This window comes from Apteryx mantelli, chromosome 14, assembly GCF_036417845.1.
Source record: "Apteryx mantelli isolate bAptMan1 chromosome 14, bAptMan1.hap1, whole genome shotgun sequence".
NCBI classification, from domain to species: Eukaryota; Metazoa; Chordata; class Aves; order Apterygiformes; family Apterygidae; genus Apteryx; species Apteryx mantelli.
The window spans coordinates 2,981,154-3,269,511 of NC_089991.1; the positions used below are offsets into that span (position 1 = coordinate 2,981,154).

At 45.8% G+C, this 288,358-nt stretch overlaps 1 protein-coding gene and 1 long non-coding RNA gene across 2 annotated transcripts; both read right to left on the minus strand.

Moving 5' to 3' along the window:
* Nucleotides 1-13,715: 13,715 nt before the first annotated feature.
* On the minus strand, nucleotides 13,716-188,529 carry FSTL4 (follistatin like 4). Its single transcript, XM_067305058.1, has 13 exons — nucleotides 188,367-188,529; nucleotides 186,344-186,592; nucleotides 126,253-126,443; nucleotides 122,401-122,521; nucleotides 57,619-57,785; nucleotides 42,266-42,386; nucleotides 35,297-35,458; nucleotides 34,140-34,274; nucleotides 27,651-27,769; nucleotides 24,205-24,354; nucleotides 23,484-23,591; nucleotides 20,185-20,294; nucleotides 13,716-17,045 (listed from the first exon to the last, which is right to left on the minus strand). Exons 1-13 carry the CDS (start codon nucleotides 188,527-188,529, stop codon nucleotides 16,343-16,345), a joined length of 2,499 nt encoding a protein of 832 aa, XP_067161159.1. The 3' UTR covers nucleotides 13,716-16,342.
* Nucleotides 188,530-252,911: 64,382 nt separating this feature from the next.
* On the minus strand, nucleotides 252,912-272,270 carry LOC136993329 (uncharacterized). The gene is made up of 3 exons (XR_010885613.1): nucleotides 272,245-272,270; nucleotides 267,451-267,586; nucleotides 252,912-253,012 (listed from the first exon to the last, which is right to left on the minus strand). It is a non-coding gene; the product is annotated as an uncharacterized lncRNA (long non-coding RNA).
* Nucleotides 272,271-288,358: the final 16,088 nt, after the last annotated feature.

The window sequence follows — 288,358 nt, forward strand, 5'->3', positions numbered from 1 at the left end:
CTTGCTGTAACAGCTGCGCAGTGTACAGAAAAGCCCGAAATCTGAAGCAGAAAGCGCACCGATCTTTTATTTGCAAACAGATATGAATTTATTGTAGGCGCGGGGGATAACTGCCTAAAGTTTTGCAGGTTTCTCTCTGCTTTTTAACACGACCAGCCGAAGGTCAGTGAATATATGGAGAGGGAAGAGAACTTTGGCAGATTTGCTTTGCAGCTCACGTACTTTTTATTTATTATATTTCAAGGAAGACAGAAAAGGGGAATCCAGTGCAATTTACATTGGAAGTTGATTGGACCAGACATTCTAGTCTTAAGTAAGTCAGCTTTATATCATGTGACACCCAACGTTACTTCAATTAGTATGACTTATACCATTATCTAGACAGAAGAATAGCTGTGCCATGCTAATCAGAATATTAAAGTGTCGCTAGCATTTATATATCATGAATATTTACTTAACAAATGGTGCATGACAAATGAGATTGGTCTAGAAATCTCCCTCTGTAGAGGCAGATTCCGTCCTTCTCCGGAGTGTGCGTTGTTGTCGATTTTTCTGATTTTTGTTTGCTTGTTTTCTTGAGAAGAGGCACATTTCCGGGACCAGAACGATGAGATTAAAACTCTCCTCTGGTTCCTACATAAAGCACATCATTGACTAACGCTGTCCTAGCTCTCCGCTTGGAGACACACATGCCGAACTTTCCTTTGGAGACCGGCAGGCAGAGGTGAAGCTCACTTTGAAGGAGCCCCCGGGCATCACCAGAAGGCAGCGGTGAGGTGTGCCGGTCCATACCGGCACGTCAGCGCTGCAGCTCCGGCGGTGTCCGTGCCTTGTTTCCTGGACGCCACAGGGCCTTGCGCTCCGTCTCTAAGATGCAATTAGCTCAAGCGTCTATGCATTAATCCAGTAACCCTGTACCAGTATCATTGCCACAGTCACTGCTGGGCCACCCGTCGCGCCGTGTCTCTGCCCCGGCACAGCACATACCTTGCAGAGTGAAGGACAACATCCAGGAGCAAGAGCTTCAACTGCATCTTCTCAAGAGCATGGTGGGTAGCTCCAAATAGCTCAGTTCAGAAGCATAAATAAGCTCTCTGTGCTGGATTTTTCCACCGCATACAGTGTTTTTGGAGGGGATTTTGTTGTGTAGGTGACTGTGATGTGGCTCATGTACTTATTTATTTTGTTTTATGCTGCTCAAGTTCATTCTCCCCAAAGCCTTTAATCTTCCTGGAGATTCATGGCTGCAGGTGCACTTCTGCACTGCTGTATCCGCACTCGGGATTGCAGTTCCAGCTTTGGACACAGATATGGGCTCAGCTTGGCCTTGCTGGATGTCAAGAAGAAAAACTTCTGGAATCTCTGCTGCTGTGTGCACTGCTTCAGGATGTGTTGACACAAACCATCCATGCACTTATTTTATTTCACATAAATGACATCATGAGCTATCTTCAGCACCGTGCACATCTGCCTGAAGGGACAGCGTGGTTTGCTATTACTGCTCAGATGCACAGCAGCATTGCTGGGCTGATTTGGTTTTATTTTTTGTATTGTGCTGTCAGTTCAATTACAAATATAGACAAGCTGTGTCAGTGGCAATAACGCAGCCATCCTCGAAAAATCGGGTTCCACTCTCACATTGTGCACATCAAACATGGGGGCACCTAAGAAATCGCTGGTCACTTCTGATCACTAGTCCCTGTGGCCCTTAATGTTTCTGTAGAAATGACGACAGGGTCTTGCAGCAGGTAAGCACAGCACTGCCTGGACTTCCAGGGCGAAAGCATTTGGTTTGCGGCATTATAAAGGATGCTTTTGCCTTCGGCTCTGGCACAGGCAAGTCACATCCATCACAAGAGCAGTTCCCTACATCAGGAATGTTCCTTTCTCCCCCACCTATTTGCCTAATTTGGTGAATTGAAAAACTTTTGGAAAAAATTGCAGTTTTTCACATATTCAGACAAGGTATTTTAGCTTTTTTAGAAGTCAAATTAATCAAAGATTTTGCCCACATCAGGCAGGCTGTGGCCTCGGCCATTCCCTGCAATTGCATCTCTGACAGCGGTGAATGTACAAGGAAGGGTGTACAGGCAACTTGCTCAATTTTTGAGTGCTTGACGTTGTGGCCTTAACAAAGCCCTTTTAGCACAGCTTCTGCCTTTGCATGTGTGCGGGTCTGCAAATATATTTATATTTCCTTTGTCATGAGTGGCAGTGACCTAACTTCCATGCTTTGTCTTGCATTTTTTGTTAGCATTATCTTACCGTGGGCCATGGGGTGGATTAAAGACTAGGTGAGTGCAAGTTGACTCTCCTGTTATCTTATTGTCTGCAGTATATAAATCTTGAAAAGTGTGCTTTGAATGGGAAAGGGTACTAACCTAATGATACATTTACTCTAACTACTGCTTGGCACGCACTGAATCCTAATCTGTGCTGCAGACTCATCGTACCAGATGTTTCCCTCTGCTTATAAAGTAAGCTTATTGCATTAGCTGCCTGTAAGCAGTTTACTCTTTAAAAGATTCATAAGGTAAATTAGAGTTATCGAATTATTTTTTATCTAATTTAATAGAGAGATAACCTCGATCTTCAGATATTACACATATATTATTATATTACAAGCCCGTATGCCAGAGGTTCCCCTTCTGAGCTCCAGACAGCTACTGAATATGAACAGAAACTGCTGCTTGCATAGAGACACACCTAATCGTGGCTGGAACAGTCTTACCGGGGAGAACCCATTGGATTAGGATCTCCATTTATACGTATTTGTCCGTCCTGTGTGCGTTATCCCTGTTCCCTCGCAGAGTCCCACCGCTCCTGGCAGCTTGCTCTGCGGATGAGAGCCCAAGTCTGCTGTGATGTCCCTAACACGTTCGTGCCCCTCTGGTCCAGGGATTTTCCCTGGCCAGAAAGTTTCCCTTTTCTTTCCGAAGAAAGCAGCATGGATTATGGGCAGAGATCGGATCAGACCATGTGGAAAGGTCCCCTGGATGCCCCCGTGGACAGTTGGCAGGTGTCAGCCTTAGTCACCTGGAAAACCCGAGACCATGACCAGCAAGAGTTTACATTTAAGTTAAGACTTCTGCTAAAAGTTACTGGTGCGGACGGGCTGACGCTGCAGTGCTGGTGCATCGCAGACGGTGGTGTCGTAGGGGAGATGGGAAAGACTCTCCTGTGCCACCCACCGCATCCTGACTCTACTAAATGCTAGGAAAAGCTATGCCACCTTCAGAGAGCCACTTGATTATATTTTATAATATTATTTTTATATACACACACCTATATATTTATATGTATGTACTGAACACAGCACTAAGGAAGTGATTTTAGCTGTCAGTCATCTTACCTTTGAAGCCCTATTATGTCTTACACAAAACTGCTTTCCCTTTGGGGCTCCTGGCTGTGATTCTGCCTCGCAGACGCCGAGCGTGGGGGCTGGAGCTCTTACTGAAGCACAGCACAAGCACATGGTTTTTTTCTTTTCTGCATTATTGCACTTACAAAAAAAGATATCAATGCTTAGCACGCTCATGCAGGATTCCTTATGTCTTTGCCTAAACCTGGCGTATAAACGTAACTTAAGCAGCCTTCACTGATGCCATCTGTGATGGAAAGCTGGAGTAATGTGTGCTTTACCGTGGGTCGTGTGCAAGCCTGGACGTGAGCGCACAGGTTCCTCCGGGCTGGATGTCCGGAGCCTGCCCGGCGCTGGCGTATGCAGAAATCCACGGCAGAAACGCAAGACCTCAGTGTCTGGGGGGGGGGGGGGAAGTGTGGTGGTTATCCAGCCTCTGCTTTGGTAATAAATTTGCATGTAGAGCATTACAAATAGCACATTTCCTCACTAGAATGGAGCAATTCACAGAAATACATAAAATTGCAAAAATTATACAAAAATGGCAGAAATACAAACACAGGAAGACTCTACTGAAAAAGTTGAAAGTGTGTCTTTGGACCAGGATTAAATGATGTCAAGGACTGTTGAAGGCTTCCCCTTTGCTGCTGCGTGGCTCAGCAGGGACTCGCAGCCGAATCCCGGAGATGCATGTAGGAGCTGTGAAAACACTGCTACAAGGTGTCTCAGCTCTAATGCAGCAAGAAACACAAATCCTACATCTGTAGGAGAACACTTTGTGTGTGGCTTGGCAGAAATAGCTGAGGGAAAGCTGTGGTGCTGGGTTTTAATGTACCCCGTTGTTGATGATAACTGCTTAATATTTCGCTCATATATTCCGTTGGGTTCATTTAAACAGCAGCTTCTCTAAGCACAGCAGAAGGAAGTAAAATGATAAATTAAGCTAGGTCAAAGAGGAGAAATTATTTTAAATGAATCCAAACATCTAATTTGTCTGGACTTTTAATGAATTGAAAAGCCGAAGTTGCCAGAGATGACAGCATTGTAAATCCTACTTATCTCTACCGGAATTTTCTTATTTCTCCCCGCTCCTTCTTCGTGCACTCATCCATCAAGCCAACGCGGTGTGACCTGCTCTGCAAAAGGGGGGGCCAGAAGTCCAGGTTTTCCATCCCGTGGTGCCCATGGGCACTTGTCTGGGAGGAGTTCAGAAGAGGCTGGGGATAGGTGTGAGCTTCCATGTGCCCTGAGCGATGGTGGGAGAAGCGTGACATCGAGGGGCGTAAGTAGGACGTGGTAGGTTGGGGCGACGTGGTCCAGCGCCCACCTCTCCTCGCCCGCCTTCCCGGGGCGCTTTTAGAGCAACGAGGGTCCCGTGAGCTTTGGCCTTTCGATTTATCAAGCTTTAACCCAGAGGGGAAAAAGATGGGGGGGGGGGGGGGAAATCACATCTGAAAGGGCATCAGAAGGAAGGGAGGGGAACTGCTGAGGAGAGTTTGGGGAGTGAAGATATATACCTATTACGTGAAATTTAATTATTACACATATGTGTAACCTGCATAGGCTGCAACTGCAGCACTTACAGATGCCGTAGCAATTCATTTGTGTGTGTGTGTATTTATATTTATATATGGATATACCTAACTAATGATCCTGGACCAGAGGGCATCCTTTAGAGGAGACCAGGACTAAACATAACCCCAAGCTGTGCCACACAACCCCTGTCCAGGTTTGCCTCCCCGTTCTGGCCATCATATCTAACCCATAAGTAATACAATTCTGTGTTCCTACCAAAAGCGAGACAATTGCCTGGAGGATAATCCTCTGTATCTGCTACAAGTATTTTTTTTAAAGTTTCATGTGCCTTGAGCACTCTCTGCTCCCTTTCTCCGTTTAGAAGCCACTGGCCATCCCCCATCCCGGTTTGATCTGAAAACTGATTCATCCTTTTGGGAATGCGCTCTCACCCCCTGCCCTGCCAAGCTGAAAGCAACAGTCACGGCAGAATCAGCCTGTGTGCAGAACCGGGAGTGCAATGGGTTAAATAACTTCAAATTCACCCACTAACAAACACATTAAAAAAATACATCCACAATTTTCCCCATACCATGGCTCGCCCATTAAAAACAACGGCCAGTTTTCTTACCAATGCACTAGCAGCTGTTGGATTTCCTCAAAAAAAATGCATTTTCTAAGGCATTATTTATTTGTTTGTGAATGTTTATTATGGGAATGATGAGTTTAATGACTACTTAAAGATCCTCTTCACTGAACTGATGCTGCTTAGTTAGAGTGATGTGTTACAGCAGGAAGATGAAATCGCATGCCCTGGTTACCTCTCTCTCCTTTAAACATGTGTAGCGACCATGAAGCATCTTCAGAAAACCCATGCGTGGTGATTTAAACTCTTCTTTTTGCAATTAATTAGAAACTGATGTTGCAGTTCCTGAACTTTCTGCTCAGAAGCACTTTCCAGGTGCTAATTCAGCCCCTGGGCCGGTCGGGGCTGCAGCGGGCAGCGGGGGGCACGGCAGCACCACGTAAAAGCAGGAGAACATTTGCCTCCTATCATCTCTGGAGGGATTTATCCACCTTGCAGAGCCTTATCTTTAACGGCAATTAAGCATGTAAATCCCCATACGTAGGACTGAAGCCATTAGCGATGGCCTTATTATTAGTGTTAACGGCCATCATAAGGGCAGCAGGCAGAAACGGTCGTCCGTTTTTTTTTTTTTTTTTCCTCTCTGTAGATGAATTTCCTAAACCAACACCTAAAATATTGGCAAATCCAGTATTTCTATCGATTGCTTCATACTCAGAAAACCATTGCGCCTTCCTGTTATTTTTGTGCCAGTAGCTGGTCAGGACTACGGTCCTGTTTACACTGGATACTGCACGGGGAATGGAAACCAGTTTGCTGCCCTGAGGTGCTGCCCTGAAGCACTGCAGAAGGCGGAAGGACGTCCGTGTTTCACGCACGGAGCAGAGCGGCAGACGCCAGATGAAATGAGCACCGTTGCTGTTGCTCGCTCCCCGGTTCGGTTTTTAGTTTGGCTCAGCAGGGACTCAAACGCCTAAGGAAACGCAGGAGCGCAGCTCGGGTCCGAGGGCTGCCTCCGTCCCTCCTCCAGCCCCACCAAGGGCGCCGGCTTCCAGGACCTTGCCTGGCTCCGTCTGCCCTCCAGCCCCTAGCGGGAGCCAGTGCTGAACCCACATCTTCTGGACATCCTCCTACGACTAGCGCGGTCGTAACCTCCAGCACGTGTCAGGCTTTGTCCTGCAAAGCTTTTTTGGTCTCCCGTGAACCAATTCATCTTCAGGAAAACAAATACATAAGGAAAAACAGGGTTATTTTTTTTTAAAACTGTTTCTGGAAACCATTAAGCATGTCCTGATCTATTAAAGCATCACAGTAACGTCGTATTAGATTTCTTCACGTTCTTGGACCTTTCATCTGGACTATGCGATTTTTTTCCAGGTGATGGGGACAGGGGCCCACCTGATTGCTATAGCTGGACTAAACAAAATAAGAAAGCCGGGTGCGGGGACCCACCACTGCGGGATGCGCGCTCGTAAAGCCTTGGTTTTGCCATGCAGGCTACACAACGCGCACCCACTAGCTGCCGTTCCCGTATCTCCTGCACCGGCGAGAATACGTTATTATTTCCCCCGGCGAGCATCTCCTGCCAGTCTGGCATTAATCCCGTCGCCACCACCAGCCCCGGATTTATTGCTCAGGTTGTGCTTTTTAGCAATATTTAGCCTGACGGTGCGGTGGTGCTTCTGCTTGCTGCGGTCGCTCGTGCGGGGTCGGTTTGGCAGGCGCAGAGATGCCGGCGCCGGCGGGCTGGCGTTTAACGCCCAAGCCATTAAAGTAAACGTGGATTTAACATCTTCTGTAGCGTCGCCCACCTGAGGACGGGTGGAGGCTGCCCCAGCCCTTCTCGCTTTGCACAGGGCTGCACTTGCTCCCACCTTTGCTGTAATTGCCGCTAAGGGCATCTGCGCCAGCAAGGCTCCATCGGCGCGGAGCGACCGCCGGGGCTGAGCCCGCGTCTGCCGCGCAATGAATTAAATAAGTAAAAGCAACCAGCTCAGCCTGACGACACGGGAAAACTTAAGAAATCCTTCAGCAAGCTCTTGTCCTTCCCTGGTTAGGTCTAATGCAAAGCATAACCTCCAGCAGTGTCTGCCGCGGCTAATACTGATGACAAGCCAGGATGTCCTTCAGCGCAGACTGCATGTCTTAATTAAATGGAATTTGTTTCCGCAAATAATGCTTGTCAAAAGGGTGTTTTTTTTGTTTTTTTTTTTTGCCGTAGGATTATTAAGAAGCTGCTGTTAGACGCTTTGATAATCAGCCATCTGCGTCGCAGTGTCGCAATAGCTCCGTGTGAAGACAGACTAATGTTTTTTTTCTAGAACAAAATTGTAATTATAAATTAAATATGCAGAAATAGCGGGCTAATCTTTTAACTACAGAAACGTAGTGTCATAGCACCCTGTGCATGGGGAAACCAGGCACTCGCGTGTTCCAACCTTACTGCTTTTACCGGGCCGCCACGAGCCCCTTGCAGGCGCCAGCGCCAGGTACGACGCGGCCTTAATCGTGGCTGCGAGAAACACAGGGGTTTTGGAAAACTGTGAGCAAACTTCAAAAGCAAAGACAAGACTGCAGCCCTCGCTGCCTCGTGAACCAACAGCTTGCCCGCTGACTCGGGCGGAGAGGAAGTATTATTATTATTATTATTAATTATTATTATTATTATCATTCATGCAGCTGATTCCAGCTCTCAAGCCCCATGCAGGATGTAGAGGCTGTTGTGTGGGCTCCTGTGGGCTTTGGCTGGGGTGTGTTTTTGTGTGTGTGTGTGTGTGTGTGTGTGTGTGTGTGTGCGCGCGCGCACATGCGTTTTAAAGAGCCCTACGTTGCAGCCTAACATATGCCCGGTGCAAAAGGGGACAGGCTCCTGCTACCAGTCGTCCTAACAACAAAGCATAAGACAGAGAATGTCAGCATGACTTTGTCAAGTTTTATTGTAAAATCTGCAGAAAAAGAGCATTTACAATATCTTCAGAAACCGCCTTTGCGGGCGGCTCTGCTGCCCCTCGCCTGTTGCACCAGGCGCTGCTGCAGACGCACGGTGCGAGCGGCGCCGTGTAACACATCAGAGTAAACGCAAATGTAGTTCAGATGTTGCGCACTAATACGGTGGTGGTGCAAATCTCTACTAGAGCTGATGTATTAAAAATACTTTTTTATATTTTATAAATAAGGGGGGGAGTTCACATGTAAAAGCATTACAAGAGGAGGCCTTTTGAGACAAAACAGAGGGTTGCATGGTTGCTTTTTTTTTTTTTTTTTTTTTCCTTCTTCCATTGCACGTTTTCCCATTTCTCTTTCAGTGCTGAAAATCACGTCGTCTGTCTGGAGACGAATGACCCTGGCTTCAGGCAAGAGCAACGACGCTGGGATGCATCGCGGTGCCGGCGGGACGCTGCCGGAGCAGCCACCGCTGCGGCCCGAGCGCGAGGGGAAGCACCAAAACCAGAACCCGCCTGCCGGAGGTCCCTAGGGTTTTCCAGCAGCTCTTGGGGGGTTGTTTGGAGTCATTCGTTAAATAAGCTTGCAGCAGCACAGCGAGTGCAGGAGCCCTGTTTTGGAGAGTCGGGAGCGCATGGAGATTTCCCATGGAAAGTCCGTGGTGGGGGGGAAATCCAAGCTGGAAATGCCATTAGAGCCCATGGGAGAAAAGTCAAAAAAAACCCCGCCGTGGGAAACCAGCCCCGTCCCCTTAGCAGCGGGCTGCTCGGCTTGTTCATGCTATGGCTTTGGCTGCAGGGTTTTGCTCTGGCCGCGCTGCGCCTGCTTCCCCGCTGCCCGGCGGAGCCCCGAGCCGGTGCCGGCGCTCTTCCCGGCCGTGCGCTTCCTGGCGCGCTTAACGGACACAGGAAAGGCCGGAATCAATGGAGAACCGCCGTGGGCAAACCAGAGGCTGATGTGCTCAAAATAGCAAAAGAGCCAGGTTTTTATCTATTAAAATGCAAATGAGCTGCTGAAATGTTGCCCCCCGCGCAACCCCTGCTGCCCTCGCGATTGAGGTCTCGACAAAAGCGTTTGGATTTTGTTTCCTTCAGCCCCAGCTTTCAACGTAACTGCTAGTTTTCCTTAGTTTCCGTGTCCTCAGTGGAGTCTAGGAGGGGAAAAGAGAGCTCGTAGCCTGCATGCTCCGCACCTTTCATTTGGAGAGACTCGTGATGGGTTGCGTTGTCATTTTTGGCCATCTTACACCGCGTAGCGCTGATCTGAAACCGGGCCGATAGGAAGCATTTGGCAAAGGGGCTGCCGAGGTGCCGGTTCCCGCGGGCCCGCCGCCTCCGCGCCGGCTCTCCTGCGCCCCGGCCACGTCCGAACCGCGCCACGTCTCGCACGGCCTGTTTGCATAAATGTTTGTTTAAACCATTGTTCAAAACTGTATGTTTATGGCAGATGCTTGCAATAGTTTTTTCCTATACTAGCTGGGAAAAAAAAAAAAAAAAGCAAACCCACCTACTCCTTTGGATACTACAGAGTCTTTGGCCAGCTCAGACTTGCGTGGTCTATAACTGACCTGCATCCCCTCCTAGGCCCCAATTAAAAAAAAAAAAGGGTTATTGAAAAAAGATATGGAAAGAAAATTGCAAAAGCAGAGCCACAGAAAGTATTGCCGGCTTGAGAAAATGTCTTGGCTTGAGAGAACGAAAGAATAAAAAACGTTTAGGTAATCAGAAAGAAGGTGATGCAGTTACTGAATTGAAATAATTTTACAGGAATAAAACCCAACAATTTTGGCTGCTGGATAAAAAGGCATCCTGCATGCCAGTGGCTGGGTGCCAGAGCCGGTGAGCTTCAACTCTGAAGTTATGTGTTTCCTACTGCATTGACTTATTGCTGAGTTAGTGAGGGAATTGGGGAAAGCTCACGGAGGGCGCTGGGAGCGCTCCCTTGCTCGCTGGCTCTGTGCCAAGCGGCGGCACCGTCCTGGGAGACTTCAGCCGAGCAAAACTCATTGCGCTCCATGCGGTGGGGGATTTTATTTGCACTAGGAGTAGATGTTGTGATGGTCTGATGAAGAGAACAGCTTGAGCCTGCTCTGTTCAGCGGAATAGAGAACTTTTTAGGTCAGGAGACGCTAGAAAGGGCAATTAATAACCCGGTGGTTAGCACCCATTTGCGGCCCATTGATATTTTTGACATTTTGCTATTTTAAAGAAATTGGGCTCTAAGTAAAATTAAGGTTGGGGCCCAATGCAACACTCTGAATACAAATAAATATGGACTAGCTGCTCACGCTGAGCTGGCTGCCCGGCAGGGCCGTAGCGGTGGCTTGGGCATCCCGGTGTCCTTGGTGCTCCTGCAGGAGCTGCCTCCTGGGCGCTCTACTTAAATAGATGTGGGTTGAAAGTAGGAAATAACGCACTTGTTCGAAAATATATATTACTAACAGACGCCTCGTTACCCTTGCCTGGCTTGGCTGGACTTGCCTGAAGAGAGAAGCGGGAGCCTGAAATGCCGCCCCGCCTGGCCGCCGTCGCGCCACGCTCCGCGAGCCCCTGAGCCAGATCCTCCGTGGGGACGCAGAACCTTTTCTACTCTTTCTGAAAGTAAATTTGCATGAATTTTGCCGTGTCCTTGAATGAAACATTAAAATCACTCCCTCTGCGATATTCCTTGCGCTAAAAAAATCCGCCCTTCAGGTAATGCCCAACTCCTTGCTGTGCCGTGACGACCCTGGTGCTGTCCGAGCAAGGAGGGCTTGCACCGCTCCGTTGCATTGCACCCTCTCGCTCCGAGTTAAAGAGCACCCGGCAAGCGCATCCGTGGGGCGGCGGGGAGCGGGACGCGGGCACACAGCCCTGCACTGGTGGCACACGCACGCAGCCGGGAGATGAAGCCTCTGCGGAGCTGGGAATTTGATTTTTTACTTTGGAAATGCCAGTGCTCTGACCTTTGCAAACCGGAACGGGCTTCGTGCTCGATTCAGCGCTCGTCTTGTTTATGGGGCGCAGCTGGCTCCCGCTCGCCGCTGCGCTCGCTGCCTTCATCTGCTGGCTCTGGACAAGTGTCAAAGACACCAAAGGCTGCCAGGGGCCGGATGCCGAAGCGCTTAATTAACGAAGGCTCCAGGCAGTGGCAATTTGCATGGGAGAAGCACCACGGCAGGGAGCTTTTTTCTTTTTTCTTGTTTTTAAATTAGCGTTGGGAACCAGTCAGTAATGTTTTTTTGTCTTGCTGACCTGTGAGCATTTGGAAAACACGAACCCATGAGGGCCCCCCCCCCCCCCCCTTTACCCCAAACCCTGGGATTTACCTTACTATTTCTTGAATTTTAGAGCCAAGTGCGAAGAAAACCCAGCCATCTTGGCGGCGGCAGGTTAGCAAAGGGCAACATTTCGGGTGCCTCTTTCCTCCCCAGCTGCTGCCCGGCAGCACCGGCTCCACGCTGGGACTCGGCCCCTGCGCAGCACCAAATATCCGGGCACCACCTCTATTTTAAAAGACCTATACAGGTTTTGCCAGTCTCTGTGTTTTATTTTGGTCTGCTTTGGATAGCCAGGACAGCAGCGAACCCCGGCTCCGGCAGGCTTGGGGAGCGAGGGCTGGTACCACCGCGGCGCAGCAGCAGCAGCATGGACCTCCCGGCGTCCGTGCGCTGGTGCCATGGCACCAGGACAACCATGCACCAAGCGGGGAGCAGGGATGCACCCCAGGAAGGAATTCGGAGGGATTCGGAGACCGCTGTTACCTGTGGGCAAGAGTCCCTGCCCTAGGGGAGGGGACACGGCCGTGCACCAGGGCCGGCGGCACGCGAGTGCCCTGGGCGCAGCAGGACAAACAAGCTCGGCGGAGCGGGCAGCAGCGCTCGCAGGGGTAAATACAAAACCGATCTCTGCTGCGTTTCCCGCAGCCCAACGGCATGGCGGATTTGCGGCTGGTGGTTGCAAAGGCAAGGCAGGGGCCGGAGGAGGAGCGGCGCGGGGCCCTGGCACTGCCGACGGGAGCGGCGCTGCGAGCACCCCGGGGCACGTGCTGCCCGCGCAGCCCTCCCGGGCACCGCTCCGGGCTCGCGCCTCTGCGAACGCCGGGTGGAAACCCGGGGGCGGCGGGGCCAGGCCCCGGCGGAGGGCTTAGACGGCGAGAAAGCACAGGCACGCGCAGAAAAACAAGAGCTATGCATATCGGCTTGTGGGCGCTTGCTGAAAATAAAGCCCTGAAGGGGAAGGGACGGAGGGTCGCACGGGAAAAAAGTCTCTGGGCAGCACGCGATGCCCAAGCCTTTGATGAACACCCGGGTTCTTGCACTGACCCCGGCTGGTGGGTCCGGCCCAGCCTCTCCCCCTCTCTCCCGCTCGCTCCGGTGACCTGCTGTAAGGTTACGCCGGGAATTCGCTGCCGCCTCCTTCGAGAGCGGAGATCCTGCCCTTCCCGTGTGCTGCGCGGTGCCTAGCACGCTGCCCGGCACGCCGGTACTTAAGGCATAATCACGATACAAATCAAGGAAACAAGCACTTGCAGACAGGTCATCGGGACGCTCGTGTCTCTCAGGCAACGTGCCATCCACGGGGGCCAAACAAACGGCCAAATTCCTGCAGCTCAGGTGCGTTTTTCCAACAGCCCCCATAGCCGAGCCTCTTCGGGCAGGCGGGGGAGGCTCCTGCCCCTCGCCGAGCCCGCAGGCATGCCCACCTCAGCCCAGGGACGCCTGCCGGCACGGAGTGCGTTTCTTGTAGTGGTAAAAAAACTCAAAATATAAAATGAGAAGAACGGGTTAAATATTGTCACAGATTCTAAATCAAGGCTCTCCTGATTTTTCTCTCCCATTTAAAAAAGTGGGGACAGTTGCAAAATAGTCTTTGGACAGCATAGCTAGAGATGCTAAGAAAAAACCCTCTCATTCTCTCAGAAAATAGAAAAAACCCAGATCCATACTTAGGGAAAACATCATTTCCACTGTACTGTTATTTAACCTCCACAATGAATGGAAAATGCATCTGATCTCGGGACTAGAGTCGTATTGTCAACCAGGGATTATTTATTCTGTGATCCTAGTGTCACAATACCCAACTGATATATGAGCATTATAGGATAAATAAATGCTCATTAATTCAATTTAAATTAATTTCAATTAATCACTGTGATTAGTAATTTATTAGGAATGAATTAATTGTGAATCGGTGGAGCACACCAGGAGAGTGGGAAAGAACTGCAGATATGGAAATGGAGTATCCTTGCCATGGGAGTTGAAAGGCAAAAATGAGTTAAGCATTTTTTGAGTACAGATAAAAGTTGTGTCGTAAAAAAAAATAATCAGAGTAACAAATGTGCAGCACTTTAATGTCAGATTTGACCGTCATTGGAACTGTTCACAAGGAGTGTGGACAATCTAAGTTGTACTTCATTTTCTAAGTATGAGATATAACCGTTAGGATAATTTAGAAAACACATCACCAGAACTTGGGCTGAAGAGGGGAGAAAGGGAACATCTTTGGAAGGTCGAAGGGGGAGTTTTCAAGTGAACGCTATTCCAATATTTTGCGACAAACAGGAAGAAGTGAGGTCTGTTACACATCTTTCACAGCCTAAATATAAACCAGCCTCAAGAATATTTACCTGAACAGATATTTACAATTTTTTTTAAATAGTCTTAAAAAAGTAATATTTGCTTGATCTATGACACAATGAACATCTCTACAGGGAAACTTACCATAGGCATAATAAAATATTCAAGAAGTCATAAAAGATAACACGAGAGCAGTGTTTGGCCTCAGTAAAACACATTTAGGATGGCTGCAATGTATGGATACAGCTTTGTTCCAGAAAGGAGTTGTGCATATTTAAAGGTACTTACAGAGCTGGTCTCCTCCTTTCCTTGACACGTGGATGTTTCCTAACCGGATGAGTAGAAAATCATGGACACCATGCATTGCTAAAGGAAGGCTGTGCCAAGCTGTTCATGTGTCTGTGTTTCAGCAACGGGATAGTCTCGTCTAACCCCTATGGCTCATAAGAGAAAACACACGTAGGTCTCAGCCTGTGGGTGGGCAAGGGCCAACTAAAGGATTCCATGTTTAATGAATTCATAGGATTCATCGCCTCTTCTTCGTCTGTCTGAACAGATTTTAATATATCCTTTATAGAACTGAAAGGGTTTAACCTACTTCAGGTCTACAGCTGTCCTAAAACGCTACCCTTTTTTGGTACAAGTTCACCGTTTAAAGGAAGATTACCAGCGTTGGTCTGCATCCTTCTCTTTTAAAAGCCTTTTGCGTGTACTGTGACAAGGGCGACTTCCGAGCAATAACTAACTGCACCATGAAGGCATCACTGGGGAGGTCCAGCAGCTGCTTGCGTGCACACTCTGGGCAACGAGGTCACTCTCAAAACCGGCTGGGGCTTTCCCGAGGCCAACGCGCGGCTCTGACGCAGCAGACGTTCACCTCCACGGAGAGCTTTTGCCACCATGAAGATTACTACAGCCTCAAAGCGGCGCCTGGGCTCCGAGTGCTCGGAGACGCCCGGCCGTAGGGCCGCTGGGCCGGGCTGCACCGCTTCGAAAGCCCGCCCGTCCGCCTCTCGCCCCGATTACTCCACCGTGAGGACTATACAAAGTCACAAAATGGAACCAGAAAAGTTTTTTTACAGCTTTTCAAATGTGCAAAAAATGGATCTGTATTTTTATGGGGAATCAACTTAAATTTCTATGCCAGCTGTTGCATTCTTGGGTACTTTAGCTGGTTTTACATGAATCTCTTCGCTCATAAGTAAAAGATAATTGACTATAAACAAGTGTACTATAAATGGGAAGAAAAAAATACAAAGAAAAATGGTTTCCCAGAATGTCTGAAAAGAAATAGGCAAATTAAGGCTGTGACTAGACAACGTGCCAAAGTTTTCTATTAAAATTATACTACTGTAGTTGTAGCCGTTATTTCATGAAAGACCAAGTGACTTCAGTGCTAGTAAATATTTAATGAGAGAAACTAACAATTTCTAGAAGCGTTGCTGCCTCCAAGGGGAATGTCCGTAACTAATCCCCTGCCCGCCCAAGGGCAGGTTTTGCATACTGTGCCCAAGCTGACCGCGCTCACGAGCTGCTCAAAGACTGATGCCCCACTCACTTCTCCATAAAACTTTTTAAAAACTCCAACCCTCCCAGTGTTTCCGGGCTTTAATCCACCCTAATGTCCATAGTTCAAGCCAAATTTCTCAAACGCAATCATACAAATATGTCTGAGAAGAGGTGGGGCGCTCACAGCATTGCTTTCAGTAGCACCAAGAGCAATATAAAGACCAGAAGAAAGCGTGATGACAGTTAACGCTTGCTTCCGAAATCACATCCGGGGATCCTTCCGAAGCCGTCCTGCAGAGAAAACTGTTTTCATTAAACCTCCCTCCTCAATTTCTCTGTTTTGAAAACTGCTCTCAGTGATGCTTAGTTTCCCCGTCATCCAAAGGTGAATTTGAACCACAGTCATTGCTCCGACAGCCCCTCCGTGTCCAGGTGGGGCAGCCGGCCTGGCTAACGGGCAAGGCCTACAGGACCTGGCGAAAAGGAGAGAAAACCGATGGCTTGAATGTAACATGAGAACTCGTCAAGACGGAAACGCAAACCTGTTTTGTTCTACAGAATCGCTAGGTTTCGTGGCTTATACAATATCTCAGTGGAGATATTATTCGCTTCCCCGCATTTTTCTCGTAACCACAAATCAGAACCCCCAAATAAGAAATATCCCTTCAAAACCGCTTCCTATCAGCAGAGCGTACCTTATATTAGAAAACTTGCAAGTAGACCAGTGTTGTACCATGAAGCCTATACAGGATTTTTTTGTTTTTTCTTTTTTTTTCCCCAGTGTAAAAATATACAATGCTACTGCTCATTTGTTGCAGTGTAAAGGTCCAACCGGTACTTGCCTGCCGCAGGCGCTGCTGTTATTGCCCTTTCATACTTCTCCAACCCAGACCACTGTGTTACCCCTCCTTATACCCGAAACCTCACAGCGTAATGTGTTTTGTCTCCCGTTAATAACAAACAGTGAATCTTTAGCTGGTGTAATGAGATACTGTCCAAACAATCCACTGTCCTTCATAATTCTGTTGTAGTTGCTCCAGGGCCAGTCTTTGGATGTGATAGGGTCCTTTAAATTCTTCAGTACATTCATTTTGCCTGTTGACAGCTCTACAAAAAGCACATCTGTTTGCAAATGTGAAGTAGCATATATATAGTACTGATTGCCTTCAGTGAAGGAGGGTTGAAATGTCAGATCAGATACGTGTACATTCGTTTGTAAGTCGTAAATCAACTTGATTTCCCCTTGGACAGTTATAGCCTGGACTTTGATCCTGCCGCTGTCTTCATCTGCACTGACCAAATAGCGGCCGTCCGGTGAAATATAAGGTGTGCCCGCTACATCGCCGTTGGGGCCGATGACGGAGTCGGTGACGCTGTCGATAACGAGCTGGGGCGACGCAGCCGCGGAGGCGCTCCTCCGGCACTGCACGAAGAAGTAGCCGCCCAGGTGGGTGTAAGCCATGGCCTGCGGCACGCAGCTGGAGTTTTTGAAGTTGATAGTCTTGATGTGGGTCACAGTTTCCAGATCAATTTTGTGAACTGCGGATTTCGATCTGTTAAAGATGAAGCCAAACCTGAAATAGAAAACATGACACTGAAGCCACCTCTGGAGACTTGGTGATACGCTTGCGAAAAGACCAAAGTCAGCACAACTGGAAAACTCTGTCCTGTTGGTTTTGTGTGCGTGTGCAATAACACTGTCTCTTTATAAGACACCACTCTCAGTGCTTCTAAAAAGTGCTAAAAGGAGGTATATGTTTCAGTTAAAATTAGCAAACTGATCCTGGCAGCTTGAGTATGTGCTTGGGTATTTGAACAACATCTTCAAGATTAGAAGTCTTTTTGTAGTAGGAAGACCAAGTTACAACAGAACTGGTACCAGGGTTTGGGTTTGTGGTAGACTAGTGTTGACTGAGGCTGTACTGGCTCTGTTTCCATTCTAGAGAGATGTAATTCAGTATACACTCAAGACTTTTTTGATCTTGGAATAGAAAATTGTTCAAAATAAAGCGTATCTGGGCCAGGTTTTATGGGGGGGGGGGGAGAGAGGAACTTCAAGCTGCATACATAATCACTGACTGAAGACCAACACGTCCAACCTCCTCTCCTACAAGAGAGCCTCTGGGGGCAGCTCTGATGCACATTTGCTACCTGTGGTGCCTGGGAGCCGTTATCGTCACTGGCAGCACAGCAGTATAGCACAGACCTTGCTCAGCCTTGCCCCACCGGCCCCAAAAGGCATCCAATATCTCCCGGGGAGCACAACCAGCAAGGGTGCACTGAAGAAAAGGGGCCTTTGCTTTCTGTCTCAAGAGACGCCAGGCAACAGTGAGCAGAGAATAAATGTTCAGTAAAAGGTATATGCTGCAGCACATTTGACCTTTGCTGAATGCACGAAAAGGTCAAGAGTAGCCAAGAAATGTTTCTACTTAATTTGAAAGGGAGCCCATAGAAATAGCCTGTTTGCGTTCTCTAGGATTCACAGGTCACTGACACTGACTTCTGAAAACTAATTTTACGTTGAGTGTCTTCTCATCCATTCAATGCAGAGAGAAGGAAATGAAGTGAGTGTTTCGTTTTGCAACTCTTCCCTGAAAGATGTAAAATTGCTTTATGAAATGTGGAGGACAGTGTGCTTGCATGCAGATAATACATATATTTTGCTTAAAACACTGGGTTTATTTCTTTATCCTCAATCCATCTGTCAATGAGACACTCAATGATTTCACTTTTAAAGAACAAGCCAATGTAGTGTATGCTCCCATGAAAATCACTGGGCTAAGCCTTTCATTTTCCCATTATACTCAGATCCATTAGAGAATTCACAAAATATCCGCAGTGGAGATTTGTAGTGCACTGTGTGGGGGGAAATTGGATATGACACTTGTATTTCTCCTGGATGAATGCATTTTAAGTACATTTAAAAACTGCTTTCCCTCATAGCATTTTTTCAAGACTTCCTTAATACTTGGCCAAACGCCTGAACAAGTTAAAAAAAAAGGTTCTTATCATAAACTTTAATTTTAAAAAGTGGGTCAGGATGTGTATTATGTGCACACAGCTGCAGAGGAGGTGCAGTGCTGGCGCAAAAATCTGTGATCTGAAACCTCAATGAAAACCTTGCACTTAGAGAGTTTTTAATAGACAATGATCTACCCTGGGAACTAATAAAAATGGATACATTTCTAGATATCCATCTGAAATAACAGGCAGCTGAAATACATATGCAGGAACATTTGCATACAAATATTTTTTGGCTCTCGGAAGAGATTGCTTAAATATTCACCTGCTTCCCGTGAAACCAGGGAAATGTTGGTATCACCATTTATTGTTTCTGAGTGAAGAATTTAGAACATGATCTCGGTAAGTCTCATTAGACTGTAAGCAATTATTTTCCTATGCTGAGGGTGAGATAGAACTGACAAAAATCTGGCCCTGAACAAATGAAATAGGAAATTAGGCTTAGCATTCGCTATTTTGCACATGGAAAACTACAGACAATTATCTACATTTAATATTCCTCAAGGAACATCACCTGTATACAGCTGATTAATCAAATTGAAGCAAAAAGATATAATAAAAGAACGACAAAAAAATTCAATTGCTCTACCTTCCTGTCTTTGAACCCAGCTCATCCATCCTCATCTCAGGGTTTAACATTCAGCACAGTCATCTACCACCTAGCACAACTATTACTCATAACAATATTTTGAAAGTTCACTGGAAAAATGAGGTAGGGAAAAATTAGGAATGACAGCCATGAAATGTGTCTCATTATTTTATGTTTCAGGAAGCAAAGTTATTTATTTTGGATCAAATTCAGCTCATAATCATTTAAGCGTGACCCCTTGTCCTCGGTGTTCATTGCAGGGAACCTATGCTTAACGTGAGAAGGTCTGGACAGGATTTTTGGAGTGTTAAACTAACTTAGCTAAACTAACGTATATTGGTGACAGAAGATGATTAAATGGTTGCTATGTTATAACATGGTAAGAACAGTATAAATTGCTGTGTGGTTACCATCAATTTTGATAATGTTAATGGGAGGCTTCCTGTTCCTGCTGGGAAGCAGTCGGTATTACTCCAAGTTATCAGTGTGTTAGTTACACGATCTCATTAACTCCTACATCACATTAGCATTCAGGACCGATGGTTCAAAGCGGTGGGATTTTTTTCAGTGTGCACACCATTTTTCTGCTCAAGCCTTACCCCTCACACAGAGACCCAATATTTGAACAGGTAAATAGCTGGAAACACGTGGAAGAACCACGCTTTACGCTTCGAACGGAATAAACTTTTACCACTTAGGGCAATAAACCTTTCATACAGGTTTCTGCCCAGATCCAAAAAGTGGGTTTCGAGGTGAGGATGCCTGATTTCCAGCCCATCGAATTCCCACGTTTCTAATAACGCCTGTGGCGCCAGCACCCAACCGCCGCCAAGCAAAGGCGGTGGGGTGTCCCCAGGCGGCCGCGGTCCCGTTCGACCCTTGCCAAGGCTTGGACACCCAGGACTTGCCCGCCAGCCCCGTGCACCCCGGGGCCCCCGGGGAGCCGCGGCTCCAGTTCACGCGAGCAAGCGGCGATAACAACGCTTGGCTGGACCACACGTTCCTTCGTTCACATTTGTGAAGGGCTTTCGGACTACGGGCCAGAGGCCCGCTAGAAGAGCGCAGTATGACCACTGCTGTTATCCATTAATATCACTTCTTACCTGACGTGATTAATAATAAGATTTGTGGGGGGTATAAAAAAATCATCCACTCCTTCAAACGGCGTGCGGACAACGTGCTGATCTTCCGCTGCGCTTGCCTCTGGTATCACCTACAGCAAATAAGCATGAGGTTAAGTACAGGAAAAGCAGTGAGAAAGGTAGAAAGGTAAATGCAGGTTATATAATCAGACACGATGCCAGAGCGATTTTTCCCTGGGATGTAGTAGACTCCAATTGACTAATGACTTCAAAATACTCTTTGGTGTAGCTGTCTTGGAAAAGGTGTGCCAATAAATATTGTCTGAGGCTTGGCATTGGTAAGGTAAGCACACAGCTCTACTTCTATAAGGGGTTTACACCAGGAGAAAGAGCAGTCAGGCAGGAGTTGAAATAGGATGACACCACTAAAACCACAATAATTTATTCCTCACTGTCTAAAATAAACATTTACTTTGTGGTCATATTTATTAATCTCACTTAAGTGCACAGCGATAATTTACCAGCCTGAAGGATCAAGCACTAACTCACAGCAGTTAATTATCGCTTTGAAGGAGAAGAAACGTTCATCCATCTCCAGCACCACACAAAATTCACGGCAGAGCGGAGAAAGGCGCATTTGCTTTCCTCCCTCCGCGCCGGCCTTCAGCACGGTGCAAACCTCCGCTGCCATGGAAACCCAGCTCTGTTATCTGCTACACAAGTCCAGAAAAAGGAGAGGTGGGATTTTTCAATAATTAAAACGTTAAATACTGTAATTGTTTGCTTGCTTCCAGCTGACTTCAGTCCATTCATTAGGTTCTTCTGCGAATGCAACGTGCAACAGAAGCAGTTTTGGATTTATAGTGATGTAATTCATTGCAGGAAATGCCAAAAGCTACGAGGTTCAGCTCAGACAGACGTCCCGGTCGTGCCGTTTAGAATTCTTCCAATTAAGTTGCCCAAGAAAGATGCCCATTCTCGCACAGTGCTTTCCTGAAGCCAGAGACAGGGCTGAACATTTGCTTCCCACCAGCTACTAACAGCTAAACAACGGCCTCCCGTTAGGAGCCTGCGCGCTCTGCATGATAAATCCCTGGTTTCTAAGGAGCGGGTGGAAATTCAGATCAACGTCCACGGCAGAATTTTTAAGAAAGGTATTTTATTGCATGCCTGCAGCTAACGACTGCAGGTTTTAAGGAAGACCTTCATCAGATGAGTCACTGCACACCTTTTGGGGAAGAAGGGCAGAAAAAAGGAAAGCTCTGCTGATGCTAATCGCACGCGCTATGGGTATATCTGCACTTTATAAAGATAACAGAAAGGACCGGCGGAGAGCAGGAGCCTCGTAACAAGTTTCCAGCTGTGCAGCCGGTGCGTTCTTCTCCATAATCACCTGCTTGTGCCAGCTCTCCTTTAATTACAGAAACCTCTCACAGCTGGATGGGAGAAATCAAGTTGGAAAGGGTAAAGAGAGCCTATTTTGTCTCCTTGCACCCTGTACGGGAAACCGCGCCAGCCGCTGGGAGACAAGCTGCCGACGCCGCCTCCGAAACTTTTCTCTGTGTGCCCCCGTCCTGCTGCTGGCATCTTTTCCTGCAAACGCCAGTGCTGACTTGCTGGCCCTGCTTTCTTACTATTAAATGCCTGCAGGTCGCAGCCGCTAGCATGGGCTCGGGTTTCTTCCCAGCGGTACCCGGGCGGCTGGGGAAGGTGCGCAGCCAGCGTGCCGCGGCGCGGGAAAGGGCTCTCCTCCGCGGCCGAGCGACCGAAGCAGCCTCCGGAGCCACACGTTTTAAGGTCAGGAAGCCTGAACTGCGCGGCACGGCCGTCCTTCTCGCCTGCCTTCACGACCCCGCTGGGGAACGCTTTAATACAGCACCGGCAGCAAATCTTTATGGTAAATATCCATATGTCTTATACGGGTCCAAACTAGCAGCAAATACTGGGAAGTCACTAGCGCAGAAGGGTATTTCTGGATGGATCAAATCAGCTCTGGTTTCGGCTGTGTCAAAGACTCTCAGCAGCAGCAAAATGCCCAATTAGGGGCCCAAACGAGGAGGCTGGTGTTTCTGTAGCGTCTGCAGGAGCGAATCCTCCAGGGCAAGCTGGAGCGGGAAGTTAATTTAGATGTCAAAACCCACGCGCGCTGCTATGCCCCAGAGAGTCCAAGCTCCTCGTCGGTCCAACCGGCATCGAGTGCCCAGCAAGCCCAGCAAGCTTGTCCTTGAGGTCTTACTGTTGCTGCTTGTGCTTTTTTCCTATCCTTGAGAGCTTATTTTTTATTTTTGCGACGCTAAACTTGCAGAATACTTTCAAGTATTTCTCCTTTTTGCTTTATAATATGTAATTTTCAGAAGCAGTGAACAAACCACCTCCTTCTGTGCTCAAAATCTGCATTTTCCTCTGAGAGGAAGAATTCTCCTGCATGATCCTCTGTGGGCATCCAAAAAAGAGAATGAGTGTTCCTGGGAGACAAGTGACAAAATGGGTAGAGTTCAAGCAAAACTAGTGCCTCAGCAGGAAACCGGGCGTCTCCTGCATGGAACTTCAGCCGAGGCAAGTGCTGTCGCCAGACGGGAGAGCAGGCTGCTCTTGCCCTGCGCGTATCGAGGGTGCCGGGCTAGCAATCCTGAACGAGTTAGGAAACTTGAGCAGGGTGCAATGCATTCACCTTTTAATGCTTCTCTTTACGTATAGTGCCACCAAACTCTTTGCAGATGGAAGAATTGGGGGTCATCACAACGTCTGAGAAGGGGACGCTGCAGCTCTGCAGTGAACATATGCTTAGACCTTATCTTCCGCTTACCTCGAGTGCATTTTTGGTGAGCTGGACTTGAACTGCCAATGAGATACTACCAACGGGACTAGAGAGTAACTCATTTCTGCACAGAAAGTATGTTCTTTGCAGCTCGGCGGTACCCACTGCTTTCAGACTTCCCTCAAGTTCATGCAGGCTGCACAAATGACTGTGCGCGTCACGCGCGTGTACTGCTCGCAGCCGGCGGCCGACCCTTGCTCTACGTCTTTACGGCACTTGGCTCTATCATCAGCCTTAAAACAAAACAGACCACGGCAACAGAGCTGTCCTGCTGCCAGCCTGCGGCACGCTCATTGCTCAAAAACAAATTAAACAGCAGGAAAAATATGTGAGGATGGACGGATGAGGGAGGAATAAAACACACTAGAGATGCAAATTAAAGAACAGCTTTATGTCGAGATCATTAAATGCTGTTAATTACTTGCAACCAACCTGCCACCAGTTTGCTACCTGTGATGCCAAGTAAAGAAAGGGTAAAATCCCGGGGTACCTGAGGACTTACCTGCAGTGTGGGTGAGGACTTCTGCATATCACCCCAGCTAAGCACCCAGACTTGATCGTGTGACTTGTCATAATGTAATTTGGTTGGTAATGGGTCAACATCCAAGGACTTAAAAAAAAAACAAAAAAAAAACGTATTTACTCAGTGACCTGACTGTCACTTACGAACACAATGAATATTAATCTACTGCAGGCATTCCCGTGGATCGCTATTACACCCATTTGTAGAGCTTTGCACAATTAGCCTCAAATCAGCTGGGGCATCAGCAGCAGCACCAGGAATAGGAAATCTAGCTGCTGGCCTCGTTTTTCTGGCCAGACATCACTCCGTTATACTCTGCTACTTATAGCCAGCAGATCAGGGGCCAATTTCTGCTTGAATTATACCTGCAGAAGTCCATTCTTCCTAACCTGCTTATAACTGAGGTCAGGCAGTGGCTCAGTAAGTGTAAGTCAGAAATTTGTTCTAGCGTCATTTTACCAAGATAGCTGCCAGCCTGGCTGCAGGCACATTCCCAAGACTACAATAATCAGCCCGGAAAGGAGATTTTTCAGCCAGTGAGGTTACAGAACGGCAGATAACATAGGGCCACTTCACAGGTGAAAACAACCCAGACCCAGCTTAGTAGTGATGTCAGCAGATCCACTGGGCAAAGAGCTACTTTTTTCCCCATATCAAAGTCTTTTGCCACCCCTGAATAAAGAGTTCCCCCGGTAAGTACCTGCAGGGCTTTCTGAGATTGGGTATCAACTATCATTACTCTGTTCTGCTTCGGCTGCGCCACATAAATATACTTGTCTCTGACATTGACCGCTGAAGCCCAGAGGCAGGACTGAGTGCCTTCACCTTCGACTCTGGGACAGATCTCTTCCTGAGGGAAGAAAGGGAAAAGGAGAACAGGTTCAATTTCTGCAGGTCACGGCTCGGAGCAGCAAGTTTAGCCTTGAAAACCACAGGAAAAATTCCATGGGGATTCTATTAGGATGAATTTTTTTTCTTTTTCTCTTTTTCCTGGAAAACTTGAAATAATTATTTTGTTAGGTACCACACTGCAGCCTAGCTCTACTTAGTGACATTAAACAGCCGAACCTGCTGCAAACTCGCATCGAATTTAAGTAACCCCATAGTCTATGGATCTGGCTTTTGAAGCACACCCTGAAATGTCAAGCCTTACAGTGCTGTTAGCATTTATTAGCAATAGAAATATCACTCTGTGCTTTGAAAATACAGTGATTTACATTAATTGAATTACGCCTTTATATTTTCCTATGGCCTTCACTCATTTTTGATTCAGGAAAGCTTGCTCCAAGATCCCTGTGCCCTAGGAAAGAGCAGCAGAACAAGTAGGGTCCTACAGTCTATTACTGCAACGTAGAAGCTTCCCTGTACAAAAGGAACAGCATACTTTGGACAAAATCCTGCTTACAACTGCCTGATGCCAAATTTTGTGTCTGATACTTCACTTGCTGAGTCCTGGGCAAACCTGGGATCAGCTTCAGCGGGAGCTCGCCGGCACCCTGAGGTTGAAGAGCCACCTGTGATCTCCCCAAAAAGCCAGGGCACGTCGGCTCCTCGCCACCGCTTCTCCTTCTGGCTAGTTGCTTTACGTGAAAGAGCGTTTGTGTGGCACTAGGCTTGGGCACGGGAAGGAGGATAAAACAAAACGAACACATACATATTTCAGTGAGCACAACTGCTGGTTTTTAATCCTGTCAATGCAGCAGCTGGGTCACTTTAAATAACGGCCTACCCTCCCTCCGGGGAATGCAATTAGGGCGGCAGAGCTTTTGGGGGGCAACCGGCGGAATAAACACCGGCAACGCCAACACCGCGTTTGCACCCGAGCGCTGGTCACGGAGGAGGAGATCACACCTGGGAGCAGCTCGCTTCTGCCGGCTCCCCATCCCGCAGGAGACCCCCTTTGAGCGCTGGAGACACGAGATCCAACAGCTTGGCCGCGTCTTCCCTTCGGCCCTCAGACCGGGCTGGGGACCGACGCTAGCGCGACCTCCACCCCGCTACAAAAGGCAGCTCTTTGCCTCCAGCAGCCCCGTCCAAGAGCTGCTCGGCTGCCTCGCTCCCGGTTGGCGGCGGCCAGAGCCGCTCGCTGCCCGCCGTCTCGCAACACGGCCTTTCCCAAAACCCGCGGGAGCAGGGAAAGGGCTCAGCCATGCCTGCTCCATCCTCTCTCCTGCCCTTTACAGCAAATGGAGACACTTGGGTTGGAGAAACCCCCCCAAAGTTGTAGGCTGGCGTCACCATTTACATGAGAAGCATTCGAGATGCTAAAAGGGAACAGGCGAGGGGAAAAGGTAAATCGTGCTTATACCAAAGGCAAAGGACCCTGTGATGTCTGTAGGAAACCCTTAGAGGTGTCCCTGAAAGGCAGCCAAGGAATGACAGTAAAAAATCCCTTTCAGGCCCGCCGCTGTGCTGACATTATTTCTTTTCCGTGCCCTTTCTCCTTTGCTCCTTTCCAGCGCTTTCTCCAGAACCTCCTCTGCAATATTTACACCTCTTTGGAAACGAAGCACAAGACGCCTGTCTCGGAGAAGTGACAGCGGAAATATGGTTTAATAATAAATCCACGCCACGTACTAACCTTGGGGTGAGGATCACGGTCTGGATTTCCAATAAGATATATTAAAATACTCCAGTGGGGAAAAGAATATTAACCACAAATTTATTGAGATTTAAAAAATATTGAGCACAGCGTCGCAAGGGGATCTTGACCCGTGATAGCTGGGCCTGATCCAGCCTGCAGGGCCGATGACGCGGGCTGCTGGGGCGAGGTGTCTCAGGAAACCATCTCTCCTTTTAGCGTTCCCAAACTGAAAGCAAGGCTCAGCCCTTTTTTTCGGAAGGGAGACACATTTTCAGGTTCTCCGGTAAGCTGAGTTCTTCAGAAAACTAAACAAGGGAGTGACTAATGAAGTATTGCTGGATTAGTTTCCATACTTGTATTTTAAGAGATTTTATAATTTCATGGGCATGCACATGATGTGTGGTACCACGCAGGAGTACATGATGTAGGTCACCAAAAACACTGGCCTCACAGGGCCTCAAGGCACGTTTTATCCTCCTATAGCACTCGCCACGTTGTGCTCCACCACATACGAGCCGGTGCTTGAAGTTCACTGACTCCAGAACAAATTTTCCTTGTGATCCCCTACGGCGAGGCTTAGGTAAGCTCAGCGGTGGCAGAACATGCCAGACAGCAAGCAAGGGCAGCTCGGGTCGCTGAATCAGCAGCCGAACACGCAGACATCTCACGGGGCATCTTCAGACCACCCTTATTCTCCTCCCTGCTCCAGCCCCCCGTTAGTTGTGGTTTAACCCGGGGAACCACTTCTAAAGATCAGAAAGGAGCCCCCTCTTTTGCCTAAGAAGCCATCAGCAACAGGGGCCAGGTAGCACCCGCGAGTGAGGTGTGCATGCGTTGACTACTGACTACGGACCTTTCTGCACAGCCCAGTTAAAACTCTTGGACATGAGCACGTGAATAATTCAAACAGGACAAGTGAAAATCTTTGCACACGTTTTGACATGGTAACTGCAGTCAAATTCCCCGTAGCATGTTAATAATCATCCGCGTCAGGATCGTAACACGTGGTTCTCAGTTTTCAAGAAGAGGACCCTCAGCAATGCAACGTGACGCCTGCCAAGCTCCAGGAACTGCATCAAAAGGGTTCCCCGACAGTGACAACCTCTGAACAGATTAGGACAAAGTCTCCCAGCGGCTGGCAGCATCTGCTGGGTACAGACTGGGGGTCGTCTTCCAGCTGAGAAGAGCTGGACCTGGCAGCACTCTCACCTTACTGGCATCACCAGTCCCGACAGCTGGAGACTAAGCTGAGCCTACAACCCTGCAATGCCAGACCTCTGTGGTCAGGTCACCGCGGAGCTAGGAAAACCCCGCTGCTCCTGGCCTCCTCCTGACCGGGGTACGGTATAACCACTTCGCCTGCCTGCAGCGATGACCCAGTGCTGGCAAAGAAAGGCTGCGTCTCTCTCCGTTTCTGTATTTGCACCTTCCGAGTGCCCACAAGGTCTTCGCTCCGCTGGACACATTCTTTAGAGAAACGTTCCTCTTTAGGGTTTTTGCAGCACCACCTTTCCAAGGACAAGCTGACTAATGACGTGAACACTGCATGGCACAGGACTTACGTAACTTGCGAAAATCCTCTCATCCGGCCTGACGTGTCTTCGGATTTCGCATTCATTCGGCTGAAGGACTGTGATCCCATCGTCAGAAAAGACATAGAACATATTCCCAACACTGAGGCCTTGAAGGGGGGGAAAAAAAGGCAAAACAAGTAGGATTTTTTGTACGCATCCTTAACTGTTCAGGCTTTTTTTAAGAGCAACTGCCCCTCTGCCCCCAACAAACAAAATCTGCCTTACATCAAAGTTGGTCATTTGGATGCAGTTGGTGCATTCACAAAATCAAATTTCATGTAACAACGAGGGCTTCAAGGAGTGAAGAGGTACAGACGGATTCAAAAATGCATTGCCTTGGTGGCAGCAGTTGCATGCAAGTAAATGCCTTCTGGCCTTGCGCATGTGTAACACGTCAGTATGTGAATAAAAGAAGCCCCTATACGACGTTTTAACCTCCTCACTTTACAACTTTGTTTTTTTTATGATTTCATTAAAAATAGTTATCTAATCATTTGAAAACTGAAAGACAAACTTTAGCTAAAATTAATCTGAAAGCTGTCCCACTATAATTAATCTGACTTTTTTGAAACTGAAAGTAATGAAGTAAAATATGTTCCATTAATGAACATTTATCTATTTCCTAAACCATTGGATGAACTAAATATAGCCACCAAAACAAATACATTTTTGAAATTTTGCAAACTGTAATTCACAAATGTGGAGTATTTCAGCATCGCAATAGCACTCACTGATCCAACTGGGGCATTCCAGGAGATTTGGAAAACTGGCTGTCACTGCTGCGCTGTTAGGAGATCGCATTTTCTCATTTCTGTCTAGCAGAAATGCCTCAAAACACTGAAAATTTAGCTCTTCTTCAGCTACATGCAAATGCGGTAATGGAGTGTCTTTAAGAAATGGTCAGGATCTTTTCAAACACTCCAGTTAGAAAGATCCAAGCATTATTTATTTTTTCTTACATTGCACCAAAAATGAATGTTTGCAAGGACCACTGTCACCCCAGGTAATGTGGACCATGTACTTATCTGCCAGCATTCCATGGTGAGGTGATAACTGGTAATTAGTAACCTTCTGCCCATGGAAAAATGCGTTCCCAGCTCCCAAGGTATGAACAAGTTTCCTCAGGCTGCTCCTGTCATGACAGCTCTACAGACCGCTCGAGCCCGCAGAGCTTTCACAGGTGTTAAGTGTTTGCAGGATTAAGGCCTAAATCATCATAGGAAAGCTTTACGGTAAAAACACGTACAATTTGATAAATGCCTTTTTGGAAAATTTCATAATATGTATTTCAGTAAGGGACGTTTCGCTAGGGGGGTTTTTTTTGGACTTAAAAAAACCCCTTTTCTTGTGCCAAATAAGTGGCTTCTGAGTGCAGCTTGTCAGCATGAGATATCTGTTGCGCTGACAATGTTTAAGTCGAGTGTCTCTAAACCATACCACGAAATACCCCAGTTAGGGCATCAGGCGGATACAGGAGCTGTGATCCTTGAATGTGATGCCACGGTGAGGGATCATGCACGTAGAAAAATCTACTGAACTCCCACTGACAGCTACGCTGCCTTTGACTGACTAAGGGCCAACTTTTTATGAATATATGGTTAAAACATTTCATCTAGGCAGTACGGACCAAAATCCACGCTCACGGCATACGCTCAGCTCCCATCTGCTTCAATGGGAACTGAGTGTACATAGCAGAGGGCAGAACTTGACCCTGCCTGGAATGAGTGCACATATTTCCTTGAGTAAAAAGCTTTTTAATCTTAAGAAGTGGAAACAGGCAGGCAATAAATTCTGACAATCATGAAGATGCTTATTATTATTTTCATGCACGACAGCGGTATAATTTTATCAGATGATTTGATTACAATATGAGTGCATATTTCAGAATTCAGTTGTCCTGGGCCTTAATTAATCACAAAAACACTTTGATAATGATTTCACCTCAGGAGATTTACAGTTAGTGATTTGGCAAGTCACACCACTTGTTTTACAGTAAAAAGCGCAATGTTCACTGCTGACGAGTTAAAATAAGGTAGGAATTACTAATAGCACTCAGGTACTGAAGACGTCCCTCTTTTCAGAGTTTACCAAATTAAATTAAAATGCTCTTGCAGTCAGTAATCTTCACATTGATTTTTAAACAAAGCAGGTTTTTTACTAGTTAAGTTTTCCTGCGGCTTCCGCAGCGTGTGCCAGGCCTTGGTCGGGGTACACACGCCAATGTCCAGTCCCGCGGATACGGGCAGGGGAAACTCCGCTCTGGCTTACACTGCTGCAGCTCCTCAGCCTGGCGACTTATTGCAATACAGAGGTGGCAACTGAGACTTCTGCTCAGCTGTTTTATTTATACTGGTCGGCAGGGACTACATTCAGAACTAGGGGACTGCTGGGCAGGGTTTTTATTCCCCCCCCCCCCCCTTTTAATTAGGGACATTTCCCAGTGGATGGCACAACTACTTCTAAATCAAAGGGCTTTATAAAAGGCAACAAACCTTATCAAACAGCCGTGTAAGAAAAAAAACTAACGCATGGGGAGGGTCTTCTAAACACAAGAGCTCTTATTTTAACTATTCCAAATGAAGCTTGCCTCTAGTTTGTTTTTTGTTTTTTGTTTTTTTTTGATCGACAGAAGCAATACAGCACGGACACTTGCTGGATCAAGGCTGAAGTCCAGGAGGACAGCTGATGACAACAAAAGTTTTCTCTATTTGAGGAATACAGTCTGCATCCCAATGTACATCTGCACTTCTCGCCTTCAAGATCAAAGGGCAAATCTGTCACTGTGGCACACTCCTCTGAGCTAATACTTGAATAATTTTCCTCGGTTTAATCAAAATGCTTGGAAGTATTTTAGCACCTAAATTTGGTAACAGAAGGGCTTTCATTTTTTTAAATGCCTACATTTCTGTAATTGATGAATGCCTGTTGGCGTGACACACTCCCTTTATCCCGGAATAAAGCAAGCAACGCTGACTGTGAAAATGAACACTGGCGTGAAAACAAATCTCTACATTACATTTGGGCTACACATAGTTTTCTCTGCACAAAATGCATATGCATAAGAACTGACTAAATATTGCCTGTGCTTCCAGTTGAGTGTTTAACTGGCTGGTCACACTATGTGCACTCATTGCTTAAGATTCTAGTTGTGCATGTTCTGTGAAAAGTTTTGAGATCAGACTGATAGACTGATTTTTAAAATGACCAACTACTTGCATTAAAAATTGGACTTGAAGCAAAAAAACCCGTTTTATGCAATATACTATTTTACTAATATACATTTTACTAATAGCTTTAGTTATTACAAACCTTGCAGACATGAGGATATGATCATTTTAAAGGAGCTCAAGTCTACCAATCTGTTAATATTTTTACTGACAGTTTTCATTTTAACAGAATTGAAAAATACATTAAAATGTAAAAACAAAAATACCATCCCTCTCACCCAGCTTTTTCTGTGCCAAGGTTTCACATGCTAAAGCATTTGCTCAGTGGGTTCTTTGTCTTGAATGAATGTGCTGATCAAATAGTATATAACAATACAGAGAGGAGAATAATCCTGTTCTAAAGATACGGACTTGTTTTAGGAACATCAGGAGTAAATTTGCTTTTCCTGCCTATGTTTTTCCCAGTTAATTGCCCATATATTTTATTTAAAATGTGCAAGGTTGCTAAACAGTAATTCCATATTGTTTAGTAGAACTATAATAAGACTTTCTGCAACTAACTTCTTAGTTGTTCTTTAAATACTATTATACTTTAACAGCCGGCAGGGCTATCCAACCACTTGCTTTAAAAATCAGCATAAGGGACGTAGCGCGTCAGCGGCCACGCAGTGCCGTGCCGATGACGCCGGGCTGGTTCGATGCGCTAGAGAGTTCAGCCCTAAGCAGAAGGGAAAAAGCTGCTGCTGCTGCCCATAACACCATGGACAGGAGCATCAGCCGGGAGGAGACGCTCCTCACAGCCCCACGTCGGGCACCGTGGTGGGCTCACCCTTGGGGGACCCAAAGGTCCTGCTGACACTGAGGTCAAGACCTTCTCCAAGAGCAAGATGGCAAGGTCCAGGCTGCCCCACACGCCAACTGCAGATTTAAAACCATACTTCAGGCCAAGACTTTTCTCCCCAGTGAGCTGAACACGCTTTTAACAGCGCCACGGTGCCCACGGCAGGTCGCCCGCTGCGGCGTTCGCTCACCGTGCTCGCGCGGGGCCGGGCAGGCTGCCGGGCGCAGCCTCTGCAGCGGGGTCTCGCCACGTGCTCTCGCACGACTACGGCACAAGCTCACGCAAAGTCAAATCAATTCTGACTTCAAGTGCCTCGATAATGTATTTGAGTCAATTAGCTGTTTAGGATGCTTCTGCTCTAAATTGGCTTCCAAGATACACAGATGTTGACCTTGTGCAGGGCACACTATAAATTTGATCAAACTAGAGATCTTAACTGCCAATTAAAACAAGGAGAAATGGGGCAACCTTTACCCTGCATCGATTTAAAGGACAGAAGGAGGCAAAACCTGTTTTTTTTTTTTTTTGCCTAACAGACATGAACACAATTTTTGTTTTTACCTAGTAAACATCACTACATGCACTGAGGAGGAAAAGCTTGAATTGCTTGCTTAAAAATGCAAGCGTATTGAATTTATGCCTTACTTTGTTCAGTTATGGTAATTTGGGAGCACTTTTGACACTTGTACAGTTATTATTTCTTGAGAATCTCAGGCTACTTCCTTGGTGGCAGTTTATATGAAATTCACATTTTTATATATTTTATGGTCGCCTATTACAGTGGAAAAATGTACGAAGTTATCTAGAGGACTTATCGCTGGCGTGACATTTCTTATTTGAATAGTTTAGCTTTTAAGTTGCTGGTCTGTACTCAATCTGATAACTGTGAAAGTTGATAGAGTTAGTGGCAATCAGTGGAGAATGGCCCATTATGGAATTATTAAAGCAGACAAGCACATTATCACTACAACAAAAGAACTTTACTGCAGTACCTTCCTCTCGCCACAGTATGTTTGCAACTGCAGCATCAGAAAATTGGGAAAGCCAGAAAATAATCAGGAAAAGGAAACAAAACAAAACAAAGTCAAAATTTTCATCGTAGCAAGTAACTGAATTCACACTCATGTTTAAATGAACTGTTTAAGTTGTGAAAACTCTGTAACATTCATCCAGATAAAGTAAAATATCGGGAGAGAGAGTTATTTTTAAATACCAATGTGCCTTTTAGAGACAACTCTGAAATTACGGCATGGGAAAAATCCCCATGGGACTGGAGATGCTTTTAGCCCGTGCCGAGACACAGGACCAAAGCCTTGCGAAGCCGAAGCAGCGCCGTCCTGCGCGGCTGCAGGGCTGGTCCGGGCGCCGCTTCCCTGCCCGGTTCCAGGCGCCGACCCGACGTCGGTCAGGAGCCGGGGCCTGGCCGTCGCGGCAGCTACGCCCAGCGCTGCATTTCCTCCTGGAATTTCATGCAACAACTACATTTTCTTGCAGGATTCAAACACTGTTTGAAAGTACACCTGTATTTGAATTTCCGTTTAAGACACATCCAATTAGTTCTCAACCCACTGTAATTTTCCTTGCGCACGTATTCAAGGGAAACCAGCTGACACTAACAAGAGCACCCGGATCTACTTAACGGAGAAAATAATGCATTTTCCAAAGAACTGCCATGACAGCGCATATTTTCTGGCTAACTTCTTCTTCAGTACGTGCTCTGCGTTAACACTCGGACAAGCGGCACCGCTTGCACCCAGCCCGTTAATCTCATGAGGATCACGGGTAATCTCCGAGCAGCTGGAAAGCCAGCGGGAGCGGGCAGGACCGCGGCAGCTCGGCATCGGCGTCAACACTTCTGCTTCCCATCAGCGGGATGGCGCCGCTAAGGGAACGCTGCCACGCTCCTGCTGCGGAGCTGCAGCTAGGAATGCATGGGGTGATGCTTGTCTTTGAAGTGGAAGATGATTTCACACCAGGAGAAACCTGTTTTGCTATTTAGTGCAGTAAATACAAGCAAAATAAATAATTCAATCAGATCATTTTTTGGGCGTCTAAATATCTGCAAGCTTTGATTCATAACTGGCTTTAGAAAGGAAGTTTCGCACAGAAATCAAGGAAATTTATTTTCTGAAATAGATCATTGGACAAAATATTAGGGTTTGGATTCTCTGAAAGCTAAAAATATTACCAAGTTATTACTGTAGTAAAGATATGACCCACACCATACCCTGCACCCTTCTGGCGCATGAAAGGCATCACTGCTTTAGAGGAGCAGATTTTATCTTCCCCATGTGACACCTTCTCAAAGCAGAATCCAATCCTCGGACCAATATGCAGACAAAACTGTCATCACCTTACGAGTAAGAGCCCCACATACCGCATGCAACGGACTGAACTACAAAACCGCATGTACGTCATTATTCTTTAGAGATGTTTTAAAGAAACAAACACGTGGAAAATCAGGCTTACGGGTCTTTCTTGCAGAATCTTCTATGAAAAGTGAAGATATGTCCTCATCCACTCCCACTTCATTTTTAGCAATGCAGGTATAGGCACCAGTGTCTTCATATCGAACACTACTGATATGAAGTTCACTTCCATTTGCTGTAAGAAAGACATCCATAAACAGAGTTCCTCACCGCTGTGAATTGCTTTACATTGCCTTAGCTGCTGGGAGACAGCTTGACGTTCATCTCACAACGTCTCCCCTTACATACATAGGGGCATTTGGGGAATTCTTGTGACAGTTGATGAGTTGCTGTTTTGCTTCTTTGCATTAGCACATACAAACTCTGTGCCACAAATGAACACAGAAAAATCCCACATGCAAATAGTAAACTATGTTGCATTTATTTCTTCTTGTTAAAAAGAAATGTGCCAGCTTTAGTGGAGGGGAAAAAGAAAAAAAAAAATCACATCAGTGTTGCAAACAGTTTTTCATCAGGTCAACAAAAATGCCAGTTTGTGAAGGGTCTCCAGACAGTTCCTCCCATCATTTGATTTCTGAAGTGGGACTACTGTCTAAAATCATTGCAAGATTTTGAAACGCCTGACCTAATCATACAGGGACTGCCAATACTGGGTGAGGGCTGCAATCCACCACCGCACGATTTTGGGGTGGGGAGGGTGAGTATTGTAACACACAAACCTGCAATTAAATATTGTTGCCTACTATTGTATCTATTGTGTTTCCTGTTCCTACGCTTAGACTTCAGCAGTGAGGACCTACATCAGTAAAGAGACGAATTTCCTCTGCAGAGGTGGGTGTGAGAAGTCACCTGAATCACAGCCTGGTTCTCAGTGGACTTGCATCTTCTGCAGCCCTTTGCACCTGAGCAAGTGAGTGCAATGGGTTTCTCCTCCGATTTGCACTGATTTACACAAGAGGCAAGGCCATGGAGAAAGGCATGCTGTGTTTTAACAGACTGCTGTTACTACTTACAGCAATCGATATTATATTTCTTGAGAAATTCACTGGAGCAGATGAAAGGAAAGAACAAGGGTTATGCAACACAATCTCAAACAACCGTGACTTCGCAAAAGCAGAAGAACTTCTGCTCTGAAGCACCAAATAATCCTGCTTAATCCCCATTGACAATACTGCAATTAGTCAAAATGCTTCTTACCTAAGAGCGCGAGCTGTTTGGATAGTTTTGGCACGATATCAACGCCGTTCTTGAGCCAGGTAATGCGGGGATTAGGAATGCCTTCGGCATGGCACCGGAGGCTCGCCGAGACGCCGGGCTCCTGCGCCTGCGTTTCCGGGTACACGCGAATCACCGGCGGCACTGCGGGAACAAGGCATCGGCCGCGTCAGACCGGCCCGGCCGTTGTCACCCCTCGGGGGCAGCTTGGGAGTCGCTGCCTTCAAACTGATCCCCCAGACGAGAAAATAAGCAATGCCCTGTTTTTCAGGGCAAGCTGCGGTAGTGATTTCTGGACAGTCCAACTTTGGGGTTCGGGAAGAAGAAAAGAATAAGCTAATGAAGTAATTCCCGGCAGCAACCTGAATATCTAATTTTGTATTTAGACCACCCTTGCTTTCATTCATTAAAGGTCTGATGGAACTTCAATAGAAGCTGCATTGAAACCTAAGGAGAATACTCACAGATTTAAAAATAAAAGCATAAATGCCAAAACTTCACTGAATCTAGTCAGGGAAGAGTTAGACTCCCTGCCCATTTTCTCCTATTAAACGCATCACGTTATTCAACATTTTGATTAAATTATATAATGAAATGGCTTAAATGTTTACTACTTGTTATCCTGAACAAACAACATGTTTATAGATTCTTTCTTTTTTTTTTTTTTGGGTGGGGGGAGGCTTTCAAAATGTGACTTACCTTGTTTCAGGAGCTCCCTTCTGAACTATTTAATATGCACAACTGGCAGAACTACTAATTATATCTCAACCTCAGACATGTTCATTGATTTTCAATCATGCTGCTTTCATTGCTCAAATCAAGCAGTCTTAATACCACCCATTAACTATTTCTTAACAGTGTACTCATACGTTACAGAGAATTTGAAAGAGGGTTTATTTTGGGGAAAAAATATCAGTCTCTTTCCTCTTATCTCACAATATCTGTACAGGATAGTTTGAATAATTACATTCATTAGCATACGCTTCACAGCTTTCTTTTCATTTCTATTTTTATTTTTTCATGAGACTTACAAGAGAGAGATGTATTTCACTTCTGTCTTACCTACCAGCTGCTTAAAAAAAGCATCGAGTCATCAGCCCTGGTTAATACTTGGAATGAAATCAGCCATGACAGAAAGCCCTCAAGTCGACTTGGTTTTTTATAGCTTTAAAAGAGAGAGATTAAGTGCAATCTGAGAGGAAATGCCTAGAGGCAACTGGAAATAAATAAATAAATTAAAAAAAAAAGCGGGGGGGACTTTTAGCAAAGGAATGTCTTTAAATTGCACACTTGCATGGGACATGAGGACTTACTTCCCTTTCTTCTATTTCTTAAACTTAAAAATAGAAGTAAATGGAAGCAAGATGAAGGGCGGTAATAAAACAACACATAAGAGCTTTTTAATCAGGAGGACACTAAAAAGGCAAGGTTTGTTTTATTAAACTGAGTTTGCGAACTCTAACTAAAAGCTTTTGCTAGCTTTCAATCCTACCTTGCTGCCATCGGTGCCTAGCGGGGACTAGAGCCCCCCCGACTCCAGGAGGCGCCAGGCCAAGGGGGGAGAGCAGGGGAAGCGACCTGCCGCCGCAGAGGGCTGGCGGCTTTCGGAGCTGCCTCTGCTTGAGGGACGCTGCCAGGCGTTCGGGCGAGAGAGACTCGGAGCCAGGAGCTTCCCGTTCCTTCGCTACCTTGCAAAGGTAGCAACTCTTAATGGAGATATAGGTCTCCCCCCGAAACATCACCTATGTAACGCTCTCAAAACCAGCATGGATTCATTAGGTTTCCTCATAACGGCTTGCTTTGGGCTTTCCTGTTGCTATTGCTGTGGGTATCAGCACTCCCGGTGACTTCCACGACGCAGGACCATGCTCCAGAAGCAGGGCCCTCGTTAACACAGCCGCTTCTTGAATCGCTCAGTTTTTGCCTCATCCCATGTTAGTCTGCCTCTGAGAAACCCACGTATTTCACTAGCAGAACCAAGAACACAGCAGATTTATATTGCAAAAGATAGCTCATAGCTCCCAGACGCCGAATTGACGTTCTTCATGAAAATTGGCTTCACTTAAAATTATAGCAGGGTGTGTATCTTTTACAGAGTGATTAACGAGGAAATTGCATTCTTTCACCTACAAAACTAGGTGTTGCACCTCCATTCTTGCTCTCAGCATTTTCCTGCTCCTTCCATTTTCAAACTCTTTATTTCTTCTCCCTTGTCTTATATAATTCATTGCACAGGTTAATTATTGCATGCAACTGCCCTGTGATAACAGCAAACTGCAGAATGCATTTTTATTGTCCTTGCTACAAATTAATACATTCCAGGTAAGCACATTTTACTTAACACTTGCAAAGATTTCAGTTCCAGACTTTGGAATATATGGATTATCCTTTGCTATTTCCCTTGGTGAATATATATCATTGCTAACCACTCCTGTGTCTGCAGCCAAAAGCAATACAAAAACGCTATTATCTTAAGCAAAGTAGGAAAACAGAAGCATTCAGACAAGTAAGAGATTAGGTAGGTTGCCTATTGCTGCATACCGAGTAATACCTCACTTGTGAGGAGACCAGATCATAACAACAAAACAGCTCACGAGGAGCACGGGTGGCAGTATCAAGCCCCAAAGACACTTGTTGCTGCTATAGGACCTATACATTTTAGTGTTTATTTAAATTAATCTATATTTCGGATGCTTTAATCGTTCCATTCATGAACTGAAAGGAATTTGAAGCCTTATATGTTTCCTCTTGAAATGCCACAAAACCAAAACATAACAGCATTTAAAGCATCTCTCTGTTATCGGAAAGTTTGTCCTATCGGCCTCTTAAAATTGGGCTGAAGATCAAATGGCTTTTTTTAACTATATTCAAGGAATATAATATTCTGATTTATGCTGATGTCTTCCAGAGCGCTAGAACCAAGGAAAACGATGCCCTACACTTGGCAGTCTCTCGCTTTGCAAACTATCGGTTCTCATAGTTGATTACAATTTTATGAGATCTGTTATTCTCAGCAACTTTTCTTCCTTGAAAATGATAAATGGCTTTTCTTCCCTATACTCCGAGCATGCTGTACACCTTCTCCAAGCAATATCCATACAGGGGAGAGAACTTGATTTTCTACCTGTTCCTTGCCACTCCTGATCAAAGATACTAGCAGGCAAGACTCAGATCAATTTTTCATTCTCGGACTTTGTGCTCTTTTCCAACGTGTTCTGTTCTTCCAAATACATGAAGAGCCAGGTGTGTAAACACACTGACTCAAATTCTACCACTGCTATGATAAGATTGATGTGGACAACCCAAACATTGTCACAAATGTCACGTACGGGCTGCATTTCACATGCATGTTTTATGGTTCTTGCCCAGCAGACACGAGCCAGCGGTTGCAGGCCTTCGTGCGGTGGTCCTCACGTCTTCTGCCCAAAGCATCCTCATCTCAGCTTGTCTGAGACAGCATCTGCATTCAGCTCTTTTTTGTGATAATCCCAAACAGCCGTGCAAGCTCCAGCAAGCCCACGTGAATATTGCACATGCAGGACCGTTTCCCAGAGGCGCTGATCCCTGCTGCCCGTGAAAGGCTTGTACGGTCGAGGTGAAAATCCCGGGCTCACAGATTTGGACAGAAAGGGAAGCACTCAGTGACACTGAGCAGTAGAGCGAAACGAGCCTTTCTTTCCTTCAGATAGGTTGCTTTGGAAAGGACCTTCGGACATGTCCGGGCTGTGCAATGTGTGACCTCGGGGCAGGCTGCGTGCAATTGCCTTCAGCGCTGCATTAAAGCCAGGTGAAATAGCCCGAGCACGGCACCGCACACGCGGGGCGGGGGTGCTGGTAAAGATACAGCAGCTAGCTTGAGCAACCATACTGCCTTGCCTGCTGCTGACAAGCACGTGCCACCCTTCCAGCACGTTCCGACTGCGATGGAGTGAACTTACTTTATGTTTAAAAAAATAAAAATAATAATAATAAAAAAATATATATATATGCTGGGAGAAAAGGAAGCCCTTCAATGGGTGAATTTCTGATAAATTTGTCTGTAGTACATTCAACTGCAGCTCTGAACCCAAAGAACTTTTAATTTTGCTAAAGCTGGGCTCTAAACTTCCTGTTTTATGCTATTTTTTCACCTAATCAGTGAGCTGTTGCAGGCCAGTGCTATGCTCTAAAACAAGACAAAGGAGAAGGTCTCTAGCAAGATTAAGAGAATATATCAGATAAAAGCATACAGAGAGGGTGTACATAACTAGGATCCAATTCTTTTCAGTAGAGAAAGGCAATAAAAAAGAAAATATTGTGTAAATCGGGCTGCCAGGCCTCAGACGGTACAAAAAGGGCTTCCAGATCACAGGGCTCTAGAAGGAGTTACTGCAACTTCGAAAGTCACTGAATTATCTGAAACCCAGTCGAAAAGCAGGGATCTGCCTGTACCAGCATGGCACGCTTGGGAAGGGCTGTGTATAAACCCTCCTATTTTCACTCCGTTCTTCCCCAGTCGCTTGGAGGTTTGTCTCTTAAAAAATAAAATAAAATTCTAACTGATTTCCTAGAATAAAACCTGTCTTTCCGAGGTTGCCAGCACGTTAGTGCCTCGCTGCAGAAGACAGGCGAGCGGATACAGCTCCAAGTTCTGTCTCCCTTGGTGCTGCCACACTGCCTTAAAATCTTACTCTAATGCAGAATACCAAATAAAATAAAAATCCCATGTTCACAATGTAGTTTTCCATTTGATGCAGGCAGAGACGGACAATCCCCAGCGGGGAGCAGAGCTGCCGAGCTCCACTTTGGGTCCCCGCGTCTTCACAAAACTTGGCTCACGTGGGCTTCTTTCCGCCACTCTTGTCAGGGGAAATTTGTCAACTTGTCCTTTATTTGTTACTTTACCAGAAAAGCGAGACCGACTTCCCGAGCGGGGCTGCGTCTCGGGCACCACGAGCCGCCGGGCGCGGGCGAGCAGCGCGCTTCTGCCGCCCCACCGCAGGCTGCGGGCAGGCACCGACACGGCGGACAAGCGGCGAATTCGGGGATGTGGGCAGACAGCCCACGCGGCGAACAGCCAAAACCCGGTTCTGCAAAGCCCGATGGCCCAGATGGGAACATCAGACACTGCAAGGCAACGGTTTCTCGACCCTACAGTGTTTTCTAGCAAGCCTGGGTTGACATCAGAACACACGGTGGGGTTTTTTGCAGTATTTAGTGACTATACAGTGATGCAAGAAAGCCAACAAGAATGTTCTTTTGTACCACAGAGTCACTGTATTCGTAAAAAAAAGAAAACCCCCCAAACTACAAGCAGCTGTGGGGCAAAACTTACTGAAAAAGAAAGTGTGACCTTTTCCAACCACAGGTTAAATCCAAGCAGCAGGCATGAGGACGTTTCTGACCTGAAACGCGAATCAGCCCCTGCCCACGCTGTGTTTAGCTTTCCTGGCGCTCTGGTTTTAGTTTCGAAGCCTTTGGGCCTTAAATTCTCAGCGATGATAAAGTCTGCACTGTCGCCTGCCAACTAAACTCCATTCGGGCCTCATAATATATCACATAATATACACGGGATTAAGTTGTTAACTTGCTTTTCCTTCAACTGCCATTCATCAAACAAATAGCACTTTGAGGAAAGAAACCTATTTTCCCAGCTGCAGCACGCGCAACCTAGTTATCCATATTGCTGGGACTTTGCAGTTTACTATCTCAAAAGATGACAAATTACGATGCAGAAACATTAAGTCAGTTCTCATTCAGATCAGCTGGATGCTTGGTGCTCTCCTGCAGGTCCTTGCCGCGGGTGGCGAGCACTTGCACATGTCCAAAAGCGCCGAGCTCCAGGCAAGCCGAGACCCCGCTTCCACCACGGCGCTTATTAAAGTGCATAAACATCCCTTTTTGCTGTTCCTCTTCATGTCGGCCTCTCCCTATTAACCCGCGCGTAGTTATCTGCTCTAACCAGCTCACGAGCGCTCCTTTGCGGAGGTCTGTCTACATCTACAGAAATAACTAAGTAATAGTTCTCCTTAATAGACCTCCTGTAATGCAGTTACCAGTTTTTCCTGTAAAACTAAATACTTCCATGTCAAAATAGAGCAATACCTATTCCTGAAGGACAACGGGGTACGTTGTCCCCTATTCAGAAGGTCCCTTTCCAGTCACACTAACCCACGGGATCCACACAAAGCCGTCGGCGAGGACTGAGCCTGCGCGGGGCTGCCCTGGCCACGGAGCTGCGCGGGGAGCAAGGCCGGCACGCTCAAAACCAGACAGACGAGAGCAGAGATTTGGAAAAGTATTCCAAGTTGTTTTTCTAATCAAGCCCCTGAAGTGCAGGTGGGGTTGGATTTATGCAAACCTGGGTTTACTGTTGGACAATTATTCAGAAAATTCCCACTGGGAGCCGGATTCCCCACTGACTTTTTCCCTTGAGCCGACATTTTCACCCATGCAAGGAGCAGCGAGACTGTGCCAGCTCAGGGGCGTTTCGCATCTGGTTTGTGCGGGAGGAATTGATGGCGCTGGACACAACATGGGAAAATCAGTGACACCCCAGGTTTGGTCCCTCCCCAGGGCACTCGGCTGAACGAGGACACTGGAACATGCCCTTTGTGATACTCTTAGTTTTCTGAAAGATGAAATTACTGAAGCGACACTTCTGTTGGTAAAACTCACCATTAGTCTAAGAGATGCTCAGAAACACTCCTTCACTCTGCGGAAACATCACCGACTGCTTCCTTCATAGTCAGGCTATCTGCTTAGGTAATTATATATACGCCTCCTGTAAACGCTACCTTTCTTCTTGATCGCCCGTGCGACAGCGCAAGCGAGGCGATCGCTAGCTGCATTCGCTCTCGCACCCGAGCAATTCGGCGTGGGGCTACCGGTTTCTCCGCGAGCCGGGGATGGACGCGCAGCCTTGCTCGGGGGCACGTTTGCAGTGGATTGTCGCACACGCCATTTACTAACCATTCACCTGAAGGACGTGGGTCTGATACAGCTCTTCGTAGCCGTAGGCATGACAGGTGTAATTGCCCATGTGAATAGTTGTTACCTTGGTGATGTAGAGGGAATCGTCTTCTCCAAAATCCTGCAGGTAACAAAAGACAGGAGAGAGGCCTTTTTACTTGGGGAAAAAAAAAAAAACATTAAGCACCACGCAAAGGTAGGCTACGTTTTCGGCGGTTATCATAGCATCGCAGCTTGGGAACGCAGCTTGAATTTTGAACAGCAAGTTTTAAAGTTCATAAATCAATACGCGCTAGAAAGCGAGCAGCAATTTAAGAGTAAGGCAGAGCAACTCATCTGAGAATATGAACTTTTCTGCCAGTTGTTAACAAGGTGCTCTTTGCACATAAAAAGATAGCAATCTCCAGCTACCTAATTTATGGGGAAATTTAATATCTACCTGCTAACCTGAGATGTATAAAACACCAACTTCTGGGTGGGTTATGGTTTCCTTTATCTATGCCAGTTCTTATAAAATGCAGTGTAACCTCTAGAGTTGATGAGAAAGAGCTCAACATGCTCGTCAGTTATGTCAAAAAATCTAAATAGGAGACAAGGGAAAAAAAATATTTTCTTAAATAAACTAGCTTCAAATCAACCTGTTTTGATTTGTGCTATTACTACTCCACATCTGCTCTAGCTTTACCTCTATTTTTGATTAGAGATGGGGAAAATACAAGTTATCAGCAGCAAGGTTTTGGCACTTGAACATTCTGCACAAGAACTCTGCTTAGGATTTTATTTCAAATTATAGGTAACCAAACTATAGCACAGACAAGTATACAAAGGAGCTTCTCTTGTTATTCCATGAGCATTCAGACTTCAGCAGCTCCAAAATGTTTATGCAAACCCAGAAGGATACACTTAAAAACCACAGTTAATGAGTTTGAAGAATGATTTTTTTCTTTAATTAGCTCCAAACATGAAGCATGCTAAATAAAACTCTTCACAGGATTTCACAGGCAAAGTATGGTAAAATTCAACTTATAATCAGGGCTGCACGAAGCAATTCAGGACAATAAGCTGAATGTTGACTAGCTGGAATAGCAAAGGTTTTTCTGTTAGTAAAATCCAAGGACTTTTTTCATATTTCCACCGTGTACGTAGAAAGACGTACACATTAAGGAGTGTATCAGGAAAGTCTCTACACAAAGCTGTATCTGTTACCATCCATTTCCAGAGCCATCAGGAATGAAATGGAAGTGCAATGCTCTAGTGCTGCGAGGAGCTGCAAATTCACTGTCAAGCTCTTACAGCATGAAATAATTGAACATATCAGGATGGACAGCGTGAAACGGGAACGCAGATTTGCTCTGCTGGTTGGAATTCAAGAACTTTCTTCCCAGGTTCTTTGTGGATGGAGAATGGGAATCCATGCACGTGGGTGGCTTCTCCGTTCCCTTCTCGTGCTGCCCCTGGGGCAGGTCTAACGCTACAAGGAACTACCCTTGCTCGGGGTATTACTGCCAGACCTGCCACGTGGTCAGAAACTGTGAGCAAGAGCTGTTTGATCAAGGGATGGACTGCTTTCAAGACCACCACCATTTGGGCTCTTTGTATCTCGGTTTCTGACTTTTCAGGGTGTGTTTGCTTTGCAGCTTGAAGTCTTTCTCCCCAGTCACGACATTCAGAACATTTTCTGAAGGAAGCTGTGACCCTGAAGCAGATGTGCAATGTCTGCTGGCAGCCCTTAAAAAAAAAAAGTACAGGCTAGCCCGTATCTTGCAGTATGGGAGAGACCTGGCAATACTTCTGCTGGCTCTTAAATTTTCTCCAGTAACTTTGGTCTGGCACCAGAGAAAGGTCTTTGTGACCCTCTTCTCAACGGCAGAGCAGCAGTGGCAGGGTGGAAGGGAAGTGCAGCAACTTTTCTAGCTTACAGAGATGTTACAAGGCAAACGGAGGAAACGCCAAGAGCAAAAGAGCAGGTAGAACCAACAGGCTCATTCTTTCCAGAGCAGGGACCTTGATCCAAGAGGTGACAGAGACAACCATGGACATGACCACTCTAGTTCTGCTATCCATGACCCTACAGCATGCACTGCTGCTCTGACAGCCCTCCTCGACAGCGCATGCTTGCCCTCTGAGGTTTTTTTGTTTTGTTTCCACATGCTTTTAAGCTTTTCCATCTGCTTAGAATTGGTGAGTTCCAGCCAGGCTAAGGTCCCTGGGACTTTTGGCCCTGATTGCAGCACAAAAATTGGCCAAAATGTTGCTCTCTATATTGCTCTGCTGTAACCAAGGTTGTGTCTTAGCAGCTAATTCAACAGTCTGAGACTTGTTAAGGAAAAGTGCAAATGTACATAGAATTATCCAGAATGAGAGTAAATCCCTAGACATCCATGAAACTTATTATCCATCACCAAAAGTATCTCACATATTCTTGCCATTTTGTCTGTCAGGCAGATTTGGTATCTAGACTATGAAATAAGCTGGATAAGCTACCTGTTATTACAAAGATCTACTCAAATCCTATTGTTCTAAGGATTTGCCTGTTTCTGCTAGCTAGATGTTCCCTGCTGGAAAGAAAAAAATGCATGAATAACTGCAAATAGAAGAGATACCAACCATGTTAAAATAATATTTGCATGAGATAGAGAAAATGCACCCAGTGAAGGGTACTTAATAACAGTTTTGAAAGTTAATCCCAATGCAGCTCAGATTGAATTTAGATCAATAAAACTGAGATAGCTACTTTTATGGAATGATTTATAAGGAGCTACGGAAAACAGGACAATAAAATCTTTTCTGAGATATCTTAAAGGATGGAACACACTGGAAACAGAAAAGTTTTATGAACAGTTGGTTTGCTCTGTAATTGTCTTTTTATGGACGATCTGTTTTTTCCAATGCATACAAATGTATTAATATAAGTAAAGAGCCTTGAAAAAAACCAAACAGATGTAAGATTATAGTATCATTCTCTTCCTCACAAATACATTTTTCTTGAAAAGAAAAATTTTTATTGGTAAAAGTATGGTTTATGACTTTTAAAAACTATTTTCTGACTTCTAGTGCTTAAAGAAGGTAATCAAACACGATTGAGGTGACACAATATCATTAATGTCAGGCACAGAAGGAAAATATTTTGCATGTATGAGGACTTGCACGTGTAAAGTACGTTTACGTAGGAATAAGAACATTTTTGACCAGCATTAGAGGCTGGGGAAGGAAAGAGTGATTAGTAAATTTAAGTTCAGTACTGAACTGTTGCTACAAAAGAAGGCAGGTGAATTCTGCAATAAAATTAATGACTCTTGTGCTTATTTACTTATCTATCACAATTTATGGTTTCTCCCTGTGTTTCCCTGTGGATATAATTAGTACACTAGGATTTCAGTTACATATATATATATATATGCAGGCATTTTATGCAGAAACACCTTCTGTGTATATTTTATACAAGTAAATTTAGAAGTGTTATAAAAATCCAAGCTTGAGAGCATCAGGAAATAGCAAGTCTTCAATTCCTTAATAGTCACTAACTGTCTTTAGATTTTACACTTGCCTTCAGCCAGGGGTCCCAAGGCCACGCAGGACACACTCGCGCGGCAGCCAGCGCGTCACCCCGCAGCTTTGCCGCGGGTCCAGGACCCCTCCCTGTCCTCCAGGCACTGCACAAGCTTTGGGAGCTCCTAGGAGCTGCTCAGGTGCATCTCCTGCCATTACCATTGCCAGCATTAATTTACACCTCTGCTAGCACGAGCAGCTTAGCTGCCATTTCAGGATGCTGGAAAGCGGTCTTCAATGGGGTGTAACACCACGGAGCTGCACGCAGTTTTACTGAGCAGAGAACAAGGCACAGGTCCGCGAGGACCCGTCTCTTGTCAAAACGGTGCTTCATGCACGCGAGAGCTCTTTGAGTAAAAAGGGCTCAGAAATTCCTCAGCACAAAACGTTTTTAGAGTCGAGGTCCGAGCTCACTGCCAGCTCCAGCTGCAGCATGCACATCTGTCCATCCCTCCATCCATCCTGACATACACCCGTGGAGGATTCTGGGGGACGAGGAAAGGTAGGCAGATGAAAGAAGGATTCTCACTGGAAGAAGATGGAAGAAACATTCTGTGCACTTTGACTTTAAGATGGCTTTTGCTTGTAAAGCCAGGTTTTTGCTTGTAAAGCCAGGTTTCCAAGTCACTACGAGCCTGGAAGTAGTCACAGGGAACAGTAAGAATCTGTAAAAAGAGTAATGTAACAATTCTTCTCTCCCTAAGAATATCACAGCTTTGAAGAACAGTATCACAGGCCTGCCTGGGAGCAGCAGCGACTGCTGCGCATCCCGCTGGGAGCTGGAAACATCCTATTCCCAGCCCCCCAGGAATGCATAATGCTGAACTTCAGAGACAAGACATCTTTATGTCTGGTTAAACTGTCACTGAAGCAGGACTGACTCTTAGCTGGCCTGGGCAGGTGTAAACTGAGAAGGACAAGCCCATGCCTGAAGTGAGATGGAGGAAGTATTTCTGCAGCAAGCTGATCACTGAAAATGGCAACTGTATAAAGCTACTCTTAACCATGAGGTAAGAGAATAAATCCTGTGAAAAAGGATAGGCAACCAGAAGCAGAGCAAAAAAGTAGCTTCAGGGACATGGTTTTCCTCCGTTACCATTGCAGGGGAATCTTAAGAAGGGGAAGGAACAGAAGTGATGAAAGTATACAAACAAGAGGCAGAAAATATTCTAACACCTACAAAGAGATGAGCCTTGCATCAAAGTGGCCAGATAAGGACTCTACTGCTCATTGCCTCCAGTTTATGGATTTCAGCCTAAAATAATGTTATATGCTCTGGTGGTAAAAGAAAAAAAAAGTTTCAGCAAGCTGTGCTGGTAATTTCTCATAATTGATAAGGTCAGCTAGTGACTGATGATAAATTGACTTCACCAGCAGTTTGCCTCATGTTCTCTCCCCCTTTTTGGAATAAAAGTTCTCCGCCCTTCATGAGCTTCTTTTATGTCTTGCAGTTACCCTTCAAATAAAGGGCTGATTAAGCAATCTCCGAATATATTTGAACTTTTATCATTTTCAAATGTAGGGTGGTGTTTTTTTAATCTTGAAGAGCTCAGTAATCTTAAAAAAGTCACTACCACACACAGTCTATTTCAAAAAAAAAAAAACCAACAAAAAAAACAAAGCAGATTCTAGAAAATGGATATGTGCTTTTTTTTTTGTATTGCATTTCCCTTCCATCACTACTGATTACCCAAGGCATTGGTCTCTCCAAACAGAAGATTTTTCATATTTATTTATCCCATTCCTCCCTGCTAATGCATTCAGCGGTCACGCAATCTGCTGTGGTTCTGAGACACCACGCTTAGAAATGTGTAAAACATTGCATATTGCTTGTAAATCTAGTTCACATTCTGTCTCAAGTGAAATCCAATATGTGACTGTAATGTCACAAATCTTCTGCTCCGACACCAATGAGCGAAGGTGGCAGAGAGGGAACAAGCATTAACGCGTGACTCCCGAGACTCACACCACCAGCCCCGGGAAGGCGGCAGGCAACGCGGCAAGGGCAACCTCCAACTATTCCAATATTCTAATTTCATGAAATATTCTAACAGGTCTTGGTCCAACACAGAATGGAAACATTTAAAATCCTTTAAGTTTTTGGCAAAGAGGAATTCTTGTTTCCCAGGAAGTCTTAGTATAAAGAGGAATTAGCATATGGTAGGTTCAGGCTTTTTATTTTTCAGGATGACTTCCAGGCATCTGGGAAAGAAAGACTTGCCTTATAGCTATAAATAGGAATTAGGAACAGAAAAACCCCAGGAACACAAAAGCAGAAGAGCCCCCCTTCTCCCTTACACATGGCTTGTACTAGGCTAAGCACCCCTAAAGTTAACCGATCTAAAGCAATTTAAGTTTTCAAAGATAAACTACATAATCATGTAGATCTCACCTGTGCGAGCCAAGCCTATTTGAGTCTACATAAACTCAGTCTTTCCTGGGACAAGACTATTGGGTAAATGCCCCAGCCCCGCTCCAACACAGCCACACGGTCTCCAGCCTGGCCTCCCACCGCTGAGCCTCTAACGCCAGGGAAGCCCATTGCCTGGCTAAAACCCCACGACACCTCCCAGAGCTGAAACATGCCCAGCAAACACCAATCAAGAGAGCAGTTTGTGCAGCGCTATGTGGCTGCAAAGCCCTTGCCCGCACTCGAGCGGGTCTGACGCTCCATCCAGTAACACGGAGAAATGGTACCTCCTGCCACTGCATACCGCAGCACCAAGCACACCATGGGATTTTGAACATACACAGCCATAACTACCCTAATCGTGTACCAAATGCTACCAATATGCCTGACACCAGAAAAAAACCCCTAGAAATTCCTAAGCCCTTCCTTACCTCCTAGCACCTCTCTGGCTCCCACTGCCCCGGGTGCTTTGGGGCTGCTGGGGTGCCCTCAACATTCCTCTTACCTTGGATCCTGACCTTCTGCTGCTGTCCTTGACTATAACCACATCAGCACCCAACCACCAATAAACACCTTCCCAGAAGCCAACAGAGGAGGCCCTCCAGCTCTCTAATTTGAGGATGATAAGCTGACAGCCTTGGCAGTAATGAGGAGCAGCTGCGGAGGGCTGGGGTCAAGCCCCGGCAAGGCAACGACCTCCACTAACGATCCCACCTGCCTCTTCCCACCGCCCAACTTGCCCTCTGCAATGTCCTGCAGAAAAGGGAGAATGCAGCGTGCGCGGTCAAACTCTGAAAGGCGTTTTGTAGGGGGGACAGCATGTGATCTCCACCCTCTGGGCTTACGGCTGGCTTGTACTCAGCTCGCCGATGGGTTTTTCCACTTGAGGGAAAGAAATGGTGTTGCTATTCAACGGTAACTATTCAATAGTAATACAGCGATTAAAAATTATCAACTAGTTCACTTTAAAAAAGCTTACCTGATCCTCAGAGTCGTTGAAATCTCTCTCTGGTACTGTTTACAGGATTTTAAAACAAAATGTACCCAAGCGTTTAATGAGAGGATTATTATGCAGAATCTACAACAATGGCTATCACTTTGAAAATGATTTTTCCACACTAATCAAATGTCTCTATCTTTTTGACAATAGACTCATGAGTGATTCATGTAAAAATAATAAAAACTAAATTAGTCATGGGCTCTTAAATCACTTTCTTTGGTCCTTTCAATAATTCATTTCCAGAGACATGCTGAGAACTTATGCTTCATTAATACTATTTGTTCTTGGTTTTACACATGCTATCACTTTAGTAATTTACATGGAGAAAAACTCAGCCTTAAGCAAATGCCAGAAAACTATTGCAAACACAGCCTGATGGAGTATTAATTTGTCTTTTCTTGTTATTCTGCTCAAAGAATTTAGCACAACATAAGACTGCTGGTGAGCTAAAAAAATTTCTGGCTTAAAACATACAGAAATGGACTTTTTAAACAGTTCTGCAGTTGTAATAAAGGTAAGAACGGATGACTCCTATATACTGAGAAACTTATGGACACAATATGATGAGGAAAATCAATGGCAGATCTTCTTTCTGGAGCTATTGGCAGAAGGTAGGAATGAACACACCAGGGATTCAGCAAAATATTACTATTAATTGGATCTACTGGACATTTCATAGAAAAGCAAGGGCCATGACTGAACAGGCAAGCACCAATCTTCGGAGTGAATGGTACTCATACCATTCTTCTCCCTGTAGTACCAAGATATATAACTGAGATTCATAGATTTTGGTCTGCTAACTCGATTATCAGCTCCACCAGCAAGGCCAAGTATTGGAGATCACAACCGATTTCAATGAGTCCTAATCATCAAATTCTCAAATGTCTTCTAATGCATTCTTTAAGCATGCCAGCATAGTTACCCTAATACTTCACAGCATGTGGCTTTATGGGCTCATTCCTTTCTTCTTTTCATTTTTAGAAGATCCATGTTGTATCATACTTCTGCTTCTCTGGTATAACACCCAGACTAAGTACATGCAATCCATCTATAGAAGAATTACAGCTAACATCCCAAATTTCTCAAAAACATGCCATGTATGCCTCTAAAAAAATCAAGCAAAACAAGAATACCCCATGCTTTTAAGAGTAATGTCTTCCTCCCCAAACTTGGGATGTTTAGAAAGGTGAAGCCTTATACCCTACTGTGCATTTAGGACCAGGTCAACAACTATATAGTCTCTGGGAAGGTATTTTTGCATTTGCAATAATCACCAATAAACTTTATTCTGTGGCCCAAAAATGAGCTATTCCACTGAAGGCACCAAGCGGATACAAGTTCTGTGATCTTTATTATAGCAAAGTGGGAGATTATGTATTCTGAAAATACAGTAACTATTAATTTTCCACTTAACCTTCAGTTTTATAGCCTGCAAAGAGCTAAGACACTGTAAGCACTGTGCAATTTCTTAAACTTTGATTTTAAACAGAAAAAATTTGGCTTTAAATACACAACTTCCTGTAATTTACTCACATCACCATATTACTGCAACATCTAGGATGACACAGGGTTTGATCATTTTAATGGCCTCATTTCTATTAGTAGGGTATTAAGCGGGGTTATTCACACATGATCTTTTTATTATTTAACAGTGGAAACTACATTAAAAACATCAACAGGAATGAATCTCCTTCATACAGCTTGTTCTAATGAAAAATCTAATCCAAGTGCCTCATATTTTAAAAGTAGGCTATTTGCTTTGGTTTCCAAAAATTATTCACGGAAAATGGTTATTTGTAAATATATATGTAAATAAGGAGACAAGCAGATGAATTTTCCCATGCACACAGAGAAATGTGGCATATGAGCAATTAACGATTTAGAAAGTGATCTGTACCCCCACATGTTTATATGGTGCAAATTTAAACTCCTTCAATTTTCTGCCTGTCAACCTGGAACTCAATCTTCAGTCTTGACCCAGAAAAATAAGTTGGTGACTCATCTGAGTCTTCACGCAGGGGATGCTCTGAAGGTCCGCTTCTGGAGCTGCTCTCAGGAACGGTTATTAGGGCCGCTGCAGTGAAAAACGTTACGGTAATTGAGGTGAAGCGCTGGCAGGGAGGAGGAGAACCTGCCTGGAAAAGAGAACCGCTCCCCTCCTTGCGAGCAGTGACTTTCCCCGCGAGCGAAGGCTGCGTAGCGCCCGTGTGCCGGGGTCGCGGCTAACGGCAGGAATTCCCGCAACAGCAGAGCCCAGGTCTTTTTTCACATGGCATTAGCAAACACGAGAACGGCCGAAGGTGAGAGCAAGGGTCTCTGTAACAGAGCTCCTTTACCAGGAGGCAACGGCAGATGCTTAGAGAAAAAGGAAGGGAACGGGGTGAGCCTACCTCGACACGCTGAGACACGAAGCCACAGCTCAGTGATTTCCCAAACCGGTGATTTTGTCCTCGTGCTGACCAGCTTCTCCCCTGACCTTCAACTTGTCTAATCACAGCTTCAACCCACCTACATTTCAACCTGCAGGGCATCCGGGGGCCAGAAGTTCCACAAATGATTATAATTCTGGTGAAAAAGTACTCGCTTTTTTGTTTCAAAGTTGGAACCTGACGTTAGCAATTGATCCGCCTGTTTCTTTTGAGAAATCCTTCTCCATCTACCTCCCTCTGGCACTCGTGGTCTTACAGACCCCTGTTACAACCCCTGGCAGCCATGGGTTTATCAGCTAGAGTCCTGGGAGATTTAATCTCTCCCTGTTCAGAGCTGTTTCTCTATCTGCCTCCTCTCTGTTCACCTTCTTTGCATCTTTTCTATTTCTACTATATCCTTTTGGAGATGGGACAACTGGGACTGCACATAATGTTCACAATGAGGTGTATCATGGATATTCTCTGGATATACTCCTAACAGTGTTGTCTGCCCTGTGCTCTGTTTCTTTCCTAAAATTTCCAACCATCCTGTTTGTTCGAGAGGTTTTTATCAACCATCAGGGAGACGGTATTTTCATCAGTACACCCACAAGATCTCCTTTCTCAACACTAACAGGTAATGGAGAGCCTTGGCTGCCCTCAGGGATACTTTCCTGTGCATGTTACCCTGCATCCATCCGCAGAAAAGTAACTTTTGGACCCACAAATGGAGGCAGGGCTATTTCTGGGCATGGGTGGCTCCCCTCTGCCTCCTGTCCCTCCCAGGGTCTGGGTGGGCCGAGAAAACCCTGCTCAGGACCATCCCTGGAAAGCACTGATTGCAACCATGTTCCGTCGTGTGAAAAAAGCAATCCTTCTTTAATACGTGAAAGGGTTTTCCATGGTCTTCATCCTACTTGCCATCCCTCCAAGCCCCTTTTAATTCTATAACCTCTGTTTTAAGCTATCATAATCAATCTAGCTCACGAGCTTCCCAAAGGAGTTCAACCACCAGTTGGTCTAATAGGCTAAGAAAGAAAATAAATATGGAATGTGAGGGATTTGTTTTTAGTAGTTGGTTGATAAATGTAATAAAGACTGTAATGCAAAGCTGAATATACATGAAGCTGGTAAAGGGGATCTTCGGGAAAGCAACGTTCAAGACATTTATTCAAGAATTTAGCACACGGACCTCTCATTGGAAACTTCTGACTTTCTGCAAGATAAACTAATTGATACACGCAAGTGACAGTAGGAAACAAATGATACATTGCATTTTGTTAACTCCTGGGTGCATGCTTTTTAAGGGCAATTATTGATTTTTCATCAAACAAGTAGAAAGACAAGCAATAAACTAGGTGCGAAGGACTCAAGAGTCTCTGCCTGGGACTCCCTGGTGTGCCTTCCACCAGGCAGGAATTGACTTTGGAGCCTTGCATTTGTCCCTGCATCGGATTCTTTTTGGAGGAAAAAGTACACTTCATTCTACCTGGCATCAGCAGAAATGAAGAAACCTCTATTTTAATGATGTGTAGTGGAAAGCATACTTTTGAACTAATGACCTAAAACAGACTTGAGCTAAACTGTACAGATGACTGTGAAATGAATAATGAAAGATAGTCACAAATTCACATTTTAGCTACCCATATTATACCTGGTAAACCACCAAATTCTTACCTACTTGTATTCTGTAACATTTGTTTTATTATGCTTATATTGTCTTTTCTGTTGTTTCCATGTTTTAACTACGCTTTTGAGGAATAAACTTTCATTTATAAATTTTGTTTATAAATTTATATATGTTCCTGTAGAGATGATGAAAAAGCATGTGAAACAATATGCTATAAATACTGTATCAACATACTTGACTCCATAAGGAGTTTGTTATACTTTCAAATTGAGGAATGCCTCCGTAATTACGTATTTGGGAAAACATACTGAATGTTCCTAGAGGCAAAAATATATTATTTTGAAAGACAACACATTTTAACTACTTCACGATTTTTAACCACACATCCATTTATAATTATCACAATCTCATCAGCTTCAACTTCACTGTAGTTGTTTTCTTCATGAGGAAAGTTGGTATCGCTTTTTATCAGTATAGATGCAAAGGTGCTTATTATGAATAAATGATATTTATGGATAATTTATGGAAAAATAATACTTTGATGCTAAAAGCAATCTTCAATGTTTGCAGGAAAAATCATTTAATTACATGTGTCATTAAGATGGCTCTTTTGTAACAGCTATGTGACAATTCATTAACAGAGTTCTTAACAGATAAGACAAGACAAATTTTTAATACGTTGCTTATGAAAGCTTCTGATTAAAAGAGCAATGAAAAGTGATTAATATTTTGTTGCCAATCAAGATACTGCATAAAAATGATTTAAATAAAGCACATAAACAACGACGCTTTGTAATAATCTTCAGGCTTTCAGTTCTGTGTAAATTCAGGATTATCTAGGATTTTGTTGACTGTTTTTTCTCCTTCCGGCATGAGACTGGAACACCCTCGGCCTCATAATACCTTTGTCAAGAATCTGGGGAGAACAGAGCAGCAGAGGACTCTTCTGCGGTGCCTTTGCTCTTCTGCACTCGTGACTTTTCAGGACTCTGTTTTTTCCTCAGAATTGGGCTTCTATTTTCATCTGATTTCCTGAATAAGCATTAGCATTTAGAAGAGAAAGAGTTTAACTGAAATATAATATGAGGATTTTTCCAAGTGCGTGAACATCCTGTAGGTTCGTATGTGATTACCACCGCGCCAGGAGCAGGGAGGATTTTCTTGAAGTTAAAAAAGGTGCAATTAATCTCCTGTTGCACTTCCAATTAGCAAAATTGCTAACCTTATTGTGAAAAGCAGAAATGCAATTGAGTTTCTGCTTGAGGCATACTAAAAGAAAACGGAAGTAATTTAATTAACTGACTTCAAGTATATTAAGAAGCACACTGCCTTTACTTTCCTGCTACCAATGCCTTTAAACAGACAATTGTTTAATGCGAGTTTGCGTACCCACAAGAGGCTGAAACTTGGAACGGTCTGGTGCCACCCCCAGCTAGCTGTGCAGCCGTGCGTGCGGGTTTTCAGGTGTTCCCACACTGCAAACCTCCATACAAACGCTGCTGGCGCATCCATCTTACCCACCAGAATGAACCCAGAACGCAGGCGTGTCCTGTGAACTCTTCGCACTGCAGATTAACTTGGCCAATGTCTCCTGAGTACGGATTTTTTCAGCTTGAGATTCATCCAGAAAGAAAGAATGGCTTTACCCGCTGAAGGAACAGGTTAGACTTCCAGTTTGCTGTTGCAGTCGTCTTCGCCTTGAGATCAGGAATTAGTGCAATGTTTCCGAACGGAAATTACGGTTATATGCTCTCGTTCAAACGACCCTCTCTTTGCCCCTGCTAGTGACCAGCGCTGCAAGCACCGAGGTTCCCGTCCCCGACGGGGACTGAGGGGACCCAGCCGAGCTCCAAAGCCCTGCGCATTACTCATGGTGAAAGAGGACAGGGAAAAGATCATTGTCCCCAAAGTGGGTCACCTGAGGTAACTAGAAAAGAATACAGATGGCAGTGGTATATAAGGAACATAAAAAGCTTTATAGCTTAATTAAAGATGGAAAAGCTGCTGAGGTGTTTATTAGATTAAAAAAATGCTGACGTGCAATACCAGGTGTTATAAGACAAGGTGAGAGAGATCATAAACTGACACCTGAAACACTAAAATTGAGGAGTAAATCCTGTTTTTCTTCCTTGTTAAAATCTTGGAGTGCCCCTTTGATATAGTTTCTCAGTGATATATTAGAAAGAGGAGAAGTTCAAACAGATCAGGAGGGATCGTTTTCTGCTGGGTTGCATGTGACTGTCCAGAGGGGTGTTGAAGCACTGAGAAACCAGTCACTTTATGTGTAAGGACATAACTCTTCCTCTTAACATTTAATAACAAACACAAAAGAAAATTACTCGTAAGTAAACCAGAAATCCACTTGGGCCACACTATAGGAGAGAGTAAGCGGCATTTGAGCCTCAAAATTTACTCCTCAAAGTTCTAATTAAAATAGCAGGAGTTGCAAAATGAAACATCAGATCCCCGTGCTATCCCTGTTTGCGTCCCAATTCCTGGACTGACAGTTTGTTTGCAGTTCACATGTGAACCTCTAACGTTCTTTTAAGATTAATGTGATCATAACCAAGATTTCATGAAGGTAATATAAATGCATGGAATTTTCATTATTTTTGGCTGAAAAATTCTAAGATGAGCTCTTAAGCCTCCAGATTATCTGGAAATAAGATTTCAAAACAGTTGAATCTCACTTCTAAATCCAGCTCAGTGCTTGATCCAGCAACAAATCTTAGCCTAAAAATACATGTCCAAGATCTATCTAATGAATAGAACCAGCAAAAGAAAAGGCTCCTTCTAGACTCCAATCACACAAAGCTGCTGAATTTGCTAACTATAAGCACTGACGGCATGTGTAATCTTTTCTATGCTTAATCTGTGTCAAGGAACAGATCTCTTAAAAAGAGTATTTGCACAAGATTATAAAGGCAGTGAGCTGTCAGGTAAACCTTGTGCAGGCTTTGGTATGCCACTCTCCCACTACAGCAGTGAAAGCCTGATTTTGCGCATCCCATCTGGGCAGGTTTCCACGTATTTTTAGTGCCCGTGACCCAGAGGTCATTATTCTCACCACGGCGCTGAAGGATGTCGATAAGAAATCTGCTCAGGTTTCTGGCTAGCTTTGCAATCCAGTGCATCTTCCTCACTGTTCCTTTACGTTCCTAGGGCAGCATTACAGCAGGATGTTCGCGGGACTCACGTTGCATTTCAATGCCATGTTCCAAACGGCAACAAGAGTTGTATTCAGAAAGGGTAATACTTGCTTTGGTGAAAGGCGAGACTGTTTAGATGAGTGCAATTACGGAATTTGTGCCTACATTAATCACCTATATACAATGCACGGAATTCTCCTATTGAGGCAGAGCCAACAAGAACAAGCCAAGCTGCAGGGTACATGCAGACGAGTAGAACAAAGATTTTTCACATTTCAGCAATCCTGGATACAGAAGAGTTTAGGGAGCTATATTATTGACTGTAACAACTCTGAACTGAGTGGGTATCAAATTAACGAGAGCTGAACAAAAATATAAATCAACTCTTGCTGTAGTGCAATTAAAATAAAACCTGATTTACTGTGTACTTTAATGCAAAGGGAAATGAAATACAGACCATATTTTCTGTACACTACTTTCCACTCTCTCCATAATCAAATGTTATTAAATAAATGAGCAGGTTTATACCATCATTCAGGTATTGTCTTTACCACAAACTATGACTCACACATCAGACTAGCACTGCGAGTCAGAGATCCATCTTTCTCCCTGCAAGGGTATTGCCACACTCTGTTGAATAATCCTGTATTTTAAACTGCTCATCAAAACCAGTAGCTGAGGAATATGAGATGAGAATATGCTGAAAGGCACGTGAAATAGGAGGAATAGCGAAAAAACTGTATTATTTGATTTAGATACAGGAGAGATTTCATTGCCAACCATAAGTGTAGCGTTTCATACTCTGGATGAACCCATTTCGTTGTACTGGGAATGAGCTACCTGGGAAGTTCATGTTTGTACCGCTCGTTTCTGCTAGGATTTCTAGGGTTGCTGCCTGTGGACCATGGGTTGCACCAAACTCAGTGAGCAGCAAGGGATGAAGTATCAGTGCTAAGTAATTGCTGGGTTATTACTGTACTGAGTTGTGACTTCATAATACCATAATCTAAGTACCCATGCTCTCAGCTGCTTATGTTGTTTCGCTTTTATTCCTTAGACGTATTCATATAAAAACAAAATATCATGCCAGCTTCCATTTTCCATAATAATCATGAAATAAAACTGTTCCCTTAAAACTATCATCTGTTAAATGAAGCCACATTCAGCGCCCTAAAAGAGAAAATTACAAGACTAATTCGGGACTCACGTTGATGTCTTCCAAATCGAGGAAGTTGAGGATGACTCCGTTGCGCTTCCAGATGATGGGGGGCCGCAGGGCTCCCCGGATGCTGCACGTCAACATGGTGCTCAGGCCAACCGTTATGGTGGTGACGCTGATCTTCTGGTCTTCCGGCAGGCTAAGCCGAACCACCTCTGCAAAAGGCAATGAAGCAGATGGCATTAACCTATTCCCCCCTTCTGCCCCCTCTGCCTGCCCTCCTCCCAGCTCCACGAAAAACTCCGAAAGATTTTGGCAAGGGGATGGCTATACCCTAAACAATAAGGCAAAGTAGGAGACATAGCAACTGCAGCTGCCACGGCCAAACTCCCTAGATCATTTTCCTCAGGTCTCCACAGTAATTGTGGCATTGGGACACTCAGAGACATCCTCTGGCTAACCAGGCTGCAACATCTAGACCTTTTTCAGGCCCTGTTCTCCAGGTGGGTGTCCCCAGGCACGGAAGGGACACTCCGACCGCTGTCGGCTCACAGGTGTCCTCGGTTCCAAGGGGCACATTGGCCATTGGAACTGGGGTGCTGGGCCACGAACAGGGAGGTAGGGTCCAAAGCCGGTCTCCTGCTGCCACCCCAGGCATGGGGCAGGACAGATGAGGGCCTTCCTGCTTTAAACCATCCTGATTTGTGTCTCTAGAGGACTCCTGCCGAGGTCCTCTGCAAAGCCACAAGAGTTGGCCATGTTCCTTTCCAGAAGAAGCAGAATTAAGGTAAGAATATTATCACTGAAACAGAAATAAACCTAATTTTAAATGGCCCAAATACCAGGAAACCACCAAACAAGAAAACTCCCCACACCTTTACCAAATGCAACTACATATGGCATCTGAGATACAGATGTTCTTCTAAACTAAGCAGTGAGACGCTTTCCTATACTTTATTTAAATTGAAAAATTCAGTTACTTCGATTTATATGTACCATAGAAAAAAAAAATGCCTGAGGCAGCAGGCCTTTTTATTTCTTTGAAACCACACCAGTGTCACATCATTTTCTTCTGGCCAATGCTCATAAAGATGTGTCTGCATATTTTGCCATGTGCGGCTGTATAGATAGGTAAGACATTTGATGTTGGAATTACTGTCACTGCCGATAAGTCATTATTAAGCATTTCAGCAACAGTGAGCAAGCAATAGGGCAATCAAGCTGCATTGTCAAAACTGCAGCAGTCACAATTTTATCATTCACATGATGTTTTTTGCTCTGCAACAAGAAGGTCTTGAAACCATGTGACATTTAAATGCTCAAAACTCGTCTCTCAGGGTAATAGCCCGTTAGGATGAAGGGGGACCGCTCACACCTCTTTCGGCGTTACACTGCTCCAGCCCCTGGCTGCTGACGAGCCCCGAATGGCACCGCTTCAGGAGAAATTACTCTGACCACGGTGACACTCTACTATGACAACCTGGAGTCAGGTAACTTCCCCCCATCCCTCACATCAGCTAGCAAAATGACCACTCATCCTGCTGGCCACCTTCTCGCCTCTGCTGTGAAGACCCACACGAGATCTGGAAATCACTTAAATGCCATGTGCATAAGTAAGATTTAAATGGTATGTGTGCTTTCTCCTGGCCCTCTCATGAAGGGGTGACTTTCAGTGCCTCTGAACACCCAGCTTCATGAGGTCAATTCACAGCTTAAGATGTGATTTTGCCTCACGAGTTAAAAGCTTTGGTGGGAAAACCTGGCACTCTTTTTCTGGCTTACACTATGGAAATGCACTAAATAAAAATTAAAAAAGAACGGCATCAACTTTTGCAAACATCATTTTCCATCTGTTTCCATACTCTCTAACAGAAAAATTGCTTTAACATCTCTTGAGCAATACATCTGTTAAGTCTGTTAACTAAAATATTCGGTCCCTGTCAGTAGCCTGGGGAAGCCTGGAAGGATTCACTTTAGCGCATCCATCTATCAGCTGATTGTGAATATTTGGGTGCAAAACCTGCTTGTGCCTTGTAATTCTTCCATCTAAGAAAGAAGTTAATTCAGTGTGCTACAAATTGTACTCACTACTGTAGACGTGGAGCTGATTTAGGGTTGCAAGAATCAATACAACATTGCATGTCCCGTGTGCCAGAGGTTAGCTGTTCTTCTACTTACTATTCCCAGCTATTTGAGACACAGCACAAATTGTCAAGGATAAAAAATAGTTATAGTTTTGATACGTGGTTGACCAAAAACACATGTGTTTGACCAACTTACTGCTATTATTTGGGCTGCAGTAACTCCCATAGACCTCAGACAAGAATAGGACCTGCTGTAGTTAGACCTTCAAACAATTCCTGCCCTTGAAGCCTTACAATCTAAATGGAGCGACCGAGAAGGATTGGGAAGGGAAGAAGAAGGATAATACTACCCGCCCAAGGTCATGGAGTAGGTTAGAGGCAAAGGCGGGAATAGACAACACCTTGTTAAATAGCATTGCCCTCCAACCCTCAGGTACTTGCTGAAGGAGAACAGCAGAGATGCAGTGGCTGAGGACCATGGAGGATGGTCTGCAGGAGGTATAATACCACATCCCAACATTTTCTTCCACAATCTCTACCATAAGCATGTAAACAGCATATATGTACTAATAACATCATTATTTTCTGCATAAAAGCGAGCTCCTCTTTTGAATAAAATATTTGGAATACACTTGTCAGGATAAAGAACAGATAATTACAATAATTTGTAGCATGGAGTAGGGCTAATGAGGACCATCTTTACTTGAAGAGAAATGAAATAGAGGGTCATCCATTTATTGGAGGATTGTTTTTTCCTTCTCACCGCTATTTTCCTTAATTTCCTGTGCAGTTTCTCAAGCTGCTCTGAGCTCCTTGAACATGCTGGGCTCCCATCACCTCCCTCTTCAGCAATATTTTTTGAGTGTTTTGTTGCAGTACAATTTACGGCTTCCTCCCACTCTCCAAATGATAGCCAAAGAGGCTTTGGTCTTACATTTTAGAAGTACACTAATGAAAAATATACTTATTTTCACTTAAGAAGACACCTTACACAGTTGCCACTCTTCGATGAACCGTATCAGTCCAAGGGATGAGTTTTTAGGTTCCAACATGCAATTAGTACAGATCGCTTCAACAATAAAAACACACTCCTTCTCTGAACACTTCTACGCAGTATGTTTGAGCACATCTTGCTACTAGTACGCTAACTTGCAAAAGCCTTTCCATTAATGCAGGATTGTTTTGTGTGGTTTTAGTCATTGCTTTGTTGTTATCAGGATCTTGTACTTAAGTTAGCTCAGACACGCTGATGTGCGTTGGGTTATGTGTACAAATTATTCAAGTCACCGTAACGATTTTGTGTAGAACCCTCTAGATTAAGTACGGAACTGTTCATTTTATTTTTAAAAACCTTTAGGAGGTAAAAGGATTTTTAGCACGTGTATAAAATTGAAGAGACCAAATGGGTAGTATTCTAAGAGCACTCGTTTGCAGGACACAGACTAGAACAGAACTTGGTCCTAAAACTGAACAATTCCATGTTCATTTGGAAATTTTGCAGGATGATTCATGCACGATAGCTTTGTATATTTGACATATTCAAGCAATATCAGCCCTAGCTTATCATATTTATTAAATCATGCCAAGCTTGGATTCGTTTCTGGCATTTCAGTTGAAGCAAGTTTGCAGTTTCTTCCAGGGAGAGGGGGGAAAAAAGCATGGTTCTTGCCTCCTCCTCTGACCTAAACAGAATGGGACACTATCATTTTTGACTCAACTTTGAAAAGTTCAAGACGAGGAGAAGTCTTTGCAATAACTATCCACAAGAAGGAATGGGTGTAATTGTGTTTCTCGGTATCAGAGCTCCTGGAGCAATATTTCACCAGGTATTTGGCGACGTAGAACAAAACCGTGGTCAGTAAGGCACGCCAGCACCATCGCTCTCCGGGGACGGCGGAAGGGAGAGCGGCCGCGGGAATCGCCCAGCACCTCCAGGAGGACTCTTGCTCTCCTGCAAGCCCACGGCAGCGACCTGTCCCACTGGGAACTGCGGTGTCCGCCTGCTCTCGGGAGCTGGGGGTTATTCCCCGGGAGGATTACTCTGCCCCGTTCCTTATGCTTCTCCCTCCACTATTATCCGCGGCCCGAGAGAGGCTACGACGCAGTGCAGAGCTTTGCTCTGACCCAGGCGTAACCATCCTGCTGTTCTCATGTCAGATTTCTTGCAATACCAGGTCACACGATGACATCTCTGAGAACGTGAAGTCTTACTAATTCCTTTTCTTGCTAAAAATAACAAGGCATTGTCGAGCATCTTCCTCCGTCCCTCCTCCTTCCCAGTTTTACTTCTGCAGGTGCTAAGCAGGAGTGGTGCTGCTGCCCTTTGCACGCTCTGCATACTAATGCCAGCAGGTATTACTTGTTGTGCTGTTTTATCATGGAAATCTTTCCTTTGCTGTCATTTGCAGCCCGCCAAAGGCAATCATAATTTCACAATGAAGACATGTATAATTGAGGTCATTATAGGGAGCAACCTGGAATGAGCATCTACAGAGAAAAACTCATTGATTTAGCACGGCGTGGAGATAATTTACATAGTAAATGTCGGTTGCCAGCCTGCCTTTGCTCAGGCTAAACTATACACAGGAAGAGATTTCACATTTTAAAAAATGCTTAATATCATTAATTAGATCTTTTCACTTAAATCTGAAGAAAATATACTTTTTAATACATTGCTACTACCTCTAATCATTGTTACATTTGTCCAAGTATATCCTTCCCAGCTAAAAAATAATACGGAGCAACTGACTTAATTGCTTAGATTCTGCTTAGGGGACAATACCTCTTTTTAGACCTGTAACTTGCTCTTAGTGAGGATACAATAAATCAAAATGTGGCCTTGTTTGAAGCAATGGATGGGAGAGCTTACTTCCAAAGATAAGTCTCAAGCACAGATTTTTGCCCCCAAATTAGAATGCTCCTGCACAAAGACACCTTTGGTTTTAGAACTGAAACATGGGTAACACGGCCCTGAATACACGGCATGTGTCTCCAGCACTGGCTTAAGTTCGCATTGATTGAATGGGACGCAAACGTCTGCCTCCACTTAAATCTCCAAGTCCTGCATCTGGGTTTATGAACCGCACCGCATTAGCAAAATCTGTTTACTGCCTTGTGGCCCAGTATTGCAGCACTGAGGTCAATGGTGACTTCAGTGTGTGTTTTAATAGATAAAAGAGTCATCTCTATGTGAATCCAGCCTCAGGTGGAGACCTAACTGAATCAAGAAAATCGAAACAATTAATGGATAAGAGAAAAAATAGGGTATATCTTTCATAATTATTTTTCTTTTTCTCCAGTAATTCCGATGAGATGTATTTGGCTTTGCATAGAGAAGGGAGAGCAATTTTAGACCTTCTTAAATCTGAGCAGACTGCAGCTAATGAATTTTAAAATGACTCTGTGACATGTGAGATGTATCTAAAAACATGATATTGAACATGAAGTTTTGATAGCCAAAGAATGACTTCAGTGTGCAGCGATACCGTACAGGAGACCCTGGGATGACATGTGGCCAGCTAATTAGTCACTTCAGAGTGAGATTAAAAGAAATAAAGGGCACTTCACAGTGGGTCTGAATCTGTGAAGTGCTACATAATATGCTTATAATAGTCATATTAGCAGTAGGGTATTTGCAAAATACCATGTGGTTTAATTTCTACCCTATTTCATAGACCAAATAAATGAATTAACAAAAATATTAGTACGCAAATCATTCAGGGTCTGCATGCTTTTATAAGCCTGTCAAACAGGCTGTTTTTAGGACTAGCTCCAGAAGAAATGTTGCCATGTTATCACATTTTGCCAGTTATTAAGGTTCAACAAGTCAATCTGATCTAGAAGTATTTATTGTCTTCTGACCTGCCTGGGGTCCGTGAAGGATCATGCATCAACCCCAAAAGAAAACTCCATTTTCTGAAAGCCAGCTAAGAATTACAGGAAAGCCAGCTGTGTTACTAAAAATATTTACGTTATTAATTAACATGTTAGAATTGTTAATGAACATGATTAAACTTGTTCATAATTAATTAACCCAGAGGATTCCTATAGTTACTGCAGCGGTTCAGAGCAGATGATCGGGAGGATTCTTCCAGCTTTATAATCGGTGGAAAACCCCCTCCGGAGCCTGACCCCGAACATCATCCCGTGCGCTTACAGGGGGCTTCTTGGGTTACGATCCGCCACTGCCTACCTCATGTCAGTGGGATGACTTAGGAGTTTGGTTTCCCTGGAAAAGAGGCACCAAAACACGGTATTCGGCTAAGGCTTGCAAGCTTAATTAATACGAATAATAAAATGATTTCTAAAGCTAAGTAGGAATGTTCATACCTCAGCTTTATTTTGTAACTGCCATAATTCAAATTATTAATGTAATTTATAAATCCTTAGGTGTGCTACTTCAGGAAGTATTTTATTGTAAATTCGCCACTAAATTAGTAATGCTGTTTTCGAAGTCGTAAAAAGGCATAACCATATTTCTAGCAGTATGAAAGAATTTAGCACCTGAAGCCCTTTTCGGTCATTAGGCAGGAAGGCCATGGGCCGTGACTTATTGAGGTAGGTCCTAATCTCGCCCTGCAAGGACAAAACGTTTTGTGCCTCGTTACGGAGGTCGGAGTCGGCGCATGCAAATCCCCAGCGGCAGCCAGGGCCGGCGCTGCGCTACGCACGGAGACCCCTCCTCTCCTTCCAGTCAAGTCTGGATGACTCTTCCAGTCAGCGTGATTATGAAATTTAGATTAAATGGATGAGAAAAGCAGAAATTGAAACAATTAAACACTACAGGCCCCTTTCCTTTTCTTCCGCAGTGGACTGTTTTGTGGGTTCGTAATATAGTGTCATCAACCTGTGCAGCTCTCAGGATGCACCAGAGAGTTCATTATTTCCATAATGAGAATATCCAGAATAGAACAAAGCTTAACGGGAAGGGGGAAAACGTCTCGTGCCCGAGTCTGATCCAGTTTGTAGCTCAGCAGGGGTAGGATGACCCTGCCCCGTGTGGACTGGGCTGCTCTTGCTCCTGCGAAGGGCTTGCTTGTTCCTCTGAACCCTCCAGAAGAGGGAGGAGAAGTCCCCAGACAAGGGCCACCACTGTTTCCAGCTGTCCGACTCCAGAGCGGCAAAGAGGGTGTTCTTCCAGCTCCGTGAGGATGGCTTCAGCCCTCCCGACACTGGGGATGGAGGTTGGTGCCACCTTGGAGTTGCACCTCAACGGCTCCGTGCCTGGTGAGGAGCCGGCACGCCGGGTGTCCCCCGTCGCAGCCGGTGGGCAGGACCGGGGCGCGCTGGCTCGCTCCCACTGCAGGCCAATTCCTCACATTTTCGGTGAGGGGCTCCGATAGAGACACCTGCACCAGAAACGTCCCATTTGGAGAGACAAATTCCCTCAAACGCCTACTTCATGTTTTAGCTAAGCTATGCAGACACTCCTTCAGAAAATCATACAAATTTTGAGGAGAAGCCCTCCTTTCCCCTGTGAATTTGGATCAAGTACGTTCACCTAGCTAACACGTTTGTTAATACCGTTTATATTGACTTCTAACCAAACAGAGCTTCTCCGTCTACACTCCTCTAAAGATCAATTGCCTTTTCTTCAGCGAGAGAATAAGCAGTGCATTTTCCATGGTAAAATCCCATTTCCGCACTCCTGTAGCTAATCAGAGGGAGAATATTTAGTTTGTGCAGGAAGGAATAATTCATTCATTCTTGAAAGTACATGAATAAATATAAGTTGTTCAGTGCTTAATTATCTAATCTCCTGAGGGTGATAAGTGATGGATTCATTATGTAAATCGGCATAAGTAGTCTATTTTAGAGAATAGTTTACATAAATGCATTTGTTTTTACTTTAAATTCCTACTTCCCACAGATTCGAAGAGCAATGTTGATATGATTAATTTTTGATAAAATATTCCCATGTTGTGTCAACAGTGTCCTGTCTAGAGTGTAACAGCCATGCATTTTCCCTGTCAATTTATTAATTTAAAAACTAAAATTGCTAATGGACTAATGGGTTCTCTTAATTACTTCTCGCAGTCCTGCCATTAAAACACTTGACTCAAAAGATTTGTCTGTTTTTCTTAAGAACTCTTAAGAATTATAGTAGTATTTTTCTTAAGAATTCTTAAGAACCATAGTAAGTTACTATAACTTACTATAATTTCCACCTCTGCATGTATCAGAATGCCTATGGGAGAGCAGCATTACAATCTTTCACTGAACTCACAGAAAAAACATTTGGTTTCTAGAAATAGCTCTCCATAGTAGTATCAGCTGTTTCACAGCCACAGAAGCAGTAGTTGCCTTTTGCAAAAGGTTTTACTGCAAGTATCTACACTTCTAGCAGTTTATGAGTTTTTCCCAGTCCTTCAGACAGCCCTTCGCTTCCAAATGGAGAACTCTTTAGCATGGGCAGGTTCTTTCAAAGCAATGAGAAGTTCTAAGGGCAACCACTATGTATATTTAAACCATGATGTTTCAGAGTTCTAGAGGACCAGGAAACATATGAAACCACTAAACTTCTTCTTCTTCTTTTTTTTGGCATTTCTGTAAGTTACAGTAGCTGAACTGATTTATACCTGATTTGAGGCAGAAAAAGATAGCTCCTGGGGGAGGAGGCGGCATGCCAAGTTTCTCCCTGGAGTGAATCTTTACGGTTACTCTCTAAACCCCTAGGGTTTAGCACGGAAATACTGTCAGACCGTTAACTACAGTATGACTCGTGGGACCTGCTGCAACGCGTAAGTAAATTACTTTGAAAACAGAGGCAAGTCAGGCCACGGGATATTTGGGGTTCAAGAAGCGTTCACATACATCTCAAAACCACTGAGCTGGCGGAAATGGCTGCACTGAAACGCTCCGGTCTCCGACTCTCCTCTTGTTCTGCGGTGGGAAGGCTGTGGCCAGCATTGTGCAATGGATATGAGACACTGAAAAAGGCAGGAACCTGGACACAAGGAGCCGAGGAAAGGGCCCACGGGGCTGCTGAGCCCCCGTTCGGGAGTTTCTGGAAGAAATCCCAAGCTTTTAAAATCAGGTTTGTTTATTTTTTTCGTATTCCCACATACACTGCGTTCAAAGACAACCAATGAAGTGCTACCAGACCTTCTGAGCGGTGAATAAGCATTAGTAATATTTGTCATGGAGCTTTCGTTGCCCTTTCTATGGATGACAGCAAACTTAGCTGCGCTGATTATATGGACGTCGCACCTTTTCTGCCCGTCGCTGTGCTTGGGACGCTCAAGAAACGCGAGGACTGCTCACGCTGGCCGAAGCCAGCCTCGGAGCTACTCCGTCGTTCCCCTCGAACGCGGGCGCCCGCCGCTACCCCTTTGGGTTTTGCCTTATTAACGCCAGTCTCTCCCCAAGGCATTTGGTGGTTTTCTGGGGCTGGAGAGGGAGCCGGTGGGGAGCAGGGTCTGCAGGCGGGCAAAGCCTTCTTTCCCAGTTACGGCAGCATCTCACTCCAGCGCTAGCTGCTGCTGTGGGGTTCCGGGCCGTTACGAGGCTTTTTCCAGCCTAGCGGCTCGAGGCGCCAGGCCCGTGCGAGGTTCCTGCTCAGCAGCAACAGCCGGATCCAGGTAACACCTTGTATTTTAAAAAACACGCTGGGTGACAAAACCTTCTGCGCGGGCACTCTCGCGCACGTCCCTGCCCTGTTCCAGCCACCGCTGCACCAAAGCGCAGAGAAAAACCAGAAGCGCGCAGACGAGACAGGCGTCGCTCGCCAAGAAACAGGGAACTAAATACCGTCCCCTCCTGAGCCGGCGGGCGAACGGAAAGCAAGGAGGGAAGAACAACGCCGAAGCAAAAGCCCACGACTCCTGCTCTCAGCGCACCCATTGCTGTGGCCAGGTTTGCTTGCGGCCGAATCTTTTAAAGCCGAAACCCCTGCAGTCAAGAGTCACGGGTACGTCCCGAGGAGCACATTCCAGCCCTGGCCCAGCAAGAGGCTTTGCCTCAGGCTCCCCCTTGTGAAAGTCCTCTCCTGGCCATTCTCAGAATAGTTTATTTTAAAAGACTACTCAGAAACCATAGCAATAGGGGCCATGCAAGTACCTGCAAGCACGTCGTGTCAATGGATTTCTCGTTAAAAACCCTCTGAGCTTTGCAGATAAAATACACATATAACACTGAAATGTAATTACACCAAGCTACTCTGAAGCAGAGATTCCCAGCTACTGCTGGGAGAAACTTAAATTCCAGTAATACAAGAATGATCAAAGCTGCCTCCTTGAAAATAATAGGAAAAGCAAATCATCTACGTTATCATATTCAGAGGCATATTGAAAAGCAAGATATGCTGGCAAAATCAAATGTGCCCACTCATACTTTGTGTACCAGCTGCCAACATTAGCTTTCAGAAACTTCTAAATCTTCAGAGCAAAACGATTTATAGAAGCTGTTCTTTATCATTCAGGCTTATAACTCTGAGGCTACATAAAAAAACGCGGCATTAAGAGAGCATTCAGGTTGCAAAGTGAAGCAACGGTAGCAGACACGGGAAGGGAGATATCCCGCCTGGCTCCGGCTGCACGCGTGCATCCGTTATGCCAGGCAATCCTTAAGTCTATCAGCATACGCTATTTTTGCACAGAGCAGACAGGGCTTATTTAGAGAGTAGCTTTTCAATATTTTGTTTTTCTTATCTTATATCCTAGGCCTTATTTGCAACACACTATTCAAACTTCGCTCTGAGGGCCAAAGTGACTCATTTCTCCCCGGATTTTTCTGTGACACCCGCCACTGTTCAGGCCATTTGGGAAATGCCAGCGAGCACCTTTAAAACGCCTGCTTTACGTGAGCTGTGCAGCCTCAGAGAAGGATTATTTGGCGCTAACTACTTTTAGCTTTTATTTTTTTAAGCTTTCTGCTTAGCTCTGATCTGGGTCGGCGATCTCCTGCTGCTGCCGACCCGGGAGCGGCCGGCGCATGCCCCATCGCCGGCGGGTCCCAGGCTCCCTCCCCGCTGCCACCGGGCCACTCGTCCCCGCGCCGCCACGCTAGACGTCTGCCCTCTCTGCACTGCGCGGATCCGGCAAGCTGCGGGCTCCGGGCAAAAAGCCGCTTTGTTGGGCTGGGATGCGCCAGCCTCGTTTGCAGCTCAGCCAAACATGGGCTGCTCTCGCGCCGCCCTCTCCCCCCAGCCCTCGGCACCCAGGTTCCCCAAGCACACCTCATGCAAACGCGATTTTCGTCATCTGTTCCAAATCAACAGTATTTAAAATATTGGGCACTTTTCCATTTCTATGAAAGAGTTTTTTTTTTTTTCTTCTATTTTCAGTTATTTGCTTTTCAGCTTCTACCAACTGCATCCCATTATTTCTTTGTATGCAAGATTCAATGGCTCTGCACTGTCAACTATCTCCTCCCTATATAGGTGATTACAGACTGCAACACAGAGATTTCTCCTATCCTAATAGAACATAACCTCAGATATCACCATTTTGCTATTTTTCTATCACCATTTCGGTAACTATTGCTAAATACTGACTTTTCAGGCTGTCTGCCGTTGGTACATGCCTTGTTTACATTTAGCGATCACAAACTAAAATCAGCTCAATAAACTGAACATTTGAGGAATGCACATCGCACTTTATATGATGAATTATTGCTGGCTAAGTCTCTATCTTATCTACAAACATAATCTTTAAACATATATTTAATTTACCACAGTCCAGAAGAAATTGAGCGGATGGCCAATCAAATGAAAGCTTGTTTAACGTGAAATTATTTGCCAGCATAGCCACCATATGCCAAGTGCTACAAACAACGATAATATTCATCAAATCAGGAGCCTAGCAATAGTTTCCTTTTTAAGATCTTTGGCACAGTGCTCATCACATAAATATTATCAACCAGATGCTCTGTTTCTCCAAGAAATAAATCACCCTTAATATGGAGAAAAAACAAGTGTGTTTCTTTACAGAAAGTTCATAGTAAAAATGCCATGGACTCAGCCAACGGATCTGCCCCATGTGCATCTTCTAGGTTACTCTTGCCGACAAAACCGAAGTTTCATGTTTCATGGGTTTGTCCATTCTTTGGAGCCAACGTAGCTATGGAGGCTGAGCTGGACTCGTTTCGAGGTAATCTGTCTTCGGAGGAATTACTAACTGATTTGGGGTGGTTTGTTTACATGCGGTCAACTGCTTTTACTAATATCTTATCTAAATAATATCTAAATAATACCTCTGTGATGGGAAAACCACAAAAACCTGTATTTGTCAAAGCATACCTACCGCACACGATGGTAATGTAAAAGGTAAAAATTTCCAACATAAGACTTGCAGCCAATACATGGAATTAATAAGGTCAGTGGTTGGTTGGTACATGCCAGTATATATTATCTGTCGTGTAAATCATAGCTTTGATAATGAAATGATTTTCACAAACGTAACATGACATTCATTCACTAAGATATGATGCATACCTTCGGGGTATTCGGTGAAAGCTTTCCGCAGTACTTTAATTGACGTATAGTCCGTTGTGGTTTACACCTGTTCAAAGCAATCTCTCACCTCCTACATTTTTAATTGGCTCAACTATATTATTAATTTGGGTGAACAACTAATGATAATTTATGGAGCTATTATTTAGTTAGTTCTAACACCATTGCAGCACCAGACGTAAGGTTTGACAAGGTTTTGTTTAGATTGATTGTATCTTATCCCTGTATTTTGGTTTCAGATGTTTTCACCAAGGTGACTAACTCAGTTACAAATAAAGTATTTGGGATTTCTCTCTCTTGGAAAGACCCCAGCTGCATGAGCGTGTGCTGCTGGCAGCAGGTAGTCCCGGGTGGAAGGGATTTAGTAAGCATTGGCTGAATTACGCTATTTGAACCAGGTGACAGGAAAACTTGTTCATTAGTCCTACAATTACGCTTCACCTTTTGCCAAACCTCTAATTTCTGTATCTTTTCTACAATTCTCTCCCTTCCCTTTCCTTTACTAAAGCTACATTTAGCAACACAGCAAAATGCCAACCCTTGTGAATGGAGAGGGATTTCCCTTGATACCCAAAGAAGGGCATCCCACAAGTTTATTTAACCACTAACCACACACCTAGTGCCAAAGTCAGGAGACGCCGCTCTTTCAGTCCTGGCAAGGATAACGCTGGGAAAAGGACTTTAATGTTGCACCCCGTTTTCATTAAGACTCAAGGTCCACCCGCTGATACCTTGGAATTTACTGCTGAACTTTGGTCCTTGGCTAAGGCAACTGCAGCGGCCCCCAGGAGCGACAAAACAAATGGGGAACAGAGGACTGCCATGCTCATAATGCTGCCACGAGGAAGGCAAACCTCATGTCTAATCATAGTCCGTATGACCTTTTTGGAAAAATTTCTCCAGAGCTTCTGCAAAGCAGTGGTCAGCCCCCTCTGCATGGGCTCAAACCCAACCGCAACACAGCACGGGCTGAGCGCAATGCTTGACAAACCTTGTCAGATAGGTTGGAGCAGGGCAGTACAGGATCAGGACCTGTAATTTTTAAGGCGCTAGCTGATACGATCCCTACTTCCCTGTCCTTCAGCTGTCCTCCTGGAGCAAGCCAGGAACTGCACCTGACTATGGACTATGCCAGTGGGTCCCAAGAAAAGCACCAAGGACTGAACTGCATGGGCATCTCTATTCTTTGCCCCAAATCACAGCACTGCTGTGCCTGTAATTTTAAATCCTCCTCTGAAGCCGCAGCTATTTCATCATACTTCATGCACTGCAAATCATTAACTCTCAATATAAATCAAGAACAATGCTTATACAAAAAATGTCAAGGATGAAGTACTGAAGTCAGGGACATATTGTGAAAAAGGCTCTTAATGATTCCCAGTACTATATTTCTGATGTTTGAACAAACAAAGCATTCATAAACCATTGCAGAACTGTTCCTTTCGGACGGAATGGAACCTTTATTCCCAGGTTACAGATAACAGTGATTGAAGGAAGGAGAAAAGCCAAGGACACTGAACCAGGCAAATCAGTGGGCCCCAATATTTTCAGGCAAAGTGGCACAGAAATATTTCATGCTGATCTTCGGTAATACATTCTCCTGCCTCCAGCAGTGTGGAAACTTGCTTATACCAATTTCCTTCTAGGTTCTCTGCTCTGCACTACACATGGGTATGAACTGCTCATCAAAATTTATGCTACGTATTTAAGGAAGAAGTGTGCTTATCTCCTGCAAGGCTAAACAGATGGGAAAGTACAGTAAGGAGACCCCTTCCTCCTCCATTTCCCATTAATATCTGGCACAAGGACTCCCTACAGCAGCCCTGTATGTCCTTGCATTTCCCAGAATATCAGGCCAAGGAAGAGAAGCCTGTCCTGTCCTGCCAGGGTGCTGCCAGTGGACTACAGAAAAATGTTCATGGATGGTCTCTTGTGAACACAGTCTTGGAAGGACTTTGGGTCTGAAGTGCCATGACTCCAGGACTATGTGGATCATCTCATTGAGGATTACAGTTTGGTGCAACTTGCAGGAGGAGATGCAAACCTACACTTGCTCTTGAGACAAGAAATGCATCAAATGCGCCAGAACACGAAAGGGTATTACCTGACAGATGAGGATGCAAAGAATTTATGTAGGATGACTAATCTATAGTGGGAGACATTGGAATTTGTCCAAGATGTCAAGGTTAGCAACAACACTTCTATTACAAAAAATGTTATGGGTGAATCTTAAACGACTACAGATGGTCAGGTGTTGATTTTGCATGTCCTCTGAAAGACAGTCCTGTCAGCAAAACAGTGCCTTCTAACCAAATTCTGAAGTTCAACACTCTGTCAGCAGGAAGAGTGTTGGCTCTCTAACTGACTCATCAAAATATTGTTCTTTTAGCTTCCTCTAGTGACTTTCCACTGAAGCACTGCTCTGTTGCTGGTTCACCAAGACAAGAATATCGGAGAAATTCATAGCCCTTCTTCCTCCCTCCCTCCCCACAATGTGGTTTTATGAGAAGAACGTAAAAACCCTTGCTTTACAGATGGTGAGCTGAAGCAGAGAAAGACGCTACCTAGCTGAGGCTCCGTAGCATATCCGAACCAGAACCAGATGCCTTATTTCCCAAGGTTACTCCTTCAGCTTTGGCCCTTACGGTGGAATCACAATGTACACACAGTCCCTCTGTCCTGGAGCGCTCTTCTCCCACTGCGAGCAAGGTTTGGGTTTGCAGTGAACATAATGTCCTGTTTTGACCTTGGCTTACGCAAGGTTTTGCCCAAGGGCAGACTGGGGACTGTTACCCTCGAACCTGACAGAAACGCAGTCTAAGAGGAGACTATGGGCTGCTCTAAAATATACAACCATTGCGCTAACAGCCTAATGCCACCAGCAATGTTATCCAGAAGACTTTCTGCACCTTCATGCTGTTATATCGCACTATAAATCATCTGAGCCAGTATCAGTGGAGTCTCTGGATCCTTACTTGGCTTTTCCGCGTGCTCTAAGCCTCATACTACCTCCCTTTTTAACAAAAAAATAGGGTGTGCTACCCCATAGCGATGGTGCCCGCAGGACTGGGACACTGAGCCATGTCCTCTGCCGTGCTGGTGCCATTCCTCGCCTCTTTACTTCAGCTAGAAGCTTCTCCTCATCCCCCTGTTTCTGACAGAAAGACGGCACTGAGTCGTAGGCAGGGCGCTCCTGCCCGCCTCGGTACAAGCCGGCAGACGCGGGTGATCCTGCGCGGGTCACGGCTGCCAGCAACGTCACAACGCGGCTCTGCGCTCCTCCCAGGTTTCCCTCCAGCCTCACCAGCCTGCCATCGCCATCACAGTCATCACCGAGCCCGTACCCACACAGAAGATACCATGCACTAAACTCATTTATTTCCACCTGTTACTGATGACCTTACCTGACTTTCATAACTCCGCCTCGCTCCCCCACTCCTGAGTTACGGGGTCACCCCTAACTCAGGGAAATAAATGAAGTTTCCCATCGGCCTGTTGTATATCCCCATTTATTACTTTTTATTATCGACCTTTAAAGTTTTATCCCCTAGTATCTTCTTTTACAGTGGCATAAGAGATTGAGATGCAGGGCTGTATGTGAATGAGGCCAGTTTTGGTTTTGCTGAGCAAAAATCTTGCTTTGAAGATGCAAGTGCCATTTTTGCTGGGCCACCAGACCACATCTGAAGCTCTGCAACCAAATTCTGCCCGGCACTCGTGACCCTGTGTTTGTACAGACAGAGGACACGCTGTCTTCTTCTGACTAATGCGAAGATCATCTGTTGAACAAGGTCTGCCATCGAAATGACAAGATATATCACACAAATCACCAGCGCTGAGATGCAGAAAAGGTTTTTGAGGACTACCTGCTAGAGGATAACACGACTGTACAGCGCTGCATACAATATGCTCAGATAACGATCCCTTAAAAAGCTTTAGTTGGCAAAGTTTCTGTGAAAGTGTAGTGTTTCTTAAAAGAATCACTTTTGTCTTTGACCTGTCAGGAAAATGCCAGAAGAATTAAATCAAACGATACAGGAATCCTCAAGGTAATACTTAAATTCTTTGGCTGCATTTCTCTCAGGAGCTACTGTGCTCCAGATGCTTTAATGACCAGTTTTAAAGGTCACACTAGTCCGCGCATTGTCATTCCCAACCACGTCGCTTCATCATACTGCTTCCCCCACCGCCCCGGGGGTGACACAGTTCCCTGGGGGGGAAACACCTCCGCCGGGACGCTGGGCAGGAGCACGTGGGCTCCTGGCATCTCCCTCGCCTCCAGAGCCAGCCCTCCTCCAAGAGACGCTGCGGGACCCCACCGCACGCAAGCGTATACCAGCGTGCCTCGTCCCCGCTCAGCGACATGACGCAGGCTTCGGGATTCAGGCTCTCCTGGTAGCCCTGTTGGTCCCCGCCCGGCCAGCTAAGGGCAAATGACTTTGAAAATTAGGGGCTACGTACCCTGTGCTGGAGCGAGGGAAGATGTGGTGCCTTGTTTGGGCAACAGAAACCCCGAGAGGTCGAGAGCCTGGCAAGACTAGGAGCTGAAGAAATCGTGAGGACTCCTCGGCCTGTGCTCCACAAGCTTTGCATCGCGTAGGAGTGGCGGGTGCAGAGATCAGCTGCTGATCAGCGTAGACGAACGAGAAATAATTAGCGCGTGAGCAGAGAGAACCTATCCAGGCAACATTTGCTAATTGCAGCAATCATGTGCAGCGCTCAACAGGACGGGATCGTTAATTTATTAATTTATTTATTTTGAACGGAAACCTTCGAGACCATCATTTGGTGCGCGGTAAGAAAGGCAAAGCAAAGCTATCATGGCATGAGAAAACACAAACGCAGCACTGTGATTTTTCTTCTTGCATTCAGGACCTAGGGCTTGGCTAGGAGCAGTGTCACTGTCCTCTGAGGCAGATGGCAAAGGGGCAGGACACAGCCCCAGAGATGGTCCAAGACCTGAAGGTTGAGGATAGGACATAAATAAAGTCCTCACTTACATAAAGAGGAAAATATCAGGATTACCCACCGAAGCTTCAAAACGAGAAAGGACTGGAGACCTGACAGTACTGACATATCGCCACACTAGTAAAGAGCAATATAATAAGGAAATATGGGCAGATCAGAGAAGTCAGGGCAGCTTCATAAAATAAAACAAACAGATCTTTAAAAATATTTTTTCAGGCAATTAATTGACATCAAGAATATGGAAGAAAAATTAGCTGTTTACTGAAGAGAAGGGTAGAAATTGGAAGGATAGAAAATTGTTTTATCTCTGTAAATCACGAACAAATTCTGTAGCTCATGGTATGATTTCTGTTGACTTTCGCTCTTAAAATAAAAAATTAAATGGTGTTCTTTGGAACTTAATAAAAACACAATGAAAGAACTTGCCGGAAGGCAGGAAGCTCACCTGGGAGGGCTTATTCCATAAAGCTCTGGAGAAGAGGTGGGTAGGGAGATGGTTCAGTTAGGGAAGGTGCAAGGAGAAGTACATTCAGAATTTAAAACTGGAGAATTTTGTGCTAAAAAAATGCTGCGGGAAACCTATTTCTATGAAATGTTTCACTAACTCTTATCCTTATGAAACGAATAATAGCAATTTCACTCATATGACTCATAAAGCAATCCCAAAGAATGCTATCTATTATCTGTGATGACTCCATACTTCTCAGTCCCTGGTAAACTGATAGAGAAATTAAGGCAAACGCAGAACTTGTGCCAACCTTGACCATGGTTGGGAGCTGACCCTCAAAAAAGAACAGGAGAGTCCTTAGCTTCCCAAGAGGAAGGGGATGCTCCAACTCCTATAAATCTGTGCCTGACTGAGCAAATCAGCACTGCCTCTTGGGAGAGAAAAGAAATTAAACATCAAAACAACTGCGAAGGTGAATCTGTGCATACCTGAATGCACAGCGCAAAATGGGCTGGAGCAAAGGTGGGTGCCGGGAGAGGTTCCCTGGCAAAGGATGGCGAGGGGCAGCCTTGCCTGGACTAGCAACCGTGGCTTATGTTTCCCCAGTCTTCTGGGACTCCTCCAGGAGGCACCTGACACACTGAGCAGTAACGGTGATGGGAACACAGAGCTCTCTCCTGGAGAGCACCATGGATTTAAACACACACTGCTCTTAGGAATAGAAATGAGCTGTATGACCTTCTGCTCTTCACGTATCAGTTTCCCGGTGCCGATCAGGTTATTTGCAATAGGAAAAGCCTTTACTTAAGTATCCTTTCTTTCCATACCTTTTCCTGGCTTTGCGAACCAGCACCTTCTCAAGTAATGTTTCCCTCTGTGCTGGGGAAAGAAGGTGGGTTTGGAGGAGCTGTGTCGCAGGGTGTATCGCCTGCAGAAGACTTTATCAGCAGTGGTAGAAGTCTTTTACAATTCTTTACAGGTGAATGGGGAAAACTCAATAATGTTCACTGTCATTACTGAGTATAGTTATTAGCTTTGAACATTTTCTAAAATAAGCCTGTCATTAAGACAAACGTCGTGTTAATGGTAGGAATTTCCCAACTGAAGCATTAAAAAAACTGCAGTGCCTGCATCATTAGCTGCCTCTCAAAGCTTCCCAGCTCCCCCCAGCTCCGCACCGCGACGGCCGCCGTCACTGTCTGCTCAGCTACTCGGCCTCACCCTGATCCCTGCCGCACAGACTCCTACTCTCTGCAAAACCTCGCACGGCTCCATCGTGTGCCGGTCCCTTCTCTCTATATTGGCAGATGAAGAGGGTGTCTGTGCTAACCTGGAGAGCAGGAGAAGAGCGTGAGAAGACTAGGGACACCTGGTCATGACCAGGCAGCACGTTCAGCCCCACGATGCACAGGATGAAATGATCTGACCCCAGCAGCTGCAGCTCTGTCTTAGGAAAAAACAACAGGGAAAAATGGGGTAAACTGATGCTCACCTGAAAACTGGCCCATTTTCCTAGGAAATTTGTCCCAGGTGTGTTCCTCCCCTGGCACCCCTCTGTGATGGCACCCCTCATCAGCATCCCTTCTTCTGGGCTCCTTCCTCTGCTCCTGCCCTGTTCCGCTGCCGCTGGCTCCCGCTGCTTCCCATGCTCACCACTTTAATGATTTTGTTCTTACGCCACGGCTCATTCTGCCTTGATGTGTTATTATTTACAACACGTCAAAGCAGCACTACCCAAACCAACAGAGCAGATGACTCCTGATAGATACGGTGTGCAAGGATTTTGGAGCTGGAGGGTCCCTGCATGATTACTGGGCAGAAAGCTGGGGTACCTGTCTCTGACCACTGACTGCAGCAAAAGCCTAAAGTAACCAGGGTATTAATGGAAACCCCTCAGTTAGAGGTCTTGGACCAGGTGGGATGAAGAGGGGGTTCCTCAGAAGGACTGGGTACACACCGTGACATATTTGCATCACCTTTCTGTAAATAAAAGCCATTTTTCCATTACAAAATGCAATAAAGCAAAACAAATATTTTATAAGCCTGAGGGAACCTGACAGTGTTTTCTCCTTCTAAGGAGGGGAAGGTAGCTTCAGCCTGCATCGTGCTCCTGTTTCAGTACAAGGTAAGCTAGTGTTGTCCGTATTAGCATTAGTAAATACTATCCACAGACTCAACTTCATACCAAGTGGTTACCAGCAGTATCGGGTCAGGATTAGGGACAGAGCACTTGATACATTTAAATATTTAACATTTTATGTCCTTAAGTCCTGTTTCCTGTTTCCTGAGGTCTGTTTTTTAACCTTATCTTGACAGTCAACATCTTAATCATGAGAGAGGTATCGCTGAGACTCTGCACTGCTAATAGCATCTGGAGCCAGCAAAAATCATCTTGCACTTGAACTGACCTTGGCAAAGTGACTTCTACGGAAACAACTCCATTTCCAAGGTTCTCCTCAAAATAATAGAAATACATCTTCTGTAATGTAATTTAAAGAACTAGCTACTGGGCTGAGGGCAGTTTTGATTTTATTGATATTAGTTTAGTGAACACTGTATATTGTAAAACTGATAGAGTGGGAAAATGACTTCACTAGATATCAAATTTGATGGAGCTGGTAGCTGACTGCAAACTTAAGTATGGGAACTATTACCTAAGGAGGTACTCAGTATTTCACTGTGAATTTTTTAATGTTTCATATTTAGAATAACCTAAAACAGTGGCCCTGAAAACAATAAAACATGCTTGTGTAATGCTGCCATTTATGTGCAGTTACACTTCATTATCCCTGTAATCTAACATGGTGGCTCAAGAAGGAGAACATGAACATTTTCTGAGTGATTTAGCAGGATGCTTTAATGATGTATTGAAAATGAACATTGACCCTATGTAATAGGTGCTAAACTGACACTCTTAAAGCACTCCATCCGTTTCACTCAGGCTGACTATCCTTCCTAAATCAACGGTGTGTCATTTTTACGATGCAGATCCATCTATTGAGGCCATGGGACTGTGAAATGTCATAAAAAAAAAAAAAGGCAATAAGAAAAAATAAAATTAAGTTGCAGGTGGCAAGTATTAGCATTTCAAAACCGTTCTGTTGCATTACACTATTATTCCATCTCTGTCAAGGGGCAACAAGATTCAATTCTCACCTTAAAGAGTCTGCGCCGCCGCATGTATTAGCTGCGCGCGCGAGGAGTGCTTGTGCCAGCCGAAGGGCATTTCGCAATAACGCCGAAATATATTTAGGACTAAATTTGATAGGACACGAGGGTCAGCCTCCTCCTCGAATGACAAAGCAATGATTGCTTCTTTTCTTCCCCGCGGTGTCCTTCAGCTCCCAGGCTTCTCCCAAGCCCATGCGCTGAAACTTTCTGCCCGCCAGAGAAGCAGAAGGAGGACGCGCGGTGGCCAGGGAGCTAGCTGTGACCCCAAGAGCTCGCAGCCTGCCTCTCTTGCTGGCGGGGCTCGTGCGAGCGCCGATGCAACGCGGAGCGAGGATGCTCGGCTACGGCAAACGGCCCAGCGCGCCTCGGCTCCCTCAGCTTCTTCTAACCCTGCAGCTTTTACACTGATGCGACATTAGAAAGTGAGCTACGTCTCCTGAAACCACCACAAAGCAGAGCAACTTCCCATGAGGGTGTCAAGGATTTTTAGTGCTATTTGAGGGCATATGTGAAGCTCTTAGTAGAGCTGTAATTAAAAAGTGTAATTATTCATAATGATTTCCTAGAGAGGAGCGGGCCGGCGGCTCCGTGATGCGACTCCATCAGATGTTCCCATTTGCTAGGGCTAAAGGATTCACTTTGGCTGTCACTGAAACCCGCCGCCGACAGGAGATTTTTACACTTGGAGACCAAAATGCCTAAGTGAAACATGCAGTGAAATAATTCAGTAAATCTAAGTATTTCTTTTCAGCTGCACCTAGAAAATTCCTTGTGCTGTAACACAGGAGGACCTCGAGAAGGCTGGCATCCGCCGGCATGCCCCGGGAAGAAGGGGAACCCGCGATCTTCCCAGCAAGCCGACCTCCCTGGGTTTGCAGAAGAGCAAAGTCACGCACAGGATCCCTCAGCATGATTAAACCATAATATTCTTGCTTTAATAAGTGCCAAGACCCAAACATTTTCAAAGATCCCTAAGAGATTTTAATTCACAGTTCCTACAGCAAATAAAAAACAGAACTTTTGAACCCTTTATAGGTGACACAGAAATAATCCTTATCACCCCAGCGGCAGTTCCAAAGCCCAGCGTCTCTGCACAAGCAAAGGTCGAAAGCAGGGTATTTCTCCAAATCAAGAGGGTTTTCTTCCATGGCCATGGCAGAGTTGCACCAAGCTAATGAGACAGAAATGACGATACTTGATAACTGCTGCTCTACCAGGAGGGAATCCACTGATCAATGTAATTTTGCATTGAAAAAGAAAGAGAAACTTTGGGGAGGAAGCAGGAAACATTGCTGTTTGGTGGAAGCCAATACGACCGTAGGCTCTAAGGGATAACGGGCTGAGTGCCAAGAGGTCGGTCAGGACGAACGTCCCCGAGCTCATCACATCGGGGCTCTGCAGATTACTCCGTGGAAGCGCAGCACCACCACACGTGCGAGCAGCTGCCTGCGCACGTCCATGGAGCACCGTGACGGTCTGTGGACCATAAGATGCAGCGGTTTCCAGCGGCCCCCTCCTCCCCGCACTCCTGCTGGCCCCAGCGCCTGCCGCGGCCGGGCTAGACCATGAGGTCAGCACCGCAGCACTTGCAAAGACTCATAATTTCGTCAGTTTTTTTTCATGAGCATGGCAAGTTTAGAAAGGAATGCCTGACTGCCAGCGCAGCCCGACTGCCAGATTGAAATCCACTACTGCAAAACACTGAGAAGTTAGAGCTCCACCCGGTAGCAGTAATAAGATTTTTCTTCCTGTAGCACAGGCTGAACAACGGACGTTTCTCTAATCTTGTCACCGAAAGCTGCTGAGCAGTTCTAACCACGGTTTCCAGAAAGCAAATAAAAAAGACAAATCCATTTTCAGCAGGTTCCTGGCGTGGAGCATTTCCGCTCGAGCGGAGTCGGGCGGGCAGAGGCGTGGGAACGGGGAAGGAAATCTCTCGGTGCCGAGTGCCAACGGCTCCCGGCCGGGCCGGCCCCAGCGCTCCCGTGGGAAACCCCGGCGCCCGCAGCCCCGGAAAGCCCGAGCCTGCCGCTTCCCCTTCATCCTCTCCCCAAAGCCCGTTCCCTCGCCGTTATTTCCAAACCGGTGCCCCAGAACCCACCCGCTACGAGCTCCCCCCTCCCCGTCCGCAGCCTGCAGCCGATCCCCGCTGCGCCGCACGGAAATCCCGCCGGCGCGGTGGCCGCGTGCGCGCCTCGGCTATCCACCTGGCACATCGCGACTGCAAAGCTCCTGGATTGGCAATCCCTGCAGTAGTCTTTAAACATGCCCACGCAGCGCGGGAATGCATGAACTCATGCATATTTATACATACATATATTCATACATGTGCATACGTCCCTAAAGCACACTCCAGTGTGCGCGCTTCTGCACACATCCCCCCAAACTCATTTAATTTCCGAATGGAAATCCATAGGAAATACTTTTTCTTTGACAAGCCTGGTATTTGCGCAGTAAGTGAATTGGGAGTGATTCACCCCTACGGTAAGGAATTTGCAAAACACGCTCTAACTGTTTACTATATCAAACAGTTTAAATTATGAGTGCATTTTATCTTTCAGCTCACAGAAGGCTGGCGTTTTCGTTATAGGCATTCATCTAATGGGATTCTGTCTGTATTATTTTCCCCTGTGACTGGTAGCAAGAGTCTGCAGTCAGCAGTTTTGCTCCTGGAATAGGTTTTTATTTCAGTGGTTTCCGGGGTACGTGTTACTCAGTAATAAATAAACACTAACCAAGCTGTGATGATTAAAGATCAATTAAGGCATAATAAATTTTATAAGAGGCTGTGGCAGTAGAAGACTGTTTTGCCCCTCAGCTTGAGGATGGCACCTCATGGCACTGGCTGAGATGGACACCTACATTGGTTTTCCCCTGTTGCTAAATGGAGGAGGATTTGGATCTAGAGGGGAGGGCAGAAGAGGAAATAAGGGAGGCGTAGCGTGGAAACAGGCTGGGATTCAGGATGCCACGTTGCCGGCAGCGGGCATGATACCTGGCTCACGAGGTCCCCAGGGGACGCGTCGCGGCCCTCGGCTAAGGCACGGCTGGACCCTTTGATCCTGCTGAAGCCAAGCACGGAAGCCCCGTGCAGGACCTACAAGAATACCAACATAAAATACCCTACGTTTTAGGAGCAAGCGTTTGACTTCCCAGGCTGGGCTTATCTCACCTACCCCAACAAGTCAACGTGAAGATAGTGGGCTCGTTTTTCTTCTTCTTTTTGCCAGGGGCAGTGGTGGTGGAGGACTACTTCCGAGGAGATGCCGGCGCTCCTTCCTTCCCCACCCCTGCACGGTGGAGCTGCCCCCAGCAAAACACATCTCTGGCACAGGACGAAAGCTTCCCAGCGGTTCAGAAGAGCTGGACCGGCTGCTGTCGGCAGCGAGGACATCAGACATGCCACGTGGTCCCTTGCGGTGCCGGGCGCCAGCCTGTCTCCCCTCCCGCGGGCACTCTCCAACCAGAGTCTCCTCTCCCAGGGAAATACCTTTGCCACGTGCACGACAGGTCTCCCCGAAGGAGAGGAGTGGAGCGGAGCAAACAGCTGTGACAGACCTTCGTCGGGACGTTCAAAGCCTGCCTGGAAGAGCCTCGGTGCCGGGGACGGCGCGGGAAGCCCACTGGGACGCGGCACGTTGCAGTGGCAGCTGCTGGCAACAGGCAGAACTTCTCCCTGCCCCTGAGGTTACGTCTTGCCGAAGAGGAGAAGTTGCACTCCTGCTTTCAGCAAGGGAGCAGACAACTTGGCGAACACAAAGCAGGCGCTAGAGGTTGGTTTGGTGCTCTTCCTACGAGCAGTTTGGATAGCAAACGCTCTACCTGCAGCTAATTCCCGGGACGCGTGATGGAATTGCATGCGCTACCAGGAAGCGTGGGATGGGTCTGTTTAAGGGATTCATCAAACCTCTGGGTCAGATAAAAGACATTTACACCGTATTGCTCTAGCATAAGCAATATATTGAGATGACTTGCTCTCTAGCTATGCATCTGGTTCTTGTCTTCAGAGCGTGTCGGTAAGCGCTTTAAGGGTCTGTAGTCACACGGTGCCTCCTACGACGCCGGGGGAGAGCTGCCAGTTCTCCGTGAATATAAATAAGTTTGATTAATAGCAAATGCATTTACACTATAAACATGCCTCCCCGTACTTCGAGGAGGAAGAACCTGCAAGTCTCATATCCTCTCCATTTGAGGAACGCAGAGCCTAAGAGACTTGTCCCCAAAGCCTGTCGGCGGCGGAGGTGATGGGAGACCCGCGAGGCTTCAGCGCCGGCCCGACGCGCCCTCCGCTGCTGAATATCACACTCCCCTCCCGTGCAAGCGGAAGAGGAACCAGCGTTTCCCCAGGTGGGCATTGCCCACGTACTCTGCTAGACGTATGCAAAACATATTACAACTTATGCTTGCGTTTAAGGTGGCCCTGGTATTGCGGTTGTGGGGAGGAAACATTTAAAGCTGACAACAAACATGGCAAGCACAGAGCAGAGAGAGGCCGATGACACCGCAGCGCCAAGCCGCAGCAAGTTACCTGCCCATTTCGGAGAACCGAGGAGACATTAATGCGTACACCATGTGCTTCTTCCCCAGCACTACGTCCGAGCACTTCAGCTGCCTCAGGTTTTAAATATCTTTTAATCATCCTAATATTCTTAATATCGTAATATATTACTGGGATATTAGAATGCAATGCAATTAAAAAATGTCATCAGCAGGTAATTTATTCCACACTCATTATTAAGTGAATACAGTAGTCCTGCTGGCGTTTCCCCGTAGCAATGCAACTCACTGTGTTTCTCCGGGAAAACAGAAACGCCGCCTCGCCTTCGGAGCCCCTGCGAGAGCGGGGCATCCCACGCCCTGCGCGCCCCGACCCGGCCGGCTGCCAGTGGCTGGGCCCTCAGCAGCCCGCTTGCATCCACATGGACCCCAGGTGGCACGTGCAGCATGTAAGAATATTAGGATGATCAAAAGATACTTAAAAACTAAATGCTTAAAACCAGTGCTGGATCAAAGGCACCTTCTGTGGCCAGGCGCGAGTCATTCCCAAATTTTCAAAAGCAACCACTGATCGTGCGGGCTCAGGGGCAAAGTCGAAATTCAGGATAGGTCCCTGGTAGGAGAATCGGCCGGTGCCGGTCCAGCAACGACAAGCTCCACCAGCAAATCTGCCCTGGCCACGCTGCTGCTCATAGGGGCATAAAATGAGCTTGGCCGGTGCAGCTTACCCCAGCCCGCAGCGAAACGCCAGCGTGCTGAACCTGACGCATCCACCCCAAGGTTATTCCAGGTATAAAGAGACCAAAAGACGTTTTCCCTCTATTGTCCCCGGCTGGTGCCGGCTCTTCCAGCCCCGCGCCGCGCCGCCGAGCACGTGGGACTCCTCCTCGCGCCCGCTTTGCAGCGCGACGGTGTTTGCACCGCTGGAGGCACGAGGCGCAGGCGCTTACCGTTTTTAACCGCTGAAGCATACTTTTCGGTAATTTGCCTGAGAAATTAAAAAATGCATTTGAATTTCTTTTAGCTGGCATCTTGCAGGTGTCAAGAGAGCCACACGGATTTATCGCAAAAGTGTTATTTTTATCGGTAGGGTTTAGAGGAAAGGTTAACTAGCCCCTCTTGCAGCTGGGGGCGCCGAGGCTGATAGATGTCCTTGCTCTTTTCTAATTAGAGGCAGATAATCCCTGCGACAGTGACAAATGTTATTGCACACAGTAAATTTAATATTGGGGATATTACAGTATGGTTTTTACTGCTGTGTCAAAGCTCTTTGAAGCAAATTCCACACTTAGATTATGAAGGAAGGTTTTAAAAAATCTCCTTGTAAAAACCTGTACAAAACCCAGACAAGGTTACGTCAAGGCTCAGAGATCTAATTAGCAGGCGGCTGCTTAAGCGTAGCCTGCCTCGAACTTTCTGGTTATGCTTCTTACACCGTGTTTAAATTCCAGCAGTGTATGTAAAGCAGCAATTCAGCATTATTGCCCTGCTGGATATTACAGCTCCGTTTTCATTTAGTTTGCGCGAGCAGAGAGAAATCCAAAACCCAGGAAAGACTATTGCACGTCGCTTGGCAGGTAAACGCAAGGTGTTGTTCTTCTCCTAATTGCACAGCCTGGAACGAAACGCCTTTACGACACGAGAGGCTGCAGACCCTCGCAGCACCGCGAGCACGGCCGGCTTGTCCCGGGACCTTCTCCGCGTGCACGGCCGACTCGGGCACCGCGCGCCGCGCTGCTCCTTCAGCGGCGTGCCGGGGCCGTGCGAGCGTGCCCCACGCTCGCCCGGCGGCGATGAACGGTGTTTCGCGCTGCTAACAGATAGCGCTAGCGCTCGGGAGTTACCCGGGTTAAGCCCTGCCTCCGCGTCGGGGCGACTTCGTTCCCACCGGAACACAGCGTCTGGCGCCGTTTGGTGTTTCCAGGTCTGACGCTCACCCTGGATAGTCAAAAACATCCCCTTCACTAGCCAAATCCTTAAATCACGCCTGCGTACTGATTGTGGGCCTGATGCACCTCTCTCTGTAGCATACGGGGCCGTGTATTAGCCCCCGGGGACCAGGGAGGGAAGCGCGCTCCCATTCCCCCGAGATTTTGCAGATGCTAAATGCGATTCCGATTTCACAGACCCTCGAGCAGTTAATTCCCTGTGTCCATCATCTCCATCTCTGTTAGCAGCGGACCCTTGAAGATGTCTAATGATGGATCAATAGAGAAACCACATAAAATCTTAATGCTAATTTCCCTTCTCGCTGCACTTACATTATTAGTGTCACACTTCTTGGAACAGACCGTACACGCTACTTGAGTGGACGAGTAATAAGATTATGAAATTAAATTAACAGCTCCACATGTGGTTCCAATAGATTAGAATACTGTAATTTTAAATTATGATCATTTAATCCAGACCACAACCAAGCAAGCAAACATCACATTTTATCGATATCACTTCACCTTGAATTACTGAAAGATAACGTGTACAGATGTCCCCTGGGTGCCACAAGCAACACGAAGTTTGAATAAAAACATATTGCAGCAGCAGCAGGAAACGGGGAACGGGAAGACCGCGGCGATGCTCCGTACAGCATGGCCCGCGCTTATTGTGAAAACACAGTTTGTATTTCTACCTGACGCATTAACGGTTTGCTCTGAGTGCAATTACTTGGAGAACATTGGGATTACATCTTCTAATAAATAAAATGAAAATAAAATTCTATCTGTCTAGTTAAAAATTCAATAGCAAATTGTATTTACTGCTAAACAGAGAGCTGAAGGCTCCCTATACCCTACAGAGTTACTGAGAACCGGATTCACCGGAAGACTGGCGTTTCTGTGCCTACACTCGCAAGCTTTAACTTTTCGGTGCCTGACTTCCTGAGCACCGTCTGCAGTCGTGAGTTAGTTGTTTAAACTCCGTGTTAGCTCATGTACCGCAGATCCGACCCGCAGCCAAAACGTTGCAGGGAAGGATGGAGAAGGCATCCTATACATGCTATACATTAACAGTATGTATACACGTAGGTATCTATCTATCAACAGTAGCTGTTCAATATTTCCCATCTCACAGTAAATTCCTCTCAGGAAAATCTAAAATGAATTCCCCTATAATAAAATACAGCTGCACTATATATATATATATATATATATAGGTAGATAATAGACAGATGTTCTCATTCTCTGCCTCTCTCATATCTATCTATATACATACACCCGCTCCATAGGTGAACACAGTACAATTTAATTGTATTGGACCCAAATGGAGCGACGCAATGCTTAGACAGCTCTAAGCTTTATGAAGAATATTTTTAAGGCTCTGTTACACTCTTTAGGACCTGCCTTTCATTGCAGTTAGGTTGGTGTCCCCGGGAAAATGAATGAACGGACCGACTCTGGGCTAGGCTGAGTCGAGAACCAGGTCCATCCTCCTGCAGGCTTCTGTATTTTTAATAGTGGGGTACATCATCCCCCCTCACCGAACTCCCCCTTTTATGACAGCAGCAGAAGTGACCTTTCTAGCGCATTTTTTTTTTAAAAGTCATATTTGCTTATTCTCTCACGGATAATAAAAGCACCATTTGCGGCCAGTCGTACCGCACCCCGTGCGCAATCGGGAGCACTCAGTGCGGCCCGAGCAATGCAAGCCGCCGCGCTGAAAGCCACCTGAACTCGCCAAAGAGCGCACGTAATTATCAGAATTATAGCTGGCATTTGAAGAGCCAGCCCATTTCCCAGTTAAATTATGCACATATAAAACACACCAAAAAGTACTGTTACACTTCCGAGATGGAACACAGCAGCGCAAACAAATCTACACCTCTTTTACTCATGAATAGATTCGCAGGGCAATTACGTGGCAGGAAAGCTAATGTAATTAAAAATAATGTAATATAAATTGTTGTGGAAATTCAATATTTTATGCATGCCTTGTTCCTTGCTCTACTGGAAGTGGGTTTTTTTTTTTTTTTTTGGTTCAGCTCCAGGTGGCAGGAGGTTTGCAAATAAGCCCAAATACTCAGATTTCATTAAATGGCATGATACAGAAATACAACTTTGGGACCATTAATAGTGTTGAAACAGTCATACTAACGTCGGCATTCCATTAAAATTTTCTAGCCTGCATTAACAATTCCAAGGTTGTCCGTGTGCTCTTCTTTTTTTAACTACAGCTCTGCCGCGCGGGCAGGGCTCCCCTGCCTCCAGGCTGGCCAAGGCGCCGCGCAGCCCGGAAGGGCTCTGCCACGCTCGCTCCGGCCCGGCACTGCCCGCGCGGGAAACGCAGCAGGACGGCGCAGGCCCCGTCTCACGCTTGTCTGGGCTATTTCAGCCGCGAGCGTCATTTTTTATCCCATCGGCTATACTGGCAAAAGATCTCTCACGCTTGCACTGTTTACGCTGGCATAAAGATGATTTACACCGCGGCGCTACTACTCTTTTTCTCAAACTTCACTAACTCGCATCAATACGATTCTTCCATCCAAGCGCAGCCACATCCACATGGGGTGGCTATTTTTGCTTGAAACGTCCCCTTTTACATAAAGCAGCAAAACTTTCTAGCATGTGCCAATGACGTCCAAATCAGAGGAGCTTTACTTGAAGGCGAAATCCAGAATCAGATTCCTTATTTCCTTTGCTGGCAGAAGCAGGAAGCAGGAATCCTTGGCGCGCGTTCCCCTTTGCCGGCCTGCCAGCAGAGAAGGACTCTCCCTGCGGGAGCAGCCCTGTCCTCGAGCACCCTAGCAGACCCCCGAGGACACCGGCCCACGCGGCCCTGCTCCCGCACTGCGCTTTTGGCCCGCGTAACTTGTCCAAATCTTTGCAAGAGCTCCTCTCTCTTCCGTGCAGAGAAGAAATGTTGGAAAAGTAATCTTGTCCATGTCTATAATAATTCTGCACGCCCCTGAGATGTCTGCGCCCTTCCCAGCCCGACCCCCTTTGGCCTTTCTCGCTGGATCGGGCAAAGGAACGCACAAGATCCGGGGAAAGGTGAGGTCGCCGCCGCGGCACCAAACCGCCGCCTGCGCGGGAAAAAGTCACCTTGGCGCAGAGCGCGGTGGCGCGAGGGACGGCACGGCTCGCACAAAGTCACGGAACACGGAGGGGGAAACAAAGATTTCTTGCCACGTGCCAAAGAAGCCGATTTATGTAAGTGACAGCAGGTAGATGATTTTTGTTTCCAGATTTAGACAAACGTCAGCCAAGACATCGAATTTCAAATGCGTCAATATTTAAATTGCGCAACCACCGGCGGTTTACGGAGCGGTGCTGCATTGGCACCATCCGCCAGCCACCCACCCCACCGCCCAGCGCCGCTGCGGTTGCTTCACCCGCTCCCGGCACAGCTCGCCTGCAAACAGTGCCGTGTATCAGAAGAAAATCCGGACCTGGGCATTGAAGGTGGGCTGTCAACAGCAACAGAGCAACAGCACCGAACGCCCGCTCCGGCGCTGATTTGCATCGCTTCCTCCCCGTAACGGCCCCACAACGCAGCAAACGCTCCTCTCGGGTTATCACTCATTTTACCCTGCTGCTCCTCCTGCTCTGCCTACTGCCGGCCCCCTCCCCAACGCGCTACCTCCTTGCTAGGGGTAAAACCAGCACAGGCAGCTAAAGCATCGGCCACAGCAGCCGGGGCCGTAAGAAGGCATCAGTCAAAGCGGCCCAGGCTAATATGGTGAGCCATAAAGGAAGTATCGACGGAGAGAGAGGCTTTTTAAATCAGCACGTTCAAAACGATCACAGCAATCGTCCAGACGTTTTTTCCTATTTTTCATAATGCAGGTCTCCACTGCCCTTTTTTTTTTTTTTTTTGAATTTAAGCAGCAGGAAAGCTTTCCTGATCAGTGCATCCTGGGTTAATGGCAAATTTCAACAAGCGTGTCTCCTGCCCTATTACGCTACCATTAAACACTTCATATTTATGCCCTAACTGTCCCTGGCACTTAGAGGCAATAACAGTGAGACACTGCAGAGAGTTTTCCAGTGCAACGGCAGCCTTTCCGATGCTTTTCTCTGGTGGTATTCCCAGAGACATTCACCTTGCATGCACTGGGCGAAAGCATAATAAAACAGAACAAGCTTTAAATTACAGGCCTGATCTTCATCCCAAAGACGCATCAGGCCATGCCATAAACAGCAGGAAAAAAGAAGCGAGACGTAAGCCCCGTGTGCAACGGGCAGAAACCGCAGCACAGGAAATTACGCAGGGTAAGGATGGGATAAAAGCGGGAAAACCGTCGCTACGTCCCGCAGGGCTGGCAGGTTTGCCTTCCTCTTCCCCGGGCACCAGGCAATATTGTAATAGCTTCGAGAAGGTGCAGGCCAGGCACAGGCTCACGGCAGCTCCTGGCCAGCTCCGAGGCACCTAGCTTCCCATAAACCGTCCAGACCAAACAGGAGCTTTCGCTTTATCAAAAGCCCTTAGGCGAGGGAGAAGGAGAACCACGTTTTTGCCGGAACTTCTAGCGAGCCGATTTGGCGAAAGAAGAGGTGGACGTACATCTGCACGTCTCCGCATTTGTTTCAGGCACGCATTAAATCTCCCATCAGTGACTTCATCCATCTTCCCCTCGCCGCGGAGCTGTGTGGGTTGCTTACAGATAAATGGGAATGAAACGTAAACTCCCTCCAGATGAGTAAGATATACAGCCCGTGTCGCCCGCGGCTCCGCAGCACGCGTTCACGTAGCGCAAGAGCCTACGCGCGTACGGGAGAGCAGCTACTTCTGCCGCGCGAGGACACTTATCCCTGACTGATAGAGAAGTGTCATCGCAGCAGGCCCCAGCTGCAACCGTTCACCAAGTGCAGAACGTTATTGCCAGCGTTCAAGTCTAATTTTGGAGATGCACGCACAAGTATATGAATTTCTGCAAAGACACGTTAGTCCAGCGGCAGTGTATTTTATTAAATAGAGACTCTAAAATAGCAATTTCGTTATTTCCATTTCTGCCAGAACGGTAACAGATTTTATTCACGTGGCTCGAATGAGGCAGCTGATCTGGAGCCTTTTTGCAGACTGAAGAACCAGGGAAGAAGCCAGACGGTGCACCCTCACTTTCCTCACCCGTGCCCAACGTCGCCCGCATCGCCCACGGGGAAGGACGCGGGGGAGAGTCCAACCCCAGCACCGGAGCCCGGGGCACGCTAGCATGGAGGACGGGATCCATGGGGCTACCACTGGAAGGGTATTTAAGGATCTCACTAGTCTTATTTCCTCAAATTTGCCTAATTCAGTACCCTTTCCTGCCATCTTTTGATGCTTCCTACCTCAACTCCAGCTTCGAGCAGCAAAGGCTGGAGCGTCCATGGCTGGTGCCACCAGCGTCTCCCCACTGGTGGCCACACCATGCTCCGCTCTGGTATGCGCCTGCTCACGGCCACGAGCAGAAGACCTTGTTGGCGTCAGATCCAGTGGACTGTGCGTGGACCTGAAGGGTAAAACTCCCTGAATTTTAACCCCAACTTGGACACTGTAACCCAAGTACTGAACGTCTCTGTTTCAGTATTGCCACCGCAATACAAGGAGACAATCATACCCAGCTACCTTCTAATGAGGAATTAGGAGGGGTAAGTCAGTGCTGTATTGCCAGGAGCAGGCCACATCCATACTGCCAGCTGAAACCAAGGAGAGTCGTGTTTCTTTCCACTCCTGAAAATCAGATGTTACATATTTTAATCTAATTACCGTGATGAGTGCAGAAGATATTCAGAATTCATCTAAAGTTTAGCAGGGATGACGACAAGACTGTTCTTACAGTCCCATAAAATTGGCTTAATTTTATTGTACATTAACTTTCTTCTACGCTGATTGCAAGAGACAGAACCTCTGCACGGGCAGATGGTCTCTTCTTCCTCTGAGAGGGAAAGTTGAGGATGTCATAAAAATTTTCCTCCCGTGCTTTCCTCAGCGAAACTGGTACGTCAGTGGTGCAAACATGGAGCCTTCCCCGTACGGTCCATCCGGTCGCAGGGGAAAACCGCTGAAATCTCATGCTGAGGCCCACCCAAACTCGCCCAAGTCCTCTCTTCCTCTTCTGGCCAAAGCCTTGGCGTGTCCAGGCGTCTCAAAGCCTTTGCCTGTGCTGTCTGCCCGCTCAGCTAAGGGGATTTTTAGGCTTTCCAGCCATTTGAGCACAGCTTGAATAATCACTACCAAGTTCTTCTCAGAACTTCAGAAGAAAGATAGGCAGGGCACTAAATAACCAAACAACGATCTTCCCCGCTCTCGCTGTTGCAAATTGAGAGCTTTTCGAAGACAGCCCCATTATTAATGCTGTAAATCTGTTATACGTTTTATTCAAACATGCAGACATGGATCCACGACCCTTGTGACAGGTAATTTACTTTAAGGGACTTACAGGAGAAACCTTGTAAATCAGTTTGCTGTTTTTTTCCAAGGTAAAACTCTCAGCTTGAAATGAAATATCTTAAATTATCTTTCTTTCTATAAAGCTCAGATTGGGGAAGAAATACAGGTTTAAAAAGTGTGTTAAGATTTTATTAATACCGGAAACACTGGGATAGTTAGCTGCTGTGTCTTACTTGACTGCTCCCTATTCTTTGCAAAAAAGATATCTGAATTAATTTATCACCTGTAACATTTCCACCAAGCATTTGTTCTCATTGATCCTTTTTACGCACAAATGAAAAACAAAGAGGTGAAGGCATTTTTCTGACATGCACATCCTTGTTTTCTGATCACCGAACAAAGATTTCTGATTTCTTTTTTTTAGTCTGCAGAATAAACCCTCGAACGCTCATGTTTCACACCCCAGGACTGCTCTGCAGGGACCAGTTGTATCACCCCCGACAGCCTCCAGGGCTGGACTCCCAGGACCTACGTTTGATTTGCAAATTCAGGGAGTCCAACAGCTTTCTTGCACCTACACCTTCAGGTCCGCCTCCCAGTGCAATACAGCACCTACCTGTACAGGAGACAAGTAATTCACTAATTCTCAGAGGGTCACATTTTTAGCATTGTTCTGATTTTTAGACATTTAGACAAACGCCTTCTATGAGCGTCAGGACACCCAAGCAGATACCTAACTCCCATGGGAGTCAGACAGATCATCTACTCACATGTCTCTAAAATCCCACTCGGTATTTATTTATCTGCTTTGGGGACATTTAAATGCACTTGGCAATGTGGCCAATATCTGTGATTCTTCTCTAACATTCTCTACAGGAACAACAAAGACCTAGGATCAGCAAGATGCTGTGTTTTTCAAAACTCTATAAGCAATTAATTCAATAATTACACTACTGTAAGGAACAGCTTGGCAGGCAGAGCCAGGCACGTTTTAAGAAAAAAAAGTATGAGTTAGGAGCTATGTACTGACATAAAAACATGACCTTGAATAGGAGACAAAAGACCCCAAACTCAAAAACAGACATCCTGACAAGCAGGGGGAGAGGATGAAGTAGGTGAGGAACAATAAGTATTTTTGTACTGAACACAAATCCACCCAGTGTGAAGGACCTCTCAGTAACCCTCCATAATCCTTCTTCTTTAACTGAATGGCTTGGCACTTAAGAACTGTGTCTAATTTAAGTAGAAAAGTTACAGTGTAAGCTAATTTGTGAAAAGCTTGTTTTTTAAAGTTACAGTTTTAATATATGTATTATAATATAAACTGTAGGATTCAATAAACTGCCTCAGGCTTTGCTGAGCTCCGTATGCTCCATCAATAATTATATCAGTCCTAAAATATTTATTGTGCCAAACTCTTACCCTGGCCGCATAACAGAACGCACCAGTCAGCACAAGGCAGCTTCTCCGTTTGCTGCTTTTTGCAGGGTTGCTCTTGACGTGGGTGCAGTTATCATCCGAGCCACCTGGGCACGACGACTGGCAGCAGGTTTTAGCTTTGCCACTCACCTTCTGACTTGCTGGGAGCATTTTAATAGTTTGCGGCAGTGAAACGCCGAACTGCAGTGCACAGCAGATGCTGTTCACAAAGAGGTTTATTAAACCAGATTTTGCAAAAGGTGAGAACAGAATCGAGTACAGATGGACGATCTTTGGTCTCTACTAAACATGCAGGAGGGAGAGGGGAGGCAAGCTAAAGCATACCAAGGAAGGTCATAAGATATCAGACTCTTTTTTTTTTCATCTGACTTCTATGCAAACCACAACGGAGACCGCACTGTGAAAGAAGCCAAAGCGCTCGCTAACTAGCACCCAGCTTCTTCTCCTTTTCCCACCCTGCCTCAGTCCTCCACCACCACCGAGGAGCTAAGGATGGAGTCACTGTGTTTTCTGGAATTTTTCAAGTGCTGTTATATCCATTAGCAAAAACCATTCCTAGCAAGAGAAAAACAACTAATCAAATGTACTTTGCACCATCTCAGACTCTGTTCACTGCAAAGTATTCCTGTCCTTCCACAGCGATTGCCAGTCTTATCAGAAGTCATCACCTGATGTCAGTGCAGCACATCTTCCATTACGCTATCCCTTCTTCCCTGCTATGCAAAACAGATGGGATAGGTACAGATCAGGATCGTAGCCAAAAAACTGCAAAGCATCTCACAGCAAACAAGAACAACTTCCATTTCATTAACTCTTTTTGCATGTTTAAATTCCAAACGCAAGAGCGAGCCCTTTTTTCCTCGGCGCATGCCAACTAACAACTTTGCTCTCCGCAGTGTCATTTCACATTCATGGAATAAATGAAATATGTAATTGGAAAACTTGAAATGAATTTTAAGCCCATTAGCAATGGAATAATATTTACTCCAAATGGCTATGTTTCTCATGAGATAAGAAAAACACACAAGGTTCCACGGCATCTGTACTGTCCTGGAATGAGTGAGCCGTGAGAAAGGAGCTGTCGGTTGCTTTACAGGCCCTCGCCATCGGTGCTGGGATGAAAAGGAGAGAAGAGCTTGCAATCTGTAGCTGGCAAGTAATAAAACACAAAATTTTTTGTTACAAGTTTTACCGCACATAATTTATGAAACGATGATGCCCCCTGACAGCCAGAGCGTGCTTCAGGGCAGCTGTTTCACTCGCACAGCTCTTGCTCCTACGTCACTACATGTTTTTAATGGACTTTGTGTTATACTGGCACTTGCAAAATAAACACGTCCACATGTATGGAGAAGGTTTAAACAGAGCTTCTGTGAAGAGCATGCAAGATCCCCGTATTACCTTTATGAATGCTTTACACACACACATATACTTATATATGTATGAGGCTTAGAGAATTATTTTGATACAGCCAGCTCTAAAGGGTCGGAAGTGTTAATGCCGGCATTAATTCAGGAGCCCAGCACCTACCAGCCCCATTGCTGAGCGCCCAACACAATGCAACGGGGTCCTGCTGCTAATTCAACTGCAGAGAGGCTCAAGCCAATTGCTTCCACCACAGAGACGATTTTTGATGTCCAGGAGAGGCCCAGAGGAAAACCAAGCGTGGCAGACAGAAAAAGAAATCCCAGAACAGTTGAGATCGTACCAGTCACTTCAGAGCAGGAGCCTTTGGTCTCCAATTCCAACAGGTTTGAGTTTCTTCCCATCTCAGGTGCTACTGGGCTTTTTTTGAAATGTGTTACATATATAATTAATGGGTAACAAGGGCTGGCTTCTAGCTGTCATGCCTATATACACCTTAGCTGCTGACACAGTTCCTTACTGCTTCACACTAGCAGAAAGGTCACACTGCACAAAAGGATTTTAAACTCCACTATCATGCTGCTCTTGCCAATATATAACCTACTGCTGCAGTTCTTAACCGGTTATTTCTCTACAGTCACAGACATGGTACGTTCATAAGCAGACCCAATGAGATCGATTGTCTACACCGAGATTATCGCCCTGGGTAAAACCGGATTGCCAAGCTGACCTTCTGGTTCGGAAATCTGCTCTGAGCTACTAAAAACAATCGTTTCCAGCACCCACCTTGGCCAGAATGGCGGCACGGCTGTTTTAGTCCTGGGTTTTAGCAGGAGGTGGGAGCCAGCAGCTTTCAGCCCCTTCGCCGGGCTGGGGGGAGCCACGACAGCGGGGGACCCCGTGCGGTGCAGCACAGCGCACACCGCCAAACCAAACCCCACCAAAGCAAACGCCACCAAACCAAACCCTGCCAGGCAGGCAAAACCAAGAGCAGTGCTAGTCTCCAAATACCCTGTCCAATACCTGCTACTTCCTCTTACCTAATCTGTTTAGCGTTGTATTTTCTATATGCCCTGCTTAGCATTGCATTAGATATTACTGCTTAACACACAAAAAACCAACGCTGACGTTTATCCAAAGGCATGCGAGAGTGCAAGACTTCTGTTCCCGATGACCGTTCAGCAACGATAGGCTTCTTACAGCACCACGTACAAACGCTGACGGTGCTTCTCCCCAAAATACAGGATCTCGGCACACTACCTATTGTAGGATATCGGCAAACACCTCTTAAAGGACCTCAACCCTGTGTTCACTCCTCTATGGAAAGCCTGAAGTTCTCCAAAAGCAACGAAAGCATCACCATATAAATATCTTTGTTTTCCAACATAGGTGTCTTCTGAAAATGTAAAGAACTATCCAGTTCCCTTTGCAGGTCCCAGCGACACACACAGACGCACCGATGAGTCCTTTAATTCGATGGAAGGTGCATCCAGCTTCACTCCTTCCCTTTGTTCTTGTAAATCCTGTTGCAATTTGTGAAAAATACGCTCCGGCTGGGATCTCCACTACCCTCCTCTTCCCATACATACAGGGATTTCTCCTGCTACGGAAGCTACCGCCACAGCATTTATCTGCCACAATATTAAAGAGTAAAAAAGGATTGTGTCATGTTGAATGTGCTTGGATCTGAATCTTCATCCAATTTTCAGGTCTGATATATGAATCCTTCCAAGTTTCCTTTCCTGCAGCTTCACAGTCATATTCCCTCACGTAAAACATTTGCAAAAAACCCCACATGCTGCTTACTTAAACAGTATCTTTCATCGAATCAAGGCATTATAATAAGCCTAGTGGTGTGCACTGTAAAGACAGCGGGTAAGAGATCACCCAACTCTGAAATGGGGCCCACTGATGTATTCAATAAAAGGAACTAACAGTCCCACTGCAAATAAGGTGATTTGTCTTAAAATACTAGCAGCTAAGTGCTGCGGTGTTTCTCCGATGCTCTGGCTCTTGAGGCTGACCGGCGCCGGAGCAGAGCGAACACCTTCTGCCTTCGGGGTCCCGGGAAGACGAGCAGAACCAAACTCGCTGTGAAAACACAGCAGTCGACGGTCTTAACCTCGGCCAGCTGAGCCCTGTGCGAGCACATCCCCTCCGCAAGGGCACCGCGCTCGTACGAGCTTCCGGAAAGTATGTGGCAGGATGGGCCGGATCCAGCAATTTCAAACGCACACAAGACAACCCCAAAATGCCCCGAGGGGACCAGCGGTGCCGTCCCATCGCGCCCAACACACGCCAGCAACAACCCCGCTACCCGTGGACGCCCCCATCCACGGTGCCAACAGGAGCTGCTAATTCGGAGCAGCGGAATTAACGAGCGGGCAGGTTTGTACATGGGTATTAAGTCATTTAAAAATCAAATCGCTCTTTTGCAAAAGGATCGTTGACCTCTCCGGTTAACGGGCAGTTTGGTTGTTTAGGATGAAGCTCGGAAATGAGGTGACACGAATGGCTCGTCTCCAGGTTTTGCACGTTTGAGTTAGGAGGCATCTGCCTCCGGAGAGAAAAAGTCAAAGGCTAATGCAGGCCATACTCATAAAAAGATTTTAAGTTAAAAATATATTTTCATATTTTAAATTAAATCTGTCTTCTGCGGGTGACATGCGGTTAATGCTGGCCGTTCATGTAGACGCATTTTCCACAATAACGTTAAAAGGAAAGAGGAATACGCACGCTCTCAGACTGTAGCCGGGTTTTTAAAATTTTAGCCTAACTCAGTTACATGATTAGAGCAATCAGCTCCTTCCTGCAGGGGCAGAAGCATTCTGGCAAATGACAGCTGACATGAATAATGAACAATTCAATTTCTTGGAGATTCAATAAACAGCAATCCGAAGGGGAAAGTTCCCTGCCGCTGCCAGCTGCCAGGTGAGGAAGGGGATTTGCTTTCATTAAAGACAGAGACAGAAACAAAAGGTTCTTATCACTGGGACCTAAGCAGATATATGCTGACAGGTTGAACTTTTTTTTTGGTTAATCTTTGAGTACTATTTTAGTTAATTTTTTTCTGCCAGGTTATAAAACGACTCTGTTGTAAAGAGTTGCTCTGCATCGCAGCTCTCGGCAGCGCTGGCATCCGCTGCACCGATCCGCGCCGATCCGCACCAAAGCCACGCCAGCGCCAGCACGGCGGGCAACGCGCTACGAAAAGGGCAGACGACGGTCCAGCTACCTGGGGTTTTAATTTTACTCTTGAATAACAGTGGTGTTAAGTGGTAAGCATGCAACTGGACTCATTTAAAACTATATTACAGAATACACTATGTTCTTACCATTAAAACTACCTTATAGAATACACTATGTTATTACCATTTAGTAACTGCTAAAAGTTATACTGTTTACAAAATTATTCTTCTTTCCTCTAAGCCCGACAGGAGTTATTTCAACATTTCTCCAACAAAGATTGCTTTTTGCACCGCTTAAAACAAAACAAAAACCAAACACCACTTTGAAACTCATAAGGTATAATGCTTGCAAACTGGCACTTTACCCTTTTACGCAAAATATTTCTAGGCACCTGGGTGTTATTAGATATAGTAATCATTTCTACTTTGCCTCCAGTCTACATTTTTCCTCTGGGTCACTCATGAAACATTTTTAATCCCATAAAAAGAGAAACCTAATTCAAAAAATATTGATTCTAGATATCTTTTTATCTTTCTGACTTAAAACTCTCACTCAACTGCATTTGGTTGTCTGCATAGCTCCAGTGTAAAGGCAGGCGAACAGCATGATCTCAAATGCGCAAAGCTTTGCCATCACCTTTTTATTTTTACAACAACAAAAAATAAACTTGGCTGAAATGTCATTCCCTTAGAAAAATGTGTAGGTGATGTTTCACAGCCAAAGCAACACTTGCAAGAAACTAAATTTTAAAGGTGGGAGTTAAAAAGAAGTCCTAAGTCAATTCTCCCATATTAACCAAGATGACAAATAACAAAGTTGGCCACAGCTGCCCACAGAGGTATCGACTGGGATTTTTTCCCCCAACACCAGTTTTCCCTTGGTGGTGGCAATGTTCCCGGCTCATAGCAGTGAGTGAAAGGAGAGGCTTCATATTGCCTTCTGGGTGGATGGAAAACTCAGGTAGTTCCCGATCAACCATAAATATGAAAGGTCTCGTACATCTCTTCACACTTAAAGTATAAATCATAGTTACTTAGCAAAATTCCAGCTTTGTTAATTATAGTCTTACATAAAATAATATCCTAATTTGATCGGAGTATGATATAACAGGGGATTTATATTCATCAGAAACTTCCTGAATAAGATTTCATTTAAGCAGCAATTTCATTATGGATTCCTATTTATTAGGGAAAGGTTTTCCTAGAAATGTAAGCTGTTTCCTACTACCTTATTATCACATTTTTGCAGTGATCTGTCTTAAGGTTTTATATGATTCTCATCACTGTAGAATCTGAGTATCTTCTATGTGAAATCAATAGCAATATGAAAGCCCATAACTTGATAATGAAGTTTCTAAAATGACAATAGAGCTGAAATCCCTTCTCTTACACCTTTATTCTCTTATGGCATCATTTTTATCCCCCCCCCCTTTTTTTTTTTTTTTTTACAATAATGCAAACACTCTTAAAAGATCTTGCAAAATCCAACAACAGATCTGACCCTTGGAATCGGTCAGGACTTTTTGCCACAGAACGGGAGGATCAAATCCTTCACTGGCACCCAAATAATTGTCAAAACACAGACACCAAGCCTGGGAATGGAGGCGGATGGAGAAATAAAGGTGAATGGAAATGCAGCCCAGCTCCCGTGTGCGCCCCCTCCATGGCCAAATGGGAAAATATAGCTGCTTCTTTCCACGCAGATGGTACCATTTAATCCATAAAACAGGGGCTCCAAGCTATAATCCTAACGCACGTATCATTAGTCTTATTTAATGCCTCTGGTTAAGAGGCACCTGGTGGTCTCGGGCTGGCTGGTTCCCTGCTGTGCTAGGCACTGTACATGCAGTTCAGCCTGAGCTATGTATGAGCCAGAAGCTGGGCAATAAAAGCGCAGGATTTGTGTGGCTCATATAAATAAACGCAACCCAGAAGAAGTTGCTGCCCTGGACAGTAATGTAACTGCTATGAAAAGTTTACAGCTGAAACGAAAGCTTAGTGACAGCAAGTAGCAGCACAGCCCATGCGGGGAGTGGCATGTCTCCCAGCCCGGACACATATCCTCCCTTTCTATTTAACATCGGGAAAATAAATTTTATTGTAGCAAGAAGCTTGGATAATTTCCTCACTGAGGTTAGATGCTTCTTTGACTACACTGACTGCTAGTTGCAGCAATAATGCCTTAAATCTCCCCGGGCAGGGTTTGATGGCACAGTAATAAAAATGTCTGTGCCCTGTTTATACCTCCGCTCCGACTCTTGCAACAGTGGTGATGAACACCACATTTGATTTCTCCTAGTCTGGAAACACCCTTGCCTGTCATTCCTGTTTGCTCTCTATTTCTCTCCTCCTGCTTATTACTCCCACTTGTTTGAAAATTAGATTCAAAGTTTTCTGGATACGGCTGGTACATTCCAGAAGGTCTGTACAACAGCTAAAACAAAGGTGCCCGACTTTTATTGGATCACTGAGATGTTTCTGCAATATAAATAATAAATGATGATTAGCCATTATTCATACTTACCCCGTATTCCTACACTGCTCCCTCATAAATCTCCCTCCCTGCCTCCACCAGCTTTGGAAGAAACCTTGGTGCAGTAAAGCCAATTCTGAACACAACAGCAACGTCAACGTCCACCGTTGGTTCGGTTAGGGCTTCTCCTTCTTTGGAACAGACTGATTTTGTCATCAGGTCAACACCCACGTCATGGAGAACTACTTTTCCCGTTGTGTGCAATGGGTACCTTCAGGCTTTAGACGGAAAGCAAGCGGCTGCACCCAGTGCCAGATCCTGGGAAAGCTGAAAGGTAAGTTGTGGAGATCTAATAGCCTTTACAGTTGGCTACTTCTAGGTTTTAGCTCACTTGTTTCTTGATATGGGCACAAGGGGTGTCCAACTACTCCCCAGTGAGCACGGCTATGTGGTACGAGTAATCGGCTGGGTGGTGCGTGATGATGGACACCAGTCCTGCAGTGGTCCCCAAAGGGTCACTGAGTGTCGTGAGCTGTTAGCCTTGTTCTCCTACATCTGGGGATGGTGACAGATGAAAAAAAGAAAAAGTAGGATGGTGGAAGGTCTGCTGTCCTTGCTTCTGGAAAAGATATGGCTGAAGAGCTTTTGGCTGCATGCTCTTTTATAGTGTTCTCCCTCCTACTGAAACAGTGGGTTAATCGCTTGTGAGACTGTGTCAGGCCAACTGGTTACTAAGGGACGGCTGTCATGAACAGGACTCTCATTTGCGGTTGGGTTCCTTTTGGGTGTCAATAATCCTGCAAGAGACAGAATTTCAGGGTCTGATCTTTCATGAGTGCACCACTGACAGACCTTCCAGACGCTGAGGACCAGAAGTGATGAGACCACATGGCTGCGGAGGCTGGAAAGACGAGGAAGGATGTTGTAACATAGCATGATGTTCCTCCTTTCCCACAGGGAGCCTTTCCGAAAGGTCAAAGCCATCGAAAAGGCAGCTTGAGCGATCGGCTGAAACACCGTTTCCCCCTTGCACTGCCACGGATGCATCCAGAGGCGCAGAACAGGAAGCACCACCGGCAAGGACCTGGGACAAGTTACTAAACCTACACATCCAGGCAGCACTCCGAAACAACAAATATTAGGATGAAAAAGGCAAAATCAATACCCATCTGGTCCAGAATGAGACCATATATCTCCGCTGCCACTCTCGGACAAGGGCGGCAGTGAATCGTCTCCCCACTCGCGGCATTGCGAGCTGGCAGAAGAGCGAGCGCTCCTGGGCTGGGAGCAGGAGGAAGCCTCCGGACAGAGGCACGCCAGCTCGACCCTCCGGGCTGCCCGGGCTCTGCGCAAAGGCACACACCACAAGGTTTCTTTTAAGTTATTACTGGATAGCATTAAGATGCATGGCCTGCCAAATATTTTTAAATGACTTTTTGGTCCCCAACATCATCAAGAGAAAGCTGTCAAGATCTGTCCAATCTATCTGAATAGAGATAGGAGGGAGCTGGGAGGAGAAGACAGTATTTAATGAAGCAGTAAAGAATTAAGCCTTTTAGAAGAGATGATGAACACTAAACAAGTAAATATAAAACAGTGACAATGGCGTGATTGCCTAATTGTATTTTCAGAAAATGCCTGTTCAAAACAGCTGCATGTTTTTATTCTTTCTGCTTTCTAGGCAGGCACAAAGAATCCCTAAGTGAAGCAGTCCTCCAACTGAAGCAATAGCAAACTTACCAAAAATAAATAAATAAATAAATCCGCCAGCAAAGCTGCACAGGACCATAGGTGGCTTTTTACCCGGTGCCCTAGCAGAGCAGTTCTAGGATCCGTGACGGATGAGCTGACAAAAGCAATCCAGGCTAAATCCTGAGCGCAGGGCTATCCTCAGCCTCAGGCGCTGGCTTTCGCCTCCGGGCCGTCCCGGAGGCAGCAGCAGGGCTCTCCTGCCCGGCACGAGCTCTCGCCCCGCAAGCAAAAACACGGGGCGAGACACAAGCTTCGGAAAGGGTAAGCATGAGGAAGGACGGATAACTGAAATTTGAAAACCACAGAGAGGCGTTGTACCTGAAATTACTTAGAATGACTGTTTTTAGGGGGGAAATAACTTGATTTTTGCTGGAATATCTCCGACGCCCTTATCTGAGTGCCATATTAAGCAACAAACAGGAAATATGAACTGAATTATAATCATTTCAACTCCTTATGGCAGCCAGAATAAGTTTATCAGTCTTAAAGGTTCAGGAAAGGGCCCAGAATTCCAGCTGTCATTCTTTGCTTTCTTTTCTACACGAGATGATACAGAAATTGCTAATGTATTATTACATGGCATAAACAGCAAAAAATTAAGATTATTCAAAAATTTCTATCAACTTCCAAGAACACAAGATAGTATCTGACTGTAATCTATTGTTTATCTTAAGACAGCAATATCCAAAGTGAACAGTTTTTCTGACGTCCAAGTACTCTACATGCTGCATGAACATACCAGGACACTGTGCTTGCGCCCAGGATCCTACAGTTTAAAAGAACTTGCCATTTTATGAGAGGCACTGATTTAATATAACTGTTTTGATTGCTATCTTTGACTGCTATCTTTGAAGAGAAAAAAATATGGAGAATGGCTCTGGAAAAGGAAAAGTGGATACTTTGAATTGTATTTTTATTCAAATGAAGTAAAAATAAATTCTATGTCCTCTCGTAATATATTTCAACTTGTCCATAGATGCAACAGAAAGAAACGTATTGAAAGCTTTTCATCCCTCCAAGAAAAAACAGTCTAAATGAAAAATGAGTACTCTAAACAAATCTTAAGCAGTCAATTTGTTGAGCAACCATGCAAGTTCCTTCTGCTTGAAGCAACAGAGCAATACCAACAAGAGCTGCAAACTGCCACACAGGCTGCATCACGATTAATTGTTTTATATTACAATGTCTGAATGCAAGGTGAGCAAATGAATGAAATAGAATTTTATCTGGTTTTGGTCAGCAAAGAAGCTGTTTAGGCTATCAGCTTCTGTAAATGAAGAGAAGGCTTAAAGGCAGATCAGTCAAGCTCCTTCTTTTCTTGCCATACAACGGTTTAACCTCTTTGAGACTGATGAGCAAAGCAGAGATGAATGGTTTGAAATGGAGTCATGGCGAGACATATCTACACTGGTTTGGCTGACCTGTTTGAACAATTTTGAGAATCTTTCATAAAATAAAAACAGATGAGCAGTAGATGTCCTGCCATTAACTAGTATGCCCTACCAGATGATGTAAAATATGGTTCATAGCTAAAGTCACTGTGCTGTTACTGCTATTACAAATGAATATAATAAGGCAATAACTTGTTCAACAAAAAAAACATCTGAGCAGCTGCTCATGCTAACTAAGAAGCATCTCCATGAGCACTGGAGCTAAGGCAGCTTTGTTTTATTGCTGTTGAAGCGGCATCAGCTGGCTGACTTTGGTATCTAAGATGATGCGAGCTCCAGACAAAGCTTTCTGCAGGCTTGGGCATCGAGAAGGCCCTTCTCTTTGGAGTGTTCTCCAGGGCCTACTAGGCAATTAACTCACACACTAAGAGAATTTTTTCTGTCAGTTTTTATAAAACTTGGTATATTTAAAACTTGGCCCCTCACCAACTGTGGTTGAAATTAGTAAACAGGTCCAAAAGTTTTGGTGGAGGTGGGAGAGGAAGATGAGGCAAATAGGTACCGACCAAGGGCCATCACCTTTGCTTGCAAGAATCCACATCTAGAGCAGAGCGCCCAAATCACCGACGTCACCGAGGCTGCTCTCCCTAGTGGGAGTTGACACCTGATGCCTTCTCTTAAAAAATGACTCAACCAGCTGGACACATTGGTGTGGGCAGAGTCACGTGGACAGAACTGGGTGGCTTTGGGGCTAGAGCCAAGGCAGGTCTAGTTCGGGGCACAGGTCCATCTGCACCCGGCCATGGGGACATGAGCCCGAGGCAATGGGAACAGGGAATCCTAAAAGACTAGGGAAACCTAAAACCACTTAGTACTGAGAGACGCTCATTAGGACCTGGACTGAACCTTTGCAGACAGCCCGTCAAGCTCATAAACTACTTGCGAAATGTAGGCTCCTTCCTGGAGGACAGCTTGCTCACAACATCTTTCTGGACATTCCTATTTTCTGTTTCTAGCCAGGTACAATGAAAGAAAAAGACCCGTTGTTTTTACTGCAGTGACAAGGTTGGTGATTTAAAGGAATACTACTGCTTTTTAAAAATATCCCCTACAAGGGAACTGACAGGTGGTTCACTTCTGTAAATTCAGTTTCACTGATTTAAGGAGATAGCCTTGGAGCTCAGACTGTAGCACATTTCCTTTCTTGCTGTTTCATACGAGATCTGTTATTTCTCTGGGAGATGGCTGGGCTGGACAATATCACGTTCTGCAGGGCAGAGTTATTGAACGCAGACTGGGAATTTTTTTCAAGAATTTTTCCTTGCCTTTATTCATCTTCTCCTGCCACCGTTACAGCAGATTTAGCTACAGAAGAGGCTAGGAGAACTTTTCCAAGATAGCCAGAAATATTACTCCATATCAGCCTGTTGGTAATCAGTTCACTTTTTAACACCTCCAGCCAACTGCCAGAAGTTCTCAGACCAGCCTGGTCATCAGCCAGATCACCAAGTGAGCTCTTTTTTTGGTGATAGGAGAGTTCACTGGGCTTCTATGGATATTTTGTCAGTCCAAAGACCTTGCTGCCTAGACTAACTTTAAAATATTGTGTGGTCACCTGTGCCACTTTGACACCTCACCAACAGAACAAGGAGTTTGCCTGTCAGCTAAGCATTAACAGAGCAGTAATGTTTTGGGCCAGGATGTCTTTGTTTTGTACCTGTCTGGCTGTCTTACTCCCACTCCACAAAAAACAAGTATTGCCGCAGTACCGTTCTGGTCCTCCAAGTCGTCTTGGTCCATCATGGAAACCAGGATCTGCTTCTTGGACTCCCTTCACACGGCTTTTCTATCATTTCTCCCCTCCCCTTCCGAGTTGGCTCATCTGTGCCCATTGCTGTGGAGGGACATTGGGAGGCAACAGTCCCCATGTTCCCCTCAACCTTCCCAAAACAGAGACGTGCTCCAACTTTGAGCGTCCACCATGCAGGACCAAGCACTCCTTATCTTCCTGCACGTTCAGGAAGGCAGAAATTAACCCCATCTGCTCACCGCAGCATTAGAACTGCTGCATGTTCGATACAAGCTGTACAGCTTACCCAGCCTTTTTTTCTATAAAAATAATGCCTTCTCTTGGCAAAACGGTCATTCGTGGGCCAGGGTACGACCCTCTAACTTTTATGGCCACAACTGACAATGAGGCTACATTTAGATATTGCAATGAAATGTTGGCACTTTATTTACAGCAAAATTCCCCCCCCCCCCCCCCGGTGCTGTGGTTTCTTTCTCTTTCTGGCGAAAAGGTGGCTTTGAGAGAAATCACCGATAGCATGCGCATCATTTTTATAAACCCACAGCCTGATCCTTCACCCTCTTTGCAACCGCTCCTCCACACTGCAGTCCCGTCAGCTTTAAAGCTACTCCGGTTCCCCCGTGCGACGCACGAGGGTGACCGTTTCACACGGCAGTCGCCACACTTCAGAGAGGGAGAAATCCTGGCTGGTGGCAGCGACGCCACTGAACCCCAGGCTAAGACAACGAGCACATCAGGAGGTGACGAGCGAGCGGCAACGCCAAGGTCGTATTCTGGGGAAAAGTCATTCTGCGCTACGTTGCGAATGAAGTAAACGTGAAGTTTTCTTCAAAAGTTTCCATTTGAACTAGAAAAGCCATGAGGCTTTTTCCGAGAGGAGGAAAAAAAAAAAAAGTGCTGTACAGTACGGAAAACCTTTGCAGCAAAGCAACGATTTCTTTTTACTGGAGTCTCTGCGTTTGCAACAGCCACGGTCGGCACTGAGAGTCTCTCGTCAAAGCAGGAACAACCCGAGCGACGTGGACAAGCGCGGCCGGGTACGACACTGCATTTTGACAAAAATAATGCTCTGACAAACCAATTTGGTGTCCTGGTGAGCAGGGGAGCAAGTCATGTAAGGAAGAACTCATCAGCCTCTTCACTGCATGTAGTGAAATAAATTTTTAAAAGTGTTAATAAAAGGACGAAGACCAACCAGTTTCTGAGGTAGTGGAATAAAAGGTTTCTAGTCATAATTTACAAGCAGTTTTGGAAATAAAAATCTTAATAATAGAGAGAAATTGCAGGGAAGTTACCTGTGTAGTTCTAGCTATTTCCAGCAATGCCTCAAACTCATTTTGATACGTTTGCTTTACAAACCCAGACTCGAACCAATTTCTTTAGATGGTGGGTCAAATCCAAGAAAATTTCTTGTCAGTTTGATTTAAGGAAAACCCTGTGGTCTGAAGAGATTGTGATGTTGGCATTGTAACATCATTCAAGCATACAAAATTGTGAATGCTTTTGCTAGTATACAGATGATTCCCTCCCTCAGCTTGCAGCAGCCACGTACTTTCTGCCAAGAAACTCCATTCGCATAATTGCAGCTAATGCAAATTAATACTCTGCTAACAAAGACCCAACTGCTTGGCAGTAGGTAATTGTGTGCGTCTACCACCAGTCTCTGGCAAACGCTGGACATACTATCAATTGGATAAGACGTTGCAAAAGAGCAGTTATAAGAAAACTGTACCATGTGAAATTCAGGTGCAGTTCTTGATTTACTGAACAACAAATCTAGAGAAAATGGAAGCTCCTGCAGCGATATCACTGCAAGGAAACGTCCATCCGCCGGGAGCGTTGCTGCCGCCCGCCAGCAGTCCCTTTTTAAAAACAGCAGATCTTGCAACAGCTAATTCTCTCTGAGAGAGTCTTGGAGCTACTTCCACACCTCCAACGCTATAGTGCTGATAGGGACAGGCAGCTGCTCTGACGATGAGCCTGTAGCACAGAAGGAGCAAGCCTGTGGCCTCCTCAAAGGACCCAAGCGGTTCTTTCTGCTCTGGGTGAGATGGGGCCAACTGAGATTGCTCCTGCCTGGAGGAGGAGGAGGACACGGCAGGTCCTCTGTGCCCACGAGCGGTGGCTTCTGCCACAGCCTTGGAGAGGCGCAGCCCCCAGCCCCTCCTGCGATGGATACGGAGCGGAAGCGTTTAAATGGTGAAGGAGTGGTTTCTTTCTTTCTTACGCCGGTAAAAAAGACTGCTGTGAGATAAGAGACAAAATTACACCTGAATTTTCCAGATTTTCGGTGTCTGAATAGAAGAGGGACGCTATAGCCCCTGACAGCTGAGACCCATCTGCTATTGAAGCAGAATAACTTCTAAGCAGAAAAAAGTCTTTGGAACATCTCCTCGGCGCTTATAGACAAATTTTTCAAGAGGTATGCGAGGAGGAGGCTGAGAAAGCCCTTAATTTGCTAAAACGGGAATTGCTCGTGTTCCTCTGGAGCCTTCATTAGGAAATCTTTCCCGTCATTTCTACCAGGGTAGAAAGAGGCAGGTGGGGGGAGGGAAAAAAAGAGTTAACTGAGAAGAGAAAGGCAGCCACGTGGAATGTCTCCAGGCAGAGGCCAGCCGCAGCCAAGGCCTCCGGCCCCTTGCTACCATGCTTTATTCACCTGCAGAAGGCAGCGAGGAAAAAACAGCCGTTTCCATTGCTCCTGCATGCTCTCATCCCTGCGGGGTTGGTTTATTTATTTATTTATTTATAGCTCGGGCTGCCCTGCTGAAGGGTGCATTGGCCATTTCATGTAGTGGGCAGAAGACAGAGACGCAGAGGAGGTTTCTCAGCACCTGAGACCGCACGTATTTACATGTAGGTGGGCTGTGATGCAGCAGTAATCCCTCTGAAATTAAGTGAGCTTTGAAAAAAGGATTAACGTTACAGATATATGCCGGGGGAATTAGAGAGTCTAAAACCTGGAAGAGACAAAGACTGTCGGAGTCCTCACAGTTCGCATTTCATGTACAAATCAGATGCTATAAATCACAGATTTATAAGAAATAATGGACTTTAAAGCCCGCCGCTTCCGGGAGCGCTGGAGACGCAGAACTTGGTGCATCCTCCTGGCTGGTGCAGGACGGCGCTGTGCAACCGCAGGGCTCGTCGCAGGCGCCAGACGGCCCAGTGCCCTGGGTAATCCATCCGACTAACCAAACGTTATCGCCCTCCTCAGTTTGGCTGCTTATTAGCTAAGAATTTGCAGGACGATAATTGCAAGAGAAGCAGAAAGGCTCAGCTATCACTTCTCCTAGCCTGGCGCAGCTATTAGGCGACATTTATTCCGCTCCTTGCAGAGCACAAAACCATTCCCTTCTGGCGCACTGAACCGAATCCGCTATTTCAAGCGTCTGAAAACGGTTCCCACCCGGCAGCTCTGCAAGCCGAGGTGAAATGAGTTGGGCCTCTCGATCCAACCCCTGTGGGGCATCATCCACCAAACGCAAGAACAACAGCAACAGTAGTAATAATAATAACAGGAAACCAGAGACGCCCGCAAGTGGCATGGCTACACTTCATCAGGCATTTTAACCTCTTCTATGAGCAACTCTCCTAATCCTCACAGTAAATTACACAGCGCGCAGACAAGAGCAACAAAATAATATTGCCTTGCCACCGGCCCTGTTGGTTTCTTCAGAGTTTCTCATATTATAGAAAACCGGTGGATCAATTAACACTTACTGAAACGCTCTTTATTTCCCGGGCAGAAGGCTGGCAGAGCCTGATGCAAGACCCGCAGCTTAGCGAGCTATCGCAGGAGAGGATTAAAGCAACGGTTCAGCACGATGCAATACCAAATCCCCGTTTTGCTTCGCTCTCCTCTTCCTCTTTCCTGAAAGCAAATTGCACCTGCCGAGCCCTCCCCTGCCCGACGCTTAGCAAGAGGGAAGCTGATCAATGACCGCGAGCCCACAGAACGACGCTAACCCGCCACTCTTCCTTATTTTCTAAAGCTCTCGGATGCATGATGCCTACTGCAGGGAAAACCTTTTATCCTCTCATGCCCTCTGTTAACTAGTTCTTTTAGGAAAAGAATCCAACAGTTCATTACCTTTATGTGCTCAACATACTTTTGACGTAATTGTATTAGTGCTTCGTTGCAGGGCTTGAAAAGTGGAAGCTGCAAAGCAGCTTTTTGCCATCGGTTTTGTTCATTTGTCGAAGCCCTGTTTGTGTGCTTAGACACAAACCATGTTATTTGCAGTGCATGTAATTTGTTTAATGCGCTGCATTCAAGAGGCCACCAGCACTAACGCGTCGAAAGGAACAAGGATTTCCTCGCTTAAGGTATTTAAGAAAGGAGAAAACTCCGTTGGGAGCCGGTGCACTTGCTTTCACCGAGCTCAAGGCGATGGGGCTGCGGGCAAGCCAGGCACCCCGTGCCGAAGCTGCTCGCCTAGCATCCGTCTGAGCGTCTACGCGTCCATCTCCTCCGTGTGAGCTCAATAACGCTGGAAGGCAGGCGCTCTCCGGTTTGCGTTTCCGTTGTGTCAGTGTGTTGCACCATTTCCACGAGCAAAACTTCTTCCCTGTGAGGGTGACAGAGCACTGGAACAGGTTGCCCAGAGAGGTTGTGGAGTCTCCTTCTCTGGAGACATTCAAAACCCACCTGGACGCGATCCTGTGCAACGTGCTCTAGGTGACCCTGCTTGAGCAGGGGGTTGGACTGGATGATCTCCAGAGGTCCCTGCCAACCTCAACCATTCTGTGATTCTGTGATTGCCACGATCCCCTCGCATCTGGCAAAGAAAATGCATTTCCGTTCTCTCTGAAAGCTACTGCACTTGGTAAGTGCCCGCGTCTCACTGAAAGACGAATGCATGCTATGCCCATTATAAACCGCTTTCATCTTCCATTCAGCTACGATATGTCTGTCAGCTTGATAAGTCAATGTATTAATTACAGTCCACAGTGTCTGTTCATCACATTACAGTAAAGCATTCAATAAATACCAATTAACATGCTGGAGTCTTTCCATGAAGATTTCTTGCCCGACTTGGAGTCTAGTGAATGGTTTCATAAAAATGCATCTTAAAACTGAATAAGGAGCAAAGCAGCAATTCTGTAACAAATTCAGACCCATATACATCTTCTATTTTAGCAGATGCTTGGTGAGTAAATTGCATTAAAACAACTCTATTAGCCCTGCCAGGAGATGCATTACATTTCATTGCAGGCTCCAAAGTATTTCAAACTGCTCTATATAGGAGAGACATTTATTTTTGGTCGTTTATACTGCACTGAACATAGGCTAATGGTGAAACAAAACCAATACTAATTAGTGTTAAAATAGGTGGATATGTGCTCTTTAAAACTGTCAGACCACCTGTCTGTTTTATACCTTCTTAAGCCCACAAATTACAACCTGGGCTTGTTTCAGGAGCTGAGATTGTTTTGGGAGCTATCACGGTGTTACGTGATGTAGACTGTAGACTTCTGCATTAAGTTTATTGCTAGAAGAATTAGGATGAAGCTCTCTGTGCTGTTGAGAGAAACCGCAGCCCCCAGAGAGAAAAGATCCCAACAGCCTCCAATACCAGTAATGACCAGCGAGACCCAATTTTATCCCTCATTCCGGAACGACTTTGCTGGTGGGCCCGGCAGGGGTACGAAGCCCACCTAGCGGTGCCCGCCAGCACGGTGGGTCCCAGGGCTCCCATGCTCTCGCTCCGGCTCGGGGGGCACAGCAAGGTGCTTCGGCTCCCTTGGCTTGGTCCAGCCGTGAGCCCGGGTGGCCCTGCTGCAGAAAGCTGGACATCGCGGAGGGTCCCTGCTTCCTGCCACCCCGAGGCCTCCGGCAACGGGCAACCGCGCTCCTTCGGCGCCTTGCTAACCACCAGCACTTTTAAGGGAAACACATGCCGCTGGTATCCCTAAGAATACGATGGAAACGAGACACCAAAGAAACGAGACTCATTATTTCTGATAGAGCAGGACCTCTAGGTGCAAGCTAGACGGCACGGAGAGGCACGCACGGCGCATCTGCACGCTGCCGGTCAGACCCTGCCGGACAATTCGGTTTTAACTTCACTGCCGTAAACCGCAGGAAGCTGTAATGCTACGTGTGGACATGCAGCCCCAAACGAGCAGATCATCCTCTACAGGACCCCGCTCCAGGCCTGGAGAGCGCAGGCTTTGCGGCAGCACGTGGGTAGCAGGCGGCACAGCTTGCCATTCTGCAGTTTTATCACATAAGCCCTAGCAAACGTTTTTCCTTCGGCCCCTAATTTTATTAAGAGCATTCGAGAGGCCTGTGCTAATGGAGATAGATTAGATAACCAGGACAATATTAAGCCTGGACAGGCAGTAGCAGTGCCGCGTTTCCTCTCATCACATTGCTAAGGGCTCAGTACACAGCTCCTGAATTTTCATGGCAGAAATGATTTTTTTTTTTTTCTTTCCACCAAGCAAAGGGCTTCTTAGATCAATAGCTCTAGGAAGGTGAGCAGAATATAAAAGGGAGACATGTAGCAAAATATTTAGGATTCTAACCACAAGGGCTATCAAATAATAGCTATGAGATTGTATATTAAAAGCATGCATAAAGTACCTTTGCTGTAAAAAGCAGCACTGCAATGGCATTGCCTGCACTCAGCTGATGTGATGTCACGGCTGGCAATGACTCAGGTTCGCACAGACCAGGGGCAAAGGAGTGTGTTTTTTCTTTTATTTCCACGTGCGAACAGCAGTAATGTAATGCAGGCTGCAGGTACGATTGCACCCAAGGGGGCGTGATGGACAATTCTGCTTTAAGGGAGCACCAAACGCTGTGAAAAGCCTATTTTCCCTACAATTAAAATGAAGCATGAATGACATGGAGAATCAGGTCACAGATCCAGAGAGAAGAACAAAAAGACAGAAAAAGTCGGTGTGAGCAACATCCTTCAGGAAAAACCTTCAGAATCGGCCTCTTCCTGAAAGCAATTTCAGCAGAAGCTCTATCAGACTGGAGCCCTGCATTGAAATGACGTGGAATTAAACTGTGGAAAAGCCCTGGGAAATATAGCTAATATTGAAATATATCCTGAAAGTGTTTTTAGAATTTTACTCAGCTCCTTCAAGCTCTCAATTCTCCCATTTAATTTCACATTAAAAAAAAACTATTTTGAAACCACAGGATGAGGATATTTTTACTCTCCCTTTCACCTTGCCTTTTTTTTTTTGCACCTTGCTTTTAAACTAATGTTATTCCCTCTCCCTTCTGCATTCCCTTCTTTCCCCCTCCGTCACTCCAGCAGTTTTGCAGGGCTGTGATGAATAGCACCGCGGACTGATGCAACGTTTCAAACAGCCACAGAACAGGCAACAGCTCCAAACGCTTCCCAGTGTCCAGGAAGGTACCTGTGACCTTTTCTAACACATTATTCAGGTTTGCATGAGGAACAGAATGACAAATAAAAAGAAAAAAGCCTCAGACTGGCATATACAAAGCACATTTCTTTCTTTCTTCTGAGAATCACAGTCACAGATCCTCTCTAAAAGCTGCAAGTTTCTAATAATATTACTTGGATATCACAGCTCTGATTGTGGTGAAAGATATAGGATCTAACTGTAGCTTCAAACATGAGTCGATGGGGCTGTAGCTATTGGTGTGCATGAACAGAAACGTGAATGCTGCTGATGGATTTTATATCGCTGAGGGAAACTTTCACGGCAGAAACAGCAGCTCTGGAAGCACGGCAGGCTGGAGCACAGACTGACTTATTTCTATTGATGGCTCCTGATGTTCTTCCCAAAGTTTTGATCATCCAGAACCCAGAGAATAAGCTTCTGGAAAGTGCTACGGACAGATATCGGCACTACGGACAGACGCTGTCTCCAAACCGTGGCGCGGTGGAAAGCTGGGGACTGCACTGGAAGAGAAGTCCTTCCTGCTCATGACATTGAGGCTCATCTCACCAGTGTCCTCTCCTGGATGGTGGCAAGGGGGTCTGCACCTGCACAGCTATTTGGCCCCAGCTGCCTCGGAGGCGCCCACCCATCATCCATCCTTTACCCGTGGCAAGGCACCCTCCCTGCCAAGCTGCCCTGCCTTCTGCTCGAGTCTGTCTCCTTAACATCGGCAAGAAGATGAAAACCAGCACCGCAAATTTTCACGTCTCCACCAGTTAAGGGGAAATGGCAAACATTTTACTTTTTTTTCCTATAGGCTAGCACCTTTTTTACTCTTTTTGGAAGTATTATTGCAGAACCAATCTTTGAGCTCAGCTTATTCAGCTCCCTACTGCTACCTTTCCAGTTTGTATCTCGACATCCTGAATTTGTCAAGGAGATTTTCTCCTGTGAAGAACATGAAATGAAAACATCTCAGCTGTGGCTCCACATAAATCCTATCACTTGCTCTGGGAACAGGCACCGCACTTGGCAACCTTCTGATGGCTGCTCTGGAGTTTTGATTAAAAAAATTAGCCCTATAGCTCTATAGCAGTATGCAGTATCAATAGAGTAGGTGTTAAATGAGCTAAGAACTGGCTGACCAGCAGATCTCAAACGTTAGTTCTCGTAGGGGAACAACCACACGTGGTTGTTTCTAGTGGGGTTTTGGGGGGGGGGAGAGAGATCCTAAGCCCAAATCTGTTCAACAATTCTACTCGTGATCTGGAAGAAATACAAAAATCAAACATAAATAAATAGGAAAATACAGAAGGGGCATTTTTGGCCTTAAAAGTTAGGAATCTCTGAAACTAGCAGAGGCGAAGATTGAGAGCACGTACATGGAAGAGCAACCCAAAGCATCTCTGAGATGCCTGAAATGGCAGACAGGGAACATATGCAACAGACTGTCTTAGACGAAGGCAGATTTCAACAGACTAATACTGCTCGAGCAACTACTGACTGGGAAAAACAAAGTAGAGCAGACGCCAAACAAAAGGAAAATGGTAGCAAAGATGCTCCAGTCTGTATATAGTTAAATGAGACATGGGAAGATCCTCTCCAATATGCTACCATCTTCTGCCTTTGAGTATGTAAAATCTTATGTGTTATAATTATGATTTCCTCCATTTTTAGTGAAAAGAAACATTTTTGCTTCATGACTTGCTTTGTATGCTTCCCAAATTCCTTAGAAAAACAGGTATTTACGGGAGGGAGAACAACTTACAAGCCTGAAAGGTTGGGTCTGATTCTTAGAAAACTCTGCTTTTGAAAGAACAAAATGAAGCCACAGGAGATCCTCCAATTCTCTATTTACAGCTAACTGAAAATGCAAATTATAATTTTTAGACCTCTACCTACATGATCTGCAGGTGCACATTTATGGCTAGGACAGCCAGTCAGTCACTGTAGGACCTCACCAATATTTGTATTTCCTCTTCACTGATGTAATTTTGTGCCTGCACGTAACTAAAAATACTATTATTTGTGCATGCCAAATTGCTTCAGTGAACATAGCTGGTATGGATCAAATAATTTTTTGAGAAATGGTATTTGGCTGGTTTTATGCGCCAGTGAGTCACTCATAAGTACTTATAAATATTTAGATAGTCTATTCTTGCGAGAGTGTGTTTAGACATTTGATACGGTTTGTACTACATCACCTCTGAAGCACTTGCTCTGCTCCACATTGGAAATTCTTACATTTAAAACAGAGATTAACAAATCAATGCACCCTGAAGAGCATTTTAAAATCACCAGTACATTGTATTCTAGTGAGTTTTCTTTGCAATTTGTAGACAATAGATTTCCAATAACAACTTGTAATTAGTTCATTGTGTCTCATTCAAACGTTATATATTAAGCCCATTGACATTTTCCAGATGGTATCTTTTGAAATGAGAGGTATTTGAAAAACTGCTACAGTTTGGCAATTCACATTCGGGTGCACTGGTACCAGTGGGCAATGGATACGCCTGCGTACACGGAAACAGCAAAGCCAGCATCAGAAACTCTCCCTGCCTTCCCATGAAAAAAATCTAGACAGCAATTTTTTTTTTAAATCAAAAAGCATAAAGTTACAATCATTTTAACCATGTCTTCATTTCCCATTAATCATGTCAAAATATTATTTCAGGGGACTCTCTTAATTCAAATCGTAATGCCATAATGTATAAACTAAGCAGACGACTGAACAGCAAACCTGGCTGGATGGATTAATCTCTGATCTCAGCATAGAAACATTCCCCTTTTTGGCCTAAGGGAAACACGCTGCTCTTTCCACTGGTAAACATGTATCTACGTGCAACTTAGTTTTTCTTGCTCTGAGCATTCTTAATTTTTTCCTCTGGAACCATATTTTAGCTTTTGAAGCATTTTTGCTTGGATTAAATTTGTCTTTCTTGTTACAAGTTAATTCTCATTTTTTCCTCTGAGAAAATGCCTTTTACTTTGTGCAAAACACAGCAAAACAATGGAGAACATGCAACTTGCAGTAGCAACCCCCTTCTCCTAGAGCTCCTACAGCTGTTCTGTGGAGGTGCGGCAGTCCGGGACACCACGCTGGCACCCAGCGATGCATTTTTGACTTGCAGCTCAGAACTGAAGAAGTTCACAACGAGGGCAGCTTTAAAAAGAGAGGGGAAAAAAAGCACTTTCTTTGCGGAAGTGTTTGTTTGATATTAGGAGGAGGAAAACAAGAATGAAAATCAAAGCAAGAAAGTTTTCCGCATCCAAAAATTACCACCCTGCTCAAGTGGAGCAAAGGTGTGCTCACTTAGATGTCCATGACGGAGGTCTCCTAGCACTCAAAAATTAAATTTCTGGGTGCGGCAGGGTCATTCCTAGTGCTGAAGTTCGGCATTTTAGGCTCCATCTGTGGGCAAGGCAAAGAGCGAGGTGTTTCTGAAAATGACCTAAAAAGCCAAACAGCATTGAGCAAGGAGGTCTCAGGAGCTAACCAGCAGCATCGCTGACCGTGGGCCCGTGCCTGGACTCCAGCCCCACCGGCAGCAGATGTTGGGCTCTGTGCAAAGAGCCTCAGCGCAGAGTCGACTGCTGTCGAGGGGAATTTTCTTCCTAAGGGACCTTTCTGAGGTCGAGCAAGCCAGACACGACAGCCCAGGGTGAGGTGGGATCACTGGCCTGGGCACCTAGAAGATGGGACAACCACATCAACGTGTCTTTCCATATCTCCACGTTACTGAACGGTGGTGTCCACCTGCAAGACGGCACTGCCGCAGCTGTCCTCACTGAGCCCAAATTTCAGCTTTTTGCTTGGTTTTTAGTTTTTAGCTTTGTTTTTGCTACAAGATTGTGCTATTAAATGCATTATTCCAGCCACCTGAAGGAAGCTCGCTCCTCTCCCCGGGTCGTTCCCACCACCCTCCAACGTTGCCTCAAGCCGCAGGAGGCGGCTGCTGCTCCCCTGCTTGCCGGGGCGTGCTTGAAGCTTAGATATCGCGTAGCTCACGGGAGAAACCAATCAATGGCGGTGAGCTGATGAATTATTTCCAACTTTGTACCACTCTCTGCAGCAACATGAAAGGAAATCGCGCACCGAGGAGGCTGCAGCTGAGGAGGCAGAGCAGGGTGCAGGGGCTGTCAATATTTTAGCACTACGATTTGATCGTGCAGGTAGCTGTTGCTACAATAATAATAATGTTTAAGAGGAGAACACCTCACTCGGAACATTTTTATCCTACAACGTAGTTGTCCAATATAATTAATCAGGCTTGACCAACCCAGCTGAAAGACAGGAGTAACAAGTATCCAAACCTACGTTGCCATACCGATGGGGAAAACAGATTTGTAAAACACTTGAGTAAACACTTAATCTAAAAATGTAATTTCCAGATGCAATTTTACGCTGGAACACCTGGTTTTCCAGGTGTATGAGGAATACTCATATTACAACCACACATTTCCAAGTATGTGCATTCATTTTCATCACACGCAATCTATTTGTAACCTCCCTTAGGATGGGATTTCTGTCAGGAACAGCAACGCTTTTGAATGCTTCCTTTCCGACTCCTACACCCTCTCCCCCTTGACCCAACAACTTCTGTTTAGGTTTTGTTCCCTCCTATTCAAAGTGGACCTTTGCTTTTCATGGGCAAGCACGAATCTTAACGCTTCCGTGATAATTAGAAAGTTCCGTCCTGAAGTAGTTTCCAGAAAATCAAAACCATACACCCTGCAGAAATAAATCTGGTTTATACTCAGCGCTTCTAACGAGCCTCGGGAGACTGCCTGGAGCGGGGGAAGGAGAGGGTCGCTCCCCCGCACGGCGCAGGTCCGCTGCCTGCCTGGGGATACGGCGGGAGCAGATTTGGGGAGCACGGCTCTAAGTCCGCCACTCATGGACGCGGCTCTGCAGGCGCAGTACCTGTGCCCAGCCCCGGCTCCCAGAAACCTGCCCCGGCTCCTTCCCTTTTCCCAACACAAAGCGCCCGAGCTGCAGGGACCGAAAGGCCGCAGGATGCTCTGCTCCTCCGGCTGATGTCCAGCGTGTCCCCGACCCTCCTGCTGCAAACACACATATGCCCGACCTCCAAAAAGAGTTAGCGGTGCCGTAAGGAAACCATTCATTGAACCAGAGCTGCTCTCCAGCCTTTTGTGGGATTAAGCCCCTTTCCACACCTCGCCGAGAGAGACGCTATTAGCAGCTGTGCTGCCTGCAAGCCCTGCAGAACGCGAGACATCCAAAAAACCGATCACATTTTATTTATACGGATGTGCTTCCAGAGGGGTAAGCATCCTATTTATCCAGTAATTCTCACAGGCTAGTTTCAGGGTCATTTTCTTCTCTCTCTATACCTTTTAAAACAAATAGAGCACCAATCTCTTATATAAATATATTGCTTATATGGATGCATAGGAATTCTCAACTACTGAACAGGTTTAGCATAAAGGGCCCAAGCCAGTTGTATCGTTCTTGGTTGCAGCTCAGAATGGGAACGCATTTTCCCAATTTTCTTTCACATTTAAGAACATTTTCCAGAAGCACTGGGACGAAGCCCTATGAGTGATCTTAATGCCTTCAGCGGGAGCGGGGTATTTACTGGGCACGGGACGGGATCTGCACAGGTACGGGAAGGACCTGGCGAGGCCACCCGACAGCCCGAGCACACCCGGCTAACCGAAGCGCTGCAGACCGTCACCCCGTGGTCCCTTCAGCATGGCTCAGTCTCCATCATGCGCTTTAGATACGTATTAAGGACAGGGGGAAAAAAATATAATCAGAACCAAAACAAAATCAGGAATGAACACAAACGCTTTGAAGAGTGTAACAGTATTATATTATAACGGCAAGTATGAAAAAGGTGAAGAGTGAGAAAAGCGTGAGAGCATTTGTTACTTGTCACTCCCTTCACCGGCCTTTTTCAGTCCCCAACAGGTATTTTCCAGAGACGCTGTAACAGCAGACTGCTGCTGTTTGCTCCTTCCAAACCACGCTCATGTTCTTGACGCCCATCGATACCTCTGCCCCAGAGGAACAGGCAGTTTCCGTCTATCACGTTCTCTCTTTGCATGTAACACACACGCACGAATGGTTGGACATAAGATTTCAAACAGGATCAATCAAGGTTGCAACTGAAAAAATAAAGTATTTTTCTTTTAAACCATCCTTGTGGGTTTTCTAGCCCAGCTACAACATCAAAGATCTCAATACGTCACTGCAGAGCCCCCAGAAGCAGCACGACCCAGCAGGCTTCCCGGGAGCCCCGAGCGCGCTGCTGGCCCATGCCGGGCACAGGGGCAGCCCGCGAGCCGGCACCGCTCTGCAACTCGGAAATTATCTCCTGCCGGAATTTCCAGCCTGACCTAGCGATATACTGCCGATCTTTTGCACGACCTCCGTCAAAAAGCTTTCTAAACCCAGTGTGACCTACTGCAAAGAAGCTGCTGCAGGACAGCAAAGATGCTTGCGAGAGGCCTTCTTTACGCTTGCTAAAATATAATGAAATGCAAAGGCAAGCTGTCAGAAGTGAATGTTGGGTGGGAATGGGCTCTAATTGGCAACGAGATGGAATTTAAGGGGATTTTGTCTTTGGGTTAATAACCTCTTATTAGCTAAACAATGTTGACAAGATAAAGCCATTTTGATGGCATGCATGTTTTCCCTCTCTTTGACATATTTGTATTACAAATTGACCTGTCCACATTGATGATAATATAGATGTAGAAGATTACACTGATTTTTTTTTTTCAGCCAGACTTTCACATCTGCCAGCCTGCTACTTGCCCATTAGCGAAGACAAAAGGAAAGCCAAAAGTGACATGCCTAATTGTAATGACCTCCAGTCAGACATGCTTCCAGAAGTTATATCCAAAAATCACTCATCTGAGCATATTTAAAGTAGTACTCAGCTGGGTGATGTGCTTGCCAATTTACTACACTATTTCCATGCTGATTAATTAGATGCACGCTCTGCTATAGCTTTTATGACAACTATGCCTTTTATTTATTACTCATTCATTGAATCTTTTGTGACAGTATAAAGAAAAGACAACAGACAAGTATACTCACTAGTACTCTTAATATTTCTGGAATGTGAAAATCTTGAGATCATCACATTAAAAATTAATGTTTTTAAATTATGGTCCTGAGCCTGCTTATCTAATAAAATTTACTAATGAGAAATTAGAAGACACCTATAATTTGTTCCTTCCAGAGCTGCCAGGAGAACATTTGAACCGTCTCATATGTTATTTATGTATGATTAAGATGAATTAAAAAAGTAATATTTAATCCTGTTCTAATAGATATTTCTAGACATCCACACACACGCAAACTCCTAAAAGTTGAATCATTAGGATTCAGGGACAAAAGGTCTTTCAGAAAAGCAGGAGAAAGATTGCACACTGGAGAGGGTAAGCAGGAGTGCCACTATTTCTCCCAAAATCTCGGACCGAGCATTAACATCTGTATGCAAATAATTAGCATGATTAGAAATGATCATTTAAAGTAGCAGCTGTTACCTTGTAATGCTGAAACCAAGTTTCAGAAAGGGCAAGAGACTGTATTCTTCTCATCCATGCAGTTTCCAATCATTTACAACTGATCAGCATGGACGGGGATCAAAAATACCCTTCAACCCTCTGTGCGTCTTGGAGAGAGAAGGAGGGTCAAGAGAAAGCAAGAGAGAGACACACACAAACTGAGAGCAAGAGACAATTTTGTGGCTCTGTTCATTACGGAAAGGCCAGGAGACTCTTTAAAATGAAATGTACCTTCTAGAGCAGCAAAGGAAAGACAAATTGGAAAGCTCTTCGCATTATCAAGGTCATCCTCAAGCCGTTCGTAGACTGCAACGCTGTGCAGAAGCATGGGGCACCGGAACAGATGTAACATCGTTTTTGAGAGGATAAATTAGATTGAGACTTTCTGATGCCGCTGAATCCCGGTAATTAGATTCCTCAGCTTGCTGAGCCATCCTCGCGGGCCTCCCGCCAGCACTCACGTGGGAGGCACTTGGGGCAATTTCGAGCAACCAAAGGATCACCTTAATGGGCCACAAATATGAAAAATGCGCTGGATGTTATGCCTTTAAATTACTGTTGCTAGCCAAATTCTGGCTCATAATGAAGTACACAGTTCAGAAACACGGACTGCAAAAGCAAACTGCACACTCACGGCAACTGTTTGGAGAAGAAACATTTTTACATGTTTTTCTTAGATTGTATAATAAAGTAAAGGTAAAAGATGCACTTTCACCAAGAACTAAACTTCGCCTACAGAGACTGCAAAGTTTCTAAAGTCGTAAGCAATAAATTTTGATTTTAAAAGTTGATGACCCATTAACTGCTCATAATAAAAGCAGGGATTCTGGGAAAACTGAAATGGAGAAGTAAGTCTAATTTTCATCTGCAGATGGAGAACGATTTTTTTTTTGTATATAAAATTCTGGTAGACACTCATTGTTATGCTTTGGTTTCTGTTAAAATATTTTTGCACTTTATCGATTACTGTCTCTGTTCATTGCCTATTTAAAATTCAGTGGACCAAACACTCATGCAAATGACTCGTGGAATTTAGCTTGGAGTTGCTGTGACTTTGAGAACCCATTGAACCAAATATGCTCCCAAGTAACTGCATGTCAAGCCTTTATATAGCCGGGTTAATTCGCTTTACGGCCTTCTTAATGTATGAGGTTTTATGTTTTACTGTATATCTGCTAGTTTGAGTCTGCTGTGTTGAATTAAATGCATATGTGGTTCAAACAGGTCCAAGGTGACAGCTGGGGCTAATTTTAAAGCAGTTTAAATATTATTATCCCAAGAGTTTTTTTTTCTTTTTTATGGAAAGCTGGAAGCAAAGAAAACAGGAACCACCCTCTTTAGAAAAGAGGAGATTCAGTAAAAATAGAGGCTCTGCGTTTCCAGTCCAGCTTGCCAGGTAACACCGAGGATGAACGTGCCACTCGCTGCAGGGCAGGGGCCGGCTCGCCCTGGCCCTCTCGGCACACTGAGCTGGGCTCCCCAAGCGGGATGGGAGCGGGCGGCTCCGTTTAGCGTGTCTGTGCTGCACTCATACGTCACAGTTGCGTGGTTTATAATATTAAATCAAGGGACAGAATCCCCTTACTGAAATTACTTTATCTTTAAAATGCCATATGCAGAGAGTTGAGAAGGTGGCTCACGATGTAACTGGTTTGGTACTGGTCACGTGCCGGCCTGGAGCAGTTCAACGGCTGAATCCGGCCTCTGTTTAACGACAATTAACAACGCCTGGGATAAACCACGTGCACGTACGCTGTAGCTCACTAACCTGATTGTTACAAAAAATAACATTTTCTGTCTTTCTTACTTTTTTAGTATCTCAAAGGGCTTTGCAGGCACCAATAAAATCTTGTCCCATCCATGTGAAGGGGACAGCGTGTCCCTTTTCCAGGGAAGTACTTCAATGGAGGCTTAACTTCAAGCATGAACATAATATTATGAAAATAAATGGAATAACCAAAATACTTCATTGTCACACTGTTTAAGTAGCTCGGTGATCTAGGGATACTTGCAAATGGTGCTGAGACATGCATCGAGATCACACAGTAATTTACTTACTAACATGGAAACGAAATGCAGAAAACGTGATTCCTAGGCACAATATTCAGTAAAATACCTCCCTCGCACCAAACTAACTCACATTGCCACAGCACATTTGGACAGGTTTCAAGGAAAGAAAGAAAGAAGAAAAAGGCTTTCCCACACATATTCTGTTCCTCAGGATTACTTAGAAACCATATACTTAGGTCTACAGACCTGGCCACAATACCAACATCCTTCCAGTGCCATCGACAAGAAGCCTCCAGCAAGAACCACAGCAGAAACCAGAACAAAACAATTAGTCCTGCACGCTTTTAGCGACCTCCTAGTTCATGCTCAGTCCTTTGGAGCACAGTAAGCTTTAGAAACAAGCCCTTTCATACTAATTTTCATGGTACAAAATGCAAAAAGGGATTATCTTTGCTGATCGTGTCTTGGAAGACAACACTGCCATTACAGATGTTCACGCACATTAGTCCCTGGCCCACCCTCTGTCAACAGCAAGGACATGGAAGAGCATCATGACTCACGGAAGGCTGTGTAGAGCTCTTGCAGGGTTAAGTAGCCATCGTTGTTGTAATCATCGAATCGGAGAAGGTCTTCTAGCGTACAATCCAATAAATCCTCCTCTAGATCCTCCTTCTTCATTACCTGGGGCCAAGAGAGCATGTAATGTTACACGTAAAGCTAAGCTACAGATTCCGGTCCTTGTGCCCCCAGCAAATTTTTCATTAAACAACCTTTGGATAAAATACACAAAGAGAAGTAGAGACAAGGGCTCAAACCCAGCCCTCTCCTCTTTTTGCCGAAGGCAATTCCTCCATCTCTGGGCAAGGTTATGCTTCCCCTTCCTTCTTACAGACCGGCACAGTTTCAAGGGATGTGTACAAGGTGGCATGAGCCCGTGCCCTGGGCACTGAGCACACCGTTCCCACATGGAAGAGGAGCTCACTGCCCTCAGCCCATGGGGCTACCCCGGCACGCTCAGCAAATGCTCCAGCCCGGGCTCTTGCGTTCAGACCTCTCAGGAAGGAAGAGAAGAAAAGAGAGGGAGGAGAAGGGTTGGGCAGACTTTTCTTGAGGATCAGGGACAGCATTACCTGGATTTCCTTCCTCCAGATACATCCTGTGACATTGCAGAGGGGGTTGAGACCCACCGTTTCTTAGAGGACAGGAATAGCTTGGGCTCCAATACCATAAAAAGAGCTAACTATCCAAACCTGAATACTCAACCAGGAGAAGAGAAGATTTTTTTTCTCTCTCCTCTCTAGGAAGGGATGCAATCGCATCCTCTGCCTTTAGGACTAGAATGGGCAAGAGCCGACGCTGCATTCAACACTAATGTGTTTTTCAGCATCTCACAGTGTTTCTTATATATTCTAAACATTTCACAATTTCTACCAGAGAGAAATTGAAGAAGCTTTAGATGTCATACATCCAAGTTAGCCAAAAGCCCAAATTGGACCCAAGCATAATTAAAATGACAGGTTCTCTAAATTTATTTCAGAGCAAAGAAAACTGTTGAAATATTGCATCTGCAAAGCAGGAAGGCTTTCTGCTGTAGTCCAAAGATGCTTTTATTTGCTATTCCAGCCTTGGCCCATTATATTAAAGCAATTTAAAGTAATAATGCTAAAAAAATGACCCTTCACCTAGCGAGTAAAAATGTTCAATAAAAGTGAGATCAACCATAACTTCCAAGATCAATCTTCTAAAGATGGAAATTTCCCTTTGTCTACTTTTGTACTGAAAATTGATTAACTTTTCATAAGACTGACAAGTTTTTACTAGTCCTTTTGATTTAATGTCAGAGAAAAAAAAACCTTTAGCTGCAACATACTCGGCAGATTTATGAATCTGACTTTAAAATGCATTAAAGTTTTAAATGGAAATAACATTCCAATTACTACAATTGTTAATAGCCTTGTATACCCACGGCTGCAAAACTGCTTGGATATTTCACCCTGCTGTGTCCAGAAGGAAACCGTTCAACAGGGCATTTGGGGAGCAAGGGGACATAGCAGGCTGCCGTCCTCTCCGGAGGGGCTCCGCTTCCAGCTTTTCCCTTGGGAGAAATCCCTCTGCACTGAGCCTCCGCTTCAGGCGTAAAGACCATCATTCAAACCCTAAAAATGACTTTGGTTTTCCTGCAGCTGCGCACGTTACCTGTCTCGGGTTTTTCTTTGCAGACAAGATTGTGGTGCTCCAGAGACTATTTTTCTTTTAAATAAAACAAAGGAAATGCACAGCAACAGCTCATCTGGTGGCCAGAGAGAATGAGATCACAGTATCTCCCACTGCACCACATTCATTTTATTTTCCTCTACCGGTGGGCAATAAAACGCCTGTCTTTGGAGGAATGTGAAGTTGCACAGAGCTTCAAATTAAAAGAGCCAACACAAATCAATCACAAATCTACCTAACAAGCCAAGAAAATCTGTTGAGACTATAACATGGAAAATTAAAAATCTCTTATTAGCTAATAAATCTCTTAAAAACGGGGGGAATAAACTGGTCGTGTAATAGCACATGAAAATCACCTTGGTGCAAGAACTAAAAAGAAGAAATGCAGCACAGACATGCCGTTGGTTCAGCGCGAGAGCCCCCAGCTGCCGCCCGCGCGCAAGCTCTGCGGGGGCTCACGGGGCAACTGCCACGGGGGCACCTTCAAACTGCTGCACCCGCGAGTGGGGGATTAAAAATATACATGGCTTGTCTGTATTTAGCATTAACTGGCACGATGACGTCTTTGGAGAGGTGGTTACATTGCCAACGTCGTGACGCCGGCGAAAGCTTTTGTGCGCACACCGCGGGCGCTCCCGCAACGCTCGCCAGCTCGGGCTGCGCTAACCCGCGTGCAGGGCTGCAGGGAAGCTGCGGAGCAAGGGCGAGACGACCGTTGCCTCCAGGCTGCTTTTTTGGAGCTGCTGACCGAGTCTCCCGAAGAGCCGAGCGAGGAGGGAGCTGGAGGTTCAGTGTTTTTTAATGCTGTTTTTGCTGATCCGGTTTGTTCAACGATCTGGAGCAAGCTCCAGCGGGGCGAAAACCTTCACCAGCCAAGGACTTTGGGCTGCATGGAGAGCAGGAGCCTGCTGGAGCAGTTTTAGTAACACAAGGAGAACAGGAGAATTAAAAAAAATAGAGTAGGCAAGGTCTACGCTTGCTCTTGTGAGAGAGATCTGGGCAGCAGGCACCCCGGCAAACGAAGCCCGCAGCGACTTTGCTGCAGGCCTGAAGGCACTGAACTCTCGTCCTTTAAAATGCAGGGCGTTCTTGCCTCCTAATGATAATGGTGCGCAGGCTGCCAAACCTTTATTTCCACGCGAGCTGAGTTTTAATATCCTGATGGAATAAGCTTCATGTAAAAAGGGTAAAAAATTGGAGAGGAGAACAGACACTTAGATGTCACCATGCAAAAGCTGGCTCTGAATTCAGATAAAAGTGTTTTCTTACATCTACCATGTCTTCATATAATCATCGAATTTAGATGAAGTATTGTATATATTCATAGCTGTGAGATCTGAGAGAATTTGCGCTGACACTCTGCATTGTGCAAAAAGGCTCTCACGTCATGTCAACAGTGTTGGGATTAAAATTCAGAGCAAAGCGTCCTGCTCGGCAGCGAGCGCCGGGGAGGGAGCAGGAAGCTTGCTTGTGTCCTCCCTGCTCCCAGCTTCCATTATCCAGCGCAACGGCAAGCACAACCGGGCACTTCTGAAGAGCGCTTGGAAAAGAGCAAGTTCGGCAGGCAGAGTGACCGGTTCACGTGCCTGCGCTGCGTATTGGGTTAACTCTACCCATTAGATGAACCGAAACAGCACAGCAGGCCCATAATTAGAAATAGCAGTTTTCTCAGGCTCTGCACCTTTTCTAATGTTATTAGGTTCAGCTAATCAACATTTCAGTATCTGCATGGGGATCCTTGGAGAACAAGCCTGTTAAAATATTTTAATTTTACTGTCATGTTAACGTATGGTAATACAAGGTCCAAAAGGCAGGAAAGAAGAGGTACGAGGCTTCTTCCTAACTTACATACATCTAAATATCCAGACTAATTCTACACCAGCCAGCTAACTGGAAGCACTTCAGAAGAGGACTGTTAGTAGTGAGGATTATCATCTGTTTTTCAGGGGCAAGGACGGCGCTGGAAAAACGGCGTGCTGTTTGTTTGCAAAGGAGCTTCAAATGTTCGAGACAACACCGTCTCCCCAGAGATGGGGAAAGAGACTCACGCTGCAGCCGATTTTCTTCCTTCACCTGCTGGACAGACAGTTACAAACGACCATTCTCACAAGAATTCTGCTGTGCTATATTCGATTTACACTTTGAATGAAAAATGCAATCCACTTCATAATTCAATTTTCATTGAGCAATAAACCCACCTGAGCCAGTTCAGAGCTGCTGAGATGCCCATCACTGTTTATATCCAAGTGCTTAAACATGTCTTCGACTAAGGAGCGCTTCTGGGATGCTCTGTCCTCCGCAGGGCTCCTCGGAGGGCTCTGACGATGAGCCTGAAGGTCTAGGAGGATGCTCTTAAGCCGGCTGTAGTCTGCCGTTGTGCACGCGTCACCTAAAAGATAAGGCTGCATTACTGGACCACGCACATTTGCCTTGATCCTTCTAAAAGACTGAACTTCTAATGAGAAAAATTAGGCACAATCAAAGACAGGCTGTCTGTCCGCACAGTACCACTCACAGGCTATACTTTAAGAAATCCTCTAGTCATTACCTTTTGTAAGAGCTGACATTTTTTCTAAATCCTACTGTCAAGGAAGCTCTTGAGCATGTTACCTTCCAGATTACAGAGCTTTGGTTACAGACTTCCACACTCAGCTTCATAATCCCCACCCACGTTAAATTTGCTCTACGTTTTTATAAAGATAAAATAAATTTGTCCGTCCTATGATTATAAAGTAAAAATAAATCCTGAGAAGTTGATGGTTAGAAAGCTCTGCAACCATAAACAAATGGCACTTGTGAGTCCTGTACCATGCAAAATGCAGGACTGACTCATGAGTGAAAACCCGGAGGATCTGGGGCCAATGAGGCATGAAACCCCCAGGGACACTAAATGTTTTATCTCACTCTCTTTGCATTACAGAAAGAGGAATCCTTAAATGCAGCGCACTGGCCACCGATGGAGCGAGCAACCTGCAGAGCCTGCAGGCAGCTGGGGTGCAATGCTGCTAACCGTGCGCATCACCCTACCTGGGAGCGAGGTAGGAAGGGGCTGCCTTAACCCCTAACATGCAAAAAAATCTTACTATCAGCAAAAAGCCCTCAAGCCACTCATTCTGCAGTGACACCAGCCTGCCTGAAGGCACCAGCCCAAACATTTCCTGAGCTTGCAACTTCTGACCGAGCATGCTAAGCATACCGAAGTCAGTTCTTCAGTGATGCTTCCCTGGGGAACCCCCTGTTCTGCTTTAAGAGTATCCTCTTACAGAAGAAATACGTCCACAATGACCGACTGGTATAAAAGTTGATGTCCTTTTCTGCTCAACTGCTGTCCAGCAGAGCTTAGCAGAAAATGATGCAGGGCAACTCGATTTGGTGCAAAGCTGCTTGTTTTGGTGTAAACCACTGAGCAGTGCTTTGCACTAACCTGGCCGACCTTGCACTGGAGCGGATTCTGGAGCCAGCCGCCCCGCACACTGTGCAGGCAACCGCCGTCACCGGCTGGCAGGACTGACCTAGCCAACTACTCCTGCCGGGCACAAAAGAGGACATGCCAGAATGGTGGTTTTAACACAATCTTGTATTTTAAGTCCCAACACTGAGCCAGCTGGATTAAATTGGAGGGGACTGGTCTCACCTCAGTATAAGGGACAATGCTCCTGTAGATTACCTGAAGACTGCAAACATTATTCCTCTGAAAGTAAGAGAAGACCCTGGCATACTGACAACCAGTTTCCCTGTCCTTTTATTGCTGAGCTGCATCATTTTTCATCCTCTGGTCCCACTCCAACTGAAATGCAATTAAAATTCCAGGTGGGAGGCAGTTCTCTGACAGCAAACCCATCTACCTTTGAGCTTTTCGTTCACCCTTCACATTTTGTGCTCATAACTTCAAAAGCACCATGACTTCAGAAGGTGAGAGAAGACACACAGGCCACTCCTGCCCTCGCTCTTCAGGTCAGTGTCCTGCTGTTACAGGAGCAATAACCACAAGAAAAGGCTTATTTTCTGCCCCGAACTTAGACCCTCATAGATGTGAGAGCTTCTCACTGCTCAGGGACACAGACATCACTTTGGAGCCAGTTAGCCAGTGACAAGAGAAGCAGCTGTCGAGAAGTGCAAAACTTTTCCTCCTCTCTAAACAATCTCCAAAAGGAAGTCTTGGTCCCACTCTCCTTTAGTCTGGGAATGTGGGCTCAGTCTCATCTTACAGAAAAACTGAGCTACTCAGTTGCTATTTCTTGCCTTGTGTATCTATATTCCTGTATTTTTTCCAGCATTGGGTCATCTGATTGCCATTCTGAGGGTGGTACAGAAAAATCTCTTTCTTTCCATCACGTGCTTATTTAAGACAAAAACATTGCTGTACCGAGAGCAATCAAGCAATTTTGCAATCCTGCTGTAAACGGGGCTTTGGCCACTGCAATAATGGAGTTTCTCTTCAGTAAAACCTTAATCCCAGAGAAGAATCTAAGGCTAATGAAGAAAGGGAAATGAATTAATTTGCTTCCACCTCTCTTGTTGCTTTGTGGTTTTTATTTGCGAGTGCAAGGCCTGCTATCAGCAGTCCACGTGGTGCCATCAGGGTGGGCTGACCCACTGGCAGCATCCTCTACATGGAGGACGTCACGTCGCACCTCGGTCTGCGCGCGCACATCGCGGTCACCACTGCTGGGGGCTGCAGTCACCGGATTTGCTCAACCCTGACAACTCCCATTAGGCCCTTTCTATTTCTCATGTCTTCCTCCTATCTGCTTTTGCCAGTAGCATACACCAAAGCAGCTCTTCTTTACTGTTTTCAGACCTTTTGTCTTCTGCAGTTAGATCTTTTTCTAGATGCTCGTACCTGCTGCCTGGGGTAATGCTTTCCAGCTGAACAGCCTTACTCCCTTGCTAGCCTTTTGACTCACCTTGATCCTAATCCTCTTCCTGCCCACAAAAGTCAGCACTGGGAGAAGATCAAAGTACTTCTGAAGTCCCTTCATCTGCCCTAACATCTCCTCTTCTCACTGTATTAAGCTTATATAGATAACCTCTCTTGGCTAACTGCAGTTCCTGGTATCAGTGTGATACCATGCACCTGCTTAAAGAATTACTTGGATGTAATATGGTTCCTCAAATGCTTCAGCCAAAAACAAGCATAACTACATGTTTAAATAGAAGTTTAATATGAATTGTGCGTTAATGCAACGGCACGAGTCAGGTTTGAAACGAGTGAGAAGCCTGTGACGATGTGTACAGCTCAGATTTGCTTGGAGCATTTTTTTGTCTGGTGAAATAGAAGCAGTATCTGCAAGGAATTGCTGTCTAAATACAGACATCGTATCTCACATCCTGAACATCTGGGGTCCAGCTCGTGATGGTCTTGTGGCAGCAGCAAGGCCGATGCTCAAAGAGAGAGAAATCAAGGAAAACACGGAAAGACGGAGCTGGGGACCACCTCCAGCAGCAATTCCCAGTGGTTTTGTAAATCCTGCTACAGACTCACTCAGGCAACCCTTTTTTATGGATTTCCACTGCTGCTCTGTCGGGTGTCAAGGGTGAACTACCCAACGGAGCCCCGTCCTGAATGCAGGATGGTGCCATTGCACCCCACACATGGCAAGGAAAACCAGCAATGCAACAATTACACCTGCTCTTTAAAAAGTAAGCCCAGTTTCACGTTTTGCTAACACATGCCACAGTCAGAAGGCTGCCATGCTCCGCCTCTGCTAGAAGCTCTGAGAAATCTGTCACTTTTCTCTGACGAGAACGACACTGCAGCTCTGCTGGAGGTGACTACCCCGGCGGCAGCCCTGCCTCTCACCAGGGCGAAGGCGACAGCCTCAACAGGTCTCATGCCTTGGAAAAATTTCCCTGGCATCTGTGACATTTGAGGTTCGCAGTGATGCAAAAGCAGTCGTTTTAAAACCAAGCATTGTATTTTCACTAAACCAGCAGTTCATAACATGCAAAGGAAAGAGTAAAACCAATAACTTTCTATCCTAGGGGTACGGGATTAATAATTTGTGTTTGTTTGTTTGGCTAACTGAAAGATTGACAGGAAAATGCATTTTGTACGGACTAAAACTATACATATATATGTGTGTGTCTCTCTATATATGCATAATTTATATACTGAATCTCACTGTAGTGAAAAACCAGGGGGAAAAAACATTGCAGGTCAAAGGTAATAGTCTGTTTGACCTGAAACTATGACATTATAATTGGCCTTGGCCAAAGCATTAATTCCAAAACCCTCTGTGCTTGGGGTGTTTGATTCATGCTTCGCAGCCTGGATCTAATGCTGTTTTAAAGGCAATGTCTATGGCACTCCGGTGAGCACATGCGGATGCGGCTCACTGGAGGTGCCCCACGCAAGACTCCTCCACACCTCCTCTTCTCCAAGAGCGGAAGATAGGCATTTAGACAACTTGAATCTTTTGGGAAGCCAGTGCCAAGGACAGCGAGGCTCTCCCATTGCGAAAATCCTTCCCTTCCTTTACCAGGCATTATTCTTTCATCTTGTAACCTGGTTATCTTCCCTGCCGAGACTGCTAACAGCCCTTCTTTGGAGTTGGTTGTAGAGGTCTTGCTAAGGACAGCTCTGCACTTGCTCTCCTTCTCTTGCCCCCCCATCTCCTGCTGTCAATGACACTTGTAATCTTCTTATTTTGTGCCTGGAATCCACCAGCTTTATCTCCTAAATACTCTCCCTTTAGGTTTCTGGCAGCAGTGCTGCCTCTTGTATGTTTGCTGTTCTTCCAGGTATTATAACCACAGCTGTTAAACAAAAAGAATCACAGAAAAATCATCTCTATGCCCTCTCACTTATTCCCATTCTTGTCTCCGCTTTGCTAAGTGCCTCCAGCAGTTTCCTTTACAACCTGAACTCATCATTAGCAGTTTATCTCATCTCAGGCTGCTCTCCTCGGCAGGGCTTGTTAGTAGATGTCTCTCGGCTGGGTTTCCTTGTTAGCACTTCCTGGGGACCTGGATTCTTCTCACAATTGCAACCCAGCGCTGACACACCAGACAGACACATTTTACATTTCCAGAGGTCTCCTTTCGGAGGTTGCTCTCCTGGCCGGCACAACGGGAGGTGGATGCTACTGCTTTCCTAAGCGCGGTTTCGCAGGAATCCTCCCTTCTGTGTTTAAAAACCCTCGAAACGCCACTGTGAGCACCTCTCGCGCTGCTTCCAGCTGCACACCTTTCCATACAGCCTATGGAGATGCTCACCACACCATTTCCCATCCTAGCTGGGGAAGTGGGACGCAGAGAGCCAAAGGCACAGAGATTTGGGACAAGCTGAAGACAGCTCTGATGTCTTCCACGTCCTAAACTACTACCACACGCGCTTGATCATCCTTCCCCACTACCCTTTCTGAGGGCTGGTCAGAAAAAAAGCCGCAGAGATGCTCTGCATCTCGTGGTTGGGCCGTGCCGATCCACGGGAGTTAGGGAGCAGGGGTGGCTCGGGGACTGCTGCCCGTAAGCCCCCGGCCTGGGTCCCCCTTCCTCAGCCATGAGTGGGTGTCTGGGCGGCCGGGGCTGCCAGGGATGTGCCTTGAGGATGAGGAACACAAGCAATGTCACTGTTTGCTGCTCTCACTCACGTTCAGCCTGATCTAAATTCTTATTAAGTCCTCTCCTCATAAATGCTACTTATCACCAACCTGAACTATAAACACCCTAACTACTGACGGCAGGCAAATCCTGAACTCCGGGGGAGCAGTGCTATAATGCGCACCAGATAAATAAGTAATTAAGTGTAGTGTTTTTAAGAGCATCAATTTTAATTTGCTTTTAAAACTGACCACTGTAAAAGCTGCTCCTGAATTAAACACCTTCAGGCTTCGGGGAGACTTGAATTTATCTCCGAACGTTGCAACTCCAGACTCTTGCACTACTGAGCTGCAAGACACATGCCTTACGCACGCCCCTCTGCAGCCGGTGCCTCGCCTCCGGTCCCGACCGGCATTCACGGCGGGAGGCGAGCAAAGCAGGCTGCTCGCGGCGGGCACGAGCCACAGCCAGCCAGCGAAGGCCAGGGAAAGCTCACGGAGACGGCAGGGCATCCAGGCAGCAGGCGGGATGTGCAGCACACCGTCAACCGGCAGCCGCCGAAAGCAGAACACGGTCTCTGCAAAGCTCTAGTAGTAATTGCTATAAATGATCGTTGGTTTTAAGCCAGACATGTGCGAGATATCCCGATTAAGCAGCTCCTGATTCGATGAAGGGAAGGGAATTAGCTCTGGGGAAGGGAAGGTTATTAGCTCTAGCATCACAGAAAACGAGAGAAGAGGAGAAAACAGAAAAAATTCCACTTTCTTGAGTGTGCCTAAAAGGAGGGTAGATCAGGACACCTGGCAAGTATCAAACAGCTTTTGCTGGAGGAGCAATGGTTCAGCTCTTCCCCCCCCCAGACATGGCGCACAGCTTCTGCAATTCTCCCTCCCTCTCACCCTTTCCCCCCTCTTTTTCCCCCAAAGTCCTACATGGGATCAGAACCAGCTTGGGCTCCTTTTTCTCCACGTTAAACCCTAACCCCGTGTGGGCTGGAGGAGCCAAGGTTTCCTGTCTCCCTGCCTGTGCCAGCTTGGTTCTTGTCTCCATCCCCCATTTCTGGCACGTCCAACCTTGATTCATTTCCCCCTTGCATTAGGATATTATCTTTTACCATGATCCCACACGATTTATTCTGCAGGACTCCTGGTCCATCAGGCAGAAGAACAGAATTAAGGGCACACTGTCAGCATTTGACATCAAAACTAAATGACTGATCTTCTAATGCAAGGGTTATGTCAACTTTAAAAACACCACATAATACTAATGCCCATGGGTTCCAGCTTGGGTGTGCACATACACACTTTAAAATTTTTAAAAAAGGCCCCTTTCCCCACTTCAAGAGGTTTTTGAAGAGCACCTCTATCACTTCTGTTGATGGCCACTCTACTTTCTGAAAACAGCTATAAGTCGATAGCAATGCTTTGTACAACAAACACAAGCCTTCCCCAGGAAAAGCTGGGGTTTTCCCCTGCGGTCAGATGCTGGGGCAGAGCGATGCCGTTGTCACCACCGTGCTGCTGGAGGTCACCCTGCGTCCCTCCCGCGAGCTTCACCTCCGACTTGGGAGACCCTACAAAACTTGCTGGCGACTTTCAAACAAACCTCGCCCCAGGTGCAGCTCCCTCCTGTGCACTTTGGATACAACGTCAATGTATTTGCCAAGCTTAAAAGACAGGGATTTCTGGCAATTTTTTAATACAAACAAGCCCTTAAACCCCAGAAGTGGTCTGAAAAGGCTCCTCAACGTCCCCCCAGTAAAGAAAGATCCCAAGTATTAAAGTCTGGTCGCTAAAGTGTGGCAAGTACCAACTGTCACGTTTACACGCTCCGTTCGCTCAGAGCCAGCCTGCTCCTTGCTGTTTTGCAGCAGCTACGTAATTCATTCTGTTTAGCACTTCTGCATGCTTTGACAGATAAAATATTGATCAGCCTGCCAAGAAACACAGAGTGCCACTCTATTTTCATGTCAGAACTTGGTAATGAACTACATTCATCAAGACCATCCTCTCTGTGAAAGGTCAGCGGTGAATGTGGCTAAATTGTGATGACAGATCATTAATCCAGTTCCCTCAATAATTGCCCTCTTTGAAAATTTTACTCCTGGTTTCTGTGAATTGCAGCGGACTTTTACAGCGGGACTCCTGACCAATCCTCAATCCTCCTTTGAGCCAAGGCAGATAACAGAAAAACAGCAAGTCCGGGGATTAAGTGTCTTTCAGAGCAATGCAAGTTAAAATACAAAAATAAATTAAAAAAAAAAGGAAAACCCAAGGGAGGAAATGGAAAGCCTTCTTTGATGGATAAACTAATCTTGCTGTAAAATGCTATTCCGCAACGTGCCTTACAATGCAATGATTACTAGAAATGCCAGTACTTTTTTAAATATCAAAAATGATCTGGTAACACCTATAGAGCAGCAATCTCGGATTCCCTGGAGCATAGCTAAGCCGACGGCAGGTAGGAACCTAAACACGTACAGGAGCCTTCAGAGGGTTTGAGTCCCACAGGTCATCTTTGACCACAGCTAGAGGGGCTCCGCTAAGGGCAGTTGGTACCGGCAGGTCTTTGTAAGACCAGCGATAACAGCGGTGTGTTTGATAGCAACCGGACTAAGTACAAAAGGACGTGGCTGCCCACACAGGAGGACAGTCCGTGACTCAAACTTCTTCTGAACCATGGAAGCCCCCGCAGTTCTGGAGAGCATCTCCCAAAGCCGCGGGGCGGCTCTCCTGCCGTCTGAACTGGCGTCCTCGCTCCTGCCCGAGCAGCAGCGTGTGCCGTCCCCGAGCTGGCGCTCAGCCTTTCCTTTAAACCCCTGCAGTTTTGGGCTCATCTGACCTCATGCCAATGCCCTTTGCCGCCTAAAGCTGGCGAGTTTGGCCATCGCGACCGGGAATGACATTCAGAGCCGTCAGCCTCCGGCCGGCTTGCCGCATTCCCACGTGATTATCCATCGCGTGCCCAGCTGCAAAGCAGCAGCAAGTGCCGTCCTGGCCCAGCCGCAGGAGAAACTGAGGCCCAACGACAACCCGGGACCAACCACCACCACCACCACCACCAGGAGCTCCAGCCGTGCTGCTTCTCAGGGCAACCCTACAGCACCACCCAACGCGGCGATAAAGAGCTGCCTGGAACAGGCTGAAAAGTGTCGTTTCTAAGGCAGGAGGCACTGGGGGTGTCATTTTTTTTGACAGTTCCTCTTCGACTGTCTTGGCTATTTTAAGGCTGTTCCTATGGCAGTTTTCTAGCACTAGGAAGAAATTCAGTGCAGGAGACGGGAGCACAAAGCTTTGTTTTCTTACCCATTTCCATAGAGCAAAGAGATGTGGTTACTGGAAATAACATTCCTAGATAAAAATAAAAGGATTTGAGAAAAGTTTTGTTTTCAACTAGCCCATCCTTTTGTATACTTTATTCAGGCTTTAGCTGGTATTTTAAGAAGCATCAGAAAAGGATCTTATGGGATCCAAATTTATTTATAAGCATTGTTCCTTAATTCTTGTGCCATTTACGGCTAAACTGCCTATCAGCAACAGCCCGTTTTCATGCATACAAAATGAATGTGTTTGCATGCCTAAACTGTGAACATGTGGTCCCAAAACATCAGATTGCTGAATCTGAGTAAGATGATTATGTGAACCTGCTACACCAATAATCCATGGCCTCCTGGCTTGTTTGACTCAACAGAGCAGGCATATACAGGGACGGGAAAATTAAAGATGACTTCAGTTCTTCAGGGGTCTCATTGCAAATCCCTACTCCCCCATGCAAATTTTCTATCTGTCTCTTCCTACCTGTCTTCCTGTTCCTTTAATTGCTCTTTTTTGCACATGCACGGACAGATTGGGCAGAGCTTCCTCCTACTTCTTCTGTGCAACAGTAATGAAGACAGAAAAAACTTTGCTCTTCCCAGCATGGTACGGGAACAGATCCACTTTCCATTGACTCTGCCTGCAGCTGAGCAAATGTAGCAGATCACTGGAGTAAGACAAGTATATCCTGAAAAATTTGTGAAATTCGGAGATCTCCTGCAATTTAAAGCACTTGTGTGAACTTTGAACCTTCAGCTGCTCTGAGTTTCATAGGCTGCAAGTACTAGGTCCAAGCAAACTGATTTAGGGTGGGGAAAAAAAAAACCCAACCAAATCTTAATCTTGATCTTAAATCATTTGACTTTTGCTTATTCAGAGAACACCTTCTATAAATTACCAGGCAGCGCTTTACAGCAATTATCCTGGAGGTAACCGCACCGCAACGTTTCTGTAAGGTCTGACGATAGCACGAAGAGCATCCTGCTGCTGCGATCAAATGACTCTGAAGACCACAACTCTGGTCATCCCCGCGCGCAGAGCAAGCCGCGTGCCGCACAGGCAGCACTTAGGCAGAGCTGCCTAATTGCACATGCTCCCGCCGCAGCGCGCTCTGCCCGTCTGCTTTACATGCGGCTCAGCCACTCAAAGTCCGAGTACCTGTTTTATTCCTGATTTGAATTTACAAGTTAAGTGAAACTCTGGTAAAACTACCACTTAAGAGGAACAGATGTTTAACAACATGCAAATTCATGAACATTAGCAATCCTTCAGCTGCTACTGCTGAAAAAAATTCAATTAACAATAAAAGCTCAAACAAACTTGCTTATCTTAGGGATATGTTTCAGTTAATAAGATGCACATTTATCAGATATCCATATATAATTTAGCAGCAACTGGGAGCTCACTGAATATATCACAGAAATGGGACAGACTATATACTAAAAAATAGATACTATTAAAAACTAGACATTTACAACCTGGAAGAGTTAAAACTTGCCTCAGCATATATTTATTTGAATATTTCATTTTATTACAACAAAACCCACCCATCTATTACTCTGCAAGCTTTTAAAATAGATTAAAACCCTACAGTATCAGAATATAAATTCACCGTTCCATAAACAAAAACTCTTATTCCTACCTTCAACAACGATCTTCCAAACTGCATAACCTAAATGGATCGCATATCCCCCAAACGCCCAGGAAAAGAGATGGATGGATGTGCAGCCTTCTCGGGGAATCCAGGAGTCACAGTTTGGCTTACCAAGCCAGAAAGCAAGTTCTAGCTTTGCATCCTTTCAGAGAGATAGCCGGCAGCGTTACAGGCGTGAAATGACAGAAAGAGCCCCAGGGAGAGACGCAGTGGGAAGAGTGCAGGTGGGAAAGTGCACGATAAATGTAATTTATCAAGCACCTATCACCGCCTTAGCAGTGTGCCACAGATTTATGGACCTTACACCCCTAAAGGGATCATCTGCATACTCTGACCTCCTGCATTATGCAGCCACCAAATCCAACCACGTCTTGGTTGCAGCAGCTCCGTAATTTCTGTTTGCTCTAGAGTACACCTTCTAGGAAGGCTTCCAGCCCTGATTTAAGCATATAAGAGTAATTTTTCAAACAATTACTCAGTCTCAGTGGTCAAACAAATTTTATTTTTGATTTGTTTAGCTTCAATTTCCATCTATTGGATTTTGTTATGCATTTATCTGGCAGAACAAACCTTTAGTCTCATGTCCTAGACATCATCTTTCCGTGTTTGTATTTGCGTGAGGATCAGGTCACTCCCTAATTGTTCATGCAGATGAGCTCTGCGATACAGCATGTCTCACAGCAGCTCACATTACGAATGACTTTTCTGCTTTTCCTTGAATTTTATCATTCTGTGGTGGGCACCAAAATGAACATGGCCACGTTCTCAAGAGCGCGGCATCCCTCTCATTTTCTATTTGGCAACGATGGGCTTTCCTAGACACTGAATGGTACTACAGGATCACGCTCCACCATCCACAGAGAACCCCAGACCCTTTCCCAGTCAGTGATTTCTAGAAGATTACAGGAGGCAACTGCTGCAATCCCACCAGGACATCGTTCCCAAAGACGCGCTAGGACAATGTTCCCAAAGATTCATTAAAACCTCGCCTCCCACGTTCACGTGTAACTAACGGTAATGTCCGCGTGGGGAAAGCTCTCTCTGTGATACCATACGCAAACAAGGCTCTTCCTACTGCCGTTTTTACTCACCACCTACTGAGTTTTAGTTGCTATTTTCGTGCTGAAAAATTAAAAATGTTTGTCAAACCACAGCAACAAGGCTGTGCATATCAAAGCACCTGAATAAGGAAAGCCACGCAGCCAAGGTAAACAACTCATAAGCAACCCCCGTGCCGCTCATCCAAACTATTCGGTGAATACAAATACAGTAACAGAAATCAGGGTGAATTATACATGATTCATAAACAGAAAACTGGCTATGCCCAATGATTAATTTATTCACAGTACAGCCAGCCCTGCTGTAAATCTACCGCTCTGCACACAGACAAGATCTTGCACGTGCTCACGCACCCAACGCTACGTGTCTGCTGTGTTCTCTCTCCAAATTACATTTGGTCTTTGGATGGTACCATTTTTCCTTTGTAACAACTATTCTGCTAAATCAGTCCTGCTGCACCCGGAGCTGCTGAAGGTGGGTGGGGTGGGGGAGAGGCGCGTGCCACACAGCTGCTCTAACGGTGACGCAAGAACAAGCTTAAAGGATGTCTAATCACCTCAGATCCCAACCCGAAACAAATTCACAGTGTAACAAATTGATTCAATTATTGAGAAACACCGTATTGAAATAGCTTGAGATGAGGGTATGGTTTTTTGTAAAGGCCTCAAAAAACAATGAAGTTAAAAAAAAAAAACAACTCAAGATTGCTCTCAGGGCAGGGGCCGTGCAACAACAAGGTCGCAGGTGACCACCAGCAGACCAGGTGGCAGGCGGGCACTCTAAGTGTCTCGCAGATCCCTTCCTCCCGGCTTCCTCAACACACTTTCCCATCAGTATGACATGTCTTTATGGGAGTCTCTGTTCCCATCTGGAGACTTTTCCCAAATGCTGGAGAAGAAAACTCCCTGCATTGCTCCCAAGAGCTCTTTGATCCACCTCCACTCACTGATTCTCATCTAACACCTGGACTCCAGCCCACCTGGGGAAGAGATGTTTCTTTCCTCTTCCACATCTCAGGGGGTTCACGGTCCATGAGGGGGCCTCTTCATGCAGCCATACTATGAATGCACTATCCTGGGGAACGCACAACTTAATCCCAGCAGGAAAATGCAGAGCTTGCACGGCATGTCAACAGCCCACCAGAGCAGGGACACAAGTCAACGGGACACTCAATGCAGGAAGACGTGTCACTCGGCTCACACAGGACCAAACACAACTGGAGCCCCACAACTGCCCGGAGGCGAGAAGAGCTCTTTGCTCTCCTCTCTTCCGGGCCCCACTCTGCCGCTGTCTGGGGTGCAGCAACCCATGCAATGCAATGCAATGCAATGCAACGCAATGCAATGCAACGCGCCTTGCCCAACTTTTCCTGGGATAGCGTAGTGGCTGTTTTCCTCCTGAATTCCAGGGGCGTGATGTCTCCAAGAGGCATCATCATCCAGACTGTGTCCTTGGGAAAGATATCATTGCATTTACTGTCATGGGAGCCTGGTACTTCACAGCACTCAGTCTGCCCTATAATGCAACTTTCCTATTATTATACTTGCCAATAAATAAATAAAAAATAATCATCTATGGCAAAAAAACCTATGTATGAAAAGTCACGCTCCTGGATTGTACAGGGGGAGCAGAGCTCCTGAAAACAGAGCAGGATATTCAGCATAAATTCAGACTTTGATTTCTGTTTCATTGCTTCAACAAATCAGAGGTAATTAGTTTAAGGAAATCCTACTGTGTCGAACTGACATCTCCATTAGCGTGATGCTTGCTATCTGCCGTTTAATCTTTTATCCCAAAGGCCTCACGCTCCTCTGCTTTGTGCCTCTTTGAGTGGAATATAGCAGTTTTAAGCGGTATCGCAGGTCCTGCACTACCAAGTTCCCTAATCCATTAGGGCAGAGATGGGTGCCTGAAAACCGGCAGTAGCTCTGGGAGGGGAACAAGAAACCCTCTCTCTTTTTCACAAGAATTACACCTGGTTGCATCTATTCTGTATCCTCCCTCATGCTTTTGCTGCAAGGATGGCTGGGCAGAAACAGGTTTCTTTCCATGGGGCAACTCCTCTCGACTACCAGTGAAGGTAGGAAGGCTCCAGTGGTCCTGACTATTCAGAGACTCTCCAAGACAAGGCTCTCGCTTTGCCTACCAAGAGCACCTGGCAGAGGGGGGGAGCCACTAAGCGCTGCCAAAATACAAACAAGACAAATAAACATGGTTCAAGAGATTTTTTGGGCCCTTAAACCTACAAGTGCAATAGCACAGGATGGGATTGTAAGCAAAGGATTAGGACTTCAAGTACAGCAGGAACAGAAGAAGTAGATGGACAGTAAGTTAAGAACAAACATCCTTTGTTTGATACACACATTTTGAAGCCAGAGACACAGGAAAAAACAAAACAAACACATCGACAGGAAGAGAAGAGGAGGACTTGTTTTAAAGCCAATAAAACCTTTCATGATGCATCAGCTGTAAACATCAGTTTATACCTCTTGCTGTGCTTTACTTTTAATTTTTACTTCTGAGACAGCTATTTTTAAATGAAGGGAATAGACTTGGTGGAACACTCATGTTTGGGGAATGCTATTTTATTACTGCTGAAGTCAAATTTTCCTGAGCAATATGGAAAACAAACAAACAAACAAAAAATCTATCTGGCCATTTGAGGCAACTGAAGACAGAACCACATCCACTTGCCAACCTGAATTCGTATGCTGGTGCTTAGCTTGGCTGACTCTAACTTCAGTTACCCAAGGAAGAGACTCGGTGCATTAGTTTGAGCAACCAGAAGGTCCTGGATACTTTTTTACCATAGCCAACTCACAGTCTTGATTTCCAAGAGGAAAATCTCATCACAACTTTAACTCAGACATCCAGTTATTTAAATTAACAAAACCAAACAGACTTTTGTTAGATAAATGGTATGTTTGCTCCATCCGTCTGCTTCAGTTGATGATGCTGCGCAATCTGCTGTTTGACATTTTACAATCCTCTACCTTACTCCTGTTAGAGAAAGCAAAATTGGCCGGATTCCTTAGGGAAGTAACCCATGCTCGCTTTTTTTATGGCTGACTGGCACATCTACCAAATACTTCCAGATAGCAAATGTATTATTTGGAAGCTTTAATAAATGTTAAAGCCTTCTGGCACTGATGTAAATTTTACTGATACTGTTATGCTTCAAAACACCTTTCTAAACAATTCATTGGCTTTTACTGTTAGAAGGAGCACGTCACCGTTCTTCGGTACGACGGACCCCGTGTGCCTGACGCCCGGGTTGAGGCCCATCACTTCTTGCACTCTGGCTTCTCCTCTGCACCCCAAAGCGTGCACGGGAAGACTGGCCAGCGGTGTTAACAGTAAAGGCTCCCGTGCACCATGCAGGGGGACAGATGGCGTTGGGAACTCGCGAGGCTCCATTAGAGCTTTTCTTGGGAATTTCTGTAAATAGTTTTCCTCTGTTCCCTCCACAGAGACGCTCTAGCTTCTATCAAGGGACCTCCGGATCTGCTCTGGGACTTCTTGGGCCTCTATCAGGGTAACTTTTTAAGGAATTTTAAACCACCGGGTACCCTTTTCCTCTCCAAGTACCACCACCCCATTAAAAAGCATTTGATTTCTATGCCTCTCCCTGCAGGAGGAGTGAGCAGAGGGCATACCTACACGCTGGCAGTGAAGACGGCTGGTTGCCACAACATTTTCAATCCAGCTGCAACAAGAAAACACCATAATTCTCACCAGAAGGCATGTCCTTCCACATCCTGGCAATCAGAGGCCCTCAGAGAAACCTGGCCAAAACGTCTGTGATTTTAGGCACTTCCCCTTGGTGCACTTGAACTGCGAGGTGCCGAATTGAACCAAGGTTCTCTTATTAAACAATAAAGGACAATAAGATTACCGTAAGCACGAGCATTTGTTATTGTTAGGGATGGGTGTAATGGTCTGGTAATGATGTGCTGTGACTGTTGTTCAGCATGTCATTATGAAACCTCCAAGGCATCTCATTAGTAGTTCCTAACATACACCCTAAAGGGCATTACCGCAATTATAAAATGTTAACTTCTAAAGAAAAAACACGCACAAGGAGGGAAAAAGGGCTTCTAATGTAAAAAAAAAAATAAAAAGAAATAAGAAACTTCACACTGAGAACTCTTAAATTGGTCCAGCAACAACAGATCAAAGGGAAACATTTACAACATGCCCATGTATGTGTTAAGGTTAGAGTCCACTTACTCTTTCAGAATTTTGAGGTGAAAATTACTCCCTTTTAGTAGTTTTGAAGAGTTTTCAAAATTGAGGTTGTTTTTTTGTTACCATAATCATACTGTATAATACATGTCAGCCCAGAAAACATGAATTCAATAGAGCCTCCCGAGATGGATAGTCATAATTTGCCTCGTAATTATACAGCTTCCTGACTCCATAAAGTGTTCAGTCTGATCCCTTCTGTGTGACTAACCACGTACATTTAAGGACCCCGATTCCTGGTCCACTGACTTGACCAATTGATGAAAATACCCAGGACAGGCTTCAACCTGCCCATACTGGCGTGGCTGCACCGCGACACTTTTCAGCGCTCCAATGCAGAGAGAAAAACACAAACATATATATATATATATATATATATATATATATATAAAACTTCTCATTTAAAACACAAACTCACGCTGTTCTTTTTGCTCTCCCCCATCTGAGCCCAAACAATGGGAACAATTATACCTTTATTTCTGCTTTAACTCCAAACATAAGGAGCAAAACTAGCAAATCGAGAAACAGCACACACAAATGCAACAGGCTGAGGTTTGGGGCTGACTTCTCTCCTTTTTCTAGGTGGGATTTTTTTCCCCTCTCAAGCGCTATAATGATAGATGATGAATGGGACAGTCATCCGAGTGCTAGAAGTGCTTTGCTGCTGACAACGCAAATAACCTTTCTGTGGCTCAGGGTACCAATTCCGAAGTAGATCCGCTGGAGGCCTGTCAAGATAACAATATCCCAAACGGAAGAGTCGGCAGTGGGGTTTTTCATTATATATGTCACTGAAATTCAGTGAAGCTTCTCACTGTGGAAATAAGGGGATGAAAACAGATGTTTTTCCTTAAGATTTTCCGCACAAAGAGTGACAGATATTCCAGGGTAAAGCATGAATGACAAATCACAAGGGCTTGATCTGCGAGCACCAGAGCGAACCTCTGCCGTGGGAAAATTAATGCAATTACAGGCCAGGATGGGGGCGTGATGACACCAGACTCTCCTTCTTTTCCGCATCTCGTTTGGACAAGGGTTGCCTTTGCAGTATGATGCTGTTCGCTTCTGCCTGCATCGCAACTGAGAAGCCCAAACTGTGAGAGCGGATAGAAGGGACAAGCCACGAGGGGCCTTTAATTTCCTTCTCTGCTCCCTATTCCTGGCACTCGGTAGTCGTTTCAAGTGCATAGAATAGATTTGGGCGTTTAGGGACGATACAAGTTACGCATCTGTCAGATTCCAGGGGAACTGCAATCTGATGAACTGATAGAAATACATTTCCTTATGCTTACAGTAACTGTAAAGAGTCACCACAGCTCGGGCTTATTCCTGATTTACAGCCAGCCTTCATCCACACAGAGACCACCGAAACTCTAACTAGCCGCGTCCAAACAGCACCAGACACAAATGAAACTCAAACCACTGAAGAGGATAAAACTCTGAGGGTTTTTTTTACAGTTGGGAGCTTAAAATCCAATATTGCAGTAGAGAAGGATGTTAAAATGCTGTGCAGATTTAGCTTTTCTTCACTGGGACAGGAGGTTTGATGCTGCTAAGTCTGGCTTTATTGACATAAATTCTATTTGCCAAGGGCTCTGAAGAGAGAAGTGCAACAAGCGTCTCGCACGTCCAGGCACCACGTCCCCAAAGCGAGCTCCTGTCTCTGCAGGAAACCGACGCTGATTAATCCGTAGTGAAGAACACAAACACAGCGCCCTTCTGCGCCCCAGTTACTGCCAACAACGATGTCCCAACTGCTCTTCTTTTACAGTTGTCAAGTAAAACCACAAATTGCCGGTAATTCTTTGTGATGCACCACACGCTAGCAGAGCCTCGTGGAGCAGAGATTTCTTTGGTGCTATAATAAGAGCAAAGGGCAGGTACTAAGTGTACTGGGAAAGTGATGTAATTAAGCTTTATGTAAGAAAGTTCTTCAAACACGGCAGGTTCTGCAAGGTAATAAGACACGCTGATAATGTTTCCGTTTCCACAGTGAAAGCCTATTCTAATCATCTCCCTAGCTTGGCAAAGCCCCCCGCAAGAGCAGAGGCTGCACATCAGCAAAGGAGTCGAACCAGTTTGTATACAGTCTTCCACCATCGCTTTTCTCCTTGTCTTTAGTATCGACTAGCAATGCATAAAATACAACAACGATAGAAAAATAGAAAAATGAGTGAAAGTTTGTGTTACAGAAGGTAAGCCAATAACTTTAACATCATTCTCCAGGAGCAGGGGCAGGTCCTCGGTCACGGCAGGTCTCCCCATGCTGTTCAGCGCTGCCTGGCACACAACTAGAAGAGTACGGCGATGTACAAAGCAACAACGCAGCGTTACGGAGTCTAGCTAAAGCATTTGAAAAGTGAGAAAAAGTAAAAAGGGGATTCAATGTTCACACTTGAACTAAAATAAGAATTTATCCAAAGCACATGGCAGGCAATGGAAATGACTTGTGCACCGCAGCCTCTCATTGGCACCTTCCCTACAACCTCTGCCTACCTTCCAAATATTTGAAAACCGCAGATGGGCAATTTAATATAGCACCAAAATAAGTGGTCTGCCTTGTCTTTTTCACTCTACTTTTAAGGCAAATTTTAGGTAATTCAAGTTAACGCTGCAATTAGAGGGTGACTGCAGTTTTCTTCCACGAAATGCCACTTCCACAGGTCATGGTGCTCACACCGGTCTTAACGACGGTGGCATATCAGTGCCTTTGCCTGCGTTAGTCTTGATCCACGGCAGAGAAAATAAGACTGGACTCAAGATCTGTGCTTATTCATTTCAATATCTTTTTCCGTGATGTTTTTCCTACAGCCAAAAAAAAAAAAAAAAAAATCAAACGTACTTTGTTTTTAATTTTCCACCTATGTAAAACACCAGTTCTGTCATTTCTTCTGCCTAGGTTGCAATGACCTCTCTAAGAAAACAGCAGAAGGTTCAGATCATCAGTTGATAGCTTTGTCTGCATTGGCATCAACAGAATAAAAATAAATTAATCATGCGCTTTGTTGGCTGGTGCAGTCTTTGATAAACTGTGATCAGTCACATTATCAGCACTAAGCTTCCAGCTCAAGCTTATTCAAGCAAGTAAAATATCCTCTTGAGTTTTTTCTTTTTTTAATACAATACCATCCAAACATCTGAAAACTTGGAAAACTAATATTATAAAATTTTACGCTTCACATGCTAGAATTTGTAATGTCACAAAATGTTTTGAGTAGTAGTCAGTCAAGCAAAAAATATGTCTATGGCTGCCAGATAAATTTATTTTGAGCTGTGAAAAAATTATATTGCTATCTAATGTAAGGTAGCATCCTGTCATCCCGAAGATACCAGCCAACAGGCATTGGCCTAATTCATATTTCAGAGATATTGCAAGTGACCCATACACAAAACGTGATGGTGGCATTCATGGGTAGATTTGTAGCAACAATGTAACCCTGCCTCACTTTTTATAAATGAAATCAAGAACGATTGCAAATCCGGATCTCTTTTAAGGGGTACAGAGGTCAGCAGCCACTCAGCCTGTGCAGTCTGAAATGTCTGGATAGGAACTACCAAATTGCATTTCCACACACTTTTTCTTTGCAAATCACTGTGCCCACCATTTCTTTATCTCCTGTATCTTCATGGGAAACATGACATACAGTAAGCCCCTGAACAAACTAGCAAACATCAGCAGAGCAACATTTGTTACGATGCTCATCGACTTTTGTCTATCTTTTTCAACAACGCAAAAAGAACTGAGACGCTCACCTGGCTAACTGTGCCATTCCCCAGGCCGCCGTCTTTTCATGGTTTTTAAAATTTGTGATCTAATATCTTTAGCTTCTAGTTCAATCACTGAAACTTATGTGCCAATAATCATAATCAGAAATTAAAGTCAATCAGTTCAAATTCATCCACACATTACCATGCTTAATAGCGACCATTTACATCATGGGGAAGAATAACTCACTCCACCACAAAAGCTTCTGAGTAAAATTCTATGGTCTGTACTAAACAGGAGGCCAGCTAAAATAATCAGAGAGGTCCATTTCAGCCTTAAAAACTATCAAATTATGAATGCAAGTATCATGCAACAAGAACCTGATCCTTGGTGCCCAAGTTACCTAATCAACAGAGGGCATGCTGTGGACATCATCTGAGTAGATGTTCCCTTCAGCCAGCTCCAGCTGACCCTCTCTCAGGTACATATATGCTAAGCCTATGCAGTAATTGCTACCCTGTCCCATTGCTAGAAACACTGCCCCGGCTGCTAATGCCGGTGGGGTGTCCTGGTCCTCCCTGCCTTGGTCGTGCCCAGGTAGAGAATAGGTGTCTAGGACAGAAGGATGAGTTGCTCTCTGAAGGTACCTACCCCTTTCCACGGTGGTGAGGGAAGCCTAAATATCTGGCATGGACTAGATACCTAGCTTTTACACTCTTACCATCAGGCAAGAGGAATCCTGTACTTTCATCACAGACCACATCTATTTTCTGTGCTTAGGTCATTAAGGAAGACTTTAGGTAATACCGGTCTCCCCAGTTGATATATGAAGAACACTGATGACCTTGCTCCTGTCGATACACTTCCATGGGAACCCTTTTCATTCCCCCTCAACCATTTCCTTTCTGACAGAGAGTCTTTTCCCATTCCCTCTGTACATTCAGTTTGGAGTACGCTGCAATAGGCAACCTTGAGCATCTGAGCCTCTGTGGAAACCAGCCCCGAAGGTTTACGATGCGGGCACCCAGGAAGCCTGCTGACAGTCCAGGCGTGCTAATGGACAGCCTTTGACAGCAACGCATTATCAGGATCTTTGTTTTGTGCGTTTTGTGGCATATTATGTTTTCCTAGAGATATTCAAATGTCAAAACAGTTCCTTTGCTTCTACTCATTAAGTCCTACAAAAAAAATTAATTTTCATGTCAGGTAGAAGATCTCCACATTCTTTTATGTTAAAAGACATTTTAAGAATGCCAAGTTTGAATTAAAAAAAAAAAATAGTACCGCAAGCAAAATGAGACCCTGAAATCATCTTTTCAGGTTTTCATTTATTAACTCCTCAAAGGACATGTTACAAAAGCCATATCTGAGAAATGGCCATGCTTCATTAGCACGTCTGCCATGGATACATATTTGTGATGTGAGGAAGGTGAAGAAAGAAAACTGCTAATACAAGGACTTTGGGTTCATGCTACATTCACTGATACCTCACTTCTCAGGTGCTCACTTAGCTGTTACTTTGCAAGTGAGGGACACAATGAAGACCAGAGAAGTACCTGATTGAGAAAACATGAACAGCACAGTTCATGATGACAGTAACTGCAGTGTTGGAACAACACCTGGTGGAAGTGTTTGCAGATGGGACTCTTTTTGGTCATAAAAGGAACGACTGCAGCTATAGTATGTCCTTCAAGGAGTGCAATGCCGAAGAGCCACGCATTACTGAAGCCTTGAAGATAAAGGGGTTGAGAGACTATGGCCATTTCGAGGGAAGGATGCTACCAGCAGTCTCCTCCATCATCCACCACAATGGCACTGCTGTAAGAGAGCGCCAAACCTTGTAGGTATTGCACTAATAAATACCAAATCACAGAATCACAGAATGGTTGATGGAAGGAAGCAGAATGATTGATGGAAGGAAGCAGTCTCCAACACCAAAGCAAATTTCCTAATGCTACAACTATTTTCATGTCTTTGTTAATAATATCAGGAGATGCACAAGCACCAAAATCTCTTAGCTTCAAAGTCAACAGCTATCACGTATCTCCACCTGGGCTTTACTAATATACTGAATATCTATGAGCTTGAAAGTAACTAAAATCTATACTGAGGGCTTTTTCTGGGGGGAGGGTGAGGAGGAAGCGTTGGGATCATCTTTTAATAGTACTTTTACAAGCTGCTGCTAAAAACTCTTCCAAATTTGGCCATGAATATCAAAAAAAAAAAAAAAAAAAAAAGGCCCCCTGGTTTCACGCCTCTGTGTGCTGGAAAGGAAAGTCCTTCTTCCTCCGGGGAACGGACATTAACAGCACATTCTCCTCCGCATACAAAATCTCCTCAACTCGCCTCAAATTATGTTAATTGGAAAACACTGTAAGAAGAGCCTTTATGAGACTTTAGTTAAAGCTTTTGATGACTACTAAACTTATGAAAATGAAATAAACAGCAGCATCTGTTCTGAACCTGGAAAACACACTCATCTGTAGGGATATAGGATTACTTTTACCCCTTACAACTTTAAGCATGGAGCTTAATTAAAAGGCACTCAGATGTGTACTATGGTGCAGAATATGAGGACATCAGACTACAGAATTCCTGTCTATTAAGGGCCAGAAGTGCTTCTGGGGAGCACCCGTTTATGCCCTACAAAATCAGGAATGTTTTAGTCCAACTCTTCTGCATATGGTGGCAGCATACGGGTCAAAAATCAGCCAGCTCGGCAGGGTGTGCATATCATATCAGTACCTTTATATACCTGCACGCACACGACAACACACACACCAGCACCACGTGGCAACGGCACGGCCAGACTCTCAGTGGGTCTGCGGGAAGAGGGCACTGAGGAGCCGTTTGCTTGCTAATTCTACGCTGGCATGTTTATCTGCAGAAATTGTGCCCTAAACTGTACTAGCTCGCTGCTGTGTCCCGAACTGGTCTGAGGCTTGGGCTATACGTCTCCTTTTGCGATGTACATCCTCTGCAAGCAAAAGGTTAAACACTTAGAAAAATAAACTCTAGATTAAAAAGTAAAAATCCTAGGAATGGAACCGTATTGCAAGTCTGTGCCTTTCTCCACTCTTCATAATCTATGTCAAGCTTAAAAACAAAAAAAAAAAAGCCATAAAGCCTTTTCATTGCAAGACTTCTAAACAGTCAACAGCTTTCACAACATTTCTTGTATCTGTTTCAGACTTACTTGCTTAATTAAATAAGTCTTTTTTTTTTTTTCTTTGCAATCTTTATTATATGGCGTTCTTCAGCAGGGATCCATCTATTTTCAGCTCATCTGAGCATGTAGCTGCTTCACACTTTAGGAAAGCTGGTTCTGCTGTCAGCTCTCTAGCCTTAAACCTCTCGTAACGTGAGTTCCCACAATACCTGGGGTCAAACAATGTATCTTGCCAGAAAAGCTGTGATTACTCATTATATTAATGCATAGCAGAAAGCAGTTTCCTTTCCTTAAAATATGTAATTAGGGTTTCTTGAAAAAAAAAAAAAAGAAAAAATTACTCTCTTGCTTTAGAGAAGAGGTTTTGCTCCTCCAGCTTGAATCAAAAAGTATCACTTTTGGCAACCTCCTACCACACTCAAATACATCAGCTATTAAAAATATCTTGAAAGACACGAAATGAAACAAATCACATCTGGAACCAATTTGGACATGTATTTGTTTTCTAAACAGCATTAAATTAAAATCAGTATCTTGAAATGATAATATAAGCACATGAAATTTGATAGAAATAATGAGAAATAGACTTATTCATACCACACTTGCTGTCTATATATGCTTACTAAAATTACTGTGATTATAACTCTTAAATAACTTAATGGAGCTAACAGATCACAAAATCAGACCTAAATTAAAACTAAATATGACTGCGAGTACTTCACTGACTAGCAACCCCGCCTGCCAGAGAGCGGTATCAGTTAGACATATACTTGAATATCCACCTAAGCCAGGGCTGCTTGGATTGGACAGGCAACAGACTGTACTTCTGTAAAATCTATAGGTTATTGATTCCCCTTTAGTGCAATTATTCACACACAACAAACATGCTAGCCTGTAAAACCTGCCCAGCGCACGCAGCGTGTAGAGCTGCGGCTGTTATTGCAGGCCATGCTCTGTTTGCACCGTCCCCAAGTTTCACATGTGCAAGCGTCATTTATCTGGTCCCGAGGGCGGCGCGGAGGTCGCGGCTCAGCGGGGCGATGCTTGTCAGCATTACCATCCTTTTTTCTAAAGCTCAAGTAAGCAAGAAATCATGTTCCTCTGCAATAACTTAACTGTGCTCCCGCCTTCCCCGGCGCTGAAAGGCAGCGTGCTGCTCCGAGAGGAGGAGGTGACCAGTGCCGTGTCCCCGTGCTTGGAGCCAAGAGCCCCAACTCTGCAACCCACCACCCAGCGTGCATCTGGGTCTGTGTCCACGGCCACGCTGCCCTCAGGTTGATCCCTGGGGGACTTTCGAATTAGCAGGATTTTGTCCTCACGATGCCACATCATCTGGCATTGGGTTGAGGGGATCCGGAGACCATTCCTCCTTCTGGAGCCAAAACGCACCACGCTTGGACTGAGGCAAGAGCTTCAGACCGAACCTGGGCGCCTCCAACAACCTTAGAGGCAAACCTTGTCCTTCGGGCGCTCGGAGAGGGCAAATGCTGCACCAGATGAACGTTACAAAGCGACTATGAAATACAAGAGGAGAGACCACAGCGGCCGGAGCAGAAGTGTTCTTGTGAAGCGATGCGCAGCCGAACACGCTTCCAGAAGTAAATACATGTCCTTCTGCATTAACGGTCCCCAGTAACAAGTGATTAGGCGTTTTCTCATAATGCCAAGCTCCTCTTCCCTGTCACCTCCGTACACGGCCGGTTTCGCAGAACGCCTGCAGCATGCGGGCGACACCACGGGAGCGGCTGCGGCCGCCGCGCGAACGCCCTCCAGGAGAAGCCCACGCTGAGCTGAGATCATAGGAAGAGACACGACAGAAGTAATCCTGTCACCAGTGGCACGCTCGGAGCCTGTGGGACACCTCCCTGGCACAGTCACTGCTTTTTTCCACTGCTCATGAAGGAAACATTGAAGATGAAAAAGACACATTTCGATTAAAAATCTGTTCACAAAAAAGCAGGTAGTTATGGCTTATACGGATTCAGACTGCATCTATGTGGACCAGACAGACACTTCCCAGCAACAGTACCTAAAACACAATTTATCAAGGAAACACTCCACTGTTTCAGGGTATCAAACTTCCCACAATCTTCCTATATAGATCTTCTCTTTCATGATTATCCCCAGCATCAGGCTTTCCCTGTGGGAACCAGCCTCGATTAAAAGCGAGAACGTCCCACTGACCTGACCAGCATGGTCCTACCTCTCACGGCAACATATTCCCATTAGAGCAGAATATTTTACAGAAACCAGAAATGGCAGAAACAAAGCCAGATCACAAGGATTTAGTCCGCCTACAAAAAATCATCAAGACGACTATTCTTCCACTATTATTTGGAAATCAACAGTATTCCTTTTATTCGGAAAACGAGTAAGGAGCTATATAGTAATTTACAGCTGACCTTTGTGAACCCTGGAACAAATCAGCCATTAGAGGAAGTCAGACACTGTCTCCAAGGCATTTACTGGTAGGTGGAGAAAAGAAACCAAGAGGCTATTAGAGGGTAAATGTGGAAGAAACCATAAGCCGACAAGCTTTAAAATGATTCTGTCTTACTGTTAGGACATTGATAGTACAAGACACAAAAGCAACTAACATCACATCAGAAGAAGCAGGAGGAAGAACTAATGCAGATCAAGTTGTTTATGTCTCTTTGCAGAATATCCATGAAAGCCTCTAAGAAATATGCTCTGTATATTTTCAGTTCTGAGGACCTAGCATCTCTTTCTTTTCTGGTCAGAAAAAAAAAAAGCTAGAAATACAGATGCTAAAAATATTTTCTTCCGTTTTCTAAATAAATAACTAAAAAGTGATAAAGAATGTTTCTCCGGGGCCCATGCTTTTTAGACATGAATCAAGCTTCACAAAACATTGTCTATGGACAGAGGATATCTTCATCTCAAAAAGCTTTTCAGAGGAGACAAAGTGACATCCTCAATGTCTCAAGAACCAGGAATTAAAACCTGGATAACCCAGGTACTCCGAGCACGGGGTTGAAGAAAGGAAGAAAACACATGCTATTTCTAATGCCTATTCATTTTATGGAAAAACTTCCAAAAAAGTGAAGTTGATGATAAGTATTAGACTGACTGAAGATCTGTAAAAATGGACAAGAAAGAAAACAAATTCCCAGCAAGATATGGTCCAGCAATAGAAGGCCAAGAAAAACAAACCACTATGCATGAAGTGACCGAAACTATTCAGATACGTTAAACAAATGATAAATATTATATATATATATATATGTGTGTGTGTGTGTACATATATGTATATATTTACATATATATATGGTTACCACAACATCAAGCAGTGCTCAGCATGAACGACTAAGTGATGATACAAGGCAGGACAGATCTGGTCTTGGTTGCACGCTGTGAATACCAGATCCCACCGCTCCTCTACACACACGGCCAACAGATGCAATCGCTATCACAATGCGGCGCAGAGCGTCCAGGTGTCACTCTTGCTACCCACAGTAAGTTTTGTATGTACAAACGTGGAAGCCTAGCTAAGGCTTAGTCAACGTGTAGTCAGATAAATTAGTGGGAAAGAAAAGGCATGTACAAGGAGAGGTCAAAAGCAGCTTTACACTGAACTCTGAACTGCAAGAAGACCATGGCCTTCGTGCAGCCCGTCCATGAGTGCAGCGAGCTGCCCTGCTCCCGCGGCGCCCAGCCCCAGCACGGGGCAGCCTGGGACTCATGCAGGTCAAATGCTGCCTCCCAGCGCCCCAGAGGCTTGTCCTTGCCGCAAGTTCAGCAAGTTTGGTGCTCCTAGCTATGTGCATCTGCACTGCTCTTGCTGCTCATCAGATTCAGGTGATGATAGAGGTCTTAATAGTATGAAAAAATTACACAGCAGCTGGACAAAAGAAGGTGCTAAAGTGAGCAGTTAAATGCAGAGGGAAAACCTGAAAGACATTCTCTAAAATCTTAATTAATAGGAAAAGCTTAAAGACTGAAAGAGACTATAAATGCAAGCTGTACAGATCTCTGATTAAAGTTTCCTGCATCGTATTCTGCAGAAGAATGGAAATAGTTATAGTTTGCAAATACATTAATAAGATGATAACATGGTTTTTCTTTCAAAGATAAAGCAGAAAATAATTCAATTTAACAACCAAATCGAAGGCGCAGAGCCCACCCTGGGGGCAACATAGGGAATGGAAATGACTGCGCCTCACTGCAGCAAGAGCCGCTGCTGCAAACGCTGGTGAGCAAAGCTGGAGCCTCTGCGCTGCCAGCTCAGCCGGCTCCCAATCCATTTGGAGCCTTGGAGCACCCATTAGCAGGGCTTAACTGCCCAATGCTTAATACGGGGCCACCACCTGCCGGCTCCTCCTCTCACCATGCTTATGAAATGAGCATTTTCATTTCACAGTGGGGAAGAGACAACCCTAGGGAGACATCCAATCATCTCAGGAGGAGCCTTTCCCTATCAATGACAGGGTTGGAAAAGGCAAATGAATACACAGCCCTCCAGCCCTGGGAAATTTTAGGGAGTCAAAGAGAAAAGACAGAATCCTGAACGGACAGAGGCAATGTCCCCTGTACACTGGCCTCCTGGAAAGAATATACAATAATCAAAAAGGGACCCAACTCTTCTACGTGTTAAAAAAAGAGAAGAAAACATCTGCATTTCCTCAGCTACTGCTGCTGACATGCCAGATTTCCTCTACAAGGTGGGCCCATCAGATCCAGACTGATATTATAAGGAGCTGAGAGGGAATAAGCAGCAAAACACACTTAGGTCAGGAGCAAAAGGGCCTGGACTTGGCCTCCACCTTCATACTTCTCGTTGCCCCAACATCCAGCTACTGCATGGAAATTACAGAGCTAATTTCCAGGTATTTTTGTACATAGTGGCTCCCTCTGGTGCTGATCCTCTGATGTCTCCAACATCATGAGCTATGTTCAGCCTTTGCCTCTGGTGGACATCTGCTATGGGTTTTCTAGTTTTCATGAAACCTGCAGTCTGGGTGTCTGAGCCTCCACTGCTAACTTTGCTTGATATTAGCCAGAAAGTTCAAAGTGCATTATGAAGGACAGGCGACCAGCGCACAGCATACTACAGAGGCCTCCATTTTTTGGAAACCAGGTTTAGACAGCCTACAAGATTAGGAGGACGAGGATTATACTGCATCGGACCCTTGAGAAAGGCTTCCCCAAGGTCACACCAGTAACCACGCCAGCAGAGCCAGGAGGGAAGTGCAGGAATTTGGAGAACCTGTTGCTTCAAAGCTGCTGCTTGTGCTGGTATCTCCCTGTTAAACCACAGAGGTGACGAGCCGGCAAGGATACGCTTATATTTGCTTTCCGTATCAGTGGGTATATTACACCCCTGTGCCTGCTCAGAGCCAGCTATTGCTTTGTTTTTCACATAACCTAGAGATATCATCAATAGCTTCATCTATTTGCAGCACTAGAAAACAACAGCGGGTCAGAGTGGGCTAACATCTAGCCTCCTTAATTGATTATCTATTCATAGGGTTTGAAGGAGGAAGTCATGCAGACAGAGAAGAAAAAGCACTTCTGTGTTTTTCATTAGAAAGCTTCTGTTTTCAAAATGGCTACGAAACCGAAAAGCAAGAGCAAACCTTTACCTGATCAAAGAAAGAAAAGAAATGCTGCCATGACCGCTAGGTACGCGTTTCAGATCTCAGTTTACTCATGAGAGCCCACTGTTTCTCTAGGGACTAAACAGGTAGGCTTTAGGCTTGCGGAATTCAGATAATCTGGGAGATCTTTCTTAAAAAATAAGTAAGACCAAGGTTTTTTCCAGAACTTCATGTTCACCAAATGCAATTGTGCCACCGTAACATCAGTGCTCCGCAGCCCCAGGTCAGTGCTGCATGTGCTCAGGGAACTCCCATTTTCTTACGAATGGGCACAGCAAAATTATATTCGGTTTAGAGGCGTGCTGGAGCGCGTGCTGATGTGCAGACGGAGAGGGAAACGACGGCGCCTGCTGCATGCGAATAGCAAGCGGCAGGGAGAACGGCGAGCCAGGTGCTCGCCCCGCTTGCCGGGAATGCAAAGTAGGTCGCTGCCAAACGGCAGCTCCCTCCGGCAGCAGGGGAGGCCGCTGCTACGGCCGGCGGGCTTTCCGAGCTCCAAAAAAGCCAGACTTCCCCAGCCCAGCGAGATGGTTCAGCTGGTATCTCCAGGGTCAGCCTGGCTTCGAGCACGTGAAGAGCTGGTATCTTCATGGTGAGCTCCAGAAAACCCGCAGGTTACACCACTCATCCTGATCTGCGGGGCTCTGTAAGTGCTCTTACTCACTTGAATTTTGCACTTATTATTAATTAAATCCCGTCTTTATCACCCTGGACACCCTTTATTGTTCAGTTGGAAGTACTTTGGTTTTGCTGAGAGTAAAGATCTCAATAAGGCCGGAGTCCAACCCGGCCAATGTCCAGCTCAGCTGAGAGGATCTGAAATGAATCCAACCATCTAAAATCTGGATTCCTCCCGCCGGACTCTTCAGAGCTTCCACACATCAAACCTGCACACGAGGCTGCGAGCGCGGGCGAGCTAAAACTGCGCTCCTTCAAAGATGCCCCGCGCGCCTCTCTGCTCACCTCCGTCACTCGTGTCCGCAGAGCGGAGAGCCGCAACCTTCAGTGAAACGGGCTCTGCGCCGCGTGGGCGATGCTCGCTCTCGAGGGGCGTTTTCACTTCGCTGAACGCTGATTTCTTGTTTGTTTGTTTAAAAGCGTAAGACGGCGTTAAGGCACAGCACGGCCAGAGATGAGGAGTTATGCAGAACGTATTCTGAATTTTCAACAAAGTATTTTAATTAACCTCTGAATAGTAATTCAGTTTAAAAAATTTTCAACAGAAAGTGATAGGTTTTTTTGAAATGGTTACAATTTTAAAAATAAAGGTATTATCAGACTTCTGACAGATATGTGTGAATGTCATCGAATAAACTCGTCTGAACTTGTGGTCAAATTCTCAAGCTAACTACCACAAAACGCTTTACAAAACCAGGGCCCTTTCAAGTGCTCTAAAGAGAAAACAACTTCGAAACTTTACTTTGTTTTGCCAACAAAGGCATCGGTTCCGAGCCACCTCTACGCACACTATTGTACTGGGAAGAAGAGGCAACCCTGAAAATAAGGCAAAGCTCTATAACCAAAGCCAACATTTTTTTCCCTCTTTATAGATACTAAGGACAAAAACCCAGGCTTAACTTTCTGTTGAGAATCACATACGAAACCAGGGCAATCCAACCTTGCAGCAGTAAAGATCCAGCAAGAACAGGAACAAATACTTCCGTGACTTCTGGGTCCTGCAACACTTCAACCCAAACTATAGCGTGAAGCACAAACATTAAAAGATACATTTATAGTATTTTTTTTTCCTGGAAAAAGCAAATGAAAAGCATGCCTTGCATTTGGCTAAATAAAATCAAGAATGTTAAAAAAATAGATATTAACAGTTTGGATATTAATAAAAAAAACGTAACAGAGACAAAAGCTGTAGAAGCAAATCTTTCTGCTTATAAAAGCACGCGCTTCTGCTACCGGCATGTGGACGTATGATATAGTTGTTTCAGTTGCAACTGGTAGAGATCAGTACTACACACGGCAGAGGATTACAACTACACTTCGTATCTGATAATTCAAAATCAACGTATTGCCGATATTATAACCTAACTTTCTAATACTTTCACTTTGGGGGTATTAAATTTCAAAGACAAATGACAAAACACCAACTAAAATGGACTGCATGTTCTGCCCACAAATATAAACGGCTTTAACGTAAAGACGCGGTCCTTATTGATCCTGCAGACGACGTCTCCCCGGCATCAACAGCAGCTCTACGCGCACACGTCCCGGGGGCCAGCGCCGCGCTTGTGCCCTTTTCATTCGGATGGGTCTTTATTAAATCAGACCTAAGAGCCAGGGAACAGCCTTGTTCGTTTTGTGATACGCTGAAAACAGAGCATTTGATCTGACACAGATCGTGAATGTTTCTTTCGAGCAGAGCAGCAGGTGAGAATTACATGCAAATTGCAACACCTCCCGCAGACACAGGGCAAGAGAAATCTTTGCTACCAAACCGTTTATTTTTGTAGGCAGTCTGGAGAGGGCTCGTTATAAGCCATCACCAGATGTCACCAATTCTTCATAAAATACAACAGAAAGAACATTTTTTCCAGCAAAAACCAGCCCACGACCATCAGTTCAAGTGTAATAAGAGACAGAAATACACCGTTCTGGAGTATTTTTTTAGCTGCAGGATAGCTTCCCCTTCTCTACGCTATATCTAGAACGGCAGCTAGTAAAACACGAGCTACGCGTCCTAGTAATACGTCAGCGTTGATAAGCGACTCCCATTAATAGATATGTTTCACCCCCGCTTCCAAGAAGATCGGCAGAGTTACGAAACAAGACGCGGACGGTTTTCAGCCCAGGGCCCAAGGCCGCAGCAGTCAACGCCGAAAAGCCCCAGATCCCGGCGAAATCGCAAGGGCGCGTGTCCTCCCGGCGAAGCGGCACGGCGCCGGGCAACCTGCCGCTCCATGCAGCCGGTCCGCTTCCGCCTCCGGGTTGCTCGGGAGGCAAAACATTCCGCACGCGCAAACTGCACGTTGGCACTTGCAGCCCCATCAGGTAAGTTTGTTTTACGAGCAGTTTAAGTCCCGCACGGGGCGGCCCGCCTGCAGCGCCCGCCTGCAACGCCCGCCAGCATCCCGAAAGACGCGGCAATTCCTGCAGGACAAGCAGCGGAGCTTCAGCAGGAAGCAGGGAATTGGGATCAGGACCTACCGGTATATTTGAAAAAATCAGCAACTCCCCAAATTGCCCCTTTCCTTGGATTAAACTCCTACTCGGGTGACTTACCACTGCCGGCTGACTCCACTTTATCCAAGGCTCATTCAGGATAAACCTACGTAATTAATCGGTAAAGCTCAGTAATTACACCAGTGCTCGCAGAGATATTAAAAGTTATCATCGTTCTATCCAAACTCACGGTACTATACTGATTTCTGGAGCAAAAGTGAGGCCTCGGCTGTTTCTCTTTTCAGACCACAGGCGCTTCGGGGCATCTCCCTCGCCACCCGCGGGCCTCTCAGCTCCGGCATCCTGAGCAGGAATCTTCCCAGCGGCTGCTTGGGGAAATGTTTCTTTCCCTAAGTTATATTTACATCCACTTTTGCATATATTTATTGCAGTGCAACTGTTGAAAGCCTCGACAATTAAGGTTTAATCCAGCCACAATAAAATGCGAAAGCATTTACACAAAATGCAAAAGATTAAATCCCAGCTTCAACGAGATTTGGATTAGGCCCCAAAAGCACAAGCACAATAAAAAAATCTGCATCGCTATAGTATATAAAAATGTACTTATTCATACAGCAACACTCCCCAGTTTCTCTGTGGTCTGTTTAGAGTACGGGACCGTAAACAGCCCTGAGACTCCTCAAAGGGCTATAGAAACAACAATTTCTGACGCTGGCAGTTTGTGTGCAATAGATGGTGATAGGCCTAGAAAAACCAACGCTTCCTGAGAAATGATTAAAGTACCATAAGCTATTTAATAAACGGCAACAACACTCCAAGCTGGAACAAACTCAGCCCAAAGTTGCTGGTCTGCGTCACATTTTGATGCCCCTGATTTTAAGTAAAATCCCTGAACTATCACCAATTCCAGCTTCCACCTTTCCGGTAGTTACTGTAGGACAGTCGGCGCACGCCGAGCTTCCCTCCTCTCGCGGAGGCCCGGCTCGGCTGCACGGCTCCTCTCGCTCGCTGAGCACCGACAAACTTCTCTCCGCGGTGAGCCTGGCGAGCAGCGCTGCTTCCAGCGGAGGAGGCTGCGGCTCTGCCTGCTAACGCAGGCTGCGCTTTCCTTTGCCCAAGAGTCAACACAGTGCTATTTTTAAGCTTCTCCAGAAAAAGACTGTAGCAAAAAAAACCAAAAAAAACAGAAAAAAAAAATCTGAAACTTCCAGGGAGTGCAAGGGAGCCAAGGGGCTGCTCCGCTCTCTGCAGCAGCCTGGGTAACGATCATATTTTGCCCACCAAAACTGCATAAGCCAGAGATGCTTTACCAACATGCAAAGCGGCCCTGTAACACTGCTCAAAATATTCCACGCCAGAGAAGCCGCATTTTTAAGGCAAATGAAGTGATTGCTATATATTATTTCTGAAAATCATCAGGACGTAGAAGTAATCCACTAATGCTCAGAAGTGCTAACGTTGAGACTTTTGTACCTGCCACATGGGGGTTCTGCCCACATTGCACGTGGGTTTGGACCGACTTGAAGTTATCCCTTTTGGTAAGCAGTTGCCCAGAGCGTATTTCATGATATGGCATTAATTTGCACACATTCCCTACATTATTGCAATTTTCATACCTTGCAATTTTTTTCCAAAGTAGGTGCAAGTTTGTACTATTTAAGGATGTCCCCAACAGATGGTAGAAATTTGGGGAAACTGCCAGTATTTTCTTTTCGAAAGCTGGCTACTGAGGCTTCAGCAGATAGCTATTTGCATCTTTGTTTGCAACTGTTGCATAAAGAAATTACACAAGGGGTATGCAAAGGCGGTTATTTAAGCGTATGAGGTTTTTTTTTTAACTGATGGAGGAAAACCTTTTTAAGACAATAAATAAGACGCAGTTTGAGCAGCAAAATTTCAAGGGTTAATTTGCAATGCTCACCGGGAGGTTCCACCTTTTGCTTTAAAAGGTCCTTTTGTTGGCAAAAAAAAAGGAGTTTGTCCCTCCTCTTCCCCCTTCCTGGCCCACAGGACGGAGGAGACCGGGGAAGGCGGCCGACGAGGCAGCAGAGAAGCGCAGGGCTGTGCATCGCAAGCAGGAGCCGCAGCCCCCCACCTGCCTACCAATCTGCTGAAAACTTGCCACCTGTCTAGTTACACCACATTTTTCTCTAATTTTTAAACAAACAGCTTGAAAACTAGTATATGACCCTCTAACTCTAAATCAGTGCTTCACACTGTCATACCATATGCCAGCCTCTGCTTAGGTAGGCTCCAAAAGTGTTAACAGTGATTAAAAATTATTGCAGTTTATTCATGCTGAGAATCCCTTCTTGTCTCGAGATTCAAATCCTCTGAGCCAAGAAAAAAGGGTGTTTTTTCCCTCCCCAAACTGCACTTTCCAGGAATTTTCCATCTTATTTTATGCTTTTAAAACATTTTTTAGTTTTGTTTTGCTTTAAAAAGACAGACTTGGTGACTAGAGTCCTAATTTACTGTGGTGTTTTAAGGGGTAGTAACTTCATGGAAAGGAATTTAGAAGTTATCAGTTACTTTTCCTTTAAATAAGCTGACCTTTTTTTTTTTATTGCTTAAAAAAGATTTAATACGTTACTGAAATTCTGAATGTCAGTACCTCACCTGAATTCAGTCTCCCAGCAGTAAATTCTCCTAAACGTTCCCTGTTTAGTCAAGGATAAAAACCATTTCTTACAGGAATAACTAACTGCGGCGTTGCTACGAGGAGCCTCACGTCAGATAGCATCGACCCATACTGGGCTCCTTTAATAATCTGCATGCTAATGTACGGAATTCCCAGAGTTTGGCATTTTCATTATAAAAATTATTAACACTGAGAAGGATGATCTGAAAAGATCTCCTGGGGATGATGCGCTGCCAGAAAGGGGAAGGTGGAGATCCCCCAACGCGCGGGACACGGCAGGACGAGCCCCAGGAGCCCCGTGGAAGAGGCCACCCAACGCCTGCTCACCCCTGGTGTCCCCAACCGCAGGACAAGGGTGGCCCAGCCACGGTACAGGGAAGGTAGTTTTTAGGAGGCAAGCGAAAGCTTTTTTGTTATCATTGCAGATTTCATCACGCATTGCTGAACTTCGCAATATATGAAACCATAAAACTCATTGAATAGGGTTCAGCTGAAGGACTGTAAATATCTAAATTAATTTTTCATACTCAGAAAATACCCAGACAAGTTTTTTAACCCCAGACTCCCCTGTTCGAGAGCTCTCAGTAGACACTTTTCCTGCATGGTAAGATTAACAACTAGAGCCGAGCAATTACTAAAATACTTTGCCCTGTGGGAGCCTGCAGACGCAACCAAAGTTCCTCCAAACAGGGAACCACTCAGAGATGCTATTTTCTGCCACTTTTTGTCTCAGCTTGCTCGAGATCAGGCCCTTCTGCTCTGCACAGCCCCATAAAGCTGTGGGATATGCGGGTGCTGGAAAGGCCAGGGTGAGAGCAACCTGCTGCGACGATGGGGCTTACTAATGGAAGACCTTAACCAGGTTCACCAGTCACCTCTGCAATGTCCCTCATCGCAGTCTCCAAAAATGCTGGATTCAGCAACCCCTATTTCCTGCAGACTAGTTTCTCCTACATCAGCCATTTGCATGCCTCCTGAAGGTGGTTCCCAGGGGCTTCTTAAAACCGGGAATAACTGAGCTATTCTCTATGAAGGGTGCACAGGGAGCAGATCTTCAACGCTCTTCAAGCCTGTTCTCTTGTATCAACCCTTGACCTGTTTTCTAGCCAAGCACTCTGTTTTCCTGATGTCATCTTCGTTCAGCAGCAGAAGCAAGGGGGCTTACTTACTTCATAAGATGTGACAAAGTAACACATCAACTCTGCAGATCATTTCTTCCAATCAACATCTGCGAAAAAAGATACGGAGAAAACAGGCTATTTCCCTTTTTTACCCTATACAACTACTAGATTGCACAAAGCAGTGACAGAAGGAGGATTATCTGTTATTCTGTCTCCTGCTGCTGGTTACAGGTTTTGAGCAGTTGACTACCGGAAAGGTCCACAGAAGATCAGCAGCCTCACAGAAGTCGCTGGGTGTCCTCAGTGCTTCTCTAGCAGCTCTCCTTTCATCATAGAGGAAAGGGGATAAGAACCAGCACAGAAGAAAGACTTCTCTGGCTTGCTGGTAGGCTGAAATATGGCAATATCCAATGGGTTGCATCAATCATCTTTGGAGAACTTCTTTTTTCCCCCCTCTGTAAATCTATGTATTGTATGCATTAACTTAAAAAAGAGTATAAACTCATGTGAAGAGTTGAAAATAATAAAACCCATATCTTTATGCAGTGCCCCAAAACAGAGGAGACGGCAATCTAGAGAAGATATTGGTTGTGGGAGGGAAAAGCACATGTGAAAGAAGGGCACGTGCCTGTGGGTCAATCGCCTCCTTCACCCAGGCCCCTTGCTGCAGACGATTCTCAGCGGACACTTTCACAACCTGCCCTTCTAACAGATTTCTTCTTCGACTATTCTCCCTTCCACTCAATGTCTTTGTCACTGATCTCTGGTCTGCCACATTTTCTCACTCCTCCTATAAGTGACAGCATCTGCTCCTAATCTGCTTGGTAAGGGAGCAGGAGAAGGGGGAGCGAGATCCTAAGGATGTTCTCTTGGTGATATAACTAGACTTCTGAGGCTTGCAATCAGCACGACACTACGCTGTCCCCCTTTGATGAAAGCAGCACAAATAAAGAAAAAGTAATTAGATTAATCAAGGAGAGAACTATTTAGCAGCTAATTAAAATACCCAATTAATCATAACCTCTTCAAAACAGTCTGCTAAAAATGGGTCAATAATGCACATGCTTTTGAACAAGCCTTCATCTCTGAGCCAGAAAACAAAATAAAAACAAAACCTGCTGATACTGTTTATTTCGTGGTGGGTCCGATGCCACCTGCTAGCTAGACCTCCTGCTTGCTGAGCGGAGTCGCGCAGGGCGGCAGCACGGAGATGCCCGGCGTCCCCACAGACGGCGACCACGCGTGCTGGGCGTGCTGCAGGAGGATCGCAATTTGAGGTTGAGATAAGTCACCTGCAGCTTATAGTTGAAATAATTAACAGTTGCTGTATCAGTGTTGCATCTCCAGCTGGTAAAATGAGCACGGGCTTTCCTCCAGCTTTCTCTCCAGGAGACCTGCTCCACATCCCCCACGCACGCAGCGGCACCTCCTGGCTCTCCATGGCCATCTGAACGCGACAGGATCGTCTCCTTTCAAACATGAGAAGTTCACATCCTGGCTACCCTCTTGGACCGAATTGAGCAATAAGCTCTGTACCTTTTACTACCTCACACGTCTTGCTACTGATGGCTCATCCGTCCTGGTCGTACATTTTGCAAGATCTCCCACATCTTTGGAGTGACAGAGGCCTACGTGCATAGCTGGCAAAATATTTTAAATTGCAAATACACTGCAGCTCTTCCTGCTAAAATCCTGATCAAATGGGAATTCGGTGAATAATTTGCAAAATTCCAGTACGGTCACACTAAGCTCTCTCTTTGCTGACTGCTGGAATAGGCATTCTCCATCGCCTTCCTCACTCCCAGCCTGCAGAAAACCGTGCCAAAATACAGAGTCACATTCTTCAATGTTTACAGTAAAACCAACTTGGGCACAATCCCAGATGGAAACTCCGTATCCAAACGCTCTGGACTCTGGGGAAATTCAGACCTGAACTTCATCCTCTACTTAATTAATCCTATGCAAACCCACTGCTGGCTGCAAAGAACCGCAGGGAGGCTGAAGGATTCGCCTAAGTGAATTTCCACCCAGCTTGGCAAAGTTTCTGTTTTCCAAATGAACGTGTCCCTCTCCTCCCTTTGGCTGATCTGATTTTACTTGTTTCCAGTGGCCACGGGGGTGCTTGTTAAACTTCATCCAGCTCTGATTAAATGGCACGACGCCTGCCATCCCCGCTCAGGTGCCGGGCCCCAGCTGGCGGAAGGGACCATTTCACCGATTCTTTCGGCAAGGCTCGGGCTTGGTTTTGCTTTTTAGAGAAATCCATTTGACAATATTCCCCGCTCAATGCGACGTATTTTGAAATTTCTTGCTGTTTCCGGGAAATGCCGTAATCGCGGCTGCAGCCGGGGGGGCTGTGGTGCCCCAAGGCCGCCGCAGAGCATCCCAGAGCATCGCCTCCGGCCGCCCAGGAGCCCGGCTCTCGCCCTCAGCCCCGACCTCGTGTCCAGCGTCTCCCATTCACTCCTGCCAGGGCACTTGAACCACTGATTCACTCCTATGCCTTTTTTATTCTAATGAAATAAGTGTTTTTAATAAATTAACTGGGTGAGCATTACTTCTATTATTTTCTATTTGAAAATAATAAATCAGGGTTTGTAAAGAAAGTAGCGATTGGAAGGGAATCTTAGCAGAAAGTAGTCAGGTTTTATTTTATTCCTATTAGCCATTTTAATTATAATAAATAATGAAATAGAGGGGAAATCCTCCACACCGCCCCGGTCAGCGCTAACGCCAAAACGACCCCGCGCTGGCGGGTGGCTGCCGTTCACCAACCTGGGCACGGGCTGCTCGGGCTCACCGGCTTTGGCTGCAGCCTCGGAGGTCCGCTTCGCCGAGGTCCTCCCGAGAGGCTGGTGGACACTGGCTCCACATCAGGTCTGAATGCCCAAAGAGCTCCAGTTCCCGCTGCTGGGTGAAAAACGCTGGGTGGCAACTGCAGCTGCACAAGTGCAAAGCCACAACGTGCCCTTAGCTGCAGATGTGACCACCTACCCGGAGGGGCCAGCGGCGCCAAGGCCCCTGTGATTTACTGGGGGGATGTGTACGAAAGCATGAGTGGGTGATGGCCAACAGCAAAAGGTAAAAGAGGTGCTATTAGCGTCATGGCACTGTCAAACAAACCTTTCGGGCTGCTGTTAATTCAGATTACGGCATTACTGTCCCCAGTCACTCGTCGCACCTGCCAAGCCAGCCAAAAATAAAATAAAAAGGCTTGTTTTCCATCAAACCGGCAGGCTGATCGAGATCCCCTGCAGCAGCACCATCGCAAGACCTGGCTAACGGAGGAAGTTGCTCCACTCCACAGCAGCACACTCGACTGCCTCCAGGAAAGCGCTTACTGCTTAACTTGGATCTGCAAAGGCCGGAGCAACCGCCCGCTCCGAGCCGCGCGCCCGTCTTCTGCGATGGGTGTTACGCACGCTTCATTCACTCGAGGGTCCTGAGATACAGCGCCAGGACAGAAGTGGCCGTCAGCAATATGACCCATGCGGGTAACAACCACGCAGCAAAGCTGCTGCCATTTCAGACCAACGGCCGTTCCTCCGGCTCATGCAATAAAAAGCCTGCGGTTTTGAAGCCAGAGGATCGGGTCCCAGCTTGCCACCCCCGGGCACGATTCATGTAGCAATTATACCCGTTTTGTTCGGGGGGGGGGACGCGTTGCCCTGTGACCACCTTGGGAGGCGTGAAACGAGCTCTGGGGACCCCCAGGAGCAGAAACCACCACCCAGCGCCCTTGCACCAAGCCACGGATGCGCCTGGGGGATTCCCGGGATCCATCCCCGCGGCTGGAGCCAAACACTCTCCCAGACCCCGTTCCCGCACAGCCACGGGGAGCAAGGCCTCATCCTGCTGGGCACAGCCGCAGAGTCCCGGACGGACGGCTGCGCGCCCGCCGGCATGCAAGCCTAACTGCAAAATTAAAGCTGCTCACAGCAGAATATACTTAATCATGAGAAACAGCGCGCTAGAGAGGATTAACAAGGTTTAGGATTTTGATTGCATGGTAGAGCTTGCTCAGGTCTGAAATCCAAGAGCTGATATAAATCGCAGGAGCAAAGCGAGCCCCAGAGGAAATGCATTATTTTATCCCTTTACGTGCACTTTTGGAGAGCTGCTGCAGCAGAGCATCGGCTGCACAGGAGCGCGCGCAAGTCTCCGCGCTCGGATCCAGCCCTCCATCCCCCGGGGGCTGTAGATCCCGGAGGCAGACCCTTCCCGAGGAGAGGGCTCCCCCCAAGGCGAGCCTGACGATGGGACTCCCAGGAGGCAGCCAAGAGCCCCAGCTTCTGCCCACGCAGGGACTTCTGAACGGATCTCTTATTGCATAAGCAGTACCCACAAAAGCATAAATCATCCTAAAAAGGGCATGTCAATTCGCCTCACTGTTTTACACTAACGAAATCTATTTTTCCAATTATCCGCACCTCTCATTTTATTGATCAGCAGCATGAAGCAAAGACTGTGGCAAAGCGACTATTTTTATAGACTGTTGACGTCAATTTACGCGCGGAGCTATGATACGAGTGTCTCTGGGTTGACAAAAATCTGCTTGGGTCATCCGTCATTCTTATGACTCATCACTGCTATTTGAATTTAGGGAGAATTCATGGTACCAAGACACAGAGAAATACAGAGGAAAAAAGCTTACAGTCTCTGCCTGCTACAGATGCTAAATTCCTATATACAACCTTCGTTGATGGTAAACAGTTTTCATCATGGAGCTCATGCCTTCCTGATCAGAGAGAACTACGTAAACTGCCAGCAGAAATATAACAGCAATAAAATGCTAGATAATATTTTACTTTTTATGTTTAGTATGTGCTATTTGTTATGGAACATTCTGTGGGTTTTTTTCCCAACTGTAACAAATACCAAGCCAAATGTAATAATAAATAAAAAAGACCAAAATTTTCCAAAGTGCTCAGGAGTCATCTAACTCTACATTATTTACCATTGATTTCATAGCAGAAGATTTATGCCAATGCTAAGCATTTTTAAAAATCCTTAAATGTCAAAGATTAACTCAGGCGCTAACACGTATCTTAGACTATGCATAATAACTTTATATAATATATAAAGGTAGAACTTACCATAAAAACTACTTCACAGAAAAATCTCTTTCCTACTTATTCAGTATTTCAAATGTCTCCATAGGGATAAAACTCACTTGGCTTTGCTTTAGCTTTACCTACTCACTCAAAAGCTAATTCAGCCCAAGACTAAGTTAGAACATTAGTTCTACAACAATTTAAAGTATTTTCTTCACCACACTAAACTGGAATTTTTACCATCCTCAAGAACAAGAACAACTTTTGGAACATTGCTCAACTCTTTATCGTCCAAAAGTCACAGCAGTCTATAAAGATCGTCCAACCTACTGCCAAAAAATACGTAATGTGTTACAGCCATCTACAGAATTTATACAGCATTTTCAGTCCCCCTACAAAACATCCTTCCTGTATTTCAACTAGCTATTGATATTCCCTTAAAAACAAGCCCATTCACAATGCCATTTATGCTTTGCTTTGCTGGGGCTCCAGGAATATACATTACTGATTGCAGAGACACTTTACCACCAGGTACGTTTTGAACTTGAGCCAAACTGCTGTATTTCCCCCCCGGAGCGCCAGCACTGACTCCCGGGGCGGCGTGGGGCTGCTGGGGGTTTGGCTACTCAGTCTGCAGGTGGGCAACAGCTGCCCGGCCGCGATGGCTCTAGCGATAACCCTGACCTCGGCATCCCCACCTACGGCCCTTCTACACCGCCCCACGTTTAAAATATAGCTAAAAAATACCCAAGCCAGAATCCCTCCGGTCTCGTGGGCTGACTCGAGGTTACGCCTGGCTAAGAAAATTCACCCCAAAGAAGAGGCAGCCTGGCACCAAGAGCGCCACAAGGAGGAGCAAGTTAGAAGGGCAGAAAAAGGGGAAAAATTATAAAAGTAAAAGAAAACGTGTAAAGATCATGTTCCACAGGAAACTTTTATATACCTGACTCCTTGGGAACGTCGGCGCCGTCGCGGGGACGGGCTCGCCTGCGGAGCCGCTCTCGGGAAGCGGGACACGACTCCCGCGACACAGCGGCGCCTGGCGACTCGCGGCAGGGCACCGCGGTCCGAAGCGATGCTCCTGTTGCAGCACAGGCTCTTTGGGGCTAACCATTCGTACCTTAGCTACGTTCGAGTCAAGAAAAGTAAGTTTTATCACTACACTCCCAGATCTCAGATTACCAAAGACTTTCAGTTGTGCAGATATAACGGTACCGATTAGTCTCCATTACTAACTATATCCACTTTCACGACCATAACAAGATAAGACAGGATAATAAAGCACTTCTTAAATCCTTCCCCAATTATTGAGCTTTTCTGAAGGCTTCAAAAGTGAGTGTGAAGAAGTGTTAAATAGCTCAATACGGGCGCCGCTGCTCCCACGCACGTGCTACGCAACAAGGCTGAAATGCAAAAAAGCACACGTCTCTTCATGCGCCACGATGAACAGCACCTCAGCCCAGCACAAAACAAAACAAAACCCAAAAAAACAAAAAAAGAAAGAAAAAAATCAACAGTCTTCTGCAAACACCAAAAGCAGCCTTCTGAATAATCTCTATCCTAGGACATCACCATCAATTTAGGAGCGTGCCGAAGCTCACTTTAGGCAGGAGCCATCCGGCGCCCCACGAGGGCAGGACGCGGGGTGGCGAAGGAGCCGGAGCCGACACCAGCAGCGGCCCCACGGCGGGCCGGCACGCTGCAACCGCCACTCACGAACAAAAACGAAGCTTCCCAGCTTTCAAACAGCCAAAGGGATTAGCTGCAAGCGATGAGCCCGAAAGGGCAGCCGGCGACCTGTCCGCGTTTTTAGTGACCCCAAAGCAACGGTGCTCTGGTTTTCACAAACTCATCATGTAAAATAAAATCTAGCTGAAAGCCAGTGTGGGGCCACAAGATGCCTTCAATTAGCTTCCTCTTCTGCTCCAGGAAAACTGCAGCCACAGTCGCAGGGGTTGAGAGGGGCCGAGGTTTTTGTCTAAACAGCCTTCTACTTCATCAACACTGTACAGTTTCAGCAAGATTTCCTGGCAGCCTGCTTGGATTTAACAAGCTATGCTGCCGTTAAAACAAAGCCGGAGGTGTCCGGGAGCGCGAAGCCTTTCCCACCAGGCACCGTTCCGCAGCGGCTCCAAGAACGACAACGCCCAGCGACGAGCGGGACGGATGTTCTTCAGATGTGCTGAGCATCTTCTGAACACGCCGGACACCGAGCTCTTCCAAAAAGAGATGATCTCGCTTGTACCTGCCGAGTCTAGCTAGGCTGATCCCAGGGCTGCCGAACCTGGGAAACTATTCCGATGAATAATTTTCTCCAGAAAACGGACACGCCGTAGTAACGGATGGGAAGTGACGAGGCTGACGGCTCGGGGGGCGCAGAGCCGGGGCCGCGGCTCCCCCCCGCGTACACCCCCGTCTCGTGGCCCAGCACCTAAGCGCATCTCGTGCCAACCGCCCCGCTGTCCACGGTGCGTCAGAAACCCGCGGATGGCGAGGGCTTCGGCAGCCTGGCGTTTTGTTAAAACTGAGCTCGTGCAAAAGCAGAGCTTCCTTGCCACATGCCTGCCATGCTTTGGTAGTGCTAGAAACGCCAACTTCTCTGGGACGGAGACGATCCTCTCCATTGCACGGACAGAAGTCCCTGCACCTTGCGCATGGCGATGGCAACGGTGATTTGGGTGCAATTGGGTGAGTCCAGCCACACCTGGGTGTTTGCAGCCCGAGGGCTCGCGTGGTGCCGGGCCCCGCTGGAGAGCCCCAGCAACGTGACCCTGGGAGGTCCCTGTCCTCAGAGGGCCACCGGTGGCTCCTGCCGGCTCGCACATCCGCGCCTCCTGCGGAGCTCGGCCTCGGAGCAGCGGCAGCTCTGCAGGGCCACACAACCTCCAACCCCGCAGCAGCTCAGGGGGAGCCTGAGCTCCCTCCCTGCCTTCCAGCGTGAACTGCAGGGCCTTCACCTTAATCTGAAGGACTACCCAAATACCTTGAAACCTTCACCCAGCAGCCTGGTGCGGCCAACCCAGGTAGCAGAGCACGTTCTTCCTCCTACCCACTTATGTTCCTCCCCCAGCTTGCTAAGGCTTTCCCTGGAGGCTACCCTAATGAAGCATTTGAAAAGCAAAACTATTTGCGATTCCATAGTTACAATTTGCTCAAGAGGAAGATGCTAAAAAGTTCTCACAAATAATCCTGAATAACAGATAATCACACGGTTGGAGCTACTGGCAAAAGAAAATTGCACTACTGACAGCACTGCAGTACCCATCTCACTTCACCCAAGTGAATTTGGCTCCACAACACTTGACAAAGTTTCAAAACTCATAAAAAAATAATCAGAATCGATATTTGTGAAACAGATCTGATCTATCTAGTACAAGCTAGTAAAGAGCAACTGTCTCTGAGGAACAGAAACACTGGAGATCTCCTGTGAAGAACACACCCCAAATACCTCCAACAATTCAGTTCCTCAGTCCTAAAGGAAGCCAAATGAGACCCCTTTAGCTCTTCCCAACCATTACTTTTCCTTTAGCCTCTAATTCCTGAGCAAAATAAGCAACTAAGAACATAGCAGTGAGCAAACAGCAACTGGTTCCATCAACCAATCACTTCCGCACCCCTCTCTTAGGGTTAGGAACAAAGCAAAGATCAAAACACTATCGAAGGGCATCTCCTGCAGGCACCGAAACGCCGGCGGCTGCGATGCTCACGGTGCAGCGCGCTCTGTACCCTTGCTGCAACGCACACCCAACACGCGCCTGTACCGCAGCTGCCGCCCCAACACACCCCAACCCACGAGCATCCATACCGTCCCAGGATTTCTTGAACACCTAGATAAAACCACTAGGACTTTATGGGCTCATGAGTCAACATTATGCTCTTGATACAACTTGAAAAAACTGCTTGCCAAGACAAAAAATAAAGTAAAATAAAAACAGAACAGAGCCGCAGGCTCAGGCCATAGAAGTGCAAAGGAACCTGGAGTCTGACTAGCTGTTAAAAACCTTCCCATAAGGGACATCCAACCCACTAAAGTATCTTTTTATGTCTAAATCTTTCCCTCAGAAGACCCTGAGCAGAGTTCTGATCCAAAAAATAAAAAATATAAAAATAAAATCAGGGATTCTTGAAAGTCCACAAGAGGTGTTTGTTATTCCTATCGGTTTACGGGAAAGGCGCCCCAATGCCACGCTGATGGGTCACTGTGCAGAACAGTCGCCTCCATTGACCAAGCTTTGATTCAGTTTCCTCATGGGCAAGTTCTAAAAGTCACATTTCCAAGTGAGACCCGCTTTAACCAGCTCTGCTGGGTCTCCCACAACAACGTTATGATGTGGCTTCTGCACCAAGGAATTGTGGCAACAAATTCAAAACCAGTTTTCTACAAATATTTGAACATTTGCTTACTGGCAACATTCCTCTTCGCAAACCAATTTGCTAAAATATTCATGACAAGCGAACTAAAGGGCCACGGATACAGCCAAAGCGCCTACATACAAAAATAAAACTAAATATTCACTGGAAATGGTTTTGCAGCGTTTGGCTGGCTCTAGGTTATTGCAAGCATTTCCCAGCGGCGGCTGGCATTCGGCACCGCGGCGTCCGCTGGAAACCCTCCACGACCGCCCCGCAGGGACGCAGAGAGGGAAAGCCCCTAAGCACCACCGCAACGCAAAGAAATAACACCCTGCACGGCGGTGTCGTTAAACCACGCGCAAACGACCGCAGCTCGGCGGCTCCGAGTCTTGCTCCAAACATATATAAAACTTACCCGGAGAGCTGCTGCGCTGCAGCAGGGACGAGGCAACGATGCCGCTACGCCAAGCTCTCGCCTGAGCTCTCACAGCAAAGCCAAAGCCCCGTGTCCGCGCCGGATGCGCTCGAGCTCTTCTCTTTGAGCTGCGCTACGCCTTGATCGTAATCCTCTGAGCAGGATAAATAAATAAAATCCCGCTAACACTCCTGTTATTCCTCCGAAATCATTTTAAAAATGAAATTCCTTGCATTATTCCTGAACAACAGCTGCAGTCGCTCAGTCCTCCCACACTAAATTGCTAGGGTGGCAGAAGAAAAGAGCGAGCCGCGAAGGGCAAAAATCTGACAAAGGTCCTGAAAGGAGATTGCAGTTATTGTGGCGAAGATAAAACACCGCACATTTTACAGGTGAACCTTTGTTCAGCCCATCAGGCTGCTTTTAGTGAAAACAACTCTCACGCAAAAAGGAAAACAAACATCTTCCTTTTGTTGGCCTTGCCATCGGCTTTCTACCACGAAGGTTACATTTAAATATAATTGTAAGCTTGCAAGCTTGTCACTTCACACCGTGAAGTTATTTCCACCTCTGAAATTTTAACCAGAAGAGCAAAAGAGGGACAAGTCCTGTTTTTCTCCATCTCATGATTTCATTACCATGGGGCTTTCCATTCAGCAAGATTATTACGTGCTTAGAAAGGCTGCAGGTGCATTTGCAAAACTGCAAAATCCCCTTTCTCATCCGGCACCCCAGTCCCAGCCGGTCGGTTAACTTTTTGGCGAGTACGGTGCTTGGATCGGATTCAAAAATCTACCGTTGAGTGCAAACCCATCACCCTTCTCCCCCTCTGACTAACCCCATGATTTAGGTTCCAGGTATATGCATTGGAAAAACCACACGCGCCAGGGAATACCATAGGGCCTGGGACAGTGGGATGGGGATGCTCCAGCTAGCGCTCCCATAGTCACTCCTGTGACCTCAAGGAAGCCTCGGGCTCTCCTTTGGGTTGCAACTCCCCATCCCGTAAGGTGAAGATGACTATTTTCCCGGCACGCAGGAGCGTTGCAAGACCTAATTCATTCATCTTTTCAAAGCATCCTATGACATTTTGATGGAAAAGGCAAAATATTATTAATAAAAGCCTCCTGTTTAAATCTCACCTGGAAACCTTCCTCTTTCTCTTTGATTTGTGACTGGTTAATGGAGTTGACATGCACATGTCAGCAGCAGAAGCCCCACGGCAAGGCGCTGGCCACAGCGTTGGCACTCGTTCATGAAGCACCAGCCAACCAGGACCGGCTGCTTAATGGACCACGGTCCGAAGCAAACCGCACACCTACCATCCGAATCAGCGCCGGGCAAGGGGATGGTCGGGGTAATTCACCCTCCCGATGTCTCAGGAGCCAGCTGGCTGCAACGCGGTGACACCAGGCTCCTGCTCCAAGCTCCCGCCGCGCCACCAGCATGCAAGTACAGTAACAGCGATGCTTTAATTAACTCTGCGCTTTCAGACTGAAATTCCTCACGGTGACTCAGCTGTTTAGCAAAAAAAGTTTCTCCTAGAAGAGCCCTCTGAGTCACGGGCAGATAGTCCAAATCTGCAGATCGCTCGTTAGCTTGGGATGTCAAGTTTCAATGTTCGTGGGAACAGTTTCATCTCGCAAAGAAGAGAGAAGGCAGATAACCTTACCGTGAGCACTTAATGTACCTCCAGCCAGAATACCGCTTCAATACAATATGCAAAAAAGCAACCTAGGAATTACAAAGGGCTTTATCAGCACCTCATGCTGCGAAGCTCTGGCTGAGTGCTTATTTTAAATAGTGTTCCTCTGCCTTCATGCCACCTCCTGCAGGAATCATTCCTCTCAAGCATATTAGCAAAAAGTGTTTGTTAAATCATACAGTTGAGAGGCAGGAGCTGGAATGAACTCTGATGGAAGCTACACAGGTTTTTTTCCCTTGTAGTCACTTAATTGAATCTGCAGCATCAAGTCTTTTAGTATTCCCCAGCATTTAGAATTTCAATTTGCTCCATGGATTTTTATACTGAGCACCCAGGAAAAATTAGCATTTGTGCTGAATAGCTTTTAATCAACTGTTCTCAAATGTCAGTCCTTTTTATCTTTAAAGCATTTCTAAATCTCCTCACCTAAGTCTCCCTTAGTTCTAAAATTTATTGTCTGTATTCGTTTTCCCTCATTCAGTTCCCAGTGTTCTTTATCATGATCTAATCATGTGAATCTTTAATGCTCATCTCTATCTTGCAACCGTCTCAGTTTTCTTTTTTAAGTAATCTCTTGGTCTCTCTCAGGGTACTTTTTTAAAGGTTTTCTTCAGCTCCATTTCAGGCCCAGAGATGGAGATGTCCTACTGAAAGTCACCTGCCACAGCACCGCAGGTTAGCACTCAAAGGCTCATTGGTGAAGCTCCTCTTAATTAGCTCAAGTCATTTCTACCCAAATAGCATTTATGGCATTTTGGAGTAATGACAGCAGCTTTGCTAGTGTCGAGAGTTTGGAAGAGCTCAGATTCCCGTAGGCATATATTTGCCAACATACCTAAACCTGAAAAGAACAAGTGTTAGGGGAGTATTCCCAGCTTTTTTGCTGTCTGAAAGGAGAGCATATTGCTGGTTTTAATCTGTTCAAGTCTCTTGGCCTTTTTTGAAGGAGTGACTTCTGGGCCGATCAGGACCTGGTTTCTTATTGATGGCAATGGCTGTCAATAAAAGAAGCCTGCCCTAGGAAGAAACACAGATCTTGAAAAAATCCCGCAGGACAGGATAGTCTTTACGTACAACTGGATTAACACCACAGTACACATGAAATGATCGAGACTCGATGTCCACGTGCCCCCTCTGCTCGCGGAGCTCCAGCGCACAGGTACTCACCCCCAGTCAAGCCAACTTTAAGATACTGGTATGTTCTCTGCTTTGGTACCACCGGGCCTCTCCCACCTCCTCTCCGCGCCACCCTCGCAAACAAAGCTCCTGAGGAGGAGAACTACTGCGCTCTTGGTGGTCGCAGCCAACCAAAGCCGAACGATGTATTTTGCAGGTCTGACACTCTTCACGTAAATAACTGACCTCTCTCCAGAAGTGGCCCCCGAGCTCCTGCCCGACGCCCTCCCAGGCTGAAGCACCTGCCAAGTGTCCCAGCAATGCTGCATCGCTGCTGTCAGGCGCTGCCCTTTGAAGGTTTCCCAGCACAGAAAACATGTGAAGTCAACAGCAGTTGGAATTCTTGACTTTCACCAATGAAGTATAAAAAAAAAAAAAAGAGTTTTCCCTGCTTATGCGGTATGTGTTGTGCTTTGCTTCGAACCGTTTGGAAAGCACATGCAGCACGTGCTAGCTTTCCCTTCCAAAAAGGAAAATGATGAATATAGCCACTTGCTTGATCCCAACTCATTCTGAGACAAGTCCTGGAAGTGTGAACAAATTAAACTAATTTTAAGCTTCTTCATGGCTTCACCAAAAATTGGGTGGCTCCCTGAATGCATCCAGTGGTAGATTAATACCGATGCTGTTTGTTCAGCCTCTTCTGTACTAGCCAGCGAGAGGAGCACATAGGCAAGCCCTGCTCCACCCGCTGCAAGGCACCGTCCCGGCCCCGTGCACGCCGACCGCCTGCACCGCCAACACTCCCAAGCCGCAGCGATGCTCCTCGCGCCGGTGACAAAACCGCAGGACTTTGCAAAAGCAAGATTTTATTTGCAAGTGCACTATGTTAACAACAGAAGAGGCTCTACATACTGCACAGAGATCAAAGCGCAACAAAAATGAATCAGAGCCGCAGACACAGCTTAACAAGTTTAACTAATAGATCAGCAGCCTTCAAGAAAGGCAGCAAGTACCTGTTAGCTCAACGCTATCAGCCCACTAGCAAATGAAACGAAACCAGCATTTAAAAATGATCACTTTTATAAATTCCACAGCGTAGCCTGTATCCATTGAGCTTTACAGCTAGTTATGGAAGATTATTAAATCAATATTAATGCTTTGTAATGTAATAATCTCTCCCTCCTGTACAGGAAAGATACTATCATATTCCTACCTAGTTTTTGTCCTGTTATTTACATATAGTTCAGCTTTGTTCTTTTAAAGTATATCAAAATAATATTTTCCCTTGCTTGAGGACTAGCTTCTATTATGTAGAGTAGTGCTACTTCAATTTTCCGTGTCGAAACATCAATGTCTTTCCTTCCTTATGCACATGCAAACAATGATTCGGGGTTAGACGCCTCAGAGAGGAGACAAAAATAAATTTACAAAACAGAAAGTCTATGTTCAAGATGTTTTAAGAATGGCGTTCAAATCAAATAAAAGGCAGAGGTGCAGACCAACCACACTCCTGCTCTCCAACAGAAAAGACAAGTATCACATTGTCGCGTTTGTGAACAGGCAGAGGAAGGGAAATTCATCTGAATATCTATATGGATTTGTGAGATCACTGCACAATAACTCAGTCTGGAAGATTTTAATCATCACAGGAAGGATTAAAGTCACATAGTGCCCATCAGTGGAAGGGGCACAGGCTGGAGGAGCTGTTGGGGGTACCACGATGTACAAACACCTGTAAAATCACCACACCTGCAATGGTCCTGCACACCACCAAACCACCTTGAGTGAACATCTGCAATGGGAGTAACAGAAGGAATACAAATGAAAATCCGCAGTTGTACTGCTAATGACACTGAGGTACCTGGCAGGCTGGGACACGTTTTGAGCAATGATGTACTCTAATTGCACTCGGAGGGACAGCAGTGCCACCAAACAGCAACCCTGGTCAACAGCCGCTGCTTACTGCTACCACTGTACATCGACATTAACATGAGCTTCACGCACAACGAGTATGAGTATTTACTTCGGAGTGTATCTTAGAAAGAGGATCTCAACACAAAAGCCAACAGAAGTTCTCCTACACCTCTTTTAATGAGCAAAGACAACCACCCAGCTGGTTTGGAAAGCCCGTTTGGCTGCTCACTGTACCTCTGTCACCAGCAATAAATTCTACACGATAGGTTCAGTATTGTTAACTGCTTTACGTGCTTCAGTAATAGGAGTAATTTAAAAATCACCTGCAACTGTTTTGCTTGAAAATTAATAAGCGTTTGCAAAATAACAGCTAGTACAATAAGAAATCCCAGCAATCTGTTTAGTATTAGAAATTCAACCGAATCCAACTTTAATCTAAATATCCCTCTTCCAGAAGAGAGTTTGATTTGGATTCTCCACGGAAAATTGAGCATACCCCCCAAGCATTCAGAATTAGGTTTGATCCTTCCCAGTGCTAAGGGAGGTCGAGAGGATGAACTTCACCATTGGCATGAGCAGATGGGAATGGCCCCAGCCAGCAGGAAGCGCTGTCCGCTCGGCACTTGGCTGCATCCACAGTGCTTCAAGCTGGTCTTCAGTAACACAGTAAGCGTTGCAGGCAGCAGTACCCAAGGCTTGATAGGAACACTGGCTGGTAAACACCAGCCACATCCTTGCACCTTTTTCCACATCCTTTACTTGGATTCGCCCATTTTCCTCCAGCCTCATCCTCTGCTTTCATTCCCCACCGCCACTGCTAATGCTGTGCTTCAAACACAGCTTCATGAGCACCTCGTCGCTTCAGCGAAATGACTGTGGTTACGGTTTTCCGGTGCTAGTCTTTGAGCAGGAGGAGCGTGTGCTACCCTAAAGTATAATTTCATTTCCCCTCTCTGCCCTAAACAACGACCAAGCTGCAACTCCAGAGTCTTTAAATTGAGATTGTCTCATGCTGCCGTTGTCTCCTACCACATTCTCATAAAATCTTAGGGTGAATGCTTCTATTTTCAGATGCAAATGGTTCCTTAAAACCCTTTCTAAACATCTCTGACATCCTCCCTTATGCTCAGGCAGAATAGCGACTGCAAACGGCACTAAGGCCCGGCTGATTCTGAAGTGGAGCTGCCAGGCAGCATGTTTCATAAATGGTGGGCTTTAGTGACCTCAGGGCAACCAACGTGCCCTAAATTATAGGAAAGAAATTAGGAGGAAGAATTCAGTTTTTTTTTTTTTTTTAAGGTGTTAATGCTGCTGTTGAAATATCCTTTAATTCCTTTGTTCACTGGTTGATACAGAATGTGAAGCTGTTTGGTTTTATGGGCGATATTACGACCATACACGTCAACTTTGGTGACTGAAAAAGATTAATAGACAAATACTTAAATAAGATGAAACTGATGGCTGCCACCAAGTGAGATGGTTCAGAGGGTCCCCACTCATGACCTTTGCAAAAAAAACAAAAACAAAAAAAAAACTTTACACAATTTCATATTCAAAACAAATTTTTGTGCTTACTCCTTTTTTTACTCCTACATTGTGCTTACTCCTGCACTCCCCAGATGGCCTGGAGCTATCAAAAACGCCCAGGACCACTGGTTAGGGATGATTGCAGATAACACTGCTTTTTTCGCTAGTTCATCCATGGTATATTTCCCACCCCATTCAGCTTTACCGACCACATCTGAGATCTGCCACCATGTACAGGACGCATCTGGGTGGCGTTCCAGCAGCAGGGACATACAGATGCATCTCGGGACACCGGTACAGGTGACCCATCTGTACGCTACAAGGACTTCCTGCAGACACAGCTCTCCTTTTCACTGACTAGTTCACATCTCATGAGCTAGTACGGACATCGTTCTCCACTGCCAAGACAGATGTCATATCTCTCTAGAGAATATACTAAATATTTGCTCACTAACAGTTCCTGGTGGGATACCCTAGGACTTCTCATGAACAATTACACTGGAAAAGCAGCCAATATTGCCTTCTCCTATTCCCAGGTCCTGGGGGCAGCCTGTACTGCCTGTCCGAGTCCTCATTCCGCTCTGTACCAGTAGGGTTACCCCTAAAGGTGTGACATCCTCAGTGAAGGCTTCTTATTAGTAATATGCATTAGGTCGCACAAAGGCTCTTTTTTAGGACTCACTTTTTCATTCTTGTCTGCATTTCTTCTTTGGGAACTTTTTGTGGTTATTTTTGGTTTTCTTCCTTAGGCTCATATTTTCCATTCTGTTAAGTACTTTTAACCTTCAAAGAAAACCCAACTATATCAGGGAGCACTTCACAACTCACTCTTATGGAGCCACAGCTTCACTCCCATGAATTTCAGCAACGTGAGCAAAAGTCTTTTAAATGAAAATGAACAGAAAACATTATTAAAACCCTTATACATACTCATAAAAAATTCCTACAACCAAACCTCAGAGCAGACTGTCCCATTTCTGCATCCTTACATAAATCAATTGAACTTCCATAATTTACCCCAAAGATGGATGTAGTCTATTTATTTGGAATTAAGCTGTCAATCACATTTAAGAGGATTCCACCTGAAAGCCAGGTATAATTGATCACTCCCCAAAGGAATTAATGAACAGGGATTTCCAGCTGAAAAACGCAGCATGGGAATAGTGAGGAATCCTTTTTGGTATTCAGAACACCAAGTATATTGAGAACATACTCAGTATTCAGTATATTAAGAACTATATCAGCTGTATTGAGAGCAAACACGTATTTCCATTACATATAGAAGTATGATACATAACATTTGAAACTCCTAATATATTTACATTGGACATTGAAAAGATCATTATAAGCCAGTCCTACTCTTTGAAGACCCCAGATTCTTCCTGAGTGGGATTAATCACATGCCTACCAACAGCTCTAAATCCATCTTACTGCCACCGAAGCACTGTCAGCAGCACTGCAAATTTAAATCGGGAAATATTAATTGCCAGATGGGAAATCTGCCATTAGTTCACACTCAGATTTTTCCAGCTGGAAAGATACGGAGTGTTAAATGGAGCAGATTTCTTTGCAGTCTGCACACTAGCCGACAGAGCCGGTTTGTCTGCTTTGCAACCACCAAATGAGCAAAACATTCAACACCTTCTCAGGGATGTTTTGAAATGCTGTTCCCTACAACAAATTGCTCCTGGAAGCACCAACGCACGGACTAACGCACGGACAACAAACAAGGTGCAGAGGAAGCAGAGCACCGCCGCCCGCGGCTGAGCTCACAGCTACTTGAGATCAGGGCAACGCTACGTCGCGTGGGTTATCAGCCTAGCTTTTTTTTCCCCCCCCCAAGTCTGTAATTCATTTACATTCAAGCATTGAAAATTTGCTGTCAACATGCAGATTACCATTTGCCATAATTAGAAAGAAAGCTTTTGAGGATTGAAGGAGAGAAATATCAGCAGTTGAAAATGAAAGATATCATTTTAGGCCACGAAACCGTAAGATTAGAGCATAATTCAGGTGGGCAGGGGGCTCCGGGGGTCACTTGGTCCAGCCTGCCGCTCAGCGGGGCCGGAGCGGGCTGCTCGGGGCTGTTTCCAGCTGAAAACCTCCGCGCACGGAGACTGCGCAGCCTCCCCGGGAACCTGTCCCCTGCCCGACTGCCCTCCCTCCTGGGGGACAAAAACCCTCCTGGGTTTTTCCTTCTCTCCGTCCAGGCTGACCCACTCATTCCAACTTTTCCCCTCGTTTCTCGTTCCCCCACCAGGTGCCACGGCGCAGAACCTGGCTCCATCGTCTATAACGTACATATGTCACGAGAGACCCATTCCTTTTTACTCTGTCGACGGTACCTACACGCACACCTACAGGCGGGCGGGCAGACTCTGGAAGCCTGGATGTAGGTAAGTAGCACGAAACGCCAGCGGCTCAAAGGCACCGGGCTTGGAGCTGAGCGCAGCAGAGTGTGCAGAGGCGGGGGGGCGTCACGCCAATTTCTGTCCAAATTCCATCCTAAATCCATCTAAAAGTACGATCTATTATGTGCAAAAACTGACCTTGTGAGGAGGAAAATTGCTGCCAAGGAAAGAAAGAAAAGGAAAAAATATATATCTTCAAGTAACGAACCACGTTATTGAAAAAATTACTGACATTTTGGGAGAGACTGGTAGAAGACAGAATGGGACTGGAATACCAGAGCATGAAAATGCTTTTAGAATGCCCCAATTTCCCACGTAATATTCTGTCAGATCAAATAAGATTAGAGATCTAGTACAGCTTGGACTGAAAAAAAAAAAAGAATACAGTAATCAGCACAGGTCTAATGCATTTATCTAACTGAAAGTTCAAGAATTTGGTCAACCTAGTTGCACTGAATTCATGTCAGCGTACAAACTAAGTCTGACCAGCTGCAGCACAAAGACACTTGATATCCTAGCAAGAAAAGTTGAGCTTTAAACAAAAAACAAAACAAAACAAAAAAACAAACCACACAGTACACCTAGATAACTATGTCAGAACCTGAGAAGTAAAGAACAAGCGCGGGAAAGCGATGCGGGTGCCGGACGACCAGGCTGGGCTGACACAGGAGCGCTTCAGGACTGCTGATCTCGCAGGAAAAAAAACAAGGGGAAGAATAGAGAGGAAAAAGAGGAAGAAAAAAAAAAAGGAATTTATTCCTAAATCCTGAAGAGGGAAAAGCCTAGCTTTAAGAAAAAAAGATGTCTGTAATGTATGCACATTGCAGGAGAAATAAAGTGTTCCCATGTTTCTGGAGAAAGGGAAAAGGCACAGGGAGAAACGGAGAGACGCTGCAGCGAGTGGCGTACGCACAGTTTTGCTGGCTAAGAGACAGAGAAGCGAGTGAAGAGACTGAGTGCGTGTAAAAAGTCAAGAGGAAAGAAAAAATGCGCAGAAGTGGAAAGAAAGGAACCGCTGCTTGGGAAAACAAAGCACAGTCCAAATCACCGCACTAAAACGATATGGCTGCGTTACCCAAGTCTCTGCATTTATTCAGACAGAAACGTATCCAGGCCAGCTGCTCCTTTTCAACATCTCAGTAATTGTCATCCTGAGCACAGATATCTTTCAGACTTTCACCACTACTGGAAGCTCTTTTGGGGAAGAGGAATTTCTTTCTTTCCCTCTTTGGCAGAGGGCAAAAGAATTTCATCCTTACATGTTTTGTCACCCAGTCAAAAATGCCAAGCGCTGAAATCAAATGACTACAGGAACTCAAACGGAGGCACGGGCAGAAACCAGCCAGACAAACCCAAAACACCCACAGAGCAGAGAAGTCTTAAATAGAACAATTTCCTCTGGGAAAACCACAGACTCTGTTTCCTACTGATGAAGACATACAGACCAAAAAGAGTTTCCTCAGCTCGGAGTACGGGACACAGGCCAGCGGGGAGAAACGTCCCTCCCGAGACAGCTCCATCAAGGACTTCTGCTTTCTAATATTTCCCTTTGGACTCCAAACATTGAGGAAAGTTTTCCAGCTATTTATCAGCTGCTTTGCCAGCTGAGGAAAGGGGATGGTGTTCATCCTCTCCCAGTGGCAGCAGAAGGGGCGGACGAGGTGCTCGGAGACCTCTGGAGCTGGTGGGATGTCACCACACTCCCCCTGTGGTGCCCAGCTTCTGCTGATGCCGGGAGCAGACGTCCACGCACGGCATGCTCCAAGCGGCTCCAGGCGCTGACTTTCCGGATTACGCTCAGAGACATCTAGTAATTTCAAACAACGCTACATAGGAACCTGAATGTCTTCAGAAAAGCAGTATTAGGAGGAACATTTGGGGAAAATAAGAGATGCAATGAGCAAAATGCAAGTTGCAGTGATGCAAATGCCAAGTTCCAGTTGGTTATTTACTACACCAGCAGGGCAAAACCTAAAAACCTACACACTTGCGAAATGGCACACACACTTCATGTGCTGGATCTTCCAGGTTTCAGGATGCTGCTTCATTCTAGGCTACATGAAGGAGGAATCAGTCATTTGCCCAGAGCCAGATTGATTGTCTTCCGACTCTTCCTCGTATTAATGCTAGTACAGAATAAAATACCAGTGAGGCAGCAAAAAAAAAAAAAATCAAACAGTGCTTGTAGCAACACACGAGCATTTGCTATACATCAAAGTACTTCACAGATGATATGTTAAAAAAAACAAAAAAACAAAATAAACCCTAAACAATCCTTTCCTACTCCCAAAACACCAAAACACAAAAGAAACAGATCCTGGCTGCTGGCTTTAACAATTTCTTGCAGAGAGAGCCAGCTCAGTCACTGAAACGGAAGGGGAATATTTGATCTATATTCCATATCTACATTTGCTCTACCTGCACTTTAAGGTCACCCAGCGCAAGGCTAGCCCCCTTGCGAACTGGCTAAACCAGCCGACCGTACAGATGCCGTCTGCAGCGTTGTTCAGATACTTCTACGCAAGGATTCAAACCTTAATTGAAGAAGTCAGCTGGGACAAAAAACCCTTGAAGAAGCCCATTCATCTGCCTAATTGTACTCAAATAATTAAACTACCTACTTGATAGAAAATAAATGGAAGGTTATGCTTCCTGACAGAGAGAAACCTTATATTCAGCTGAAACAGGGCACTCTGCACCTTCAGGATTTTTCTCCAAGCAGAGACGCCTTATAATGTTGTGTTTATAATGCCGGTATAATCTGTAGCTTAATAGGTTATTATTACTTTCTATTAAAAAGAAAACATTATCATTCTTGATTTACAAATAGGAGACTGAGGTAAAAAGGAATGAAAGGATGCCAGCAAGGTTACTCATGAACTGTGTGGCAGAAACAAGGGCTGAAGCCAAATATTCCTATGGAGTCCTACTCTATACCAGTGAGATTATTCCCCCTTAAAGGTAAATTTGTTTTTCTACATTTCATCTCTGCAGACAGCGATAGAAGTACTTTTTTATTTACTCATGCAGGAAGGGAGGAGGAGAGCCTCTTTGTTTCTCGCCTTCCATAAAGCTCCCATTCTGCTGAAAAGCGGCTTTGAGCAGGGCTCCATCACAAGAATTTAAGGGTTACTCTAAACTGGGACACAAAACTACTACTTTCTGACATCATTTCATGGTGTGTTCAGGGAAGTACTCAGGCATGACATTGTATCATTAGGTATAATACAGCCATTGCAGAGGCACTGATTACTGCAATGAGAACTCATTTTCTTTAACAGTATATGTGATATGGAACGAATAAAAAGCTGGGCCAGAAACATCATTGTAGAAGGGCAGGCTATATGCAAGAATGAAAGAAATGGCCAAAGAGCCATTTTGGGGAGTCAGGGAAAACCTACGGCACTGAGCGACTGAGTCCCAGCAGGGTCTCCAGGGGTGAAATGAAGACCAGCATTTCGCCTCCTGGACCTCTTCTCCGGAGGCTGCAGCTCCATCCGCAGTTATTCAGGGCTGAAGCCTGTTCTCAGCCAGATCCGTGCCCTGATCTGGCATCACACAGAGATGCAGCAATGCTAGTGCCAGCGCTCGGCAGGAGGAGCCGGCATGTAGGATGCGGCAGCAACTCAGCTTGGCTCAAACTGATGGCCAAGCCTCGCCTGCAGGCCTTGCAAGGAGGACCAGCGGTGGTGCGGGAGGCAAGGGGAGCAGCGCTGCACAGCTCAAGGTTGGCATCGCCATTTCTGAGCTAGCTGGCGTCCCCGCAGCACGCTATTGAGGGAGCATGTCATGGCCCAACGCACTCCCACGGGGCGTTTAATTGAATAAGGATAAACAACAGCTTCATTAGTGGGAAAGTGTAATTACTCTTCTAATGGTAAAACGAGCTATCCACATAGTTGGTATTGTAAAAGATGCATCTCTGGGACAATAAGATCTTTGCAAAGATGCTCCTTTTTAAAGCGACAAGCAAAATAAACTCTTCACCGTGATCTGTTCCTGCAAACATACCTTTAGGTGACCCTTTTTCAAGGCTACTGTTCTTTTTTCTAACTTCCATACAAAGTCTATTGATCCCAGACTTAATTACCTCCTAATTGCAATGGATTAGCTGAGGTACGAAGGGCGGTCATTTCTCTCCTGGAAGAAGGGCACTAGGCTGGGCTTTTGGAGACTAAGTAACATGACTAGGCTTTAGGTTCAACCTACGTTGATGCAAGATCGCTCACAAGCACCACCACCAACAGCGTGGTATTCGGCAGCAACACCGCTCTAATGGTGCGCTGCCGCCTACGCGTGTGGGAACAAACCATTCGTGTGGTCAAGGTGTGGAACGGGGGTGGGACCTCTGAGCAGATCAGCCATCCACCCATCTCGGAGCACGGCCGCACACAAGCTGACACTGGCTTCTCCGGGCACCAAAGCAGGTGCTGAAAACAACGTGGGCTCTTCCAGCATTGATGCAGAAAGCCTTGTCTCATGAAGCAACGGCTTACACAAGTGCATGTGACAAGTTACAGTACCTCAGCTGATGTTCACCGAGTCAATCCTACGACTGATTCCTCCATCCCATCAAAAGCCAGACCCTTCCAAACCTATTAGATTTTGCAATGCTGAGCACAGCTGTGTCTAGATAGCTCTGCAAATTTTCGGCTAGTCTATCTGCGTCTCAGGGCCTCATCAGCAGGACAAGCACAGTAATGTTCTCCTATCTCCAAAGGGTATCCTATCTTACCAGACACTTGCCTATCTCTTCAAATAGGCCCCTATTTCTTAAATAGGCTCCTCTGACATCGTGTACTCGCATCTGTTAGTAAATGAGAGCATGTGATGGATAGCTCTGTGTACAGTTAGACTCCTTAGGGGCTCAAGTGCCCAGTGAGCCGAAGATAATGGAATTATTTTCATATTTGATCACGTAAATGTCACTGGAGATGTTTGCAACAACCCACTCAAATCTTTCTGTACGTATAAGGAGTCATATTTGACAATGAGTTTTCAAGATATACTCTAGTGAGGCCTTTATAAGACCTCTTATTAGAACTAAAATAATTTGGGACTTCTCCCACTCTCTGGCATTATATCACACAGCTTTTGCTACTGCAACCTCACTTGATTTGTGACAGGATGGTACATGGCATTAAAAATGTTAAAGACATAGGACTCCATCCCTCTGGTCATTTGGACCAATGACAGTAATGGAATTTGCTACTATACCAGTAAAACAGCTAAACATGTATGCATCATCTTACTGGCAACCAGAATCGTCTTTAAAATTCTCACGACTTAATCACCGTAGTGCCTAAACACCTACCAGAGTCGGGCTCATTGTGCAAGGAGAGCTGCGATAACGGAATAAGAAACTACCCTTGCTCCAAGGAGCTCACGTCCATAGTCTCCTCCCCACGTTCGGTCACTGTGCACGCTCTTACCAACGTCACCGCGTCCTGAAACGGGCACGACGGAGCCACCAAACACACAGTGAGGTTTCACACGTCAGACGGAAACACCAGATTGGTCTTTGTAGGCCAGAGGAGCCTATAGGGCTGTGAGCTAAATGTCAGCACTATGCCAAGGAACCTGGCCTAGTAAAGGAATACCTGGGGGGGTTTTCGCACACACTGCATATACACTCTATTTAGCTATGAACTTCATCCAGAGATTATGCAACTTATTTTGCACTGTTTTTCCTGGAAGAACAAACATTTTGAAACAGCAGCATGTAAACTCTAATTCAGAGCACTGCTCCTTCTGTGGGAGTACTGAACTTCCAAAACCCCTATTTTACGCGTTCCATTTTTGCACAGACACATTTATGCAATGAACTGATTTGCTAGTTATTTGCTAAAGAAATACATCTTCAAGGCCTTCATCATTTGCCTGTCATCATTCTTACGTTCCCTCGGTACACTTCCACCCCTCTGACTTTGTCTCAATAGTTCTTCTCCTTTTGCTGTGTCATTTAAGTGGGTTGAAATGCAGTTATCAGGTGCAGTGCCCTTTAAAAAACGCTGACCCCGTGGAGCTGATGGTTCCCAAAATATTCACAGCATGTCCCACCCTATCATACCTCATCACATCTATCGTAAAGCCCCTTGCCAAAGCCTAGCATGCTCAGTGAAATGCACTGCTCAGCTGATACACGCTCAGTTTCCGCATTCAGTTTCAGGAGAGAATTATGATTTTGTTTCTCATTTGTGCAACAAACTTTTTGTAATACTGTGTACTTTTTTTTTTTTTTTAAACATCTTAGTCTTGTTTGAAGCCTCACCAAAGGAATTAGATCGTAAAACGTTATTACGCTAGAAATTGTAAGTACCGAATAGCACAACCAGAGTGCACGCAATGCATACAATGATGTTAATTATTTACCAGTACTCAGTTTGATTACATTTTGGGCGACGGTACTCAGATTTTAATGGCTGCATAAAGCATTGTGTTATGTTCTATGGAGTCCTAGAATAAATCATCTTTTAAAAATTTATCTCTTAGAAATAAAGCATACCATTCAGCCATTTATCAGGATTAAGGAAAGATGAATGATGGAAGTTCTGTAGAAGTATTTATTTTTAATGATGCCCTACCTTTGAAGAAACAGTCCTTGCTGTGGATAATGTAGATCTTCTTCCTCTGCAGACACGAGGCTCGATGCAGTTGACAGTGATTTTCATAAAATTTGCCATCAGATCCACACACCGGCATGTAGCTGGGCTTGCAGTCTTCTACACACCTGCACTCCGGCTGGCCGGTCTCCTTGTTAACCACGCACTTGCTCCCCCGGCCGCAGTACTTCTTTTCACACGATGCGTGCAGGCCATCCTGCCCATAAAGCACTGCAAAGAAGAGAAAACGTCAGCGTTCGCTCCTTTGCCTAACACAGCACACGCGTTTGTCACGGCAGCACGACGATCACAAGCTCCAAGATAACAGGACTGGGAGGCTAGAAGCACACTCCGTTGGAGAGCAGGACGGGACAAGTTGGAGAGGACCTTCACATCTGGGCTCACAAGCTCCAGCTCTGACTCAAACTATCGAAGCATGAAAAGAGTTTGACTGAAAAGCGATGGACATGGGACCTGGTGCTCTTTTAGTCCTTTGCAAAAGTAGACCCCAGAATAAAATCCAGAGAGAGTATTTCAGTGTCCAAAGTTTGGACATACGTTCAAAAAAGCAGTTTAGAAATCCTGCGCTCCTCTAGCTGCCAGCCCCCAAGGAGCTTCATTGCAGACTGCGACCTTCCCCGCGTACCTGCGTTCCCTCACTAGTGGCCAGAGGCAGAATATCCCCTCGGCTAAGAGTCGCACAGATTTCATCGTAGGTTAACGTAGACAATTGATGAGAGCTTTGGAAAAAAAATAACCCCCAAGATGGAGTAGCGCTGAAATCAACGCAATATGACGGGAGGAGGCATCTGGCTGTAAAAACGCCTATCAGAATCTACCCCCGTACTCTGAGGAGTGAGTGCAAAATATTTTTGTACTTCTTTTAAAAATTCATCGGCTATCATGTTCTGCACATTACTGCACTATCTATTGCTTGATGTTATTAAAAGGCAAAGGAAGTTGCCTTGACGCTGTAATATTTTCTGCTTCTGAAATTTCCTCACTTAAAGGCTTACAACAGAACATTATTGTAATTTATATGGGACAGGATACTTCCAAACAAGCCACCACTCAGAGCAATAATTAGCATTAAACTCAATGAAGAGAGTTTCAGGAAATTAGATTGTTCTACGTTAATTGGAGTATACAAAGTTGAGAATTACAAAGGGACGCTGCAAAAGGCGTAATTAAAGCACGAGTAAACATTTAGCAGCCTGCAGCACGCAGCCGCCCAGAAGCAGCGGTCGAGGGCTGGGCTGCGCTCGTGAGTCACTTTGGACCAGCCGCGCAGGGTCGAAGCCAGGCCCGATCGCCCATGTTTCCCACACGTAGCCTCGACTCTCGGCACCTGTTTGGTGTGCGCTAGCTGGATCCCTTTGGAAGAAAGCACAGCTCTAAATGCCCTCCAGCTCCTGATGGGACAAACCGCATGGTGGCCGTGTCACCACTGCATCCTCCAGGTGCGCCCAGGGCATTTTCCAAGCGGCAGAGCTGTTCAGCCAAGCAGACCAGAGCAAATTAATCCAAAGAAGCCCCTCCGCTAATCGCATGCAATGGAGAAGCGAGGAGCATCAGCACTAGCTACTTCAGTCTGTTGACCACTTTTTATGATGCTAAATTCCTGGCTAATGTAGACACAGCCTCTGCTTGCCCAACGTCTCATACCAATCCGAAGTGCACCAGTGCAGAAGCTGCATTTCATCTCCTAGTGACCAAGGGGTTAAATCACAAAAAACAAGCAAGAAATTCTGCATGTAACAAACTCCCATTTTTCTTGGTCCCAGTTAAGTCTTTGTTTTTATCACTGTAAATCTGAAAGGAAAAAAAAATCTGTTATTGGAGGATTAACTATTTGACTCAATAACTCATTAAAATTCCTCCAACTTTGCCAACCTGAGAAATATTGACTTTTTCCCGACTCGTAATAAACTAGAAGGTCAAAGTATCTCTGAGCAGCATCAAACATACAGTCCCTGGAAGGAGCATCTGAATATTCCTTAGGTACTTTTCTCATCGTTCCAGGGTTCCCGCAAAACATCCTCAAGAACGCAGATGCCGCAACCTCTCTGCCAGACCTCATCGCCAAGGTCACCTGCAATCACAGCGTGCCGCCCACCAGCCCAGCACGCCAGGGCACTGCTTGAGCGAGCCCTGTTGAGCACCGTCATCCTCCCAGAGCAGGACTTACACCCTTGCAGGGGCTCGGCTTGCTCAACCCAACGTGACGCACTAGGAGATGCTCCGGAGACTGCTCCTGAGGCTCAAGGTACTCAGCATCAAGCTCTGGGAGGTATCATTGGCTATAGAGATACGGAGCAGATGGAACTCAAGCAAAGCCCTTCCTGCGCTGTCTTGAGCGCCAAAAATTGACCACACGCAGTGACGCAGGTAGTGGTGCAGGACCCGACCCCGTGGCACGTCGCGGTCCGTAGGGCTATGCCGCACCATCGCATTTCTCTCCCCGAGCTCCCGCAGAGCGGCGGGCGCGAACCCCTCCAGCTGCCGCGGGGCCGCCCCGGGCGCCCTCCCCATGGGCCTTCTCCCCTCCTGCCCCTCACGGGCCGCTCCGATTCAGCGGGGCGGGTGGGACCAGGTGGCAGCGGCTCCTCGCTGCCCACCCAGCGACGCAAGGCGCCGGCAGGGGCAAAAATTCTCCTTGGACCCTTGAGTAGTTTTTTTTCCATTTTGATTTTTAATACAAACTCAACATTACTGCCAAAACATTACTTAAGAACCATTCCTATTGTTATGGAAATTTTACCTCTCTTAATGGTGCATCACAGACTTGGAAAACTGAGAGCTTATAGAAAAGACAAAATCCCCTGGCTGCTCTACGTCCATCCCATCCATCTACGTTCATCCACAGTAACCATGGAGAAGTCGTGGAAAGCCAGTCTGCCGCATGGGTTTTGTAGGTAGTCGGGTTTCTTCCACGCTCCCAGGTGGAGAAGTCCTGCCTAAGCCCTCAGCCGAGCGCGGGCAAGGTGGGCAGAGAGGACACCCCGTGCCTGACGCTGCAAGAGGAGATGGTGATGGCCAGGAGAGCGGCGCGGGCAGGAGGGGACCTCCCCGACAGCCCGGGGCCGCCGGCTTGGCCGGGTCCTGGCACAACTTCCGAGAGGGGCAGAGATGCCGGCAGGCAGCTCAGCACCACCAAGCAAGGCTGCTCTGGCCACTTTTTTGTCACATTATTAAAAGTGACTGAATTCCCCACTCCGACAAGCATTATTAAAAACAGAAATGGGAAAGGTAATCAAGTGAAACTAGCCTCTAACTGCTAGCAGTATTTATGAGCCCCACTGTACTGCATGAAAAAGATAGAATTTATTTAATTTATTAGTCGCAAAGAAAGTCATTTACAGAGGTTAAAAATTGATCACCTTGCAAAACAAGCCACTTTTCGACACTAATTAAGTTTGCTCAACATGGCTAGAGACTGACTTGCTATATTACATTAAAGTCGGCATGACGGAAGGAGGAAGCCCACTTGCGTACGCCCCTGCAAACACTTTGCTGCGCAGATCGGTGGCTGGCTGGCCCCTGCGAAACGTGGCGTTCCAGCCAGAAAGCCACCCACCCTCGGCACTGCCGGTAAAAGAAACCACTTTTGGAACCTGTATTTAAAAGTGGACATCTATCCACACATGCTCATATACGCATATATAAGACTTACCAGGCGCTTCCCAAGACACCTGACTTGCCACCACTTCACTTTTGCTGATAATAAGATGTTACAGCACGGGACCTTAAACCTTCCCTTACTAGCACATATTTAATATACATTTCTTGAATAACTCATGGCTTGGAGTAACAACAGTTCAGATGCATGAATACTGCACCTGGCTTCCGTTCAGCTAGCAAATGCCTACACACACTGTTACTGCAGCAATAAAAAAAAAGAAAGAAAGGAAACATAAAGCAAGAATTTCGTAATAATCTTCTCTACGAGTTTCTCAGTCTTTTTTCATTGCATGCCTATTACGAAAGTGGAGAGGCAGAAAAGCCACAGTAATTCACCTGGCATTAGGGGCATCGCAGCAGCACACATTCATTCTCAGTTACAAGCCCTCGGTGTTAGAATTTATTTATTTATATAAAGCAAAATCGGCCACTTATCCTGGAGAAAAATACAGACCGCAAGACCCGCTTCAAGCACGTTTTGCTAAGGACGCAAAATATCGACGCTGGTTTCTTCCAGGGTTTGGGATAACGAGAGGGGCCGGCCGAGGTTTCGGCAGTAGAGACCATCACCGCTGTGCTCATTTGGGTGCTCGACATGAAAGGAGAGATATGCCATCTTGCTGACGACATGGAAAACAGTTCAAAACCCATAAACACCACAATCACACATCTCCAATGAGCTCCACGGCGACTGTGGTGTCCCGGGCAGCAGCCGGGTGAGCGGCATGCCGGGACCACGGCCCCGGACCACCACCTGCCAAAGCAGGACGAAGGACCTGCTCCCACGGCCACGTTAGTTCACAGATTTTTCCACTCCTGCCAATACAATACTTTGCACACCGGGCAGCGTAAAAGTCATTCCCTTTACAAAGGTCAGAGAGAGGAAAATTAAAAGGGTAAGATAAAAATTATCATTCTAAGATAGTTCTCCTACCATAATAATGTTGTTTTAATCCAATCTTCTGGGCACTCAAGGACAACAAGCAAATATCGTTGCACTCGGAGGCAACTAGCAACTCCTCTTTCACTCGCGTTTCTGGTCCTGTCCTTAAATTTATCATCGCTGCTGAAGGAAACGGGGCTTCTCCTGGGGCATTTTGCAGAAATCTCATAGAAAGGGATATAATATACATTTATTTATGTATATAATATTATATATTTAATAGCATGTGTTTGAAGTTGCTTGGTGTTGAGTGTGCTGCAGGAAACCCAGCCGTGACAGTCGTGCCCCAGCAGCGTGCTCCTGCGGGCAAGCTGTACCTGCTACAAAATACACGCTCCCACATTACAGAAAAGTTGCCAAGTTTAAAAAGCAAAACAAGAACAGCTAAAAGAAAGGCGAACCTACTCTGAAAAGGAGTGTTGTGACAAACAGGTACAACGATAACACCAGCACTAAGGGAACTGCTTAATACATGTGCACAGTTCAGCATTAAATAAATAAAAAGAAGAAATGCTCAACCGAAGTTCAGTGGCAATGTGCAGTTATTCCTCAAATAGCACAAGGAGGCACTCAAAATCATAGAAAAATTTCCTGTATCAATTTTTGCATCTGAAAATCTTCTCTGTCAGGAAAATGAAACCCATAACAGGTGATACCATGAAAATGCAATTGAAAATTTCAAGTAAGTAACTATGAGCAATTAAACTAATTTTTGCCCCATTTCCAATCCTTTTAACCATGATAAGATCAAAAGCTTCATTAAATATTATTTGGGGATGGTATTATGGTTTATGACTGCACTAATAAGGAAAAAGAGGCAAGAAACATGAACAAATCAGAAGATCAAAACTATGTAAAGCATATATGCAGATTACTGAGGAAAAAATACCCGCCAATGTATGAGAGCATATATATTTAGATACTTGCCATGAAACTGTATCATGCACAATTTGCTTGATTGTTCTCCCTTGGAAGAGCTACTGAAGAGATGATTCATACAATTGTGCTCTATTAACTGTTTATCTAAAGTTATCTAGGATAGTTGCTTCCCACTGAAGGCAATTTCATTTGCATTACCGCCGTGCAGCAGGTATAGACACAGGACCCAGCTCTGCCGGATGGATGCCGCGGGATGCAGCTCCCTGCGGGACCCCCGTACCTTTGCTGACCGAGGAGCAGATAACAGGCCCCTCCGAGAACCCTGGTTCAGGGGACAACCACACAACGGGGCAACCAAGAGAAGTCTCAACAGCAGCAGCTGACCAGACTGATTTATTGCTAGCATTCATCAGAACGATTTAATTTAATTTTTCCTTGGGCACCAATGCTGAACACATGGTGAACAACCCAGAGAACCTGGGTAGCAATGCGCGTGTGCACACGCGTGTGCGTGCACGCATGTACATATTTATTTTTCTTGATCCCATTTTTAACCGTCTCAGTGTTGCACAGCTGGAAGAACACAGAAACTTTCCCAAATTGGATCTGCAGGGAACAGATCACATTAATAGTTCGGCTTTCATTGGTAAAACTCGATACCAAAAGAATACACTCTTCCGAAGGAAGGAAATGAAATTCCCACAGGTTGCTGCTCAGCACCAGGCTTGCTGCCTTTCATCTTTTCCATCAGTCTCTGACCGACCCGTTGCCTCACTCCTCCTCTCAGGACCTGCCTTACTTTTCTCCCTGTTTCCAGTTGTCTTTTATCTTCTGACCAGCACAGCAAGCTCTGTGGGCTACTATAAAAGACATGAGAAATCAATAATCCAGTGTCATGCCTCCTTCTGATATTCCTTGAATGAAATTCTTGCAGCAGAGACCACGAGGTGGTCAGAATCCAACAACAAGATAACTACAGACGACTTGCCCGTTTTCCTGGCCATCTCTCCAATTACATTGCCAACGGAGTGGCTGGAAGCAAGCTGAATAGGCTAGACCTTTCCAGCTGTGTTATTAAGCGTTAAATCTGACGGCAAAGCTGGCCCGTTGCACACTATCCATGCATGCTTCCTTCTCCTCGCTCCCGTTTTCCCCGAAGCACGATGGGCCTGCCGGCCCCCTGCAGCGCTCCCGCTCCCCGCGGCTGCGAGACCCTCCTGAGCCCCCCTGTGCTGTGACCCGGCAGCCCTCCGCCGCTGAGCTGCCCCCACCCCTCCTCGGTGCAAAGCAGCAGCCCCTCATTTCCACCTTCTTCCAACATCTGATGCCAAAACTTTGGAAACCTGACCCTCTCTTAACTTTCAGGAAGTTGGGACACAAACGACCCTTCTTGTTCTATCAGCTCCCACTGGGACCAGCGATCTAAATAGAGCTGAATTTTTAAGTTGTCTGAGCTGAGAACCAAATCCTTGCTTGAGATGTGTGGCTCAGCCCCCCTCGACTTGGAGGAGGGCAAAAAACAAAACAAAACAAAAAACAAAACACTCCAGTAAACTCTGTATATTAGGCCGTGCTGCAGTGAAAGGGAGACACGCGCATGCCCACCGTTTACCAGGCCTACGTAAAAACTCCTGCAGTTCTTCTACTGCAATATTAGCAATGGTTCAAGGACAAAAGATGCTAAGTTTCCATCTTAGGGGTATTCTACAGTCTCATGGAAATCTCTCCATTTTCTAGTCTGTTGACTCCCTACATTGCATTAACACCATATAAAATTACTTTCCTTGGTTATTATATGCATGTTTTCCTCTTGCATAGGCACAAAGCAAATGTTACTGCATACTGGATGGAAAGGTTTTTCAGTTTCCTGGCTATTTATTTTCTCACTCAGTGCATCCATTTATAAGGCTTACTATGAGGGGGAAAAAAAGTTCATTATCACATTTGTCTCAAAAATGAACATTTTTCTGACAATTTCTTTTCAGTTGGAAGAGGAATAGAAAAAAGCTTTTATAGCTAATACCCACTCAACTTCCTTATTACATTATTCTTCAATTCTGCTCTTAGTAAAAATCATCTGACTTGCACCAAACCCTGCCTCTGTGCGAGGTCTCATTCTGATCGATCACAGAGACCTCCGGTAGCGTTCTCGTAGCAATGCCTGTGTCAGCACCGCTGTTCACGTCCCCTTTTAAGAGGTGCACGTTGCACAGGTCAGCCTTACAAATCAACTCTCATTCTTGAAAGACATTTTTCAAGCTCTGTTGAAACACAGCCCGAAAATGTAAAACAGGCAGAAGCAACTCAGACTTTCACCCCCTTCCCTCACTGCTAGAAAAGGATGGAGACTGGCACTGGGTATAAATGAAAAATAAAATAATTAAGTGCCAGGTTTTCCAGGAGCTTCCACATCATACCTTGGAATTAGCATTACTTGCAAGTATATGGTAGCTTGGAAGAACGGACTCTACTCTGCTCCAACATTAGAAGCACTTAACTTAGCAAACAGTAGAGGGGACATTCAAAATGTGAATCCACTGAGGACTCCCCTCTCTGACCCCCTATATCTGTCGCACCTATAGCAAGAGAAATAAGACACTCAAAACAGTCACTCCTCTTCAGCAAAGGAAACCTCTTACCCTCCAAGGGAAGCAAGGAGGAACCCACAAGCCCACCTCCAGGTGGACCTGGGGAGCAGCCTCCCCTCTGCAGTGGGATAGAGGATTTAACATCCAAAACAGAAAAAAAAAATCTAAACATTTACAAAGAGCAAGGTGTCAGAAAGAAAACAAGCCCCATCCTGCGGCATCCTGAAAGCAACCCTTCTTCTCCCTAACGCTTCCTAATAAGCCCTCTCACAGGAGGTCAAGTCCAACCAAAGTTGCATGCAATCTTCTGCTGTGCAAGTTTGGCAGGCTTATAATAAATTATACATACAATTTGGAGACAATTCAGTTTAGTCTGTTAAGACAATAAACCTACAGTCTTTTACAGTCCCTCCTCCTACCCCTTCTCTCCCAAACTAGATCAGTTTTCTAGAGCCAGTCTATCAATAGTTGGAAATATGCACAACTTGCATGTACGCACGACTGGGGACATTTCCACTGTAGAATCAGTCCTTCAGTGCTGTGCATACATGACTGCAGAGAACTGTGTTAAAATCAGGGACTGGGTTCATAAACAGTTTTGTGAGAGACTGTTGCTGGGCTTTAACATTTTTCTGCAGAAGTTGCTATTTACTGAAAATAAATGGAGAGAAAAGAAAGAAGTATTAAAGCCATTTAGCTGTAATGGGGTTCGTGTTAGTGCAGGTGCTTGGCATTTTGGCGTTTTTTACTTCTCAGTAAAGTGTAACGCATGTTTGACTCATGGCTACTTCGCCTGATTGAAGAGGCAGCCCAGCAACGGGATTCGTGGCATTCCTTTATCACATCTAAATCAGCATAAACTTCCTGCTGAAAACTGTTGAGGTTGCACAGTGTCTTTTCACATTTTTTCCCGAGACATTTCATTTATGTTTTCCTGACTAGACGCCTTAGAGCCTCATACATTATAAGCAAAAGAGCTTTACCGTGCGACAGAAGTGTGAGGCAAGAGCCAAACCGTTCCATTATAGGGAGAATTACAATCCTGTAACTACCGAATGAGGATGTATTACATCGGCATTGGGACACAGGAGAAAGGGCGTTTTTATAAATCAGTTTTGAGCCATTCCGCAGAAAGGGAAATAACTGGTGGAGGGACCACTCACTGACTCGACGTAAATAAGTTGCTTGCTTGCCTGCGCGTATGCCTGATCTTTGTTCTTAATGAATCACTTAATTTCAGTCAAGGAGAAAACCGCAGCATGCAAAGGCCCAGAGAGAGGAAGAGCCGCGGGAGGCACGCGAGGAGGAGGAAGGGGATGGGAGAGGAGAGGCTGCGCAGGAGCCGGCACGGCACGCGGCACCCCAACCTCCAACAGCCCAGCACAGGCTTCCCCGCTGCAAACGGCTCAGCTCCCCAAAGAAAAACGATCTATGGAAAAGCTGGGGAAAATCAGGTTCCCCAGGAAGTCCTGCCAAGGCTGACGAGCCCCTCTGTCCTGTTGGCAATATTGCTCCTCTTCAAGAGAGCAACTTGGCCTCACAACTGCTCATTAGACATCTAAATGTCCTTTGGAGAGGGACAGGCCAGTAGAGCCGAACAGCAGCATTTCCTCACTGTGCTCTGCAACCCCACCGCGGTCTCCAGCGGCATCATAAGCAACCAGCAGATGACCCACAGAATTGTATTTAGCAGGAATTTTTGCATCTTTTTGAAGTTTGATATGAGTGCACCCTAGAACAGCGGAAGTGGTTAGTGATTTCCTTCTAGTTACAGAGAGAAAAAACATTTTAACATACCACATCCATGGTGACCATGGTACTTAGGAAATCCTTTTCTGCCCAAACGGCTTCAGTGGGATTCCAGAGAAGAGGAAGGCAGTGAAAGATGAGGAGAAAGGACATTTTCTAATCACCAGCCTATGAGCGCAGCCTACGAGCTGCGCTGGTGCAAGGGAGGGAGCCAGGATGGCCAATACCAACAAACTCCCACCACAACCCCCCTAGAAACCCAGCCAGGACTTAGCCATTTCCCAACTCAAGTTTTACTCAGGCTGCTAGAATGTTTTCAGAGAAGTCACTGAAAAAGAAAACTGCATGTTTTTAATTTAAGTGAAGAACCACTCCAGCAAAAGGTCCAACCATTCCCAACCATAATACTACTCAATGTGTCTAATCAAGTGGACCAACACACTGCTCAAACCTGCCTCCACCAGGACTGCAGAATTTGGCTTACACATAGCCAAAACAGTGGTTTTGGCAGCTCTAAAATGCACAAAAAACTTGAACTTCAAAGAGCAAAGACCCACCCTCGCCCACCTCTGGGGATCCGGCAAGGCAGAGGGAGGACAGACTGAGAGCCGTTACTTCTTGCCGCCAACAACCCCTGCAATTCATGCCAAATACTTCATTACTTGAAAAAGCCTCCCGGCTCTTTGAGCCCAAAGGGAAGCTTTCAAAATTAGCAAGTTTCCAGAAAGAGAGGGAAAGTGAAAAAACAGGGCTTCCTTTAAAATTAATAAGAACAGGACATGTCTTAAAGATATTATCAATTTCATACATATTACGCAGTGCTTCTGAGATTAGGTTTATAAAAGTTATATATGAACAAAGCACTACTTGATTTAAAACGATAGCAAATTAAAACAAAAACATCTGCCAGCAAGACAGTCGCAAGAGGCAAATATACACATTTCCCTGAGACAGCAAGCAAATCCTAAACGAATACATTACTACCCAACAAGATTACGTGCTTAGCAACTAAAAGGTTGCACAAATTGTGTTGACGAGGGGGTGAGGATGCTTTCAGGTAGCTGCTAAAGCGAACACGCGTAGAGGGAATACTGAATACTGTATGCCGATGCACGCGTTTCCAGGCAGAGTGATCTAGCTTTAATTTGGGAGGTCAGTGAAGTTTTAAAAACCCATCTGACATACCCCTAAAATCCCCTGACTACTGGTGCTGCTGTAGCAGCTCGCTGTCCTCAAAGAGAAGAGGCTGCAGCGGCTCTTGGTTGTGACTCGGCCCCGGTCGGCTCGAGGGAACAGCAAACGCTCCTTGCGCCAGACGGGGCCACCGCACGGCACAAGTCGGCAGCCACCGTCACTCCTCTCCCCCATTCCTCTGCTAGCCCTAAAGAAGGGTTTTTCCAAGGCTAAAAAACGTGGAGGAGCACCACTTTCTCAGCAGCACCATCTAGTTCCCTACAGCTCCTCGTGCGAATTTTGCAATTCTCCACTGGTTACGTTTTCTATTTGTTGTCTAACCGATACACGGTGCTATATTCCACCACTATTAAAAATTTTATTTCCTTTTCTTTCACTCTCTGCTCCACTGGGGGCCTTTGTTAATTCAGAGACCTTTATCCATTACTGGACAAAATATCACCACTGCGACCGCCACCGGCGGTTGCATCGCAGACCTACTCGCCTTTAGCTGACCATAAGGCGGTCAAGGCTTCCTCCCTGGGGCACGGCTGCTGCCCAGCCCCTCGTCCTGCCTGTTCTACTTTCTCATCAATAATGGAAGTTACTGACTCTGTGATTGAAGATTTCTCTCTTTCCTAAGACAGTTTGATGCTCACAGAGCGCTAACCAACCTGCTCCCGAATATCAGGGTTTACGATCTCTTCCTATGGCTGAGGTAGATATTTCCACTACCCACGATCCTCCTTTAGCTGGGACTAGGGGATGCGTCAGGACTGGCACGGAGGTGGGGAACATTTCTCTAGCTAGAAAGAGAGCTGGGTTTTCTCGGTCTGATTTCTCTGTAGACTCAAGGGGATAATTTCTAAGTTTCTGCAAAAGTTTCTGCTCAGTCCTACTGCCCGACTCCCTCCACGCTCACTAGTCACTCATTTGTCTTGAGCTTCCACAGTCTCCTCTTTGCTCCAACAGATATTAAGTGCTCTAAAACAGACTGCACTAAGTGGTCAGAAGCATATGCATCCACACCTGAAGCACCTAAATTAAATAAGACATCTATTTTTATCCACATTTACCCTCCAACAGTTGCCTCTCCTCATCCAAAAAGTGGTAGAACTAATGCAATTTCTGCTAGATTACAAACCTTTTACTCGCCCCTCTTTGCCCGCTGCTAAAGGAAGCAATCTAACACGTATTTACCCGATGGAAGCGCTAGAGCCTCTTGAAAAGGTAATGCATTAAAAGAAAAAGCATGATTTTGAAGAATGATTTTGAAAGTGAAAAGCCCTGAAACTTCATGTAACGTTAAAACTGACTCACAGGCTAACAACGCAAAACCTGAACATTACCACAAACGCTAACATTAGTGCTGCTTTTCTTCTCCTTTTTTTTTTTTTTTACTGCTCTTTTCTTCTTCATCCCAGGCAGCTGTCTAGAAATACCAAGTCTTTTGGATGGAGACCCACAAGAGGGAAACGGATTAAAAAATACATACACATCAGTAACAAACTAAGGGTTTCTGCGGTGGGTGTTTTTTGTTCCAAACAAATCTTGAACTTAATCTGATGTCTGTTAATCAGCCCAGCTGGGGACCCGGTGCAGAGGAGACCAGAAGCCGAGGGCAGTGCTGCAGGCCCCGCGCCGGGGGGTGCATCCCGCGGGAACGCTCGCTGCGGCTCGGACCGGCGCCTCGGCACCGTCCCGCGCTGCGGCGGCCGCTCACTCGCTCCCTCTCGGGTCCCACGTGCAGGAGAGGACGTCCATAAAGCAAGAGCACCGCTATTCACTGCTTTCCCTTTGAAAATGCTCTGTACGTGGAATAAAAGCAAGCCGCAGCTGATAAAAATCAAAACAAAACACTGTTTCCCTTCAAATACAAAGGCATAAAATCAAAACAAGAGGGTTGCGTTTAATAACGGAAGAGGAAAAGCCTGGGATAAAAGGCAGGAATAAGCAGCAATCATCAGTCATCAAGATCAGAGCATCTCAAGCAAGAGAAGCACTACAAGGTTTTTTTTCCCCAAGAAAAGGGATGGAATAAAGCGCATTTCGGCACAGGGCACATTTCACGTGTTAAGCGGACCCACCGCAACACGATACTTGCCCGGCTGCAGAAACAGCCGAGCACAACGTGTGCGGAGACACCCCGGGGCCAAGGCTCGTGGCCACGTCTGGACGCGCCTACGCCGGTGCCACCGAGACCCCCCCAAGCCCGTGCCGCCCGCTGGACGCCCCACCACCGCATCGCGGAGCTCAGCACGGCGCGCGGGCGAGCCGCAGCAGCCGGCACCGCTGCCATGACTCGGTTTGCCGACCTGCCAAGAGCCCGAACGTGCAAGACCAGAGAGGCGCCCTTTTGGGTGAAGACGAGCAGGAAGCTTTCAAAACGAGCGCAGTCGTCGCGGTGCCGATGAGCAGAACTCTCCTCGCTCCACCTGCGAGGGAAAGGCTTGCTCCCCGCAGCGATGCCGAGCAAGGTTTAACACCGAACCAAACACGCTAGCTTAGCAACAAGACCAAATCTTCTGCTAAATCCACAAGCGATGAGATCGCACACAAATTAGCAGGGAACCAGCCAAGAAGGGACACGCGCTCTATTTCAGATTTGAGGCTGAAATTCATCAGATTTCTCATTAGCTTGTACTTAAAACTAATCCCCTGGTGCCTTAGAAAAACGAAGTAAATCTATTCATTTCAAAACTGAGGGGCAATGGAAGAAACGACCCGACCTGTCTTCCCAGTCCCGGCACTACAGCTCGCTTCTTGGGATCAGCAAATTCAGCTCTAAGGCAGCTTTGGGGGAAAAACATGATGAGGAATCAGGGCAACAGAAATGGAAGAGAGGCAAAATTTTTCAGTCACTTGAAAATATTGAACAGGAAGGAAAAAGAGATTAGATTCACTATATTGGACAATACAGCAAGAAGAGGCGCACGGACACAAACACTTTTACTGATTTATGCGAAATTATAACCATCACTAGTGCTACCTTTAGCTATATCAGTAGCAAGGAACATAGTCTGGACAGGTTTTCCACGAAACGAAAGCCTGAGAAGCTAAAACAAACACAAAAAGTAAGTTTTTTTCAGAAGGGCTAGATGTTGGTATTAACTGAAAGAGGAGCAGAGTTTGGCAAACATTGAAAATCCCATGCTAAGGACATGGGTTTTTTCCCTATAGATACAAGGCTTGAACGATGAATTTATCAGCATCGAGGAAAACACTGCTGCCGCTGCGAGCGCTCCGGTTTCCGTCGCCGCTGTGCCGGCCGGGCTGCAAAGCCTCGGCCAAGCCAGCTCTGCCTCGCGGTCCCGTCCTTGTGCCACGCCACCACGGGCTCCCCGGCCAACTTCGGAGGGAAATCACTTCAACCCATTAGTAATGGGAGAAGATACCCCAAAGGCAAAAAATTCAGCTGCTATTTTGTGTTCCCAGTAAACAGGATTACCAGCAGTGGTGGAAAGCAAAGTCCTCTACTGAACATCACGCTGGGGACGGCAGCTGCTTTCTGGGCTTGGACTGCAAATACCGGTTTGCCAAAGCTTTCTGTACTAATGAGGCCTATTTTCTCTATGGGAAAGAAAAAGGCAGGGGGAGAGAATTCAATTTTTATGCTTCCTAGTCTCCTACTGATGTGCATGTGTTCAATCGCTCCCACTCACATTAACACCCAGCAGGGCAAGATTCAAACCATCTCCTAGCTGCTACAAGCTGCAACTCTCCAATGCATAGCGCAAAGGTTAATAAATAAAAAAATAATAATAATAAATAAAAGCGCTTTTATTTTATTTAAAGATTTTTCACACTAAATAATATGAAACAACTTTGACTAAAAAAAAAAAAAAAACCCCACACGCATTTGTTCCTAGTTAAAGTACAAGCCAGGACTATCTGCTCCCTCCGTGGGCATCGGCAGCTCTCACCAGCACCAACGGGAGTTGCATTTGCAGAGCAGGGTCAGCGCTGGGCTCCTGCAGGGTAATTTGCTGACGGCCCAGCAGGACTTGCAGGAACTAAATGGATGGCTCCAGGTTAGTCAGGTGGAAGAACATGCACAGTGCCCATTTCAGAGTAAAAAAACCATCTCATATTGTCAGTGAGAAAAATCCCTCAAGGTCCCACACTGAAATGGAGTGAATGAACAGCTGGCAAAGAGGGGGGAAAAGGAAGGAAAAATTCACGGAATAACGGAGAAGAGCAAACTGTTCTCAGTGTGTGGTGCCAGGAGCGATCCTGAACCAAACCCAGCTTCTCAAAAGCTTACCTGTAAAGTCATAAACCGTCCAGACAGCACCCACTAAAGTGGGCAAAATGCATGAAAATTTAAAAATACAAAGACCTCTTCCCTTGTAAGTGCCTCTCTGTTAGAAACAAGACTCAGTTTCTGAGGAACAGGAAGAGTTTGGGAGGGAGGAAGAAGATCTTTCTCGCTTTGCAAGATGGAAGTCCCCAGCGCGTCCAGGCGCGTTCCTCCGTGCAGCGACGCGGCCCCTTCCTTCCCGCGCCCCTCGCCCAGCACCACCCTATCGCGTGCGCTCAAACCCGGCCACAAACGCCGGCGTCTTTGAAGACGTAAACCAGGATGCGGCAGAGAAAGCTGCCAACACCGAGCGTTGCACCGCGCGGCCCAAGGGGAGCCCACGGCCGGTTCATGCAAGGGACAAGGCGGAATGCATTAAACCTCAATTAGATCGTGGTACACTACAAAGCACACAACATTATCATCGTATCTGCTCACCCAAGGATTAAGCGGAGACGCCTGAGCTCGCAAAGCGTCCTGGGGACTGCAGGAGCCTCCCGCCCGCGCTGGCTGGGAGCCGCCTGCTCCCCACTGTCGCGTTCCCGGCGTCAGAGACCGGGCGCTAACGGTGGAGGCACCGTGCTTTCAGAGCCTCTTAACTCCCTTAAGAGCACAGAGCAACTGGATGACGCTCAGACTGCTGCAACACCTGGACCTGTCTGAACCTTCCAGCTGAGACTAACAGGTATTTCGAAATACCCATTAGCGTATCGATGGTATGAAACCTCTAAAAAAAATCAGAGATGCTGCCTATCCACGTTCTGACCATCACTGATGACAAGCCCTAAGTGATACTGGTGGAGAAACTAAACAAATAGAGGAGTTTTTAGATTAAACTTAAAAAAAAAAAGTCTACTGTAAACTGGGAAAAAGCAATAAGGACCCCAAAGCGGAGGTGACCTGGAAAACAGCATCGCAGTCTGCCGGCCGGTTTTGCTACAGGTAACTGAGTTATCATGAAGAACGACGCTGCAATAACCCCCCTCGGCACTGTGAATTCAGCCCTTTACGCCTTCGGTTTGCCCACAAAACGACGGCAGCGTCCGCTACCGCGCGAGCGATGCGGCCGGGCACCCCGAGCGCCCAGGCTCGGCCCGCTGCAGCCCACGAGGTGCTCACGCAGCTACCTGCAAAGTGCAATCTGTCACGTAATTAATGGATGCAATGACACATGACTCGATCACATGGTGATTAATAACCCACGTTCGCTGCACGCTTTAACAGAATAGTAATTTGTGCTAAAACTTGTGTAAATTCCAGGCTCCATAAATATTCACCAACCTACCGGTTTAGTTTTCACAGCTCCAAGAATCACATTAAAAAACACTGCTATGCTTTTTGCATTGCCCCCCTCCACATTTTTATCTTTCATTTCATGATTTTACTGTAATGTTTAAAAATTATTATTTTTTCCTTCACAAACTATGAAGCCCCAAAATCACAATAGATGGTGATCTGCAAAGATAGCTTCAAAATACACGGTTGCAGCAATATTGTTAGCTAATACAGCCTCCAAGTAGGAGGGAATAAATTTTCCTTTAACAGCAGACTTCTTTTCCTTTGAAACGTGCATGTTTCCTGTCTTTTCCTTGAAGGACTTGTTGACAAAAGAGGTTAAGGTGAATTAACAAAAATGAATCGGCAGCAAACATAAGCCACCTTATTGCTCAAGGAAAACGTCTGCAGAGCAAATCAGTGCGCTTCACTGATGGGCTTTCAAGCTACACCCATTGCCGGGTTAATTCTGTGGCTTGTCCTACGCACTCTGGTATCTGCCACCGCCGGCTCTATGGGAAACGAGTAAAGTACAGGGCTCACGCTGGAGATCAAGGAGCATCTCCAGGAGGGTAACCAAGGTTTCAAGGCTCTGATTTTATCGGCCGGGGCGAGAAGATGCCAGGGACTGGGTGGCCTTGGAAGGGTCTCGTGTAGTACCTCGGCCTGCCCTGGTTTTTCTCACCCTGACACGGCCTGGCTTTGGGGGCTTTGTGGTCCCAAAAGTTCCCAGCAACGTTCTGGCTAGGCTTTCTGAAAACAAAGTTATTTACCCTAAGAGCACCACGAGGCAGAACATGACCTTGAGCGAAGGTAATCACCACTGACGCTCGGGAGGAAAATGGAGCGGGTCCAGGATTGCTGCTCGCTGCATCGCAAAATCCTTCCCAAACTCAAAGTAAATGCATAATTTGGTTAACTTTGTTTGTATTTATTCAAATAAATTCCAGCCCTGCCTGCCTAATGTCCTTTCACTGTCAACGGAAAAGGAAAGCAATCTAAGTGTTCCCCTTCCTCATCATTCAGATAACTTGGTAGCTACCTTCACCCGCTGCCACCGCCACTAAAGGACTGAAAAGCCGGGAACTGGGGTCAGCACCAGCCCGTACGTCCGCCCGGGGCCATTCGCCCGCCCGGCGCCGGGGCCTCCCCAATTCTGCAAGCTGCCCGATGCACCATCCAATTCAACAGCTCGCCCTGCAGGAACGGGTCTACGCAGGGATAGCGCCGGCGCCGCAGGACCGTACCTACCCTGCTAGCGTACGGCGCTCTTGTTTAGCGCGTTGAGACGCGCGCTCAGCACCGGCGAGGGCAGCGCTGGCGTCGACCAAGAGCAGCAGGACAACGCGGCTTGTCGACACCCCTGCGCACGGCTGCTCTGCATCCCACGGGCTCCTTCGCGAAGAGGCAACATCCAGACACATCGCTGCCTCCTCAAACCCCACGAGAGCCAGGGAAGTTACAACCAAGGCGGAGAATGCACCCTTACCGCATAAAAAGAGACCCTCCTGCAAACGTCATTAATTTATCTGGGGGGGGGACGGGGAACAGCAGCCGAGGCCAAACACGGAAACGATATTCCTGAATATTAACTATTTGGCTCCGATCTACAGCATAGCCTCAGTGTAATTTAAGTGAGCTTATAACGAATACTATTTACTAATATTCAAAATTTAAAAAAGCCCTCTGAAATCTCAAAAGCTTCCAAGTTAGCTTTTAAAGTACAAATAATTTCCTCTGTAGACAAAATAGCCCCTCACTTGTGGTGCCTGCTCACTGTATTATTTTAATGAATTGTACCCATTAAACTTAGCTCATATCACCGTTTTTTACATCTATGGGTGTAACTGATGGACTGCAGACTGCGAGGAGATATATTGCAATATTTTACAAGTGCTTCCAGGATATATTTAGGAATATTCGTATTGGTGCCTGTCTGGATATGCCTGAATGTCAGAAGAAGCAGTGCACGGCCGCATTAAAGAAAATCAAGCTTTGATGACATGCTTCAAAAAAACTAAACAAAATTATATGAAATAACATCCTAGTCATTTCAAAAGCAAAGATTTAGGCAACCTGATGGAATAATTACTTGCAAATGTGTTTGTTACACAATGCTTAGTATTAATAAGCCCTCGTAATTATGCGTGCAAACAGTTTACCCCGGCTTTATTATAAATACAAGCAGATGAATGGCAATCGGCAGGCGGGGGCACGGAGAGGCGGCTGCAGAGAGTCCCGCAGCAGCGGGCGTCCTTCCACGCGAGCCGGCCGGCAAGGCGCCCACCTGGCCTTCCCGCATCCCGTCGTCTCCACACTTCCCAAATCTCTGCTGCCTCCACCCAAGGCACAACTTTTCTCTAAAAAATCCTCCAACTTTGGGAGTTTCCAATGCCAGCAGCCACGAGAGGCTTCGCCCAGTTTGCCTGCTGCGACGAGCTGGTGCTTTCCCCCGCAGACCTTGGGGGCTCCGAGGACAGGGATAATGCCTGCAGAGCTCCCGACGCCGCTCCGCTCCCGAGCGGGGCTTACTCCGTGCTTAGGGCACAACGACAGCGTGTGGAGCCTCCCCGGCTGAGCGGCTGGTTCGTAACTCTTCACCCAAATCTGTACAATCAAGAGCAGCGTGTTTTAGAGATATCGAACATAAACATTATAACGGCAACTCGTAATAGTAATAGACACGGAAAGAACAGCCTTAAATTTAATGTAGAGTTCAAACGCAGCGACAGGAGCGCTGATACTTAATGCTGCTTGTCTGTCTGTAGCCGTTTTATATAGTTTACAAACACCTCTGATAATACACCTTCAAGCCTACATTATGCAATAAATGCTACAGAAATTATCTTAAAAGTGGCAGTGCCTTGCCTTGCTCCTGCAGAAACGCTATGATCTACGCACACGGCACTAAAAACCATTCGGAGGCTTCGCGCTGCCTCTCCGAGGAGCCGGTATCGCCCGCCAAAGCGCGGGCGGGCGCGCAGACCGCCAGCGACCTCAGCGGGGCCCCGCTGCGTTTGGGACGTACTCTCTGAAACTGCACTAAAGGAAAGGAGACCGGAGGAATGCACCGCGGCTCCTATCAGGAAGATATTTATACAGCCAATTTCAGCGAATACTTCCCCGTCTGCAATGCTAAATTTTATTTGCTGCAGCCCCATATGCTAATAGGCTGGTTGCAGCTGATTAAGCTGCAGTTGGAGCCAAGGGTCACTGCGCTTTGAGACCAGGCACGGCGGGAAGGCGCTCCGTCGGCACCTCTCCGTGATGCCCGGAGCACCGCCGGCGCGGACGCAGATGCCGGACCAGCAGCTCTCGCGCAGACCATTGCGAGTTTCTTCGAAAACGCGTTGCCACACGCACAGCAACGATCCAGATTCTCTCTCAGGTTCCTTCAAAGCAAGCCGAGCTCTCGTTGCAGACGGCGGAATAGGAGGGGGATTCAGGAGCACGGCGCGGCTGCCCAGTCAGGCCGGCTCCCGGCCGTGATGTTCCCGTATTCCTGCCAGCCTCGGAGTGCATTTAGTCGACTAAGGGCATGACTTTAAGGACACTCTCCACCGCCAAGTGGAGCGTACGGACCCGAAAACTTCAAAGCAAGCCAATCATACTATTTTCATTAAAAACATGAGCTATTATTCCTGCCCGCAATGAAGCCATACAGACGGCCTCTAAGCTTCACAACAGAGCGTCCTCCTGAACAAGGACATCGGTTCGGCTCTCAGACGCGGAGCCGGGACACATTGTTCACATCCCTGAAGCCTTCAAGCCTCGGAGCTTTTTGCACAGACCTAGCAACAAAGCGTTCCCTCCACCCCCAGGGAAACAACCACGCTACCCCAAAATAGCTTCCGAGTTTCAGATGTTAAGGCTCCCTTAACGGTAGGATACAAGCTATGTGGTCGCAGCCCAAATTGCATTATGCATCCCCTGACTGCACACACTGAGATTATGACTGCTCGGTGCACTCGGCATACAGATGGTCGCAAGGGAACGCTAAAAGCAAATTCTGGCCCTGTCTATCATCCATAATTCAAGAGAAATCAGGGTTAAAAAAAGTGCACGAGCAATTGACATAATTTATAATGCTGCAAGTGGGAGAGCTGGCAGTCTCTCGCATCATAAAGTTTAAATAACGGTAGTTTAACACCAGATGTACCCGCAGCTGTCCTGAGTGTAACGCCATTAGCTCCATTACTGCACAAAGTAATACTTTCCCTTAGTTCGGTAGCCGAGCCTTACTCCACCAAGAGCCAACGTAATGCTGCATTTCACCAGTAACTTCAGGAATAAACAAACTATGTGGTACTAGCAACATGAAAAAAGAAAAAAAAAAAATCTTGAAAAGTTTTAAGGTGCAACGGAATATAAAGGAAGCTACCTTTAAAATTAAGCGAGGAAAGAAAGGGAGAAAGTATCGGCATTTCCTCTGAAAATACGGCAAGTCTTCCATCAACGGCACCAAGTTTTGGAGATGCTGTTCTGAACATTGATCAATACGGTGACATTTACCTTCAGAGCACTCACTTTCTCCCTGTTGTAAACTAACAAAAAATATTCTGGTTTCCACCGACTTTACACAAGGGACTATCAAATTAATTCAGTGTGCATGTGTGCGCGGAGGGGGTATTAATTGATTGCTCAGTCTAAAGCAGCTTTTGGTCAATATTTCTGACTGAAGCTCCAGTGAAATAAGAGAAGGCTAGAACAGGGACTGCACGCTCGCTGCCATCCTCAAATTCACGTACAGCGGATATTTACAGGGGAAACCTCAAACTCCTCAGAACCCAAGGGTCCAGGGGAGCCCAACGCCGCTGAAGGGTCAGGCATCGGCCACGGGGCTACCAGACATCCTGCCTGTAAATTAGTCTTTCCGTGTGATTCATTTGCTGCCTCGTTGCTCCCACTGCAAGTTATCATAGCACAACTTTAAAGACAGACCACAGCTGATACCGTGCAGAATGCAGGATTCAGGTTGCTGAATGCCTACCTGATAAAAGCCGAGTTTGGCCTGCATCCCGGCCACGGCTGCTACTCTTCAGCCGAACCGTTTTGGGAAGCGGCAATGAATTTTGCAATCCAGAAACCACAGGAACTCCTGAAGACACCAAGATCCCTAAACAGTGGGCGTTAATGAAAATCACCAGCAAGCTTCGCAGTTTCACAGTATCCAGCACGTACCGGGATGCCACTGTACCCTTACGGGGTGTGACTAGTGCCATTTTCCTACAATTAATGCTGCAATACCAGATACAGGTTTTTTTGCTTCCTTCTTGTTGTGCACAGCTGGGAAGCACAGCTCAACTGCATAAAAACAACGTTGCTTGCTCTAGCGTCAGCACCAGCGTAGAGCACGAGTCTTCCATCAGAAAGCTCCCGGCCCAAATCCCACGTGGAGATTCAGCATCTCCGTGACGCTGAGGTGACACTTCCCGGCTCCTTCTTGAAACGCAGAACCCGGCGAGCACGTAGCCACAAACAGCGGGACGGCATTTCCTCCGACCGAGCTAGCAAGCGGCAGCAGCAGAGCAGGATCAGGTGCGCGATGGGACGCGGTGACACAGACACAGCCGCTCGCTCCCCGCTGTCACCGTGGAGTACACAAGTTAAGCAGAGAACCAAAACCTCAGAAACACTCGCTTGAACATATGCTTAAGTGCACACGCTTCCAAAGCGTGCTGGCCGTCAGACACAAGCGTGCTTTGCAATACTCAGTCTCTCTCTTTTTCACTTTTTCCATTGCTCTTGAATGCTGGGGCTCCCTCTGATTAGGGGCATTGCTCCAGAGGATGGATGGATAGATTGGATTGATTTTAGGATGGATTTTTAGACCCTTTTACAGGAAAAAAGTCAACGCGCGAACACGAACTGGACCGCGGTGAAGAAGGAGCCTCACAGCCTTAGGCGGTACGTTGGGTTTCACGCGGTGATAGTCTTTCCTCTTCCCCCAAACAGTGCCCTGGGGCCCAGCGCCACGGGCATTAGGGCATGTTAAGGCAACTGGCATCACTGTGTTTTAATTTTTATGGCTTGTGGGGAGGTGGGTCTCCATTCCCAGGCGTGCCGAGCCCCGCTCTGCCCCCGAGATGGTTTTTTTTCATGCTTTCTTTTCTCTCGGTCATGATCCAATCTTCTTTCCTGAGCTTGCAGGAAGCCCTGTCCAGCCAGCCCGCTCCCCAGTTGCGCCCAGGAGCACGCTTGCTCGGGGAGGGAAAAAACAAGGCGCAAGTCTGAAATACGGTTGCAAACATCCCTTTTAACGCAGCCCCGTAAACCGTCAGCAGAAAGCGCTCCACGGGGGATTTACAACACGCACCTCCGCCACACGAGGTGGGGGCAGAAAGCTGCAGAGAAGACAGAGCGTAATTTAACTTTGTTTATGATTTATCTTCTTCCTCCCGGCAGCCGGAGGAGAATTTCAATGAGGCATTTCCGCTGCTTCCCCGAACACCCGAACCTCCCCGCGCACGTGAAGTTCGGTGGAAACTCTGGACGACGACGTTATCCCCCGTACAACAAAACACAATACACGGCATCCCTGCTGCCACCTTACAGTGACAGAGTGTTAAAATCAGTGGCGCATCTGGAACTAGCAAAAGTTTTGAGCAAATTAATAAGATGAGTGACTTGATAAAATATCCCTGTCTGGCCCACGTACTCTGTAGCTTTCCAAGTAATAAAAATGGGGGGGGGGACGGGACAGGAAAAAAAAAAAAAACACACCTCCAACCCGCACAACCAAACACAGGACTCCTGTCTCTGCACAAAGGCTTTAAGACATCCCTTTGCTCGTTTTCTGCCAAAGGGTCCCCTCAGCAGGGACCAGAGGTACCCTTTTCCCCAAGTCCTCGCACAACCACGTAAATGAGCAGGGCGATGGATGCCTGCCAACTACAAACAAGAAACCTGAGCAAAAAAATCAGTCTTCAGGGGAAATTTGTATCGGGGTCAGTGCAAATAGGGGAGCCCGAACAGTACGTCCAGCACGGGACTAACACGTCCGTGGCTGCAATCATCTCCACGAGCTCTTGCGTGGCCCCAGGTGACTAAGAGCTACCTTAGACGCCGTTCATGAAAACACAGAGCTGCAAAATTTCTTATTTCCTGACCTGGGGGAAAGAAGTCCAACACGTTAAGTCGTAATCGCTCCTCGAAGTATTGTGCCTATGCTTGGATGTCCCCGCCGAGGAGCGCACGGGCCCAGCCCTGCGCAGCTGATGCGACCTGACCGGAGGGCAGCCCAGGCTGCGCTCCTCCCGCGGGATTCGGCGAAGGGGCGAGCCACCCGGCACGAGCCTGTCCGACACCTGTTTTGTTCGACGACTTGAGGGGGGCGAGAACGATCCCCCCGGGCTCATGCATCCTGCTTCTTACTCCTTGCTTCCAGCTCGTGCTTCTGCCGGCAGCAGCCTGATGCACGGCCCTGTGCCTGGCTTGCCCCTGCCAGCGACAGCCCTGTGCTTCCTGTGGAAGGGTCTCCAACGGGGCCCACACGGGTGCCAGACCACTGTCTCTCTGCCCTCTCCCCAGGCTGGAGCCCCACGGCCACATCTCACCACCACCCCGTCCACACGGCGTGCTGGAGGCATGCCCAGCTTCCCTCCTGAAACCGCAGCTGACACGTGCAGCTCCAAACGAGGTCTGCCAGACACGTTCTGGAGACGAGGAGCAAGCAAAAAAAGGATGTAACCACCTGGCAAACTTTAGCCAACTCATACAACATCCTTCCAACCTAGGAAGCCCCACAAACCCATCTCACAGGACTTCGCCTCAGTTGTCCAAGCCTTCTCCACAGACTAACCAGTTAGTGTCCCCTGCTGCAGAAAACAATGATGAGTGGAAAGCAGATGCTACAAACGGTCAGGCCATTGCTACCTTAGCGCTCTCCAGCTCACCCACCTGGGACACCTACCTGTGCCCATCATCCTGCCTTCTGCCTGGTCTTCCTAAGCCTCCTCCACGTCAACTCCAAACGACTACACAGAGCAACAGCAAGCAGGGAAGTGGAGGGAGGCCTGGGTTTATCCGAAGGCCTGAAGGTGCTCCCTGCCCCTTCCCCAATTAGCAGCACCAGCTGCGGTGCACGAGCAACTCCACATCCCTTGCTCCCACCCGCACCTGAGCCCTGGCGAAACACCACGCTCCCAATGCAACCGATCCACCACACCACGAGGAAAAGCCTGGACAGGGTAAGAGGGAGAAATGGATTTCTCCCTTCCAAACAGAGCACAAAAAGCACAAAATATGAAACTCCAGAAAAGCCAAATTTACAGTTTTTAAAATCATATTTTAGGCACAAAAAGTGGCTACTCATTACCACTTGCTACTAACACGTGGCACCTGCAGAATTAACCCAGTGAAACAGTTTTCCCTTCCTGATCCTTGCAGTGATTTCTTGCATTTAAAATATTTTCTCATGCTGGCGAGCACGTACCTGCAGCGAGGAATGGGAGGGCTGCTCGACATCTGTGCTTAAAAAGGCACGAGGCAGCCGTGCCTGTACCAAGGTCCACCAGGAACCTCCCTACTTCCCTAACGCTACAGCAGCGCGCGGCAGGGAAGGGGCACCGAGAGCCGGGCAGGTAAGCCGACGGGGAACGTGCCGCAAATTCTCCATTATATTCGGAGCACGTCTGTACTTTCACCCTTCGGATTGAGCTGAGAAGTCGAGTCTATTCACTTGTTCAGCGCAATAACAACACTCTTTTGAAAACGCATGAAAGATTAAAACATAAGGTACCTGTTTCAGGAGCTAGGCTGTTCTGCACAGAAAACTCATGTCTTCAGACTTGACGCTTATGCTTTTTATGTCCAATTTCCACACATACCCCCACACGCATGCACGCACACGGCTCTGGCTTAAGGCAAAGCAAATTAAAATGCAATCACATTCACCTAACTGAGTACCTACGTATCACGCGAGCACAGGCACTGCCAACACAGCGTTTGCAACGATGCCCGGGCGCTCAGACACCCGGAGAGCACCGCAGGCTGCCTTTGGGCAGCAGCGGCCCTGGCTGTCGAAGGGCCACAGCCACCAAACAGCGGCCAAGAGCCCCCGGACCCGCGGGTCGGTCCATCTCCAGCGCTGCGGTGCACGTGCGTGGTGCAGGGGGCCAGCTCGCCGTCCCCCACCCCGGCGATGCCACGGGCAAAGCCTCTGCTCGCTCTCCTCCCTCCGACTCGTTTAAGTGACAAATCATTTCAGTCCTGTATCGGACAAATCCAGGCCCCTTTCCCTATACTGCCCTAAAAACCTTACTAAGTTCAAGAAGGGAGTGAAGCGCTTGGCCCTTCTCCCTCCTCCGGCAGTCTGAACAAACTCTGCTCTTATCCGAGTAAAAGTCGTGGCAGCCTAATTTGCGAATGCGTCGGCACTACTTGGGCCAGGAGATTCCACTAGTTTTCACTTCGCAAACGCCACTTTGCAAAACCGTACTGAGTGCTTGGGAATTGGATCCTGGGTGAACATTTATCCCTGCTTACAACTTGCATTGAAAAAACCATAACAGTGCTGGAGGAAAAAAGAAAAAAAAAAAAGCAGCTTACTTTACCATTAGCCTAGCGAAACGTTTGCATTTTGGTTGAAAAAATAAAGGTTTGTCTCTGCTCTTCCAGAGCCCGAATTGTAAAGCTGAGAGATGCAAAGGTTTAAAGCTTGACAAAAAGAGCAGGGGGATCGACCCGTCTCACGCAGAGAAAACGTTACAGCTGAGAACTATAACTCTGCTCACCTATTTAGGACCACAAATTTAACACTTCTGTTCGTCTTTTGAGGTATTTTGCCCCACATATAGTATTCCTGAAGTTAATGAAACTGCCCATGCAGTAGAAGTGCTGCTCGGTCTGAGCGTGGATAGGAGAAGCTGCATTTAGCGCCTGCCATACTAAAAGAGAAACTAAAAACGCTTTTTCCGTGGCAGCATTGCCAGGGTGCATCCCTGCATCCCTTGAAAGCAGCGGGAGCTTCGCTGTTCATGTCTGCTGTATTTATTCCCTCCAGCCTATCAACCTATATTTAAATTCCTTCCCTCTACAGGAAGGAACTTAACCAAGTCGGAAAACAACAAATCAATGCTACTTGCGTTGCTTTTCACGTTTGACTACGCATTAATGCTGTGTCAGCCACCATCAGTGTCAAAAGATATATCAGCGTTTGCGGGAACTGTAGCATCTTCTGAATGAAGAAAGGAAAAGACATGAGAGCGGCGGGAAAAATTATTAATTGCCCTGGTCGTTTCTCTCGCTGCCTCTCCCCGGCGCTGGGCACGTGGCCAGCACGGCAGCGTCCTCCAGGCCGGCACGGGCCACCGGGCTGCTCCGCCGCCCTGCCCAGGGGGCTGTTCGTGGGCTATTTTGTCTTGGATAGGGTTTTTGTTTGCCTCCGGAAATAAGAGCCGTGAGAAACATTCACCACGTTGAGAATAAAGATTTGCCTCAGCCCACAATTTAGGGGAGGAGAATTGGTTTCCTAATCTGTTCAAAGGATCTCAAAGGCACAGCCGGGAGACTCAGTTATCTATAACAGATCCTGGCCCTTTTAAGCTCTTGGGCTTTGCTTTTTAATAGAGGAAGAACTACCGTCTTGCAGCAGTAACGAATTAAAAGCAACTGAAATCACTGAGTTCTTTGCACATGTGACTTGAGCCCATTCTCTTAACGTGTCTTGGTCCATGTTCTGGTTTTTCACTCAAATACATTTTAAAATTGGAAACTCAAAGCTCCTGTGGTTGCAACAGCCCTGAATTTCACATGAGAGGTTTCCATTTAGTGCGCAAAAAGGCAGAGGCAAGAAAACCACTGACCTAAATCGCTGTACAGAAACTCCTACGAGTTCCACATGGCAGATGCACGCCGGCACCCAGGACAGAGCAGAACCAAAATCGATTTGCCATTCCTGTAAGCCTTGCAAACCACGGTCAAGTCGTCTCCTGCCTCTCTTTATGCCCAGTTTCTTACATATAAAATGGGGATAGCAATATTCCCCTTTTGATTTTCCTAGTTCACACTCTAGTCTTAATTAGTTACTGTTAACATTACTGAAGATTGACTACAAACAGATCCTACAAGCACAGGGTGTCCGTAACTACTTAAATTATTTCACAGATAATATCAGTCTGAAGTTACCCTACTCATTTTAAATTTGCATGAGTACACAGCTATAAATATTCTAAATAAATGAAGAATAATAATATGACTTTTTTTCAAATAATATGACTTTTTTTCAAAGTAGCAAGATAATCAGCACTGTTGATTTTCAGATTAAATCTGCTCATGCTGATTTTAACAGCTCCAGGGTGATTAGAAGAAAAAATGCAAACAAGACTGTACTGTACTTTTGCTCCCAGAAGATAGTTATTTTTTTTTTCTTTTTAAAGATCAGAAAGTTTCTAAGCAATAATATTGAGCCAGAACTACTCAACAACGTGCTGTCGGATAAAATTTGGATTCTTAGAAGTGTAGTAGCTACCTTCCCATGGTCTTCAAAAATAGATAACCTGTAACAGCTGTTTGCCACTCTAATTTGGTATGGTTAATGGGTAGGAAGTGTTTGCAACATTTTCATTTCCAGGTTAACCCATTTCAGAGGAACTGAACAGCACTTATAAGCAAACTTCAAAAACAAAGATTTTTATACACAACTTCATTTCCTTTATGTGCTTAGCTGCATTTTGAACTGCTTGCAATTCCAGAAGCTATACAGTTATGTTGCATTTTAAACTACTTTTAATTCCAGATGCTATATGGTTATGTTGCATTTTAAACTGCTTTTAATTCCAGATGCTAAACAGTTTTGTGCTTGGTCACTGCTTGGGCCCCTGGGACTCCAAAGACACAAGTCAAAGCGTCGCAGTCAAGTATTTAGCAGACAGTAGAGCACAGAAGCCAGGCGAGTAGAAAGCTTTAATTCATTGCTGCCTAATACAAAATGGGTAAAGAAAAGGAGAAAACCCACTGCTGTCTGCCATAGTTGCATGCAGAGAGACTTGAGTACAGAACAATTCCAAAACTAGTGCTTTTGGGCAGGAAACATTACTCTGCTGAAATTCATCTTCTCAGGCTCTCCTGTACCGACATACCTGGTTACTGAAAACCAAACTCAATGTTTCACTACACTGCTGCAGAGCCACAGCATTTTTAAGCTATTAGAGGAAATTATGTGCCCAACAGAAGCAGTTACAGGTCTCAGACGTGACCAAGGCTCCTGCTCAGATTCTTGCCCAGGTCCACGTCCATCTCCCAAGACGTGCCCAGCCCCAGACACAAACACGCAAGGTGACCAACAGCCAACAGAACGCCTTGAACATACAAAGCCTTAAACATACAGCCTGGATTTGAACTATATTCATTTATTGTACACAGAGTTCTTGAGTTTTGTGGGGTTTACACAACTCTTCACTAGCTTAGCTTCCCCAAACCAAGGTCGGGCACTAGAATTAAAATATTTCTGCTCTAACTGGAGATTGGTCTAGTAAATAGTATCATAGATCATGCAAAAACTTTTATCTTCCTTTTTATAAAAAACCCAGGATGTACTTCTAAAAGTACTTAGTAGTTCAAGTACAATATGTTACATTAATATATCATATTAACATTTTGGCATTATTATCTTTTTTATAGAAAGAGATGGGAAAGTCTTTACTATTCATCGGAAGCATAAAATAGTCTCAACCTCAAAGAAAGTATCACATAATGGAAATATCTTTATTTCCTGCTGTAACAGACTTTAGTGAGTGAACTTGTTAAGCAAGCAAACCTCAAAAAAACTCCTGCCCATTGGAGGATATCATTAAATTCAGTGATACACACTTATCAGATACTGGAGATAAAGACAAATGCAGAATTATTTTATAACTTCTCCCACAAAAGCCTGGAAGGATTATGGTAGAATTAAGGAACAAATACAATTTCTTACTTTATCCCTTTTTCCAAGAGGAAATTTAAATACATTTTACTACTAAAAGTTTGTACAGCTGAGAATTTCAAGCAAACATTGGAAAGACTGCTCACTAACAACACTTAACATTACACAGGACAATAAAATGATAGTGGAAATGTGTAGACTAAGATCATCAACCATACTTAGATTAAATTATAAAGTCACGGTAACAATGTCTCCCTGCTAGCTCTCAAAACAATAACCAGGGTCTACCGTATGGGAATTTGGAGAGACAAGGCCATATCTTTAAATACACATTTGTTAAATGATAGAAAAGCACATGATTCTTGCCTGCATGCTGTGGGCTTCCAGGAACCTGATTTTTAGTGAGCCTTAAAGACCTCAAAAGAATCTAAAAAATTCCTTTAAAAAACCTAAAAAGTCTTAAAGAACCTGATAATAGATATCAAGTCCTTAAGAGAGATTTTATTTTTTATCCTCCCACAAGAGCGGTCTCCTATTTACACAGCGTCAGTTCAGCTCTACTGATGACACAGGCGCTCCCAAACGGAAAACGGGAATCACCTCCGGAGGCAATGGAAAACCTCATCCAAATGGGAGAGTGTAAAATTGATGCTTACAGTCCTCGTTCTTGCTGAACCGATCCATTTTGGAGACTCTGTAACAGGGACAACCGAGCCAAGCAGCAGCGGGGTCACCTGCGCGATGGCAGGAGAAGTGCACGTTATCTGCCTTGGCAATGCAGCTGCCGGTGGCCCCCGGGGGATGGCGGCCGCGCTGGCAGCGGCGCTCGCGTTAGCACCGCTTGCACGTTACCGATGCCTAACTAATTCCAACAACCAGGAACGCAGCTCAGACTGGTTAAGTTTTAATCAATTCCTTCTCCGAAGCTTTGCAGTGCAGCCACGTTACGCTCAGCTTGCAGACTATCAAAGCGCTACATCTGGGTCTCGCAGGCCTGAGACCACCCGTTTGGGTTATTAATTTATTTTGGGGTGGCATTATTTACTTCTCCGCATTTGAGCGTTTCTCCCAAAGCACTTTTTTCCATCAGACATGGTTCCGTAGCTAGGGAAACTGGCTTGAATACATTAAAGCATCTTTAATCTCTGCTCACACGCAGTACAGAACTTCTTTGAAATATTTAAAGTTTAACCAATTGATTTTGCTTCTGGCAAGTCTCAGCTGCAGATAACTTTGCTGAGAGCGTAGACTAACACGCTAAAATAACTACTTCTTATCTACCTGATGTGTTTACGGGAGAACGAAGAAACAGCTATTAGCTAGAGACCTGAAGTCGAGCAGGCTGAGAGCGGTCAGTGGCAGCCAGGGCAAGGGCCAAGCAGCTTCGTCCGGGGAGGATCCCAGCGTCCCCCAACTTCCCCGCGCCACGATGCGGGAGCGAGGAGCACTGAGCAACACAAGGGATGCAAAACTCTGATACAGATCTGCTTTGTCTGCTTTGTGGCTAATCAGTTTTATGGATTTCATATTAGTCCACCTCTGGAAAATCATAAAGGAATTTATCACCATGTGTCTTCAAAATGGCATGTAAATATTAACTACCCTTAACTTGATTACTGTAAGGTAGGTATTACAAATGTTATCCTTGACATAGAGAAGTATCAGAAAGCAACGAGAGTGAACAAATCCTCCTAAACCCTTCACGTTTCCCTGTCGCATCATCAGAACCGTTGTACTGGATTGCGCCACAAAAAGGTGGAGGAGCAGAAGCGTGCGACAGTAAGCAATGCCTATTTTTTTGAGACAATGGAATTATCCCTTGCCCTTGCTCACAAATACCTTATCAAAATGCAGTGCTTAACAGCAAGCAGATTCTTGGCACAGCGCTGAGTTTAAAAATTGCGCCATGCTGGAATACAACCAGGAACATGATACGTGAATTACGCTCTCCCAGCCCTAGGCTATTTTACAGTGAGGGCTTCGTGCACTTTCTCCGTATTTAGGCAGAGAGCAAAACAGAAGCGATCGTAAGTAAACTGCAACACTGTGCTCATTAAGAATGGATCACTAGGCATCGTTTCCTACTAATTCTGCGGTACTTGGCTGCCTCTAAAGGTATGTTTCCCTGCTTTCCAGTTCCTCTGCCCAGGGTCAGTGCGCGGTGGGAGATGCACGTCTCATAAGCGACACTGCTGGATCCCGATATCGCAAAGCAAGGCGATCAAATCAAACCTCCCGCAAAACGCATCCGCAGCCTCCCCGCTGCGCTCTTCTCCTGCGGGGCCTTGCACAACCAGGGCTTTCCGTGTGGGCTGGAGCTCAGCGGATCGCCCGACCTCCTGCCGCACAGGCGCCATCAATCAGGTCTGTATCAGCAGCGTCGCTGCAGAATAAGCATGCCTGCCCGCAGAGTTTATGACCACACTGCGGAACACGGACGCTTTCAGAATAGGAAAACATCAAAAATAAGCAAACTTATTAAACATTCTTTCTAGTGAGGTCTTTAAAAGCAAAATGGTGGCTCTACTTTCTATTTTACTTAACATTAGAGTTGCCTGAAGACAAGAGACAGCAATATTCATATTTATGATGCCTTAACAGACCCTAAAGGTTTCCTGTCTGTCTATTTTGGCTTCAATTTAATTCAGCCTCTAATAACCTATTAGCATGAAAACAACAGTCAAGTCAACATAAACTTCTACGCCTTTTTAAGGTACAATTTCCTTTCAATATTGAAGAGATACTATTCACATCCCTCTAGAATTTATCAAAATATTTGAACACTTTTCAAAGTATGACTTGGCCCTTTTCTCTGCATGTAGTTAACTCCTTTCTCCTTCAATCAGATACATGTATATATATGTGTGCATGTGTGTATATATATACACACATATACACGCGCACACGCTGCCTGCCCCTTCCCGGGGTCAGGGCAGCAGGGTTTTCTGCATCTCCGGAATGGGGTTTAAATAAACACCGTCCGCAAATGTTGATGGATGTGAACGTTCCTCACTCGCTGCGTAGCTCAGTTTTACTTCGGCATGTAAACTGTTCACTTACGGAATAGAAACGTTGAAAACTTCCCCCATAGCCATCGCCTGGCAGCACTGTGACTTACTGGCTTGCTTCTTCCTCACCAGATGCGGATGTTATTCCTGAGGGAGTCATTCAAGGCACACGAGGCGGAGGTGGCCTCCATCTTCGGGTGGTTTTGGGAAGGGCAGCTCCTCCAGGCGCAGCTCCATGCCACCGACGGCAGCGCCCACTATCTTCACACGCCTGCTCCGGCCGGCAGAAGCCCACCAGCCCCTCTCCAGGGTTACTTTTTGTGCAGAACCAAGATGAGAATTTAGCCCCAAACTCACTGCTTGCCTCCGACGGCCCAGAGCACCGCGCAGGGGCTCTGCACACTGTGCTTCGGCCACCAAAGCACCCCTTAGGGTCAAGGCGCGGGGCAGCTGGAGCGAGTGACCACCCCGGCAAGCGTGATGCTGCGGCACCGGCACCAAAATCCTTCCCCAGGTTTCTGAACTGAAATTCCCACTTAGCTTTATAGGCCTGGGATTTCCCTTCTTTTTTTCTCTCTCTCTCTTTCCTCACTTTAAGTTGGTGTTTTTCTTTGATGATGAGACAATAAATTACCTTTCTCCCAGGGTTTCTTTAACGCAAGGGGAACTGACCTACACACTCGGCTTAACAAGCCTTTCTTTTTATCGAGCGTACTCGTGCGGTGGGCACGTCCTGCTCTTCCGCAGAGCATCGCCACCACGAGGTGCTCTACGACGCACACGCCTGCACGCGCTGCAGTTGGTTCCATAAATATCCCCGCTCTGCTTGAAACCCTGACTTTATTAATAAGCCAAAAAGCGTTGTGCGTGTCAGCTTCTCCACTTGTTTGGAGAGCTGGTGCTCTCTCTAAGAGAGATAAAAAAAATTCCATGCGCCTTACTAGAGAACAGAAGAAATTACACATTTTCAGGGGGTGACACTATTCCCTTTCAGCTCGTAGAACGCATTTCAGACGCATTACTTGCAAATTTAATTGGAATTTCTTCTGTGGTTTTCTGTTTTGAGATTGTATTTAGATCCTCTCGGCCTACGTAAATACACAGTGTTGCTCCTCTTACCAAGAATGGTGGAACTCATATACTAAAGTTGCTTCATTTGTTTTCTTTAAGCCTTCCAAATGATTAAACCAGATTTTAATTTTTCATGAAGAGCAAAATTGCACCTTTTTGCAGGGTAGAACAACTGGGTTAATTGTCTGTCAACACTAATGTTTTTGTTTCGCAAGCAGCCACCAACCCTTTCCATTAGAACTTAATAAACAGGAACCAAGCAGTCGCTTCAGAAACCAGGGAGAGCAAAGCTTGTTCTGCCCTTCAAGCACGTATACGCACCAGGCTGGTATTTTGGATCTGATATTTCAATTCTGTATTTTGTGCAGATCAATAGCCTACCGCCAACAGTTCATTTCTGCATGGAGTTAGAAGACATAAAACACTGTAGATTTGAGAGTTTATATTAATAAGAGACTTTCATCCCATTTTCGAGATTCAGCTTGACTGTTGTCTGTTTTGGGAACAGCAACTAGGTCCTCCTTTATAACTAAAAGCATACAGCGTATTTTGAACACTTTTGAAGCCTTTAATGAAGCCTGCATGTCTTCCCAACAAGTTTCCCCAGTAGTTCAATAACATAAGGGTCATCACACTGTTGTCCAGATTAGAAAAGGCTAATTCTCTATGCTATGGGAATCATCAAGTGACATTTTACAGACTGGATTAAGCAAAGAATGCGACTATAAGCAAATCTAGCACTACAAATACATATTGAATTTGGAGCAAAGTTTTTCTTTCATATTAAAAAAAAAAAGGGGGGGGAAAACAGACAGACAGACATACAAACTAAATAACTGATACCAAACAGCTTCCCTGATACTGATTAAGAGCAGCCTGTTCTAAGGTCACCCAGCAAAGCACGCAACATGTATTTGGGGTGTCAGTAAGAGCGAGGGAAGGCGAGCGGCCGAATGAACTGACGGTGGATTCCCAAGTCCCACAGGGCACAAACAACCCTTTGCCAAGCAAGAGAGGGACCTGCCCTTGGAGAGGCAGGCGTCCAGCTGCTCTAGGTGAGAAGACCTGGAAGATCTGGACAGTGAGAAGGAGAAAGGCAGTCTGCCTCAGTGAAACCCACTATTTCAAGTTCAGTCATGGCAAGGCTGGAGCCGACTGAAACTGCCGATGGTCTTAATCTGTGAAGTTTTAATCAACCTGAATCAACTCCAGCAGTGGGAGGGGAGCATCAGGTAACACACTGATACCATCTATTTCTATGCAAACCCACAATTTCAAGAAATAATGCAACCATCCCATTCTGGATCCCCTTCTCTCACTTGAAGTGACAAATTACATCTAAAAAGGGAACTTTAATGAACAGAAGTGAACTTCTAATGGAGGCAGTATTGATACAGTAAAATGTCAAGTGCAGGGGGCTCTGCTCTCAACTCATTGAAATAGGTGGAGGGAGAACCATAAATCGTGTGCTTCCCAGCTGCCCCCCAAGTGCAGTCTGCACGTCCTCCTCAGCCCGGTCCCCGGCAATGGCAACAGGAAGCAAAGAGCAGAAAGAATTTAGTTGCTGGGCTCCAGATCCACACAAGGGAACTTGCAATGCTGCACGGGGCACCCTGTGGGCGCAGGTACAAGTCAATGCACCAGCACTGGTGCAATTCAGTGCTGCCATCCTTCGTAGCGGGGATGCCCGTCTGACAGCATACTGCATGCTTTCTGCCCCCCAAAAATAGAAAGAATAGAAAGCCTGGGTCCGGTCTCCACAGTGTGCAGCCCCAGACTCCAGCAGAAGGCAGAGGCAGCCTTGCTTCAGCTGAACAGGCATTGCAAAGAGGAGCAACCCTTTTAGCATTGCCCCTGCCCTTCACCTGTTCTTAATCTTCTTCAGTAGGCAAAAGGATAAGATGGCCCTGCTCCTGCAAACATTGCTGCAAGGACTACAAAATCCAAAATCATCACCACTCAGTATTGAAGCAGGACATAGATGTTATAAAAAGCAAGAAAATGGACATGATTTCTTTTTTCTTCCTTCAGTGCTCACTTTTCCCAGGTTTTTCTTAAACTCCACAGCCTGGATTTATATGTCTTCCTGGAGTAACAAACTTCTAGAAGTTGTGGGCAGAAAAGGAGGCTGCATCACAAAAAGCATGAAAAACCAGAGAATCCAGCAGCGCTGCACAGTTACTCAAAGCTCCATTTACCCCATTACAGCCAGGGCCCTGCAGGGAAGGATTTTCATGTACTTCTGTCACAAAACACACTTCAAGAGACAGGGCTTTTAATACCCTCCCATTTTATCCTCCTGCACAGCGTACTTGCTGTTCTAGCCTTACGTCCTCTCCACCTCATTTTCCCCTCATTTTATGGAGAAAGTCCTCCAAAATGAAAAGGCCAGCACTTACAAACTTGGCAGGTTCACGGCTCTGACATCCTTCCTAGGAATGGTAACTCCTTTGTACATAATAAAAGAATTTTAATTTTTGGTGAAGTGCACATAGCTCTGTAGACCACACGCACGCGCTTCTCATCATCCAAGCACTGGTGCGGTTGGACAGAAGCAAAGACAGTTAGAGATGCTGCTTTTGCTCACAGTGTGAAAGCAGGCGCGTTTAGGAGCCAGACGCATTAGTATTCCCCAAGCAGCTCCCCCACGGCCATACTGCAAGCGACAGGACAACAACAGGGGGTCTGACAGAAAGCTGCCTTCTAAAGCACAACTAAGAGTGTCCTCAGAAATAAAAAAGTTTAAAAAAAAGGTGGTGGTGGGGATCTAAATGGAGGCAACAGAGCAGCAGTTTTGCAGGATGGAGACGGAGACAAACTCTACTGCAGCGAAGCAGGAGGTTTGGGGTTGAATTTTATCAACTACTCAAAATGACAGCTCGACTACAAGTCGCGCCCTAGACAGCGTTTCCTCCCTGTGATGCAGGAGGAATCCATCCCCTGTTCCGGGATCTAGCAACTTCCAAAGAAAACAGGAGAACGGAGTAGAACCACACCAGCAGATATGGGATCAATTAAAACGTGTTTGGACATTTTTACTAGAAATACCAAAGTGAGGGAACAGTCCATGGAGAAAGATTTTCTAACGTATAGGCTTTCTTCCACCACTACCAAGAGCAGAGCAATTTGACATCTGTGACACCACAGTCATCAGCCTCTCAAATGCAAACTGTGTTTTCATTTTACAGAATTGTTGGCAGTAGCCAGTTTTATCTTTATAGAATACATTCTCCACTTGCAATGTTTTCACTGCAAATGAGAAGCACAACCACCCTGAGAGGCTGGGCAAGATATTATGGCACTTGGATGTCCTTGAATCAATTTGAAAGCACTTGCAGAGGAACTGAAACGTTTAGCAAAAGGGTGTAGCTATAGATGCACTTTAAAGCCTTAACTATTTGGGATGTTTACAACATTCCTACACTCAGTTTAATTAAATGTCTCATCATATTTACTCCAATCACACCTTATTTAGAGAACAGTAAATAAATAGTTGAATTTTGTTATTTATGACAATGTTTAGTTTCGGTATAACCTCATCATGGGATGTATTTTACAGCCTTTTGTTTCACAAATGATTGAGTGTAACTGCAGTAATATTATAGACCAAGTTAAATTAATATCCCCTTTTATTTCTGATCCTTTTTTATTAACCACAATGTGTTAAAGTCATAATCAAGCCACTGTACAAATGCAAAACTTAACCTGACTTTAATCACCTTTATGTTTAAGAAAAAAAAGCTTTATCAAGAGAAGCATAATTATGCACCTAAATGAGAAGCCTATTTGTATGCACAGCGATTGGCAGGTAGTTTCAATCAGGATATTGTAAGTCTCAATCCACTTCCAGCCTCAATGCATTTGGCTCCGACATGAAGGGAGAGGAGGGAAGAGCTGCTGCCCGGCAATCCCCGGCAAATACAGCCCTGCCCTCCCCTGCCTCCTCGGGGCAGCGCGCTGCTCCCTCTGCCCTGACATGCAAAATAACCGACTCTTATCCGAATCCCTGGGAATAAACCTGGGCAAGTTGGAACACTATGGAAGATCCACCTTCAAAAATCCCAACCTCCATCTCGCTCTCCGGGACTAGCTAGCAGGGAGCAAGACGCCGCTGCCGGCCAGGTCACAGCCCGCGGAAGGGGGTCAGAAAGCAGCAGCCGCCGCAGGCATGGAGACTTGCGCCAAAGCCTGAATTAGGCCACGCCATAGGGCTTAGCGACATCCAGCTTTTTTGAAAACTTTCCCCTTCAAGGAAGGAGAAGGAAATGAAGTGCATTTCCTACAACTGCATGAACAAACCGAATGGGAAGGAGGAGCCTGGAGAACACTGCCTGGAGCATTACACTGGCCATGCTTGGCCCTGAGCTCGGGCTCCTCTTCCGATCCTTGCCTTGCAGGGTCACTCAGAAAACTGCCCTGGAAGGGGTGGTTTAAAGTCCACTTTTCCAGCGCTGCTACCCAGGCAGACTGCAGTGACTGACAACTGTACTTATTTTGTGTTGCCATTGGTTTCTGAAGGCATTATTTAAATTTTCAGCAATATTCTCACTCCTTCCATCAGGCTTTCAGATGCACAGAGGAGGTTAAGTCATCGATTTCAAATGCTCTTGATAGAAATGCTTAAAACGAAGAGAGATGCATAACAGGAGTTCCTCTACAGCTTTGAAAGCACTCCCTGGCGTTTTAAATAGCATTGAGTCATTGAATCACTTCACATTTTCTATGCACTAAATTTCCAACTTTCAAATGATCTGAAAGAGTTTTTGGTAGTGGAAATGTGCTACACGGGGAGATGCAGAAAGATGAGCGCACCGCAAGAGGAGGAATCCCCCTCGCCCGCCCGGCATGCAAACGCAGCAGCATCTTGGGTATCTCCCCCATCTGAAAGCACAGTAACCGAAGCAATTGCTCAGCGCCTGGATGCCCAACTCCACGTGGCGTAAAGGAAGAGTTAAGCATCTAAGGAATGGGTTATGCACGTGCAATCAGGCTGAGCAACAGCGCTAGCCCATTAGAAAAAAATAAGCAGGTCCCACGAGCCCTCTCGGACCAGCTGGCTCGCAGGGGACTTCGGGGATGCTCCGGGGCCCAGCAGCTCTTAAGGCTTCCGAGAGTCTTAAGGTGAAGCGAGTTTTATTGGCAAGAACAGAAAGACATGTGGATTCTAGGGGTTTCTAGAATTATAGCTGAGCTTTGCAATAGGGGCTGCACTTTTGGGACAGAGGTGCTTAAAGCAGGAGCCAGGCAATTGCCAAAAGGCCATCACCTTGGTGATCACTGGTGATCAGTGCATGTCTCTGCCATACACAACACATTTAAATGCGGTGCCATGCAACTCGTGCGATCTATCACAAAAGAAATTTCACATATGCACAGGGATTTTCAGAATCAGGCAGAAGCCTGTAAGCTTTCAGAGGCATGAAGAATGGGAATCCGTTGACTTTTTGTTCAGACCTAAGATTAACTAAGTAAGGAACTGCAAGGCTTCGTGATGCTCAGGCGTGTCAAATCTCCAGAGCTGCCAAGAGTTATTTGCCAGTAGCACAGCGTAAAAGCGAATATTCTGCATTTGGCAGAAGTCTACAGAAAGGCTCTACTTTGTACCTGTATCTTGCTCGTGGGATGATCATTAAGACTTAAGACACCAAGATCATAGGTTAGGTGAGACCTTGCTGTAAATTTAGCAAGCACCACAGTGCATTTCCAGTGCTATAAAGCACAAGGAGCACGCAGCGTTCTGCAAGATGTCATATGCTCACATTGCTCAAATTACATAAGGGTTTCTCCTTCTCCATCAGTATGTTTGCATGCGGTAGGGTACAGTTGCTGCCAAAAGCAAACAATAAATCCAGATGAAAATCCTTTCTGGAAAAAAAATAGTCTTTGAGGAAAGCTGTCGCTTCAGTTTTTCCAGTCTACCATTCTTGCTCTGGGCTGTGGCCTTTCTGCGCTCTTCTTGGTGAACACCTTTCACAATCAGGTTCACGGGGTTTATATTCACATTTCAAATTTTATATAATTTCCCTTTCTGCTCAGAATGCCCAGACTCACTGATCTCTAATCCAGCTTTGTCAACAGACAGCTTGAAAATACAGTGCTGAATATTTACCCAGTGTTGCCAACTAGCTAAAAGAAATTTCTCAAGTGAGCATTCATACACCCAGTATGATGTGGAGAGATACACGCAGGGTAGTCAGATGGAGAGAAGAGTTAAGATGTTGATATGGTATATCAAACAAATCCCTCCCTTTACCAGAAAGAGTTATTTCTTTACTGATTTGTGTGAGATAAGGAGGATGACATTTTCAAAAGCAGAGTGACTTAACAGACAGCCTCTTATTGAAAGTCAACAAGATTAAGGATCTTACCCTTCAGGAGTGGAAGCTAAGTCACTTTTCAGGAACTTCTTTGCTGCAGCTGTGTAGGTGAACAAGTAATTCAGGTAAAGCATGCTTGCTGTGCCCTTAGCCGGGGCCAGAGCAGTGCTGTACCTCCCTTAAGGCCATTTGTGCCTTTTCAGTCCCAGTTTGCTTACCATCAGGGGCATTTAAGTCAGCTCCAAGAGCCTAAGTTACAGCACTTTCTCTGAGCCAATTTTTTCACCGCTCACTTTTCTTTTACTAAAATAGAGTTATATTGTCATTTTAATCCTAAATTTCCCCACTAGCCCTGCCCCAGCATGCTCCTTTTGGAGGATACGAGGGAACTCGTGGAAGATGGACTTACAACTGTTTTCCATAATGCTTGCACTAGAAAAATGTTTCCACCTGGTCACAAAACCCACTGACTCCTGACACTGTACAGAAGGGGGACATCGGCTTCCCTGAACCTACAGGGTCAAACCTCAAGCTACCCTACGTGGCCATGCAGTTTGCACTTTTTATCCTTGGCAGGTAGCATCAGTGAATCTTCCCTCCCCAGCAAGAACAAGGAGAAATTTCCATTTAACTTGTATCTTTTAAGGCTTTCTGGAGTATCCTTATTCCCAGCCAAGCCTACTCTGCCTCCTCCTCCATCAGTATCTCCCATGTTAGCCTTTGGGAGCAGAAAAGCAACATCACAACAAAAACGTGTAATACTGAACACACTACCAAAGAAACCAAATGTTTTTTAGAGCAAGTTATTTCCACCACTTTCACACCTGCCTGCTCCCACTCCCAGAAAGCTGCCACCTGATCTTTGTATCAGCTCAGTAAACCATCTCCAGCCCAGCCAAGCCAGGGTTTACACCAGGGCTTCACAACCCCCCTCCCAGCCCATTCCCACACTTTAACTCTTCTTCTCCAACCTTTCTTCTCCTTCCACCTAAATTCCTGGAGGTATGGAGTGATGACCAGGTGGGCTGCTAAAGAGGGGATAACCATAATAATCTGAAGCCTCCACTAGCCCAACAGTAAAGTGAAACCATGAAATAGGAAGAGGAGCATGTGCACACACACTGTACTTCAAAGAAACAAACTAGGATGAGTTGTTCCTACTGCGTAGAAACACGCTCCGATTAACACTTTTGACTGTCTGTACCATTTCTCTTAAAGTCTTACTGAGAAAGCTCTTCCTTCGTGAAGTGAAACTTTCCATCATCAGGACCACAGAGACTTCTTTCCGCACCTTACCCACGCGAACAAGTGGTCAGAGCTGCTGCCTGGAAAGCGTGACCCTGTGCCAGGTTGTTAGCAGGGAATTTCTGTGACTCTTAGATGAAAACAGATCATTATATGTTTACTATTGCATTTCATACTGAAAATATCATTCATGCAAAACCATTTTATCAGGCAGTTTTCCAAGTCAGTACGGCTATTCCCAAATTGATTATGCTAGCAAGCACTGTGCCGCACCAGTGAACTCCTGCGCACGTTGTCAGAACATTTTTCAAATTGATCATGGGAAAAGCCTCTCCTTACTTTCCTTGCCGTTTGAAGGGGGCCATCCCAGCACAGCACTGGGAAAAAGTGAAGCAAAAACCCCCAAAAGGTTGCAGGATAAATTAAAGACATGCATAATTATACAAACATTTGCAGGAATACGCAACAGAAAACAGCAAACAGCAGCAACTAATCCCACAAAATCCTCTTGAGAAAACAGGAAGATTTTTCACTCTTTGAAACGTGATAATGAAAAAACAATTCCCAGATGCTCCACCAGACGAAATCATCTTGTCTGAAAGTTTATAATTATATATGTTAAATGCACTGGTCCACTTTCAAGATTAGTGATAATGATCTTACATTTTTAATAGAGCCCTTCATCCCCGAGGATTCGAAGAGAGCTTACATGGGCACTCCAGGCTTGCTGCAGCCACCTCTGCGCTGCGATGTGGCAGCTGTTTAATACAGCTACATATGCTGTAAACACCCCACTGTATTACAGAGTAAATAGAGTGTGCTTGTGCAAGGAAGAAGGAGGTTACAGAAAAACCTCCCTCAACCCCCTGTCCTTCCATACAAGAGCTCAGGGATAGAAAAAATGACAGGCTGGACCTGCACCCCCCGAAGATGGAGAGCTGCTGGAACCTACAGCTCTTCATACCCACAGGGAAACATGCACTCCGTCTGAGGCAAAGACATGACATTACAGCTGGCCAGACCCAACTCAGGGACCATCCAGACACATGCAAGGACCCCAGCCTAACCATGGCTAGCAAGGGTGCTCTGACCAGCAGGGTGGTTCAGCTCCAGAAGGGGTTCGAACTCAGCATGAGTTCGACCATCGCTCAACACCAGCACCGTGGACTTGGCCATGGCCTGGCGAGAGCTCCAGCCTGTCCTCCTTTAGTTTGAAAGAGAATGAAGATAATCAAAGAACAAGAAGTTACTTAGACCAAAAGAACTGGCCTGAAAGTCTTCAAGACAGTAGTATAAATATTTGATGAACACTGAGTGATAAGAGCAGGGAAAAGATCAAAAGACCCTATCAATAGGGTGTCCTAAGTTAAACGCAAGGATTTATGTTACCCAACCACAACTCAAAAGACAAAGATCACACAGCTGTGGGCTATCTAGCATAAAACTGCAGGTTGTATGTTGCCCATGCACTGCATGACTCCCCATACCTACCTAAAATCCTCTTAGCACTAGAGCTGCACCCGCAGCTAGTTCCCATGCCCTCCCTGGGCTGGGCAGTCCTCTAAACAAGAGCTCATTGCCAGGTCTTCTTCTGGACACTGCTTCATGGGGTCACAGCCAGGCAGCACACCAAAAACAAAAGCACCAGAGCCACGTTTAGAGTCATCAAATGCAAGTTATGCCACTTCAGTGTACACCGAAGGATCAGCCCCAGTGCCTCAAGAAATGCTCTTCAAACTGACCTTAAACTATACTTTGCAAACAAGACCTTCCTCTTCTGCTCTCAAGTGTAGTCCTTGAGCTACTCTCGCAGGTAATCTTAGATGGGAGAAGAGAAAGCTACTTAACCTCTCGGTTATGAGGACAGAGTTCCTAAGGCTTTTAAGTTGTGAACAGTCAGCAGAAAGTAATGATACAGAGAAAGGCTTGCAAGTCATTATTTGAGATATGGTATGAAACAGAGACAAAGTACAAGTGAAAGAGGAAACCTTCCAATTGATTTTAATGGGTTTTGATTTAAGCTTTTTAAAACGGAGAGCGGACCTCAAGAGACGCACAATCTAACTGGGCTGAATTTCACCAGTGTGGATGTTATTACCGATCACAAAGAACAGCTTTGTGATTAAAAAAATGTGCCTGGATGCTGTGATTTGAGTACAGAAGCAGGAGACAGTCCTGCAGTCTGAGGTCTGCATCCTTTATTTTATTCTTCTCCTATAAAGATAGCCTTAGAGCAACAAAAATTGTTGCCCAATTTGAAAAAACGAGGGGCATGGTCTGAAGGCTCAGCATGGCAAAGCCACTTTTCCCTCATCGCACAGTATGAGGCCAAACAAATCAATAACAGGTTGTTAATGCCAATGAATTCAAATCAGTAGTGTGTTTTTAAAATGAGAAGTTACTGAAACAGAGCTAAATATTGCCTAAAAACCAAATTAGCTGCAAAAGCAATAAATAATTAAAGCAATAAGCTAGCTCATAAAGAGAGAACATAATTTAATTTTTCCACCAAGTATAGAAATATCAATACGGCAATGACAGAAGACGCATACGGGAAGGCAGCGAGCTACGGTGCTTTTACATCTGTAGCCACACACAACCAGCACTACAGCAAAATGATTGTGTGTGTATATATATATATAAAAATAATATATACATAAATCAAACCCTAGCAATAATAGAGTACTTTTAAAGAGCAAGAGCTGTTGAGAGCCAGATAACTGACTCGAGCAGGGATACGCTGCGTACGTGGAATACATTTTGTAAAGCGGAGGGAGAGATGGGAAGGACAGAGCAGGGCGAGTTATTTGAGGTAAAATCTGGACAAGCTCTAGAAAGGGAACCGTGTTTATGGTCTCTTCCAGCCCATGCCTCTGCACACCCTCTCCTCTTTTCACCATGACCACAGACAAACCTGTGAAGACCTGACTTTTCTTCCACCTCCTATAGACAGGCAACCCATGAGCAAAATCCTAGCTCTTGCTTTTTTCTGTCAGGATGGCCTTTTTGTAAGAGAAAAGCATGTATGAAGGCGCAGAGTCTTCCTTTTTAACCGCCTATCACACGCACACATGCTTCCTTCTTCCTTAGACGGAGCCAAAACCTTTAGAATGAGTAAGGTCAGTTGAAATAACGAAATACAAACCTGAAGCGATTTTATGGATGTCAGCTGTAGAATGCTGCCCCAGTACTATGGTATTAACACAGCTTCCCTGTATTTAAAACATTGCTAAGAAATATTGGGGTAACACTTAGTCACCTCAGGGGTTTTTTTATTTGTTTTTAAGGATGGTTAAGTGTAGACCTTGCAATCTCATCTCTAGCACGACGTAAAGCATTGCCTTCCCCAGAGGGAGGTGTAAGCAGCTCTTTTGCAGAGCTGCATATCACAGTAAGGTACAGAGCAAAGTCATTCGGGGCTGGTCCACACCACAGAAACATCTATCAAAAACAATTCAGCACAGCCAAAGGGAAAAGTCAGCCTGACTTTGACAGTAGAGCTCTCCTATAAAAACACTCCACCTCCACTCTGTGCGGTGCCATTCATTAAACATGCCCGCAGCCCGGGGCGCGCTTGCCGCTCAGTCGGTACGGCACACAACAGGCAGTGGAGGCTCGGGGCCGCGAGGCTCCGAGTACTTTTCACGCTCTCCGAGGCTAAGGAGAAGGGCTGCTCCACCATGAATGATTTAGATCAGGCTGGACCTTTTGGTGAGGTGCTGAATCTCATCACTTTTCTTTCTTATTTGTTTTAAGCATGCCCTTGCTCCTACAGAGCCTCTATAATTCAAACAGTAGGAAGATCCTCTCTGAAACTTGGCTCAAGTGCTAATACAACACAGCATTCAATAACTATTCACCGCACACAACCGCATCCCTCTGCATGTTCTGCGTGATCCCTTTCCAGCAGTTGACAAAAAGGGAGACTAAGCAGCTAAAGGCCAAATTTGCAAACACAGCCAGGCGCATAACTCCCACTGGAGCCTAAGGAGGAGTTAGACATCTAGCCAGGGTTAGGCACAGCTTAAGCACTGCGCGTTTTAGTGCCTGCCGGAGCAGTGGCCGCCTGGGGTTTCGGCTTGCCTTGCCCGAGGCCTGGGTGGGTGCTCCGGAGGGAGCAGGAGTGGGGACAACCTTCTGCAACGCCCCGCGGAGCAAGCAGCAGCCAGCAAGCTAGCAAGGGCGACATCCGCTCCCGCGCCACAGGTGGGAAGACCCCCGGGAGCACCGGCAGGGAGGGAGGCACAGCGGCCCCATGCAGCCGGCTCTGGCCCACAGCCACGCTGCAGAGGTGATGGAGAGGAAGCCACTTCTTCTAGGGGAATTTGTCCTCTGCGCAAGGCGGACAGAACTGAGGATGGGAATAAGCCAAACCAAGAGTTCACAGCAACCTTTCGGTGCTAAAGGGACACCAACACCTGCCGTGGGCATGACAACGCTAAAATGCTCCATCCTTCCCTTTAGAGTTGCTCTGACAAGCGCACCTAAGGATGTCAGGTTTTTTCTATTGCAATATTCAGTTCTTCAACGGTAAAACGACCTTCTCAGCTGCTCTGAAAACACACACAGGATGAACAGGGGAAAGCACCACTAACTTCCCCCAATAGCACATCCATCTCTTCAGCTCCTGGTCTCCTACAGTCACCGCCTCACCTCCATGAATGACTAATTTAATCAAGCCTTACATCAGTAAACCAGACTGGCCCAGGGGCTTTTATTCTTTTAAAGCATTTGGCTCTTTTCTTCCAAACAACCCTCCCTCTCACCCTTTCTAATTGCTACAGGACAGAAATTAGAGCACCGTGACCCTCCTGCACCTCTTGTCAGGTTTTTCCTCCTCGGCATCAAGCAGGTTTTATGGCAGCCTTTTCATTCCGCTTCTTTTCCTCTTTCAAAAATGATCCAATTTGAGTTTCCTTTATCTGATAAATCTAGTTCCAGATAAGAGAGCTTTAAAGCCATTTCTAAAAAGACTTGAAGAATTTTTTTCTCTGCCCTTCAGCGCGCGCAGGTAATACTCCAGCCGAAACCCAGCAGAAATCAGTCTACTTTCGCATGGTCAATATTTGCGCGATACGAGAGGATGTCGATGGCAGATCTGGCAGCTGAGGCCCTGCTTTACCTGCTGCCACGTTGCATGAGACCAAACCACCCCGGCACCCCACCATCGCCACACATGGTTGACGTGTACCAGGATGGAGAACGCATGGCCAGAAACGAACAGCCTCACTTTCGAAAGCAAAGGTGAATTTCTCAGTCCTTTTAGGGGCAATTTTAAAGCTGCTGCCTTTCTTCAGCATCTGCGGTTGCAGCGCTGCTCCTTCTTTCCATGCTCTGCAGCGGAGGCTCCTACGCGGGGCACAGCGCCATAATAAGTAATAACAGTAAGACCAGACGCACGCGCAACTGAGGGTCCCATATAATTTTAGTACGTGCCAGTGGCAGGCACATTTCAGCCTCCCAGGGAGGGAACCGCACAGCGGCGCTCTGCACACTGCTGCTGGACCTGGGGCAAGGAGCAAAGGGGCAACAGAAACGACTGCCCTCACCGTCCCAGGCGTCCCCCATCAGCTCCCCGCAGACCATCCTGCCCCTCTGACGGACAAACGCCGGGGTCCTGCCTCGTGGGCAGGCGGCTGAGTCTACATTTCCTTTAGTGAAGGATGAAAACAGTCATCCAAGCCTGCCCAGCCCCTCTTGCTAGCCTGCCTATCCCAATAACTATGTTTTTATTGCATTAAATAAAAGAGATGCCTCCTGCAGACGCTGCCAAGTGCTGCTGCTTGGGATCACACAAAACCCCACGTGTTAACATAAGGCAAGTTCTGATCCAGTAATAGCTACAATTCTTAACCCTGCAAATATTTTTAGCAACCTGTAGCTGAAGCAATCTGTTGCTCACCCAGGCAGTATTATCTGTTAAACCTGAGCGGAAAACTGTCACCTGCCATTGCAAAGTGCTGGCACACACGCAATTTATATAACAACTTTTTTTTGAAGATACCAAAATACTTTAACCACCCCACGCTGTGTTTCTAAGTTTACTTAGCGTTATCCCCATTTCACACAAGAGAAAGGTTACTTGCTGTGATAAAGATAACAGTGGCTTTCAGGGTAAAAAAAAAACTGATATTCAATAGAAAATTCTGAAATCCAAGGATATATATGCAGTTAACAAAAAGATACCGTAAATTCCTGTTAATTTCACAACTGGGTGAGTAAGAGTTGGATTATTTTTGTATCCCACGTACTCAGCTATACTAATTAGGCTCCGAAGAGCCAAGTTACATCTCAGAGCCTTCAACCTCATTAAGACCAAATTACAGTGTTTACTTATTGGTTACAGCCTGACTTTATGTAGTAAATAACTTATTGACGAAATAAATAATACAAACCCGATAAATACAAATACTCAGCACAGTACTGCTGGTGTGGGGCAAAGCAGCACAGCACCAATAACTAATGAGCCAGAGTTTGCTTGCTGTTTCAGATCCAAAGAAGTGCCTGGTTTCCCACTTAAAATGTGCATTAGATCAATTGATATGACTCTCCCTTTAAACTTGTATCACTAAAATCATGACAAAGGCACAAAATAGCAACTGAATGAGGTTTGCACAGAGAGAAAGTAAAGCGTATCAAATCATTCAGGCTAATATAGCTCTAGGAATCAACAGAAGTATTTTTAACCACTCTCATAAATCTCTTCTTTGCTTCTGCTACTGGAAGTACCAGAATAAATGGGTCTCTTGGGCACCAACAGAGTCAAATTCATGATGTTTCAGTTTGTTTCTGCAAAAGGCCGAGAAAGAGGTCCTATGACACCATTGCAAGCCAGGGACAGAGCCAAGCTTCATAGCCTTCAACATACCACCTGGTTTTCTGTTCTCAATCTTAAAAATAAAATACAAAAAAGCACCAAAAAGTGATACCAGAAGCTGTATTTTACCTTACTTCTGCCTCTCTTCCCCACCCTTTAGGCATCTACTCATTGTATTTCCAAGTAATTTTGAGACTGCAACCCTGAGTAAGAGAAGCCTGTCTCCCTCTGAGACCTGCATCTTCCTTCCAAGTGAAGCGACATGGATTAAGCTTGCCTAAGAAAACACCAAGAAAAGCTGCACTCCAGTTTTGCAACATATTCTGCTACTTCCAGTTGCTTGCCCTTTTTTATCTTGTTTAATATATGCACATGGTTTTAATTATTTGGTGCTCAGAGTCAACAGAGTTGGATCATCAACAACGACAAGCTCCTGGCAGGCAGTGACGAGCCACCACGCATCCGGACCAAGACCAAGCGGGGACCTAAAGGATCCGCTACCACTGCGGAAGGGAAAGGCACATTACGACTACAGGGATACCGGAGGTTGATATTTGTGCTAGTACTATGAAGTTAAATATTATGAAAATTAGTTTTAAGTAGATTTTATCTCAGAAATCATATCAGCTTTGGTGATGTTCATGCTTTAGCGAGTCATGTTTTCATGTGTTTTTTCCCCATCAGTGGATGTAAAAAAAGGAACTCTTCAGGGAAAAAATACCCAAGAGTAAGATGAATAAGTGATTATTACTTTTTAATCTTCTATCAGAATTAATTCCTATTAAATCCTAAATGGGGTCTTGGGACAAGAAGAGGCGAATTGCAGCTAAAATACTCATAGCTCTGTGAAAGGCTCGGCAGTGGGTGCCAGCAGGCAGCTCAGGACACGGCCCCGCGGCATTCGGCACCCACGAAAGCAACATCGCCTGCTGCTCACCACCACCCCCTCGTGTGAACATCTGCGCCTTGAATTTGTTTGGAATAACCTAACCCTCGGATAAGATCTAGCTCTGGGTAAAATAACATCTTGGAGACTGCTTGGGCTGACAGGAGCCACCGCGAGCCACCACGCTCGGTGTCACAGAAGGCAGAGGGGCTCCTCAGCGGTTACTCCTCCTTACCCCCTAATTAGCTATAGATTTGGGGCCAGAACCCACATTATGGAGAAGAAGCCACCATATCACTTCCCAGGCCACAGCCCGCTGGGCTAGCAGCAGGCTGGCCAGGTCCCCGAGCTGCCAGCAACACACCGCCATGGTCACCACCACCTCATCAAGCACTTCGTTCCCGAGCGCGACCAGCATCGCAGGCATCACCGCATGGGTGCAGGAGGGCCATGCTACTCCAAAAATAGGAAAGGGGAGCCAAAAACTGCAGTGGTACTTTAAAAAAAACCTAGTGTTACCTTTATCTAGACATTGTCTTCTGGGACCCCAGCATGCCCACCCAGCCCCTAACACTGCGGCAAAGAGACATTTCTAGCATCTGTTAGTTTAAAAACAAAACAAACACACACGCACAAGCAAAAAAGCAAAACATCAAGTCCAAAATACAAAATATATACAATATCAAGTATAAACACACCACAGCCTCAGATTCCACCGATATCCCACCATCGCAGTACACCCTCAAAGCCTTCACTTCCAGGTTAGCACAGTTCACTACATCTTCTGAAGTGCACCAGGCGGTTACCATTACATTATATGATCTGCATCAAAACTATCATTATTTTCAACTAAGGAGGAAAGATTTGAAAAAAAAAAAAAGGCAGGCAAGGGAGATAAGGAAGGAAGACCTGAAAGTCATTTTTATCATAATAGCTGGCAAACATACGTAATTAGATTTTGATAGTCAGTAAAGAAAATGGACCGTGTTTACAGTAATTTTAAACCAGCAAATTCTGTTGAAGAAGAAAATGATGGAATCTAATATCTGAAGTTTGCTGTTAATGTTCTAGACCTGACAAATGGCTCCTGTGCTCAAAAGCTTGCCTGGCTTCCCTCTATCTCAGTTGGCCTAATAAAAGATATTATTTCTCCCTACAAACCTTGACTTTCATATCCTAGCAACTGACAAATAACAGGCATAGAGAACACTGATTTTTATCTTAATTTTAAATAGAAAATTCATGTGTTCTCTCCAAGGACTAAATCTTATTAAAAAAAGGAAAAAAAGGAAAAAAAAGAAAACAACCCTTCAGCTTTAGAGAACTTTTCCAGTAGCTCATGAGTACATCCGTGGAAACCTCAAGATCTTCTTTGTCATACAGCATGCCTCAATGGAAAGTGATGATGCCATCTGCAGCACCAGTAATCTTTTCAGTAATTAAAAAGAAATAACTAGTGTAGTTGATATTTGTAGGAAATAACACATTCATCTATACAGCAGCAGTTGTAGCAACAAACGATGAAAAATCTATTTCGATACAGACATAGATGATGTTTAGCTTCATCTTTCTTCATAAAGCAGGCAAAATCCTAACTCCTCCCTTCTCATCTAATTAAAAAAAAAAGATTTTGAACTTTTCTGTATTTAAGTCACCACAGGTCCCAGCTTTAAAACTGTTAGCTCTATTAATTCCCTCTGTATTCTTGTTTATAGGAACTGGCAAGTTTACAAATTACATGTTGCTGATGGGTTTTTGCAAAGGTGAGCTAGAAACATCCTTCCTTCCCCCCCAAGCTGTAAGCACAATCAACCAAATCTCTTAACTACTTAGCGCCCTAAAACAGATCTGCAGGCAAAAGGTCAGGCTCCAGATCTGCAGGGGAGACTCTTAAGCTTGCAAAGAAGCATTTTGTTTGTTTGTTTGTTTTACAAAAAGAAAAAAGAAAAAGGAAAAAAAAAGATTTAACATCTAAATTAAATAAGTGCAACACGCTTACTTCCCGCTGACAAAGAGCGGCTGGATAGCAACGGTTCTCCCACCAGAGCTGCCTGTCTTTAGAGAAAATGTGATCAACACCCAGCCCCTTTGCTGAACAGCGCATCAGCAAAAGCAACACACACACACACCCTCCCTCCCTCCCTATCTGTCCCTCCCGCCCATTCTTTTTTCTTTTTTGCTGATTTTTTTGAAAGAAACTGTATGGCTGTTTTGAGAGAATTCCTGTTGCCCCTTGGGAATACGCTGGAAGAATGAACAATACGTTTTGTTTAAGGAGGGGCTAAAATGTCTTGTCTGAAAACCATGGAAGTAAACAGCAACTCTGAAAACGGGAGCATAGGGTTGGAGCACAAAGTAGATGCTAGTTTCTCCATGCAAAGTAAACCATTTAAGTTGGGTACTTTTAATGACCTTCACTGTATTCCTATTGTTAAAAGGATACAATAAAATGTAGTTCAATTATATCATTCCCACTAATTGCTGTGATATCTGATGCTGAAAATAATCCTTTAGTTTCCCCAAACAAAAAAACTCGATAAAATTGAATTCTAACATTGCATAGTATGCAAGTCAAACAGAATACATGCAGAAATAATCAGACCTTGTATTTCACTATATTTAATTACTTGCCACAATCCAAGTGTTACTGAATCCTTCTTATGAATTACTTAAGGTTTAAAAGGACCACAGAAAGGAATGCATGGATATTAATGCTGAATTGGCCAGGAGAGAATCCAAATAACCTAACAGCCCTTTTACATTGCTTTCTCTGATGAGTCTATGAGCCTGTTTCTGAAAAGATTTGATTCACTTCGTAGAATTTAGCTGGATTTCTGACCTACACCACGGTCCCGGCCCACTCTGCTTGCAAGACCAGCGCTGCAAGCCACATGCAGGAGCTACGTTGGATCTACAGCCTGGCACCACAAACGGACAAAGGCTCCTCGATTTTCAGAGCTTAGCAGTAAAGTCCATGTTTGTGCACACACGTCCAGCAAGGGAGAGCAGAGCTGTTCTCATGATGAGACAAATCTCTCGCCCTCAAGCAAACGAATGAGCATCATCTTGTGAAATAATCACATTATAGCTTCTACCTGCTGGAGAGGAAGCAGGGTGAAAGAAAAGGCAGAAATTATTATTTCATTTTTATAATACTAGAGAGCGCTCAGTTAAAGATGCCTGAAAGATGATGGGGTCATCTAATCAGACAGAATACTGCTTAACTATAATAAACAAGTACTGAGGAACATGCTTTCTCTGTAGAGCGAATTACAATGCCTGATATGTGTATCAGCAAGGATTTGTTCCGATGATGTTATTTGTACTGGGGGGACATTAAAAGGTGGTAAAGAGTCATTTTCAGTATGCCTAATATTCAAACAGAAATCTTTTTGAAGTTCACTCAAAACCTGATTACTTCTCCACCATTTCCACGCTCCCCAGAGACATGCTCGAGGAAGTTTCAGTGGCAATTGCAGTCTGTCACTTCACTGAAAACACCTACCAAGCAATGCGGCTAATCCAGCTGACCTGTTCTGAATACACTTAGAGACATCCAAATGGAAACCTCCAAGCTTTGGGGGAGGCATTTATTATATTATCAAAAGGAAAAGAGAGGACTTGCTGCTGACTCTGCTCCTTTACTGCTACCTTCAGGCGAGATTACCCCATAATTAAGATTCCTCTTAGTACGGTGAGAGTTCAGGGTTTTCAGGATAATCTACCATGCTTGTATGGCCTTTGCTTGATGCCTCAACTTGCTCCTTACCTGTTTTGAGACCAATGGACCCCTGCAAGCTGTCACCGATATACATTCAATACGCGTTTTGCAGCCCAGGGTGGCCAGGTTACCCTGTCACAATGGCAGAATCGACCCTGCTTTTATAATAACGCCATAAACCTTCTCTCTTCACAACCCTTCCTACGAATCCGGCTGCTGGGGATCACGCATGAGCTCCAACAATCAGGAGCCCCGTGCGCTCCTCCAGCCATCCGGAGCAGTGTATAGTAGAGCTCTAGTATAGCAGAGCGTCGGACAGACCCATTCACCAGCCACCCGTGGTTTAGCTCAATTATTGGCTGCTGCCAAGCTTTGCTGTTTAAAGCGTTCTTCCATAGTTAGTATGATCTAGTTCTTCAGTTATTAGAAACTAAAGAATATTACCTGTAGAAAACTATCGTTGAGCACTTCCCTCCCTAATTTCATCTTCAAGAACATAGTGGCCCTAACACACTTTCAAACGTTTATGGGGAGGAACCTCAACTCTGAAAACAGTGTTACTACTTGCACAGCCTAGACACAGCCCAAGTCCTGAACGGGACGCGCTGGTTAAGTCGTGTCAACATCTTCCTCAGCTCAGGGTGCAGAAACGCTCAGCTCACGCATGCAGCACTACATCCGCTCTAACTGCAACAACCCCTCTGTTTGGAGGAACGCTTGTTTTTCCATACAAATGTCTTGGGCAATGGATCATCCCTCATTGACGCTGCTGCCAACAGAGTTGGACGTGTCGATAACAGCCGAGAAGCCGCACAGTGCCGCTTCCAATTTCTAGCTTGGCTGACTCTATTCCCAGGGAAGAACGTTTGCCACAACGTTGATTTTGCTAAAAGGGGAGGATGAACTAAAGTATTTAGTGGGTAATAAGGAAGAGTTAAAAACGAAATAAGACTACTAGATAATTTAGGAAAACTAGTAATTTTGGAAAAATAAATATGGGAAAAGAAGAATGAATAATATGGAAAACAAAACAGGAAATGGAATAATGAAAAATCTATCTTTTAAGTAATTCTGAGAAAAATATTGTTTGAAACATTCAAATATGAAAAATAGAAAAAATGTCATTACAGCCAATTCACATTATAGAAAGTTAATGGGAGAAGCAAGACAAATAGAAAAAGGGAGCATCGTATAACACTGTCACCTACTTTGTGATCGCAATGAAAAACTAAATTGAAATCTTGCAAGAAGTGACATTTTGAAAAATTTCCAATTCTGCAGATGCAACAAGCTTGGTAAACATGGCACTTTATTTTTTTATTTTCCAGGCAAGGGCATAGCTTTCTGCAATTATCTGCTGGCTGCACAAGGTGGGATTCAGCTGTGGCCTTTCCACCAGCTATTGCAACACAGCAAACCACATGAATGGACACTTGTTAATAAACCCAACAGAGAGGCCAATGTGATAGACAAGTTTAAAAGCCAGAATCCAGCTCGTCCTTTTAGACAGAATAGGCTCTGAAGACTATAGGTCCCAAATCACTTTTCACACATACTTACTTCCCTTTTGGTAAAGCATGTTAATGGATGAGTTTCACAATGTGTGTCCAATAATTTCACTCTCAATTACAAAATGCAGCTGTGCCTGCGAGTCAGCCCTACTCCACATCATAGCTTTGGGTCCACTTTAGCACACAAGATGTTGGAAAAGTTCAACAGAAAGAAGGCATGTTTTTACCTCAACAAAACTGAAAGAGTAAAAAAAGTGACAAAAAGACATATCTTCTGGGAGGAAGAGATAAGGATGGAAACAGCAAGGAGGAGAAGGCAAGAGATCATGACTATTCTCCCGCTACTCTCTAAGCGCACGTAACACCGGCGCCGTCTATCCCACCTCCCAAGGAAAACAACAGGTTCTAGCCATGGTTACAATGCCCTACAGTTATATGCAAAACAATGAACTTCTGTAATATTCTTCTAAAGACCTCATGAAATACAAGAGCAAACAGTATGGGGTGGATAAATAACTACTGCCTTCTGACAAACAAGAAAATATTTATGGAAGGCTATTAAACTTGTATTACTTATCTCAGAGACTGGAGCAGTTTCAGAGTAGCCAATCAGTTCTACTAACTAAATACATATTTACATATGCTTTAGAAAGCTGTTTTATTTACCCAATGGACCAAAATGGCTTATTCATTCTATTCCGTTTCTATTTTGGTCTATCAAGTACAGTAAATGTGCAGTTAGGTGCATAATAAAAAGTCCTTTAGAAAAGTAATTACATTACCTTACGCACAGTAGATTTTTCTTTTCCAAATACCAAGAACAACTGGACCATTTTACAGGATCATAATTTCTTATTAAAAATATACTGACACACACCAATTACCAAGTGGAAATCTTGTTTAGAAACGTAAAGTCCAAAAAGAATATTTACAAAGAAGAAACCCTTGAAAAATAATAATTTAAACACAATATTTGGCAGCCACAGAAACGTGGGAATGGTACTGTACCAGCCATCCCCAAATGGTTCATTCCCCGCATCCTACAGGATTTTGCAGGAACTCGCTGCGGTGGACAGCGGTAACGGGCCTGCAAACCGCTGATACTCCCCTTTCAGCCCCCACCAGGACAAAGTTGGGCGCCTCAAGGAGAAAATGCAAGCACAGCGTTAGCGCCACCGCTGCTGCAAATCACAGCGCTTCAGCGTGGGTTTGGGACCGGACACTCATGAATTACCGCTCTGTAATTACTTCTGCCAAAAAGGCAGAAATTACTGCATTGCTGCAATCCCGCCCTACCTGCGAGCGGCTTAGCGCTGCCGGAGACCCACCGCTTCCTGCAGCCGAGATGCCCGGCCAGAGGGAAACCTCCCCGGCGCGCAACCCCATCGCACCAGCTGAAGGCAGCAGGAGCCGAGGCCACGGGAAAGGGTACAGCCAAGCTTCGCCCCAGCAGCGGCGCCCGGGTGCTACGCAGCCTGCAGGGACAGCGGGCGAGTGCCGTATGGGAGCCTCGACGGTACCACGCGGTTAACACCAGCACCAGAAACACCTTCCAAGGGGCTCGTTGCCCTCGATGGCCCCATGGGACCGCAGCGAGGTGCCACCAGCCACGCAGACACGACTGCAGCACTGAGGCCAAACCACTCAGCTGGTCCAAGCTGCATTAAATATATATATACACACTGTATTTGTCACCTGGTTATAACTGCCCCAAGCAAGGTGGCACAAGAGGAGGGTCATTTCTGCCTTATTTTATCTCTTATTTGGGCAGTGAGTTGAAGCTCAGAAAATATGAACCTAATTGCTCTGCCTTATGGCTCAGCTCAAGAAGAAATAGCATGCTGAAACCTAACACAAGTCTATAATGGAAAATATACCATGCACTTATATATTGAATAGAGTAGCAGGGCATTTAAAAATCATGACCCAAAAACCTGAGGGAGCCCATAAGCTACCAAGACTTGAAGCCTGAGGAGTTATTTACTTTGCTAATTTCTGAGACATGCTGGATAAACTGGCTTGTTGGAGAGTATCTGCATATTCACACTACTGGCATTATCAGAAACATCTGCTGCCAGTTTTTCATTTAACCCTTGCAAAGAAGTTTATTTTACTGCTGGTCTGGAAACTCAGTGTTTCCAAAGAATTCACACCTTTCAGTGTTGCCTGCCAGCAACACAAGGCCTCCCAACACAAGCGAGGCTTCCAAGTCACTTCTGCAATGACCCGAGTAACAGGGTATTTCAGCAGGATCACAGATGGAAAGAAAACAACTATTTCATCCAACAAGCCATGCAGCACCTGAAACAATCACATACACCTGCAAAACTCTCTGAATTTCAACCAGGCTGCCCAGGATGCTTAAGCCAACAGTGCTGCAGGTCAGAGTGGTGTCTCTTAAAAGACATCCTACCTCAGCTGGAAAAAGCAGAGAAGCTTTTACACAGAAACCCCTTGGAAACAGAGGCAGCAAAATTCAAAGCTAAATGCAAGCCGAGAACAATTAATTAGTCGCGTATCAAACTGCATCATCTCTGAGCAAACAGGAATTTTGTGCCTGTGGAGTGGAAGGGACATTAGGGAGAGGAGAGGAAAAACGTTCAAGCAGTTATCCTCGAGGGGAAGGAGACACAGGCACCTTGCAGGCTGCGGAGCACAGAGAGATTAGAGGGAGAGGTCAGAAAAAGAGCGACTACCCTCTGGAATAAAACTAAGGTCTCCGTTCAGTCCGCGTTGCAATGTGGGGGGCCGCACTGGCGAGTAGGTCATCCCCTGCGGAGAGAAGTCGTCCCCGGCACCAAGAGCAGCCACGACACGTCCCACGTGGATGTCTTCATTGCCGAACACGAAGCACGTCCTTGACATGCCACGTTTTGGGAGAATACTTCCAGTCAGACAGATACATGTGCGCCCAGGCAAAAGCGACCCTCCCGTGCTCAGCACCTCGGGGAGCACATCAGCACTCGGCGCTACCTCGATGCTCTGCGAGCGCAGCGGCACCAAAAAAAATCCCTTTTAACTGCACACAACTTGCTCACTGGTCTTCTAAAGTTCCTAACTAACATGAACTGCCGAGCAAGAAGGCATTTACCTTATCTGCTTCCCATTGCCTCCTCCGAGGTCATCCCCAGCAGTCACAGCTCCTCCTCGCGCTTTACTCGCCAGGAGCGTTTCATTTGTATGCTGACAGTCTCTGCGTCTGAACGCTTCGCACTGTTTCAGATCCATCTTCTGCCTTTCAGGAACCTTCCTCGCATGCCGCTTTGCTACCTTGAGTTTTTAACTCTTAATTCTGCCTTCTGCTTCCCTGCAACATATTCAGAGTTCTTTCCTTTGGCTCCCAGTACCTCCTACGGAGCCTTTCCTGATTTTTCTTCTAACCTGGAAAAGGCTCTCCTCCGCTTTACTTCTGCTTTAAGGTACCAAAGTACTAACAACCACAAAACACTTTCCACATGCTTTTCTTTCAATAAATTAATGCTGTTTTAATCACGCTGGCATCATTATTTCTTCTCATTTTTACCATTCTATCTTGTGTTTGATTGCTGTAATTTAAGATGGATATTACAGCAGTTGTTTTTTCTTGCCACACCAGCATCTCTCTCAAAGGAACTGTGGCATCACTTTACAAACATCTGAAGACTCCTCCTTATTCCTCGGGAGTTATCCTGAGACAATTCATATACAAACAGGTGCAAAGAGGTGGTATCTTTTTTGCATGCTTTTGACTTAAAATTCTTGCACAGCCTAAAGCCAAAAGTCTGTTCAGTAAGTTCTGATTTGCCATTAACTGTTCTGAAAAGCTTGGTTGATGACATTGGCTTCGTGGCATGTATTTTGGTCACAAGATTTATGTCAGCAATTCATGTGTGATATAATTGGTTGTAAAAAAACTAAATATCTTGAGTGATTCCAGTTTCATAAGAACACAGTAGCTCGAGGAACCTTCTGGACCACTAAGACAGATGAGCACATCACATTATGGCACTTTAAGGAAAGGTTTGTGCACCGTGCCATCTGCAGCAAAGAGCATTTCTTGGGGAGAGCTCCAGGATCTCCTGCTAGCTTGCAGTGAAGCAAACCCCAATTAGAGATTTCTGCATGTCCAGTTTTAGGATCTGATACTGCTGTGCAATATCCACCCAGGGATACCAAGTACCAGGAACACAGACAACAGGAACATCGTGTATTATCGTTTTTTGTTTTTTGTCTTTTTCTGATAGCTTCCCTTTGTGCACCAAGAGCTCATAAATCTGCCTGATCTCCAGCTGTTCAGGTTAGCAGCTGGGAACTTCAAAGGAACCATCTTTAAAACATCACCCCTGCTTTCTGCTGAGATGGCTTTCTCACCAGCCAGCCCGGGGTGGCCCGGGTGGACCTGGGGAAGGGCTCCCATTCAAGCAGAGGGTTTCCAAAGTGCCTCCTTGCAGTTACTGCAGTCACCCCGCAGGGCCTGCGAGAAGAGGTTACCCTCGTTCAGGGCGCACGAATGCGGCACAAGGGAGAAGGAACATGTTTGCTTTCTTGTTCAATCCGCATCTCGTGTCTTTGCTGTGTAACAGGCAGCACGATGTGGCAACAAGTCATGACAGCAAAGCAGCCAGCAGCACAAGCTGTTTATTCAGCTGCCAAAGCAGCACAGCTTATTCTGTTTTCAGATGGAAAAATACAGATGCCTTCAGACATATCCAGCCTCAAAACCATGCATGGGGGATATGTATTTATGAAGTATGACAGTATGGAATATATATATAGGTATTTTTTCCCGCCCCCTTCTAAATCCTCACGAAGTCTCTTAGCTTTCTGGCTTATTGTCTCCTCCTTCCCCTTCTGCCTATCCAGGGAGCCAAAGCCTGGTGCATATATATATATATATATACACACATACACACACACACCCCTAAAAGCCTCTCTACGAGCTCCTCTCTAATACCTGCTGCTGGCAACAGCTGCCTGGCTTCTTGCTGCTCAAGTAGTTTTTGTTTCAACTCCTTTGGGTCCATCAATGTGATGCTCTGCCAAAGCCACATACCGAATATTGTATTTACTTACTAAATGTTCATGCCCATTCTGCCACGAACAGAAGTCATTCCTTCTTCAACCCCAAAGTACTTAAATATAGAAACCGATGTATTAACTTACAAGAACATCAAGTCTGCAAAACTTTTCTACTTCCAGCAGTAAACAGTTTTTCTAAGACAGCTGGATGTATTTCACACTGGGTTTCCTATGGCTACTGGCAAAGCCGGGCTAAACCGTGACTGGATTTGCATTTTTAGAGGTACACCATCTGAATTAAAAACAAAAAAAAAAACCCCCACACAATTTGGAAGCCAAACATTACCACTAGAATCAACACTGTTTTAGAAAATGTCTCTGAAACTCTGACTGAGCTGCAGTCGACTGCCCACACCATTTGCAGCTCTTCAACCTTGTCCAGAGTCCCAGATCTGTGCGCACGCTACAAACAGCTATAGGAAGATCATCTAGTATCATCCGTTTTACTGTTTAATTTACTACTATGTCTATCAGCTAATGAGTTGATTATTTTGGGTTCTTCTCCCTTCCCATGGTTTTACTCCCTGTATTAGCTCTTGTCACTTAAAACCAAGAAATGTGTCAAGTTTTAATTAAACATCATTGCAGACAGATATGTAAGAAAGTGATTAACCTTATCCCCCCCATCATTTGGATCAGCCTGACTAGAAAAAAAAAGCAAGCTAAAAATGTCTTCGATAGCTCCTAAAAAAGATCTTTATCTTCATTATTTCCACCTATTCTCCAGTCAACATTGCAAAACTAGGTACCCGCCACTGCATCTTGTATTTGTAGAATAATGTTCAAGTGGGATGAATACAAATAATGCTGAAGGACTGCAGTTTCTCAGAAAAACAAGAGTTGAGCACTAGATTACGTTTCTGACCTAGTCAAATATCCTTCTCCAGGCAACAGATTGCAATTCACTGACAACATATGCCCTGAAGAATCCAGAGACAGTAAAAAAACCCTATGAAAACAAACCTGCCGAGATTGAGACTTAAACCTCAGCTTTAGCAAAGACTGAGAAAATATTTGTTTTGTTAAAATTTGTGCAATAAACAACAAAAAGAAATTACTCCTACTTGTGATCTTGCAGAAGAGGTTTTTATAATGCATAGACTGTCCTCTGAACTTCAATTGCATATTACGTGCGAGATGTACATGCATGCAGATAGCCACCGCAGGCTTGGCGCTGTTCACCTTGACTAACTTAAAATATTCCAAAGTCTGCCCATTTTCTCAGGTCTTTAAAAGAGCTGGTGCTGCTTCTCAAGGTAATTTTTAAACTGACCTAAAACAGTACAACTGAGAAACATCCATAACCTCCAGCTCTTTTACCAAGAGAACTATTTGACCTTCCAAACTTTACTAAAATCAAAGCAACAAAGCCCCTAGATACGCTTAAGACTACTCTTAAGGCCAGATTCACTGTTCATCCTCGTAGCAAGCCTGAAGCATATCCTGAAGATATAACCGAAGAGTTTCTGAACCTGCCAAAAGCGTGTAACATATACAAATATACCTATCGCCTTACGTCTGTACGGTATCATGCAATTTGGATGTTATGGGGATTAGCTAGCCTGCCTGCCCGCAAACTGCAAAGCTCTTAGAGACAGGACAAGAGTCCAGCAAGACCTGGGGCACACAGCATTGGCCCCACAGCTTTTAGAGAGCCGTATGGGCACAGCTGCTGATCTGAGCAGGTTTTGACCAGGTCACAAGGAACAAAAGCAAATTTTGGGGACTCTAGTAATGGGGAAAAAATAATGGGACAGGAAATTATTAGGTGATTTCCTACAAAGGTAATTACATCTGATCACTTCATTGTATTTGTGACAGGTTTAAGGCCACAAACTTACCATTCCTGCCGAGTTTTGAGAGCCTTTCATCTTCCATGGATAGCTGGAAATTTGACATGTGCAAGAGGAAAGGAAGGAGTGAATAGAATTTCTAAGGGTCATTATTGTTTTATAACCATGAGTCAGTTTTTCATCTAGGACATAAGAATTGATGTCAAGTGGCAAGTAATGAAATATTACTTAAGCTGCTGACTAGATGCTCCACCACTGCTAACTCAGGTACCCCCACAGATTTTCAATAAAACCATGGCAACTTACAACAGCTCAAGATGTGGTCTCCTCTATTAATCCTCACTATGAGGCATAAACTCACTACAACTATGAGGAGAGGGGAGAAACATCATATATCATAAATTCAAATATGACTTTCACAATACAGAACTTCGAATACTTCAAAGAAAGGTTTCCACTTTTTAAAGCAAAACAGGTAGTCAAAGTTCAGATCTTTATGGCAGTTTGATGTCATCTGTCTGTGAATAAATCTGGAGTTGCATCTCATTTAATAAGATTATTTGGACGAACAGAGTGGAAGCAGTGAGCTTGATCATTTCTTGCCTGAATGGTTTAAAAGGCATCCTTTGACACTAATTTGTTGAATGGGTGATTGTGAGCAACATAAAAACAAATTAAAAGTTAGTTTTAAGTGCTTGGGCTAGATCCTCAGCTAGGAAAAACCAATGCTGATGCATTAAATGCAGTGCAGCTTTGATCATTTATAGCTGCAGGAGGTCTGGCTCTTCATGCTTAATGCGACTATCCTTCCAGCTGGACATATATTTGTATCAGTAGGCAATTTATTCTGGGCACTGAGAGTCCTTTAACCCCCACAGTCAATAGGATTAGGAGCATCCATCAGGCGCAGAAGTTGCGGAATTAGTCCCTCACTGCTCAAAACTAACAGATTTGGGAACGCTACCAGAGGCAGCGTCGTGCTGCATGTGCAGAATTTGATCGATGTGACTGTGTATGGCTTTTGCATACATAAATCACATGTGGTCTCCAATGCACAGGAACTGAGGAGCATCCTGCACTCACCTACGCCCTTTACACGGCAAGACCTCACCAATCTGAAACTAAACCCTGCCATTGCCAAGTCAAACGCCCACAGATGACCCTTCGGAGGATGCTCTGCTGCATCTTCTGGTCTGCTACAAGCCCCTCATCAGCCTCCCCACGCTCTGCCGCCCGCTGCTCCCTGCCCTCTCTGCTAAACACATGCTCCAGCACCACAAAATCCGGCTCCTCATGCCATATTCTGCTGCAGGAGTATACCGCTGATGGAAACTACGCTGGGTTGTAGACATCAGAGCGCAAAATTTGGACTTAATAGGCTTAAGCTGAATGCAGGAAAATATTCTTGCAGCTTCTAATCGATGGTCAGAATTACTTTTTTTCAGCTCGCAGAACATTTTCTGTCAAATAGGATAATACTCAAACACCGGTTAGACAAGACACATCTGCAGCCATTTCCATTTAAATTAAGAAGGGGGATCAGTCTTCATGCATCAAGGTGGAACACGGCTGCCAGCTGAAGGCATTGCCCCTCCTTCCCACCGCAATTAAAACATCATGTAATTACGCTGAAGTCAAAGGAAAGCCATTCATTCACTGTAACGGGCTCTGGGTCAGCTTCAGAATTTCTCCAGCCTATGTAGTCCTGACGCTTGGGAAACCCAAAGCCTCTCATTTGGGCTAGGCTCCTCCACAGCTGAAAAAGGAGGAAACTCTTCTCACGTCCCTCTTTCAGCCCATACAAACCTGAGTGCAGCAGCCCAGCATTGCCAGCTGCCCCAGCTTGGAGAAATGGAATAAGCATGGTATGTTCGGATTTATCCCTCGGGCCCTCTAACAACAACCAAGTCTGTCTGATTTGAAGAGTGCCTGCTTTCAGTCCAAAGAACTCAAACCTTTTGCTCAAAAGAAAAAAAATGGAATCTGAAAAGTATAAGCCAGGATTGCCCCTCTTTTCCCCAAACCTTTTTTCATTTAATCTAGTTTATCCATGAATGTGGGATAATAAAAACAACAGGCACAGAGTGTTTGCTACAGCTCTTATCTTTGTGATATCTCCTATTAGGTATTTTTAAGTTTCAAAGTTTTTCAACTTTTGACCACAAAGCCAAAATCATCCAAAGACAGGAATAGAGAAAAAGAGTATCCCCGCTCCCCTCAAAAAAGACCTCCCCCTCACACCCTCTTCCAATCCTCCCTAGTTTCTTCAGGTAAAATCCTCAGGTAACAAACATTATCCACATAAAAATCATTCTACTAAAAAAGGACTGAATCTTAAAATCAGATCATACCATACAATCAACATTTACAACAAATCCCTTCCTGTGCAGAACAAACTAGACATTTTTACCTTCCTGTTATTTTTTTCTATTACTGAGTGATGTCTGTGCTGCAAACATTTTAATACCAGACAGGTTTTTGAAGAAGGGCTTTAATTTTTTTTTCTATTTTTTTTTAAATAGGAACTGCTGAGGACTAACTCCAGAAAGGCAGATGCTTTTAATCATTGCTGAAAATCCCCATATAGTCTAGCAAATCCTTTTTGGGGGGTTTACGACCAATACCTATTTACCACACTTGCTAGCATTTTCTTCTTGACTTCAGTGGTGTTTGCAATTCGAGACGCACTCGATGACTCGCAGCCGCAGGTCGGCCAGGCGGACGCGGCTCCGGCCGCGTGTGCTGATGGGCAGCATCACGCCATGGGAAACAGCCTGGAGAAGACGGATGTGGAATGGTGCCTGGTGGTATTTAGTGGGTCTATTCTAGATGAACTGCCCCTGCTGCGACTGCTTAGAGGTGTTAAGCTTTCTCTCAAGGCACCTGGCCAGCAAGTCTGGAGTGCTTTGTCCAGAAGCAAGGGGCTCTGTGCACAAAGCGAGCAGAAAACAAGAATATTCATCTTCATGAACAAGCTGCTGTTTTGCTACTCGGTCTCATTTGACAGCAAGATGAAATCAAGACCTTTCCAATTTTTTTTTCCCAGGAGCTGGCAGTCTGTCCCAGAGTAGCTCAGCTCCACCCCGGGTCTAAACAGCTTCCTGCTAAAGAGATTCATTTTAGTGATCACATTTCTGCAAAAAGGTTTGATTTCACCAAAAATAAGTGTTGAAAACATTACAGTAAATTCTCCAAATGGAAGTCTTACCCATAATGTCAAGGCAATGAGAAATCAGCCTAACTGAGCCCAAGCCTGCAAATTTGGTGTCTAGAAACATCTCAGAGAAACAGCCATGGCTTTGGAGCAAAGTTTTCAAAGCACCTAGGTGATTTATAAACCTCTGTCCCACCTTCAAAAATTGCTTTTTTACTTTTGAGTTCTTGCACATGCTGCTTACTTTTACTGGGAAGGAAACTTTGGAGATCCAAATCACATCAGGAGTTGAGGTACTTTTGAAAGTTTTATTCATTAAATCTATTTTCACCAGCACAAGACTGGACCCCATCTCTATGTTCACAACAAATTGCAACACAGACTCTATTAGCTTAAATATCTCCACGTTCAGGATGCAAAGACTCTTCTGTGTCTAAAAAGCAGTTTGAGCAACAGGTATACCACTGTAAGGACATTTCTAGAAGAAGCAAGACCTTACCCAGAGATGATATGACTGAAACTCCTTTGTTGTTGGCTGTTAAAGAAAAATAAAAGAAATGCAAATACAGATTTGGAAAGAAGAGGAGGCACAAGAGAAGGCAGTGTCAGAAGTGGTTGGCAGCGGTTAAATTAAAGGCCTTAAGCGACTTTATGGATTCTTACTTGAAGCAGGGAGTCGCAAGGTTCAAAATGGTCATATACAAGCTCTTCTCAGTGACCCACAAAGCACTGATTGCGGAGCTGTGGCCTTACATCTGTACAAGTAAAAGGCAGCAGGCAAGGAAACAGATTTAGCGATATGCAGTACACATAACTGCAGTAGGAATCATTCAAAAATACGGGAAGGAGGACCTTTAAGCTGATCTGCTTTACCCATCAGCTTCAGAACAGGAGCTACATAGTATTTTCACCTGCAAATCCCTATCTCATGAGGTATTTGTTGGAGTATGTTCCCTAGCCTAATCCCAGCCCACGGAAACATGCTGTGCAATTCCAATCACCTTCAAGGCAAGCTAGGTCAATGTTCCTGAAAAGTCCTATCCAGGAACCCTCATCAGCCTGAGATAGAGGAAAGCCTGATAAAACTGGATTTCTTCATTCAAAAAGATCAGTAGAGTTTGACCAAATACATGCGTGCTGGAAACATCAGCTAATTAAATTTTACGTTTAGCAACAGCCATATATCACAATCGCTCAAGTCTCTCTGCTGCCTCAGCCTCGGTGGCCTGCAGAGCTGCTACCTACAGATGTCTGTCCACAGCAATAAAAGAAGGCAGATTATTTGCTCAGATGACAAGTTATACTTGGACCCAACCGTCCTCATCCACGCAACAGAACAGCATTTACAACCTCCTTCCAAAACATGGGATGCCCGAAGCAATTAAAGAAGCTACCAGAAAAAAACTGGGGAATAATCTGTTTAATAGAAGATTGCCACCAGCCTCACATTACACCAAGACAGATTAGGCAAGCAACTGCATGAGCCAGAAAACATCTGCTAAACAAAATCAAAATTAATGATAAACAGAATGAGTTCTTTGATGGCTGATTTTCGCCCAGCTGCCTAGAACAATAAAAGAGCTGCTCACAACAACTGCCAATTAGTTACTCGCGCAAAAGCGTTTGAAGGAGGGGGACCTGAGCTGGGAGAGCAGGACACAGGCACGGGTCCCGCGTTTCACATCCACGCATCTTCGGAGAGACCCAGTGCCTTCCCCGACCCAGCCAACCAGCCAGACCGCGCTCCAGGCACCACACGGTGTCGTGTTTCCCGTCTTTTCTTCTGAACTTCCTCCCAGCACCATCATTTTTTCTCCTCTCGTGACCGGGTGTTTTCCCAGCAAGGAACTCCCCTCCTTCTAGCTGCTCCAAAACCCCACTTGGTAACACAAAACCGTCTCAGAACTTCCTTCAAGTTCACAGCAAACTGTCTGCCGCGTACCTCGGACACAACACCAGTTTGGGAAAATCCACTGACCTTGGTTGGACAAGCTGCCGTTAGTCCACAAAATGTGGGTTTGTGGGGTTTTTTTTGTTGTTTGTTTGTTTTTTACCCTCCGCAGACTATAGAAACACTTGAATAGATAAATACAATAAAGGAAGAGCGAACAACAGCCATGCTGAAATCACATGCATGACTCCTCCGAGCTACGTCATGAGGATATACTGCTGTCTTGACTACTCAGGAAGGTGAAGTCCCCAGCCAGCGACCAGGGTGCTTCGCCGTGGTTTCAAAGCCGCAGCTTTTCTTACGGGCACCAACGCGAGCAGAGCCTAGGCTGGGCCGTTTTTCCCCTAAAAGATCCCAGGGCCGGCGTTTAGATCCCCTGTGAGCGTACACCAGCCCTTGATTCGCACCCCCTGAACTATCACGCAATTTTATAACCAGAAGAGCAACTTTATATTGAAAATATTTACAAGCTGCTGTCACTAAGAACAGGTGAGCGTTATGAGGCAGCCGCTTGGAAACACGGACAGCAGCAAACTCTTGCAAGGGTGTTAAAACGAACATGGGTTTACAAGTTACTGCAAGAATACGCAACACTGACAAATACACTGAAAGAAAACGGTATTGTTTCCTACCTTTTCTTCTTGTGACTTCAACCCTTCTGGATTCCTATAACGAAAAAGAGAATTTTTTGAAGAACATGAGAATTGTTCAAAGGCAGCCTGAACACAAACCCCTAAGCACCCCGCCGCTGCGGCAGCGAAGCGCTTACGAAGCTCTGCACAACAACCGAGCAGTAATTACAAATATGCGATTTCAGTTTGTTCACAAATATTTAACAGATCAATACGTCACCTAAAATGATTCATCATTCTGTGGTAGGCTACAAGGTAGTGCACAATATCTTTAAATTAGTATTTTTTTTCCCTATTGATAGAAGGGAGCAGCTAGGAGCTTGGGGATATTTTACTACACCAAGAATTCAGGGCGAGGGGGAGGAAGCAGTTACAAGCATTTGAGCAGAGACTTGCTCAAGCACCTGAACAGTTCAGTCAAAATAACCGGACTGCTCATGCTCAGCTCATTTAAACCTTTGCACACCCACATCATTTGCAGCGTTTCTTGCAATGCATCACTACCATCTCCAATAAAGAAACTTAAAAAAATACACTTCATAAAAAGTCAAAAAGGATATCACATTCTCAGACAATACTCTGCTTATACTAATGGTGAGACCCGAGAGGAATAAATATTTAATTCCAAGCAGGAAAATTATTTACGGATTAATTACGAATATATACGATTGCCATTACTAGAATTATTTCTCACAGCCGGGACAGGAGAGCGCTTTCCAGCAACATGGGGCCAGGAGGCAGCGCTTTTTTGGCTGCACCTGGGCGTACCTTTGAACCGGCACAGCTCTTACTCCATAACCTACTCCCGGATTTTAAAAGCTCGTTTCCCCTTATGGTGCCTCCCGCGGCGCTTTGCCACGACGCAGGCACCGAGCGTGCCAGGTCTCTGCCGGGGGCTCGCAGCCCCGCTCTCCCTCCGCCGGCCGGGCCCCGCTTAACCTCACCTCATTCCCCCGGCACTCGCTGTTCTTAGATGTTGTTTTATCCAAGGCTGAAGTGACAGGAGGGCTGCTGCTTTCCTCCTTTTGAGGGGAAAATAACACATTGCCTCCCCTGGACAGCTGAGTTTCTGGCCCACTTGATGCTTATTAGGGATTTGGTTTTTTGGGGTTTTTAATGAAATACATCCCTGCAGACATCATCTAGACAAAGGGAAGTAAAATACACTGCTACGTGTCTAATGAAATATATTCAAAGTCCCTTCTGTAGCACAGAAAGTCCTGCCACAGGTTAATAGAAAACATGGAAAGCTGCCGTGGGAGCACACGGTAGAAAATGCAGAGCTTTGAAGCGAACGAACATAAAAACAAAAAAAAGAAAAAAAAAAATCAGCTTATGGAAGTAACAACAGTATCTGCTCAGTGAACTCCTATAATACTGTCTAATGTTCTCAGGTTAATTCAAAATGGGGTGTTTTATTCAAAGATGCACTCTCGCATGCAGAACGTGTTCTGCGACGTCCTATCCGTCCGTCTGTCTCCCGCAGCGCCAGCACACGGGGCCGCCAGCGCCAGGGGCTGCTCCAGCCCTGGGGGCACGAAGCACCACAGATGCTCCTTGGTCCAGCTCAGCTCGAACACTGCGACAACCTATATTTTGCTCGCCGTCACTATTTGCGTATATTGTGCATAAACAGCTTCTCTCTTCTGCAAGGGCCCCACAAGCCCTTTTTCCTCGAGAACAAGGTATTTCAGTGAAGAAGTAGAATCAGGACAGCAGTATGGTGTCTCTGGACCTCTCCAAGCCAACCAACGGGTAACGCAAAGAGTCAGCACGGATATTTCTTATAAAAATATTAAGTCGTTATCCTCTGTAGGACGCTACATCAGCGATCGTGAGAAATATGCAAAATGGCAGCCAGGATTAGCAGAGACTTCAAAGCATTTACTCTTTATGCAGCAAAGCCCCGAGATATGCAGACAGTTATACTCCAGGGACCTCTCAAAGCTTTTCAAATATTAGTTTGAGAGGTGGGGCACAGGATAAAAAAAAAATCAGATAGAGCCTGCTATCATTAAGCCCATGCACATGTAAAGTGGGCAAAAGGGAAGAGTACTTTTAAAGCTCCCCTGGAGTCCCGCGCTTTAACAAGCTGTTTGAATTCTTTGCAGTTCAAAGGCTTAGAAACACTTAAACCTAATTACAACTATTACATTGATCAAAAGAAAAAGACAATTACACTCCATAAAATATTTTAAAGTGTCAGCTCACTTGTTTTTATTTTATATCACTTATTATTTATACCTTTTCGGTATTTCCATGAAAAGGATAGCAGAGACACTGAAAAACAAAGGCTGGTCCTCAGAGTTTCCCTTCCTCTTTTACTCTGTTCCTCTTAAAATTACAAGCTCTAATGAATTTCAGCTAGCTAAAAAACAGATGCAAGATTCAGAGGAAAAGCTTGATAGAAATGCAACGGGAGAATAAGAGGTCAGGTTTCAAGAAATCAGTTCTTTAACTGACAGAATATCAGCACTGTCCCCTAGAACATCCCACTCCATGGAGAAATACATGGAGTGAGAAAAAACAACTTGAAAAACAAATGTTCCAGGCTGATGGCACGGAGAACACTCAAAATTTTAGATGCGTACACAAAAAAAATCTGGGAAAGAGAAAAGTGTCTGGCAACCACGGCAGAGCACAGACAGCAGCCACCAAACCGCACCAGTCCAGGTAGACAGACAACTCCTGGAGGTTTCTGCTCCTCCGGTAAGTGAAAATACAGCAAAGGCTCAAATTTTTCTTACGATTTAGCCGAGGCAAATACCACCTCTTTTTTGTAAGACAAAAAAGGAGAAACGATGCTAATTTTTCTTCTTCACAGCATGCTGAATGTAAGATGACCTTACTATTAATGACCATATGCCAGTAAGATACATTACCAGCAAGTCCGACCCCAGGCATACTACTGTGACACACAGTCGCTTTGGCAATCTCTTTACAAAAAGGAGCAGTCCCTTTTTCTCTGAAGTGTAAGATATTGCTCTCAAGTAAAAATCACAAGGTTTTTATAACATTACTAGTAGAGAACCAAACTATTTTCATAAAAGTGACGCTAAAGTACTCAGATGCATAGCCTGAGGAGGAATAGTTTTCAGCAGAAGCCATAAAGCAGATGGTTATAAACGAGACTTATTTCTTGGGCACCATTTAATGACTGCAAATTCCTTTAACTAAAAATCTAATTTTATCATAGAATAAATCATATGTTTTTGAAGTGAGAAATTTGTTTCAGATTTCTCAACCCCTCTACAGAACTTCATGAATAGGGGTTGCAAACCACTTTAAATACCATTTAACTAATACAGCCATTTTATTTGTCCAGGCTTACTTTTAGCACCTATTTTCCTCCTTTGAAATGTTAATTGAACACAGAATAAAGAGTCCCTCTATTCTCTAACTGAAGTGCCAAACCATTGTTTAGGTGGAAATCAATGCAGCGTGCTTGTGCCAGCACTGCTTTTCGCAAGACATCCAGCTACTGAAAAACTATTTCCAAGCACTAACGAAACCAGTGTTAGCACCTGACTGCAGATACAGTGTCATCAAGTGCGATCACTATTGTTAGCTGGTTTGGGAGGAAAAAGGGTCAGAAACACAGGTCACTCTTCCCCCTAGTTGCTCTCACGCAGCTTCCCCTCCCCGTGGCTGCTGCGGGGAGATGTTGCACACCAGACACCTGCGCAAACCTTACGCAGCTAAACAAGGTTTGTGCACAAAGCCCTTTCCTGCTCTTGCAGGAGGGGAACGTCACTCTTGCAGAAGACAGCGTCTTGATGTCCTGCCAAGCCGTAAGAGCCGGCTTGCGTTGGAGCCTCCTGATTAAAGCTGAATCATGGTCCCGCAGCCAAGCTGGGCACTTCTGCAAGGAAGAATCGCATTTCATCGAGAACAGGCTTGGGGGGAGGACGACACTTTACTGTGCAGAGTTAAAGTACGGCTATACAGATGGAATACACAATATAATAGAGCGCTTGGGGGCAAGGTGGTATAAATGATTTTACTGACAGTCATTAGCAAGGGATCCCAGCAGCAAAACTACTTTCAGGTCATTTCATACTAGAGTAAATAAAATCTTTAAACACTTTTATAAAAAGTGCAGCTGCTGTATGCCCACAAAGAACATATTGCATACCGCACAACCCAGCAATGCTTTTCCTTCCTGGAGATCCTCGTTGCAGGAGGGGGCTGCAGGAGCTGCTCCCGCTCATCTGCACGAGGGCGAAGGGTGCACGGACAGCACTGTTGCAACAAGGGTCTGTAAACGGACACCACGTCCTTTGGTGTTAAACAACCCATAGTTGAGCACTGGCTTTGTGCAGCCCCGGGGTCCCCTGCCTGCATTCGAACACCCCAGGAAGCACCCGAGCGAGGCAGGGAGCTGCCGCTGATGGAGAGGAACAAGCACCATGGGGAGGTGCCGCTTTCCCCATCGACCTCAGAGATGGACGCTCAGGGGTGATGAACTCGGGTCTAAATACTAAGTCTTCCCTCTACAGACACCACAAAAAGTTGATAGCCTCCAAGGGGAGGGGAAAACACGCATCCAGGGGAGGCCAGCAAGCAGCAGGCTGACCCTAACACCTTATTTCTACAAAAAGATACAAGGAAAACGCAAGTATTGCTGTGAAAGTAGGAGGCCCCTCACACCTAACCCCACTGGGAACTGGTGGCACCAAACTGCTTCCAGGGAGCACCCAGCACCTGTGTCGCTCCAGCTCCGCATTCCACCAAGAGACCATATTGTGCAAGGTTTCCTTTCTCTAACACTGCCTTTTACCTCAGTCTTCACTGAATTCGTGGTTTTTGCATAGGTCACGTGCAGAGCGTGTATTGTCAGAAATGTCTGGATTTGGGAAACATACACACTGAAGACTGGCATTTTTGGCACTCTAGGATAATAGAAGATTTGTCTTCAACTCTCCGCTCCAAAGGCAGAGAGGGCTCATGAGAGCCACATTCATTTGAGCATCCTCCTCCCTCCCAAAACCCTTGAAAGGCTTTGGTGGGGTGCTCTGGGGATCACATTTTTTGCTTCCTTTTTTTTTAAAATCTCAGACTGGAGGAGTTTGCTGGTCAGCCCTATTTGATATCTTGGTATATGCAGTCCAGGATCTGGACATCTCTAAAAAGTAAAACTCAAGAAAACATAAGAAAGTAACCACTGCACTAAAAATATCACTTTTTCCTGTTAAGGTCACCTGAGATTAGCTTTTATTACACCAAAGCTAATCAGCAGTTGACCATTTGGGCTTGTTAGAGCTACACCCCCAAGTGGTGGTGGTGGGAGGGTAAAGAAGGACCACATGCATGCACTCTTCTAGCTTTATATTATGGCAAAACTAACTTAAAGACTAATTAATTTCTGATTTGGAAGATAGCCAGGGATCTTCCAAGCTCAAGAAACAGCTATACCCAAACTGCTGGGACTGTTAGTCATGATCTCTAGATCTAATTCCAGTACCTCAAGGGCAATCTCTATTAATAACACCTCATTTTTCTCTGCAGCCAAGGAGTGACTAGGCAAACACACACAATCAGGTGGAACCTCTAATGACAAGAAATAATTATTGCAGCATGAGCATGGAGAGGTCATTTAGAAACAAAGCCAGCCCAGGACTGTCTGCTGAGAAGCACAGGTCCTCCAAGGTGTAAAACACCCATGGGCCCAGGGGACAAGATGCAGACACAGGAATAAGCTCTCCCTGGAGCTCTCTTCCAGGCAAGTAAAATAACACAGTCTAGCTTTTAGGCAGGTAATATTAACAATCTACAGCAGGTTACAAAAAAAAATATCATTAGGTATCTAGAATTTATAGCTGCTTGGGGCACGTATGAAATTACACCAGCAGAAGCTGCTGTGCATGGCTATAAGCAATCTATTAACCCAGATCCTATAAGTGTAGGCTAGACATTAAAGCAAGCGTAGAATATCTGTAAAATACACCCTTAACATAGCCTTTTAAATAAAAACGTGTCAGCTCGCTACTAAAATTGCCCATGGTTTGAAAACAGTCACAAGCACGCAGATGCTTTGTCATACGTGCTGCCCCCCCCGTTCAGTGCTAGAGCCGACGAGGTGCGTCTGTCCTGCACGTACGTCTGTCCTGCACACTCCCAGCCACCAAGGTGCTCCCAGGACCCTGCAGAGCTCCGGGTCTGCGGATCAGGCAGAATGAGACACATCGTGGGAAAAGGCTCCCTGCCCCAAAATGCCCCCCTGAAAAGGTTAGACAGAGTCTAACGCTGTCATAAGTTACATTTGCTTCATGTTACTTCAATTTGTAAATTATGCACAACATGCATGTACAATTCCCCAATACTGAGGGAAAAAGACTGTTTCCTGATTCTTCCTATAAATAATTGTTCTCTCTCCTCCCTGCACATCTGCTCTTCCAGCACGTTAATGCGGCCGCTTGTAGCTTCCTGCACTCTAATCTGAAAAATGAGCGTGCTTCACGAGGTTCGTAATTAAACGGTCACAATTAGGTTTGAAAGCAGGAAAGACAAGTTCCTGCCTGCTACTGCTTCCTAGCTGTTCTTTGACTAAAACCAGAGGATTAGCGCTTATAACTTAGGCACGTACAGACGCACACCACAAGTAGGATCACAGAGCAACAGCCTCCCGCACTGTTTTAAGGAGTAAACCTTTGCAGTACGCAGGTTTTCTTTGCTGCCCTTTGCAACTTCTGCTCCAGCTTCCTCACTTTTTCAGGTCAGGTATTTACAGGGTTGCTGCCACCAGGAATTGCGGTTTAGCCGCAGCTTCCCCAGGGTGCTTCCTCCCAAACACGACCCAGCGAGCAGCGCTTGCCAGCTCCTCCGCCAGAAGCCTCTGATCATCGGAGCACGACACCTAACAGGCACCGACAGCCCTTAAACGCAGCAGTTCCAGGATACCCTCGCTGCGTTTTCAGGCCCCTGCCCTCCAAGACCGACGTAGATCTAGCCCCAGGGAGCGATTTTTAATGATCCTGAGCAAAGGTTAGCGTAGGGGGCTCTGCCAGAACTGATGAATGCAGTAGGTGGAAGAGATGCAAGAGAACGGGTAAAATATTCCGGACCACAAAGTTATCCGTATTGCTGGAGCGCAGCGAGCCTCCCGCTGGATGCTTTCCGAGGAACAGACTGCAGTGCTCGAGCAGGCGGGATAAAGCGAACGCAGCTCGGCTCACGCACTGTCCATCACCGACTCGGATGTTACCTCCGAACGTGTCGAGTCTCCAGGGACCTACCCTCAGGATCAACCTAAATTCCTAAAGATACAGTCCTGGCTCATTCAGCAAATAAATAGAGTGGTAGCTCCTATTAATAGGGTATAATCCCAGGAATTTCTTTCCTTCAGAGCATGTTCTTTCCTGTCCCGAAAGAGGGGTCAAGAAAATTACAGCAAAGTCCAGCAAATCGCCAGGCAACTCTGCGTACAGACTGTAGCATTTGCAGTGTTTAAGACTAACACGCAGCTCGGTTTAGCAATCAGGATTTTCCGTTTAGAGCCACGAACACAATATATTTTCAAAAAAGATGCTAATGAGGCAGAGAGCATCCACTTTGAGCCAGGCAAAGAGAAAATAAAGCGCACGCCACCACTCAGAGAAAGCCTGGTATCAGTACAGAAGCCGGCAATTTCCATTTGTCCTGTCTGGTGTGAACACGGAGAGAGGCTCTCCCGTCTCCAACCGCAGCATCATCTGCTCACCCATACGGCAGCTAATTGAGATAATTGCTGCATCTCTGATTTTACTCACTACCATTTCTGGACTTCAGATTATAAAGCTAGGTACAACTCCCTAAATCTCTACACTGTCATAGGGAAGCTCACTAGAAGCCTGTTTTAGAAGCTAAATATGCAGATGTATCCTTCCTAATCTAAATATCTAAAAATTCCCCTGCTCGATGGTGGGAAGTTCTTTAAGCAGAACTGCCTTTAAGCTACTGCCACAGCCTTTTTTTGAAGGGACGATACACTGCATATGGGGGGGGGGAAAAAAAAAGTCGATACTTATTCTCTGAAGGTTAAGTGGCTTCTGAACAGAGTATCAGCAAATTTAGCACTCCATCACATCACAGCCAAGCTAACCAAAGGCAATTTTATTTTCAAGATTTTTTTTTTTTTTACTCCGCTTTAGGAATATACCAGCACTTTCCAACTAGACAGGATTTTTCCAGCCGTTCAACTGCAACATGAGGAGAACCAACAGAAATTCGATTCCCACGGGTCAGTTTGTGCCACAGCTCGGCACCGAGCCGGGCACCCCAAAGCCCCGGGCTCCCTCTGCTCCCCGGGGGGCAAGTGCCCAAGGGGGGGGGGTCACCTCCAGGCAGGCACTAACCCCCCGGGCACCACCACGGGGAAGCACGCCTGCAACCCGCTGCAGGTCCCCTTGCTATTAACCGAAACGTAATAGCCCCCAGCGGGCTGAACAGGGCGATCCCCTGAGAGGTACCGCACAGGGCACATTAATAAGTTAAAAAAATAAAGGAAGCGGCGTTTTGGTGCCGCAAGGGACCGTACGCAGGAGGAGAGGCTAAAGCGCTGTGCACAGCGGCGGGCGCTCGCTCTGCCCGGAGCCCGCTGGCTGCCGTCGAGTTTGCCCAATTCTGCAGAGATGCTTTGACACGGAACAGGGCAGCGCAGCCGAGTCCTCCAAAACGCCGGGCTTCCTCTAAGCTGTGCCCGCAAGTAGGTCACCGTGCACCCCGACAGCCCGTGCTTTCCCTACTGAACCGCAGTCATCAGATGTGGAGTAGAAATTGTCATTTTTCACAATTTAGTGTGAAATATTATTATTACTAATTTCACAAATTAGTATTCAAATACACAATAACTGCCTGGGTCCAAGTCATGCGATGTTCGAATATTAGTACTTCAAACCTAATGGCATTCCATAAGATACAGCTTTTATTAAATCCTTCGGGGACATGGGAGAGGGCAGGCAGGGTCTGGGAATTAAAGGGCACCTGACTTGTACATCCAGGCACTATGAAAGAATTTCGCAGCACCTTGAACTGCAAATACACTAATAACTAGAATTTGGAGAAGAAGTTTTATCTCCAAAGAGGTAAAAAAATATATATATTTTTTAGAATTGTCTACAATAAACATTACAGCTTGTCAGAGACACCACATAAAAGCAGGTAACAAGGAGTGAATTACTGGTACATAAAGTGATACAAATAGAAATTTAAGTCTTGTTTTGTCTCCCTTTTCCATCATTAAAGTTTAAAGCAGGAGCAGACTGTAGCCCAGCATAGACTTTAATTCAAGTCTGATTCTCTCCTTCCTTTCTCCAACCTGACTTAGAAGCAGAAAGAGCACATGCACATGGCAGAGAACACATTCCTAATAACTCTTAAAATAAATACCAGGATATTAGGTTTTCAGCTGCCTATAAAATTGATACACTGTGCCTGTCCTATTCCAAGCTCGTGTTCTGAAATCATGCCCATGTCTGAATTATAAGCAAAAGCTTTTATCAAAAGCCTTCCCCGTTCCGCCTCCTACTTCCCAGAGCTCCCCTTCAGCAGTCAGACGAGGAAATACGGCTTTGCTGGGGGAAGGAGCACATCATCCCCACGACTCCCCTGCTGCTCAAAACAAGCAACCGGCGTCTTCTGTTGAAGCATTAAGTGCAACAACATTTAAGAACTTGCAGATAATTAGCAATTCCCGCAGTAATTGATACTCCTGGCCAAGTGCAGCTCATGCACCGAGCGGATGGCAGAGGCCGGTCTGCCCCGCGCAGCGCGGCACCGGAGGGCTGCTACGACGCAGCCGCACGGGGTCCTGGTGCAGGATAAGGTGACATTTATTACCTTGAGATTTTAAGCAATTCATTAGTTATTACTTCCATGGCATCCGAGCAAGCCAAGTGATGGGTATCCCGCAAAGCCAATACCTTCCAAGCACCAGTGAGAAAGTTTAGCACCTTTAAAAAAAGCACATTTGCTACAATTATTAGTATAAAAAACAAGTTTAAGTGTTAGCATAGCTACAAGTGATATTTTGAGGCTGGTGATGAAATTTAAGGCATAAGCCAAGACATAAGGTGACAAGATTGAATCATAGGTACAAATGATCAAGGAACTGTTAAATACTGGCACAACTTATCTAGCTTATGCTTTGAACTTAGCTGTTACAGCCCAAATCGGACAGCCAGCAGCACACCAATACAACCATGCATGGACAAGGGCCTTGCTCTTCCCTGGAACGGACGATTAAGGTGCAATTCAGTATCGCGAGGTATCTAGATCTGGCAGTAGGGAGCGGAAAAGCAGCCGTGTCAGTGCATCGAGTTTGCAAGAGACACCGTTGGCCACGTGGGCACGCCGAGGTTCGCCCACGAGGAAGAGCCGCCCGGAGCGCAGCCCGGCCACGTGCAGGGGATACGGGATGCTCCGCACATCGCGCTGCGCTTCGGCATCTCGCTGCTCTCAAACAGCGGCGTGGGTGGCAGAAAGAGCCGAGCACAAAAACCAAGCGAGAGTGATTGAGCACTTCTACAAAGTCACGCACAGTTCTGGTTTTACAGCCCAGAACAGACTCCAGGATACCTGCCAGTCAGTCTTTACTATAATCACTTAGAGCTATCAGCGACATCCAAATATTTTCCTCTAACAATTTAGGACAAACCAACCATACCTCTACCAATATGGGATTATTCTCCGCTTTCACACTATCCAGTTATGACAACATTGTCCAGGCTACCTGCCAGCAGTGTCCCGGAAAACATAATACAAAATTTAATTTCTGAGACGTAGTGCTGTGCCGTCTCCTGTTTGAGGAGCTCCCATTAGCAGATGGAGCTCTGCTCCTCAAATCGCCAATGAAGACCTGCAGCGCTGGCGGCTGCTGCTGCGCCGCCGAGCGAAAAGCGGAGGGGAGAAACTTGCCCCAGCTGCAAGAACCACTGCAAAAAAGTTTGGCTTCAGCACATATATAAAAGCAGCCTCTCATGCAGATTTGAGAATAGCAGCTAGTTGTCAAATTTCCATATTTAATAAGATGCTTTTGTAGAATATCCCAGTGGGTTAAAGAAACAGTCTGAGCTACCAGTGTGGATGACCTTGCAGACCTCAAGCGAGAGTTGGCTTTCCATGGGGATTTTCAGACGAATACTCACTTAAGTCTTACATGCAGAACCCTGCTGCTATTTCAGATCGAGGTTGTTCATATCTTTACTTTCCGCTGTGCTCATACTGGGTCTCCATGCAGGCGCCACAAGCAGCAACAGCTTTTACAAACCCACGTCCCTCAAGACATCCCCTCGCAGGAAGGACAGGCAACCCCGACGGCAGCACTGGCCGTCCATGCAGCGCGGTCACTCCTGCCTCAGCACGAGCCTGCCCGCCCGAGGGCAGAGGCACAAGCCACCCACAAGCACTACCCCAGAGCAGATGAGCTCGATGTATTTTGGTATATATTGCACTGTATATCAAGCACCATGATGGTTCAACCCGAGGAAGCTGAGCTTCCCAGCTCCATGGAAGTCCACACAGCACCCAGAAGCTTGCAAGAGCTTCTCAGTGCTCTGCAGAGTTACCCTACAGAGAGCTTCGCATAGTAAAAACAACTGCAATATTCTCCAAAATGAATATGGCCCAAGCGAGTCATAGCTTTCCAATTAAATACTAGCATTGTCCTTTTAATTACGTTTCCTATTTTAATTCATTATACACCCACAGAATTTTAGCCTGCATACATATGCATGTTTATCACTACTCTAATCAAGACTAAAACTATTTCAGAAAACAAACCTCTTCTCAGGAGCGCCCTGCAAATCTGACAGGCAGAAGGCTGAGCATCAGGAAAACATACACTATTAGCGTGTTGCGGATTTAATTTCTCATCCAGAATAGCTGTATATTGCAGTCTATGGCTTCAAGACTTATTTTTGCTTTATAAATGCAAAGCACAACTGCAATAATTCTACCAGACCATGAAGAAATCGATTTAGCAATCTGAACATAAATTAAGCAATGTTTTTGATTCAGTAAACTTGTTCCTATTTAGATGAGAACAAGTATTACTGAAGGTCACTGACCCATACCTGAGTATTTGCTTTGAAGTTTGCAGGAATTTTAGATCAGAGCATGCTTCGAATTATTTGACCTGAAAATTAACCCTTTACATATTTTTTAAGTAATTTAGTGATTGCTTAGGAGCTTTGCCATTAGTGATTTAACATTTAAAACATGTGTTAATGGAATTACATATTAATCAAACCATGTATTTGGTAATTAACAAACATTTCTCATGAATAGAGAGCAGCATGTCAGAGTAACTGACTGTCGCAGGTTCCAAACCCATGAACTGCGAGAAACTGCACATTCCAAAAGCAAAGAACAGCTACAATTTCAGCATGAGATATGCACTGCAAATTTAAAAAATATGACTAGAAAAGAATTAAGCAATTTTTATTCTAAAAAAGGTAACATGGCTAAGCTGTTTTCTGAAAGGCAAAGGAAACATATTTTGAAAACACAGCAGACTCCTCACAATTTCACTAACCTGCCTGAAAACTAGTCAGGCCTCTCAGATATCTGTCTGGTTCTACATGGTATGAACACTATTTCTTGTGGAACAAGCTTTCTGTACAGTTACTTTTTCAAAAATCTGCATTACAACTGTTATATCCCTTGAAGTTATTTTAACTGCATACTTTGTATATAATAAACTAATATTCACACTTACTATAAATTGTGTACAAATCTGAATACAACTCTAGCTGAGATCCTTTCACTTCAAGCATGATCAGGTAATTGGTACAGTAACTATTGTTTTTAGAGCAAGATCAATTGAATGACCATCTGTCAAGTAGTGTGATAGTTCTATGGTTTATATTAAAATAAATCATTTGAGTAATGAATTTAATTCCTAGGAGTAACTTTTTTGAAAGTCAAAACTAATATGCATCAGTGAGGAATTGCTTCATTTTTGACATGCAAAGGATGCAAAATATTTCATTATTTTTAACAAAAGGCAAAAGTGATTGAGGCAACACAAGAAAAGTTTAACATTACAGTGCCAGCATATTGTATTTTTTTGCTGTACAGAATGATGTAAAGTGAGCTGGGCAGGATTTTTGCCACCTCTAAAGAATGATACCTGAAGGAAACAGCACATGAGACCAAAATGAGAATTGCAGAATCATCACTGTCTCCACTGAAAACAATTTCCAAGTCCTGCTAAGCAGTGAAGAGTACCTTTAAGAACCAGTGCATTATTTCAATAAGACAGTTTGACATAACTGGATATTTGTAGATGGGAGGTGACCAGGAAAAATGGGATTCTCCCATTAGAACAGTATCCTGAGACTTAAAAATAGATGCAACTGCTGCATGATTCCATAAAGTGTTCATAACTAACCTGGCACTAATGTGTCTACTGCTACTTAAGTGTCTCTGAGAAAAAAATATAAAGATACTGAAATGTCCTTTTCCTCTTGCCTCCCACTAGCTCATTTTCAAGCATTTGGGCAACTACTTATAGCAAACGTACAATAGTCAGGAACTAAATAACTAAAATTGTTCCAGCATTCATCGTTTTGTTCTGGTGAAAGTCAGTTCTGGATTTTTCTGGCCTTGTTCACACGCCTCGGATTTTCAGAAACGGGAAGCCCCGAGCTTGCTCATATCCACGCAGCAAGCTCCCACTAGCAGCCCTGGCTGGGAGAGCTGCCCTCCCGCCCCGAGAGCCTGCGGAGCACCGTGCAGCAGAGGCCAGGTCTCCGCACGCGCTGCACAGCCATCCAACACAGCGCCTTCAGCGGTGAGGACAGCTGCAGCTGCTCCACAGCTTCTGCAAGCCCAGAGCTTGGGTGCATAAGAGCTCATTGCAATCAGGCATTAACGAACGAGGAGTCACACCTGCTGATCGCACCACAGAGCTCCTCTTGGGCTGCACCACGTTCATCATCACTCCCCAGAGCTAACACCATTCCCTTGCTCCCTTTCAAATTGCTCTGCACTTCAGTGGTTTGACAGAGTCAACAGGTAGCAGGGAAACGCTCGGGGCAGTAACTCATGTTGGTTCGCTCAGAACAATCTGTGGCACGGCTTTCCTTTAGTTAAACAGCAAAAGGACTTCTTCAGGTTTCACCTGAAAAATCCAATGAGCCAGGTGAAGAGCCAGAATAAAGACTGTTCATAAAATTTAGTTGTTCCCATTAGTCCCAGCAGCTCCAGGGCAGAGTATTGTAAAGCCGTGGGGGGGCAAAAAAATGCATCTCAATCACCAGATGTACACGCTCACTTTTAAAACTATGGCAATACACTAAAAAAAGTATAAAAGCTTCTGTTTCCTGGTCTCTACACAATCACTGTTTCTTCACGGACCTCCTCAGCAATTGTTTAATACAAATACACATAAGCCTTCACTTGTTTTCTCTTTTCACAATATGAAAAGCCTGAACACAGCATAAAAATAGAAACAAAAGAGTTGTAGCTGCAGCAGCTGCTGATTTACAGTACCTCTTGATGCAACCTCCCTTCATCCAAATACAGCCTTCTGCTCCGGTCCGATTCCATCCATCCCCTCGTGACCGACGGGAAAACCCCAAGCAATATGAGAGAGAGCCAAAAGCTTCTCGATTTCATCATTTCAAGTCTGTTGAAAACAAGAGAACAGTCATAAAACATTATCATCTCAAAACAAAACACAGCTGAGATCCACTAACATGGCAGAAGCTTCAGCCAAGAGCATATATCTAAACTTAGTAATTGCTGATGGAGCTTTGCAGGTTCACATGGCATAAGCACTAACACACTGATGTCCTATTTTGTGCCCATCAGTGTATGGGCAATGAATTCCTGCTTTTTGATAGTGTTATGAAGTATTTGCCCCCAGACTACTCTCCACTGGAGATGCTGTTCCCAATCTGTTCCTAAGCAGCACCTGCAGAACTAGGGCTCTCTGCAACTTCTGAGCTAGCTGCTGCAGCCAGGAGCAAACCATATCAACCCCAAATTTTAGAGTACTGCGGAAACCAAAGGGTGACTTTATCCTGTCTCCAGGGAACTGGAGAGCACAAGGTTCCTTCACAGTCAAGGACTCGCACTCATAACCTCAACAGATCCTCAGCAAAGCCCAACCAGACACTTGCACTCATGACAAGAAGGCTCATGACAGAAAATATACTTGTTCCCTCAGATTCAGAGAACAAGTCTCCCACAGTTACAGTGACTCTTACCCCTCCCCGTCCCTTCAGCTAAGATCAGATCTGCAGGGCCAGAGAGCCTGGGATGTTGCACCTGAACCCCCAAAAGCAGGAATCATCCTCCAGGTGCAGGCACCTGCCAGGTCAGCAGGCTCAGGGGAGGCCACTAAAACCACCTGCAAGGCATGACCTGAACTCAGGTCTGAAGAGGTCTGACATCATTCCTCCAAACCATGATCTGGATCAGCTGCACCAGAGGGAGAAGTTACTCCAAGCATGATCAGAGAGAACCAGTGCATGCTGTGCACAGGTGCCTAACCCCGAAGCCAGCCTCACCACAGGAGCTCTGCAAGAACACAGAGCTTCCCCAGGACCTGGGCACTTCACCTGAACCTCTCTTTTTTGGCAGCAGAACACCAGATTGTACTATTACTTCTCATAATAAAAATAGTCTTCAGAACTAACACCGCTTTTGCACTGCAGCTGAAGGAAGTTTTGACCTTCCATAGCAGTTGCACAAGGTGCCAACGCAGACTCATTAAAACATAATGATCACTTAATGAAGCAAGCAATGGTACTTCTGTAGCATGCAATAGGCTACTGTTTGGTTTGAGCAATGTACATTAACAAGACAAGTTACCTGCTAATGGCAAAATTAAGCCCAGCTGTATTAAGTCACCAGCAATACACCTTATCTTGACAGGACTCATTTTACAGCATTTTCATACCATGTATTTGCTCCAGGGTGTATCCAGGCCTGGAGCAACACTTAATTTTGGAGCCATGACCACTTACACCAGCGCTGACTTGTTGGCTTTAACTATTGTCTGCCCCAAAGGCATACTGTCAATAAAATAAATGCAGCTTATAGTCATTCCACACCACTCATCAGTGGAGTTAAGTCACTGCTATATCTCAGTACTAAGGTAAACACCATGAACTGAGAGCACTCAGGATGAAATCAAAATTTATTAGGCTTTCTAAATTCCAATTAGAAAGCTCAGATGTAATGTTACTGGGGCTACAAATAAATCTTTAATAAGCCAAAGTCACTGTATCAATAAGCAACAAGTATAATGTTACATTATAAATTGCTCTTGCACAGCAACACTTTCGCACATTTTTACAGAGGTATTTTGTATGCTTTGCTGATATCATCACACCATAAACAATTTTGCAATTCGAGAGACCTCCGACTTGTATGCTGTTCAAAATTACAGGCCTAGAGCACAAACAGAACACTAGCTAGTTTCCTGTATAATAAGTAAATAAGTACTAGAAAACATGACGATGCTTGGATTAGGTTGCATACGACACTGATGAAACAGAAAGGGCAACCTCCATGTGCTAATAACATTAGGGTTTTTTTTAATTGAATTTGTAAAACATCTTTCTCCACTTAATTTAGAAATTGTTTGTTTTTATTGCATGCTGACTGACAGTGTGTTAACAAGTTGCTCATAATAACCGAGAGGTACATTAATATATATTATATATCTTAATAGCCTAAACCAAGCAACAAAGATGCAGCACAAATAGGAAGCAAGGGTTAATTCCGAAATCAGAGCATTGCCATTGCACTGGGCACCCTCCCCAGCAGCTCAGCAGCACTGCCTTACACAGAGCCAGGCACAGCAGGCTTGTCTCGGCTAAACAGAGGATTCCTTGCACAATCCGGTCAGCAGTTGTGCCATATGATATACAGTAATAATACAGTTACGGGATTGTGATCCAGAGTTCACTGAGGTCAGCAGGAGGATTCAAACCGATTGCAATAGACTCGGACCACCGCTGCGAACTCCAGCAGTTTTACTACCATTTTCCTCCCTCACTCGAGGCACACGCATGCAGGGTATGAGCCTACATGGACATCACTGCCCAGATAAATCAAAGCTTGCATGCGGAGGTCCAGCATAAAGCAAGATGCTGTACATAAAAGGAAAAATTAGTGAACAATGTGTGGCTAGAGATTAGTAGTATCCTAAAATCTGGGGAGGGGGGAATCTGCCACACACCTGTTCTTAGCAACATGCATGAGCAAGCAGAGGCAGATTTTAATCTACTACATAACACAAAATAATTGCAATGTAAACCTGCCTCTTAAAGCAAGCATAAGATTAATGCATCACAAAATATGTAATGCATCTCCTCTGGCTTCAGGGGAATTGTTTCCAGAACAACTTTGGCTCTTGGGTTAAAAAAGACAGCATACAAAACCTGCGACAAGCTCAAGCCTGTGGTTTCTTCCTCTGAACTAGAGCAGCATTACAACCTTGCTCATAGCTCTCATTGCTCTACTAAGAAACACAACACAAGCACAGCAGCACCATGCTATGCAGCAGTATTCAGGGGCAAATTCAAGCCACTGGTGAAGTAAGCTGCCTCCTCTGCTTATGTAACAGGATTTTGCACCGTGACCTGCAAGCGCTGCTGTAACATCGTAACTGCAGAACGCCCATCCTGAACTCGGATGCTTCTGTGCATGGACCAATATACAGCAAAATTCTCAACTTGCATAAAAACGGGTGAGGAATGACAGGGAGCACAGGGAAGCCCAAGACACCGCACAGGGCTTGGCACCGCTCGAGCGGAAAGGCTCACCTTGAAGGGAAGGAGAACTAGCCACATGGGCCCTTTCGGGGGAGAAAGGCACAAACTGTTTTAACACGCTTGCGTGATATGCAACATAAACAGATTGCTACAGAGATCCCACAACTTCTTCCTGCGCAACATGGAAGCTTTAAGAATTATGGTTACTATAATGAGATTAAACAATTTGCCAAAAGCAGTTACATGGCTACTTGCATCACAGCTTATTTTTCAATAACAAAAAATTAATACTTCACAATAGTTTTTAATGATTTCCAACAAGATCCACATTAGAAAGACAGACATTCAACTTAATTACGTGAAGTTAGGACTGTTGCTATAGCAAAAGCAAAGCACCAGGACCCAACCATTACCCCACATAAATCAGCTCTATTAGCACCAGATAAGAATCTGCTCCTTAGTTCCTCCAGCATCAGCTGCTCCGATTGCTTTAGCCTTATCAAAACAGCATTTCTGTGGCCTCCAAAATAATTTTGATATCCATAATTTCCTGCAGAATGCTGCAAAGGCTACAAAATTAAGACGAAAACCCATCATAAGATAACCTTTTAGCACAGCATAACGAAGCCAAATAATCATTTATCTACAGTACCTTAGATAAATACTTAAAGTTTTGACAAATTAAGTACTCACTGGAAACAGTTGCAATGTCTAAGCTCAAACCAGACATTTCACTTGAGAGCAAAAGCAGCCAAGTTACAGAACGGAATACTCCGGATTGAGAAAATCATTTGTTCCTTGAATTTTTCATGACGCTAAACGTTCTCAAACAAGTTTGGGGATCAGTCCCCCAACCTTCAGCAGTTTTTAACCGCTGCTTCCGAGGGCTCCCGGGTTTGCTCCGGGGTTGTGGTCGCAGAGCCCCGTCACCCCTCCCGTTACCCTCCGGTGGGCAACGCCGGGAAGCTGCTTATTTCCGCAAGGCACGAACGTTTTGGAGGGAGCAAGTCGGGAAGGGAGCCCAGGACTTCAATAAAAGTAGTAATAAGAAAACCAGCATGCTGCGCCGTCGGCTGCCGGCCGCGCACCGGGCTCCGCCTGAAGGTCACCGGGCGGCGAGCGGGTCCCCAGCGCCGCCTCCCCCCGAAACCCCCCCCGGGCCCCCGCGACCCTCCGTCGAGGACCCCCGGCGGCTCCCCCGGGCCGGGCGGGCTCGTGCACCGCGGCTCCCCCGCGCCGGCCCGGCAGGACCCGCCGCCACCGACGGGGCGGCCGCCGCCGCCGCCACCACGGCGCCACCCAGGGGCCGCGGGGGGGAAAGCGGCGGCCGCGCCGCCGAGCCGGGACGCCCCGGCGATGGCCCCGACGGCGGCGGCCCCGCGCTGCCTCCCACCCTCCGCGGCCCTCGGGGGTGTGGGGACGGGGCCGCACTGCCCGCCCGGGGCCGCCCCCACGGGCTGCGGGGCTCGGTGTCCGAGGCAGCGCTCCGGCTTCCCGCGGGAGGGGGAACCGCGGGGGGGGGGGGGAGCCGGCGGAGCCCCGCCGCGCGCGGTCTCACCTGGCGGCGGCGGCGGCGGCGGCGGCGGTGGCGGCGGCGGCGGCGGCACAGTGCGCGCCGCGGGCCGGCCCGGCCCTATTTCTGCGCTCTGGGCCGGAGCCGCCTGACGTCACCGCCGCATTTGCATATTCCGCCCAATCGCCGGCACCTGTGCGGGCCGCCGGCCCCGCCCCCTCGAGCCGCGCCGCGCCGCGTGGGGGGGGGGGTGGCAGCGGGGCCGCCCCGTCGGGGGGCCGCGTCGGGGGGCCGCGCCGCGGGGAGGGAGGGGGGGGCGCAGGGAGCGGGGTCCCCCCGGGGGTACGTGGGGGGGCTGGGCCAGACCCCCCCCCGCGGCCCCCGCTGCGGCGCTGCCCCCCCCTCCCCCCCGAGCCCGCCCCGTCTGTGCGGGAGCCGGCAGGGCCCGCCCGACGCCGCCGCGGGGCGCCCCGCGCCCCCTGCCTTGCAGGCGCCAGTTCGCCCCGCTGCACCCCAAATTTCCGGGCTGCGCCCACGCCGGCGCACTCGGGGCGCCGCGCCGTAACATCACGTTGGGGTCGGGGGGAGGGGGTGTGACCTCCAGCAACCGTCCAACAAATCAGAAAAAAAAGTCTGTGGCTTAAAAAGCAGCCGCTGACGCAACAGATTTCGCGCCCGACGACGCAGGGGCGCGAGCGGTGGCACTTGCGCTGCCCCGCACGGCGTTTTGTGGGTTCCCCTTAGTTACGTCCCTGCCTGTCGTGGTTATTCAGGACTGAAATCCATTCCTTCTCCTTCCCACCGTAGCATCGGGTTAAAATATATATATATATAATCACTGCTCATTTATTTTTTAAGAAGAGTTGAACGTTTACAGGAGACGGTAGAATTAAACGGGATTTAAGGTGTCTGGTTTCAAATGCTACGAGGAGGATTAGGCGCAACCTGGCTGAGCAGCGAAGGAGCCGCGACACCCGCAATTAACGACGAGAGGAGCGGGTCGGCCTGAAACACCCGATCAAATACGCCCGCTTTTGTATTTCTGCCTGTAAAGAATCCGACAGCTGGATCTGACTGAACAAAAGGGCATTTGCCATTGACTTCGGTGAGAAAAGGCCAGGACCCCTCGCTCGGCCGCTTCAGAGACACAGGCGACGCGCAGGACCCGGCCTCTGCCCGAAGAAAATCTGCTTACTAAAGCGTGGTTCGCAAAAGCAGGCGCACGCCTGCGGGGAGCAGAGGCTCCTTCGCGAGACTGAGGGGTTTTAGTTGTTCTTCGCAGGAAACGCCAAGAGATCAGGCAGGTGCGTTTGCGGGATTTCTCCCACGTGTAGCTCTGGCCAGGCTAATGCTGCACTTGCAAAAAATCGAGTTTATTCTACCCAAACTGTGCACAAGGCTTGCAGGGGTTCTTCTGTGCTCTGGTTTTCTTCCTCCTAATGAGAAAGATCTGAAATTGCTGATTTCAGGTTTGGATTAAAAGAGAAATCACCAATGTAATAAAACTGGGAGCATCTACTGCGAATTCCTCACGTGCAATATAAAGTAGGTCTTTGTGGACTGTCCTAAAAGAAGAAATGAATGAATATTTCACAGCTGGCCTGTAGGTTTGAAAAGTCTGAGGTTTAAAAAAAAAAAAAAAAGCTGGAATCTAACCAGAGGAAAATATATATCTTCAGTGAGATCTTTTTCTCTTTCCTGAGGGGAAAAAATGGGAAATAGTGTCTGCAGAGACAACTCTCCCATTTCCTGAAGGGAAGAAAAAAAAAAGTCTTTCCACTTACCAGCATGATTTATTCAATGAAAATATCTTTCAGATCGTCTCTGCCAACTGTCAATTTCAAGTATTTAATAATTTCTCTGTTTCTCTTAAAGACAGCCATACACATCAGATTATTAATAGATATGTTTAAAGCATCCACAGGCGCCCCTGTTTATTTATATCCCCCCATGGTCGCGGGGAGGGAGCGAGGCGGAAATCAGGTTTTCACGCAGGCGGTTTGCCTGGGCGATGCTTTGAAGGCCGCCCTCAAAGCTGCGGGCATATTTCGTTCATGCGACATAATCTGGTGGGTTTAAGTGCGTAAAGGGCGGCTGCGGTGTGACAGTCTGCACGTGACCCTGCGGTTAGGACAGACGGGAAAGAGCGGTTTTGCCCCGGCACCGAGCACCCGCCGGCCCTCGCTTGGCTGCTCTCCTCCTTCCGCAGCCCCCAAAGCCGAGGTCTCGCAGGCGGAAGGGGTGCGCTGCCCGGCCGCGGAGCCCGCCGCCCGGATTCGGCCTGCCCGCAGCCCAGGGGCACCGCCAGGTCCCGGGAGTCATTTTTAGCGCACGCTGGGGTGCTTTGCAATCCTCCGATATTTCGGTCCCAAATCTTTGGAGTGTTTCTACCTTTGGAAAATGAGATTTATCAAAGCCAGCTACAGGCAGGCACGGCGCTTCCCCCCCCCGTCCCCCAGCCAGCCGTATTCCCCTCCCCTTCGAGCACGTTAAGCCGAATTGAGACAAGTTAAGCTGCAAGAACCGATGCTTGGGCAAATAAGATACACTTTTTTGGAGACGTTTAGCACCCTTTTAAATGCACTTCCCAAGTCCCAAGGGCATTTTGGAAAGCGTCTGTAGGGGCTTCGCTCCTGCGGTCCGCTGTCCCCCCCGGACTCCTGCGCGGTCACCCAGCCGGGAAGCCTCAGCAGATGCTTCTGGGTTAGAGCTGGAAAATGAGCTGCTGCCAGGTCCAGAGGGTGCTGGCAATGAAGAACCGATAAATTCTTCATCTTCAGGCCCAGAGGAGTTTGAAGCAAAATAAATGCTGCTTCCTTTGACCTGGGAATTAGAGACGTCCAAAAAACACTGATTGGAGGCAGAAGGAAACAGGAAATGGAGGATTTTAAAGACAGCCTTGAGGATGGGAGGATTCCTATGCAGAGGTAGTTGGGAAACAAGATTTTGCCATTTCTTTTCATAAAAAGGCAGGATAACCAGTTCACCCAAACGAGAATTCAGGTGCCTCCTCCTCCCCATCTGAACATGTTAAAAACAGAAAATGAGAAAGCAAATAAAAGCACTCTGGAAATCTGAATGAGCTGAAGTTGCAAGTGATGTTACGTTTAGCAGAACGTGGGCAAACACGAGGACTGTGAAAAAAGCCGAGACCTGGGCTGGACCCGGCCTCAGGCACTGCGGTGAGAGAAGCTGGAAACGCGCGCACTGTTGGCAGTTTTGACTGATACGACTTCAAGAATTTGACGAGAAATTTTAAGCAACAGATTGGCAACACAGAGCTTCACATCACTGAAGATACGACAGCATCCAAGGATGACCAGGACACTTAGTTTACAGGAAGAGGGTTTTGAAGGACAGATGGTCTGCTCTTACTGGACTTTTTTTTTCTCAAACAGAGCAACGGGTGTAGCCGAGACTCTCTGATTTCCACCAGGAAAGGAATTAACAGGTAACCAAGTGAAGTACTTCCAAATTCGACTAAGTGGTCTTCAGAGGAGGAATATGTGATTTCCTCTTTGAAAATCTAGACTTTGAACTAGAGCAAATCACTCCCCTTTTGTCCAGTCCTGCTATCTAAATGCAGTAATTAAACACGAGTCTGCAACAGAACATTGTATTCACTGGAAACAAGAAGCTCGGCAAGTAATAGGACAACAGGATTCATGCTCATCCCTTTTAGTTATTTGAACCAAGAGCCTAAATTAGTCCTGATTAAAATAGGAACTCAAAACTAGATTCAGCCAAAACTAGGGATATTAAACAAATACAAATGTGACAAGAGTCATGATTCAATTATTAGGAGTCCATCTTTTAATTGCTTATTAAGATGATAGTGTGTATCTTTGCCTACATACATTTAGCCAAGCCTTTTCACTTTGACAGTGCATACAATTATCCATGCCAATTGTATATCTCTTACTTTTTATGTCAACTTCAGAGTTGCCAGCTTTTCATTATCCTCTTGGTCACAAATTAATAAGGAGGAACAAATTTAATAGCAGCCTCAAACCTTTAGAGATTGCGTCGGCCTTGCGTATGCGTGCCAGTTAAATTACCATTTATTTCCGCTTAAATTTAATGTGGTCATCTTCATACAAGCACACACGTCTGCAGAGCCCGCTCGCAAGGTGCAGCGTCAGCGCGTCGAGAGGCCGCTCCGAAAAGCTGACGTGGAGCCCGGCTGCGAACTTTTCCCACCATGGCACTCAGGAAGCAGCAAGGGCAGAGGAGCCCAGGGACCGTCCCTCCTGCTGCCCCGGTGGCCCGGGTGCCCTCGGTCCAGCACGCGTCTTCCCCGGAGCCGGCTGCTCCCGCGGCTGGCCGAAATGATTCGGGGAGCTGGGCTGCCCGTGGTGATCTGCGTTTCAGGGAATTATGGCTCCGTTTGGGAAGAGCGCCCAGCCGCTGTGCTCCGGGGTCTGGCTCCCGCCCGCTGCCGGCCGCGGGGCTTGCGGTGCTGCCTCCCTGCCTGCAGAGCCGCTGCGCCAACATCCCGAACGAGTAAATTGTGAGAGATGTTTTATACCAAAGGAAACACTAAGCGTAGAAACAGCGGCTTGATTCATTTCACAGCTGTAGTCTTTTTTGATTTGCCCGTAATTTTCTACACTACTGCTTCCAATTTGATACTGTCTGGGCCTCGGATGACGATGAGAATGGGATAACAGATGATGAGCTCAAAACACCGCGCGCAATCATACCTGCCCGACATGTACCCGCAATCAATATGTCACTTCGAGGAAGGAACCGTCAGCCACTGGGCAAAGTTTGGAATATAAAATGTCGCAGGAGCTCAAGGCACATTCCTTATGTGCGCCGGAGTTGTCAGTGCCGCTGCTTTGTGGCTGCGTAGGGGCACGGGAATGGTTCACAGCGAACAGCTTCAAGTACATGAATTAAAATTGAGGTGGCAACTTTCGGTGGCTCCCTCCATTTCAATTGCCGGTTAAACCAAACACATAAGGCTAACGCAGGACTAGTGCGAACAGATCTGACACCCAGAGACTGAACTGCTGGCTTGGGGAATGGCACCTGTTTTTCTCAATTTTCCTATCTCAGAATACTTTGTTGGTCTCCTCTCCCAGATGCTCAGGAGGGATCATCAGAGATGGTGGGCAGCGTCTATCCGAAGACAAGAAAGCACTTTGATCCGTGATCACTTTGAATAATAAGGTGATCAGATTTTTTTCGAACTTCTTTACTATTCATAATTACCGTCAAGTCCTAGGAAAGTCTTGGTGCGTATTCTGAAGCCTATGGTGATCTTCCAGCTTCCCTTCAAAAGGAGGTTTAGAAAGGGGAGCGTTAGCAGAGCTGTTACGGTGCAGCTCTGCAGCAGCCAGCAAGGCAGCCCAGTCGGAGGGAAGGGATGCCTATTCCGAATCGCCCTAAATTTCCAAGTGTCAGAGAGAAGGAGGCAGATGAACGAAACAGAGGAAGATGAAAGAATATTCACTGAAAGAGGAGAAAAATCAGCAAGGAACACGAGTCTCTTGCAGACTATTTGAAAAAGTTTGCTGAAGCATCCAAGTGCTTTATCTCAATGCTGAATAGATGCGACTTCAAGCCTGTGCATATCTAAGCTGTATATCAAGTTCAAGAAATACATACGAGCTAGGGTGAATTGGCTACGGAGCCCTTAAATTCCCGCTGCAGCCAGACTGCTGGAAGGGAGAGTGCAAGCAAGGAGGACGTCATTCTTTAAGAAAAATTAGGAAATGTAAATGGCACCATCAGTGCTAAGAAAGACAAACCCCAACGTAGCGTTAGCCAGGCTCAGCTCAAACAGCAATGAAATGATTTAGAACAGGACCCTGATCATTTACAATTTTTAAAGGTGAAAGGTGTGATTTTGGTAATACCTTAAAATTAAAAGGCCAGCCACTCCATCTTTAAAACGACGGTTCCTCTCCTGGAAGACTTATCTCATTGTCAGTCCATTAGCAGCCAGCCAGAACCCATCCGTACAAAAATAATTGGCTATTGATATACGGTAATGCTGAAAAGTTATTCTTATTTTTGTTCATTGCTACAGAAAGATGTCCTCCCTGGGCTACGCTCTCCATCATTATAAACGCTACTGCAAAAACTAAAAACACTTTTCTGAGACGGATTAAGATCTACTTCACAAATAAATATATTTTATCACTAAGAGAAGAGGCCAGCGTCGCCGATGCTGTGTTTTATCCGCCGGAATTTCCCCCTCGCGGTAAATCAACGTGGCCGGCGGTGCCCAGGCTCATTCGCGCTAGCGGGCTCAGCGCCGGCGGCCGGCCAGCGGGCGCGCGTGGAGGGAAACTGCCCAGCCGGCCCCGCTGGGGAAAGCGCCCCGGGCAAGGTTATTCGTGAGCGCTTTGCAAAGTTTGCGCGCGGACGACCGAAGCCGCGGCTAGGACGTGCCAGATGCTGCGCTCGCCAGCGAAGCAGCCCTCGAGAGCAGCTAATAAAGACGGAGGTTCCCGGGCTTCGCTTTGTAACGCTGCGTCTTAAAGATAGTCTCCGGTTTGAGCAGGAGTAAGATTTCTACGTTCTTTGGACAGCTACTTGGCTGCAGTCTCGAGCTGAACTGAAACAAGCAGTTATAAAGCTGCAGCTAGGACGGCACGCGGGGGGAGGCGAAAGGCAGGCTGGAGTAAGCGAGGAAATAATCCAGCTTGGCAGAGAATTTTTGGAAGTATAGTTTGAGCCAGGAGTGGAAATTTCTCATGCTGAAGGCTCAAACATACACCAGTAAGAAAGCAACGTGTTAAGTGGCTTCAACAAATCTGTCTTGGGACCTTGTGCAGACATTGATTTTGGGTTGTTTTGCCTTATTTATGGCCATTCACTTGAAACAGATGTTGATAAAACATTTTAAGGAAGAAAAAATTAACCTTACATTTGGTTCAACTGCTTATGGAATTATTTTTCCTTATGTATTTGTTACTTGTTCAGTCGAATTTCTACTGTAGCTCTTCGAACACAAACAATTTCTGTTGCTTTTGTGTTGTTACTAGAAGCCTATCACTCTCAGTAGTGACTATGCTGAATCTGTGTTATCCCTTAGCAGCAGTCTCTCCCGAAGTAAAAGAAAACACACGTTTTCTTGTCTCTTATTGTCCCAGATAACTCTTGGATATTACAGTCATCAATGTTTAGTATTAAATCATTTCCCTGCCAATTCATTGTAATCAAATCTTCCACAAAGTCAATAGCAATAACATTTTTATAAAGCATTGTCTCTCTCAAGCTATTAGATGCTTTCTGATCTTTGAATTTTCCATTCTGAAAATAATAGATAGTGACCTGGAAGAAAGCGTAAAATCTGTGGAAGTAGCACAAGTAACCATGTAATTGCTCGAACCAACCAAATCTCCGAGTCGGAGCTCTGACTGGTTCAGACAGGTCACTCGATCATTTGAGTGGCTCTTAGGTTCTGCAGAAAAAATGCAAAATAAAGAAATGAATTACCAGGCCCTCTGGAACCAATAACAATATTTCTACCAAATTTAATGGGACCAGCTGTTGGCTTTGCAGAGTTATAGGTAGTGTTATACTGACTTCATCTGCGCTGCAATGCAAATAGGCAACTACAGCTCACGTGGAGGCGCGCAAGCTAGTTTTCGGTGAAGCACTGACATCCATATCACAACTGCAAAGCCCAGGCTGACCCTGAGTATTTACCCAAGGCATCAGCTGGCGCGTTGGCAGGATTAAGGCTTCATACCATAACTAGCTACAACCCATGGATGGGGAAAATATTACAGTGAGCGAAACAAAAATAAACTTCTCTATATTACATTGTGCTAATGACACTCACTACACAAATGAAGGAATAAAGTCTTATCTAAATGAGTTTGTTCAGCCTCAAGAAGAGAAGGCTCAGGAGGGGATGGCTCTGCTGTTGAACGGGAGGGCATGGAGGAGATGGAGCCGGCTCTCCTTGGAGGCACGTGCACAGGACGGGGCAACGGCCACAAGCCGCGACTAGGGACGCTGTGGTTAGATAAAAGGCAAAAAAGACGTCACCCTGAGGGCACTTAAACACTGGAACAGGGGCCCCGGGAGCTGGTGGGATCCACCTTTGAGATATGTAAAGCTTGGCTGGAGAAGGCCGTGAGCGACACGACCTCGCGGCCCTGCTCTGAGCGGGAGGCCGGGCTGCAGGACCTCCGCTAGCCTGCACACCCGTGATTTTAGAAACAGCTTTTGACATCGGCCTCTGGAAATAAGAGCACAACTTTGTGAATGCAAACAGCCAATCACACGATTACTTTCGGGCAATCAAAAAAGTTTTTTCTTCTTGTATGTTTTAATACTTTTGAAAGTAATAGGTATTCAGCTGACTCCTAACTAAAAAAGCAAAGCAGAGTCTGGCACTGCAAACCAGCGTGAGACCAGATCTAGCTAGCCTAGAAGCAGAAGTTCAGTTGAAGATTTCATATAGCATATGATGTACAGTTGCTGCTGTGATATTAAATAATAGTAACGCATCTGAAAAATTTATTATTTCATTTTCATCCTTATGAAAATTCCTGACCTGAGATCTTTTCCTTATGTTGATGTCTGTTCTCTTGCGATGGCACGCTTGGGTGACGCCTGCTGCGGGGGGGTGGCGTTCTCCAAAGTGCCACCCTGGCACCGTGGCGCATTTTTCCCTCTGCAACATACGGCTCTGTTCAGCCTGGGGTTACTTGACTTGGCCTTAACTACTGCTAGCGCTGCTGCTGCTGTCTTGAATGCATCTCTTCCGCAGCCTCATGGCACACTCTCAGTACACGTATCCCTCTTCTGTGGATTTTAACGATACCAGGTGGTCTCCCAAAGTCCTGAGGCAGTTGCCCTTTAGGCTAACTTAGTCCTTCTTTCACCAACAACATGGATCCTGCAGCCAGTGAACTATCGCTATCTGGCAGCTTATAAACTAACTAAAAGTCAAGGTGTAGCAGGTACAACAGAGGCAATAAAGTAGTTGAGCTTTTTCACTTTCATTTGAGCTTTGGGGGAGCTGTTGAAATGGAAGAAAAGAAAGTTTTCTTCATTATTTCATCTTAGTGCAATAACCTTGTGACAAACCTCAATGTCACCGAGACGTCAACAACACGATGTCCATCAATTCACTTAATATGTTTTCCGTACCAAAGAGCAAAAGCAATGCTGATTTTTAGGATCCTCTGTCTAACCCGCACCCCGCCGAGCGGGCTTCTCCTGGGGGGAGGCTGCACGCGCCTTATACGCTCAGCAGACAAAGTATTGAAGCAATCTGCAAGCGCTTATCATTTGCAAGCAAGGGTGACAGAGCTGCGTCCGAGTAAGCCACAGGCATGAGTTTCATTGATTCGGATGGGTAATTTATTTCTGACTCCTGCAGCGCAACCCCTGAGGGACGAGCAGTCAATACGGGTAGAGGTGGATTAGCACAATAACAAACACCTTTCGGGTCAGTGGGCAGGTAGAATAGTTATTGCTCCTATTAGCTCAGATTCAGATGGAAAAGAAAGTAAAAAGTTAGTGTGAACTGCAGGCTGCATATATCTTGTTTCTCCTTTTTTTTTTTTTTTTTTTGACAGGGTTACAAATCTGTCTCTTTTTTTCTTCCTTATTGGTGCATTTTAAACAAGAAGAAAGAGAGAACGGGGACATCTCTAGTCCCTATTCTCATCTCACCTTTTTCATGTATTGTCTAATTCCCTAATGTCTGGGAAACTGTTCAAACTCTTCATTGCCAGTGTGTTCAGATCTCAGGGGATTAGACCCACAGCTAATATTCAAGACAATATATTCTGGTCTATGAATTATATGAAGAGCTGGCTCCTTTTTTCTTCTTCTTTTTTTTTTTTTTTTTTTGCCTCTCACATGGCCTTAATGAAGATTTTGCAATCCTGTCTTCCTCAGGGGCACACGGGTACAAGCTCATATGTGCATTTAAATCTTCCCTCCCTGCCTTAAACCACAAACTGAAAACTGCAAACCAGGAAATGGTTTCCTTTAGGCTTCCTGATCCACATACAAACAGATCTCCTTAAATAAGTATAGCTTTAAACCAAAAAAAGGGCCCAGAGCATAAAGAGGAAATATGTCCCAAGCTTAGAGGTATCTGCTCTTCTCGGGACCCTGAAGTCAAGGCAGGACCCTGATCCTCTGAGCTGTGAAATTTGAAATAAAATCTCCTGCAGTGAGGGAAAAACCTTCCAAGTAGAAGTGCCTAAAATATCCCCATTTTCCATGTGCACCCTCCCCCCCCCAAAAAAGCTTTCTTTTCAGCTGATATAAGAGATTATTCCTCCATACTGGATATATCGGAGCTTTAGCGGAAGCGGTGATAGCTCTGCTCGGAGGGCTGCTCTCCTGGGAAGCGAGGAAGGGCTTATGTCAGATTAACTCCCTCATTCTACTGTCATTCACTTAAAGAAGTGACGGGATTACTAAAAGCACCCTTGGTCCTGAAATATTTTGAAAAATCCAGCTACTTCTCCTGAGCTCTAAAGCCTCCCTTGAATCTCTAGTTTGGAAAACCCCAACAGAGAGTTTGTGCAGCTCTGCTCGGGGTGCCTGGTTTTACCGGTGCCACTACAGGCAAATCCCTGCCGGGAACAGGGACAGGAGCATCCTCCTCAAGTCAGCAGAGACCTTCAAGTCTTTGTGCCTTAGCTTGTGAAAATAATAACAGTTACTTATACTTCAGGCACATATTGACAGACCATTTCACTCTGAGCAACCCCAGACTTTATCTCTAACTGCTGTTTTTATTTTGTTAACAGATTTGAGTCCTGGATTCTCACTCAGCTAAAGCTCCCAAGTTTTATTTGAGTAAAAATGAATGAATAGATCAAGATTCGGTCAACAGTTTGACTGGTCTAGCTGGAGTACAGTTTTTATGTGATTTGATTTGAAGCAGGCTATAATAGAACTGGTTTGGAGAACAGGAAGGTGGGCAAGAATTAGACATATATCCACAAGTAAATAGATTAACCCTTTTATCCTGTTGCTTGGGAGGAGGTTACTGATATTCAGAAAGAGCTTCACAAATGTCAGATGATCCAAAAGCTCATACTGGACATATGCTGAACACTGCTCTCCTACTAGAGAAGTTACAGGCATCCGAACAGAAATGATGCTACGTGACCTCAGAGACCGGTCAGTGATCCTAGCAGACAACCAGAAAGTAATCAAAATGGAATTATGAAAAACTAACCTGTTGGCTGAAAATTATTTATCCAAGCTACATGGTGAACACTTATGAATAAGAAACACAATAGCACAGGCTGGAGCTGGCTTAAAAGTTACCCACAATTAATAGATTGACCCATCCTACATACTGTGTTATTTTCGCTGACATTTTCACAAACTACAAATCTGATAGTACAATTAAATGACAAGTTCAATCACTCCTTTATTTCATGTATATGTATATTATAATATTTTATAGCTGTATTACAGAAAAGACTGTTTACTCACGATTGTATCTTCCCTAACATAATTCAGCACTTTGCTTGCCTAAGAAATTACTTGTCTGCATTTTGATTAAAAAAGCAAAACCTCATTGTTCCTGTGGCAAATGAATTCAGTCTTTAAATGAAACTCATTGTCGCATCCTCTTGAATGCAGCAAAGGCATTCAGCTCCTGGAATGGTTTTAACCTCTAACACAGCACTTTTGGGTTTGTATCTGATCCAGGCATGATTCATTTTTCTTCAGAAGCTTCATCAGTGTTTGGGCTCTGTACTTAGTTCTCAATGAACTGGCTATAACGCAGTAGTTACAGCTCCCTAGAAAATGACACACAGTAACTCTGTCAAGTTTTTTATTAGCTTGGATAGGTCTTTTTATTTTAGCAAGGTCTTTTATTACCTCGGATAGCTCTGAACTAGTTCCGAAGTGGATGAGTGAAGACCTAGAGATCCAATTTTGTATCTGGAGCCATTAATTTTTTTAAACCACAATCTCTTGATTATTGATAGGCTTTTGTTTTTTACTGTCATTGCACACCGCATTGTTTAAAGTGAATCAGAGTTCACAAACTTCCACAGTTACTTACTGAAGTTTGGACAGGCCACGGCAACCAACCAGCCAAAGCCTGCCGAACCTCAGAACGCAAGGAGAGACGCTCATGTCGTTCCTGCCGTCAGGATCCCACCGCCGGGTGCCGTCAGCACGCAGGTGCCTGGGGCTACGAAGCACTGATTTGGGGTCCCTCAGCTTCTCATGTCTGGCTTGAGGCATCTTCCACTGTCTTGGTTTTCAGAAAACGCCAGACACCTTCTCGTGAACGTCAAGTTCCGTTTTCAGTTGAGGCAAATTGAACTGCTAGTCATTTTAAAAAATATATTCTGCTCTAGATTATAAGCTAATTGATCTTTTTTGTTCCATAGAAGTTCTCAGAAAACATCATAAGGATGTTATGGAAAATAGAAGTGTCTGGAAGTCTCAGATGATGGTTATTTTCTTCTCCATAGATCCACATACACACACAAAACCACCTAATTCATAGTACCTTAGCATTCCACCTCAATAACTACGACAGAAATCAGACCAGGCTCCATCAAAATAAGTGAGCACAATGAGTCAGTAAGACCAGAATTAAGCAGTAGAAGTGCAGAAACATGAAAAAAACTACAAACAAACAGAATTTTACTGAAAATGTCAAAATTCCAAAAAAATGGTGCAAGTTCTCTCCAAAACAACATGTTATCCACCCAGAACCATTTCCCTTCAGTCTAATAATAACCATTCTCTTCATTTGCATTCCTTGAGATATACTTTTATAGCTACAATATTTGTTAAATTTAAACTGATTTCATAATCAGGATTCCTTATTTAGAGTAAAATAGTAAAATATGTGTTAGGAGAAATCTTGGAAAATGACCAAGAAACCAACTTGCTTCCTTTTTCTAATGGAGACTTCTCTACTTTATCAAGGCACTTAAATAATCTAGAGGTTTAAATTTAAAACACATTGCAAAAATCTTGAAATGTCTTCCTTTTAGAAAATTGTAGGAATACAAAAAGTGTCTCAGCTGAACCACAGTACAGTTTCTTTACAAGTTCAGTTGTTCCAAGATGCATTCTTTTTAAGTTCAACTGTGTTTAAAAGCTCGAATCAATTCAGACTTTTCTAGGTAACTGAAGTCAAACCATAACTATTATTTGATAAAGTGCAATCCTTTTATATTAGTTCACCTTATCTACAAATCAAACAAAATTTGTACCGATCAAAGATTGCTTTCACGCTTGGGCTCTTTCACCTTAGAATTATGACTGCACTGGGCTGCAGTGTGTAACATTTTGTTGTTTCCTTTCTTGGATTATATATGTTTTTGTGGCATCCAGAGACCCATGTTGCAGAACAAGCCCGCACAATATTGGTAAAATACCCATTAGTTGCAGTGGTCCCCAGCTGTCGTCAAGCGGCTGGAGAAAGGGAAACCCGTGCAGCCACGAGGCTCTGCCGGACAGTCAGCCGGCCGCGGCCTTGGCACAAGAAGGGAATTGCGTTTTCGGTATAGCGTCACGGGACCCGTAGCCGCTCTCCCCACCGCCGAGCGCAAGGGCCTGCAGCGGGACACGGCATCTGCAGCGGGACGTGGTCCCTGCCGCGGGACGGCCGGAGGGGCTGGCTTTCGGAGGCGAGGTGCTGTGATGATGATGATGATGATGGTGGTTGTCTGGATGATGATAAGCATTTCCCCCTTGGCCAGCCCTACGCTGGGAAGCAAAAGGCACCGGTGCCTGGCAGGGTTGGGCCCCCTCTGCACATCCTTGTGGGCTTGCACTTAAATCGCGAGTTTTAGAGGTTTCCATTTTCGTTATGGACCCTGTTGTCAAGATTTCACAGACAGATGACACCGTCCTGCTAAAAAATTCATTCTGTAGGGATCATTCAAAGTTAAATCTAAAAGGAATAGTACATTACTCTGGGATTAGGCTCATATTTCAAACAGACTGCTCGCTGAAGCGGATCCTATAGCGTGTGAGTAAAGGGAGCAGGATCAGGCCCAAATTCAGCACGGCGTCAGCCGGGGCTTCCTCGAGACGAGAGGGACGGGAAGCAGAGGCGAGGGGCTGCGCGCCGGGGAGCCCCAGGGCCGCACGATCTAACGGCAGCTCCGAGAGCTGCTGGGAGGGAGCGAACGGTTCGAAGGGCCACGTCCTTCCCTCCTCTCCCGCAGCCGAGGGGAGACGGGGTGGTACGCGTGGGAAACTTCACTGACGTCAGCAAAACATCCTTTAGAAAAAGTCTGGGGGAAAATTATAAAATGCGGAAAAATCCTCTCTTCGCATTTTTAGGCAGGGATGTTTTTATAGCTGCTGTTTTTAAAGAGCACGCCATTTATGAGAGTTGCGACACGAGAAAACACTTCTTTGTGCAATGCACGGCGAATACACGGTTATTTCCCCCGGACCATGAGGGAGCGAAGAGCACGTCCCGGATCTCCCTCTGTCACTGAGTCGACTGATGAAGACCCCTCGTGCCGAATTTTACCCCTGCTCACAAAACGGCACCAGTTCTCGATACTTTTGGTCTCCGCCGCCTGCGAAGGGAGCCTGCTCGGCCGCCGGCGGGTTTGTGGGTCCTGCTTTAAAATACACCTGCCATCGTATTCAAGTGCCAGCATATGCCGTTAGCACAGTCTCTGCACACCTTCCACTAAGTAAATCGTGGAAGATTTGTCCTTTCCCATAACTCTTGCAACACAAACTGTGTAAAAATATAGCACCCGGTCCCTATCGCTTTTAGTAGTTCACTTCTAACCAATATTAATTAGCCCAAATCTCTTTAGCATGCATCATCATACTGGCTTAAAAGAAGTTCTTTAATATGTTTAGAATTTTTTCTGGAAAATTTCACAGTGGAAGTCACTGGTTGCATTCATTTCTTAGATAGACATTTAAGTGCATGCTCCTTAGATAAAATTTAAAAAAAATTATATCACAGTCAGTGTCTGACAGATTAAGAATTTCTATAAAGATTTCTTTTTCTGGTAAAACCAAAAAACATCATGCAGATGCCTATGTTAATTTACTTATTTCAATCCATCACAGATTTACCACCTGGAAACACCTCAACACCAGCAGGGTTTGGCCTAAGCTTCTGGAGCGCTTGCAATTCATTTCTCAGAATTGCTAATGAGCTTCCATGCCAAAAAAAAGGAACAAACAGTGATTCAGCAAAGCCTGAAACACAATTAATCTGGTAAAGTGGAAAAACACCCCAAATACCTGTTAACAAAATTGTGTTTGACCTTCTGCATTTTTCTGCTGAGAAGACAAACTTTTCACGTTATGCCAGCAGCCTCCTTCCAGCTGGGAGGAGCAGCAAACCCACACCCCAGCACTTCCAGCATTGCATTTCACAGTGCTGCAGACGATAACACACATATACCTGCACTTGCCCCTGCCAGTGACTCCCTGAATCTCATTTACCAGCAAAGGTGCTAACGAGCATCGAGCATAGTAAACGCGATGACGGAGCGGCGGGACGGGGAGCACCTGGGGCAGCGCCCGCCGCCGCTGCGCGGTGGGAATGCCAGCTCCTATCACAAGTATCTTCAAAGTTCTGCCATTTCCCTTACACTCCTCCACTACGTAGAAACCACGCCGAGCTGCCATGGTAGGGAAGTCAGTGATTACAGTGAAATACTAATACATTATGTTAATTAAAGCTTTTAGTGGCTATCACCTTGTTTAATACGGGATTTAATCCTTTGCAAAGGATTAATAAAATGAGGAAAAAAGTTGTTAAATGATCTGAAATTTTGCAAGTGATGGCGAGCAGCTGAAATACAGATGGGTCTATCAGGTTGGGAAGACTTATTCAGAATGAAAAAAAGTTAGACCGGCCCATGCTAATGCTGGGAGAGAGCTGCTGTGTTTCAGCTACGACCGCCGCATGAATTCCATTTCCTCACCAATTCTGTAAAAACAGCAGCTACAAATGGGTTGTGTTTGTTATTAGGCTATTAACTGTGCAAATAAACCCAATTTAATTCCTACACCACTGTGAGAGCTTTGAAGTCAGGCTCACGTTCGTTATGTAGACGGTAACAGTGATATCAGCAAACAGATGCTCTGAGGTGGGCTTAATACCGCTAAATTAATTATTTTTGTTGGTGTGTTTGTGTTAGTTTGAGGAGACCTGAAAAAAAAAGACAGGGTAAATCAAAAGTGAAATGCAATA

Coding starts and splice junctions, on each gene's coding strand:
- FSTL4 (XM_067305058.1), bottom strand. CDS start 188,529: ATGACGGTGCTCAACAGGGCTCGCTCAAGCAGTGCCCTGGCGTGCTGG. Junction 122,522..126,252: donor GCAGCTCTGAACTGGCTCAG/GTGGGTTTATTG, acceptor TCTTGGCCCCAG/GTAATGAAGAAGGAGGATCT. Junction 24,355..27,650: donor AGAGGATTTTCGCAAGTTAC/GTAAGTCCTGTG, acceptor TTCTTCCCTCAG/GAAGAGATCTGTCCCAGAGT.